The sequence below is a fragment of the Eleutherodactylus coqui genome, chromosome 6 (genome assembly GCF_035609145.1).
Source record: "Eleutherodactylus coqui strain aEleCoq1 chromosome 6, aEleCoq1.hap1, whole genome shotgun sequence".
NCBI classification, from domain to species: Eukaryota; Metazoa; Chordata; class Amphibia; order Anura; family Eleutherodactylidae; genus Eleutherodactylus; species Eleutherodactylus coqui.
The window spans coordinates 235,873,139-236,144,882 of NC_089842.1; the positions used below are offsets into that span (position 1 = coordinate 235,873,139).

Here is a 271,744-nt window from a genome sequence, read left to right on the forward strand (position 1 = left end):
TCAATACAAACTTATCCTATTTGGAAATTTTTGGAAACTTTGTGGATTTTTTTTTTTTTTTTTTGAAAATGCACTTTCAATGCCACCATAGCAACCAATTAGATATCACCGACTTTCAGTCCAATATTTGCCACACGAATGTTGGCTCTATCGGACGTGGCGCAGTTGTGTTGTCTGCAGCATGCAGAGTATGTCTTATAACTGTAGCCAACATTATGACATTCATAGACTATAATTGCTGCTGCTCCATATGGCATGACTAGCTGAGCCCTGTGTGTCTTCTAATTAATTATATCTCTGACTGCCATGTGACCTGCTAACATCATGCAAAGTAATAATTAACGGCTCGTGCCAGGAGTGTGACGACGTCTGTCATTTTTAATTATTAGAATTAGTTATGATTAATTAGGGAAGTACACATGGAAGAAAGGGGGCCTCATGGCACAAAAACAGCCCCTATGTGATGCTGGATGACCCTCTCTTCTAGGCCTGTCTTGACCAAAATCAATGTGGTCCTTGATTTGCTAAGCTGGAAGTAAGCGAAATCCCCATAGGTAATAAAATGGGCCCCTGTGCTCCTGCTTTTGGTTTGTGTCCCCAAGCTCAAACATTCAGGGGTGTTTGGGGAATCAAGGTCCAACAGTGCTGCTCAGGCAGAATTGGGCGGGGGATTAAATGTGTTCTAATTCCTGCCTCTTAAGTAACTTGAATTAGCATTTGGAGGAGGGCAGGTGCAGACTCAGACCTGGTTTTAGCTGGTGGCATGCTGTGCCTTATTTCCTAGGGGGTCTAGACCACTAGGGAATGTAAAATCAACCTGTTCATTACTCCAGACCACCAAGGAATGTAAAACCTACCCTCTTCACTTCCCCAGACCACCAAGGAATGTAAAATCGACCCCTTTGATACTCTAAATCAGTGTTTCTCAACTCCAGTCCTCAGGGACCACAACAGGTCATGTGTTCAGGATATCCTATAATAAGAATGCCTGTGGCAATGTCTCAGGCACTAACAATAATTGCACCTCCTGTGCAATACTGAGGAAATCCTGAAAGTATGACCTGTTGGGGGGCACTGAGGACTGGAGCTGAGAAACACTGCTCTAAACCACCATGGAATGTAAAATCACCTCCTTCACTATGCTAAATCACTAGAGAATATAAAATCAACTCTTATCTCTACTCTAGACCACCAGGGAATGTTAATCAACCCCTTAATTACTCTAGACCACCAGATGATGTAAAATAGACCCCCTTCACTAATCTAAACCACCATGGAATATAAAATCACCTCCTTCACTGCACTAAACTACTAGGGAATATCAAATCAACCCCCTTCACTACTCTAGACCACCATGGAATATAAAATCACCCCCTTCACTGCACTAAACTACTAGGGAATATCAAATCAACCCCCTTCACCACTCTAGACCACCAGGGAATATCAAATCAACCCCCTTCACTACTCTAGATCACCAGGGAATATAAAATCAACCCCCTTTACTACTTTAGACCACCAGGGAATGTAAATCAACCCCTTTATTACTCTAAACCACCATAGAATGTAAAATCATCTTTACTACACTAGATACCAGGGACTGTAAAATCAACCCTCATCTTTACTGTAGACCACTAGGGAATGTAAAATTACCCCCTTCACTACTCTAGACCACCTTTGAGCAACAGAGATTTTGAATATACAAGAAAAGCAATCTAAAAATGCCGAGAGTAAGGGAGTGTCCCTAATTTTCCTGTTGCCTAGGGCCTCGTTATCTCCTGCCAGAAGAAATACAGTAAAACCCTATACTTTCCATACATGTAGTAGAGGCCAAGGATGTCCATATGGTACTTTAATAATATGGATAATCTGAGTTCAGAAATGAGATGCATGACTGGAGGATGACTAGATCTAAACAAGAGTTAAGGGGACATCAAGTTCTTAGTGGCTGGCATAAAATCAGTATAATATTCCACTGAAATTCTCAGCGATGCGCAAGTAGAAGGACCTCTGAGTATCTCATACATTCCGGAGCCAATGAGTTAACAAAGACAGTATGAAGACCCTGATTGGTTCCTCCATAACCACGTATCACCGTTACTGTTTGTAGCTTATGCTGTCTCTTCTTTCTCCAAGTCCTCAGAAGAAATACGGTTTTCTGGAGACGATGAGGAACTTCTGAACCTAGAAGACGAAGTTTTTAATCCAAACATGACGTCGTTTAAGCATGAGAATGTGGAGGACCTCTATGAGCTTCTGGAGAAGTTGGGCAGGTCAGTGGGTTCTACTTAATGATTCCTATTATGCTGCATAAGTCATCAGTAGACCAGGCCTCATAAAAACAGCAGAAAAGCTTTTATACAAATTCCAACATCCTTCGATCACTGGCATATAAGAGGCAATGCTTTAATAATATATAATCTATAAAACATGTTTAGACTTTAGGCATTGGGATTTAAAGGGAAATTCTGCCAAATATCATGCGTTATAGATACTGGGTTACTACAGCTACTGGTGTCTATTGTAAACCTGGATGACCACCACTGCAGGTACTGGTTAGATGCAGACCCAATGTAGGAGGGTGGAGGGATTGGTACTCACCCCTCAAATAAAGGTAAATGGCTCTGCTTCTCAGATCAGCCCCAAGACTTTAGCTCCACCCCCAGATGACATCACCATCCTGCTTCAATAGAGGTCAATGGTTTTCCCATTTACTGTAATAATCAATGGGCAGTTAACCCATTAATCGCTACTAGAGAATTCTGCAAATCATAGATAAGTGGAAAATACTGCAAAATTCCCCCAAATCACTGCATAACAAGTATTTCCTTAAAATCGGTAACTTTATTGATATCTGCTAAATTACCCCTAAACTATATATATGTGTGTGTGTGTGTGTATATATATATATGTGTATAACCAATAATACATATAACACTCATAGACATAGGAAATGTGATAATATGACAGATACAAAAAAGAAAAAAGATTACTCACAGTTCAACGATATGAATACTCATGTCAGGGGCTATTATATAACATTAATAAAATATTCTCCCCATATCTTCATTAGGAGAGGTGTGCTCAGGAGCTTTAGTGGATAGGAGTAACTCTATCTACACGCTCCACTACAAGCACCCTGCCTGTCTGTGGAGCAACCGCCCTGAAAAGGGCGAGCCTACTCCCAGAGGCTGTCACCACTGGATATATACAGTCACCTACCCCAGCCATGTAAAAAAAAAACAACCTGTCCCAGCATGCCACTATCCCATGTACGCCATTCCGATGCGCCCCCCCCCCCCCCCGCAAGCAAACCTCAATACATCCAATCCATTTGCTATGTCTATACACTTTATATGTATCTGTCACATGTATCATTGGTTTTATTATATATGTATATAGTGTTTGTTTTGGGGTATTTTAATAGATATCAATAAAGTTACAGTTTTAACGAAATACTTGTATGCAGTGAATTTTGCTGTATTTTCCACCGGTCTATTACTTGCAGTGAATTGTTGCAGAACTCCCTAGTAGCGCTCAATGGGTTAACTGCCCAATTACAGTAAGTGGGGAAAACCATTGATCTCTACGGCGTTCTTGTGCATCTTAGTAATACAGTGGCAAAGTCTATGCTTCTGCCCTGAACCCTGAAGTAGAAGGCGCACAAGTATTGGGGTGTCCATTAATATTAATGCATTCTTGGTACACACATGAGATCATAGAGACGTCACTCACGCGATTCCCCCGATGGTGTAAGTCCGGTTGTAGCTCACTTGGGTTTGTTGCCCTTAGAACTTGGCATCTACTTTGGTTTGTACGGCTTCGTTCTCTTGAGGCCGTTAATTTATTAACTTGCAGTAGGCGCTGGAATCTCTAAATTATGTATAAACTGCTCAATAATTCAGCAACTCAAACTAAACTCCTGAGTGCAGTAGGGAAAATAAGCCCTGAAACGCGTAACTCATACTTTAATCTTAGAGAAAGAGGCGATGACTGGAGAGGCGGCGGGGTAGTCACTGCTGCTCCCTGTTATACTGCGCAGCTCATGGGGAGAAAAGAAGTTTAAGATACTTTTTGGTAATTAGAAGTTGATGAAAAAGAAGATATTAGAAGACGTCGGCGGAAAGCAGGAATTGTCAGTAATAAAGAAGAGACTAATGAGTTGGCCGTGTCCGGCGCGGGATACAGGCTGCCATTAACGCTTGTGGATCAGATAGGGATCAATGCCTCTCATTCCTCTCAAATCTTCCATCCTCACCTGCTGTATTTAATTGTGTCCCGGGCTGCAGTAACGTTAGTGAGTCCGCGCTCTGTCCCTGCGTCGTATGACAACTAACAGCAACTGGAGCAGATAGAAAAAGCCATTTATAAAATAATATACTGTGCCCAAATAGTAGTAGTATAGTGTGCTAAAATAATGCAGCCATACTGTGGTCAACTAATACAGCCATACAGTGCACAAATAATACAGCCATATGGTGCTCAACTAATACAACCATGTGTTGCTTAACTAATACAGCCATACAGTGCACAAATAATACAGCCATATGGTGCTCAACTAATACAACCATGTGTTGCTTAACTAATACAGCCATACTGTGCTCAAATAATACGGTCATACAGTGTGTAAATAATACAGCCATACATTGGGCAAATAATGCAGCCATTTGGTGCTCAACTAATACGGCCATACTGTGTTCAAATAATACAGCCATAGAGTGCGCAAAAAATACAGCCATAAGTGCTCAACTAATACAGACATACAGTGCTAAACTAATACAGCCATACAGTGCGCAAATATAACAGCCATACGGTGTTCAAATAATACAACCGTACAGTGCTCAACTATTACAGCCATACAGTGCTCAACTAATACAGCCATACAGTGCTCAACTAAAACAGCCATACAGTGCTCAACTAATACAGCCATACAGTGCTCAACTAAAACAGCCATACAGTGCTCATCTAATACAGCCATAGAGTGCGCAACTAATACAGCCATAGAGTGCTCAACTAATACAACCATACAGTGCTCAACTAATACAGCTATACAGTGGTCAACTAATACAGCCATACAGTGCGCAAATAATACAGCCATACAGTGCTCAACTAATACAGCCATACAGTGCTCAACTAATACAGCCATACAGTGCGCAACTAATACAGCCATAGAGTGCTCAACTAATACAACCATACAGTGCTCAACTAATACAACCATACAGTGCTCAACTAATACAGCCATACAGTGCGCAAATAATACAGCCATACAGTGCTCAACTAATACAGCCATACAGTGCTCAACTAATACAGCTATACAGTGCTCAACTAATACAGCCATACAGTGCGCAAATAATACAGCCATACAGTTCGCAAATAATACAGCCATACAGTGCGCAAATAATACCACCATATAGTGCGCAAATAATACAGCCATACAGTGCTCAACTAATAAAGCCATATAGTGCACAAATAATATACCCATACGGTATGCAAATAATACAGCCATACTGTGCTCAACTAATACAGCCATACTGTGCTCAAACAATACGGCCATACAGTGCTCAACTAATACAAGCATACAGTGCTCAACTAATACAGCCATACGGTGCGCAAATAATACAGCCATACAGTACGCAAATAATACAATCATACTGTGCTCAAATAATACGGCCATACTGTGCTCAAATAATACAACCATACAGTGCTCAACTAATACAACCATACATTGCTCAACTAATACAACCATACAGAGCTCAAATAATACAACAATACAGTGCTCAACTAATACAGCCATACAGTATGCAAATAATACAGCCATATGGTGCGCAAATAATACAAACATATGGTGCTTAACTAACACAGCCATACAGTGCACAAATAATACAGCCACAGGGTACTCAACTAATACAGCCATACAGTATGCAAATAATACAGCCATACAGTGCACAAATAATACAGCCATATGGTACTCAACTAATACAGCTATATGGTGCTCAACTAATATAGCCATACTGTGCGCAAATAATACAGCCATACCATGTGCAAATAATACAACTATATGGTGCTCAACTAATACAGCCATACAGTGCGCAAATAATACAGCCATAGAGTGCTCAACTAATACAGCCATACAGTGCTCAACTAATACAGCCATACTGTGCTCAACTAATACAGCCATACAGTGCGCAAATAATACAGCCATATGGTGCGCAAATAATACACCATATGGTGCTTAACTAATACAGCCATACAGTGCACAAATAATACAGCCACAGGGTACTCAACTAATACAGCCATACAGTATGCAAATAATACAGCCATAGCCCTTAGTCAGACGGGCGTTTTTTCGCGCGATTAGCGTATCGCATGACGGATGCGCATCCGCAAATCGCGTGACCGGTGCCCGAAAATCGCCCGAAAATCTGCTCCTAGCCGCGTTTCATTAGAAACGGGCCGGAGCTGTCCAGCGCATTGCATTCAATGGAGCCGGCAATACAGCCGGCTCCATTGAAAGCAATGCGCTGCGGGCGAGTGTGGGATGAATTGTCGGGAAGGGGTTAAATATATAAGCCCTTCCCTGCAATTCATCCAGAAAAGTGTTAAAAATGAATTCATGAATGGGTGTGAGTCAGACCTGCCTCTGATTGGCTCAGCACTGAGCCAATCAGGGGGCAGGTCTGACTCACACCCCCTTCACACCCACTGCAGGACGGCCGCGCGGAACTCCGGCTGCCGGAAGTAGGTGAGTATATATATTTTTTTTATTTTAACACATTTCTGGATGAATTGCAGGGAAGGGCTTATATATTTAAGCCCTTCCCGACAATTCACCCCGCGCACGCCGGCAGCCCATTGCTTTCAGTGTAACCTGCTGTATTGCCGCTCCATTGAATTCAATGGGCAAACATCGTTCTTCTCTGCCACAGCTGTTACAGCTGTGGCAGAGAAGAATGATTTGTCTTCTATATGTTCTCAATGGGGTCGGCGCTGCTGCCGCCGGCCCCATTGAGCGCATATAGAGAAGAGAACAGAAATCGCAGATGGCAGATAGGTGCGATCTGCGATTTCTTTTCTATAATTTATCGGACGAGCGCATAAAAAGCGCTCATGTGTCCGATACCATTGCAAAGCAATGGTTTTATAAAATCGCTGGACGCATGCGCATCCGCAAATCGCACGAAAAAACGCCCGTCTGACTAAGGCCTTACAATGCACAAATAATACAGCCATATGGTACTCAACTAATACAGCTATATAGTGCTAAAGAAATGCAGTGCTCAAATAATACAGCCATATGGTGCTAAAAAAAAGTACAGTACTCAAATAATGCAACCGCACTGCTCATAAATACAGCTAAACTGTGCTCAAGTAATAGAACCATACAGTCATCAGATAATACAACCGCACAGTGCTAAAAAAAAAAATGCCTAGGCCGGCTTCACATGGACGTACACGCTATTGGGCACACCTTATTGCATTGTTTTTGTGTTTTGGACGAGGCTTTTTTGCAGGCATATTGGCTTATCTTACTGGACTTTTTCTGCTCACACGGAATGCTCATTTATGCGCGGGACACAAAGACGCAGAAGGTGAAATGTCCAACTTGTCTAAGGAGTCCCAGATGTGTTCATCTTACAGCGGAGTTACGCAGAGTTTCACGCATCTCCTTGCGTATTGTGTGCAAATTTGTGCACCTCCCCCCTTCCCTCCCCATTGACTTCTACGGGGACCTTTGGTGCGTAAATACACAGAAAGATGGAGCATTTTCTTTCTTTACTTGACTGCAATGCGTGCGCAAAAAACAGAATTCTGAAATCAGTGGGCTCTATTCTCTGCGTATTGCGCATGCAAATACGTCTCTGTGATGGCGGCCTTACAGAACTCAGTGCTGAAATACCATCCCGCTGGACCCCACGAGTCGGCTGGTGGCGCCCCCGTTGGGGGGTTCACACACTCCATAAAGTTTATGCTTAACTTCCACATGAAAATCTGCAATGAAAACCCCCATGTGGCGTCAGCGCGGACTTGTGGAACAGCCACGGATCTCACTCCTTGCACTGGTGAGAGTCCGTGGCTAATGCGCAGCTGCAGATGCGCCAATCTCCAACATGACTTGTAGTCGCAGGAGATGTTTTCCACGGTCAGTGAATGGAGTTCGTTCACTGACATTGTACTGGACTTTGATGATGAACCCAGGGGTCTTACCGTGTCAGAAGGACCCCCTGGGGGACTAAAGTGGGGTTGTCAGAGATGAGGGTTATCAAACCTATCCCTGCACTGTTGTGGAGACTTGCTGGGTAAATCTGAGAATCTCAAGGTCAGGCTGCAGGCGGAAAGCTAGCAACAATTTATGTCTGAAGAGAACTTTCCCACTAGTATGTAGTAGCGCACATGTATGGCCCGATGTCCCGTAGGCAGGAAATGTTTATCTGTATGTCCCATCATCACTTAAAATGTCCCATCTGCTTCCTGGGGAAGGAAATAGGAACTGCACATACATATAGTGACGACTGTCCCAATGTCACATATACACCATACTGTACATTGTCATGCATGAATCATTTGGTATCTAGAGCTGTGTGCATCATATATGTGATAATGTACAGATAGTCATGTATGTGTCACACACTACATAATGCGATTGTTTCCAGCAAGAGAAACCAAGTAATCTTGTAGATATGATAGCTTTTAATGGCTAACAAAAATACATGATGTTACAGCGAGCTTTCAACCTACTCAGGGTTCTTCCTCAGGCATAATGGAACAGACCTGAAGGCACATTTATATAAATATAATATAATATACATATATACATAATCACATGGGAGGGCACAGACATGGTGTGATTAATAGTACTTCGATAAATACCACAAAGGGGTGAGCAGAACAGTAAATACTTAATCCCCTGACAAGGGGCGTGAACATTTTATGGTCTCTAAATTGATGTTAGGGGGGTCACAAGGCCAGCATATTACCTCTGCTCTAGGTTTCTCATATTCTTATATCCTCCACTGATGCAAAAAGCCCCCTCCGAGATTCATTCCGTTTTTCTAGTCACGGACACAACATACAACATATGAAAGTTACTATACTTAAGGGCAATTTCAAATGGAATGAATCTTGGAGGGTTTTTTTTTCCATCAGTGGAGAATATGAGAAACCTAGAGTAGCCATGTTTGCGCCCTCCCATGTGATCATATGTATATGTTTTTATATACATGCTTCTTCAGATCTGTTCTATTATACCTGAGGAAGAACCCTGTGTAGGTTTGCAAGCTCGCTATAACATCATGTCTTTTTGTTATACATTAAAAGGTATCATATCTACAAGATTACGTGGTTTCTCTTGCTGGGAACAATCACATTTTGCTTTACTGGTGACACCGGACCAAACCTTTTTCGTTTTACACTGTTCCTAATCCAGTAATGGAACATAGAAAACATTTTTCTTGTTACTCACATACCCCTTTTCCCTGAAAATAAGACATCCCCTGAAAATAAGGCATATCATGATTTTCCAGAATTTTTGAGGATGCAAAATGATTTTTCAGGCTTTTTGAGGATGCTTAAAAATATAAGCCCTACTCCAAAATTAAGCCCTGCTAACAGTTAATTAAAAAAGTCAATTCAAATAGTGTCCAGGCAGCTATACATGTAAAAAAGCTAAACCTTTTTGAACAAAAATTTAATATAAGACACTGTCTTATTTTCAGGGAAACACGGTAACATGATCGGTTGCACACGGCTATGTACACATGGCGGAATTAGGCTGTGTTCACATGTAGCAGAAAATCCACGTCAGTTGGGATGGATTGTGATGAGGATTTTGGCACGGATTTCATCCTGTCATTTGAATCAGTGGAATTCGCACTGAAAATCCGCAGTATAAATATATATATATATTAGGGCTTAATCAGCAGGGCGTGTCTTAGTTCCGTTATGCGGACGTGAGAATCCCAGCTGCACAGTAGGACGAACAAAAAACATTGATTTCAATGGTTTTGTTTCCACTATCGGGATTCTCGCGGAATACTGCGGGCGAGAAAAGATAGTTCAGGACTCATCGTCCCAAGGTTTTTTCAAATTTGCGCACAGTAGCGCGAGTTTGAATACTCCGGGAAAAAAAGAAACCAGTTCATGTGCAACCATGCTCCTTAGCGGCGAGTGTAGTTGCGCATAAGCCAGTGTGGTTTTTGTCCTTACGCTGGATATTTTCTGCAACATGCGACAAAATTTAGAAAACTCCAGCCCACACTGCTAAGGGCTTCGTCACAAATACGCTCGCGCGAGTTTAAAATAAAAAAAGTGGGAAGATAAGTCCGGTCCTATCTTTTCTCGGGCGCAGTATTAGGCCTTAGTCACAGGGGCGTTTTTTCACGCGATTTGCGGATCGCATGACGGATGCGCATCCGCAAATCGCGTGACCGGTGCGCGCAAGTCGCCCGCAAATCGCCCGAAAATCTGCTCCTAGCCGCGTTTCTTTAGAAACGGGCCGGAGCTGTCCAGCGCATTGCATTCAATGGAGACGGCAATAGAGCCGGCTCCATTTAAAGCAATGCGCTGCGGGCGAGCCCGGGATGAATTGTCGGTAAGGGCTTAAATATATAAGCCCTTCCCTGCAATTCATCCTAAAATGTGTTAAAATAAAAAATATATGTATACTCACCTGCTGGGAGCCGGAGCTCCGCGCGGCCGTCCTGCAGTGGGTGTGAAGGGGGTGTGAGTCAGACCTGCCCCCTGATTGGCTCAGCGCTGAGCCAATCAGAGGCATGTCTCACTCACACCCATTCATGAATTCATGAATGGATGTGAGTCAGACCTGCCCCTGATTGGCTCAGCGCTGAGAGGCAGCAGTCACTCACCCATTCATGAATTCATGAATGGGTGTGTGAGTGAAACCTGCCTCTGACTGGTCAGGGCTGTGACCAATCAGAGGCAGATCATTCAGCAGGCGGGGATTTTAAAGCCCCGCCGGCTGAATAGTGCCGAGAAGCAGTTCAGGAGAACTGACAGCGGCCGCGGCTGGACTCCGGCTGCAGCGGAAAGGTGAGTATACAATTTTTTTTTATTTTAACACATTTTAGGATGAATTGCAGGGAAGGGCTTATATATTTAACCCCTTCCCGACAATTCACCCCGAGCACGCCGGCAGCCCATTGCTTTCAATGGAGCGGCTGTATTGCCGCTCCATTGAATTCAATGGGCAAACATCGTTCTTCTCTGTTACAGCTGTGGCAGAGAAGAATGATTTGTCTAGTATATGTTCTCAATGGGGTCGGCGCTGCTGCCGCCGGCCCCATTGAGCGCATATAGAGAAGAGAACAGGAATTGCAGATCGCAGATAGGTGCGATCTGCAATTTCTGTTCTATAATTTATCGGACGAGCGCATAAAAAGCGCTCATGTGTCCGATACCATTGCAAAGCAATGGTTTTATAAAATCGCCGGACGCATGCGCATGCGCAAATCGCGGCTAAAAACGCCCGTCTGACTAAGGCCTTAACGCGCGAGAATCCCGACAGCAGAAACGAAACCATTAAAAAATGGTTTTCTTTCATCCCGTTATGCGGCCAGGATTATCACGGCCGATAACGGGACTAAATCCCGTCCGTCTGTTTAACCCTTTCCAATCCACTGTCTGACCTCTGAAGACATTATGATTTAAAGCTGTACAGCTCCGATGTTGGAAGACGTCCGTCGGGGTTCTCTTACTGTATATTGCCTGCCTCTCTGCTGTCGGAGCCTATCCAACATGTCCCCTCATGCAGTACTGGCTTTAGCCAGCAGATAGCGCTGTTGTATTATGGCAGAAAAAGAGTAAGCCAGAGGAAAACCTCGTCTGCGCTAAACCAATGCGGAAATTAACATTTGGTGCAGATTTTAAATCCACCGCAGGTCAGTTTATGCTGCGTATTTCCTGGTTGGATTCCATATCTTCAAATGAAGGAGTGAAATCCTCACCAAGTGAATCTGCAGCGAATCTGCTCCGTGTGAACGTATCGCGTTGTCATCAGAGAGCGACTTCTTGTAGAAATCAGATTTTTATGCTTAAACATATTTTTGTGAGAATTTTTGGTGTTTTTTTTTATTTCTTCAATGTCATGATCTATATTTTAAATAGCTTAAACTCCTGCAATTCTCACACTGACCACTAGGCCTAATAATCGCTGGGACAGTCAGTCCTTGTACAAGGGACTTTAAACAAGATCAGGTGATGTCACAGCTCACCTCCTCCTGCTCCCTGCACAGATCACAGTGCTTGCCCACAATACTCTCCCATAGAAGTCACTGGGTTCCCTCCTGTTCACTGCGTCTATGGCCCATAAGTTATGTTTTTATGTGCATCTCCAAACGCTCTTAACTGTGTCTCAGACAAGATGGCCGCCCCATCGTCATGTACAGACAAGGAGGCGACCCATGATAGGCTTAGATACGCCAACTCCTAAGACAGTATCCCACATGATAGGCTTAGATACACCAGCTCATCAGGCAGTATCCCACATGATAGGCTTAGATACACCAGCTCATGAGGCATTATCCGACATGATAAACTTAGATGCACCAGCTCATCAGGCAGTATCCCACATGATAAGCTTAGATACACCAGTTCATCAGGCAGTATCCCACATGATAGGTTTAGATACACCAGCTCATCAGGCAGTATCCCACATGATGGGCTTAGATACACTAGTTCTTCAGGCAGTATACCACATGATGGGCTTAGATACACCAGTTCATCAGGCAGTATCCCACATGATAGGCTTAGATACACCAGCTCATCAGGCAGTATCCCACATGATAGGCTTAGGTACACCAGTTCATTAGGCAGTATCCCAAATGATAGGCTTAGATACACCAGCTCATCAGGCAGTATCCCACATGATAGGCTTAGGTACACCAGTTCATCAGGCAGTATCCCACATGATAGGCTTGGATACACCAGCTCATCGGGCAGTATCCCACATGATAAACTTAGATACACCAGCTCATCAGGCAGTATCCCACTTTATAGGCTTAGATACACCAGCTCATCGGGCAGTATCCCACATGATAAACTTAGACACACCAGCTCATCAGGCAGTATCCCACTTTATAGGCTTAGATACACCAGCTCATCGGGCAGTATCCCACATGATAAACTTAGATACACCAGCTCATCAGGCAGTATCCCACATGATAAACTTAGATACACCAGCTCATCAGGCAGTATCCCACTTTATAGGCTTAGATACACCAGCTCATGAGGCAGTATCCCACATGATAAACCTAGACACACCAGCTCATCAGGCAGTATCCAATATGGTAGGCTTGGATACACCAGCTCATCGGGCAGGATCCCACATGATAAACTTAGATACACGAGCTCATCAGGCAGTATCCCACATGATTGGCTTAGATACACCAGCTCATCAGGCAGTATCCCACATGATTGGCTTAGATACACCAGCTCATCAGGCAGTATCCCACATGATGGGCTTAGATACACCAGCTCATCAGGCAGTATACCACATGATGGGCTTAGATACACCAGTTCATCAGGCAGTATCCCACATGATAGGCTTAGATACACCAGTTCATCAGGCAGTATCCCAAATGATAGGCTTGGATACACCAGTTCATCAGTTAGTATCCCACATGATAGGCTTTGATACACCAGCTCATCAGGCAGTATCCCACATGATAGGCTTGGATACACCAGCTCATCGGGCAGTATCCCACATGATAAACTTAGACACACCAGCTCATCAGGCAGTATCCAATATGGTAGGCTTAGATACGCCAGCCCACCCGGCAGTATCACACATGATAGGTTTAGATACATTTAGATGCATTTGCACAATTGGCGCGCATGTCTTTGTTTTACTGCACATTTTGTGCGTGCAAAAAAAAACACAACTGCGCTCCCAATTATTTAATTGGACAATTAGTGTAATTAGTAATATGTGCCTGAGGAAAATAGAGCGGGCGAATAAAACGTGAATGAAGCCATTGCCATCAGTCTGTTCCCTGCGTACCGCGCACCTTTTGCTGTGGGACCCCCGTCACCCGGCAGAAGCCCCATCGCTCTTCCTTTCTTTAGTCCATCACAAGTCTTCTTGCTTTCACAGCGGTCACTTCGGAGAGGTGAAGAAATGTAGAGAGAAAACTACCGGAACCTTCTACGCTGGGAAGTTCATAAAGACCCGCAAGTGCAAGGGCAGCCGCCTGGGCCTGGACCGCGAGCAGGTGGAGCGGGAGGTCTTCATCCTGCAGCAGCTGGAGCACCCCAATATCATGAGGCTACATGACGTCTTCGCCTGCAAAGCCGAGATGGTGCTGATCCTGGAGCTGTAAGTACTCAACCCTCTGCTGATACCGACCGCCTTGTAGAATGACTCCCCCGGGAAAGGGGCGACTTTTAACCCCTTCGTTAAACAATGGGGATCAGCGTTCTCACCGCTTTTTTAAAAATTACTCTTTGCTGCCATTTTTTGACCCCCCCCACATAGCTTTTTTTGTTTTCCTGTCACTGAGATGTGCGAGGGCTCGTCTTTGGCGGGGCGATCTCCACAGACTTGAACTTGCGATCGTTTGATTGCTTACACTGTATATATTGCACTATACTGTATTCTAACAGGCTGTCTATTAGACGTGCCACAGGCCACTCTTCAATAGGCAAATGGTCATGGCAGCCTTCAGAAGTCCCCAGGCCGCCATGATACCCGAATGGTTTCCCTGCGATCCCGTTTGGGACATTTAAATCCCAATCAGGCCATTGAGATGCTGCTGTCATAACTGACAGCAGCATCTAAATGGTTAACAGCCACGATCAGTGTTCTCTCCGATCGTGGCTGTTGCAGATGGGTGTTGGCTGTCAGAGGCAGCGGACACCCGCTCTATAGATCACACGTGCTGTAGACGGCTATGTATGTGCACTTAGGACGTAAAGAGTCGTATGCGTGTCACGAAGGGTTAAATGGAACTGTAAGCAGATTCTGTCTTTTTAAGCTTGTGACTGTAGATGGATGTTGTTTGTTTGGTGTTGAAGTCGCACAGTGGCGCAGCTATATCCTTTCCCTGTAGCAATATGGCACCTACCCACCTTACTCCAATAGGCCTTGATGTAAAGCATGCACTTGTAAGGGGGAAATGCTCATTGGATAGCTATAGGTCCACTTTGGGAGTCACTAAGACTTGGCTACTAATTGGGGTCGCTATTACTACTGGGGCCATTATGGGGCTCACTACTCTGGCCATCATGGGGCTTGCGATTATTACTATGGCCACTAGGGGGGGTTATTATTATGACTGGGGCTACTATGTAAAACACTATTACTACTGGAGCCACTAAGAGATACACTATTACTACTTGGGCCACAATAAGGCTGGGGTCACACGGGACCGAAATCTCGCAGAATGACAGCACGGAAATACCGCAAGATTTCCACGGGAAAAATACAGCTCCAAAACCCGTGGCCTTTCACTGCAGATTTTGGAGGCCCCCGCGGAAATAGGGAAAGAATTGGCATGTCGCATCTTTGAACTCCGCGTGGCATGTCAATTTCAGTGCGGCTTGGTCACTAATACTATTGGTGCCATTGTCGGGGACACTTTTAATAGTGGGGGCACCATTGGGGTCACTATTACTACTGAAGCTACTAAGGGGGGGGGGCACTATTGCTTCTGAGGCCACTATGGCGGACATTATTACTACTGGGGCCACCAACAGGGTCACTATTACTAATGTGGCCTCTGAGGGCCACTATTACTGTGAGGGGGTAACTGAAGGGCACTATTATGTGATAAAGGAGCATGGCCTGTCAAAATAATTTGTTGTGGTGCACTACTACAGTTGTCCCTCTTTACGTTGTTCAAAAATGTGAGGCATGGGTGTGACCCCCACCAATCAGCAACTTACTTCCTATCCTGGGGATAGGGGATAGTTTGCAATTGTGGTGCAACCCCTTTAGCACCTCTTTTATAGTGATTACAGCTCAGTATTTTTTTAATACAAAGCTTCAAATCCCCTACCTAAAGCTAAATAGTAAAATTCTGTCTGTATGCATCCACCACTAGAGGGAGCCCATGAGCTTACTGCAGACTCTTTTCCCCTTATTTAGTACTATGAGCTCCCCCTAATGGCTGTGCAAAAAAATATCTTTTAGGGTGGATATTGGCTGCTTTCACTTTAAATATATCTTGAAGGAGTCTAGTTGGGGTCTACAGATCCAACAGGCAGAATCTCGTCATTCTTTCCGACTTGTGTGGATATCTGGCGTGTGTTGTGTATGTATTCTCCATGGAGAGAGCGGACACGGCTGTTTACATGACTTCTATCTTATTACACTCCAGCTGTGCATGTCAGGTCGCCTGACGCCCGGCTAGCATCTCTTCTACTGGACAGCTCCAGCGTGCGGCCGGGAGGTAAACCCTGGCGGGCGGCCCCTTGTGTACACAGCTGCTTGCGGTTTGGGTGGCCATTTATCATTAGAATTATTGAAAAAAACCTGAAACTGTGCTATTTACATAATAAACGGTGTCGCTGATGTCATCGTGCTGCGGGCCTCCTGACAAATTAGTTATTTGACATAAATATATAAAATCTGGCGGTAGAACATTGGCTCTGTGGAATCGGATTGTCTCATCTTGAGACTTTTCTGCGAGTCTCTTCTGAGCTCTACTATACCAGCAGGGCTCAAATGACTTCAATGGGGCTCTTAAATGGAGCTCTACGCAGCCCTGCCTCATCTGAGCCATTGCAGAAGTATTCACCCCCTTCATGATGTCATTGTGTATGTCATAAAGTCAACGGGCCGGCTGCATAGCTTTGCATCTGTGGCCCCACAGACTCTTTTCCTGTAGCGGCTCTTTTTAGTTTTGACTCTTGGCACTCTTAAATGTGTCAAGTGGGTGGTCCTCACTGTCAGTGGGTGACATCAGACTTGACAAAAGGAAGATGTTGTTGGAGTCGGCGGGCTGCAGTTATGCAAAGGACCCTGCTGACATGAGCACAGGTCCCCTTTAAATATTGATGGCCCTTGCTTATGATGGGTCATTGGTGGGTCTCTGACTCCTACTGAACAGCAGGATGAGGGTCTCCTTTTTAATTTACACAGCCACAGTGCCATACATAAGCTTATGGCTGTGTCTGGTACTGCAGCTCAGCTTCACTGCTTATTCGTTGGGGTCCCAGAAGTTGAACCCCCACCTATCAAATTTTGACGTTCAAAACTAAGGATAAGCCATCAATACTGAATCCTCCAGATTAAGAAATGGACTTGGCAGCTAATAGATGGAAGAGGCCAAAGTCCCCCCCCCCCACCCTTCCCCAACTTTTATTACGTCCATATCCCCAAATATATCCAATGGGTTATCTATAACAGACCTCCTCTTTTGTGGGTCAAAAAAATGTGAGAAGTACAAGGGGGCACATACTTTTTCTCAGCCCAGCTCCGGAGAGGTCAGTATCCCGTTATCACCAGGATGGTAGTTCATGTTACATGCTGATCATTGGCGTTTCTGACCTCGCCATCCTCCATTGTGTTTGTAGGATAAGAGGAGGGGAACTATTTGATTTCATAGCGGAGAAGGAAGCGCTGTCCGAGGAGGACGCCATCGTGTTCCTGGAGCAGATACTGAAAGGAGTAGCTTATATGCATTCCAAGAACATTGCGCACTTTGACCTGAAGGTAAGATGTTCTTGGCTGTTTGCCGCTGCTACTTCCTTTCTAGTTTGGACTTTTTCCTCTTTTCTACCATTTATCTCAAATATTTTTAAAAGGGTTTTTTCAGTTTTTTGGTTAATGAAAAGTTCTGCAATTTTCTAATTTACTTTTGCATTTCATCGTCTCGCAGTTTTATAGATTTCTGCTTGCTACCAGTGAATGATATAAAACATAACTAAGCATAACTATGTAAAAAATATCCAGGAGAGAGAACAAGGAAAACATAGAAAAAGGTTTATATTGAAAAGGGGAGGCCCTGAAAAACATCATATAGTGCCCTACGGTATCCCTTTAAAAAGCCGGAGCACCCGCCCTGAAAAGGGTGTTCCTGTGCTGCAATCTCACTCTGTATATCCCTAATAAACTCTAGCTTAAGGGACAAAAAAAAAAGAAAAAGTAAAACAAAAATAGAAAAAACAAGCCAAGAGGACCAGAAATAATATCAAAGGTCTTATTAGATGTACCGTAAGAGAATAGCTGAAAATATACGCAGAGTAGAACCAACCACTATGCTAATTATTTCCAACATTTCAGGATGGCCTTGTTATGAGGCAGGAACAATATTCCCATATGCCCATAGTACACTCCATGTGATAATCTGACACTCATATGTGGTCCATGCATCTGAATCATCCTACGCGTTTCACCCATCAATTACTCATCAAACATCTTTTTTAGAGGGGAGCTCTCGGGGGGACTCGGGGACCACTTCAAACAAGCAACTCAGGGATGTCTATTATTAAAGGGGTTGTCCATAGTTAGAAATATATATTCCAAACACAGCGCCATCTTCATCCATAGGATTGTGACTAGTATTGCAGCTCAACTCCATTGTAGTGAATGGGAGCTGAGTTGCAATACCAGACGACTCACGGACAAGGGTGGCGCTGTGTTTTGAAGAAAGCAGACATGTCTCTAATCCTGGACAACCCCTTTAACCCTTCTAAACATCAACTGTCTGAGCCTAAGAAATCTCTTCTACGTAAAGGTCTTTCATTTATCCCTGGTATTCATTTCAAGGATTGCGATTGGATCAGAGATAATCACATCTTTCTTAAGTGGGAAAAGTCTACACTTTAATGATGGGAGACGATGTATGGAGTTGGGAGTCGTCACCTCTCTATTGAGTTAAAGTGCAGAAGATCCCTCCAAAGGCCCTTAGGTATGTGTCTTCCAAAAAGTCCCAAGATGCCACCAGTGAGCTATGGTGATATTATTGACTTGCTTGTGAAAGTGGTCTCTCATGAACTTGAAAGACTATCTTTCACAGAGTCTCACTATAAATCTAATCTTTCCAACACTATGGTTTATTAGGTATATATAGTGTCAGGTTTTAGCGTGGGGTCGCCCTTTTCAGGACGGGTGCTCCTGCTTGCTTCGGGATACCATAGGGCACTATGGGATGTTTTTTTAGAGCCTTTCTTTTTTCAATCTAAACTTTTTTCTATCTTTTCTTTGGTCTCTCCCTCCTGGATATTTTTGTTTAATTATTTAAGAAAAGTTATGTTTTTTTTCTAATAATGCATAATAGTAACTTCTGTGATTCATGATTACTTTTTGCTGTACGACTACTTATCTCCCTTGCAAGGGGTTGTAATTTCTTGGATTCTGTGATATACTGTCAGTAAATGCAAAACTTTATTGTCCTCAGCTGATCAGCCGGGATCCTTAGTGGCAGACCCCAACTGATCAACTATTGATGACCTATCCTGATCCTAGGTCATCAATAGAAGCAGTCCAGAAAACTCCATTAAGGGGGCGCTGCTCGATACTTTTTTCTAATGTGGAAAGCCTGCTTCTAGCCTCCTCTGACTTTGCTGTGAAGTCTCGCGCCTGTGCCGTGCGTTCAGATACCAGCGCATGCGCAGATAAGCTGTCCCTTCTGCAGGCAGAATCACGGAGGGGATCTATGCATGCGCTGATTTTGTAGTCACAAGATTTCACAGTTCTATTACCTATAATTGTATTTCTTTGCCGTCCCTCCGATTCACCAGTTCCAGGTCCCATTTTGGCCGTCCAAGACGGAGATGACGCGATCTCCAGACTACCTAATCCTCATGGTACATTGCTAGTGTTAGAGTCGCAATGCATAACACTTGCTTTCTGATTGGCCAGAGCTTGTCATGTGATCAGTGCTGACCAATCAGAGCAGTGCACAGTGTGTGATTAGTAGCTAGAAAATTGCTGCAGCTATCTTGGACAGCCAAAAACAGGCGGAAAACCTGCGGATCAGAGGGATGGCAATAACTGCAAGTAATATACCCTCCTCCCTCTTCTGTCTCGGGACAGAATCCAACAGAATTTGTCACAAATTTGTTGGAAGGTCACTTTAAAATTCATATATGATAGTTTGCATTGTGAGAAGACAGCGCCACCTGGTGGCCATAAGGAGACTGCATAGAATATTATGACGGCAGCAGCCACAGTGACTTTCCTAGCGGTACATACTGATCATTAGTCCCATCATGCATCAGGAGGAAGGATTTTATATACTCAGAGATAATACTTTCTTTTAATTGCCTCCATCCTCTTTTCAGCCTGAAAATGTTATGCTGCTAGAGAAGGACGTGCCGCACCCCAGGATTAAAATCATCGATTTTGGATTAGCCCAAAAATTTGAAGATGGAGCTGTATTTAAGAGCCTATGCGGGACGCCTCAATATATTGGTAATGTGCAAGTACCGCGCTCTCTATATCTGTACACTGAAGGCCACTTTATTAGAGACCCCCATCTAGTAACCTTCTCTACTGCTCAGTGGTACAATTTTTGCCCGCTGGAGTCTCATCTTCCTGCTTCTGGGGCTAGATCTGGTCGTCTGTTCTCATAGCCTGTCTGTGATAAGGAACAAAAAGTTGTGTATTTGGACATGTTGGTTGGAGCACCAGATTTGTAATTGGCCTCAGTTTATGTGACTGCAACACTTCAGAACGATTCCTGACATCCTCCTCTGACCCCTTTCAGTGATGAGGAGTTTCTGTCCACAGGATCCCCTTTTGCTGAATGTTTTTCCTCGATCGCACCATTCTCTCTATACTCTTCATATTGTTACATGAGGAAACCCCCGGCGGTTGGCAATAAAATCCTGGCTAGTCTAGCACCGATGACCCGGCCTTGTTGGAAGTCACTCAGTCAGATCCCATTTAATGCGGATTCACACTGAAACTGATCCACAGAAAACTTGTGATTTTATGCTGCACTCCGGGGTCACAGTGATAATTTCCAGGGAAGGGTCAATCGTGCGTGGGCCGGGACTCTAATGAAGTGGCCATTCAGTTTATATAACCCTCCTGCACTGCTGATTATTTTACAAGTGTCTAGTGACTCCAATCAGTGATTGTAATGGGTGACAGTACCCTAAAGCTGCCATATTAGGGCTATAACCTGCCATCTGTGAGAAGCTCCTCGTGGGCGGGGCTTTATAAATGAATAAATCTGATTGGACTTGCTCTTGTACAATATTTAATGCTGCAGCAGGTCTGCGTAATGTGTTCAGGTTTATATTGATACGGTAGTTACTGAGCATGGTCACTGTTTTGGGGTATAGACATGAGATGTATAGACAAATGAAAGGCCAAACTAATTCCACAATTTTTTGTTTGTTGCACAGCTCCGGAAGTTATAAACTATGAACCTCTAGGACCGCTGACTGATATGTGGTAAGTCTTCGCTTTGAGTTATACCATCATCACAGCGTGTTAGTATCCCAGTAGACATCACATTATACAAGACTGAACCTCCAGAACATGGAGTGTTGTCATAGGGAGAAGAAGAACTTCTCTCACGCTCTTCAGTTAAGGCCTTCCATTTATTACCTCTGGTTTAGTTTACCTTTAAGTAGTATCTGTGGGGGAGGGAACTTTATTTTACAGCCCCCAATATTTTTTGATTGGCGGATTGGCCATACACTCTACAGAGAGAAATCCTGATTGGCTGGTTGGGTCAGGGGTCTGTTTGATCAAACGGGTCTGGTGTCAGCACCCAGGTAGATGCCAGGGAACACTGCACTCAATTGGCTCACTGTGGCTGAATTAGGGGTGATGCAAGATGGAGCACCCGCTGTACTGCTGGCTCAGGGCCCCGGGAGCAGCCGCAGTGGATAATCATTTTATTATAAAGGCAGTGTGGCTGTGTAACATCGAGGTGGCGCTACGCCTTTGTCATGACTACATGGTTAAACTCAAGAGGGGGGAAACACAGAATAATTTAAAGGGCCAGTGCCACAATTTTACACGCTTTCTATACTAACTTCCTAAGCCCCACCTACCAACTAAAGTTCGGTTGACCTTGCCTACTTCTGTTGGTCCCACCTACAACATGAGTCTACTTTTAGTTTTTTTTTATTTTGATAGTCTCCTAATGTTTTATCATTCTTATTGTGTATGTTCTTGTTTTACAGGAGTATCGGAGTTATTACGTATATACTGTAAGTACTGTATCATGAGACTTACACTCACACACCATATATTTCTAGCCTCAGTCATGGAAGCATAGAAGCATATCTTGCTGTACATTTTTTTTAGTTTATGCTCCACCCCCAAATAGCATGGCCACGCCCCCAACCCAACACTGGTTGTAACCGCAACATAGTCCTGAGCTAGTGATGCCGCTGGGTTGTACTGATTAATGGTGCCCACAGCATATTATCCTCCACATACTGCCCATACAGTGGGGCCACCTTGCAGCTATTCCTACTAGCTGTAGGTTGTCCGAACCATTGCGATACACAACATAAGGCCTCCTTCACACAGATGAGGCGATATCACCGCTAGAAAATCAAAGCGATATCGCATTGGTGGCCCGTGCTTCTGTGGCTCTACAAAGGCACGCGACTTTATAGCACCACCTGAAAAGTTTTTCGGGAAAAGGGGTCTAGAGGGCTGTGGGGGTGTGGGAGAGCTTGAAATATAAGACCTACCCTGAAAATAAGCCCTAGCTGCAGTAAGAAAATAATAATACATCACCCAAGAAGCGCTGTCAGCTCTGGAGTGGGTCTCCTCTTCACCTCCGCACTTGTCTTCAGTCTTCTACCAGCCTTTCATGGATTGGAGGATCAAAATCCCCACCTCCAGGAAGGGCTGGAGCCACGGAGCTCGTCAACCAATCATTGCCGGCACTCGATGAACCACTCCCAACCATGCATTCATTCATTGAATGGCTGTGATTGGTTCATCGAGCACTGGCTCTGACTGGCTGAGCCACGGAGCTCGTCAACCAATCACAGCCAGCCCTTCCTGGAGGCGGGGATTTTGATCCTCCAATCCAGGAAGGGCTGGCAGAAGACTTCAAACAAGTGCCAGGGAGCTTCAGGGAAGATCCGCGCCGGAGATGACAGCGCCTCTTGGGTGATGTATTTTTTTTTCCTGCAGCTAGGGCTTAGGGCGCCTACCCACTAGCGATATGTTTTCTTGTGATGCAAGAGCGAGTGAAAACGCAAGCCTTGCAATGCTAAGAAAACACTGCAATATCGCTCATTATTTTCAATGGGGCCAGCGGCAGCAGCAGGGAGTACATCGAAGACTTCTGCCACAGCTGTGACAGCTTTGGCAGGGAATTCCTTCATCCCCATGGGGATGAAGGAATCCTCTGCCATAGCTGTGTCAGCTGTGGCAGAAGTCTGCGATGCTATCCTATTGCTGCTGCGGCCCCATTGAAAGCAGTGGGTTGCAGGCACCCCCGGAGCGATGATTTTCAGTGTAGGGCTTTAAATATAAGCCCTTCCCTGAAAATCATTCCTAGCTGAAAAAAAAAAATGTATACTCACCTAGAAGTGCCTTCCGCGGGGATGAAGGAATCCTCTGCCATAGCTGTGTCAGCTGTGGCAGAAGTCTGCGATGCTATCCTATTGCTGCTGCGGCCCCATTGAAAGCAGTGGGTTGCAGGCACCCCCGGAGCGATGATTTTCAGTGTAAGGCTTTAAATATAAGCCCTTCCCTGAAAATCATTCCTAGCTGAAAAAAAAAAAAGTATACTCACCTAGAAGTGCCTTCCGGCTCTTCTCTCCGGCATCGGCAGTCATCTTCTGTCTTCAATGAATGGCTGAGCTCTGCCTGTGATTGGCTGAGTGCTCAGTCAATCAGACCAGCGCTTTCTGGGGGCGGGGATTTTTCAATCCCCGGTCTCCAGAAGACAGAAGACGACTGCTGGGGCCGAAGAGAAGAGTGGGAAGGCTTTTCTAGGTGAGTAAAAAAAAATTTTTGAAACTTTTTTTTTCAGCTACGGATGATTTTCAGGGAAGGGCCTATATTTCAAGCTCTTCCTAGAAAATCATCGCTCCGGGGGTGCCTGCAACCCACTGCTTTCAATGGGGCCGCAGCAGCACTGGCCCCATTGAAAGCAATGGGATAGCATTGCGGACTTCTGCCACAGCTGTGACAGCTATGGCAGAGGATTCCCTCATCCCCACGGTCCCTGCAGGGATGAAGGAATCCCCTGTCATAGCTGTCACAGCTGTGGCAGAAGTCCATGATATACTCCCTATGTTTTCAATGGGGCTGGCGCTGCTACCGCCGGCCCCATTGAAAGCAATGAGCGATACGCAAACTTTTCTTTGTGTGGCTTGAGAGTAAAAACCGCAAATGAGTATAAAACCATTGAAAATCATCGGTTTCATAATCATGCGTTGTGTGTGCGGCCGAGCATTATCCTGCTGGAGGCCACCATGAGAGGAACACATGTGGCTGCAGGATGTCCTGAACATATTGCTGAGCGGTCATTGTCCCTCGTACCACTACTAGGGGTGACCGATTGTCATATGAGATGGCCCCCCAGACCATCACACCAGCAGGGGGCAGTGTGCCGCTCCACAGCTAAAGCAGGTACACCCCGAGGTCCCCAGACACGAACACGGCCGTCGTCAGCGGCCAAACTAAACCTGGATTTATCACTGAAGACAACCCGGTTCCCCTCTGTAGCATCCAGTTTCAACGTTCACAACATTACTGCAAACAGAGGCGTCGGGACCAAATGTCCTACAACCAAGTGCTGGCAATAGTTCTGACACACACAGGGGTGTAACGATGGTGCCCCCTGTCTCTAGTTGGTGGACAACATAGCAGTTTGTGCTTGTCGAGCGATCAGACGCTCCTCTCTACTGGTAGTCTGTAGGAGGTGTCCTGAGCCCGGTCACCATGTGTGCCTTTACACATCCACTGGTCCCAACACCACCTAACAGTCTGGTCAGGCGCTCCTCTCTACTGGTGGTCTGTCGGGGGCGTCCTAAGCCCTGTCACCTTGTGTGCCCTCACACATCCACTGGTCCCAACACCACCTAACAGTCTGGTCAGATGCTCTTCTCTACTGGTGGTCTGTAGGGAGCATCCTGAGCCCGGTCACCCTGTGTGCCCTCACACATCCACTGGTCCCAACACCTCCTAACAGCCTGGTCAGAATGGCCCGGTGGGGGACAATTCATTAATACGACCATCCAGCTCCTCACATCCCAATAATGCGCCCCTCTCAAACTCTGGTAACGGGGTGAAATCTCTTCTCTGCGTCGTAGAGGCGTCTAGTGGTCAATAAGCTCTACACAAGCGGAAGAAGAGGTCACTACACACAAGGGGCCCCCGAGAGCCTCTTATAGGCCAAGGGGGGAACCAGTTTTAGGGCCTGATATGGAACCGCAGGACGAGTTTCACAGCAAAGCACCAACTTCTGGGGGCCGGAGTGTTCTGACAATGAGTGTATAATGGGGTCTGTCGGGTTCTGTAGTGGGGTCTGTCGGGTTCTGTAATGGGGTCTGTCGGGTTCTGTAGTGGGGTCTGTCGGGTTCTGTAGTGGGGTCTGTCGGGTTCTGTAGTGGGGTCTGTCGGGTTCTGTAGTGGGGTCTGTCGGGTTCTGTAATGGGGTCTGTCGGGTTCTGTAGTGGGGTCTGTCGGGTTCTGTAGTGGGGTCTGTCGGGTTCTGTAGTGGGGTCTGTCGGGTTCTGTAATGGGGTCTGTCGGGTTCTGTAGTGGGGTCTGTCGGGTTCTGTAGTGGGGTCTGTCGGGTTCTGTAGTGGGGTCTGTCGGGTTCTGTAATGGGGTCTGTCGGGTTCTGTAGTGGGGTCTGTCGGGTTCTGTAGTGGGGTCTGTCGGGTTCTGTAGTGGGGTCTGTCGGGTTCTGTAGTGGGGTCTGTCGGGTTCTGTAGTGGGGTCTGTCATTTTACTGGAAAAAAATCATGCTGTATTTTTTTTCAACCAAATTTGGCGCACTCAATGAACCTATAAAACACCCTATAATCTCCTACACACGGCTCTTTACTCCTCGAGCAGGAAGTTACTTGTTAGCGGCCACCTGAAGGCACCCATCTGTGCCCGTCCCTATAGTCAGAGATCACCAGGGAAGACAAGTCAGATGGATGAGGCAGAATCTTGGATGCTTGCATGTGATTGGATGGTTTGTGGCGGCCTTGGATGTACAATATGCAGTTTATAGGTGGCCTTATAGGGGATATACCACAGTATATATATATATATAGTATATATAGGCCTTCAGTGTGGTAACACCAATGTTCTCTCTTTTCCGCAGACTTAGCGGTTTATCGCCATTTCAAGGTGAAACCGACCCAGAGACGCTGACAAACGTGGTGTCCGGTAACTACGAGTTTGATGACCGCTACTTCAAGGACACCAGTGACATGGCCAAAGAATTCATCCAGCAGCTGCTAGTTAAAGACCCCAGGTAGGCCGGGCTCATAGGGGCCACAGCCACATCATTGCCGCCTGTACCAGCTGCCGCTGCCACAGACCGAGACATAAAGCGTAGATTTTATATTGATGGTCTAATCTCAAGATGGAGCATCAATGGGAAATAAGTGGCGTCCTGGGGATGAAGAATGAGGGGCCGCTGTACTTATTGGAGCGCTGAGTAGGGTTACCACCTATTTGGCAAGAAAAAGAGGGCGTGGTTAGGGGTGTGGTTTATCATTTCTTATCCACCAATCGTTAGTGGCCCCAATATTAATAGTGTCCTCAGTAGTGGCCCCAAAAGTAACAGTGTCCCAGTTGTGGTGTCAGCAGTAATAGTGTCTCCCATAATGGCCCCATTAGTAATAGTGCCCCCTGTAGTGGCCCCAGTGGCACTTGTGTCCCTCAGTAGTGCCCCCAATAGTAACAGTGGCTCTAGTAGTAATAGGGACCCAACCTGAACCTCTGGCGGTGTGTTCGAGATTGCAACACCGCTGATTATGAGGTGCCAAAACAGCTGAGCTGACTGTGTGAAACCGCTGATCATGAGGTGCCGAAGCAGCTGAGCTCACTGTGCGACGCCGCTGATCATGAGGTGCCGAAGCAGCTGAGCTGACTGTGCGACGCCGCTGATCATGAGGTGCTGTAGCAGCTGAGCTCACTGTGCGACACTGCTGATTATGAGGTGCTGAAGCAGCTGAGCTCACTGTGCGACGCCACTGATCATGAGGTGCCGAAGCAGCTGAGCTCACTGTGCGACGCCGCTGATCATGAGGTGCTGGAGCAGCTGAGCTCACTGTGCGACGCCGCTGATCATGAGGTGCTGGAGCAGCTGAGCTCACTGTGCGACACTGCTGATCTTGAGGTGCTGAAGCAGCTGAGCTCACTGTGCGACGCCGCTGATCATGAGGTGCCGAAGCAGCTGAGCTGACTGTGCGACGCCGCTGATCATGAGGTGCCGAAGCAGCTGAGCTCACTGTGCGATGCCGCTGATCATGAGGTGCTGGAGCAGCTGAGCTCACTGTGCGACACTGCTGATTATGAGGTGTTGAAGCAGCTGAGCTGACTGTGCGACAACGCTGAATATGAGGTGCTGAAGCAGCTGAGCTGACTGTGTAACTCCCATTGACTTCTATGAGAAGTGTGAAAACAGCACTTTGCAGATACTTAGCTAGTTTTCTCCTCCCAAACACCTTTGGCCACCACATTCAGGGTGACTGGGGGTGGTGGGTGCCCAAATTCAAGATAGCTGCTGGTCCGATCAGACATTTTGGCATATCCGTGGATATGCCTTAAAAGTCTGAAATGGGAATATCCTTTTAATTGCTTATCCAAAGGACAGCCCAGCAAGGCTAATTTGTGGATACCCCTTTAAAGAAGTTATCCTTAAATCTAGTTATTCCCCATTCATAAGACAGCTGAGACCCCCACTGATTTTATAAACCAGAGAGGCGGGGAGTGGGGGGTGGGGGGGGGTTGGTGATTGTGTGTCCCCCTATTTGGTTTATAGAACCAAACCGTGATAAGGAAATCTCATTAGCAGCACTTTTGAGGTTTATTGTAGATTACATTGTAAGAGTGAGGTTCCCTTTTAACCCTGAGCTACATCTCTGATTGCTGTCAATGAATTGAAACATTCCTATTTTACATGCGGGCTGAAGATCTGTCCTGATTACACAGCTGCAGCGATCTTCAGCCTGGGGATGAACAGTCATTTCTAGTCACTAACAGCAAGCAGAGGTCTCGAAAATGCTTAGGGATTTAAATACATAAGGGAAGATTTATGAAACTGTCTAAAAGAGAGACTGTCTTTGCAACAACCAATCACAGCGCAGCTTTAATTTCTCACCATGTTCTTACAAAATGAAAGGAGCGCTCTGATTGGCTGCTATGTGCAGCAAAGAGAGTGTCTTTTTTAGACAGAGTCATAAATGTGCCCCAATGTACAGTGAATGTCGCACCTCCGGTGGGCGTTATACATGTGCTTCTTAAAGGCAGGCGTCATCCTGGTGCAGCTTTTCATTCACATCCTCCTTTGGTACCCGTAGGGAGAGAATGACGGCGGTGGAATGTCTCATTCACCCCTGGATTAAGGTTAGTGCAACTCTCTGAAATGTTGTCTGTAGAAAAAATCTGGTTAATCTACGCCACCTGCTGGAAAGGAGAGGGAACTGCAAAGATTTAGTAAATCCTTTGTGATCGCCAATACGTCTTTTTACATGCATGTAACTTTTTACGGCACATCAGAATAAGGGCTCCTTTACACGTGCGACAGTGATATTGGCGCAAGAAAATAGCAGGGATATCGCAGCTGTTCCCGCGATTACTATGTGATATCGCTTCATTTTTTTGTGGTGATATCGTGATTTAGTAGCGCTCTTTTGTCAGGATTTTCAGGGAGGCTTAAAATCTAAGCCCTATCCCAAAAATAAGCCCTAGCTGCATTTAAAATTTTAAAAAAAAACAACATCACCTAACAGAGCTTCTCCTCTCGAAGCTCCAGCGCACTTGTCTGCAGTCTTCAGCCACCACTTCCTGGTCAGGGGTGCATAAATCCCCGCCTCCAGGAAGTGCTGGCTTTGATTGGTTCTTGAGTGCCGCGTCTCAGCCAATCACTGCAGCTCTCGATTAACCAATCACAGCCATTCAATAATTCAATGAATGGCTGTAATTGGTTCCTCACACGCTGGCTCTAATTGGCTGAGCTGCATGCTTGGAAACCAATCAGAGGCAGAGCTTCCTGGAGATGTGGATTTTTAAAGTCCCGACCAGGAAGCTCTGCTGGAAAACTTCAAGCAACTCACGGGGAGCTTCAGGGGAGACACGCTGGAGCTTTTTTTTTTTTTGAAAAAGTTTTTCTGCAGCTAAGGCTTAGTTTAACAACAGAGGGATTCCTATTGTAAAAGTTGCATCGCACGACAACCACATGGAAACATGGGCTCCAAAAAAAAAAAATTGCGCATTGCGGCTGTATAAAACATGCCACGATTTTGTATTCTCACAATGTAGCAGGCTACAAAACATGGCCCGTGTGGAAGAACCCAGTGGAAAGTATGGGCTTCACATACATTTGTAGCACTGTCACATCGCGACAAAAGCGGCCTAAAGAAGCCAAAACCCAACAAATCAAGAAAAAAAAAAAAAATCACATTATTGATACCTTTGTGTTCTGAATGACCCCCAAAAAAGTGTTATCGCATTATTTGAACTGCACAGTGAACGCTGTAAAAAAAGGACATAAAACTTCTGGCCAAAATAGCTAATTTTGCATGTCTCTCCTGACACAAAAGTAGAATAGAAAGTGATCAAAAATCATACAAATCGCATAATGTTACAATTAGAGTACAACTCATTCCGCAAAAAAAATCCCCTCTGACAGCCCGCGTGATGCGAAGAACTATTAGGTCCGTGAATGCAGTGATAGAAAAAAAAACGTAAAAAAAAAATGTGCGAAAGCAGTAAAACATAAATATTATTTTATAAATTCGGTATCAACATAATTGTACTGATCCGCTGAATTAATAGACTATAGTTTTTCTGACTATAAGATGTAGTTTTCAGCAAAGCATATACACCTTATCGTTCAGAGGCAGGGGGGTTTGACAGATCCAGAGCCCCCTGATGGATCATGGGGAGAACTCTGCAGCCACACATACTGCGGCTGCACAGTCCTCCCTCTCCTGCCCAATCCCCTCCAGCAGATCACTTACATCTTCCCTGGGCTGCAGATCCTTCTCTGTACACACAGGGAGAGACACTAGCAAAGATCAAGGGTCTTACAGTAGCAGCAGATATGTAGATGTCATAACCATGTGACCAGGAAGCCGCTAGAGAGGTCATGTGTTACTACACTTGTATGTGGGGACTTAGTGTTTAACATGCCAGCTGCAGGTGTGTGTGTGTGTACATGTAGCAGAGCTGTATGAGCTGTGTGTGTGTGCATGTAGCAGAGCTGTATGAGCTGTGTGTGTGTGCATGTAGCAGAGCTGTATGAGTTGTGTGTGTGCATGTAGCAGAGCTGTATGAGCTGTGTGTGTGTACATGTAGCAGAGCTGTATGAGCTGTGTGTGTGTGCATGTAGCAGAGCTGTATGAGCTGTGTGTGTGTGCATGTAGCAGAGCTGTATGAGCTTTGTGTGTGTGCATGTAGCAGAGCTGTATGAGCTGTGTGTGTGTGAATGTAGCAGAGTTGTATGAGCTATGTTTGCATGTAGCAGAGCTATATGACCCGTGTTTGCATGTAGCAGAGCTGTATGAGCTGTGTGTGTGTGCATATAGCAGACCTGTAACAGCTATGCTTGTTTATGTATGTAGCAGAGCTGAATAAGATGTGTGAGTGTGGGTATACACATATATCAGAGCTGTGTCTGTGCATGCAGCAGAGCTGTATGAGCAGTGTGTGTACATGCACCAAGCTGAGTGTATGTATGTAGCAGAGCTGTATGTGTGTGCATATATGCAGCAGAGCTGTGTTGTGCACATGTTGTAGTAGAGTTGTGTATGCTGCAGAGCCATGTGTGTTGTGTATGTGTGTGCAGCAGTGCTGTGTATGTCTACAATGGTAACTTATGTGCTTGCGCCATTGTTTGAATGGACACAGTAGGAATAATAGGAGCCGACTGTTCACTGTTAACCCCCTCTTCTATACTAGAGCCCCTCCGCCTTATTGGACCCCCAGGGATGTTTAAATTAGGCTGAAATATTTTCTCCTGTTGCCTAAACCAGGGGGGGGGGGGGGGGGCGTCTAATAGTTTGACAAATACGGTTATTTATTATATAACCATATTATTTATACCGCACGGTGAGTGCCCTAAAAATGGAAAAACCTTGTCAAAATTGACGATTTCGTTCCTCTTCCCTCCAGAAAAAAATGGAATAAAAAGTGATCAAAATGTTATAAGTTCCCAAAAATGGAATAAATGAAGACCAGAGAATTAGTAGTTCTGCATGCTGAATGCCACAAAAAAGAAATCCAAAAAACAGTGGCAGCATTTTTTTTCCCATTCCCCCTGCTACCCCCCCAAAAATGTATACATTGTATGTACCCCAAAATAATGGCACTAAAAGTAGAACTATGGCTCTAGGAATGAAAAAGAGCAGAAAACTTTGTTGGTCTTTAGGGCCTAAAACAGGCCGGTCATTAATGGGTTAACAAGGTTATAAAGCGTGTGACAAAAAATGAAATAAAACACCTAAAACAAAAGAACAAAAATAACCGGTATGATGTTGCTTTAGTGCGATTACAGAATAAGGCAAACAGTGTGATTTTTTATTTTTTTTCCCACGTGGCTGTTGTTCACTCACTGATCCAGCAGGTGGCGATGTAGCTCTGCATTTCTACAATGTTCATACACTCACTATGAATCACATTCTGTACGCAGCCGCTGACCAGGAAGCAGGCGGCCAATCGCAGCCGATCGTCCATCAATATAAAGAATTTCAAAAAGTTTAACGCACGGCGGAAGTGGAAGGTGCAGAACGGATACATCCAGATTACGCTGGTTAGTTCTATGTCCGTATTGTGACGTACATCACTGATTGCAATATTCTCCGCAGCTCTCGTACAACATGGTCTCCGCCTGCAACAGACTCTGCCGAATGAAGCTGCTGTGTAAACCTGCGAAAGACGAGGAGGAGCTGGTAAGTCTACATTATAGGCGCCATATTCATACAGATCTCCTGGCTCCTCCCATTACATGAGGATTATTACGCCCAGTATGTGTGACGGATACCTGATAATTGTCCTTTTCTTGCTGGTTATTTACTTGTATTCGATCCTTGTTGTAAAGGAAATCCACTCTGTCTTCCTGGTGGGTTGTGCTTATACACAATAGCCTATATGAGCAAGCAGAGCTGCAGTATAAAGCATGGCGAAGCAGGTAGGAGGTGGATTTCAGACTATGCCAGATAGTGCTGGCCTTAGGTTTTAGGGCACCCTGTGCAGAAATTTGTGGGCAGCTCCCCTTCCCCAACCCTGTCAGAAAATAGCAAGATAGAAGAATACGCAAACCAGTAAAGCTCAGTGTATAAATAGAGCACCAGAACCAATCTCCGTACATAGATACGACACCACAACCAAGCTTGTAACATAAATACTGTACCAAAACCATGCTCGGTGCATAGATACAATACCAGAACCAAGCTCTGTGCATAAATACAGCACTAGAACAAGCTCGTAACATAAAAACAGCTGCCAAACCAATCTTAGCACATAGATACAATACCAGAACCAAGCTCAGCATGTAAATTCAGCACTAGAATCAAACTCTGTGCATAAATACAGCACCAGAACCAACCTCAGTACATGGATATGACACCACAACCAAGCTTGTAACATTAATACAACACCAGGAACAACCTCAGTACAAAATTACAGCACCAGGACAATCTTATAACATAAATATAGCACCAGTACCAACCTCAGTACAAGTTACAATACCATAACCAAGCTCAGCATGTGAATACAGCACCAGAACCAAACTTAGCACATAAATATAGCTAAAAAAAACCTCAGTACATAGATACAATACCAGAACCAAACTCTGCAAATAAATACAAAACCGGAACCAAGTTCAGTGCTTAAATACTGTACACCCGTGGGGGGCTTGATAGACTGCCTGTCAAATCGCACTATGACGTAATGCTATAGCATTACATCATACTGCAGGAGTGATCAAAACATCGCTAGTTGTGGTCCTCTGGGAGGACTAAAAGAAAGTGTAAAAATAAGATCAATAAAGTTTTACTAATTATTAAAAAAAAAAAGTAATAAAAGTTAAAAAAAAAACCTTTTGCCATATTTGCAAAAAAAAATCTAAATATTAAATCAAAAATACGGGTTTGGTATCGCTGCGTCTGTAAAAGTCCGATCCAGCAAATTAATGCAATATTTTACCCGCACGGTGAACGTGGTATGAAAAAAAAATAAAGAACGCCGCAAATGCACTATTTTGGTCACCCTATCTCCAAGAAAAAATGTAATAAAAAGCAATCAAAAAGTCAATCGTTTACAAAAATAAAAAAGTTATTGTGCACAGAAAATGGACACAAAAAATAATTTAAAAAAATTAAATATAAAAAAAAAAATACAAGGACTACAGCAAAAAAAAAAACTATACAAGTTTGGTATGGTAGTAATCATACTGACCCATAGAATTAAAAGCAAAGCCAGACTCCATGTACATACAGCTGTTTCAGGGTTATTGCCCTTCATCAGCTGTCTGTACATGGGGTCTGGCTCTGCTTTTAATTCCCTGTCATTGTAACAAGGCTTGTATAAAAAGTCTGACTTTGACTTGAAGGAATGCTGCCTTTCAATAGGTGGCGCTGTGGAGGATTCATTCCATCTCCCTTATTTGCATATTACCCAGAGGAGCGTGCGTGGCCATTTGAGTCTCCTCACTTAGTTTATGGTAGATAGTTGCTCTCCCTAAGGAGAATAGAGCGTTTCTGACTAAGGGGTTAAAATCAGTAACAAAACTATTTTATTTAAAAATATATTTTTTGTCCAATATCGCCATATTATAGCCAATTCTGGATCTAACCCTTTCAGAGACAGTGCGAAAGTGACCAGGAAGACGAGAAAACAAAACCGGTCGCTCTCCTACGTAGACGACTCAGCAGTTGCTCTTGAAGCGGACGGTCGGCCCCTCCTTTCTAAAGAGTGTCTGCGGACAATGCTCTGAGGATACTAAACAAGACCCAAGGAGACACCCGGGACCCCGGAGATGTACCAGGAGGAGGCATGGTGGGCATCACTGCATCTCGGCCCCAGCGCCAACTGATCTGCCTGCATGCGACTGCATTCAACCAAACCATCATGTGGCATGGCTTAACTCTGCGCTGCCAACGGGATCGTGCAAACATCATCACTCAACAGCGCCAGCTGCTGATCCCGCCTTGATATGCAAATATTATGTTAATTAGTTTTTTTTTTTAGTTATTACTATTATCTGAAGCTGCACGTTTATATGGGGGAGAGGGGTCAATTTGACTCTAAAGCCTCGTCACTAATTTAAATGTGTCCTCCGACAATAAGTGCGTGTCGTCACGACACCAGCGCCTCATGTTGTTTGTAGTTATAATCTGTTTTACATAGTTGTCTCTTCAAAGGGGCTCTCCGGGCTTATGAGAAAACTAAAGAATATCCGTCATGTACGGAAAAGGTCAGCAACTTTTTGTTCTTACAAGCTGTGAAGAACCATAACAAAGTAGATCACTGCTTGCAGGATGTGAATGTGTAAAAAAATCCAATTGGGACAGGGGCAAGTGTTATGGGGATCAGGGTATGATGTGGACAAAAGGCTTACAAAAAAACATATTTTTTTTTTAACAAATAGCCTTGGAGATGAAGTTGCCGCAGAAGTTCCTGTTATTAGATAAGTAATATGCGGTTATTCGGAAATGTAAGACAACCTAACTGACTGTAAGTAACAGTATGCTGAACTGTAGCGTGAGTGGGGGATGGTAACAATCTGTTATAGATCACAGAGATCAGCAACACCCTTACTGTAGAACACAAGGTAGTACCACCCAACCTTTCACCCCAGCAATGGCGGTCGTCCGCACGCAGTTCGAAAGTCTGTATGAGTTTTTAGCCTTTTTCGTTCACTGACAGCAAACAGAGATCTTCAAGTGGCGAGAAACCGAAACACAAACTATATTCTAAAGTTGCAGAACTTTTTCTCACATGATGATTACATTTTACTTCGATAGTACCGGAGGCCCCTTTAGGACGTTGTTGTCGTCTTTTAATCATGGTAAAAAGTTATATTTTTGGAAGAAGTGTGACGATTGTCCTGTTTACTCATCTGACTTTTGTATTAAAGGAAAGACATTTGAAATATTTCTCTCTGTGTGGATTGATGGTGCCTGAGTGAAAGAACGTCTTCTATATACCGCATGAGGTTCTATAACTGCTGTAATATACAGGTAATCAGCGTTCCGGTTCTTTAAGGGTTTGTCCTACTTCTAGCTGTTTTGCTGCAGGATGCAGACGGCTCTGTACACTGCTCAGTGGTCTGGGTTAGTACTGCAGTCTGAGTATCATTCAGTTCAATAGGATTCAGCTTGTAGTACCAACCCAGGCCACTGCGCAATGCATGGAGCTGTTTGCTAGACAATATAGCTAGAAGTGGCAAAACCCTTTTAAAGGAGAACAGCCCATATATCTGGATGAAAGCCTCATTAGCTATGTTCTTAGTACAACGCTGCCTGTTCTGTGCCCTGCTACTTCAGTTTTGTCATAGGGACATTGGGGCCTGTTTATTAATGTACTGGGAAAACCGAAAAAAATCGTTACCAGCAACAGTGAACAGCACTGGTCGCCCACAGGTGCTTAAGGCCTCATGTCCACGGCGAAAATAAGAATTAAAATCCGCTGCGTTTCTCCCACACGCGGATCCGCGCCCCATATGGATGCATTGGACACCTGCAGGTAGTTAAATACCTGCGGATGTCATTTTTCCCGTCAGGCGCGGATCTGCGTGCGGGAAAAAATCTGGACATGCTCCATTTTAGTGCAGGTTTCCCGCTGGGACGGCTCCTGCAGGCTTCTATTGGAGCCTATGGAAGCCGTCCGGATCCGCGGGAGACCCGCGCCTGAATTAAACTCACCTGCTCCGGACGATGCGGTTCTTCCTTTCTTCGCGGCCGGATCTTCTTTCTGCGGCCGGGCGGATGTGCCCGGCGTGTGCGCGCAGCACGCCGCTGGTGTGCCGAGCACATCCACTGGTCCGAAGAAAGAAGATCCGGCCGCAAAGAAGGGAAGAACCGCAGCGTCCGGAGCAGGTGAGTTTATTCTTCTTTTTAGGCCTCATGTCCGCGGGGCAGGAGGGACCCGCTATGGATTCTACATGAAGAATCCGCGGCGGGCCTGATTTTCCCCGTGGACATGAGGCCTAAAGGTTGCGAACAGCAGCGTCTGGCTAGAATTGTCCATGCAAACTAGCAAGCAACTGCAGCAGAAATCACATCCACATTCACTGCAGGAGACTCCACACATATATGCTGCAGCTCAGCGCAGGAGACCCCACGTGTATATTCCGCAGGTTATTGCAGGACTCCACATGTATATCCCACAGGTCAGTGCAGGAGCCCCACACGTATATCCCGCAGGTCAGTGCAGGAGACCCCACACGTATATCCCGCAGGTCAGTGCAGGAGACCCCACACGTATATCCCACACATCAGTGCAGGAGACCCCACACGTATATTCCACAGGTCGGCACAGGAGACCCCACACGTATATTCCACAGGTCGGCACAGGAGACCCCACACGTATATCCTGCAGGTCAGTGCAGGAGACCCCACACGTATATCCCGCAGGTCAGTGCTTGAGCCCCACACGTATATCCCGCAGGTCGGCACAGGAGACCCCACACGTATATCCCGCAGGTCAGCGCAGGAGACCTCATACGTATATCTCGCAGGCCAGTGCAGGAGACCCCATACGTATATCCCGCAGGCCAGTGCAGGAGACCCCACACATGTATCCTGCAGGTCAGTGCAGGAGCCCCACACGTATATCCCGCAGGTCAGTGCTTGAGCCCCACACGTATATCCCGCAGGTCAGCGCAGGAGACCTCATACGTATATCCCGCAGGTCAGTGCAGGAGCCCCACACGTATATCCCGCAGGTCAGTGCTTGAGCCCCACACGTATATCCCGCAGGTCGGCACAGGAGACCCCACACGTATATCCCGCAGGTCAGCGCAGGAGACCTCATACGTATATCTCGCAGACCAGTGCAGGAGACCCCATACGTATATCCCGCAGGCCAGTGCAGGAGACCCCACACATGTATCCTGCAGGTCAGTGCAGGAGCCCCACACGTATATCCCGCAGGTCAGTGCAGGAGCCTCACACGTATATCCCGCAGGTCAGTGCAGGAGACCCCACACATGTATCCTGCAGGTCAGTGCAGGAGACCCCACACGTATATCCCTCAGGTCAGTGCTTGAGCCCCACACGTATATCCCGCAGGTCAGCGCAGGAGACCTCATACGTATATCCCGCAGGTCAGTGCAGGAGCCCCACACGTATATCCCACAGGTCAGTGCAGGAGACCCCACACGTATATCCCACAGGTCAGTGCAGGAGAACCCATATGTATATCCTGCAAGTCAAAGCAGCGTTCTATAGCTTCCATAGGTTATGGGGGCGGAAGACCCAGCAGAGGCCTCTGTTACCACCATGACACCAGACACAACACCTCACCTGGGTTCATGAGGTTGATAGCTGGACCCTAGAAGACTTGTAACGTGGTCCAATGAGTCATGGTGCCAATTGTTTGGGGCTAACGGTAGGGTTCATGTGTGCTGCAGGCTACCTAAACACCTCGTTGCCCGGTTCCCGCTACGTTTCACTGGTTGGTGACCATTTGCAGCCCTTCATGCACTTCCATGTATATTCCAGCTGGATAATGCACTGTGCCATCGGGCCCAAGTTGTCCGAAACCGGTTGGAGGAGCTTTCTGGAGTTTTCCTTCGAATGGTGCGTCCTTGATGACTTTTGGCACATCTATGTACAAAAATGGTTGCAAAAATTCCTATATCCTATAATACCATTGTATGTAATGCATGAAAGATACCACCAGAGGGAGACATAAAACGGATGGGCAATACCCATCATATATTTTTGTTGCTTTCTCTTTCCATTCACTTCAGTGGAGACAAATCTAACAGAAGACGTATATCACTGGTGCATCCACGGAAGTCAATGGGTCTGCAAAGTGAATGCTCGTTGCAGCTCTCTTAAAGGGAACCTGTCACCTGCCTGAAGTACCATAAACTAATCTATAACACTGTTAGGGCAGGTGATTGTACAGATGCTCCCCGACTTGCGAACAGGTTCCGTTCCGGGAGCCCGTTCGCAAGTCCGTTTTGTTCGCAAGTCGAACAAATGGTAGTATGGAGGGGATCGCGGGTGGATCCCGCTCCATACAACGTCGGGTGCCGGCTGTTCTTACAGCGGGCACCCGGCGGCAGCAGTTCCGACGAGCCGCGCTGCTTGTCAGAACTGTTAACACTTTAAATACCACTCTGACAGCGGTATTTAAAGTGTTAACAGTTCTGACGAGCGGCGTGGCTCGTCGGACCTGCTGCCGCCGGGTGCCCGCTGTAAGAAACAGCCTGCACCCGACGTTCAGGGGGCCCGTGCAGCGTCCCACGATAAGATCGCGGGACGCTGTGTGGTTGCTAGGCAGCCGGGGACCTCCGGAAAGGCCCCAGGGCTGCCTATGCAGAGTGCCTATCGAGCGCACGGCTTGATAGGCGCTCTGCATAGACAGCCCTAGGGCCTTTCAGAAGGCCCCCGGCTGCCCAGCAACCGCGATGTGACCGGACAGGCTTCTATCAGGCTTGATAGAAGCCTCTCCGCTCCCTGCACAGCATGATGTAATGCCATAGCATGACATCATACTGTGCAGGACAGATAGTTCGTATCTAGCGAAATTCGTAACTCGAATGTTCGCAAGTCGGGGACTATCTGTACTTTTGATAACTCCCCTTCCTCACTTCATGGTTCCTGCACTTGAAGTTCATGTGCCAGCCGAAAATCTTACTCTTTCCAGAGTCCCATGGGTGCCCCACTATACAAGTCTATGGGGGAGTGTGTGCATGGGACTCTGAAAATAGATCATTGGCTGGCAAGCGGACATCAGATGCGGAAATCAGAAAGCGCTCTCTGCCACCTCCTCTAATGGCATCATAACTTAGTTTATGCTGCTTTAGGCAGGTGACAGGTCCCCTTTAATACAGGTGCATCTTCATTTTAATGAGCGCTTTCCCTTTAAACCGCCACATACTGTCCCACGTGTATTTTATGTGTATTCTTCACCAAGTATAATGGTGTTTATCCCAAAACTGTAGTTACATTTTACTGTAGTTACATTAAATACCAAGGTCTTACTTCCTGCACATGGCATCTCCTCTAGGCACCTTGTATAATCTGTAGGTGAAGAACCCCGGGGGAAGGGTGGGGTTTTTTGCCTCTACTATAGATGGAGAAGGCGGAGGACCAGATACTTCGTTTGAGAGGTTAGAGACTGATACTGGAAGTTCCAAGATGTCACAGGGGCACAGAGTATTTCAGGAGACGAGGGTGCTGTGATATGTGGTGACCACCGAGAGTGCAGGGCTGCAGATGACAGGTTAGGGTCATGATGTGAGAGGGGCAGTAACCCGTCTTGTCCTCGTTGACGTAATCACACAAGTGGACGGGTCGCTGCTTCCCAGGATGACATCACTGGAGGTATGGGCAGCAGGTTTCCCTATACCAGTGACAGCCAGAGTGCCCCCATACCAGGGAAAATTAGGGTGCCTCATACTGGTGACAGCTAGTGTCCTTTACTAGCAGCCAGGGTGTCCCCATTCCAGTGACAGCTGAGGTGACGCCATATCTATAACCGCCAGGGTACTTCATGACAGTGACAGCCAGGTGGCCATCATACCAGTGACAGACAGGGTGCCTCATAGCATTGCTAGTCAAGGTGCCCCCATACTGGTAACAGCCAGGGTGACCTCAAGTCAGTGACAGTGCCTCATAGTAGTGACAGTCAGGGTCCCAGCAGGCCAGTGACAGCCAGGGTGCCCCCATACTGGTGACAGCCAGGATGCCAGCAGGTCAGTGACAGGGTGCCCCCATATGAGTAGCAGCCAGATTGCCCCCATATCAATAGCAGTCAGGGTACTTCATAACAGTGACAGCCAGGGTGCCCCTATAAAGTCATAAAATCTAGGCTGATTCTCATGGATTCGTATACTGGAGATCATGAAACCTCCAACTATCAATGGATATCTATCTATCTTCACCTCAGCTGACCTGCTGAAGGCAAAGAGCCAATGTGTGTAATACTGCAGTGGATTATTACTCTGCAATACCATTGTGTAACACTACTGGTGTAGACACAACATATAGTGCAGGCCTTGAGCTGTCGGCACAGGCGGATGCAGATTCTGGGGTGCTGGTGTGGGATGGGCTCTGGCCTTGAGCCACAGGTATAGGATAAATGGGAAGTATTGAATAATGGTTGAGGAAGGGTGCAGGCATAGGATGCACGGAGGTGTGAGATGCAGAATGAGTGCTGGGTTTGAGGTGCAGATATCAGATGGGTGTGGTTCTTGGTGGTGCAGGTTGGAGAAGAGTGCAAGACTTGAGGCACACATGGGGGACACGTGTAGACCATGAGTTGCGGGAATGGATGGTTGGGGATGGGTGAAGGTCTTGAGGTGTAAGTATAGGACGGGTTTAGGTAAGGGATGGATGTGGGTCTGAAGGTGCAGGTTGGGGATGGAGGGGGGTTTTGGGGAGAAGGTTGGAGAAGAGTCAGATCTTGAGGTATAGGCTGAGGAAGCATGTAAACCTTAGGGTGCAGTAATGGATGGTTGGGGATGGGTGAAGGTCTTGAGACACAGGCTGGGGAAGTGTATAGACCTTAAGGTGCAGTAACAGATGGTTGGGGATGGGTGAAGGTCTTGAGACACAGGCTGGGGACGTGTGTAGATCTTGAGGTATAGTAACAGATGATTAGGGATGAGGGAAGGTCTTGAGGTGTAGGTACAGGACGAGTTTAGGTATGGGATGGATGTGGTTCTCAAGGTGCAGGTTGTTATATGAAGGAAGTACACTGCAGCAAATCAGACTCTATATGGACTGCAGGTACCAAACACATCCATAATATCAAGGAAATCCCATATTTAATATGAAATGTGACTCCATATTGGAGTCATATTGAACAAATGCCATATAAGCCGGCCTGTATACATGCACAGTATAATGTGCACACACATATATATATATACACACACAGTACTAATACCCTGGTTAGTCATAACATTAAAACCTCTGATAATCCAGTGACAATGACGTCTGTCGGAGGGGTGGAGGTGATATCAGGCAGCAAGTGACCAGTCAGTTCATGAAGTTGATGTTGGAGGCAGTAAAGACGCAGAGGCGTAAGGATCTGAGGGACTGTGAAGTGGGACGGATTGTAATGTGTAAACAACGGGGTCACGGCATCTCTGGAACCGTTGGTCTTGCAGGGTATTCCCAGTATGTGGTGGTTAGTACCTACCAAAAGTGGTGCAAGGAGAGATGACCAGTGACAGGCATCCAAAACTCATTGATGTGTGTGAGGGGTGAAGGTTGTCCATCTGGTCCGATCTCACAGAAGAGTGACTGTAGAACTAATTACTGATAAAGTCCCTGCTGGTGATGATAAAACGGCGTCCGATCACACAGAACATCACGGCTTGCTGTATACAGGGTGGTGTAGTCACAGACTGCTCAGAGTGCCCATGCCCATCTTTGTCCAGTGCCAAAAGTGCCTATGCACTGTCCGAGGAGCGGGCCCAGCCTAGGAGACAGCGGGGTATAGATGTAGGCCTTGCCACGGTGGCTCTACCGTCTCCCACCCAGAGGGACACGTCCATGGAGCCGAGAACAGGCTATTAAATAGGTTAACCTACTTGGGGTTTACCTCAGTCCATGTGTCACGTGTGACGCCACCGTTCCTTCCTCCGCGGTGAATTCACGATAATGGAATGAAGACACCAAACGCACAGGGCTTGGGGGCTAAAGGCAGAATCGGGAACGGTCGGTAAATCCGTTTACTTGAACACAACTTAAACAAATCCAACACAGTCCACAACTGACATCTACTGGTAATACGCTTAGTGCAGAAGAACACGTGGCGTGACACGGAGGAAACACAGGTGGACAGAGTAACTTTCACTTCACCGACCCTCTACCGGTACATACCCACGGAGTAGAGGAATGCACACAGCGCTGCTGCAACACCCCAGAGGGATGACCCTGGGCTCTTGGCTAATGTGAAGAGCTGGGAGGGATAAGTGTTGGCTTGTCATGGCGGCACTTACCAGGCTCTGGTCCCTGCGGGATGACATGTATCCAAGACCAGAGCAGGATTGCAGGACACCTTCAACACCCCTAGGATAGGGAATGCCAATAAACGGAATGGGGGGAGTAGTAGTATCAATCACTCGTGGCGCCACCGTTCCCACATACCGATATTCCATGCAGCGGATAAATGAACACGGAGACTTGTGTGTAGTACCTCGGGTCCCTAGGAACGGTTAGGGCCCAGTAAAACTTTTACTTAAGAAAGTTACAATCCGGCCTTGGGGAACGCAGTGCAAGCTTTCCATAGCTTTGCTATGGAAAGGGCAGCCCCCCTGTCCACGAGCGGAGAACCATAGCGATTCTCTACTCGCTGGCAGCAAATCGCAGCATGCTTCGAATTGCCGCGGATCTCTGCATTGAGCCTGTCAGATAGGCTCACAGCGGAGATCCGTCTGCCGGCTCCTGCTCCCGGGCGGCAGCTCCGGTGGCGGGAGACCACAACGCCTGTGGACAGGCAGCCTTACTCAAGAAGGCTTAGCCAATAAACACCTCACACGGCAGGAGCGTGGGTGTCACAATAAAGTACCTTTGTGTCATCCTAACTATAGACAGCCGCACAGGAAAAGCCTGTAGCGTGAACGGGTACCTGTTTGGAACTAGGGCAGTGTGCTCTCTCTCTCTGTTGCAGGGACTCACGGTATTAATGTATCTTGATGCCACCGGAAGCTAGGGGTTTGACAGGAAGAACGCCCCTCTCACACCCCTAGCTCCCGATAGGGTCCAGCCGTAAAGGTCCTAGCAGGAGGACAATGTGCATAGATTTGTCCCACCACAGCTGCGGCCGTAGGCTGAGGGTTATTATACTTCTTAGGCTTTAAAGCTGTAAATGCTGCGATGTTACTGCAGTAACAATCCAGCATTTGCATGTCATTATGTAAGGCTAAGAAGTATAGTAACCCTCAGGCTAAGCTGCAGCATCTGCATAGATTTGTCCCAGCGCTGCAGCCTTAGCCTGTGTGCTCCGTCCCGCATGCCATTAATGCCATGCTTGCTACGCGGGCGGGTGGCTGCTCACCTCTCAGTCCCGGCTGGCATTTGTGGCATGCCTGCTCCGCGACCGCCTGCTGACCTCACAATCCTGGCCGCTGCTTCACACGTCCGCCACGGCCAACGCCAGTCATCTCGGTTCCACTGGCAGCATCAATAGTCGGTAACGGGCACTCATGGGAAACCACTGTGATTTCCATACAGTGAGTGTAGGGGGGAGTTCTGTGTCCTCGGGCTCTCGGTCCAGGGGTGCTTGGCTGCAGCACAGCTGCAGGCCGCTCTTTGCCTTTTGTATAAATCTTTTGTGGCCTTGCAGGACCTGCAGGCCAAGACACTGTGCAGCCAATCAGCATCAGGGGACGTCACCCCATGTCAATTTTGGCTCCACCAGGAATTCCTTGTGTCAAGATACACTTATACCGGGACTCAATCCTCCCACATCCACACTCATGCAATGATTTTATTACAGTAAGGCCCCCTGCACACGGGCGGAAATTCCGCAACGGGATTTCCCGCAGAATTTCTGCCCATGGAAGCTGCCATAGGATTGCATTAGAAAACGCAATCTTAGGCAGACAGCCGCGATTTGTCCGCGCAAAATCCTGCGCAGAAAACAAATCGCGGCATACTCTATTTCTGTGCAGGGCTCCGTACATCAAAGAGCCGGAGCCGCAGGAGAGGTGACTGCCGCGCTGATCCCTGCAGGGGCTCGGGTCGGCTCCCGCTGTGAGAATTCTCACAGCGGGATCCGACCTGGCCGTCTGCAGATAGCCTTAACCTCTCAAGTGCCGCAGCTGTGCAAAACACACACTGGATATGACAGGACAAGCTTTGCACAGTGCATGTACATAGGACAAAACATGTATGACATTTATGGAGGGGACCAGGATGGTGTTCTGGGACACTAAACTGCACAGTGGGAACTCACATGTCTTGTGTCTTCTTACTCTCTTAATCTTCCAGGCAGGAAAGAAGAATGGATTCCACAACACTCGTCCGCTATCCTTTCAGCCTCTTCCATATTCTCTACACACAGACTAACGGTGTCTGTGTCCAGACCAGCTCCTCTCAGGACAGACAGATAGGAAAGACCACACTCATGCCCCTTGCAACCACATATATAAAACAAGGTCACATGACATACAAAGAGATACTTTTCCAGACATAACCCAGACAGTAACCCATTCAGTGCTGCAGCTATGCAATACACATGATATTCACTCACATGGAACACATTGACAATACACATAAGCAATAGACAACATAAATAACTCAAAAACATCCGGAAAGTTCGACACATCAACTTCTGTACACTACACGTACAGTCAACACATGAGCATCAGAACTGGACCCCAAAGGAATGGAAGAAGGCGTGTGGTGTGATGAATTACATGTTACATCCTGTGGACGGCCAGGTGCATCACTTACCTGGGAAGGATGGTAGGAGGATGGGAAGAAGACAAGTCGGTGGGGCGGTGTGATGGGCGATGCTCTGCTGGGTACTTGTGTCCTGGCATCACGTGGATGTGACACGTACCACCTATCTAACACTGTGCAGACAAGTATCCCGTTGATGGTAGCGCTAATCCCTATTGGCAGCACCGTCTATCAGGATAATGTCCCAGCCGCACTGCAGGAACATGATGAAGAGATGAGGGTGATGACTTCTCCAAGTTTTCCAGATCTTGATTCAATCTAGAGAAACAAGTCTGATCCCCAGAGACCGCACCAAGCAATTTACACCATCTGCTGCTAATATCTTGGTGCCGGATACCACAGGATACTTCAGGGGTCTTGTGGAGTCCAGGCCTCGACGGGTCAGAACACGAGTGGGATCTACACAATAATAGGCGGGTAGATTTAATGTTATGGCTGATAACATATGTTATGGCTGACCGTATACAGTGTATTACATACAGACACAAAGCACAGGGCAGTATCGGGGCCCAAGGGGCCCATAAGTGGAAGCCCTGCAGAGCAGGGTCGCTAGGGAACAGTATAGAAGGCACTGAGGGGGTTAGTGTTATTGATTGTAATGAAAAAGGCAAGGGGTGTGGTTAAGGGGTTAAGGTTTATACTGATTGGCTGAGGGTTGATTATGGGGGGGTAGACAGGAAGATTATAAAAGGGGGTCTTTTAGGCGGGAGCGCCATATCTGAAAAAGAAAGGCAAAAAGGTGGAGCTGCTGTGAGCGATTGTTAGGTGAGGGAAGTGAAAGACTAAGGCGGTCGGTGTTGCGAAAGAATTAACGGAGATGGAGGATCAGCGAGGGAGAGAAGTGAGTGTGCGGTGGTGAGCAGAGAGATTGCTAACCTGATGGCGTCTGTTGAGGTGGTGCTACAGCAGTTGTGGGCAGCGGTGGAGCGTCACCTTCAGGGTGGCTGCAGCAGCAAGTGGCCGGTGCTTTGTTCGCAGCACCAGCTGAAGGTGAGGGGGTAGCGGTGAGAGAACGGCATGCGCAGGGCCCATTCTCTAGCTAGACTGATAGCCGAAGAGGTGGAGCAGAAGACCCGGCACAGGATAAGGAGCCCCTCCGGGGACCCTCTGGGCGGTCGCCCTCTTTCCAAAGCTAGGGGGAGCAGGGACAGACCGTCCAGAGGGAATCCTGTTTACGGGTTGGGTCCAAGGGCTTCCCCCAGGTCTCGTTCTCCTCAAGGGTGGGCCTTGCTGAGCCTGATGACAGGAGGCAGGCAGAAGAAACAGCTGGCTCCCTGGGTGAAGTACCGGTCCAGGAGCCAGCGTGAGGCTGGATTATAGATGTGACAGAAGAGTTGCGGGAAGGAGCATTTGCGCCACGGTCAGCTCAAGGGGAGCAGCAGCAGGAGCTGAATTGGTCTGTATTAAAAGAGGTTGGGGAGACGAGTGAAATGAGGTTGGCGGTGTTCGTGCCGCAGCCCGGCGGGCGACAGTTTTGCCTGGGAGAATTCGTTACAGGAAGAGGAACACCATCTGGAAGCTTGTTCCATTATCAGCTGGAGGAATCCATGGCGGATGCGGGAAGGGTGGCAGAGAGTTGACAGGATCTGCGTAGTACGGCTGGTGGGATCACAGTGCCCATGCGGCCGGGTGGGCCAAATTTTCTGTCGTGTATGTGTAATCCTAAAGATGAAAGAAATGTAATGGGAACAGATAGTAATGTGGGTGTAGGGGGTTTCTTAGACACGGGGTTAGGCGGACATACTGAAGAGGATTTGGGGTTGTTGCTGGTTAATGTGCGGGAAATATTGGCTCATTGCGGGGTTAGGGGCAAGAGGTCAGGTGACTCCATCACCGGTGGTGGCTTGGTTAGCTTCAGCAGTGTCCGCCAAGGGGGGAAAAATACAGGGGAGTCAGCGGTTGACCACAGCTTCAGGGAAGTCAGGGGTGACGGTTGCCGTTCAGACGGAAAAAGCACAGGGAAACCAATTCGTTTGGACGGTAAGGCTAAAGGGGAAGTTAATGTGTGTTTTGAAGGACCGCTGGGGGCAAATTTAAAAAGGACATGAAAGAAACTATTTTGTGTGATGAATACGTGGAAAAGTTTTCTTTGTTACCATTAGAAAAAAATTATTTGGAAAAAGGGAAAAGAACGGAATACAAAAAAGAAGAGGAAGAAAAGAAACGGGGGCCGTTGAGTCCACAGAATTTTCAGAACTGGTTACAAGAGTTTGCGATTTTGGCCAGTGTGATTGGGGAGAAGAGTCCGGAGAATTGTTCGGGATTATTTTGTTTTTTGGATGCAATAGGTGAAGCATACTGGATTTATGGCGGGCAAACTTGGTTTCGCTACGACAAACAGTTTCGTCAGCGAAAGGTGGTTAGGCCAAGCATTAGATGGGACCATAAAGACATTGGGTTATGGCTGAAAGTGATGGCCCCAGCACGGCACGGGCAACCCTTTTAGTGGGGAGCTGCTTCAGCCGGCTCCAGTGGTAGTGCAGGGGGGGGACGACAACAAGTTGGTCAGACAGGGAAAAAAAAGCCAGGTGTGTGCTGGCAATTCAATGATGGAGAATGTAAATTTGGAGCAACATGCAGGTTCAAGCATGTCTGTTCAGTGTATGACGGTAAATCACATGGGCGGTCCATTGTTTTCGGAGAGGAAAGGGTAGCGGAGGTAGTTGGAAAAGGGATGATGCCGGTGAGGCTTCTAAGGATGGTCCCTTATCTAAATAGATATGCAGATAAAGTAAGAGGTCAGTTTTGTTTGAAGGTTTTAAGGAAGGGTTTCGAATACCACATCCAAGGTGCCAAGTTCTGTTTTCATTAAAACAAGGATCTAGGAGGTGAGTTTAGGTAGTATGGCGGGGCTGTTTGTTTGTCCGCCTTGGGAGGATTTAGTTGTATCACCGCTGGTACCTAAAAAAGAGCCGAATAAATTTTGGTTGATACATCACTTGTCGTACCCAAGAGGGGCGTCGGTGAATGATGGTATAGACCTGGAACTTCATTCAGTGGTCTATATGTCATTTCACGCAGTGGTAAAGTGGGGGCGTAGTTACAGGCCGGAGGCGCTGCATTGTGCTGCGGTTTTTGTTGACAGGTGTTTACCGATGGGTGTGGTACAGGCTATTAATGTGGTGACCACGCATTCTCCACCTGTGGTGGATTTATTGTGACACTTGGTGTTGTGTTTCTCGCTGAATGCATGGGTGGTGGCAGTACATGTCCTGGGCGTTGAGAATTCCATTGCGGACACAATTTCTCGTTTTCAGTGGGATCACTTTCGGACTCTGGTACCGGATACAGAGAAGGAAGGAAAACAACCCCCTCCAGAACTTTGGTTGACGCACCTGATGAAAGGGTCGCTGGCTGCGAGCACTTGGAGAGCGTACGAGTCAGCATGGAAGGAATGGGAGCATAGGGTGGAAAGTTTAGGAGATGTGAGGACGTAAGAGGATAGGACAGGGGCGTTATTGTGGTTGTTGCGTGAAGCATTAAGTGGGGGTTGGTCCGTAGCAAAGGTGGATCGGATAATGGCTGGCTTGGCATTTAATTTTAAATAACGGGGGTTGCAGGATGTTACAAAAAATTTTGAAAGGCTTCAGAAAAGAAAAATGGTTGAAAGATTGGAGAAGATCAATTTCATTTGCGATTTTGGAGCAATTGTGCAAGACAGTGAAAACAGTTTGTCATTATGATTTGGTGGTGGTCCTATTTCAATTGGCTTTTTCAATGACATTTTTGGGGGCTTTTCGCATCAGTGAATTGGTGTCCCCAATGGGTTTGGACATTCCATATTTATGTTCCATCATAGGAAGAAAAAATGAAATGCCAGCCAGGGACAGATCCGTCCTATAATGGACTATAATGGTGTCAGTCGGGCTTCTGCTATAATCATTCTTATGGATAAATAGAACAGCTCTGCTGCATTGCTTCAATGTCAATTGATGGCTGTTCTGCAAAACCCTACAGGTGCCATTGTCTCTGCCAACCCATAAGGACTATAATACATTACTTACATTTACTGCACATTATACACACATATATAACATTACATGCATATATAATACCTTACATACAGATATAGGCACATAACATACAGATACGAAACATTACATACTTGAGTAATACATTATGTACATATATACACTAAGGCCCAATGTCCACGGCACACATGGATCGTGAGTGCGGAATCCCGTACAGAATCCGTGCGTGTCCACAGCCATGGACATAAAAAAGACAGTTTCTCACCTCTCTGGATCCAGCGCGGGTCTCCTCTGTGCCAGACAAATCTTCTTTCTTCAGCATGGTGGATGTGTCCGGGCGTCAACGACACACCTGGCGCATGCGCAGCGGGTATTTTTCTTTTTTGAATGTCCTCCTTTCCCACGTCCACAATGACAGCTGCGGGTGTGCCACGCATCGGACAGCTTCCATTGACTTCAAGGGAAGCTGTCTCTACGGAATCCGCAGGAAAATGGAGCGTGCTTCGATTTATTCCCGCGCGTGCGATCATTGCGATTTTCTCGTGGCGATATTGTGTCGCCTGTGCAAAAGAGGTCTAAATGTAAAGACAGAGAGAATACAATTGGAAATCTCATATAACCATATTTTATCCACTAAGTTCCCCAAATTAGCCCCGCCCCTGTTCCACCTCTCCCCATTGCAAATAGTGCAAAGGGGCGGAGAGGAGGCAGAGAGGGGGCGGGAGCTCAGTTCCTGCTCCTGGCTCTTCCAGACTCCCCCCCCCCTGCACATGAGGACAATGTATATCGGCTCGGCGTGAAAACCGAGCCGATATACGTTCGTGTGAATGCACCCTCATGCCTGTTTTTGAGTGCAAAAGCGCATAGGCGTATGCCCAACGATGCTTGCTGCTACTAAGTACAGTTGCACATGAACCGCCGTAGCATGCAAATTTCAAAAAGAAACAAAAAACAGGTAGATAGGTCCTGCCTTATCTTTTCTTGTCCAAACTGTTAATGCCCGAGAATACCGCTAAAGAAAACGAAATCATTGCAATCCATGGTTTTGTATTGTCCCGTTATGTGTCCCTGATTATCACAGCCACATAATGGAACTAAATTATTGACTGAATTATTAACTGAATTATTGCGCTACCGGTCAAAAGTTTTAGAACCTCAATATTCTCAGTTATTTTTGACATTAAAGGGGTTGTCCCGCGCCGAAATGTTTTTTTTTTTTTTGCATAGGCCCCCCGTTCAGCGCGGGACAACCCAAAAAATAACTGAGAATATTGAGGTTCTAAAACTTTTGACCGGTAGCGCAATAATTCACATACATATACTGCAGCTTACATACAGACATACCGTATTCTGCAAAATGTTTTCAAACTTTGACTCCTCAGCCCAGACCCCCTGCTGCCATTGTTCTGCACCCCAGCTCCTATGTTCTTGTACGTAGTTGGGTTGCTTGGATGTGCTTTTCTTATGTGGAAGGCTTGGCTTTTTGGCTGCGATTTTTCCATGAGCACCACTTCTGGCCAGACGTCTCCGTACAGCAGATGGGTGTACCCGGGTCCCACTGGTTCCTGCCAGTTATGGGCTGATGGCACTGCTGGACATTTTCTGATATCGAATGGAAATAAGCATGATGTGTCTTTCATCTGCTGCACTAAGTTTCCTTGGCCGACCGCTGCATCTACAGTCCTCAATGTTGCCTGTTTCTTTGTGCTTCTTAGAAAGAGCTTGAACTGCTCATCTGGAAACCCCAGTCCGTTGTGAAATCTTTGCCTGGGAGAGACCTTATTGATACAGTATAACTACCTTGTGTCTTGTTGCTGAGCTCAGTCTTGCCATGGTATATGAACTGTGACATGAAACTGTCTTCCAGAACCTCATCTTTATAGCAGAGTTTGGCTGTTCCTCACCCAGTTGTAACCCTCCTACACAGCTGTTTCTGTTTCAGTTAATGACTGTATTTCAAGCTACATGTGAAAATGATGATCATTATTAGCACCTGTTTGGTATAATTGGTTTATAATTATACACCTGACTATACAACCCCCCTGACTGGGTACAAGTATACCTAGAAGAACTGATGCTGTTGTGAAGGTTATGGGCGGACACACCAAATACTGTATATATATATACACACACAGCACAATAAATGTGACTCTAGAGCTCTCTGTGTGATGAGGATGATTTTCTATTGCCCGTCTCCAGGGATGGAAGAGTTAACGTCGCCCTGTGACAAGCGAGGTCTCATGTTTCCTGTTATTTGACAAACAGCCGGTATCTTGATGCTCGTTTGTTACAGTCTTCAGTTTTCAGGGTAAATATTTAGTGCTGGATGACCCAAAACAAAGAGAGAAAAATGTAACCAAAATATCCCGGGCGGCGGAGCGTCTGTTCTTCTAGATCCGTCCTCCTGATTGTCGTCTGCTATACATAGGGGGCATCACACTGTGGGTCTTCCTGCACAAGGGGCCAGGGGCTAAAGAGTCATGCCCAGAAGAGCTGTTACTTACCTTCCCCATTCAACTTATGGAGACCTAGTAAAGGGCTGCAAAGCATCATGGTCCTCCCGAATAACCAAGTCTTGATAGAAATAATTAGGGGCCGTTTTTGGCTGAGAATTCTGTTTTTCTGTTCCGTCATAAGAACAGAAAAAAGTTGAATTTTTAATCTGTGAAGGATCACATTGATGCCTGATGGACGCCACTGATTTATAACTAGAGATGAGCGAATATACTCGGGGGGCGGGGGGAGGCGTGGCGGAGCGGGGGGTAGCAGTGTGGAACAGGGGGGAGCCCTCTCTCTCTCCCTCTCCCCCCACTCCCTGCTGCAACCCCCCACTCACCCACGGCGCCCCCGAAACTTTTCACCTGAGTACGGAAGTACTCGAAAATCGCGGCGCTCGGGTGAAAAAGGGGCGTGGCCGAGTAGGTCGCTCATCTCTAATTATAACTCATCAGGTTCCACCTTGGTGTCCAGAAATGTATAAAGTCAGGATTAGAAAAGTATGACTCCTTTCTTCCAAGAACAGCGCCACTTCTGTCAATAGGCTGTGGCTGGTATTGCAGCTCAGCTCCAATGAAATGAATGGGACTAAACTGCAATACCAAACACAACATGTTGGACAGGGATGGCGTAAGTAAATAAATAAAGCAGTATATTTTGCGCCAGATTTCCGCACACGTAATACGCAGGGAATAGATCCTATTAATATTTAATGGGTCGGTTCACATAAGCGTATTTTTTCATGCAACGTTTGCATACGTGAAAAAATATGCGGCGTGTCTTATTTTAGTGCGCATTACATGCTGCAAGAGACCATCGGAGTGAATGGGCTCGCGCGAATACGCCAGAAACCTGTGTAGTCACTGTGCGTTCGCGCAGCAAATATATGGGCTCTTCTGCGTATTTTTGGGTTTGCGCAAATACGCAGTGTATTCGCACACACAAAAACCTGCAGGATCGGGCAAAATTTGTGTGCGCGAGCAATTTTCAGTCTTATGCCTACAAAAAAATGACAGTAAAACACGCAGATGTGCGCGCAAATATGCAATGCCCATTGCGCAAATACGTGGTGCAAATGTTCGTGTACATGCGCTTACACCCGTGTGACATCGGGGGTGTCACGTCTAAAACCGCCCTTAGTCGTGTAGATTTTGGCGCGGATTTTTCCTCCCAGCAGAGTACTGCGTCCCGTGTGGAAGCGTCCTCGCGGCGTGTTCACACGTGGCAACTTTTCTGCCCTGGTTGTCTGAGAATCAGGCCATGTAGATGCGTAACTATATGTGCGGGCCGTCCGTATATTGGACATCCCACGGACCGGTGTCCCTACGGCGTACGAGGTAAGTTGCGCCTGAGCCTGTTTCTGGGCGATTTTACATCTCCCGTATCTTAGGAATCCGCAACAACAATTGCGCAAGATGTCCTTAATACCGCGACAGAAAGCGTTTCCGTAGCGGAATTTAATCTTGACGTAACGACCTGCGGAATTCAAGCCGGGTAGGGACAGCATTGTGATGCAGAAGTGTCCGCACGCACTAGTTCCGTCCCATGTGAAAGGTCCCCAAAGGGATTTCTGTGCATTGCAGCAAGCAGAGGTGGAGCCCTGTGAAGAGGGGAGTGGGTGCCTTGCGCCAGCCAATGAGCAGCAGGGTGTGCCTGTCACTGTGGCCGGCTCAGGATACACCTGCTGTTATCCGATGAGGCAGTATTACACCGCAGCCCACAGGTGCTCAGACCGCCGGCTCAGCTACATCCACTACACCCCCATGTGCCCAGCAGGCATGAGGTGCCCGCACGCTGCCAGCTGAGTTGGCACTGTTAGAAGATATTACCAGACTCTGTGATGATGGAGCGGACGCCCCCCTGGACGTCTGCGTTAGTCGTCACTGTGGCGCTGCTCATCGGTCTATTGTTTGTCGCGGAGGTGGAGACGACCGACTGTAAGTAGTTGTGATGATACGAATGTCTGCCATGTTTTATTACGTCTCGTACGGAGAACCGTTATTGGGCGATTGCGGAAAAATAGCCACGCTCTTCCGAAAGTCATCCACGGGTGCGTTCACACGTAGCGGATTTTCCGCGGCATCTCTGCATCAAAAACATCGGCGCCGACTTTGACTTGAAATAAGCTGCAGATCCGCAGATTATTTCGTCCTGCCGCTCCTCGCTGCAGCGCGGCGCTGACTGTGATCTGAGAGGCACCGGTATCCGAAGCTGATTTCAAGTCCAAGCCGGCATTGACGTTTTTGATGCAGAGATGCTGCAGAAAATGGCGCAGCATTTCCGGTACGTGTGAACATACCCTAAAAAGAAAACCTGTCTCTGTTGCCTATAGCAACCGCTCGCAGCACAGTTTTAATTTGTCTCTTTTTTTTACACGGACGGGAATGTGTTCGCACGAGCAGACAGATTATACACGCAAATGTGAGCGACTGAAGTGTCGCCGTTTACACGATCGTTTGTTATCGGCTGTATTTACAATGAACGATTATTGGTCAAATTTGCGCAATCCAATGATTTTGATTTTTTTTTTGAACGATAACCCCATTCTGTGTAAACGCTGACGTAAATTGACAGCTGCGCTGCGATTGGTTGCTATGGGCAACAAAGATTTTTTTTTTTTTAAAGGCTCGCTTTACAACGTCTGCGCTACGGAAATTCTGTTGCGTTCCTCTAGACGGCGGAGTTAACAAGCTTTTTCGGAATTTACTGAGGGTTTCGTCGTGGATTGTTTATATGATTTTTAGGCCAGGTTTACACGGACGGCGTTCTTGCGCAAATCTTGAGAAACGCACAAAACTCGTAGGGAAAGACAACCAATTATTTTCTCGCGGCGCTCCCTATTTTCATGTGAGACGCGCCCAATCTGTTAAATCTCATTCACCCGCGTTCTACTGTAAACGCTGTGGAGCGATTCCGCTACTAGAAATTGCGCAGGAGGGCAGTCGTAGGGGCGTTCACACGGGCAGTTTTCACGCACGAGGTCTGTTCGATAGTGATAGGAATGAAAATTGCGCATGAAAATAATACATTGATCTCCAGGTCTTTATGAGCGACGCCGCGAGATTGAAAAATTGCGAAGAATCGCCTGTTAGTTCCTTCAAATTGCATGCAAGCGCGATACGATTTTTACTACCGGAAGTGTTTTTCTCATGTGTGAAAATTGCGCGCACGGAGACGGAATACGTTTTTTTTTTAATGCATCGCATTCGCAGCCCGAATCGCAATTACAAGATATCGTACTTGGCCGTGTGCACGCTCCCCTAGACGGCTGCTATAGATGTGTGGAGCCGGGATACTTGTCCGCGGTCCCTACTGATGCGGTGGTCCCTCGAGTCTCGGAACTCGCCCACTTTTATAGCTTCTTAATCAGTTCGCACACTACGGAATTTCAGGCGCAGAATTGGCGCCAAACGTCCGTAATCAAATATGTTGCGATGTTAGTGAATGCGTTTTAACAAACCCCAGTAAGAAATGGTTGAAAAAAACCTACAGAGGATTCTGGTCGTTTTGCGGATTTTCGCCACTAATTTGATTTAGCGCAATGGGTAAATTCGCAGGTCAATCCGCCCTAAAAATCCGTAACGCAGTTGTGTGGATTTACTTTGAGTATCCGCGATGTGTGCACGTGCCTTTAAAGAATATTGGGGCTTCTAAGGAGGACCTGGGTGCGAGCAATGGCCGTCTCCACTGGAAGGCGGCCTACGCTTATCGGTCATCCTTACGCCATGTTCAGACAGCGCAGATATCTGATCTTGCAGCGTCCTCTGCAGTATTCTCCATCCTCTGCTGTCTTTTCTCAGAAACAGCGCCACTCTTGTCCACAGGTTGTGTCTGGTATTACAGCTCAGCCCTATTCACTAGAGTGGAAATGTGATGCAATACCAGACACAGCCTGTAGACAAGAGTAGCGCTGTTTCCTCCCCACTGCCGACCCTTTATTCTAAGGGCTCACACAAGTGTATTTTCGCTACTTATTACTCTGTGCTGAAACCTTATTTTACGTGCGTGAAAAAATTGCAGCATGTCCTATTTTTATCGCGTAATCACGTGTTCTACGTCAGTCTAGGGCTGAGAGAAATACGCAGCAAATACGCAATGTGACATTTTACGCTGTGCCTGGAGACCTGAGAGGGACAGTTCTCACATCCTTTGAGCCTGCGTATGTTTTTTTTTTTTTTGCATACGTAAAATGCTCAATACATCAGGCAATACATGCGCAAATAAAAGCATACGCGCTAAATACGTAGTAAAAGTGCTGCATATTTCACCAAAAAGAGAGAACCCAGCATAATACATGGAGATTGTCTTCTTTTTGCACATTTGGTTAGTGAGGGACCAGAATTGAGGCCATCGCAGGGGCGAAACTATAGGGGATGCAGGGGGTGCTGTTGCACCTGGGCCCAGGAGCCTTCATAGAATCCTAGAATGGTTGAGTTGGAGGGGACCTCCAGGGTCATCGGGTCCAACCCCCTGCTCAGTGCAGGATCACTAAATCATCCCAGACAGATATTTGTCCAGCCTTTGTTTGAACACTTCCATTGAAGGAGAACTCACCACCTCCCGTGGTAACCTGTTCCACTCATTGATCACCCTCACTGTCTGAAAGCTTTTTCTAATATCTAATCTGTGTCTCCTCCCTTTCAGTTTCATCCCATTGCTTCTAGTCTTTCCTTGTGCAGCTGAGAATAGGGCTGATCCCTCTGCACTGTGACAGCCCTTCAGATATTTGTAGACAGCTATTAAGTCTCCTCTCAGCCTTCTCTTCTACAAACTAAACATTCCCAGATCCTTTAACCGCTTCTCATAGAACATGATTTGCAGACCGCTCACCATCTTGGTAACTCTTCTCTGAACTTGCTCCAGTTTGTCTGTCTTTTTTTTACATTAGCATGCCCAGAACTGGACCCAGTATTCCAGATGAGGTCTGACTAAGGCAGAGTAGAGGGGATAATGACCTCACGTGATCTAGACTATGCTTCTCTTAATACATCCCAGAATTGTGTTTGCCTTTTTGGCTGCTGCATCACATTGTTGACTCATGTTCAGTCTATGATCTATTAGTATCCCCAAGTCTTTTTCACATGTGCTGCTGCTTAGCCCAATTCCTCCAATTCTGTATGCGCTTTCTTCATTTTTCTTGCCCAGATGTAGGACTTTGCATTTCTCCTTCTTAAATACCATTTTTTTAGTCGATGCCCACTGTTTAAGCTTTTCTAGATCTTTTTGAATACTCTCTCTCTCCTCCCTAGTGTTAGCTATCCCTTCTAGCTTTGTGTTGTTGGCAAATTTGATCAGCTTCCCATCAATTCCCTCCTCCAGATAATTTATAACAATGTTGAACACCACTGGGCCTCGGACAGAGCCTTGTAGTACCCCACTTAATACATTCTTCCACTTGGATGTGCAGCCATTTATGACCACTCTTTGAGTACGATCACTCAGCCACTTCTGAATCCACCTAACAGTTGCCTTGTCAATCCCATATTTGGCTATTTTTTCAATAAGGCCTTTGGGGCCCATAAGGCCTCTCTTCTCCATATAGGGAGCCCAGTACTATGAATAAAGCATTATAGTTGGGGGCCCTGCTACACGTTTTGCATTGGGGCCCAGGAGCTTCAAGTTACGCCTCTGGCCATCATAATGTCTTACAGTTTAGAATTGGACCCATAATAGCCAATTAGGCTATCTACATAGGTGCTTTTTCACAAGGACCCATGAATTGGACATGTGATATCCACTGCCTATGGGGATCAGATAATACATGGATGGGGTTTCCCTATGCTATCTGATGTGAGTTGTGCCCAAGAATCTTGGTCGCAACTTGCATATACCTGTGTAAATGGGCACTTAGGAACTCCGCTAGTACAAAGCCATCCTGATGATGTCTATTTCCTATGCGGCTCATAGTCACCAGACTGCCACCTATGCACAAGTTCATTCACTGAAAGGGACCAGTGTAATATATAGCCCCTCCCTTCATTCTGGAAACGAATGGTGGTTCGAATAGATAGACTCCAGCATAGCAGTGTATAAATGGAGACGTCTGATGATAACTTGGAGAAGTATCTGAAATTCCCAGCTATTTAAGGTATCATTCGTTATGGGGTTGTCTCATTATGATGCCCCCTTTTAAAATTGAAGCTGATCAAGTGATCGAGTCACTGGGAAGCTGTGTCCAGACACAGATTTTCCCTGCACTGACCTCTGCAGGAAGAATGTGGTATTACATGGTGTTCATTCTAATGAATGTCCGATCATGTAATTCCTGGACGGCCGAGTCCTTCAGTACAAAAGCAGCTCAAGCTAATAGGGGGTGGGGGGGTGGGGGTTCCTGACCTCTGTATATACCCATTCACGACTGTTCTTGTCCCAAAGCATCCAATCACCAGCCCACGCTGCCTCAGTGCTGAAGGAGCAGTAAAGATCATTGGATAATCTGGGCAGCACACATCAGTGATCAGTAGGTAGATGTTACTTTCAGGGGTCTGGGAAAGCTGGGTGATAACCACAATGACACCAGTATGGTTATGACACAGATTGTCAGCCATTTTTTCCAGCGACTAGAACACGAAATCTACAGTACCTGAGTGAGAACAACAACCATTATTGGATGATGGTTGAACAGTGTTTAAGGTAGGGTCTTTTTTTTCCCCTTGCATCTCAGCTTGAAAAAACAAGTTGTTACATAAGACGTGATCAGTCAACATGAGATACGGCACACATGTTTATTGTATATACTGTGTATGTTACACTAGAGTCCGAAACGACTAAAAAAGATGTTTTCGTGGTTTCAATATTTTGCCCAAAACAGCAGGCGGCTTCAGTTAAAGAAGCCGCACAACCTGCATTTCCAGAAGTTATGTCATGGTTAACCCTTCATCTGCTGCCGGAATGTAGACCTCCTGCTCTTTCTACATAAGCCCTAAAAACCCCTTTAGTTCATGTTATTATGAGCAACAGACAGAGGTGCTGTTTTTGTTTACTTGCACCCAAATTGTTTGTTTAAAAGGGGAAGTCCAGCTAAAAAAGTCCAATTGGTAGAATCCATGGAGCTTGGAAAGCCACCACTTTCCAGAATGAGGGGCTTGTGGCACTCTACAGACTTCTGGAAATTATTGACCCATCAATTTCTATGGCCATTTGTCTAGAATGTTGCATTAAGATGATCAAAGATGGAGGCTTCGAATGGATTTGGGTTCTCTGCAGCAGTGGATGTCTGACTGAGCTCACACATTGCACAAATGTGATTATCTAACAAGTTTATGATAGGATCCAAGAAGAACTTTCATCTTCAATCTGGTGGGGTTCCACTAGATGGACCTCCATTGATCAATTTTAGTAGAGGTTTTCAGTTTTCATGAACCCAGCTCTGAGGGTCCTACCATAACTCTATGGAGCTTTTTGCTATGACCCAGTGTTGGGGCAAATGGGTTATTATTATGAAGTCTTTGGATAACAGGTTCACCATTGGTTGGCTCAGGTCCGCTGGGCTTTGTAGGCAGCATTGCACAGGGTGGACTCAGGTCCAGCAGTTTCTCCAGGAGGCATTGCACAGGATGAGTCTGATAAAAGTGGCCGATGACCTGCTCTTAGCAAATGAAATGGTCTTGACAAGCTTTACTGTCAAAGGAAAGGTGTATAGTGAAATGAAACATTTCCTTGTGCCATAGTCTTTGTGGTCCTCATGAACAGAGATGACGGCTCACTACCTCTCTTATTGTGAAGTAGCACTTGAAGAAGGAATGCTTTGACTTTTGGCCCCTTCTAACTTCTTCATGAGCTCTGTGTATTTGATATACATGTAGTCGGTAGGTCTTTATGCATGTTATCTTATATTTTGGTAGGCTATCCAGTCAGTGGTTCTAACCCATTGGTCTGAGCACATTTTCTTCTTTGCTAATCCTCTTAGAATGTGTTTTGTATTGACATTTAGGGGGGCTTACTGCTTTTCATTGAGGAGACCCAGCTGATATATGGAGACTTGCTTCAGGCAATGTTCTAGGGAGAAAAAAATGTGCATTGGATTTCCTCCAAAAGGAAGAAAATCTCAAAGCCAAACCAAAGACTCCTCGAAAAAAACCCCAAACATCTGTAGACACCTGTTTCTGGGGTTCTTGTTCCTCTGTAATGTTAGGCAGGTATCTACATGTCACAGCATCGGGCTCCCGCCTGGGCCGAGCCACATAATGAGAGGCACAAATCAGTTGAGATATGGAGGCAATTGCAGGTAACCAACAGTTCTTTACAAACGTTTTTAACAAGGGTTACAATAACTTTAGGGCCGGCTCACAATCTGTGGACTATGGTAAAGTCCCATACACGGTTCATTCCTTTTTATACCCCAGTCTAGCAGGAGCTCCCCTATACTGGTCATGTATAAAAATGCTCAAAATACAAGACTAGTTTGTGTCATGGTGACTACCTTCTAAAGAACTATTCAAGTTCAAGGCCTTCTTCATGGAGCCATGATTTCCATTTTCTGCTAACAAGCCTCCAATCGCTCCATGCAAGTTAGAGTAACTCTCTAATTGTAGCCTGTGGTCAGTTCTAGGAGTATTTTGGTGGGATGTGACTTTCCTGCTCTGACCATGGTCCTAAAATAAGGTTCTTTTATGGCAGGCTGGTCGAAAAACCATAAAAGACCTTAAAAAGTCCAAGCAGAAGTTGACTTTGATGGGATTTGAACCTGATATTCAGTACTGCAAAGCAGGAGAGCTCCCCATCATAGATCAGTATTGAACCAGGAAAGCAAACACGGCTCACCTGCTGTTATGACGGGTATCTCAGTAGTCTGATCAGTGTGCCCCGGACTGACCTTCATCTGCTCATCCTGCACACTACAATGAGATAATATTTGTGTTTCCATAAACAGGTTTTATGATCTGCAGCACAGTGGAAAGTTCCTGCATTCAGATCGTAAAAAAGTGCCCAGACTTTGAGGGTCTCTTTATGCCATATTTATGTGTATTTGGGGGAGGGGACACCAGTTCTCATTAAGGAGACCAGCTGTGTATAAAGTATTTTTGGCAATGCTCCATGGGAAGAGTATGCAAATTAGCTTTCTCCCAGAAGGAAGAAAATGCTCGCTAGTGCCACCTACTGGAGGCAGCTACATTTTAAGCCATTGTTTGACCTTTGTAACATGACTATGGGTATTGGCTACGGTTGGATTCATACTGTGAGCGTGATATCGGTCAGAGCAACAAGGACCGTTATCTTGCTTTGAAATAATGTGAAATTTTTACTGCAAGTACCCTCATCAGTAGACGGCTGTTTGGGGGTACTTGCTCCTCATCAGCATTGTGGAGTGTTTTTGCTTGCAGAATGAGATGCTACTTCCAGTAGCAGAGAATGCCTTTATAATATGGCATCCCATAGAGCATACCACCATTTCATTTTGTCGAGAAGCCCAACACTAAATATCTCCAAATGAGATCTTGGGCTTTTGGAGGTAGAGTAGATCCCTTAGACATCTATGGATGACAATTTGAAGGTTGTATGTTGTCTTAATACGGTGGTCTTCTCCTTTGTTCATCTCCTAACTGCTTTTTCTCTTGTCCTCTAGTTTGTGGCAGCATGGACATCCGCAGTGATGTGAGCCAGCTCCGTAAGTTGGAGAACTGTACCATCATCCAAGGCAATCTACAGATCCTGCTTATGTTCAGCACCAAGCCCGAGGATTTCCGAGGCCTAAGTTTCCCGCGTTTGACCATGATCACCGAGTATCTTCTTCTTTTTCGTGTCTACGGCTTAGAGAGTCTCCAGGACCTCTTTCCCAACCTCTCTGTGATCCGGGGCACTGACTTGTTCTTCCACTACTCCTTGGTTATTTTTGAGATGCCTCACTTACGGGACATAGGTCTTCGCAGTCTCACCAACATACTACGAGGGGCGGTCCGTATTGAGCGGAACCAGGAGCTCTGTCACATCTCCACCATCGACTGGTCACTCTTGTCGGACACCGTAGACAACCACTACATAGTTGGGAACAAGCCGGTAGAGGAATGTACGAATGTTTGTCCAGGCGTCTTGGATTCCTTATGTGTGAAGACTGTAATGAGCGGAGTGCAAGACTTCCGGTGCTGGACATCTCGTTACTGCCAGAAAGGTCAGAATCCACTTGTCTCTAACCTTTCCTCCGTCTTATTGAATCATGTCTCCAAATGATGAATTCGAGGGGTCACATGGATGGGCTTGCTTGGGTACACCAGCCTCTGCAGACAGGGTTACACAGATGGGCTTGTTTGGGTACACCAGCCTCTGCAGACAGGGTTACACAGATGGGCTTGTTTGGGTACACCGCCTCTGCAGGTGGGGTGGCATGTGATCCCTATACGATGAAGGAACTGATACAAGTTTATGTTGAGTTGGTGGTGAAGGGGTTATGAGCACTTCTGTAGCTGCGTGAGGGCACAGGTGAACATTGGTGTAACTTGAGCTGATTTTTGGCCTGTGGGCGCAGGTACCGCTTCTGTACACGTGCTGCGGCCATCTTCTGTGTTTACAGTAAACGCTCGCTGACATCTGGGGGAAAAACATAGATTTCTCATGTCAGGTTATCGGACCCCCTGGTAATCTGGCGATGGGATCGCGTTGTAAGACGTCATTGAACATTAACCCTTCATAGTATGCTTACATGTGGGCTGGTATATAGAAGCCACCGTTAGAAGTCATGTTCACTGTGTAGTCCGTGCCCGCAAACCGCCGTTAAGGTAATGTATTGCGCTTGTTCTCTCAGATCATCCACAAAGTATCAGAGTTTCTGAATTATTGGGTGCCGGATTAAAGGATTTGGCTAATTAGACATAATCAAGTACTCAGGTGACCGTACTCTGTATGTAAAAAGTTACAGCTCCTATTATTCCATCCCCCCTCAGCTGCCGCATGTCTGACGATTGTGGCTAGCTGTCACCATAGACCCGATGCGGTTGCCAGATCCCACCCCATGTCACTCCGGGGGGCTACAATCACACCCAGATTCTGCATCTGAGAGGAGAATATGGCACTTGTGGTTTTCTTTGAGCTGAATGCCAGGCACAGCATGCAAGCTCTTCCCGAAACGGGTTGTGTCTGGTTTTACAACTCGTTGATGCAAGTATAAAACCTGCTGGCGTACGCTCTGCTTGGATGGGGACAAACGATCTTGTTAACAATCAGTGGTCCCTATAGAGCAGATAGTCCACCCATATACGCTGTGGTAAAGAGCGTTGGGTCATTATTGTGCAAGGGGTTCAGCTGATATTTCCTTGGATGGTATAAGGTGACCTCTACTGGCCGTCATGCTTTACTGCATTTTATGTATTTATTGAGTAGTAGACACTACTTCCCATTGGCTGCAGAGATCAGGTGGGATGTCTGTCGGACTGGGGATGATGGAGAGGAGCACAAGTTCTGTACGGTCCGGTGGGAACAGTAGGAGCCGGATAGCGGGTGAGAGAGCGACATTCCGGAGAGTGATCCGAGTGAGAAGCGTCCTTTAGAGACTGCACAGCTGGGAGAGAGAGCTGCGAGAGTAGTCGGCTGAGATAGCCGGGCGAGAGGAGTCACGTCTGCAAAGGATTCACATCATCCTGCAACTCTGCGAATCAGGGTACCCGCAACAGATGTCCACTAGTTCCTCAGTTATAGCCAATATGTCTTTTTAGTGAGCTCACTAATGGGCTTTAACCCTACACATACATCTCTATAAGGCGGTGGCTTGGCGACTAGTGACTGCCAGGTTCCTGCTCTAACCACCAGGAGCAGAGAAACCTCAGATCAATAGCAAATACAGCACATAAGGAAATGACATGGGGGAAGGGGGCTCTTTCTATCACCCATCAGCACCCTGCAGTGAGATAACTAATGGGTTCTTCATGTCATCCGGAAGCCTGTATCTCCAGCCTATCAGACCCTGCCTCTGGCAGTGTAATAGTCTGCTGTCATAGGCATAGTAGAATGCACTACCTAAGTAATTCAGTGTACTATCCTAGCGATTGAATGATCACATCTTCAAGTCCCTTTGAGGGGTTAAAAAAGTGTTTTTAAAAAAAGTTGAATTTAAAAAAAATTAATAAATAAATGTGTTAAAAAAATACTGATTTTTTTTTTCCCACAAAAACCCTTTTTCTAAATGTATAAAATAACTGAGAATTTTTTTTAAAAAGCAGCACCTCATCAGTATTACCAAGTACATAACGACTCAGACAATCAAAATATTTTTTAAAAACAAATCCCCCAAAACAATGGCGGCATTTATGAGGGTTTTTCCATCTCCTCCCCCACATCCCCCCCCCCCCCCAAAAAGTAATAAAAGTTCTATATGGCTGTCAGCGAGTTATGGCTCTTGCAATGCGACAATGAAAATAGTTTGGTCCTTAGTAATACGACTGGTTGCCAGAGATATCCTAACTGATCTCCCCATATCAAAGCTGAAGTGTAAAGCAAGGTGGAAAAGCAGCAGAAAAAAGGGTTGCAACTTCAAATGTGGTCATGTATATAAATTTTCCTATCGCAGAAGCAGATGTACGGCTGCTTGTTATCGCTCTTGTTTGTTTTATAAAGACGGAGGAGATAGCGTTGAGTTACTTATGCGCTGAGGAACGGGTTGGCGCGCTTCGCTGCACGTCCTGGTCTGCATTTACATTTATACACCAAACACAGGAAAATCGTGCCAAGTTCTACTGTAGCTGTTGGCAGACGGAGCGTGATGTTATGTAACATCTCCTCCTCAAATAACCTCTTCTTCCAGTGTTGGTGTCAAATGTCTCCTGAAATACTCGGTGCTGCAGTGTACTCCTCATCTGTGATCTCCCATAGGTCTCCATTACTCATGTCCTCTTACGAGTGGACAGGTCACTGCTTCCTGCCTCGTATGCTGCTGCTGACCCTTGCCTGTTCCTTCATCATCCTGTACCTCCCACTGATTCCCATCCTCGTCTGAACCCTGTGATACCGCCATATAGAGCCCTAATTTAAATACTATGAGCTGCTATGAAGGGGAAAAAGGGGGAATTACTATTTATGTAATTTCCGTTCTTTGTTTCCGGACTGCCGACTGCGGTATATGCTGGAGCCCCATTGACCATAATGAGGTCGGTTTGACTTCCGATTCGGCATTTTCTAAAAGTCCAGCATGCTTTGCTATTTCGCCCAGGCTTTCCTGTTACATCTGAGCCAAAGTCACTGAATGGAGCCGCCAATGTGAACGGCATCTTTATAGAATAGTATTCTTCCATTCGTACCCATAAGACGTGCCAGTTAATTTTAGTTTCTGCGGAAAGTTCCTAAGCCTGAAGCTGCTTGGGATTTCGTAACATGCGGCACGTAACATTGGTGGCTGGGAGCATCTGACCTTCAGGACCCAGCCTAGCAATAAGGTGAATTAAAATTTAATCCCGGCGGTCACAGAACTCGTCCTCTGTAGGGTTACTGTACGGCTAGACTGGCGCTTTCTATGGACAGTCCCAGGCTTTAGGGATTTGTCCTCATTTCCAGGATAGTTCCCCTCCAATTAAATTTCAATCGATGGGCACACTGAGTAGCGGAAAATGACCCGGCGGGGTTCACTTACCTGATTGTAACGTTTTATTCTCTGTCTTTTTTTTTATACACTCCTCATCAGATCATCATAGGCTGTGGAAGTTGGCGTCCCAGATGGTGCCATACATGTCCTATTGGTGATAAATCAGGTGACCGGGAGGCCACAGAAATCTGACAATGTTGTGGGGCTTCTGTGACCCCCTTGTGTGTGCGACCGAGCATTATCCTGCTGGAAGCTGCCATGAGAGGAACACATGTGGCTGCAGGACTAGGGGGGACCGACTGTATGCAATGGCCCTCCCAGACCATCACACCAGCAAGGGGCAGTGTGCCGCTCCACAGCAAAGGCAGGATTGAGACACTCACCCCTTGGTCTCCAGACACGAACACGGCCATCGTCAGCGCCCAAACTAAACCTGGATTCATCGCTGAAGACAACCCAGTTTCCCTCTGTAGCGTCTAATTTCATCATTCATGAGAACAAAGCAAATGGAGGCGATGATGGGAGTCAGAGGTCGTAGATGTAATGGGGGCCGTGAGAGCAAATGTCCTTCAGCCAAGAGCCTCGAAGGAGGAGTGTGTAACGATACCTGTCTATGGATGGTGGACAACAAAACAGTTGGAGCTGCTGGTGCTTATCGGATGATCAGACGCTCCTCTCTGCTGGTGGTCTGTAGGGGGTGTCCTGAGCCCGGTCACCCTGTGTGCCCTCACACATCCACTGGTCCCAACACCTCCTGACAGTCTGGTCAGACGCTCCTCTCTACTGGTGGTCTGTAGGGGCGTCCTGAGCCCGGTCACCCTGTGTGCCCTCACACATCCACTGGTCCCAACACCTCCTGACAGGCTGGTCAGACACTCCTCTCTACTGGTGGTCTGTAGGGGGTGTCCTGAGCCCGGTCACCTTGTGTGTCCTCATCCACTTGTCCCAACAGTCGGGTCAGAATGGCCAGGTGAAGGAGAATTCATCAATACGACCATCCAGCTTCTGACATCCCGAAAATGCGCCCCTCCCAGACTGCAGACATTGGACATTTTGTGATATGGACCCGGAGGAGAACACGTAGCAAGTTCTTTTCCCACACGGACCATTGACAATGTAAAGTCACCCCATTACCAGAGTGTGAGGGGGGCACATTATTGGAATGTGAGAAGCTGGATGGCCGTATCGACAAATTGTCCCGCAACGGCCATTCTGACCCGACTGTTAGGAGGTGTTGGGACCAGGCGATGGGTGTCCATATGATGACTAATGGAAGTTGCACCTGAGGTTCTCCGGTCTGTAAATGGGCGTCATACAATGACCGTCGGGGTGCCCTCCGCCACAATCACAGGTAGGTCTTCCATGAAGTGCCCCAATATTCTGCAGGACATCTCTCAGAATCGCCCCATCTTGCAGCCTGGGGGGTGTTCAGGTGCTATTTAAGTAATTCCTTCTATTTAAAGTGAACTTTTCCCTCCGGCCACTGTACTGGACGGTGCTGGCAGGGTGTGTGCCACTTTAAGCAAAACTCCACACATAGTAGAGCAAAGGTGCCCAGACGTGCGGTAGAGGCGCTGCGCTGGCACTTTGTACCCTTGTTTAAAATGACAACAAACTTGTGCAATAGTTTCAATCATTGGAAACAAATGCAGCAGATGTGATGGTGTACAGAGACGGTTTATTGCTTGTGTTTGGCTTATAAACAACAGTGAGGACAGCGAGCGCCTGCGGGCATCGTGAGGAGCCGCTGCCACCTGTGCCCGGTTTTTCATGTCAATCGTTCTCTTGGTATCCAGATCGCCGCCTCTGTCAAGGAGACTGAGGAATGCGCTTATTGCTGCAGTCTTGCTGCACGACGCGTTTCGTTTGCTCATCTTGTGTCAATGTTTAAACACCTAAATCTAATTCTTTCATAATGACATGCAGCGGATCCTGGCGGTCCGGACGCTGCCGCTAGCTGCCACCTAATATTTTACCTTTTTGTTACCTAATGAGCCTGGAATAAGAGACTCTACAGGGGAATCGACCGACAGATGCAACCAGAGTTGTCACCGCTGACTGCTGATTGTATATTATTAAAATATTTTTTATGGCAATATTAACCCCTTCCCATCACAGGGCTTAAGGGTACGTCCTAGCAGAGTGGTACTTAACGCAACCTGACGTACACTTATGTCCACGGGCAAAAGAAGAATTAAAATCCGCAGCGGATTTTAACTCTTCTCCTGCCAGCGGATCCGCACCCCATAGGGATGCATTGACCACCCGCGGGTAGATAAATACCCGCGGATGGTCGATAAAGGTGATTTAAAAAAAATGGAGCATGAAAAAATCTGGACCATGCTCCATTTTCGTGCGGGTCTCCCGCGGGGACGGCTCCCGCGGGCTTCTATTGAAGCCTATGGAAGCCGTCCGGATCCGCAGGAGACCAAAATCGGAATTTACTCACCCGCTCCGGATCTTCCCTTCGCCGTGGCTTCATCTTCTCTCCGTCGCGGCCGGATCTTTTTTCTTCAGGCCGGCGCATGCGCGGGCCACGCAACCGACATGCCATGCGCATCTGCCGGGCCGAAGAAAGAAGATCCGGCCGCGACGGAGAGAAGATGAAGCCGCGGCGAAAAGAAGATCCGGAGCGGGCGAGAGGTGAGTTAATTCTTATTTTTAAGCGCTCATGTCCGCGGGGCAGGAGGGACCCGCTACGGATTCTCCATGGAGAATCCGTAGCGGGCCTGATTTCCCCCGTGGACATGAGGCCTTACACCCGGGGGATAGCGTGACATCAGAAGAAATCTCGCGCTATCCAGCAGCGGGAGCCAGCTGTCACTGCAACAGTGGGGGTGCATCGAATTGTGACATGTAAAGGGCGTAATAACGGTGGAGGGCTGAAGGGTTGCCATTCCAGCTACTGGCGTCCTGCTTTGTCATTGCCTATGATCGTTATTACTGGCAATAAGGCATTGCAGGACAGAAGGGGTTGTCTTTAAGGGGTTAAAGGGATATTCCAGACATTTGCTATTGGTGATTGCTCCTCAGGATGGGCCATCCATAGTTGATTGGCAGGGACCTGCTGCTCAGGATCCTCCGGCACGCTGTCAGTGCGATGGTTGGATGTTCCCATCGGTGGTCAGAGCTAGAAATGTAATAGAAAGGATTGGTCCCTTTTGAAATCAATGGGAAGGATGTATTCTATTACACTTCCACCTCTGATCGTTGATGTGGGTGTCCGGTCCCGCTGCACTGACAGTAGCCTGGGGGATCCCGAGCGGCGGGTCCCTAAAGATTATAGACAGAGGAAAAGACTCAGAGAAACCAAAAAGACACCGACAGACACCATTAGATGTACGCAACAGGAGGCTACAAGAAGTAGAGCTCTTTTGTATTCAATACAGAATGGTCTATATCAAAGACACCTCCGTGATTGGGTAAAAAAAAGAACAAATGTGCAACGCGTTTCGGAGCTTCCAAATGCTCCTTTCTCAAGCACAAAACCTGGTGTGTTCGGCTCCTGTGTGCTGCCCTGACCACATGCTTGGCCTGTTGTTTTTAGGTCCCACTCCCTAAAGATCAGCTGTCGATGTGCTATCCCGTGGATGGGTTTTCAATAGTAAATGCCTGTAATACCCTTTTTTAAAAAAAATTAAAAAATTAAATCTGCGGTGGGGCAGCACCCGAACGGCCAGGAGTGTCCCTCTCATCCAACTGAGCAGCAAAGGGTTAGCAAAACAGATCGGTCATTGCATCACAAGGTTCAGGCGCTGCATGTAGGGGATACCCTGACTCCTCCCCCTCGCCTCCTGTTCCAATGTGCAGGAGATGGAGGGGGAGCTAGAGTGGGTGCGCCCCCTCTGGCTGGGTCATGGCAGTGACCTAAAATGGCAGCTTGTGCAGCCGGTGAGATTGCAAAGGTATTCTTTGCGAGAGCAATTGGTAATTTGTGTAAGTTGATTGTGACGCCATGCTTTTTGAATGTGCGGTGGGAATGAAATAAAGAGACAAGTAAATAGACTTATCAGTAAAATGAAGGCACACAGTTTACTTAAGCTTGCAGACCGAATACAATGTTCACACTTGTCTTGCAATAAACAGTAAATTCCCCAGCAACTTCTTGAGCATATGCAATGTCATACATGTATCCCTTGACCCTCTCTTGATGAAGGCAATACAGCTTCCAGACTAAGTAAAGGGATTTCTGAACTATGGGGTTATTTGTGGAGGAATGGAGGGAACAGTGCAGGCTGTCCTGTGGACACACTGACTTCTGACTGAGCAGGGACAAGTTAAACTCACAGTTGTGGTTGTTTTCCTTCCACTGTCTCCATCTCACTTGGATAAGAACTCACACTTTGTACTATTCATCCACTCCAAACTCAGACTTCTCTTATCCAATCTTCAGACTACTGTCCTCTTCTTTTTTCTCTCAAAGCTCTAAGACTGGACTAAGCTCTCCCCACCCCACTCACTCCCTGTCTTTTATACCCTCCCCACTAACCAATCCTGCGCTAAGGGGAATCTCTCTACCCAATCGCAGTACTAGATAGGGGTGACTGACAGGTGTGAGAGCAGGTTAGGGTGTATAGTGTTTAATCATATAGTGTTAGGTGATAGAAACATTAACCATTAACTCTTTAGTGACCATTTGAGGCCAATACACATAACTAAACACAATTTACCATAAGTACACACATGTACATATACACTTTACATGCGGTAGCTTTAAATGTGCTGTGGAACCCCAACTCTGGGGTACTACAGATCCTCTGCATAAAGCACCCCATGTCTGGACGTTGTGATATGAAGAGTGAGATCTTTACTGCTTGTTAACACTTTGCTGCCTGGGAGGGGCTTAACATTACTTTCTTGAGGCAATCCTAAGTTTTGCTGTGAGGCCCCTTGAGTTCTATATATGGCCCTGACCATAATAGGTCATAAGTAGCTTCTGAAGCAGACATTCATTTTTCTGAAAATGTCAACATCTACTGCCACAATATGGGAGGGGGTGCATGCTGCTGGTGAGGCGATTGCCAGCTGATGACGCAATACAGGAGGCATTGGCAGTTGGCACCATAGTACAAGAGACCTTAGAACTTGCGTGTCAAAGACAAGGCCTGTGGCCCGAATCTGGCCCACAAGCTCATTTTATGTGGCCCGCCGGCCATGCAGCATTCCACTCACTCAGCCGCCCTTTGAAGTCAACTATAAGGCCTCTATGGCCCTCTGTGGCCCTCTGTGAAAATGAGTTTGACACCCTTGCCTTAGAACATGGCTACACAATATAATAGCCAGTTGTTAGTTTTTTTTTCACACATTTCCAGGAGGAATAACAAAAGTAAAATCAAATATGTGAAGCCAGGCCCCTTGGCCAGTATTTCTTAGTGAGAGAGGTGGCAACCCTAGACGAGATGATAGAATGATTGTAAACAGAGACCCGAGATCCTTAGTATATAAAAAAGTTTGATTCTTCACTTGGTCTTTTTGAAGAATTGACTTGTCATGTCTGGTGATGTCTGGTATCCAGGGGGCGGGGTTAGTAGAGGACTCTATGTACGTAGTCCATTCATACAGGGCAGACATAACTAGTTGATCCTTCTGATGATGCTTTTCTGACTATCAATGTAGTCCAATGTTACAGATGATGGTCATACGGTCTTCACAGAAAAGTTTGGAAAATGCAAAAGACAACAGCCAGCTTGAAATGTGCTATATATTCCCTGTGGTTTTTAAGATACAGTATTCGCTATACACTGGTCTGCAATGTTTTTAAAAGATTGAGGAAGGGAATAGAGCAGCGCCATCTAATGGCATCTTAATGAAGATATGTTTATATAGCATATGGTATATATCCCCTTATGTTATATGTGTGTAATAGAGGTAGTCGTTATATGTACCCAGTTTTATTACATGTTTGTTTACACAACAGCCATGTTTCTGGAGGCTGTAGGCCGACTTCACAAGAGGCAGTAGGCGAATCTGAAAATGAGCAGCCAGGCCAAGATGGTATAAATGGGGGTCCATTTTTAGGTGTGATGACAACGCAGCAGAAAAGTGAAGTTTGCTGGCCTTTGCATGCTTCTAAGGCAGAGTGTGCCTCGAGTGAGCAATGGATATTGAGTCGTGAAGCTAAAGATGGTGAAAGGTTGTTCCAAGCTGATGTAGTCCTGATTGAATTCCTGGCCACCACACCGTCTGACAACCCTGTTCATGCGAATTCTACTGGAGGTTCCTGAACTCTGTGTGTATTCCAAAGGTTGGCCCTACAGAAGCGGAGCCTATTCTGCTGACCCATCTCTTGACTCCTCCATGTTGTGCCTTACATTTTTATCCACACCTGTGGCCCTTATTTTGCAAGAGGCTAGTGGGCCGCCATGCATGGAGGCACCACCAAACCCTGTCAGTTACTGGCACTGGTAAAACAGGTACCACGGCTGCCAGCTTGCAAGAGGAGGAGTGCCGGTGTAGCTCCAGCAAAGCCTGCTGCTGGTTTTATGGTGGGACTTGCGGCACAGAGTATTGTGCCGGAACGCTGTTAAGGAGTATCCAGAAGAAGTGTTGAATAGTAGAGCTTGGTACAAGTAGGAGAGAGTATGGCATCACCATGTGAAGTGCCAGAGGAGCCTGCCCGCTATGTGTGAGCCTGAGCATAGCCACTGTCTGGTGTGCTGCAGTTCTACTGGAGCTGCTGTTGGTGGGCCAAAGTGAGAGACCAGGAGCTACAGAAAGCGGAGTGGTGCAGGGCAGAATTTCCTATGAGAGAGACTGGTCAAGTTTGGGAGCCATGGCTGGATTGATGTAGGTTGTGGAAGTGCCAGTCCGGAGGGAAACCTTTGAATGCTTAGTGGTGGAGCTGCAACCAGGACTTGCGGAGACCCTGACCGGCATCCTTACTTGGTCACTGGGGCAAACCCAGCGTGGCAGGCTACAGTGGAGGTTAGTCTTTCAGAGACCCACAGCAGGATGAGCAAAAGCCAACAGTCAATTTGTCGCAACCGGACTCTCGTTGGAATACTAGGCATATTGTAAGGTCCTGACCCTGGTCGAGGTCTGTTTTAAAAAGGTAATTACATCCTAACCATGACATACTGTGCCTGAAATCTCATGCCTGGTGTGTACATGAGACCTAGTTTAGGGTTGCAGGTAAGAATCAAGTAAACTGAACACCTTGCTGGTAATGTCTCATGCTATATTAAGATACTAATTGATACTTGAGTACAATCTTTTGCTAATTGTTCTTTCTGTTCTCAGCATGTAACTGTAGCAAAGACACGGCCTGTACGAGCAGTGGAGAATGCTGTCACCCCGAGTGCCTAGGAGGCTGCAGATCCCCTAGAGACAGCCGGACCTGCGTGGCATGTCGTAACTTCTTCTTCAATGGCCAGTGCTTGCCTTCTTGCCCAGCTAAAACCTATGAGTATGAAGGCTGGAGATGCATCACCACAGAGTACTGTGCCAGCTTGGTCAAAGTCTCTGAGAATCCCAGGGAGTCTTCCAAGTTTGTCATCTATAAGAACCGCTGTCTCTCCGAGTGTCCCTCAGGCTACACCAGGAATGAGAGCAGGTTTGTATCTAAGAGAGGGAATTAAAACTCTTTGGTCAAGATGAAGAATTACTGTTGCAGTTGAAGTGGGTATGGGCTACAAACCAGAGCCAGCCCAGGGACAAAAAGTGGCATTGATCTAGTCCAGAGATTCCCAAACTCCAGTCCTCATGACCCCCCCCCCCCCCCCCCCCATCTCCCCAATCACTTCAAGAACAGGTCAGGTTTCAGGATTTCTATAGTATTGCACAGCTGATGTGAGTACTGTCAGTTCCTTAGACATTGCCCCAGGTGTTCTCTCTATAGGATATCCTCAAATTATGACCATTAAGATGGGTAGTGAGCACCAGAGTTTTGGAAACGCTGATGTAGTCAAATGGTCAGTTTGTCACAAGGATTATGCAATCTGCTTTATGAAAAGAAGTTCTCCAAACAGAGCACACCCTTCTAGTCAGTTAGCTCAGCCGGGTCCTCGCAGGTGATGTAAATGTTGCCTAGAGAAAGTCAAAAACCAACAGAGAAGAGGGGCCACCTACGTGTTCTGTAAACCCTAATGATTCCGCATTTTATACACAAGTTACTTCTATTGCAGTATTGTCTGCCACAAGTGTGAAGGCCACTGCCCAAAGGTTTGCAAAGTTGGGACCAAAGCCATCGATTCCATCCAGACTGCCAAAGAATTGACCGGCTGCACGTACATCGAAGGAAGTCTGATCTTCAATATCCGCCGGGGAAGTGCGTATCACTGATGCTTTAAATAAATATACTGGTTAAAATTAATGGGGTCAAAAGCTGAATCTGTCTGTGTTTTTGGGAGCCCAGTGAACTTACCTTTGGGGATGTGCAAGTTGTTGGGCTCCGTAGTCGCTACCCTATGGTTGGCATCATTAATTAGTTGCAGGGATTTCACCTTAATGTTTCCACTGCTAAAGTTCCTGTTGACTTTTCTTTCAGATAACCTCGATTCTGAGCTTCAGCGCACTTTGGGTCATATTGAGACCATCACGGGCTTCCTGAAAATCAAGCACTCCTTTGCTCTATTGTCCTTGTCCTTTTTCAAAAATTTGAAGCTGATCAAAGGAGAAGCCATGGTAGACGGGTAAGATAAGCACTAGAATGCTGTGAAACCCACAGGCAGGTAGATTGAGATGGCACAGTGGAATTAGTGGTATGGTATTTGTAATTTTGCACCCAGTTTTAGAACTTGGCAAAGTTGACTGTAAAACTTGACAGCGCTGTCTTTGATTGTCAAGCCTAATCATTGTGAGATCAAGTTAATATTTCATTGAATACTCAGCAAGCATGGCGTGGCACTATTGACAAACCTGACCTTCACAATGGTGTGCGTTGACAATCTCTATGACATAAAGGCTTCCATTCGTTCCAACAATACAGCAGGTCAATGACTAGAGCTCCCACAGTTCAGGACTGGCCGAGTACTTTTGGCTATGATCGGGAGGCTCCAAGGCTTTCTCGTAGCTCACAACCTCAGGCTGCACCCAACCTTGCATATACCTCTCGTACTTGTTTGTGCACTCCACCATTTACCCAACTACTATTATTTTCGTCCCCTTACAATGTTCTTGCACAAGTTTTTGTTAGATTCTTCAGAGATGTTTCCAAGAAACCATCTTTGCTTGGCTAGATCAATAACCTCAAAAGGATGGCTAATCAAAGATTTTGGTGGGGAGGTTTTGGTAGCAAACCTGTGAAATTTTTTAACTTTTTGTTGATTTACTATATTGCCCCGAAATCATTTTAGGGTGAAAATCTGGGGTATGAGTTTGGCTCCATTGCACAAAGTCTGCTCTTCTTGATGTCTTCCAGAAATTACACATTGTATATCTTGGACAATCAGAACCTACAACTGCTGTGGGATCCAAACCATGAAACCCTCTCAATTCCTACTGGGAAGTTGTACTTTGCTTTCAACCCCAAACTCTGCTTATCAGAAATCTACCACACGGAAGAGCTAACCGGAACAAAGGGGAGACAAAACAAGGCCGACATCAACCCTCGCACTAACGGAGATCGGGCATCATGTGAGAGATTACTTTTTTTGTAAAGAAAACCAATTTCAGAAAAATCTATTAAGAGTTTGACGGTTGTATCATGATTCTTTGGCGTGCAACAATCGTGGTATTAATGTCACCATCAAGGGACTTTGTGATAATTAACTCCTTTCAGTAGTCTTGACTTCATGGGTTTGGCTTCACTTTCTCCTGATATATCTTCATTTACCCCCAAATGCTCACTTGCATCAACTTCAAACAATGTATTTACATTACAGGCAAGGCTGAAACTCTAAGATTTGTGACAAATATGACCGAATCTGACCGCATCTTCCTAAAATGGCAGCGATATAAGCCAGATAACACTGATCTCTTGAGCTTTGTTGTCCACTACAAAGAATCGTAAGTAGAGCTGTACAATGGTATCAATACTTCACACAGTGTATAATTACCCTTTAAGCATAGCCCTAGCTAAAATCAGAGGTCCTCCATTCTTGGGCCAACATCAGGCCAGCTTATTACGGGCACATATTTGTACGTGTAATATGGATGAGCTTGATGGCTGGTCCTCTGGGTCTACTGACCCCAAACTCTCATTATTGTGATGATCTATGATGCTGTGAGTCCTCGTAATTCTCTTCTGAAACTGGCCTTAACATGGAGGAGCTCCATTTTTGGCTCAGGGTGTACGCTCATCTGAAACTGGCTGTATGGAACAGGAAGTAGCTTTCAGCCATGTTGGCTTCTATGGGGCTATTTTCTCTGTCTCCTGGCCGCCTTTTGGCTCCTCACCCTGACATTTCACTCATCTTCCTTACTATGTGGATACATATTTCCTTAAATCTGTCTGCTTGTTGATCTTATGTAACCATGAATGGTACCATTGTATCTTGTCATGAAGAAATTGAATTCTATCTCATTTCTAGATGAAGGATTTAATTAGTGTCTATCATTTTGTAGTCATTTTGTATCTACTCAACATATAAATCGAATAATGTCATCATGTCCTTTTTTTATCTTCTGAAATGCTCTCCCTTGTCTGGTCTTGAAGACCTTTCCAGAACATAAGTGAGTACCTCAAACAAGACGCTTGTGGTGCCAACAGTTGGAACGTTGTGGATGTGGAGCTCCCTTTAAACACTGAACAAGAGCCAAGTGTCACATTACTGAACCTAAAACCCTGGACACAGTATGCGATATATGTCCGGGCAATCACTTTGACTACAGCAGAGGAAGGACAGCGGTTTGGTGCTCAGAGCGACGTTGTTTATATTCGAACTAAACCAGCAGGTAGGATCATCTTTAATGTGTATGGTTTTGAAGGTACTGGTTTGCATTGAAGAGAACCAACAACGTATGGAGACTACAGGCAATGCTCCATGGGAAAAATATGTAACTTGGTTCCTCTGAAATGAGGAAAACCTTCTTATATCAACCACTCCTCCAATAATAGTATAGTATTTACAAAAAAAAGCAAACTTGCTAAAATGGGTGTTTTCGGGTTATCAGGCAGCAAATTGGTTGACTCTACCATGGTTGGAAACTACTTGCCTAAAGATTAAAACTATGAAATGGGATGGGTTACAATAATTGAACTTGTCATGTTTGCAGCACCGACTGTTCCTCAAGATGTTATGATCATGTCCAACTCTTCATCACATCTAATTGTGCGATGGAAGCCACCAACACAACGCAATGGGAACATCAGTTACTACCTGGTGCTTTGGCAGCAAATGGTGGAAGATCAAGAGCTGTATATCAATGATTACTGTACTAAAGGTTAGTATGGGACCTGCTAACCAACCAGATCTCTTGGCTGTTTGCTTAAAGGTATCACCGTCATCACCGCCTTTTGAGCTCCATAAGCTACATTATGTGGGGCAAAAGTGATGGAACGGGGGGAGTCCAGGAAGTTTCACACCCATCTGGTGCCCCAATCCAGCATTGTGTAACCTACAAAGTTAGCGCATGCACATAGCTTGAATCTTGTCAACCGGCTCTATGCACGCGCTTTCCCATTCCTCTCTATTGGAGGGCGCATACACAGAGCCATCTGAAAATGGTTGTGCTGAGTGGATATGACAACTTCGTGCTGGAACAGGGCCACTTCCCATTCCCTCAACTTTTGAGCTCCATAATGTAGTTTACAGGGCTCAAATGTTATAACAAGTTCTCTTTATGTGTCTTTTGTGCAACTTTTTATTTTTTGCAATTTTATGTATTTTTTTTTCTTGTAGAGGATTGATTTGGTTTAGGATTAACCCTTTAATGACCTGCAAATTTTTTTTTTTTTATCTCCCACTTTTCAAGATTCATCACTTTTCTGTCCATATAGCAATATGAGGGCTTTTTTTTTTACAAGATGAGCTGTATTTTTTTCATAGTACTATTTAATGTACCATGTAATGGGGCTTATTTACACAAATTACACAGATTACACCAGAAAACCGACTTACATGTTTGCGCCACATTTATCACATGCTTTTAGATACTTTCAGACAGCTTTTCCAACTCGTTTGAAAAATAGGCGTGGCCTAAACTGTGCCGAATTGTCACAAATTGTACTACAATTTTGGCACAGTTTTTGGCGTAAACTAAGTCAACTAATTGTCTTGTCTAGTTTTAGATGACCATTCAGTGATTAAATCTTGCACAATCTAAGGGTGCATTCAGATGACCGTATATCGGCTGGGTTTTCACGCCCAGTCGATATACGGCGTCTCTCTCTGCAGGGGGAGGAGGCTGGAAGAGCTGGGAGCAGTGCACTGAGCTCCTGCCCCCTCTCTGCCTCCTCTCCACCCCCTCCCCACCCCTCTGCACTATTTGCAATGAGAGGAGGTGGAACGGGGCGGGGCTAAGTTCTGGGAATTAGCACCGCCTCCGTCCCGCCTCCCGTCATTGAAAGTAGTGCAGGGGGGTGGAGAGGAGGCAGAGAGGGGGCGGGAGCACAGAGCACTGCTCCCGGCTCTTCCAGCCTCCTCCCCCTGCAGAGAGAGACGCCGTATATCAGCTGGGCGTGAAAACACAGCCGATATACGGTCGTCTGAAGCCGCCCTTACTTTTAGACAGTATTAGTAAATAAGGGCCCATGTACTAAAAAATCTTGTAAAAATTTAAGTGGGGCGGAATGAGTTTTGTTGTTTTTTTTTCTAAGATTTGTTAATTTTATTCTATGTGTTAGTACAAATATGGCAATAAAAAATATTCACAGTTTGTGTACATATCCCTTTTTGATCTCTTAATTTAAACTTTTTTTCTTTATTTTGAGACTTTGTCCAACTCCCATAAACTCCCACCACCACCACACACACAATATTCTGGCATTGTGAATTTTTTCATACAAAGTTCACTATTAGGGATAAACGGGATACTATATTAGTTTTTAACTTTTACTGATGTGGCAATACCAATTATGTTTTTTCATAGTTCTTTATATGAAAAATGAAAGAAGGTTTTTTTTTTACTTTTAATTTTCTCATTTTTTTTTTTTGTAATCACTTTTTATTTGCTTCCTTTTAGTCTCCATAGGGGACCTGAACTTGCGATCTCTTGATTACTTGTCCAGTATACTGTAATACAGCATATTGAATTTTTAACATTGGTCTATTAAGCCCTGCCATTAAAGGGGTTGTCCCGCGAAACAAAGTGGGGTTATACACTTCTGTATGGCCATATTAATGCACTTTGTAATGTACATCGTGCATTAATTATGAGCCATACAGAAGTTATTCACTTACCTGTTCCGTTGCTAGCGTCCTCGTCTCCATGGTGCCGTCTAATTTTCAGCGTCTAATCGCCCGATTAGACACGCTTGCGCAGTCCGGTCTTCTTCCTTTCTGAATGGGGCCGCTCGTGCCGGAGAGCGGCTCCTCGTAGCTCCGCCCCGTCACGTGTGCCGATTCCAGCCAATCAGGAGGCTGGAATCGGCAATGGACCGCACAGAAGACCTGCGGTCCACCGAGGGTGAAGATCCCGGCGGCCATCTTTGCAAGGTAAGTAAGAAGTCACCGGAGCGCGGGGATTCAGGTAAGCACTATCCGTTTTTTTTTTTTTAACCCCTGCATCGGGTTTGTCTTGCGCCGAACGGGGGGGCTATTGAAAAAAAAAAAAACCCGTTTCGGCGCGGGACTACCCCTTTAAGCAACTCACAATCATGTTGCAGGCCCCCCACTCTTAATTTATGCTATCAACATAGACTGCAGCATCTAAGGAGTGAACAGTCACAATCAGTACTAGCTCTGGTCACGGCCTTTGCCAGCGACTGTCATCCATTGACAATGGCTAACACTCACCAGATATGGAGTAGACTCTGCTCAGGAGCCCGCTCCATACATCACCTGCAACTGATCACTGTAGACTTATGGCAGATGGTCCTTAACAGCTTAATCATCAACATTTGCCAGTTAGTCATGCATTTTCAGTTTCTTTCCACCTGCAGAGTGATACCGCTATAGAAATGTTCATAGAGCTACTTCTGTTGCACAACCATCCAAGCACAGTGTTGGTCTGAGATCATGTAAGCCTAGTGGTATAATGTTTGTTTTGTCTGCACTCAATGACTTCCAGGGTTGTGGTTTCATAAAACGACTATAAAAACCAACCCCGGTACAAACCTCTCCTGTTAACCACTGGTACGGAAGACTCTGCTTGTTTCCAAAATAAGATCTGCACCCTCAACACACATAGATACATGGTCTGCACTTTCCTCTTAAGCAGAATGTATTACATTGTCGAGAGAAAGAAGGTATATAATTTCATAGTTGTCCCAACAAATATTGTAACAAAATGTTCCTGTGTGCCAGGCTCATGCCAGGTATTACGCCAGCAATGACACGCTAACATCATTGTATGGATTGAAAAGAAGAAAAAAAAATGGCGTCCCCTCCCATAACTCCTCTAACATATCTCCTTACAGAGATGCCCATTTGCCTATATTATATGTAGCCTATCTTGCCTATCATGACTTGATACTCTACTTTCCACAGCTGTCCTTCTCCTGCTCTTACCACAAATGTCCTCTAAAACCCTCGCCCAATTGTTTTTCTGCAGGTCTGAAGCTTCCCACCAGTACTGCCGATACCGGGTTTGATAACGATGAAGGAGACAGTTCAGATGCTGAAGATAAATGTTGCCCATGTCAAAAAAATGGTGGTCACCTCATAGACCTCGACGACGAATCCTTTCACAAGAAGTTTGAGAACTTTCTGAGGAACACTGTTTTCATACCTAAGTAAGAGCTCGGTCATAATGAGTGTTGAGCAAATGGAACCAGTAAAACCCTGTTTCAGGTTAAAGTTTGCTAAAAGTTCAGTTCAGCATTAACCTAAACTGAACTTTTAGCAAATTCTACCCGAAACAAGGTTCTACTGGTTTGCTTCACTCAATTCTAGTCCTGAATACTGGTCTATAACACTAAGGGCCATAGGATCCCTGTATAACGCTGAGTGTTCTACAGGACTTCTACGGCTCTTTGACAATGACATCCGTTTTAGGGGTTTTGGTGAACTTCTGATTCAGTTGAAACTAATTCGGACCAAATTGAACCTTTTTCAAAAAAGTTTGCTCATCGCTTGTTGTAACGTTTTTGCATTGATTAATCAGTTTCCCACCTCCTCTAGGGCACATAGGGAGGATATTTCCTGGGACAAAAACCTTTTCCAAAAGGTTGTATGTTTATGAGCATTTATGTTCTATGGTGTGAAATCTTCATCTGTAGTCAAAATATTCTCAAGTACCCATGCAAATTACAGTAATGTCTTCTGATGGCCATATCAGCCCTGCATATGAGATTGGTCAATCTCTCGGTAGGGCTAACACGTCAGGAGGACAAAGTTTTATAATTAAGAACCTCTCCATTGGCATATCCCAAACTTGAAGGAACTGAATAGACCCACAATATGGGCATGTAGTATTGGTCTCCTGTCAATGACTGGAGCACTGGGTCCCTGACCATGAAGAGTCCTTATTTTTTCAGAATCTTTGATTAACCTTTACTAACACATCTGATGGTCCGGCATCTAAATGGGCCATGGATCAGACAGGACCATATATGTGATAGATACTGTATATTATGTTGCAGCTCACTGTAGAGTTGCTATGTCTCTGGACCTCTGAAGATGGTGAGAAAAGAGAGTGTATGCTTCTAATCAGAGACATAACTTGAAGCTCCTAGGCCCCAATGCAAAATCTGTTACAGGGACTCCCCAACTATAATGCTTACTCATACTAATAGACTCAACCGCATCCCCTGTATCCACTATAGTTACGCCCCTGCTTCTAATATATGACTCTTTATTTTTAGGCCTCCATGGAAAGTGACTTTAATCGGCAAGGGTAATCAGAGGTGAGTTAGATCGTCCTTAAAGTGATAATGCCTTCAGTTGTGGCAAGTTCAGTCTTTGCAGACTTAATAAGACATTCTAGGATCAGATCTGTTGATGATCCGGACTTGAAATACCAAATAAAATTGATCATATCCACCAATTGCGAGTTCACTGACTACAACCATAGATTGGGGCTCTTGATTGGTTGCAATTGATTATATCCAGAGTGGAAGAGTATCTGCCCGAAAACTTTGATGGTTCTATGTCTGGAGGGCTCTAGCCCTTGATGAACCTATAATCTGGAATCCTGGTGTGCAACTTGACCATTGCTAAAATAATTATCATTGACCCAGTAGCAAGGCTTCTCTTCAGCTTTCTAATTCCCTGGCAATGCAGTCCTTATTTGTACTAAAGGGGAATTCTGAAAACATTGTTATTCTCTAGCTGCAGGATTGGTGATGTCTACCTCATCAGTGAGGGTCTGATTCCTGGGAGCCCTTCCAAATCCCTCAACATGGGCCCTGTGTCTCTTGAGACTGCCAAATGAATGAAGCAGCAGCGCGTATGTTTGGACACTGCTACATTCATCTCAATGACATTGTCGGGTGTTGGAATTCAGATGTTTTTGGTGCTCCCACTAAAATGTATATAGTGGTGGCTGAGCATGCGCGCTGCCACTCCATTGATTTTGCCAGTCTCTTGGTGGACACAGGACCTCATTTTGGCGATCGGTGGGGGTCCCAGTGGGTGGACCCCACTGATCAGCTAGTTATCCCCTATCCTGCGTCTAGGGGATAACATAATGTCACCGGAATACCCCTTTAAATCTTGATTGATATTTGTTGATGAGTGTTGCTTATTGTACAGGGGTCCTTGTAGACACAACAATGAAATAGGTAACTAGGTGTAATACATTGCAAAGATCTGCTTTGGTCTTCCCAAAAAATTGCGCCCTTCCTTCTTCTCAGGCAGGGGGTGGTATTACAAGTCGCCTTGGTACTGAACAAGTATGAGCTGCACTACCAGACATAGCCATGGATGAGAGTGGTGCTGTGTCTGGGTATTCCAATGGGTGCTGAGTATTGCAGCAAACTAAGGTAGTACTGGGTATTGCAGTGGACATTTGGGATTGGGTTTTGTTGGAAGACTCTTATGGATTGAACGTCATGAGTCTTTTAAAGACCTCATGGGTGCTAGAGACTTATTAGTCATGTACAGAACATATAAGAAAGCAGGAAGCTATGGGAATGAGTAGGGGAAGCAAATCTTGTGATTTAGCCAGAAGAATCCTTGTCTATTTTGGCTAGAGTAGCCTAAAGGAGTGGCCCAGTTGTAAACCATTGATGGCCTATCCTTAGGGTAGGCCATTGATAGTAGATAAGTAACAGTTTGCTACCCGGGGTCTCTACTGATCAGCTGTTTGCCAGACGGTATGCTTGTGCATGGAGCTGATTTCTGCAGGCTGCTGACAGCTATGTTCTCTCTGCAGTAGTCTGGCTTTGTATGACACCCATTCCCTTCAACGGAAACTTGGCCTGCAATACCAAACCTAGCCACTGCAGTGAGAACAGGGCTGTCTGCTTCCTGTAGAAATCAGCTGAGCCAGAGAACAGCTAATTGGCAGGAGTACCAGGCAGCAGATGCCCCATAGATGTAGTATTGACAATCTATCCTAAGGATAGGCCATCAACAGTTTGCAATTGGACAACCCTTTTAATTTTCTATGAGTAAGCACAATTTTCTATTGGTGGTCCTTTGAACTTCAGTTGCTGGTGTGTCTGATGATGGATCTGGTTTAACAATATACAGTATAACACTGGACCAAATTAAAGGATTATTTCTGCATAAACTATGATGGGTCCTTTGTGGATCTTGGGAGAGGGGATTCATTAGTCTGTAGACCCATTGTGGATCTTGGGAGAGGGGATTCATTAGTCTGTAGACCCATTGTGGATCTTGGGAGAGGGGATTCATTAGTCTGTAGACCCATTGTGGATCCTGGGAGAGGGGATTCATTAGTCTGTAGACCCATACTAGATCCAGAGAAATTGAACTTCACCTCACATGGGAGAGACTCAACATGCCAGTTGTGATCATGCTTGCTTCTGACCTGCTATGCTATGGCATAATTATTTGCTCTACACCCTCATGCGACTTTGCATGGAATTCTATTTGCTTTTAATACCTGCTTTGATTTCCTGCTTATTTGTGCTGATAGATGGGTCACCTCACCTTTTTGCCACTTCTGGAATCTTCTCAGATCTCAAAAGAAAAGGGATGTGTCTGGAATAATTGGAGACGTTCAAGGGAATATATCATTAGTAGAGGGGTCCATAAGTCACACTATCAACAACACTGCCATGGAGTCCAAGCCTTTTACCTACAAGGACAAGATCTTCCGAGACAGAATGGTTATATCCAACTTGAGACACTTCACCGAGTACAGGATTGACATCCATGCTTGTAACCACGCCGCCGACATTGTGGGATGTAGTGCCGCAACCTTCGTATTTGCCAGAACTATGCCGAACCGTAAGTACTTTCACAACACACTCTTTAGAATAAAATGCAAGGACTTTGTATAATCCAATCATTTTTATAAGCCTTCTATTTATTTCTATTTTAAGCCCACGCCGATAACATTGCTGGTAATGTTACGTGGAAATCCACAGGACATAACACCATCCTTATGAAGTGGGGAGAACCAGAGAATCCCAATGGTTTAATCTTAAAGTATGAGATCAAGTACAAGCGGGAACATGAGGTTAGAGTTTGAAACTGGAATGGAATTGGTTGTTTTCAGATCTCCATAGACCTTTCATGGAGTGTGGACCCATATTTATCTCCTCCTGACCTGAATAGAGGGGAGCAGGGGGCACACAGCACCTCTGTTTTCATGATCAGTGGTGGCCTCCCCTATCGAATCCCTTCCAATCTAATACTTAGCACCTAGCCTAATAAATGTTATACACCTCTGTTATGCCTGAGGAAGGATCCGAGAGGTCCAAAAGCTCACTATAACATCATGTATTTTTGCTAGCCATTAAAAGGTATCCTATCTACAAGATGACTTGGTTTCTCTTACTGAGAACAATCATCTTATCCATGTTTGTCAGATATATCTTCAGGTCCTCGATCTCTATGTATGTCTCTCACAACCTTTCTCTTTCAGGAGGGACCTTCGACAGTGGTTTGTGTCTCCCGCCAAAAATTCCAAAGATACAAAGGTGTCCACCTCACTCTAGTTCAACCCGGGAACTATTCAGCTCGAATCAGAGTCACATCCTTAGCAGGCAATGGATCATGGACGGAGCCTGTAGTCTTCTTTGTGCTTGGCCCAAGTTAGTTGACTTTAATATCTATATAAAGTTTGGGTAACTTAATCTAGAAGAGTCAAGGTTACTCAAGACAGTCGAATTGGAAAGTATGATTGGGTGAACCACAGACTAAATCTATTACAGGAAGGAAATGGATGAAACTTAAGGCCCCTATTTATATAAAAGTTGTCTGAACCTATCATCTATTTCAGTAGGACCGGTCAACTATCTTAGGTACAGGGTGGCATGTTGCATTTCAGCACCAATCAGGGTAAATAAGTTGCTTCAAGAGGTGTTTCGCAGTGGTTTACTGTTCGGTTACCATTCAGACTATATGCAAACTAAGACCAACGAAGGGGGGTGCATGTGTTCAAGGGCTTTGGGAGTAATAACTGTCTGCTCATGATCATTTGGCTGACAGCTATTGAAGGTGTATCGGTACTTTACTTTTTCCATTGTGTGATCAGGAAATCTATTTGTACTGTATCCTTGCAATGTTGTCCCATTTACAAGTGGACATAGTACTCGGCAGCTCTACAGAAAGTCATGTAATACATAACTCATCAGTACCCTTATAATATGGTGGATCATTTTATTTTTTTGCAGAAGAGTCGCCATATGAGAATTTGTTTCTCCTCCTCAAAGTGATGCCAGTATTCTTGTTTCTGATCTTCGGTTGTCTGGGCTTTTTAGTCTTCCACCAAAGGAAAGGGTAGGTAGACCATTGTGTGTGTTTTTTGTTTTTTTTCATATTGGTTGTTTTGGATGTTTTTCTGTAATGGTCAAACCCTGCGAAATACAGCATCAACCAAAGCCACCCGACCCGCTTCATTATTCTCCAATCAGTTTGTCGAAACTACTAAAAATACATGGAAACCACAGCAGGTGTCAGAGCGATAGTCCCTTCCACAAGTATTTGGGTTTGTTCACCGATTGTCAAGTTTCAGATCTCCAAAAGAAGGGGAAAAAGCAGAAATCAAAATATTTGAAAAATTGTAGAAATGGAGAAAAAAAGATATAGTTGGTATAAAAGTTGAATATTGAGATGATGAGCTGTCCACATCATGTTTTTAAAGGGTTAATAACTTTTCAGACAACTTCTGCTCCTCTACTAGCTTGTGTTAGTCTCATCATTTCTGTAATATACTTGCATTAAAAATGTAGTTGCTTTATTTCTGTAAGTCGCTTTTGAAGTAGCTGCCACTAGGGGTTTCCTATCCAGCTTTGCGGCAATCACTGTCTATTAGGTACAAAGCTTCTGTAGTAACAAAGACATAGCGCCTCCCCCTGTTGCTAAAAAAAATGCTTATTTTCACAGGTGGCTCACGTGCACTCAGAGGCAGCAGGCTGACAGATTTACAGACCATGTGATAACAATCTTCACAATCTCTGCCTTTCCTAACCATTTGGCCAGAATGCCTCTGAATGCCTGAATCCTCCTGGGAAAGCAGAGGGGTGGGCATTCTGCTGATTGGACCAGAGACAGTGCAATATAGCATGGGAAGTAAGGGCAAGGAAGTGCAGGACAGGGAACTACTGGCAGAATGCTAGGCTTGCTATACACCCCCTCCCTGATAGTGGATTGCAAATAGTAGAACAGCAGAAAAATGGAGAAGACCACATGAAACATGAAATGGTTCAAACAGCAAACCAGAGGGCAAGGGGAACCTGGGGTATATTAGAAAACTTGATGAAAACTCAGCTACGCTTTAATAAAGGTTTTTAATGTATACAATTTTAAAGGGGTTGTTTCAAGTTATAAAGTTATCCTCTTTCCACAGAATAGGGAATACTTTTATGATCAGTGGGGGTATGATGACTGGGACTGCCACAGATCCTGATAACTGGGGCTGGTTGGTGCTTGAATGAACGGAGCAGAAGTCGTGCAGGCAAGCTTGCCACTCCATTCGCTTCAATAACAGCGCTGGATATTATGGAGTTCAAGCACTTTTTACAATATCTGGCTCTGTTATGGAAGTAAATGAAGCAGTGGTGTATCTGTGGGACCTCTGCTTCATTTACTTTTGGAGTGACCAGACCCCCACTCTCAGGATCAGTGCAGGTCTCAGCAGATAAAATCATAAAGTTATGTTCTATCCCTGACTGACTGACTGACTGACCACTGATTCTCTAACTTCCCGGTGTCATACAAACTTGATATTTGGCATGACCATTTTTTAGGTCCTAAATAGGAAAAATTAAAGGGTCGCAGCTTCTAAGCATGAAAAACTATGTGAAAATCCACGATACATGGGAGTTCTTGGAAGATAAATAAACCAACTGACCGACCGAAAAAGAATCAGAAACAGTACGTCTGTTCTTGATATTCCTTAGCTTGACCTCCCGAGAATGCTCCAAATTACGACGTACCTCACCCCAAATCTCTTGAAGTCTCTTAACCATAGCATCCGCCGAAGGATTCTCGCATGCTGGAGACACAGAAAAGAAACACCTGGGTTGATAGCCAGCATTACAGAAAAACGGCAAAGTTCCAGAAGCAGAATTACAATGATTATTTATGGCAAACTCTGCCAACGCCAAAAAATCTGCCCACTGCTCCTGACGATCACTGTCATATAACCTGAGGTACTGAATAAGTTCTTGATTCATGCGCTCAGTCTGTCCATTGGATTCCAGGTGAAAAGCCGTGGAAAACGACAACCCTACTCCGATGTTTTTACAAAAAGCACGCCAAAACCGGGCAACAAACTGCACCCCTCGGTCCGACACTACATTGTCAGGGATGCCATGTAAACGCACTACTCCATTCATGAAAATGGAAGTTAATTTGGGAGCCGACGATAACTTCTTTAGAGGGACAAAATGTTGGAAAACCGTTCAACTACCACCCATATAACCAAGTGTCCCCGAGACACCGGAAGGTCCGTGACAAAATCCATGGATAAATGCGACCATGGTGTGGATGTCACTGGGAGTGGCAGAATGGGCCCCTCGGGTCATCTCCTGACATTCTTCCCTTGAGCGCAAACTGAACAGGATTCGACAAAGCTTCTGACATCCCGGGCCATGTATGGCCACCAGTACAGACGTCTGCACAATTCCAACTTGCCACGAATACCCTTGTGGCCTGCCAAGACCGCTGCATGAACTTCCTCCAGAACAAGTAAGCGCAAGGCACTAGGTAAAAACAACCTCCCTTCAGGAAGCGCACTCGGAGCACCCGATTGAGCCACAAGAATTTGGCCGGAGATGTCGGAAAATAACGCCGCCACTACCACCCCAAGAGATAGAATACCCTCGGGTTGAGAATCCTCTTGTTCAGGCGCCCCAAAACTGCGGGATAGAGCATCTGCTCTGACGTTTTTTGACCCTGGTACATACGTAACTACAAAATTAAAACGAGAGAAAAATAAAGCCCCCCGGGCTTGTCGCTCATTTAGGCGCTTGGCAGACTCTAGGTAAATCAAATTCTTGTGATCCGTGAACACAGTAATCTGATGTCTGGCCCCCTCCAGAAAATGCCTCCACTCTTCAAATACCCATTTGATAGCCAGCAATTCTCTATTGCCAATATCATATTTCCGTTCAACCGGACTAAATTTCCTGGAGAAAAAAAGCACATGGCTGCAGATTGGAGAGAGAGGCAGTTCCCTGGGATAACACAGCACCCACACCATGCTTGGAAGCCACCACCTCCACAACAAATGGACAACTGAGACTAGGTTGTACCAATACCAGGGCCGTAGAGAATGCCTTCTTAAGGCGGGCAAAGGCTTCTTTAGCCTCGGGTGACCAGACATTTACCTCAGCGCCCTACTTGGTAAGGTCCATCAAAGGTTTGGCCATAACTAAAAAATTCCTAATGAATTTACGGTAAAAATTAGCAAAACCTAGAAAGCGTTGCAACTAGAGATGAGCGAGCACCAAAATGCTCGGGTGCTCGTTACTCGAGTCAAACTTCCCGCGATGCTCGAGGGTTCGTTTCGAGTAACGAACCCCATTAAAGTCAATTGGCGACTCGAGCATTTTTGTATATTGCCGATGCTCGCTAAGGTTTTCATTTGTGAAAATCTGGGAAATTCACGAAAGTGATGGGAACGACAAAGAAACGGATAGGGCAGGCGAGGGGCTACATGTTGGGCTGCATCTCAAGTTCCCAGGTCCCACTATTAAGCCACAATAGCGGCAAGAGTGCCCCCCCCGCGCACTGTCAGCATAAACATCGTTCTCCTCTGCCACAGCTGTAACAGCTGTGGCAGAGAAGAACGATGTTAGCCCATTGAATTCAATGGAGCCGGCAATGCAGCCGGCTCCATTGAAAGCAATGGGCTGCCGGTGAGCGCGGGATGAAGTTTCCAGAAGGGCTTAAAAATATAAGCCCTTACCTGAAAATCATCCTAAAATGTGTAAAAAAAAAAAAAAAATGTATACTCACCTTTCCGCTGAAGCCGGAGTTCAGCCGCGTCTGGCCGGCGGTTCTCCTGAACTGCTTTCTGTAGTATTCAGCAGCCGGGGATTTAAAATCCCCGCCTGCTGAATGAGCTGCCTCTGATTGGTCACAGCCTGACCAATCAGAGGCAGCTCTCACTCACACCCATTCATGAATTCATGAATGGGTGAGTGAGTGCTGCCTCTGATTGACAGCTGAGAGCTGCCCCTGATTGGTCCCTGCGCTGAGCCAATCAGAGGCAGCACTCACCCATTCATGAATTCATGAATGGGTGTGAGTGAGAGCTGCCTCTGATTGGTGAGGCTGTGACCAATCAGAGGCAGCTCATTCAGCAGGCAGGGATTTTAAATCCCCGGCTGCTGAATACTACAGAAAGCAGTTCAGGAGACCTGCCGGCCAGAAGCGGCTGAACTCCGGCTGCAGCGGAAAGGTGAGTATATTTTTTTTAATATTTTTGGACATTTTAGGATGATTTTCAGGTAAGGGCTTATATTTTTAAGCCCTTCCGGAAAATTCATCCCGCGCTCGCCGGCAGCCCATTGCTTTCAATGGAGCCAGCTGTATTGCCGACTCCATTGAATTCAATGTGCAAACATCGTTCTTCTCTGCCACAGCTGTTACAGCTGTGGCACTGGACAACGATCTTTATGCTGACATTTTTTTTTTTTTTTTTACACATTTTAGGATGATTTTCAGGTAAGGGCTTATATTTTTAAAGGGGTTGTCCCGCGCCGAAACGTTTTTTTTTTTTTTTTTTACCCCCCCCCCCCCCCCCGTTCGGCGCGAGACAACCCCGATGCAGGGGTTAAAAAAACAAACCGCTCAGCGCTTACCTGAATCCCGGCGGTCCGGCGTCTTCATACTTACCTGCTGAAGATGGCCGCCGGGGTCTGCTCCCTCCGTGGACCGCAGCTCTTCTGTGCGGTCCATTGCCGATTCCAGCCTCCTGATTGGCTGGAATCGGCACGTGACGGGGCGGAGCTACACGGAGCCGGCATTCTGCACGAGTGGCTCCATTGAAGAGAGCAGAAGACCCGGACTGCGCAAGCGCGGCTAATTTGGCCATCGGAGGGCGAAAATTAGTCGGCTCCATGGGAACGAGGACGCCAGCAACGGAGCAGGTAAGTATAAAACTTTTTATAACTTCTGTATGGCTCATAATTAATGCACAATGTACATTACAAAGTGCATTATTATGGCCATACAGAAGTGTATAGACCCACTTGCTGCCGCGGGACAACCCCTTTAAGCCCTTCCCGAAAATTCATCCTGAGATCGCCGGCAGCCCATTGCTTTCAATGGAGCCGGCTGTATTGCTGGCTCCATTGAATTCAATGGTCAGTGCTCGTTTAATCGAGACGAGTACCGCGTGGTGCTCGCCTCTAGTAACGAGCATCTCAAGCACCCTAATACTCGAACGAGCATCAAACTCAGACGAGTATGCTTGCTCATCTCTAGTTGCAACGCCTTTAAATTGGTTGGTTGACACCATTCAGTTATGGCCCGAACCTTGTCTGAATCGCAGAAGGTATTATGACATACCCCAAAAAAGAGATCTCTTGGACCCTGAAATTACATTTCTCCAGCTTAGCGAACAAATAATGCTCTCGAAGACGAGAGAGCACAACACGTAGATGACTCAGATGCATCTCCCAATCGGGGGAGAAAATCAAAATATCATCCAAATACACTACCAAAAAGTACCCAGAATATCATGAAGCCCTAAAAAACGGCCGGGGCATTGCATAAACCAAATGGCATCACTAAACACTCGCAATGCCCGAACGGAGTATTAAATGGAGTCTTCCATTCATTCCCTTCTCTAATCCTAATCAGGTTGTACGCTCCCCTGAGATCGAGTTTGGAGAACCATCTGGCACCGAGATCGGGGATCAGCGGAAGGGAGTATTGATTCTTAACCGTAATCTTGTTTAATGCTCAATAATCAATACAAGGCCGGAGACCACCATCCTTCTTTTCCACAAAGAAGAGCCAGAGAGCAGAAATTCTGGTACGGCTGTTCCGCTGATCCGGACGGCTTCCATAGGCTTCAATAGAAGGCAGCGGGAGCCGACCCGCACTAAAAATGGAGCATGCCGCGGGTGTTTTCCCGCAGACGCAATCCATGCCAGAAGGGAAAATGACATCCGCAGGTATTTAAGTACCTGCGGTTGTCCAATGCATCCCTATGGGGCACGGATCACGCTGGGGGAAAAACGCTACAGATTTTTAATCACATTTTACCAGTGGACATGAGACCTAACTTAGATGGGTTTCGGGCTACCCTCAGGGGAGGAGATGGTAGAGCCACCCATAACAGAAATCCCTTATCTCCCCTGCCATCTCCTCGGCTGTGGGCCCGCTTAGTGGACGACGCGCCGGGCATTTACGCCTGACAGTTCTCTCTGCAGGTATTTAAGTACCTGCGGGTGTCCAATGCATCCCTATGGGGCGCGGATCACGCTGGGGGAAAAACGCTGCAGATTTTTAATCACATTTTACCAGTGGACATGAGACCTAACTTAGATGGGTTCCGGGCTACCCTCAGGGGAGGAGATGGTAGAGCCACCCATGACAGAAATCACTTTATTCCCCTGCCATCTCATCGGCTGTGGGCCCGCTTAGTGGACGACGCGCCGGGCATTTACGCCTGACAGTTCTCTCTGCAGGTATTTAAGTACCTGCGGGTGTCCAATGCATCCCTATGGGGCACGGATCACGCTGGGGGAAAAACGCTGCAGATTTTTAATCCCATTTTACCAGTGGACATGAGACCTAACTTAGATGGGTTCCGGGCTACCCTCAGGGGAGGAGATGGTAGAGCCAAGCCATGACAGAAATCCCTTATCTCCCCTGCCATCTCCTCAACTGTGGGCCCGCTTAGTCGACGACGCGCCGGGCATTTACGCCTGACAGTTCTCTCGTGTAAAAGGGCCCTAAGACAGATGACTATGGAAGAAACCTCTCAGAAGCCTCCGCCTGCAGTGTGGCCGCTCTTGTATCACAATGCTTCTAATTTGCTTGCTGATCTATACTTATCTCTACTAAGTGACTGCGAAACTGTGAAGGTACAAACTAGTTCTGACACGCAACTCTAAATTCTCATCACAAATAACCAGGGGATGTTTATTCTGGGAATCATTTTGGTATTCTGTAAATCCCGAGGAACAGCCGGCCGGATGGGGAATAAAAGTCTTTTTGGTTTTTTTTTTAATTGACTCCAGCAGAAACTAGTAGCAGCGTGTTGTAGCCGGCGGCAGGTCTGCCGTGTGGATATTGGATACAGTAAATATGTTTCATCATGTCGCCAATCAAAGGCTGGGGAATTGCGGACAGCATTTGATCTCCAAGAGCTCAGATGTACACTGAATGGCCCCCTTTTTTTTAGAGCCCCAGGCCTCTCACCATTCCCTGTATGGACATTTGAGTCGACATCCCAGAGTGCAGCAAAAAATCACATGACAAGTTTTCCGTGGATCAGTTTCAGTGTGAATCCACATTAGATGGGAAGATCCAGCGATCGGAGCGACTTCCAACAAGACCGGGTCATCAGTGCTGGACTAGCCAGGACAGATGTCACTGCCAGCTGCATGGGCATTCCTTGTGTAACTGTGTGGAGGGTATACAGGGAAGACATCCAGCGAAATGGGATCCCATGGACAGAAACTCCTCACTAAAAGGGGTCAGAGGAGGATGTCACTAATTGTTCTGAACAGCAAAATGCCTCTAGCTTGGAGATGTGATACAGGTGGGCATGGATGCTGTAGTACCCTGTTGGGCCACTGCTAGCTTGGATACAAGATGTGATATGGGTGGGCAAAGAGGCATACATATATCCTGCAGCATACCACTCCACATTTGCTGTAAGACAGCCTCTAGATCATGCAAACTTGTAGGTTGGCGTCGTGCAAAACCCGTCAAAGTTGGCGTCCAAGATGGTCCCATAAATGTTCTATTGGTGATAAATCTGGCGACCGGACATCCATGGAAGTGTGACAATGTTGTGGGGGCTTCCTGTGACCCCCTTGTGTGTGCGGCCGAGCATTATCTTCTTGAAAGCCGCCATGAGAGGAACACATGTGGCTGCAGGATGTCCTGAACATATCGCTGAGAGGTCATTGTCCCTTGTACCACTACTAGGGGGACCAACTGCCATATGTGATGACCCCCAGACCATCACATGAGCAGGGGGCAGTGTGCCGCTAAACAGTGAAGACAGGATTTAGACGCTCACCCCGAGGTCTATAGACTTGAACATGGTCGTCGTCAGTGCCAAAACAAGCCCAGGATTCATTGCTGAAGAAAACCCAGTTCCACTCCGTAGCGTCCAGTTTCATTGTTCACAACATCACTGCAAATAGGGGGGACAATGGGCGTCAAAGACAGTACATGTAATGGGTGCCATGAGACCAAATGTCCATCAGTTAAGCACCTGGAAATGGTTCTGACAGACACTGGGGTGTAATGATGGCGCCCCTGTCTCTGGATGGCGTACAATGAAACAGTTGGAGCTTATCAGACAATCAGACACTTCTCTCTACTGGTGGTCTGTAGGGGGCGTCCTGAGCTTGGTCATATTGTGTGCCTTCACGCATCCACTGGTCGCAACACCCCTAGCAGTCGGGTCACAACAGCGATTCATCGCTATGACCATCCAGCTTCTCACACCCCAATAATGCGCCCCTTTCAGTCTCTGGTAACGGGGTGACATCTCTTCTCTGTGTCGTAGAGGCATCTAGTGGTCAACAAGCTCCACACAAGTGGAAGAAGAGGTCACTACACACAAGGAGCCTCCGAGAGCCTCTTATAGGCCAAAGGGGAACCACTTTAGGACCTCAGGTGGCAAAACTGTTCACCTAATCACCCCACAACTCTCATCATTTGTATATCTGCCTGAGATGGAACCGCATGCCTGAGTTTTGCAGCAAAACGACAACTTCTTCTGGGGGCCGGATTGTTTGTTTTGTTTTTTGACTGTATTTTCTTTACTTTTGGCACCGTGGACTGGAAATCGGATGTTTTGAATGGAAACAAAAGTCAGAATATATATAGGTGGGTGGGACCTTCCATGCTACTGAGTTTCACAATTTTAAGTGCCCTATAATAATTATATGAAAATGATTGATAATTAAAAAAAAAAAATAAAGTTTAAGCACAATTTTGTTTTAATTCCAGGAAGAATAATGGCTACCCCAGTGGGGCGCTATATGCCTCTGTTAACCCAGAGTATCTCAGTGCCTCCGAGAGTGAGTATACAACTAGTAAATCCTGACTATTTGACTGTGTGTAGTTACACAAACATTGACATTTTCCCTGGTGTGCGTATTCATGATGGTCCAAGTACCTTCCCTGTCTTAGGGCTAATTCAGACAACCATAACGTTAGTCATATCATGAGTGCAATTCCTAGCCCAATTGTGGGACTTGTGCCCCGAACTTGCAGCATTGTATTTGCCAATGATACTATAAATTTTGGGTCATTAGACTCTCATTCGGATATTGCGGTTTTAATATGGATACTAAAATGCAACCACAATGGTTGTCTAAATTGGCCCTAAGACGACTTCATGAACCTGGAGAATCCAGAACCACAGAAGATCAAAAACTAAGTGAAATTCTTTGTAATCATGCAAAATCAAAGTCTCCAGGATTCTAGAAAGCTAAAGCCTCAGAAGAATTGATAATCTAATCTGAGGGATGAGAAACACAATAGCCGGGGAGCTGGTGCACCAGGTCTCAATGGTGGTTTTCGGGGCATTTGGTGGCCAGGGCTACAATTGAAGCAGCCCTCCAGGCCTGGACAGACAAAGATGGCTACACCACTTCTCTGACTACCTGATGCATACTGTATATTATTATGCATTGGTAGTCTAAGACACTATATGCTGCTCTGACTGGCCAGCACTGCCCATGTGGACGGCACTGGTTAATAAAAGAAGGTGTCTTAGACTAATGATACATACTAATATACAGTGTGCATCGGGTAGTCACAGAAGCTGATGAGACTATGTGTGTTTTTCTCCAGGCCCAGAGGGTTATTTTTCAAGTCTTTTTGGAAGCTTGCTGGACCAAAGCCACTGTATTCACCGCATGATGGACATTAGTAGAGCCATTTAGGAGCCTGGGGAACAATGCCTTCACATTTTTTGGATGCATGTTTGACCAAGTCTGTAGAAAAGGCTAATGGGTGTTTGGTGGACCATAACATCACCAGAGTTTTCTTGACAACTATTATGTTCAATGAAGTAGACCGTAAGATTATTACAAGATTACAATCTTACAGTGTATATTCCTGATGAGTGGGAGTTTCCAAGAGAGAAAATTACCATCATCAAAGAGCTTGGCCAAGGTTCGTTTGGCATGGTGTACGAAGGTGAAGCCAAGGATATTGTGAAAGGAGAGCTTATGACCAGAGTGGCTCTGAAGACTGTCAATGAGTTGGCCACCATGAGAGAAAGGATAGAGTTTTTGAATGAAGCATCTGTGATGAAAGCATTTCTCTGTCATCACGTGGTAAGTGACATTCTGCAGTGGGCGCATCCATGTGACAACAGTCTGTGGTTCTATCGTTGGGTTTTTTCCAAGAATTTTTGCCACAACTTCTGTCTTTGACTTTCTTTGAGTACTTAAATATTTGACAAGTAAAACGTTACTTCTTCATATCTAACTCCAGGTTCGTCTACTAGGGGTTGTGTCAAAAGGACAACCAGCTTTGGTTATTATGGAGCTCATGACCAGAGGAGATCTGAAAAGTTATCTTCGTTCCCTCAGAGCAGATGATGAGGTACAGCCTTTTATCTATCCTATCTGCTCAGCTATAATCTTTCCTTTTTAGCCGAAGCTAAACTTCCTCTTCGGAATATCTTGTACGCTGAAAATAATCCTGACGTTTTCCTGTTCTATAGAATACAGTTAAGGCCAATCCTCCATCGTTAAAGGAGATGATTCAGATGGCAGGTGAAATTGCTGATGGGATGGCATATTTGAATGCCAAAAAGTTTGTGCATCGAGATTTGGCAGCCCGTAACTGCATGGTATCGGAGGACCTTACTGTAAAGATTGGGGGTAGGTTATTGATAATGCAATGAAGACTTGGCTCATAAAGGAAAGAACCTGTTTTGTCCCGAAATTTAAATAATAGTATCCTTTGGTCCTTGAAAAGTGTACATTGTAAAATAGTAACCCCATTATGGTGCTGGATTTTGCCACCTTGATCAGAAGGGTACAGTGTTTGTTTCCTACTGTACACTAGTTCCATAACTCTAGAAGAATTTCCCCACCCCCTTGTCTACTGACAATACTTTCACCTGAAGAGTCCTGTATAGGTTCACACACCCTAGTAGCCCGTAATCACTCATTTGCGCAATTAGTCACCTGAATATTGCGCCAAATAGGTCTCAAGGAAACCAAACATTTAGCCAAGAGGTGCCAAAAACAATTGTACTCTAATACTTAAGTTCTCAGATCCACCATGCCATTACTGGCATGCCACCAAGCATACAGACACTATAGCCAAGCTTGGTGATAACTATAGGTTACCAGTAGATATAGTAATTTTTGTTATTTTCACTCTAGATTTTGGCATGACCAGAGATATATATGAAACCGACTACTACCGGAAAGGTGGAAAGTCGCTCCTTCCTGTCCGATGGATGTCACCAGAGTCTCTCAAAGATGGAATCTTTACCCCATACTCGGATGTGTGGTAGGTCTCTCAGGCGAATGAGTAGAGCCTTATTAATAAGATTGTACAACTTTCATGGTACTTTTTTAGACTTCGTGTTTCCAGTGGATCGAATAGTATGCTTTTTTTTGGATAGAATCTTTTTTTTTCTTCCTGGTGCTCAAAAATTTGATGGAAGCAATAAAATTGTTGGAAATCATGATAACATATTAACTTGTATGGACAGCCATAATGATTATACCTACCCTTCCAAGCTGTTGCGTAATTCGGATGTTTGCTTGCCTCACTGATGATTTTGTTTTTGCAGGTCTTTTGGGGTGGTGCTGTGGGAAATTGCCACTTTAGCAGAGCAGCCTTATCAAGGCATGGCCAATGAGCAGGTTCTCCATTATGTCATAGATAACGGTATCCTGGAGAGACCCGAGAATTGTCCTGATAGACTGTAAGTGTTTTATGGTTCACCTCTTTGCTTGGGAAGACTCCCCTTGTCCAAAAACTCACTGTCCTTTAGTTCATCTCATGGTTTTAGCAATTTTGAAAATTTTTATGTTTATCCTTGTTGTAGATCCCAAATCCAACTTTAGATCTTGTTGCCTAATTTTAATTTGTCATGCTTTGTAATCCTGAGTAATTTTAAATTTCCTTAACGGTCTCCATCCCATTTCCAGACATGAACTGATGGGCTGGTGCTGGCAGAAAAATCCCAAAAATCGCCCATCATTCATTCAGATCCTGGAGAGTATAAAAGACGATTTACAGCTCAGTTTCCAGCAGCTTTCTTTCTTCTATACCACTTGCCATAAACGTAGAGAATCGAATGAAGTGCCCGATCCTGAACCAGATCAGACACAGGAGAACCTTTTGGAAAATTCTCCTCCTTCGTCTTCCTTCACCAACTTTTCATCTTTATACACAGTTCAGAAGCACAATGGGTTACATGCCATAAATGGCAAAAAGAGTCCTAGTGCCACAAAGAACATTTATGTGATAAATGGGAATGCAAAGCACTGAAAAAATCTCAACTTTGAGCATCTGTACGAAACCCCCATCTGAGAGACTGCCGGAGGCCAGCGTACAATCGTGTTGAAGATCTATTCAATAAATGGAGTTTAACTACTGAAGTTTGAACCATCCTTTTTGTGGGAAGATCATCATTGACAAGTTTGTTTTTATAGCAGCAAAATTGAGTATAATGGGTCCATTGATCTCATGGGCTGGTTGATCTAAAGATGTTTTACTTTTTTTAAAATGTAAAATGGACATTGTGAGTGCTAGATTTTTATCTTAAGATTCCGTTTTTTTATGCATAAGAAAGGATGTCAGATGTTTGTACTGTGCTGGACTAACGCTAAGCTCCTTCATTGACTTTTGCCTACTGTCAGAAGAATGGTGTAGAAGGTATCTGCGTGAGTTTGGCCACCAGGAATAGGATCCACACTTCAGTGTTTTTTAAACTTTTTAGGTTCTGAATGTATCTCAGGGATGTCCTGCATCTTATTTATGAACTATTTTTGCACCGGTTATCTGGTTGGAGGATATGTGTGATGATTACATGATCACTTTTAGCTCATGGGTTTTACTGATTAAACCTATTATTTGGGAAAATGTTAGAGGCAGGAGACAATATGGGGTCATGGGGCCTTTGTGAGCCTCCGTCCATTTGCATAGCTCCACTATATTCATGATGCTTACAGGTGCTATCCATCTTCAACAACTCATGGTTGAACAATCGTTTGTCCAACAGCTGTGTCCACCAGCATTCCCATACACATGAACGTTGGACTTGGCTGGAGTATGTTTGGAGATGTAAGCTTCAGCCAGACAACTCTGGTACCAGCTTATTTCTCTAAACTAAAGGATCAGGCATTGAAATTCAATGTCCTTGACAATTCTTTTCTCCCAACATCTGTTGGGGAAAGTTGAGCCACTCCAATAAACACTAGAGTTGCCATTATCGTTGAGTTTGAATGACTGAATTTTAATGTGTGAGGACTAGAGATGAGCGAACGTACTCATTAAGGGTGATTTCGCAATCGAGCATCGCTATTTTCAAGTACCTGGCTACTCGGGGGGCGCCGGGAGTGAGCGGGGGGTTGCAGAGGGGAGTGGGGGGGGGGGGGGGGGGGAGAGCTCCGCCCCTCGAATCTTTTCACCCGAGTAGCCAGGTACTTGAAAATAGCGATGCTCGATTACGAAATCGCCCTTAACAAGTACGTTCGCTCATCTCTAGTGAGGACCTTATTTTGATAGGAAACCATTTCAGGGGCTTACTTTTAAATGTAGCAATAGCCGTTACTCTCAATGACCAGACTCCCACATACATGGTATGTAATTGGTGTTGGACAGTTCCTGATATCAGGCCAAATCGGCCTCTGTAATCCTTGGCAAAGATGACTTTTAAGGGCCATCAAACAATCCCGACAACCAACATTTTAATATGGTTTTATGAAATAATGTTGCTTATTTCAAAATAATACATTCACCAACCAGTTGCCTTATTGCGATACATTACTGATGCTAGTAGATGGGAAGTCTTGTATCCCCACGTATAGTTGGCGGTGTCCAAAACCCCCATGGCCAACTTGGAGACTTTTTAGTGCACTTTAATGATGCTACAAACTGCTAAAGTAGTAATGATACGACAAGGACGCCACTTGTTGACCACTTTCAAGACTACCTTCAATTTAGCAATTACTATTTGTCTTGCGTGTTTTTGTTTGTTCCGGTTTTCTTTTTTTTTAATACTTTTTAAAATTATTTTTGTTCTTGCTATAAAGTCACAGGTTTTATGGCAGAAGCTCCTTGGGCACCACAACCAGTAGCCTATAGAATAGGTGATACCTAGCTGAGGATCAGGTCATGCTGTCCTTCTCTTCTACAAGGAAATGGGGCAACCTAGTATTGCCCTTTTCCATCCTATGCTTTCGACCAGCAAAAGGAGGATGGACCCATTTTACTATAGGGCTATTCTGCCCTGAACACCCCTATGTCTGCTCAGAGATAAACAATGGCAGGAACACCCTGGTCAGAACAGATACACCATAGTCTGCCCATGCATGACACAAGGGTTCACAGACCACCAAAAAAACTGCAGTCTTGGTGTACTCCCTTAGGCTCGGCACTTGACATCTAGGTGCACCAATTTTGCCCAATTTTTTCCTTTCCAAGTGCAGCTCACTGTTCCGTAAGCATAATCCATTTGTCATGTGAGATTTTGTGATATTTACACTGGTTTTACTTTTGCTCTATTAAAACAGTTTATGGACCATTTTAGAAACTCTTTGCCTCCTACATGAATGTATCACCTAATTTGTGTTTTTTAAGTGACCCTGCGATTTTGGGCGATAATTGTGGCCCTGGACCGGAGAGTGGCAGGGATCTATTACCTTTAGATGAGCCTCTTGGCTGTCCATCTCTTCTGCCCGTTCTGGGTGCCCTTTTTGTGCAGGCAAGATGGCTACCACCATTTTGTAACTACATTGTGAAAAGTGCTCTGTGATTGGCCAGCGGGGACTATCCCATGATCAATATTTAAGTACCAACATACAGTGAATAATAATTGCTCAGTATGTTATAGAATCATGATGGTCATCGTCCCTGGATGGAAAGCCATCTGTGGTATCCTCAGGGTGCACACTCATAAGGCCAGCTCTGTTCCCATTATACTGTACATTATATTGATGATCGCTAATATATATACTTTTTTTTTGTTTTTTAAAGATCCTTTACGGTTTAGAAAACCCCTTTATGATGGCATTAAGTTCCAATTGGTAAGAATACCCATAAGCCTATTCTTGGCAATGATCACTTATATATTTCATCATCATGTCTAGTATGTCTTGCGTGAAGTAACACACTGGCAAGCAAAAAGTTATGAGACAGGAACTAATATCATGTAGGACCTCCTCTAGCCCAGCAAAGTACAGCAACTCAACATGGCATCAATTCCACAAGTGGACAGAAGACGTCTGGAGGGATGTTGAGCCATGCCATCTGGATAGCCATCCAGAGTTCCATTGAGTTTGTAGGCACAGGATCTTGGGTGTGAATGTACCTCTCCACCGCAACCCATAAATGCTCCATTGAGCTCCCGGTGGACAAACATGCAGGTCACACCATTTGTAGGAACTCTCCAGAATGCTCCTTGAACCAACTTGGGCCCAACGGCACAGTGATTTATTCTGCTCGATCCTATTGTTGTAAGGGTGCATGAAGGGCTGCGATTGGTCACCAAGTGAAACATAGTGGGCACCGGTCAATGAGGTGTTTAGGCAGACCAGTGGATCTAACCTATGCCCTGAGAACATACCCCACACCAGTATGGAGCCACTACCTGCCTGTACAGTGCCTTGTTAACAACTGGGGTCCATGGCTTCATGGGGTCTGCGCCACACATGAACCCAACCATCAGCCCAAAACAATTGGTAATGTGACTCATCGGACCATGCCATGTGTTGCCAGTCCTTTAAGATCCAGTTATTAACCTCACAAGCTCAGATGAGGCCCTGTGGTTGTTGTGGTGATAACAGAAGCGCTCTGGTGGGTCTTCTGTCCCCATATTCCATTGGAAGCTAAAGAATGCTGCCATGACCTGCCAGATGTGGGGCCTCCAGCATCGAACATGGTTGTGATTTCTGTTGAAGCCCGTTATCTGTTCATACAGACAATTTTAGCCAGATGCCACCAGTCATGATTACTAAGCACCCGTGCATGAGGACTGCACTGTCCACCGTGGGTGGTAAAGACTTCTGTGATGTATTCCCGGCACACACATGACACTGTGGATTGATGCCCGAATTACGTTGGAAATGTAATGTCCCACTCATCTGGCACCCACTATCGATGCCACCTTGCCGTGAGCTCGCTGGCCAGTGTTCAACCTCACAAGATACAGGCGTTTCATTCTCAAGCCGTCCTGGGGTATCGACCCTTCATCAATTTACATACTGCTATCCCATGACTTCTGGCACGTCGGTGTAATACTCTTTCAGCCTTAATAATCACTTTATCAGTTTCCATAGTGGAGTTTTTCCACTGATGTAGCTGTATTCATCCTATGGCCCAGCATATATAGGCTCATTTATTTCTTTCCGAGATAAAAAAGGTGCCATGTTTATCCATCTCTCTCTTCATTAGACCTCCTATTGCCATATGGTACAAGAGTCATTAACTGGCCCCTAGCAACCCATCCGAAGAACAATCCTCTATGCAAGACTTCCTGACGCCTCTGATCAATATTGCCTATTTATAACCTTGTATATCACCAAAAATAGATGATGCCGTCTAAAAATACATCTTTGTGTACGAGTGATCAAATAGTCATCAAGAGTTCTGGGGTAATTATGTGACGCTACAGAGATTAGTATAGCTGCCACGTGGCACCTGGGTTACGGGTTTGCTTCCACCCTGGCATTGTCTGTTGGGACTTTGTGTTTTCCCTATGTTTGTTCTGTTAGTTATCAGATCCAGCAACTATAACCTCAGTAACCCGCATCTTACATGGAGATTTAGGAGCTGAGCTGTACTTAGATTATGCCCTATATGTAGCAGTACCGATGCAGGGTTGGACCTGCCTCTTTAGTGACTTGGTATCAGCGGAGGGATCATTTCTCGCACAGCCATGGATAGGGCTTCCTTGGGACTTGGGCCAATGAAGGGAACGGTACTGGTACGTTGATGAGCAGAACTCTTTGAGGAGCCTTACCAGAATGGTTCTGCCACCTGGGATCATGTAGTTCCAGCCACCCCATCCCCAGCTTTACAGGTGCATACCTTGCAAGGAACCATCGATGGCAGGGTTGCTGTGACATCCCTGTAGACTACTTGTGACACCACATTGCGTTTTACGTCTTACCGCCCCCCCCCCCCCCACCCACCCACCCTTCTCTTGTCCTGCCCCAGCAAGGTACACTGGGGTGGGCACTTTAATGTAGCTCTTGTGCCAGTCTCTTGGTCCTAGTTCTCTTCTCTCACCACTTGACCATCTCTCCTTTTGCCGCTGACTACATATGGACCGTACGCGTGGAATCCTCATCAGCATACATGCATCGGCCACAAAGGTTTCTTTCCCCTCACTTCTTTCTCAGATCTGGGAGCACGTTCCTTCTCTTTGCTTTTCCCTTAGCCTTTCTCTCTCGCACCCCTTACATTTGCAAACCATATAATGTGCAGTAATTTTGTAGCAAATCTGCATCATGAGCGAAAATTGGGGTGGGTATATATGGGTATACAAGTGAATCAATCCTTAAAGGGGTTGTCCCGAGGCAGCAAGTGGGTCTGTACACTTCTGCATGGCCATAATAATGCACTTTGTAATGTACATTGTGCATTAATTATGAGCCATACAGAAGTTATAAAAAGTTTTATACTTACCTGCTCCGTTGCTGGCGTCCTCGTCTCCATGGTGCCGACTAATTTTCGCCCTCCGATGGCCAAATTAGCCGCGCTTGCGCAGTCCGGGTCTTCTCCTCTTCTCTATGGGGCTCCGTGTAGCTCCGTGTAGCTCCGCCCCGTCACGTGCCGATTCCAGCCAATCAGGAGGCTGGAATCGGCAATGGACCGCACAGAAGAGCTGCGGTCCACGGAGGAAGAGGCCATCTTCAGCGGTGAGTAGAGAAGTCACCGGAGCGCGGGGATTCAGGTAAGCGCTCCGGTGAGCTTTCTTTACCTCCCTGCATCGGGGTTGTCTCGCGCCGAACGGGGGGGGGGTTGAAAAAAAAAAAAACCCGTTTCGGCGCGGGACAACCCCTTTAACCCTTTGCAATCCAATTTTGGATTTAAGGTTTCCTAGGGGGTTTTCTCTTTCTGCCATTATACAATGGCGCCATCTGCTGGCTAGAGCCAGTACTATGGTATGGGACATGCTGGAGAGGCCCCCGACAACAGAGCGGCCAGTAATATACAGTAAGAATACCCTGCCGGACGTCTTCCGACATTGGAGCTGTACAGCCTTTAATCAGAATGTCTTCAGACGTCAGACAGTGGATCGGAAAGGGTTAAAGCAACCCTGCGGGCCTGCAGAAGCAAAGATGGCCCCTGCAGGATGAGATTGTACTGGTGCGATCCAGGGGTCATGGAGGTCCAGGACCTTCCCAAAGTCCCCAGGGTTGCCATTATTGTTTGCCTATTGAGACATGCTTGTGGCATTTCTAATAAGAAGCCTGTTAAAATACTGTATTAAGCAATGCCATTGTATTTCATTATACTATGTAAGCGACCAAATGATTGCAAGTTCAAGTTAAGTCCCCTATAGGAACTTAAAAAAAAAGTGAAAATAAGTAAAATAAATACTGTAAATTTATAAAAAAAAAATAAAAATGTTACGCGTTTAACCCCCCCCCCCCAACCTTTTCCAAGTCATGGGATAAAAAAGAAACAGCACCTCTGTGTCTGTAAAGGTCTAATCTATTAAAATATCATAATATTAGTAATACATAGGGAACACTATCAGAAAAAAAAAAAACACTTGCAAAATTGCGCTTTTTTTGGTTTCCCATCTCCCTTGTTTCCAAGACAAAAAGTTTAAAAGTAATCAGAAAGTAGTGTGCAGCCCAAAAAGGTACCTATAAAATCTAAAAGAACAAGCTACAAATCAATGGAAAAATTAAAAAAAAGGGTTATGGGGGTCAAAAGGCAATTTTTTTTAAGCAGATTACATAAAAACACTGTATAAATTTTGTATCACCGTAATCGCACTGACACGCAGAATAACGATAACGTGCCTTTTTGGTTTTTTACAATGTTAATCATGCAGCATAAATGACGTGAGAAATTTTATGCAGTTACGACAATACCAAAATTTTATACTTCTGCGCAATAACTGTAGGGTTTTTTGTACCATTTTGGGGTAGATACAGCTTTTTGGATTACTTTTATTGTGTTTTTGGGAAGCAAAATGAGCAAAAAAAGTATTTTGGCTCAGTTTTTAGGTTTTGTTTTTACAGTTCTTGCAGGATAAATAGTTTGTTCGTTTATTGTACAGGTCGTTAGAGATGCAGCAATATTGTTTATGTTTTAATTTGGCAGTGGGCAAAAAGGATTTGGTTATTTTGACTTTTTTTTTTTAATGTTCCTGTAGGGGCTTGAACCCATGATTGTATGATTGCTATGATAATACACTGCAGTACCTCTGTACTGCAATGCATTATCGCTATTGCTAGCAATTGTAAGCCATAGCAGATCTGGACGCCAGGAAATGGTGTCCAGTTGCCGTTGTGACTCATTAGCCCTCCATGATGATATTGCGGCAGCCTGATGATGTCACGAAGGGCATGTACTTCTGAGTACCACCTGCCAGGATGTAAACTTAGAGTTAGTAGCTACACTTTCAGTTAACTTTTGACATGTCGAAATCATTGATCAGTGCGGTCCTGCTGCTTAGACCCCCACTGATTGCTAGAATAAGGGGGCTGCAGCACTTGCCTGATCGCTTTGCCCCCGCAGCTGTCTTTGCTGCTTTTTGGCTCTTTCTGGAAACTAAAGAAGGCCCCATCCAGTGCTATAGCACTTTCTACAGTCCTCTCTGCAGGCTATCTTCAGCTGCCAGGAGGAAGCAGAAACAGGAAAGACAACTGAGGGGGCACAGTGCTCCGGTGAGAGCTGCAGCCCCTTCGTTCTATCGATCAGTGGGGGTCTCAGCAGTGGGACTCCGCTGATCAATACTTTTGACGTGTCTCTATGGTATGTGAAAAGTTAGCTGAAAGTGTAATTTTCCAAGCCAAGAAAAAGTTGTGATTGGCCACAAGATGGCGGTATTACATAACTAGCGGACCTGACCGTGCGGCTTGCGCTACATAGTAAAATCTGTGTTTGGAAACTATTTTTACTCACTAGACTTTCCAGGGTGCTGTGGCTGCTCACTAGGGGGCAGTGTGATTATAAGAGGGGAGGGCACTAACAAGCCGCAGGTAAAGGCAGCAGATCTCCAAAAGTTGGTAAAAAGGAAGACTGACCCTTAAAATAGAAAACTGTGCTGTTCGAAAAAGTTGTAGTATTGCGCAAGTCGCCCTTTTCCATTTTTCGTGCGGACAGTCCCAGGAACAATCTGCCCAGTGTGATTAGGGCGGCTCCACACACGCGGTATCAATGCTGCAGAAATTCCGTTTCAAAGACGCCGCGGATTCTAATACCGTAGGATATCTATTTATGCTGCGGACTCAACCCGCGAAATACAAAAGTCTCTGTTTCAGCAGATGGATTGGGGTCGAGTTCCTCAGGTGAATATGGCCTTGGAAATAGGGTGGTCACTACAATTCAGGGCAGGTGCCGGACGTTAATGACAGCTGACACCCACCAGCAACAGCCACGGTCAGCGCGAGTGCTGATAGCAGCTTTTAACCCTTTAGATGCCACTGTCCATTCTCAAAGTGGTATTGAAATGCCCTGATTGGAGTTCAGGGGACCAGAAAACCAACTCCTCCCGCAATGAGATTGCAAGGCTCCCTTTGCTTGCTATGCCAGCTGGGGGCCTTCTGAAGGCCCCCAGGGCGGCTATATATTTCTGCCTATTAGGAATGGCATGTGGCCGGCCTTGAATAGCATGCTGGTAGAAATGGCATATATTTAGAGATGAGCGAACGTGCTCGTTTAGAGCAATTACTAGAACGAGTATCGTTTTTTTTTGAGTAACTGCCTAATCGGGCGAAAAGATTTTGGGGGTGCTGGGGGTGAGCGAAGGATTGCTCAACCCTGCCGCCCCCCCCCCCCCCCCCCGGTGCCCCCTGAATTTTTTTGCCCGAGTAGGCAGTTACTCGAAAAAAGCGATACTCGTTCGAGTAATTGCTCTAAACAAATCTCTACAAATATTGCTACACTGAAGTATTGCAGTATATAGTATTAAATGATCACAAGTTTAAGTCCCTTATAAGGACTAAAAAAAAATAAAAAAAATATGTGTATATATATATATATATATATATATATATAAGTAAAGGATACTAAAAGTAACCCCTCCCCCTTTTCCCGTATTCATAATTAAAGAATCAAAACAAAAAGCCCTCTGAACATATTGGGTACCGCCGCGTCCGTAAAAGTCCGATCGATCAAAATGATGCGTTATTTTTCCCACATGGTGAATGTCAGCAGAAAGAAAAATACACAACAGCAGAATTTTTTGGTCACTCTGTCTCAAAGAAAGAAAAAATGTATTAAAAAAGCAATAAAAGATTCATGTGTGCTATTAGAGACCACAGATCGTCTTGGAAAAAGTTGTCACACAACCGACGGTAAGATAAAAAAAATTACAGCGGTCAGAATATGGCAACCAAAAATGCGTTTTTTAAAAAATTTTTTAAGGTATTTTATTTTTGAGGTGCTGCAGCAAAAAAAGACATTTTGTATCGTAATCATACTGACCTACAGGATACAAAATCAAGACCCCGCAAAGATGGTGGAATTGCTTTTTTTTTCTATTTCACTCCACTTAGAAATTTTTAAACGCATTTCAGTACATTAAATAGTATCCTTACAAGAAACAACTTGTACCGCAAAAAACAAGAACTCAAACAGCTACGTTGATGGATAAATATAAGAGTTATAATTAGAGATGAGCGAACCTACTCGGCCACGCCCCTTTTTCGCCCGAGCGCCGCGATTTTCGAGTACTTCCGTACTCGGGTGAAAAGATTCGGGGGGCGCCGTGGGTGAGTGGGGGGTTGCAGCGGGCAGTGGGGGGGAGAGGGAGAGAGAGAGGGCTCCCCCCTGTTCCCCGCTGCTACCCCCCGCTCAGCCACGCCTCCCCACGCCCCCCCGAATCTTTTCACCCGAGTACAGAAGTACTCGAAAATCGCGGTGCTCGATCGAGTAATTACTTGAAACGAGTAGGTTCGCTCATCTCTAGTTATAATCTTTTGAAAGTGGGAAGGAAAAAACAGAAAAAGAAAAAAGCCACATCCTTAAAGGGAATGTGTCACCTACTTTTAGTCCTATAAACTAAACTTATAGGTGATAGTAGGTGATCCGCGGTGACCGGGGACGTACGTTTTAGGCTCACCTTCTCTGCCTAAATTGGACTTTACTAACTAGATTACTAACTCACGCAGTCCTCGATATACAGCCATGCCACGGGCCTTCTACTGGGAATCCCGAGGTCAGCCAAAACTTGACCTGAAATGATATGAGGTTGCTCACGAGAGCCTGGTAATGCCGATGCCAACTTATGAAGATAAATCCACCATGACCCCCAACATGACTCACACCCTGGCCCAGACAGAGCTAAGCCTCCCACTCCCAGAACAGATTTGGGCTGTTGCGCCCGGCCTCCGCCGGAGGATGAGGGGAGACTCCAGCCTGGTGCTCTCTCCATCTGTGCAATTGTATCAGTGCTTGGGCCTATATTGGATCCTCTGTTGGGTACTCGGCCATGCTATTTGTATTGTTACTCTGAGTCTCTCCACTCCAGGAATTGTGCCAACCTAAGATCAATCATTAGGTGCCCTACTTAGGGTGCCTGTTGGTTCACCAGGCTGAAGGTTCCACCCTTATGGCAATCAACAGACATCCCCATAGTAACTTGATGCATTGCTTCCACCATATTCTTCCCTGATGGGGCGGAGGAGCTCTATGGGGTTAATATGGGCAGAGGAGCTCTATGGGGTTAATATGGGCAGAGGAGCTCTATGGGGTTAATACGACGAGACCCTGGCACCCTCTGACGCCCTCTTACTGCCCTGCTGAAAAGTAAGAGCAGAAAATCAATATTTAGTAACTTAACGCAGTCCGAATGGTTTAATAATAATGAGTGATTTATGTAACCTGACAAAGCGGGCATCGGAGCAAGAAACACGACCCGCGTCCATCCACTCACGATGTCAACAAATTGGACTTGATAGATCACTCTGGTCCGAGAGAGGAACACCCTTTCTCTGCCAAGACGTATGGAGAACCTATATGTGAACTGCCAGCACCACCGGGGATAGTGTGTACAGTATAGACTAGACACCCTTTCATTGCCAAGACATGTGCTATATGAACTGGCAAGTATATAATACTAGCTTACCCGTCGCGCGTTGCTGCGAAGACAGACAGACATACATTCATTCGTTTTTATATATCTAGATAACAACCAATCACAGCGCAGCTTTCATGTTACCTCAGTGGTATAATATATAACAACCAATCACAGCGCAGCTTTCATGTTACCTCAGTGGTATAATATATAACAACCAATTACAGCGCAGCTTTCATGTTACCTCAGTATAATATATAACAACCAATCACAGCGCAGCTTTCATGTTACCTCAGTATAATATATAACAACCAATCACAGCGCAGCTTTCATGTTACTTCAGCAGTATAATATATAACAACCAATCACAGCGCAGCTTTCACGTTACCTCAGCAGTATAATATATAACAACCAATCACAGCGCAGCTTTCACGTTACCTCAGTGGTATAATATATAACAACCAATCACAGCACAGCTTTCATGTTACCTCAGTATAATATATAACAACCAATCACAGCGCAGCTTTCATGTTACCTCAGTATAATATATAACAACCAATCACAGCGCAGCTTTCATGTTACCTCAGCAGTATAATATACAACAACCAACCACAGCGCAGCTTTCATGTTACCTCAGTGGTATAATATATAACAACCAATCACAGCGCAGTTTTCATGTTACCTCAGTGGTATAATATATAACAACCAATCACAGCGCAGCTTTCATGTTACCTCAGTGGTATAATATATAACAACCAATCACAGCGCAGTTTTCATGTTACCTCAGTGGTATAATATATAACAACCAATCACAGCGCAGCTTTCACGTTACCTCAGTGGTATAATATATAACAACCAATCACAGCGCAGTTTTCATGTTACCTCAGTGGTATAATATATAACAACCAATCACAGCGCAGCTTTCATGTTACCTCAGTGGTATAATATATAACAACCAATCACAGTGCAGCTTTCATGTTACCTCAGTATAATATATAACAACCAATCACAGCGCAGCTTTCATGTTACCTCAGTATAATATATAACAACCAATCACAGCGCAGCTTTCATGTTACCTCAGCAGTATAATATACAACAACCAATCACAGCGCAGCTTTCACGTTACCTCAGCAGTATAATATATAACAACCAATCACAGCGCAGCTTTCACGTTACCTCAGTATAATATATAACAACCAATCACGCTGCAGCTTTCATGTTACCTCAGCAGTATAATATACAACAACCAACCACAGCGCAGCTTTCATGTTACCTCAGTGGTATAATATATAACAACCAATCACAGCACAGCTTTCATGTTACCTCAGCAGTAAGAGAAATAACCAATCACAGCGCAGCTTTCACGTTACCTCAGCAGTATAATATATAACAACCAATCACAGCGCAGCTTTCATGTTACCTCAGTGGTATAATATATAACAACCAATCACAGCGCAGCTTTCACGTTACCTCAGTGGTATAATATATAACAACCAATCACAGCACAGCCTTCATGTTACCTCAGCAATATAAAAAATAGCAACCAATCACAGCGCAGCTTTCATGTTACCTCAGTATAATATATAACAACCAATCACAGCGCAGCTTTCATGTTACCTCAGCGGTATAATCTATAACAACCAATCAGCGCAGCTTTCATGTTACCTCAGTGGTATAATATATAACAACCAATCACAGCACAGCTTTCATGTTACCTCAGCGGTATAATATATAACAACCAATCACAGCGCAGCTTTCATGTTACCTCTGCGGTATTATATATAGCAACCAATCACAGCGCAGCTTTCATGTTACCTCAGTGGTATAATATATAACAACGAATCGCAGCGCAGCTTTCATGCAACCTCAGTAGTATAAGAAGTAGCCACCAATCACAGCGCAGCTTTCATGTTACCTCAGCAGTATAATATATAACAACCAATCACAGCACAGCTTTCATGTTACCTCAGTATAATATATAACACCCAATCACAGCGCAGCTTTCATGTTACCTCAGCAGTATAAGAAATAGCAACCAATCACAGCACAGCTTTCATTTTATCTCAGCAGTATAAGGAATAACAACAAATTACAGCGCAGCTTTCTTGTTACCTCAGCGGTATAATCTATAACAACCAATCACAGCACAGCTTATATGTTACCTCAGCAGTATAACATACAACAACCAATCACAGCGCAGCTTTCATGTTACCTCAGCGGTATAATATACAACAACCAATCACAGCGCAGCTTTCATTTTACCTCAGCGGTATAATATACAACAACCAATCACAGCGCAGCTTTCATGTTGCCTCAGCGGTATAATATATAACAACCAATCACAGCGCAGCAGCTTTCATGTTGCCTCAGCGGTATAATATATAACAACCAATCACAGCGCAGCTTTCATTTTACCTCAGCAGTATAATATATAACAACCAATCACAGCACAGCTTTCATGTTACCTCAGCGGTATAATATATAACAACCAATCACAGCGCAGCTTTCATGTTACCTCAGTATAATATATAACAACCAATCACAGCGCAGCTTTCATGTTACCTCAGCAGAATAATATATAACAACCAATCACAGCACAGCTTTCATGCAACCTCAGTATAATATATAACAACCAATCACAGCGCAGCTTTCATGCAACCTCAGTATAATATATAACAACCAATCACAGCACAGCTTTCATTTTACCTCAGCATTCTCAATATCCAGCAATTGTCTTGCGAAACGTTCGGCGGATGCATCATTTTGTAGTTGAACACGCCTCCCGTTGCTCGTAATGCCTTTTGCTTTCGTGCTTGAGATGGAAATCAAACGATCTTTGTCTGGGGGGCATAACTGTCGACGACGCTCGCACGCTCCCCACCTATCGTAGGATAGATGTACTATGCCTATAATCTTCCCAGGAGTGTACTCAGCAACTTCCCAAAGTCTCATGGCGATTGGATGAATGGTGTAGTAATGCATAAAGGACAAACAGACATACATTCATTTATATATATCAGGAAGTGAGAGAATTAGATTCCGTACGTAAAATTTGGACGCCAATTCTTTTGCGCCTAGAATTGAATAATCGAGTTGGGACTCATTAGCATTTCCTATTTATGACACAATCAATGCTCATGCCAAATTTCAAGTTTCTATGACGTTGGGAAGCGAGAAAATTAGTGGCAGTGATGGAAATCGAACGATCTACGTGGGGGGCGTAACTGTCGACGACGCACGCACGCCATTTATCATAGGATAGATTTACTATGCCTATAATCTTCCCAGGAGTGTACTCAACAACTTCCCAAAGTTTCATGGCGATCGGATGAATGGTGTAGTAGCGCATAAAGGACAAACAGACAGACACACACAGAAGGACAGACACACAGACACGCATACATTCAATTTTATATGTATAGATAATGTATATAACTCATGTCATTGTCTATAATTGATGAGCTCCTATGTCTTGACTGGAGAGATAATATGGAAAATGTGTTCATACACAGGAAGAAGTTGGAGGAGGGTTCCATTAGGGTCAGAGTCGTGTGATCATAATTTTTGACCGCCATCCATCAGAAAAATAGGGTTATTTGGTTTCATAAACTCACTAGATGACATGTCTATTCTGGGGAATAGCTATAAGGGGTGCAGAGTTTGGGGTCGCACATGTGCCCTTTGCCATATAGAATAGAATGGTAGAGTTGGAAGGGACCTATAGATTGGGTCCAACCCCCTGCTCAAGGCAAGATCACTAGATCATAGACTCATGGAATCATAGAGTTGGAAGGGACCTCCAGGAGGTTGATGGATCGTCAGACACTGAAGAACCTGGCCCATACGGGGATTGAACCCACTACCTTGGCATTATTAGCACCATGCTCTGAAAGCATTCGAAAACACCAGTATTATAAATGGCACACAGTAAGTAGGGTGTTGCAGATTTTGCATCGGGGCTCAGGATGTTCACGTTACGCCTCTGCCTATGTGTTTGAAGGGCTTGTAGATGGTCAGAGGGTTTCATGTCCTCCTTGTAACTGCGAGGACCCAGAGTAAAATCTATAACAGGGCATCCAATTATCACATTACAGAGGAGTCTTACAGACATTTCAACCCTGGAAAGCCCTTCACCCAGTTGTGGCAAAATGGTCGGGGCCTTTTTAAGGGATGTGGCTTATGTAAAAGGGCGGGGCTAAATATATTCAGAAGCCCTATATTAATAGCAAAACTGAAAGAAGATAAATGGCCCAAAATGGAAACAAGGGCAGTGATGGTTGTGCCAAAGAATCTGGAGATGCTACTGACTGGAGAACGCACCACCTGAGTGGGCATGAGTGTTTATTTCTCCTGACAGCCCCTCGTCCCGGCATTTCCTACCGGCATCCTGGTGTCATCCTCTGCAGTTGGGACCAATCCCTGCCCAGGTCTCCAACTGTTTTAGTATGTAATCTAGCTAAATTAATGAAGGGGTTCTGCGCCAAAACGCTTTTTCTTATTCTGCTGTCTGCTATATCAATTAAGGGAGAAATTTTCATCTAGTTGTTTTTTAATTATTCCAATAATTTTTGGAGCGCTGCGCCGAGTCACCGTTTTTTTTTTCTTAAATTCCTCCTAATTTCATTTCAGACTTTCTAAATGCATTTGGACCCCAGACCCCCTATATTTATATCAGGCCTCAGACCCCTAGCCGAGCTCAGACCCCGGACCAGACCCCTCAAGTATATTCAGATTCCCAACCAGAACCGGGGTGAGCGGTGCCTCTGCAGGCCCTCTTGCTGTGCCTCTGCAGGCCCTCTTGCTGTGGAACCAGTTTTAACTGTATCCATGTCTTTTCTTTCCCGCTCTCTCTTCATCTCATTTTTTCCACTCTCTCTTTTTTCCTTTTACCTCGCTGTCTTTTTTTCTCTCTATCTCTGCAATATTTTTGAGGGGGGGGGGGGGGGGGTTATACTTCTTGCTATGGTGCCCCATGTGGAGTTCTAAGGCAGCAGAAATGCACTCCGAAGCTCACAACCTGCGACTCAATCCCCAGGTAACCGACTCAAGGTCGACTTAGCCTTCCATCCTTCCGAGGTCAGTAAAATGAGTGGCCACCTTTGTGGGTGGGTGGGTAATAAATTACTTGAAAGCGCTGCGGAATAAGTTGGCGCTATACAAATAATGAGATTTATTGTCCGCCCCTGATTCCCAGTATGGTACATATAGATTCCCGTCTCTTAAAGGAGTATTACATGAGTTCAATTACGTTCTGATCTTTGCAACATTCGATGGGGAATGAATATTATAACTCTCTGTCACTTCCATATGAGGCTCTAATGCTCATCATCCAATAACCCCCCTATTTTACTAGGTATTTGGATGATTTGTTTGCAGCCTCACCTCCCATCTTGTGTTTCATCTAGAAGAAAAGGCTGGAGACGACGCATTATCTAATTAAGCATAATTGCCTCTTGATGAGAGTAAGGAGCAGTAATGCACTCAGCAGCAGATCTCGCTGTCCAATTCGCATTTCTGACCGTGTCGTGAGAAGCCAAATGATGTCCTTTAAAGAGGACGTCCCCATCATCAGGTTCTGTAAACCTGCCACCTCCGGCCGGTGACAAATGGGGCATCCGTACCTGGTGTAAGGGGCAGAGGAGCCTTGATAGGGTATCAATCAATGACTAATGTATTAGGGATTAATGATGATGTGAGACTGAGCAGAAAACTAAGGTGATCGCCATTCATCTCCTGCCAGAAGGATGATTTGTGGCAGCATTGAAGGTTGGAGGATAGAAGGTGGATGGACCTCTGGGGTGCTATAGAAATCCCTGACAGTGGCCAGGAATTGAAGGGGACCCTGCGCTATGATTTATGGGCAGGAAAGAAGGCCACAGCTGCAGTTTCAGCTGAGTTACGTTACTCGTCCTCTGGTGACTCTTGGTTTTCTTCCGTAGCTGGTGGTGGTGGTCACTCGGGACCTAGAGTATATAATGGGAACCATTTATCCCTATAGAGCTCTGTCAATGAACTGTATTTAGAGTCTGCAGACACAAGACGATCCGTTTCTGAAAAGCCAGCAGTCTGCAGCTTCACTGCTGATCTCAGAGAAGAAAGTTTGCAGAAACTTTTCGGTGCACTTTTCTGGTCAGAACATATATGCAGACCAGGAATATGAGTCTGGGCTTAAATGGCAGCTTGACAGGATGACACATTGGAGCTTATTGATGGCACATTCCAGTACAACCTGCAACTCTTATAGTAGGTGGGATGCACTGTGGGAAGTTGAGACTGTGAGAGCATCTTCAGAACCTCCCCATCCCGTACTTATAGATGTAATGGAGTAGTTGCGACTGCAACAACTGGTGAAGTGGTCCTACCATAAAGAGAAGACCTCATGATGGATCATTTTGGCACTATGTACAAGTGGCAATGAGCGAATATTTGAAAAGTTCAGTTCAGCCAGTTTACTAAATTTGGGCAAAAAGTTTGGTTCGGTCCAAATTAGTTTGAACTGAACCAGAACTTCACCAAAACCCTAAAACTGGCAAATAAGACCGGATTCCCACAAGCGAAAGCGTATTTGCGTAGTTTTTTCGCGTGCAATGCACAGAAAATAGAACCCATTGATTTCAATGGGTTTGTTCACAAGTGTATTTAGCATGTGCAATTACCCAGGGGGTGAAGATGGAGGACCAGCCAAACCATTGGGGCGAAGGACATCCTAGCATGTGGGAGGAGAAGTCCACCTGTCAGCAGATTCCTAACACTGAGTTGTTGGTGCTGAAGCTGAAATGCAACCAGACCCTCAGCATGGAAGAGAAGGACCCGCTCTCTGGGGAGGTCCATATTCTGCAAAGCAGATGCTGCGCTGGTGTAGGTGCATCTCCTTCCCTGGATTGTTTTATGTTAAATCTCTAGTCAGGATGAAGGATGTGGTTTTTGGAGGACCATCACTAAGAGTTAATGTGAGCAAGCGTTCTTAAGTATGGTGCAAGATCAGTGCAAAGTCTTGCAGTGTTTCCCCAAAAATAAGACAGTGTCTTATAATAATTTTTTTCCCAAAAAGGTTTAACTTTTTTGCATGTATAGCTGCCTGGACACTATTTAAATTGACTTTTTTAGTTAACTGTTAGCAGGGCCTAATTTTGGAGAAGGGCTTATATTTCAAGCATCCTCAAAAAGCCTGAAAAATCATTTTGCATCCTCAAAAATTCTGGAAAATCATGCTAGGTCTTATTTTCAGGGAATGTCTTATTTTCAGGGAAACAGGGTAGTTACATTGTTACAATATAGACTCATGATATAAAGTGTGCTGTTTATGACAGGTGCAGCGGTGCAGCAAGGCACCTGATATAGGCGGCCTGCAGACGGCTGGGTCGAATCGGGCTGCGAGAATTCTCGCAGCGGGACCCGACCCGAGCCCCTGCAGAGACCAGCGCGGCACTCAGCTGCTCCGGCTCTTTGATGTGCCCAGACCGGAGCCGGCGGCCGGGGAGTGACACTTCTGTGCGAGGCTCTGCGAGCCCCGTACAGAAGTAGAGCATGCCACGATTTGCTTTCTGCGCGTGATTTCGCGCAGACAAATCGCGGCCGTCTGCCTAGGATTGTGTTTTCTAACGCAATCCTATGGCAGCTTCCACAGGCGCAAATTCTGCGGGAAATCCCGCCACGGAATTTCCTCCCGTGTGCCGGCAGCAGTGCGAACATATGACGATCACTGTGAAATTACATCTAGGAAATCAAGTGTCGAAGCTCCTATGGAGGGTGAGAGATCGGGCTGCAGGTAGTTAAACCGGAACCAGATAATGATTAGCGAAGGTCCGTTGTGCGTGTGTCCTGCTGTTGACACTCGGCAGTGATGCGTTATGACACAACATATATATACCGAACCCTTCAATGGGCTTGGATACAAGATGTGATACAGGTGGGCATGGAGGCTCTAGTACCCTGTTATACTGCCTCTAGCTTGGATACAAGATGTGATACGGGAGGGCATGGAGGCTCTAGTACCCTGTTGTACCGCCTCTAGCTTGGGTACAGGATGGGATACGGGCGGCATGGAGGCTCTAGTACCCTGTTGTACCGCCTCTAGCTTGGGTACAGGATGGGATACAGGCGGCATGGAGGCTCTAGTACCCTGTTGTACCGCCTCTAGCTTGGGTACAGGATGGGATACGGGCGGCATGGAGGCTCTAGTACCCTGTTGTACCGCCTCTAGCTTGGGTACAGGATGGGATACGGGCGGGCATGGAGGCTCTTGTACCCTGTTATACCGCCTCTAGCTTAGATACAAGATGTGATACAGCTGGGCATGGAGGCTCTAGTACCCTGTTGTACTGCCTCTAGCTTGGATACAAGATGTGATACAGGGGGGCATGGAGGCTCTAGTACCCTGTTGTACCGCCTCTAGCTTGGATACAAGATGTGATATTGGCAGGCATGGAGGCTCTAGTACCCAGTTGTACTGCCTCTAGCTTGGATACAAGATGTGATACAGGTGGTCATGGAGGATCTAGTACCCAGTTGTACTGCCTCTAGCTTGGATACAAGATGTGATATGGGCAGGCATGGAGACTCCAGTACCCTGTTGTAAAGCCTCTGTCTTGGTCAGACGCTCCTCCCTACTGGTGGTCTGTAGGGGGCGTCCTGAGCCTGGTCACCTAACAGTCTGGCCAGAACTGCCCGGTGGGGGACATTCATTAATACAACCATCCAGCTTCTCACATCCCAATAATGCGCCCCTCTCAGACTCTGGTCACGGGGTGAAATATCTTCTCTGCATCGTAGAGGCGTCTAGTGGTCAACAACCTCTACACAAGTGGAAGAAGAGGTCACTACACACAAGGAGCCTCCAAGAGCCTTTATAGGCCACAGGGTAACCACTTTTAGGTCCTCCTGTGACAAGACCAATCATCTAGGCACCACAACTCTCATCATTTACAGATCGGCCTGAGATGGAACTGTAGGATGGGTTTTACTGCAAAATAAAAACTTCTTCTGTGGGCCGGGGTGTTTTTGATAAAGTGTGTATTACATTTATCTTAGGTAAAGCTTATTTTTGATTTTTTTTTAATGTCCTGCCTCAGGGCCCTTTTACATGGGCTAATAACTTGTTGAGATTCTTGCATCCAGCGGGAATCTGAATGATTATAGTTCCGTGTAAGTGCATGCCCCGACTGAACGATGAACGGGAATTAATTTACTTCTCATGTATGCAAAAAAATTATCATCGGATCGGCCTGGATAGACAAGCAGTATCACTTAGGAACGATGGCCTGTTTTTTTTAAATTAAGTCCGGAATGATCCCCGGCCGCTATGTCACGCCGCGATGATCATAAAAGCACAATAACAATTATTGCTGGTATGAGCTGTCGGATATTTGCGCCTGACAGATCGTCCCGTGTAAAAGGGCCTTAGCCTCCATCTGCCATCACCACGCCATCCACACCGCCACCCATTACACAAGAAAGTAAGTAAATCACAGCAGATAAAGTAAAGTAGTGTCTAATGACCAGCGATTGCCCTCCCTTGCCATTGTCAGTAAATGTGAGCACCGGACCCCTGAGATCAGTACATCACCTGTCTTGGAGGTATTCCCGGTCCAGGGTCTGACTCACTGCCACTGGTGCTGACTCACGTCATGGAGCTGATATACAGTCTGAGTTAGGCATTAGATATAGACCGCAGAAGAGAACGAGTCAAAGACTTCTGCGTACTGGGAGTTCTCCTGAGTTTAGATACTTGTTAGCCGAACATAAAATTTTCGGTGCGACTGACCGACCATATAATGCCTACCGTATGGGGATGTCCCGACAGCAGGCATTGGGGGGTATAAGAATCGGAGAGTTGGATAAGCCCCGCCGTGGGCCTCCCTTTCCCCTCCACGTCATAAGAAAAAAAAATTATATTGCACTGCCTGTATTCTGTGTGTGCAGCAAGATAGTAGCGTACCAACAGAATAGCTCAATTAATAAATACAGCACCAGACCCAACCTGATAGCATAAGTACAGTACAAGAACCAAGCTCATAACATAAATACAGTGCCAGACCCAACCTGTATACATAAATACAGCACCATAGACAAGCTCATAACTTAAATGCAGCACAAGAACCAAGAGCCTAACATAAACACGGCACCAGAACCAAGCTCATGATATAAAAATAACACCAGAACCAAGCTCATAACATAAAAATAACACCAGAACCAAGCTCAGTGCATAAATCCAGCACCAAAACTAATCTCATAAAATACAATATCAGAACAAAGCTTATAACATAAATACAGCTACAGAACCATGCTCATAACATAGATATAGCACCTGAACCAACCTCATCCTATAATACATCACCAGAACCAACCTCATAACATACATACCTCACCAGAAGAAAACTGATAGCAGGAATACAGTACCAGACCCAACATTAGTACATAAGCACCATAGCCAAGCTCATAACCTAAACGCAGCTCCAGAACCAAACTTATAATTTATATACACACCAGAACCAAGCTCAGTATGAAAATATAACTTCAGACCCAAGCTCATAACATAAATAGAACACAAGAACTAAGTTCATAATATACATACAATAGCAAAACCAAGCTCAGTACAAAATTTCAGCACCAAAACCAAGCTCATAACATATATAGTATCAGCAACAAGCTCATAATATAGATACAGCACCAGAGCCAAGCTTATACCATTAATACAGTAGCAGAACCAAGCTCATAACACAAATGCATTAGCAGAACAAAGTGATTTTGTTGTGAGGGCGCTAATGGGCTTACAGAAGCAACTCAGAACATCAGACGGGAGGAGGATGTATGGAGGAAGAAGATCATCTGGCCAGGCTGCCAGCTCACATCTGCCTAGTGTCTTCCCAACAGGCTGGTGACCAGCACCCTGTTCAGCTGCATGGGTAGCACATAGTCAAGGCCGGCCATGCTTGTTCTAGACAGTGGCCTGTTCTCTCTCACAATGAGAGGGGCATGATGATGCAATGAGAGGAATAGAGACAAGTAATAGATTTTCCTACTAAGGGAAAGCAGTCGAGTAAGGGGTCAAGAGACCACAAGTGGACTTCCAGGTGTTTCTCTTCTGGGCCACCATGCTTTGGGACAAAATGTGGTCTTCATTGTTACTGCAGGACACTGTCACCGCTGGGGATAGATTTAGGGGCCCAATGGGATCCATGACCAGGTCCAGATTACTACAGCTGATTACATCATTAAGTGCTTGGACCTATAGGAGGATTGCATTGATTACAGTGATGGCATTTTTTTCATCATTGGAATTGTGTGTATTATTATGTCTAGAGATGAGCGAACACCAAAATGCTTGGGTGCTCGTTACTCGAGTCAAACTTTTCATGATGCTCGAGAGCTCGTTTCGAGTAACGAACCCCATTGAAGTCAATGGAGACTCCAGCATTTTTCAAGCTGACCGATGCTCCGCAAATACATGTCGACCAGCACTGATCCCCAGACCCCAAGCAGGAGGGGGAGGTGGCATAATAAGCCCGAAAAACCGTGACCGAGGTAGGACCCGCAATACTCTGTGTGGGAAGCACGTGAGCCGGCCCAGGGTCAGGCTCGGTCCCAGCCTCCACCTTGTGTGACCATGAGTTACATAGCTATGAGAAACCCATGTGTACCCACACAATTCATGAACTGTGTGTCTGGTTTCACCTAATATGCGGCTTGAAAAAGACCTTTAATGGTCGAAACGTTGTCTTGCCATTTTAAGATTAAACAATTAAGTCGATGTTTTCTGTGATACTGTGAAGCACCGTTTATATGCTGCCGCCCTCCCAATCTACAAAATTACCCACACAATTCATTCTGTGTATGAGTCAGATAGCTGAACACCGCAATGGGAAAGCCGTCTGCACCCTACCCAAGTCATAGAGTGTATTTGTGCCAGACAACTAGACACCGCGCTGAGAAACCTTTGTGCACCCACAGCATAGGCGAGCCCCTGAAACTCAGGGACAGTATTAAACAGGAAGGAAAGAGAGTGCCCAAACATGGCAGAGTTTCACCCCGCCCAGGACCTCGGCTCATACTTCTGCTTAATTCATTATGTGTATGTGTTAGATAGCTGAACAACGCAAAGGGAAAACCTTTGTGTACCCACAGTATAGGCGGACCCCTGAAACATTTCTGTAGCGAGTGTATAGGCGAACCCCTCAAACCTTTCAGTAACAAGTGTATAGGAGGACCCCTAATACATTTCTGTAGCAAGAGTATAGGCGAACCCCTCAAACCTTTCAGTAGCAAGTATATAGGTGAACCCCTGAAACATTTCTGTAGCAAGAGTGTAGGTGAACCCCTGAAACATTTCTGTAGCAAGAGTATAGGCGAACACCAGAAAAAATTTGTTTACCAAGAGTTTAGGCGAAGCCCGGAAAAATTAGTTTGCTAAGAGTATAGGCGTGGGCCTGAAAAATTGGTGTACCAAGAGTACAAGTCTAATCCTGAAAAATTGCTTAACCCCAAATGCAGGTGAAACCAATAAACATTTTTTAAATATACAGCTCGTTGTTGCTTAATTTGCAACAGAGCATGGAGGGAGCCCTCTGAAAAAAATTGGTTTTAACAGAGCCTTTTGGCCAGCTGAAAAATTGGCAGTTCAGCGTGATGACATGCTGTTTGTGGAGGAGGAGGAGTAATATCCAAAAGGGATAAACCAAGCTACTTTTCCCCTTTTTTTGGGGTGATAGAGGATGCATTTTTCTTCTGTTGCAGCGAAAAGAATCTTTACGATCCGCTGTTTTCCACCGGTGGAGAAGAGAAGTCTGGGGAAATCCAGCATTTGTTCATCTTAATAAGTGTAAGCATGTCGGCACTGGCAGTTTACAGGCGGGTACGCTTATCCCCCCAGCTGCACTAAACACCCTGTCTGACAAGGGCAGGCCAGAACCTCTAGGGTGTAGTATGCAAGTTCGTGCCACGTGTCCAGCTTTGACACCCAGTAGTTGTATAGAGCAGAGGGATCACGGAGGACGGTGGTACGATCGGCTACGTACTCCCTCACCATCTTTTTACAGTGCTCCCTCCGACTCAGTCTTGACTGGGGAGTGGTGACGCAGTCTTGCTGGGGAACCATAAAACTGGCAAAGGCCTTGGAGAGTGTTCCCCTGCCATGCTGCCTGATCTCCGTGCCTCCCCTGCTACCTGGCCCTCGGAACTGCGTGTTCTACCGCTAGTGTTTTCAGATGGGAACTTTAGCATCTCTTTTTCCACCAGGGCCCTGTGGTATTGCATCACTTTCGTACCCCTTTCCTCTTTGGGAATGAGAGTGGAAAGGTTCTCCTTATACCGTGGGTCGAGAAGGGTGTACACCCAGTAATCCGTGTTGGCCAGAATGCGTCTAACGCGAGGGTCACGGAAAAAGGTAGCCTAACATGAAGTCAGCCATGTGTGCCAGAGTCCCAGTATGCAACACATCGCTGTCCTCACTAGGAGCATGCTCCTCCTCCTCTTCAGCCCATACACACTGAACAGATGAGAATGAAGCAGCATGGGTACCCTCTACAGTGTGGGCAGCAGTCTTTTCCCCTCCTCCTCCAAAACGTGCAGAGATATAGACATGAGGTTGGTTTGGCTATCAAGTGACATACTGCCATCCCCCATCTTCTGTTCTAACTGCAAAGCGTCGGCCTTTATGCTTAGCAGCGAACTTCTCAGCAGGCAAATCAGCGGGATGGTAACACTAATTATGGCCGCATCACCGCTCACCATTTGGGTAGACTCTTCAAAGTTTACGAGGACCTGACAGATGTCTACCATCCATGCCCACTCCTCTGTGAAGAATTGCGGAGGCTGACTACCACTCCGCCAGCCATGTTGCAGCTGGTATTCCACAATTGCTCTACGCTGCTCGTAAAGCCTGGCCAACATGTGCAGCGTAGAATTGCAGCATGTGGGCACGTCGCACAGCAGTCAGTGCTCTGGCAGGTGGAACCGAAGTTGCAGTGTCCTGAGGGTGGTAGCGTCCGTGGTGGACTTGCGGAAATGTCCGGACACGCGGCGCACGTTGCTGAGCAAGTCAGACAAGTGGGGGTAGTTTTTCAGAAACCACCAGATTGAACACGCGGGACAGGCATGGCGTGTGTGAGGCTGCCAAGCTGCAGAGCCGCCACCAGGTTACGGCTGTTGTCACACACGACCATGCCCGGTTGGAGGCTCAGCAGCGAAAGACAGAGGTCGGTCTGCTCCGTCAGACCCGGTAACAGCTCGGGGGCCATGTCCCTCTTGTCACCTAAGCTGATTAGTTTCAGCTCGGCTTGCTGACGCTTCCCCACCGCTGTGCTGCCGCGCCGCACGCTACCGACTGCTGGTGATGTGCTCACACTTCAGTGGAGGTGGCGGAGGAGGGGGGGAGGGTTGGAGGAGGTGGCATAATATGCTGCAGAAACCATCCTTGGTGTGGGTAGCACGTGAGCGGTCCCAGGCTCCCAGCCTCCACCAAGTTCATTCAATGTGCCATCAGGGAGATATAGTGTCCCTGCCCGCCAGTACTTGTCCACGTGTCCGTTGTTAAGTGGAACTTCCCAGTAACCGCGTTGTTAAGGACACAGTTTATGTTGCGGGAGACGTGCTGGTGTAGGGCGGGGACGGCACACCGGGAAAAATAGTGGCGACTGGGGACCAAGTAGCACGGGACCGCCGCCACTATCATGTTTTTGAAAGCCTCCGTTTCCACAAGCCTGTATGACAGCATCTCGAGGCTGATTAATTTGGCAATGTGCACGTTTAAAGCTTGCACATGCGGGTGGGTGGCGGCGTATTTCCGCTTTCGCTCCAACGCTTGTGTTAGCGACAACTGAACGCTGCGCTGAGAGACATTGCTAGAGGCCATGGAGGACCGTGGAGGTGAGGGTGTGGGTGCAGGCCAGGAGGTGCTCGTGCCTGCGTCCTGGGAGGGGGATTGGATTTGTGTGCCAGGTTGTGGCACAGGGGAAAAGGCAGTGGTGTAACCCAGAAGTGGTGAATGGCCTTCGTCCCACCTCGTGGGGTGCTTGGCCATCATATGCCTGCGCATGCTGGTGGTGGTCAGGCTGGTAGTGGTGGCTCCCCAGCTGATCTTGGTGCGGCACAGGTTGCACACCACTGTTCGTAGGTCGTCCGTGCTCTCACTAAAAAACACCCACACCTCGGAACACCTAACCATCTGCACGGAGGCTTGCCGCGAGGGGGTGCTGTGGGAAACAGTTGGGGAATTATTGGCTCTGACCCCACTGCCTCTTCCAACCTGTCCTGCTGCTGCCCTTGCCTCCCCCTATAAAGCCTTGTCTTCGGTAGGCTTAGCAAACCAGGTGGGATCAGTCACCTCATCGTCCAGCAGCTCTTCCTCTGAATCCTCTGTGCGCTCCTCCCTCGGACTTACTGCCCTTACTACTACCTCACTGACAGACAACTGTGTCTCATCATCCTCATCCGCAAAAAGCTCTTGAGACAGTTGCCGGAAGTCCCCAGCCTCATCACCCGGACTCTGGGAAATTTCCAAAGGTTGGGCATCGGTCACGACAAACTCCTCAGGTGGGTGAGGAACCGTTTTTTCCCACTCATTGCAGGGACCCGAGAACAGTTCCTGGGAGTCTGCCTGCTCAGAATCTGTCATTTTCCTGGAGTGACGAGGCTGGGAGGAAGGAGGAGCAGCCAGAGGATTCAGAGGTACAGTCCCTAACCCGGTAGTAGTGAACTGCGTAGAAGACTGGGGGTTAGATACATTGCTTGACGCGTTATCCGCGATCCACGACAGGATCTGCTCGCACTGTTGTGCTTGTAATAAACGTCTGCCACATGGACCAGCAAATTGTAATATGAAGCTGGGAAGTGGAGAGACACGGCGCTCTCCTAATCCCTCTGGAGCCGGCTGTGATTCACCCCGCCCAGGACCTCGGCCTCTGCCCACACCCTCACTTGGACGCCCTCGTCCACGTCCTCGACCCCTACCCCTACTCCTCATCATGTTGGATAAAGGATGGCCAAATAAATTACCCCACTGTATAACGCTGAGAACTGGGGCTAATTCACCGCACACAGAGACTTGTAGATACCGGGGACTCTATGCTGTGACAGAAAAAATTAACCCGCTGTCTTGCGCTGACACCTAGGGGTAATTTACCGCTCACAGAGACTTGTGAATAAGAGAGGCAGAGAACTATTAACCCAGTGGATAGTGCTGATAACTTCGGCTACTTCACCACACACAAGGAAAGTGTATTGTGAGATGCTCTGCACAGGGGCAGATAATCATCTATTAACCCAGTGGATAGTGCAGATAACTGCGGCTACTTCACCGCACACAAGGAAAGTGTGTGAGATGCTCTGCACATGGGGCAGAGACCTATTACCCAGTGGATAGTGCAGATAACTGTGGCTACTTAACCGCACACTAGGAAAGTGTATTGTGAGATGCTCTGAACGGGGCAGAAAACTATTAACCCAGTGGATAGTGCTGATAACTACGGCTACTTCACCGCACACAGTGAATGGTAGATGTCAGATGCTCTGCACAGAGGCAGAGAACTATTAACCCAGTGGATAGTGCTGATAACTGCGGCTACTTCACCGCACACAAGGAAAGTGTATTGTGAGATGCTTTGCACAGGGGCAGAGAACTAATAACCCAGTGGATAGTGCTGATAACTGCGGCTACTTCAACGCACACAATAAATGGTAGATGTCAGATACTCTTCACAGGGGCAGAGAACTATTAACCCAGTGGATAGTGCAGATAACTGCGGCTACTTCATCGCACACAGTGAATGGGATATGTGAGATAGTCTGCACAGGGGCAGATAATTAACTATTAACCCAGTGGATAGTGCTGATAACTGTGGCTACTTCACCGCACACAAGGGAAGTGTATTGTGAGATGCTCTGCACAGGGGCAGAGACCTATTAGCCCAGTGGATAGTGCTGATAACTGTGGCTACCTCAACGCACACAGTGAATGGTAGATGTCAGATACACTGCACAGGGGCAGAGAACTACCAACCCAGTGGATAGTGCTGATAACTGCGGTTACTTCAACGCACACAATAAATGGTAGATGTCAGATACTCTGCACAGGGGCAGAGAACTATTAACCCAGTGGATAGTGCAGATAACTGCGGCTACTTCACCGCACACAGTGAATGGGATATGTGAGATAGTCTGCACAGGGGCAGATAATTAACTATTAACCCAGTGGATAGTGCTGATAACTGTGGCTACTTCACCGCACACAAGGGAAGTGTATTGTGAGATGCTCTGCACAGGGGCAGAGACCTATTAGCCCAGTGGATAGTGCTGATAACTGTGGCTACCTCAACACACACAGTGAATGGTAGATGTCAGATACTCTGCACAGGGTCAGAGAACCATTAACCCAGCGGATAGTGCTGATAACTGTGGCTACTTCACCGCACACAAGGGAAGTGTATTGTGAGATGCTCTGCACAGGGGCAGAGACCTATTAGCCCAGTGGATAGTGCTGATAACTGTGGCTACCTCAAGGCACACAGTGAATGGTAGATGTCAGATACTCTGCACAGGGGCAGAGAACTACCAACCCAGTGGATAGTGCTGATAACTGCGGCTACTTCACCCAACACAGAGAATGGTAGATGTGAAATGCTCTGTAGTGCCACAGGAAAACGTAGCATACTGTTTAGCGATGAGAACTCTGCCTAATGCACTGCACACAGAGAATGGTACATGTGTAACGCTGTGTACAGGCCTAGATGCTTGAAAATAAAAATTGGTGCACTACTGTTCCCAGCCAGCCACAAAAGTAATGCACACAATGAGGATTAGCCCTAAGAAGGACTGTTGGGCTCTTGATGTCAGGATCCCTGCCTAACCGCACCCTACACTAGTAGTTTCCCTATCTCAGCATCAGTAGCTCTTTCCCTAACCTCTGCCAGCATGCAACTGAGGCGAGCCGCGGGCGGGCGGGACCAGTTTATGTACTCAGCGGTCACCTGATCGGCCCAGCCACTCACTGCTGTTGGTGGGCACAGGGCTGGCACATCACAGCAGGAAGTGGTAATGCCTTCCCCACATGTTTATTGGCTAAAAATGGCGCTAAACATGCGGGGAAGGGAAATGAAAGTAACTCGAGTACCGAGCATCTCGAGTAGCCTAATACTCGAACGAGCATCAAGCTCGGACGACTGTGCTCGCTCATCTCTAATTATGTCATATTATAGGATTTTTTTTTGCATAAAACTGTTTCTTTTATGCAGTTTTCATGCGGTTGAAATAATAGGATTTGGGACAAATTTCTGTCCTGGGACAAGAGGGAGGTATATTACTGGCAGCTGTTCTTCTGGGTTGGATAGATCATTAATCAATGGGAACTGAAGCCTCTTATTACATTTCCAGCACTTCCGCCTCTGACACCGGGGTTGGACGTACAAGGAGGCAGCGCTCCCATTGAAATAGCATAGTAAAGCCCTCTATGACACTACAACACAGATGATGACGTCTGGCCCCACTGACGGTGGGTCAAGTGATCAGCCGAGTATGAAATGGTATACATAGTATAAAAACAGCTGCGGATATGTGGCTGATTTCCAGTCAAAATCTGCACCAATGGTACAGATTTTCACTGTTTTTTTAGATGCGGAATTTGCTGCACAAATTTCCACTGCGGACATTCCGCAGCATTTCTGCCATGTGTAAACTTCTCCTAAGTTAGCTACTTGAGGTACGTTGCCACATGCAGAGGGGCCCCAGCAGTAATAGTGACCCCCACGGTGGCCCCAGTAGTATTAGCGCTCCCCTATATCAACCCCAGCAATAAAAGTGACCCCACAGTGGCCACAGTAGTATTAGCACTCCTCTATATCAGCCCCAGCAATAAAAGTGACCCCCACAGTGGCCCCAATTGTATTAGCGCTCCCCTATACCGGCCCCATCAATAATAGTAACCCCCACAGTAGCCCCAGTAGTCTTAGCACTCCCGTAAGACCCATATACTTACCCTCCTCCTGATTTTCACAGCGCCGACACTTCCCTGCTGCGTCTCCTCCTCCCCTATACTGTCTTGCGGGACCAAAGAGGAGGGGTCAGGAAAAGAGGGAAGGAAGATCCCAGATGCACACATTGCCATCAGTGTGTGTACCTGGTCGCGGCGTTGCAGAGTGATTAACAGCACCCATGCTGGTAACTACTTTAATGCTGACCAGATGTCCTGAAAGCGTGACAAATGGCTGTCCTGCTGGGGTCCCAGGGGAAAGCGGGACAAAGGGTCCCAAAGCGAGACTGTCCTGCCTAAATTGGCATGTCTGGTCACCTTACTGAAACCTCACATTGAGCAAAAAATATGAATATTCAGGCCCCAGACCATACTATATAGCTATCCTCCTCACTCTTGGCTCTTCTTCGGTTTTGGACAGGGCACTAGATATTGGAAGTTATTGGATTCATATTCTAGATAATGAATTTGTTTTTTTTGCTATACCTGTGCTCTAGTTTTGGCTTCTCTCCCCAGCAACAGGGTGAACATTACACTACTGATCAAAAGTTTTGCATTTGTTTTTGACTTTTAACACAGTTCAAGTCCAGCGAATTACACGAAATGCTTCAAATGTTCAAAAGAAAGTTTAAAACCAAAGAGCTTTTTTCAGGGAAATCTTTAAGGACAGAAAGCAAATTATGGTTTGAAATTGCATGCAAACTTTTCCTGCAGGTGTCCCACAATCTTTTGTAGATTACTTTCAAACCCTCTGATTCATTAAAACCAGTGTTGGAACAGACTGCATTACAACACCCTCTGGGGCAGGATTTGGACAGTTTTGCTCTTCAGGACAGAGCACATTGCTATCATAATGACAAGTAAAAGGCAATTAACCAAAGAAGACAGACAATTATAACACTTAGAAGTGTAGGTGCGTCATACAGAGAAATTGGCAAGGTGGCAGTCAGTACAGTTTCCTATGCCATCAAAAGGTACTTGGAAACTGGAGGAAACTTTGTCAGGAAGAGGTCTAATAGACCAAAGGCCACTACAAAATTTGACGAGAGTCAACATCTTGCATGATCAGCACTTCACAGTACAAAATCTTCAAGCACAGCTTGAGGGTGCGTTCACACGAACGTATATCGGCTCGGTTTTCACGCCGAGCCGATATACGTCGTCCTCATGTGCAGGGGGGGGGGGAGGATGGAAGAGCCAGGAGCAGGAACTGAGCTCCCGCCTTCTCTCTGCCTCCTCTCCGCCCCTCTGCACTATTTGCAATGGGGAGAGGCGGGACGGGGGCGGGGCTAAGTGGTGCGAATTAGCCCCGCCCACATCCCACCTCTCCCCATTGCAAATAGTGCAGAGGGGCGGAGAGGAGGCAAAGAGGGGGCGGGAGCTCAGTTCCTGCTTCTGACTCTTCCATCCTCCCCCCCCCCTTGCACACGAGCACAACGTATATCGGCTCGGCGTGAAAACCAAGCCGATATACGTTCGTGTGAACGCACCCTAATGCGGCAAAAACTAAACAAGTTTCCATTTCAACGGTGAAGAGAAGAATTCTATCTGCAGGTCTGACAGGTAGAGTATCGGTAGGAAAGCCACGGCTAAGACTGCAAAATAAAGAAAAGGCTTGCCTGGGCCAAGCAGCACCTCTGGTGGACTACTGAAGAGTGGAGCAAGGTCTTATGTACTGTTGAATCAAAATTTGACATCTTTAATACATCAAGCAGGGTTATTTTACATTCTTAAATAGGTAAAAGGATGGTTACCGAATGTGTGATACCAACTGTCAAACGTTTGGGGGTTCTTTTGCTGTATCCAGACTAGGCAACTTGCACAGAGTCCCTGGCACATTGGATGAAAAGGGCTACCCCAGCATTTTGATATGCCATGCAATACCCTCTGGTGTACGTCTAGTTGGTCAGGGGTTTATATTACAGCAAGACAATGATCCAAAACCTACCATGTTTCCCAAAATATAAGACCCTGTCTTATATTAATTTTTGCCCCAAAAGAGGAGCTGGGTCTTATTTTCAGGGGATGTCTCATTATACTTACATAGCAGGCTCTGTCCAGGTCGCTCACGCTGCTCTCCAGAGCTCCGCTGCACTGAGCCGCGGCCTTGATTTGCCAATTCATAATCCCGCCTCCACAACACGATGGCTGTGATTGATTTTTCAACTGCTGCTCAGCCAATCAATGCAGCCCTCAAGAACCAATCAAAGCCATCGCTTCCTGGAAGTGGGATTTATGAGTCCTGTAACCAGGAAGTGATCTTCTATGGGGGAACAAGGACTGCAGGACAGACGGCAGGGCTCCAGACCGTAGCAGGAGGACCTGGACCGCGCCTGCTAGGTAAGTATTCTTTTCTTTTTAATGTAATACAGCTAGGGTTTATTTTCAGGGTAGGGCTTATATTTCAAGTCTCCTCAAAAATCCCAAAAAATCAGACGGGTCTTATTTTCAGGATAGGTCTTATTTTCAGGGAAGCAGGGTACTTATAGGTTATGTCAGAACTACTTAAAGAGATAAGAAGAATGGAATGTTCTGCATCGTCTCCAGACATTGAGCTTGTTTCGGATGATCTGGGCAGAAGGGCGACAGCAAGGTAACCTACAAGTGCGGCACATTTGTGGGAACTTCTACAACAATGTTGGGAAGAAATTTCTGAACAATATCTGAATGCAATTGTAGAAAGAATGCCTTGATTGTGTAAACCTGTTATATCAGCTAGAGGGGGCGACTGGGAAGAGTCAAAAATCTAGATTTAATTTGATGAAACAAAGTTTCTCCATTATTTTTATTCCTCCTAACTTGTATATCAGTTCTTTGTTTTCATTTTCAAGTACATTTGAGACATTAAATTGTGCAAATTTCAATACACTGGCTGAAAATAGAGTGACTACTTGTAAAACTGGGTGATTGACATGGCTGCAAAGCTCCCTCATCTGACCCTAGACCTTTTTTTAGGTACAGTACAATGTATAGAACCATGTAGAACCTCACATGAACCTTGCAGACTCAACTCTGCCATCATCCAAAAACGATAGACACTACAGCCCATCCAGGACCAGTGGTGGCCACCACTTTTTTGGTGCTACCTGGATCGTTGCTTTAGAGTTGTCCCTCCATATATAATATGCTTACGGTATTATGTTCACAACAACTGAGAGATTGGACCAAAGAGGACGTACAGTTAAACTGGCCATGTGTTTTCCATCAGTTCTCTACGGATGACCATAAATCATTAGCAGGACCTGAGATAGGAGACGCATTGTGTAAGGAGCTTCTGGTGCTCTTCCATTAAATTAGAGCAGATGAAGAAGAGCTGCTGGGTGGACCCCCGTGTACCGAGGAGCTGCACTACTTCTTATCGATACGTGGCTGCTAGGAGGGACAGGGCGGGTAGAGCAGTCCTCATCCATTATACTAGGTCAAGGTGAGGCTGAGCAGTTGGCCTTGATAACGGGGCTTATCGGAGAATTGTTTCATTATAAACCTTTTAAGAAGAAGAAGAGAAAGCCAACGACCTGAGCGTGTTTTCTGGAGATGTGCACCTCCAGGGATCTCGAGATGGCTCAGATATGTAAGAATTGGCCAGGAGCCACGGCTTGAGTTATGACTGACGTTTCTGTACTTATAGACCTGCATCGGTCTCTGGTACAGATGAGGCCGTTATATCAAGTTACAGTGTTTTCCCGAGGAGCGAGATACAACCAGCAATGCTTTATGGATCTCGCAAGCCTAGGCTGAAAGACCGAGGTGAAGGCAAGCAACAATGATGTAGGAGTCACTTATAAAGTCCATGTCCATCTCCTGACCATCCCGTTGCCCCACCTAAAGACCCTCCTATTTCCAATAAGATAAGAAGCGATTCTACTGAGTCCGCCAGCTGTTTAGGCTCTGCATGGCAGTATTATCTGAACTTTATATGGCGGTATTACATGGGCACAGGCCAGGGAACACACAGGCTTCTACCTGCTCTCTGAAAAAGGAGCAAAGCTAACAGCACAGATGCATTTCTTTGCATAGTTTACCAATTCCAAGGGATTAGTTGCGAGCAGTGAGCCCCTCCACTAGACTGCAGTATACGGGGCACTATAGTGGGGGCACTGCAGAATACAGGGCACTATAGTGGGGGCACTGCAGTATATGGAACACTATAGATGGGGCACTGCAGTATATGGAACACTAAAATGGAGGTCTGCAGAATGCAGGGCACTATAGTGGTGGCACTGGAGTATACAGGGCACTAACGTAGGGGCACTGCAGTATACAGGGCACTATAGTGGGGGCACTGCAGTATATGGAACACTATAGATTGGGCACTGCAGTATATGGGACACTATAATGGAGGCCTGCAGAATGCAGGGCACTATAGGGGTGGCACTGCAGTATACAGGGCACTAACGTAGGGTCACTGCAGTATACAGGGCACTATAGTGGGGGCACTGCAGTATACAGGGCACTATACTGGGGGCACTGCAGTATACAGGGCATTATAGTGGGGGCACTGAAGTATACAGGGCACTATAGTAGGGGGTACTATAGTATACGGGACACTAAAGTAGGGGGTACTGTAGTATATGGCACATTACAGTGGAGGCACTGCAGAATACGAAACGCTATAATGGGGGCACTGCAGTATACAGGACACTATACTGGGGAGCTGCAATATATGGGACACTATAGCGGGGGCACTGTAGAATTCAAAACATTATAGTAGGGGCAGTGCAGTATAAGGGGCACTATAGTGGGGACACTGCAGTATAAGGGGCACTATAGTGGGGGCACTGCAGTATACAGGACACTATAGTGGGGGCACTGCAGTATACGGGACACTATAGTGGGGGCACTGCAGTATACGGGACACTATAGTGGGGGTACTGCAGTATGAGGGACACTATAGTGGGGGCACTGCAGTATGCAGGACACTATAGTGGGGGCACTGCAGTATACGGGACACTATAGTGGGGGCACTGCAGTATACGGGACACTATAGTGGGGGTACTGCAGTATGAGGGACACTATAGTGGGGGCACTGCAGTATACAGGACACTATAGTGGGGACACTGCAGTATACGGGACACTATAGTGGGGGCACTGCAGTATACGGGACACTATAGTGGGGGCACTGCAGTATACGGGACACTATAGTGGAGGCACTGCAGTATACAGGACACTATAGTGGGGGCACTGCAGTATACGGGACACTATAGTGGGGGCACTGCAGTATACGGGACACTATAGTGGGGGCACTGCAGTATACGGGACACTAGTGGGGGCACTGCAGTATACAGGACACTATAGTGGGGGCACTGCAGTATACGGGACACTATAGTGGGGGCACGGCAGTATATGGGACACTATAGTGGGGGCACTGCAGTATACGGGACACTATAGTTGAGGCACTGCAGTATACGGGACACTATAGTGGGGGCACTGCAGTATACAGGACACTATAGAGGGGGCACTGCAGTATACGGGACACTAGTGGGGGCACTGCAGTATACGGGACACTATAGTGGAGTCACTGCAGTATACAGGACACTATAGTGGGGGCACTGCAGTATACGGGACACTAGTGGGGGCACTGCAGTATACAGGACACTATAGTGGGGGCACTGTAGTATACAGGACACTATAGTGGGGGCACTGCAGTATACAGGACACTATAGTGGGGGCACTGCAGTATACGGGACACTATAGTGGGGGCACTGCAGTATACGGGACACTAGTGGGGGCACTGCAGTATACGGGACACTAGTGGGGGCACTGCAGTATACGGGACACTATAGTGGGGGCACTGCAGTATACAGGACACTATAGTGGGGGCACTGCAGTATACGGGACACTATAGTGGGGGCACTGCCGTATACGGGACACTAGTGGGGGCACTGCAGTATACGGGACACTAGTGGGGGCACTGCAGTATACAGGACACTATAGTGGGGGCACTGCAGTATACAGGACACTATAGTGGGGGCACTGCAGTATACAGGACACTATAGTGGGGGCACTGCAGTATACGGGACACTATAGTGGGGGCACTGCAGTATACGGGGCACTAGTGGGGGCACTGCAGTATACGGGACACTAGTGGGGGCACTGCAGTATACGGGACACTAGTGGGGGCACTGCAGTATACGGGACACTAGTGGGGGCACTGCAGTATACAGGACACTAGTGGGGGCACTGCAGTATACAGGACACTATAGTGGAGGCACTGCAGTATATGGGACACTATAGTGGAGTCACTGCAGTATACAGGACACTATAGTGGGGGCACTGCAGTATACGGGACACTAGTGGGGGCACTGCAGTATACAGGACACTATAGTGGGGGCACTGCAGTATACAGGACACTATAGTGGGGGCACTGCAGTATACAGGACACTATAGTGGGGGCACTGCAGTATACGGGACACTATAGTGGGGGCACTGCAGTATACGGGACACTAGTGGGGGCACTGCAGTATACGGGACACTAGTGGGGGCACTGCAGTATACGGGACACTATAGTGGGGGCACTGCAGTATACAGGACACTATAGTGGGGGCACTGCAGTATACGGGACACTATAGTGGGGGCACTGCCGTATACGGGACACTAGTGGGGGCACTGCAGTATACGGGACACTAGTGGGGGCACTGCAGTATACAGGACACTATAGTGGGGGCACTGCAGTATACAGGACACTATAGTGGGGGCACTGCAGTATACAGGACACTATAGTGGGGGCACTGCAGTATACGGGACACTATAGTGGGGGCACTGCAGTATACGGGGCACTAGTGGGGGCACTGCAGTATACGGGACACTAGTGGGGGCACTGCAGTATACGGGACACTAGTGGGGGCACTGCAGTATACGGGACACTAGTGGGGGCACTGCAGTATACAGGACACTAGTGGGGGCACTGCTTTAACCCCTCAAGGAAAGTATCACACATGATATTCTTGAATATACTGGTTATGCAGAAAGTATCACACATGGTAGGATTAGATACAGCAACTTAGCAGATGGTTAAAACATTATAGGTGTAGATACACAGACTGAGCAGGCAGTATCACATATGAGAGAATTAGATACAGCAGCTACGAGACAGTATCACACATGATACGCTTAGATACCTCAGCTCGGCAGAGAGGAACGCACATGATAGAATTAGATATACCCACACAGCAGTATCATATGTGATAGATATAGATAAACCTTCTCAGCAGACAGGATTACACATTAGGATCAGATACCTAGACAATGCAGAAAGTATTGCATATAAGCTTAGTTATACCACTCAGTAGGATTAGATATACCTACTCGGCAGACTGTAACACGTTAGGATTAGATACCCAGCCTCAGCAGACAGTATCACACATGATAGGTATAGATACAGACACATGATGATCTTAGATACACCCTCTCAGCAGACAGTATCACACAATTGGCTCAGGCTCTGATCACATCTGCTTTGGAGACTATGGGGGCATTTCCTGCGCCGCACTTAGTACAATTGTCTCGAGCGCACGGTGCATTGGACACATGAAGAGGCGCAGGTCTAGCAGCTCTGTGCACCTACAAATGTACTCCAGGTCAGACCACTGGACATTTCTGGTATAAATTAGATACACTGGTTTAGCATACTCCATCATACATGATTGGGTTAGATACACTGGCTCAGCATACTCCATCATGCACGATAGGATTAGGTACACAGGCTCAGCATAATCCATCATACATCAAAGGATTAGATACACTGGCTCAGCATACTCCATCATGCATGATATGATTAGATTCACTGGCTCAGCATACTCTATCATATATGATAGGATTAGACACACTGGCTCAGCATACTCCATCATACATCAAAGGATTAGATACACTGGCTCAGCATACTCCATCATGCATGATAGGATTACATACACTGGCTCAGCATACTCCATCATACATCAAAGGATTAGATACACTGGCTCAGCATACTCTATCATATATGATAGGATTAGACAAACTGGCTCAGCATAATCCATCATGCACGATAGGATTAGATACACTGGCTCAGCATAATCCATCACACATGATAGGGTTAGATACGCTGGATGAGCATACTCCATCGTACATGATAGGAATAGATGCATATGCTCAGCATACTCCATCATACATCAAAGGATTAAATACACTGGCTCAGCATTATCCATCATGCATGATAGGAATAGATACATAGGCTCAGCATACTCCATCATACATCAAAGGATTAGATACACTGGCTTAGCATACTACATCATGCACGATAGGATTGGATACACTGACTCAGCATACTTCATTGTGCATAATAGGATTAGATACACTGGCTCAGCATACTCCGTCATGCATGATAGGATTAGATACACTGGCTCAGCATACTCCATCATGCATAACAGGATTTGATACACTGGCATAGCATAATCAATCATGCACAATTGTATTAGATACACTGGCTCAGCATACTCCATCATACATGATTGAATTAGATACACAAGCTCAGCATACTCCATCATACCTGATAGGATTAGATACACTGGCCCAGCATACTCCATCATACCTGATAGAATTAGATACACAAGCTCAGCATACTCCATCATACCTGATAGAATTAGATACACTGGCTCAGCATGCTCCATCATACTTGGTAGAATTAGATACACTGGCCCAGCATACTCCATCTTACGTGATAGGATTAGATACACTGGCTCAGCACACTCCATTATACATAATAGGATTAGATACACAAGCTCAGCATACTCCATCATGCATGATATACCCAGGTTGAGATACATGAGATCACCATCTAGCTGCAGTCTCTGGGTTTAAACAGACGATTGCATATGCTAACACGCTCGCCGCTACAGAACGTCCGGGCGTATGAGGAAGTCAAACTTTATTTATTTTTTACCATTTAAATTTCGCACTATTTCGCGTGGTTAAGAAGACCCTGAAGATCGGCCCCGCCTTATCTATTCTCACACGTATGAAATCTACAAGAAACAGAGGGCAAGTCCCATATTTTTTTGTGCGTAGTATTATTGCGCAAGAATCACGCTAGTCAATCAGAAACCATTGAAATCAATGGTTTTGTTTCATCACGTTTTCCGCAAAACGTGACAAAATCACGGTCCTGGCTTTAAGCCCCCTGGCGATGATATCTGCAGGCTGGTACTCACACAGTCCACGCTTCTATTAGGGCTCATTCACACGGGCGGATGCAACTTCGGGCCATCAAAAAGGGTCCGACTTCACGGCGTGCTGCATGTGTATTTGTTGCGTACGTGCCTTTTTTTTTACATTCATCCTTTTTTCACGCATGCGAATAAATGCAAAGAGGCCCAACTGACGCCATTTATTTATTTTTTTGCGTTCACTGTTTCCTTGCAATATACATAAAAAAAACGTAGCACACGTGCAAGTCACATCACTGCGGTCGTTCCCATAATCTTTAATGGATGATTTGGGCGCCAAAATGGAACGTGTTGCGCTTCTTTATTCACGCGCAGCATTAAAAACCGCACATCTGATTACACAAGTTTACTTTAATGGGTCCATATGCTATTCGTATTCAGCCCGTAAAAAATACGGACAGCAAATACACCAGTGTGCGTGTGCCCGCATTCTCCACCATCACCCCCTATCCTTCCCTACACGTCTATGTCCTCTTCAGGCTTCTCTCGTCTCAGCTTTTCCTCCTTCCTTAGGTAAATTCCTCTCCCATGTTCTTGACTCTTTGCTTTTCCTCCGTTAATTGCTGAATAATCCTACAAAAAGTTCAATTTCCCCCATGCTGAGTCGGTATGAGGGGGTCCGGCCGGCCGGAGGCTTGAGGGATAACAGGGTGTCTTTAAGTATTTATTAATGTGGCCATCAGCGAGCAGCGAGTCCAGTGGGAAGATGATAGTCGTGCAGCCCCTCCCTATCCCAGATGGATGCACTCTCCTCTGGCTGATGCCGTCGATGAGAGGAGCACGAGGAGGGGCAGGAGCATCACTCTGAGCCATGATCACCCAGGAGCAGCAGTAACGCTGGGGACCTCCTGGAATATGGGGGCTTTGCTTAGAAGTCACCGTTTGGATTCTACGATGGTTGTGGAGATGGTCGTGCGTCCCACCGCCTGGATCCTGGCCGGCCTCATGGTCTTCCTTATGCCGGGCACAGTGACCTCTTGTCCTGAGTACTGCAGGTGTTACGGGACCTTGATGCAATGTTTGGAGCCCAACACCATCAGCAACGTCTCGCTTCTAAGAGATGTGGAGAACATCACAGAAGCGTGAGTCTCACTTTTCTACGTCTTGTTCTACAGAACCTCTAGAGCTGCAAGGAGCTTCTGTAAAAGTTTGCTTGTTGAACTTTGTTCTTGAGCATGAAAAGAAGTGTGATGGGGGACATTAACGGAGATGCTAGTGATGGGAAGTCCTGACATGGCGGAATACAGGCTTGGGTTTAGCGATCAGAAACAGCTTTAGGTGCAAAGAAACAGATGAAGTTGTAAGTTACAGAAAGTATAAATGAGCAGCATATGAGGTGGAAGAGACTGAGCCAAAGAGATTGTAATGAGCTAGACAGAATAATGCGAGACAGAAATATAGATACTTGTGTGGAGAGAGGAGGCTGAAAGTAGGGGAATAATAATTATAATTTATACAGGTGCTATTGGTGCTACTGAGGAAGCAACGAAGAAGAGAAACGGCACATTATTAAAACAATTGAATAGCAATACTAATAATTGTAGAATTGTCAAAACTAAATGAGCAATGATGGTTGGATAGATAGATGGATAGATATGAGATAGATATTAGATAGATGATAGATATTAGATAGATAGATATGAGATGGATAGATAGGTGATAGATATTAGAGAGATAGATAGATAGATATGAGGATAGATAGATAGATATGAGATGGATAGATAGATGATAGATATGAGATAGATAGATGGTAGATATTAGATAGATAGATATGAGATAGATAGATAGATATGAGATGGATAGATAGGTGATAGATATGAGATAGATATTAGATAGATGATAGATATTAGATAGATAGATATGAGATAGATCGATAGATAGATAGATAGATAGATGATAGATATTAGATAGATAGATATGAGATAGATCGATAGATAGATAGATGATAGATATTAGATAGATAGATAGATAGATAGATAGATAGATATGAGATGGATAGATAGGTAATAAATATGAGATAGATATTAGCTAGATAGATGATAGATATTAGATAGATAGATATGAGATAAATAGATAGATATGAGATGGATAGATAGATAGATAGATAGATAGATAGATAGATAGATAGATAATAGATATTAGATAGATAGATAGAAAGATAGATATGAGATAGATAGATATGAGATAGATAGATATGAGATAGATATAAGATAGAAAGATATAAGATGGATAGATAGATGATAGATATGAGATAGATAGATAAATAGATATGAGATGGATAGATAGGTGATAGATATGGGATAGATATTAGATAGATAGATGATACATATTAGATAGATAAATAGATAGATATGAGATAGATATCAGATAGATAGATAGATAGATAGATAGATAGATAGATAGCAAGATAATATAAATATGAAACTGATAGATATTAGATATCTAGATAGATAGATATAAGAAAGAAAGGAAGAAAGATATATAGATATGAGATGGATAGATCTGAGATAGATAGATAGATAAATAGATAGATTGGCGGTAGATAGATATTAGATACATATTAGATAGATAGATAGATATAAAAAACTGATAGATATTATATATTTAGATAGATATGAGATGGATAGATAGATAGATAGATAGAAGATATATAGATAGATAGATGATAGATAGATAGATATGAGATAGATAGGAGATAGATAGATATATAGATAGATAGATGATAGATAGATATGAGATAGATAGATAGATATGAGATAGATAGATATGAGATAGATAGATAGATAGATAGATAGATATGAGATAGATAGATAGATAGATAGATAGATAGATATGAGATAGATAGATATGAGATAGATAGATAGATAGATAGATAGATAGATAGATAGATAGATAGATATGAGATAGATAGATATGAGATAGATAGATGATAGATAGATAGATTTGAGAGCTATGAGATGGATAGATAGATATGAGATAGATGGATAAATATGAAACTGATAGATATTAGATATTTAGATAATATGAGATAGATAAATAGATAGATATACATGCATTAGATAGACAGATATATGTGAGAAAGATATGAAACTAATATATATTAGATATGACCTATGGTTTATATATATATATCTTTGACAGATCGATATTAGATAGACAGTTATATATATATTTTTTTATTTATTTATTTTTAATAGATAGATAGATAAACGTGATAAATATAGTGGGATACACATGAGATAGCAGGGATTACTTCAGCTCTTTTCGTCTTCACTCTCTTACACCAGTGAACTTAGTTTTTACATTCTAATACCTACAGTTCTGCTAGATTACACCCCACCTGTAGTCAAATCTGGTAATTATTCGGCATTACTAACACAACTTTGTATCTGAGATGAGGTGTAGGAAGTATATTTATGTATATACTAACTCTTTTCATGATAATCCGGGTACCATTTGTTTTGAAGGCACGCAATTCTGCTAAATCTTCGTCTATTTTGCGTCATGTTCGTCAGTCATCTGGACTTTATACTTAAACTATAATTCTCTCCTCTCTACTAGTAGAATGTAAGTGTTAGAAGCCATCTGATGTAACTGATATTTCATAGGTAGCCAGACTCTGATGAGAAGGGGTGGTATGAGAGGACTCTGAAGTCGCAGCTCTTGTCCAGCACGTCTAATGATCCGCATCGCTACAGGAAGCCAGATACATTAGAGATCTCATCAGCATTTCCATTCCCCGTCAGATATTCTGGAGGACAAAACCGCTGGAATGACTGGGAAATAGATTGCGTTCAACTGTTCAGGGAGATAGGGGAAAGTTATGTGCAGTTAGCTTTATCATAGAAGTCCTTAGGATGGTGGATACCATGTCCCATACCATCCATAAGGAGCTGATGGTGATAATCAATAGATCTATGGGGCGAGAAAGGATTTTTTTTAGGACTGTTAAAGGGACCCTCCCAAATCTGATCTATAGATATGAGGTTTTCATTGAAATGGTATTTCCCTTTTAAAACACAGACACCACTTGAAGTCAAACGATATGGGTTGGGGAACATGAGGAATTCATTGTAATTATCTCATGAATGAAATGAAAACATGAAAAAATGATTCTCTAATTGCAAAAAAAAAATCAGATCATACCGGTCAATGTTTATTATAATGAGCGAGCCGCTACTGTGCGTTTAATGACACCGTCCCCTCTAATGACCATCCTCCCCTGCTGGGCCTGACTTATTAATGGACTGTCTTTAGAGGGAGTTCCGGCACTTGTCTGCCTGATGGATTGCCCCCCAAGGTGTAGTGTTTGTGTACTATAGGAACACTTGAACAGTCACTCCACAACACTAGGGGACCGAATACAAGCAGACATAGTGGCGATCATATAGGCTCAAAGATCCAGCTGTGTTCTCTAGGAATATCCCTGGAGATAATGGTTGTATACATATAATGGGGGTATACCAGACCACAAAAATGTCCAATCTTCCATGAGCAAAAAGTTGCAAATGTGTCATGATGGGGCTTCTTTGCAGCCTGGGTGTCCAGGACCATTCCAAGGTCTTCGAGATTAAAGCAAAAGTTTAGAAGGTCTTTCCCAATTTTGCTTATCTTCTAACATGTCATAGAGAAGCATCAGAAGCTTTCACCATTAGACGGGGTTTATGAGCTCAGACCTACTCAGATAATCAGAATGACACAGTAATGCACCAACTGCTTTTGGTATGAGATTTGTACAACTTGGAAAATTTGACACAGTTCTTTCCATAATTTCAAGATCCCTGATGGTTTGAGGTAGTGAAGGGGTAGTTATAAAATACTTGGTGGTCTCAAGTAGCAAAAGGGTAGTTATTAAATTCCTAGTGTTTTTGGGTAGTAAAAGGGCAGTTATAAAATCCCTGGTGGCCTAGATTACTGAAAGAGTAGTTATAAAATCCCTGGTGGTCTGCGGTAGCAAAAGGCTAGTTATAAAAACCCTGGTGATATAGGCTGGCGAAATGTTAGCTATAAAATCCCTAGTGGTATTGGGTAGTGAAAGGGTGTTTGTAAAATTCCTGGTGGTCTCGGGTAGTAAAAGGGTATTTATAAAATCCCTAGTAGTCTAGGTTAGTGAAAGGTTAGTTTTAAAGTCCCTGGGGGTCTAAATTACAAAAAGGGTAGCTATAAACTCTCTAGTGGTCAAAAATCCCTGGTGGTCTAGGGTAGTGAAAGGGTAGTTATAAAATCTCTTGTGGTCTTAGGCAGCAAAAGACTCGTTATAAAATCCCTGGTGGTCCAGGTTCTTGAAATGTTATCTATAAAATCCCTGGTGGTCTTGAGGAGCAAAAGCGTATTTGTAAAATTCCAGGTGGTTTTGGGTAGTAAAAGGTTAGTTCTGAAATCCCTGGTGGTCTAAATTACCCAAAGAGTGGTTATATTAATTCCCTAGTGAAAGGGCAGTTCTAAAATCTGTGGTACTTTAGGGTAATGGAAGGACAGTTCTAAAATTTCTGGTGGTCTTGGGTAAAAAAAGAGTAGTTATAAAATCCCTGGTGGTCTAGGGTCGTGAAAGAGGAGTTATTTAAAAAATCCCTGGCTATGTTAGTAAAAGGGTTAAAGGGCTTTCTGGGACTTTGATGTCAATGTCCTATTCCTAGGATAGGACATCATTATTATTGTAGATCAGTGGGGTGCTGACTTCTGGCACCGACACTAAACAACTCTCTGGAAGGGCTGAAGCCTCTCCATCAAGCTACCCCCTGTATTGTTTGAAAGAGGGGACTGCAGTTCTACATTTCATAGATCAGAGCTGTGCCTGGTAAACTATAAAGGGCACATGGCTCCTGTAATGATCTGATTGGTGGGGGTGCCAGGAAGCAACCCCAACTGATATAATATTGATGGTCAATCATAAGGATAGGTCCCCAATATTAAAGTCCCAAAAAACATTTTTATAAAAATCCTTGGTGAAACCCTTAAACAGGTTGTGCCAAGACAGAAAACTATCCCTTATCTAGAAGATAGAGGACAACTTTATAATCGGCAGGGGCCCCAGTGGTCAGACCCCGCCGATTCTAAGAATGGAGGGTTACAAAGGTCCAGGCACGAATTGAGCAGCAGCCGAGCATTTGCACCACTTTTCTACTCATTTCAATGGGAACCCCTGAGGTAGCCAAGTACTTGAACTCAACTAGCTCCTGTGCATCTATGGAAATGAATGGAGCAGCAGTAGGCAGACCACCACTCAGGTCATTTCTGAATGAAGCAGACCCCCAAAATCAGAAGGTTATTACTTATCCTGTGGTGTAGGGTAGTGAAAGAAGGTTAAGGGTAAAATCTATGGTGATCTAGGGTAATGTATGAGTCAATTGTAAATTCTTAGGTGGTGAAAGGGTTAATGGCAAATACACTGATGGGAAATACTGCAGTGTATTATCAGGGAAATCATAGCATCACAGGTTCAAGTCCCCAATAGGGACAAAAAAAATGTTTTAAAAAATTGTAATAAAACAAAATTATTTTTGTGCACTTTGCCATCTTTTTTTCTTAAAAAAAGAAATAAAAGTTTTAAAACACACGTTTGGTACCGCCGCATCTGTAACAAACCATACAATAAATGGAATCCACTTTTTACCCTTCACGACAAATGCTATTAAAGAAATCAAAATGCCTCCCAAAAAACTACAATAAAAGTGATCTAATAGCCATGTGTACTCCAATATGGTATCAATAAAAACTATAGCTCATCAAGCAAAAAACAAGATAACAATACGAACGTTACTACGGTAGTGGGGTAGCACAGGGGGCAGTATTGGAGGAGTAACCATTGCTAGTGGGGTGCCACATGGGGCAGTACTGGAGGAGTTACTAGTGGGGTGCCACGTGGGGCAGTACTGGAGGAATTACTAGTGGGGTGCCACGTGGGGCAGTACTAGAGGAATTACTAGTGGGGTGCCACAGGGTCGGTTTTGGGCCCTATTATTTTTAATATATTTATTAATGACCTCGTAGAAGTGCAGTAAAATATCAATATTTGCAGATGACACAAAACTATGTAAAGAAATTAACACAAGAGAGAATGCAAGGAGATTGTAAGAGGATCTGGGTACATTGGGGGCTGAAAGGTAACAAATGAGGTGTAACACTGATAAATGTAAGGTTCTGCACATGGGCAGAGGAAATACATGTCATCATAGCACACTAAATGGGAAACCACTGGGGACACTGACACGGGAAAGGACTTGGGGGTTTTACTTAACTGTAAGCTTACCTGGAGCAACCAGTGTCAGGCAGCTGCTGCCAAGGCAAATAGGATCATGGGGGCATCAGAAGAGGCCTAGGGGCGCATGACGAGAACATTGTTCTTCCTCTTTACAAGTCACTGGTTAGACCACACATGGAATATCAGAGCTTGAGCAGATACAAAGGCGAGCAACTAAAGTAATAAATGGAACGGGCGGACTACAATACCCAGAGAGGTCATCAAAATTGGGGTTAGTTAGTTTAGAAAAAAGACGACTGAAGGGCGACCTAATAACTATGTATAGATATATCAGGGGACAACACAGAGATCTCTCCTATCATCTATTTATACCCAGGACTATGACTGTAACAAGGGGGCGCTCTCTACGTCTAGAGGAAAGAAGGTTCCTACACCAACATAGAAATGGGTTCTTTACTGTTAGAGCAGTGAGACTATGGACTCTCTGCCTGAGGACCTGGTGATGACGAACTCACTAAAAGAGTACAAGGGGGCCTGGACATCTTTCTTGAGCATTACAATATTACTTGGCATAATCATTAATAGCTTCAGGAGGGTCGGTGATCCGGGGATTATTCCGATTGCCAGAATGGAGTCAGGAAGGAATTTTTCCCTTAAATATGGAAGATTGGCTTCTGCCTCTTTTTTTTGCCTTCCTCTTGATCATCATTGGGGGTAATAGGCTGAAATGGGTGGACACAGGGCTTTTTTTGGCCTTACATACTATGTTACTATTATGTGTTATACCGTATGTTAAACTACTACTAGCCTTATCATGTGTAGTCCTGTCTGAAGAGTCAGCGTATCTAATCCTATCATGTGTGATAGTGGCTATTGAACTGGTTTATCTAAGCTTACCATGTGGAATATGGTCTGCTGAACTGGTATATCCAATTCTACCATGTGTTATACTGTTTGATGAGTTGGTGTATCTAAGCTCATCATGTGTGATACTGCCTGTTGACCTGCTGTATCAAATCCCATCATTTCATACCGTCTGCTGAGCAGCTGTATCTAATCTTATCATCCCTGATACTGTCTGCTAAACTGATGTATCTAAGCCTATCATAATTGAGCCTATCTGTTGAGCTGGTGTATCTAACTGTCATGTGTGATACTGTATTGCTGAGCTCGTGTATCTTGGGGACCATTCACACGGGACGGAATTGTCCGCAGCGCAGATGTGGATTTTGTATATTAGTGCTGATTTTGTTGCGCGTTTACCCACGGAATGCGTCCTGCAGAAAAACTTGCAGTGTTTTTCGCAGAGTAAGGCCGCCTGCAGACGGCCGGGTCGGATCCGGCTGCGGGAATTCTCGCAGCGGGACCCGACTCGAGTGTCTGCAGAGAGCAGCGTGTCACTCACCTGCTCCCGCGGCCCCGGCTCTTTCCCCGGTGGAGTGACGTTTCTGCGCGGGGCTCTGCGAAAGCCTCAAAGGGACAACATTGTGACGCAGAAATGTCCCTGCGGACTAATTCCGCCCCGTGTGAAGCGCCCCTCAGCCTATCATGTGTGATACAACATCCGCACAGCAATACTCCACCCATCATGAAATATCACGGGACGGAATATTCCGCAACAGCGCTGTGGTATCTGCCCTCCTGCGGAATATTCAGCACCAGCGCTGTGGTATCTGCCCTCCTGCGGAATATTCAGCACCAGCGCTGTGGTATCTGCCCTCCTGCGGAATATTCAGCACCAGCGCTGTGGTATCTGCCCTCCTGCGGCATATTCAGCACCAGCGCTGTGGTATCTGCCCTCCTGCGGAATATTCAGCACCAGCGCTGTGGTATCTGCCCTCCTGCGGAATATTCAGCACCAGAAATGAAAATGTCTGAATTCTGCTGCCATCAAAGTCCGCATTCAGACAAGCGGATCTTGGTGCAGAATTCTGGGATGGCATATTCTGAAACGCTCTTGCGGAATTCTCCTCCACGTATGAAAGCAGCCCCATACATTTCTGCACCACCAGTCCGGTTACTGCTAAGATGTTCCCAACCCCAGGTGTGGACTGCGCCCACGGGGAGCGGCGAAAGGTTAAACTGTGAGCGCCATTACATAGCAGGATTACGGTGTTAGCGGGTTAGGTTACTTCTCCCGCGGGGGAACGAGTGATTGGCATCAAGTAGAAAAAAAAGGCCACCAGGAATGTCCGCCTGCTGTAGTACCCAGCTGGTGGTCTCTTCCAAGGACGCGGCCACGTGTATAAAGGGTTAACTCCCTGGATACATGCAGCGTGCTGTCAGCGCTGGGTGATGATGGCGTTGGGGGGGGTAATGACACAGCGCACGATGGCTGCGTTGCATATTGGGAGATATCGCCTTACAGGGCTCTTAGGATGATGCTGTTTATGCATACAACGTCTGAGTGTTGAGAGACTCATCTGGGCGACGGCGATTCTGCATCGGATTGAATCTAGGTGGACGCATGTGACTAGCGCAGTAATAACAAGGATGATGAAACTTTGAGGAGAGCATCATATCTTGTGAGACGCAGAAGGGAATATTCGTTAGAGTGCCAGAATTGTGGAGTCAAATAGTTGGTGCCAAAAAAAGTGACTTTTTGAGGGTTTCTGCTTTCTGTGGATGGGGCTTAGCACTAGGGGCCACGGAGGCTGGGCAGGGCCCGTCATATTTACTATAATGTAACTGGTGTAAATTATAGCTGATAACTACGCCAGGTCGTAGCTGCATAGATCTCAGATTCGCAACATAGATGGCCCGGAATGTGACTGATGTATAAAGAGGCGCGGATCTACAACTCCATTTATTGTATATCACAACAGTGCAAACATTAACTAGGCCAGTGTATGAAACACCACTTTAAGTAAATATGCCCAAGTTTTGATAGTCCAACTAGTGCCGGCCTTACGTTAGCTGGCACCCTGTACGGATTTTTTTTGGCACATCCAATCATAAGAAAAACATATATTGCTGTAATAGACAGTCCGTACATTAATAAGCACCAGAACCAAGCTCATAGCATAGATACAGCACCATAACAAGCTCATTTATCGATCTATCTCACATCTATCTATCTGATATCTATCCATCTTACATTTATCTTTCTATCTATTTATCCCATATCTATCTATCTTATATCTATCTCACATTGATCTATCTATCTCATACCTTTCGATCCCATATCTATCTATCTATATCTCCTATCTATCTATCTGATATCTATCTATTTATCTATCTATCTATCTATCTATCTATCATCTATCTATCTATTGATCCCATATCTATATATCTAACTATCTATCTATCTATCTGATATCTATCTATCTCATACCTATCCATCTCATATCTATTTATCTATCTATCTATTCATTTCATATTTATCTATCTCATATCTATTGAGCTATCTATCTCATATTTATCTATCTATCTCATATCTATCCATTTCATATCTATCTCACGTTTATCTAACCATCTCATATCTATCTATCTATCTCACATTTATTTCTATCTCACATTTATTTATCCATCTCATATCTATCTATCTCATATTTATCTATCTATCTCATATCTATCTATCTATCTATCTATCTATCTATCTATCTATCTATCTATCTCATATCTACCTATCTATCTATCCATCTCATATCTATCTCACTTTTATCTATCCATCTCATATCCATATCTATCTATCTATCTATTCCATATCTATCAATCTCATATCTATCTCACATATATATATCCATCTCATAGCTATCTATCTAGATAGTTATCTCATATCTATCTATCTCACATTTATCTATCCATCTCATATCTATCTATTTATCTATCTATCTATCTATCTATCTATCCATCTCATATCTATCTCACTTTTATCTATCCATCTCACATCTATCTATCTAGATAACTATCTCATATCTATCTATCTGATATTTATCTATCTATCTCATATCTATCCATTTCATATCTATCTCACGTTTATCTAACCATCTCATATCTATCTATCTAGATAGCTATCCCATATCTATCTATCTATCTATCTATCTATCTATCTATCTATCTATCTATCTATCTATCTATCTATCTCATATGTATCTATCTCACATTTATTTATCCATCTCATATCTATCTATCTCACATTTATTTATCTGTCTCATATCTATCTATCTATCTCATATCTACCTATCTATCTATCCATCTCATATCTATCTCACTTTTATCTACCCATCTCATATCTATATCTATCTCTATCTATCTATCTATTCCATATCTATCAATCTCATATCTATCTCACATATATATATATATATATATATATCCATCTCATATCTATCTATCTAGATAGTTATCTCATATCTATCTATCTCACATTTATCTATCCATCTCATATCTATCTATCTATCTATCTATCCATCTCATATCTATCTCACTTTTATCTATCCATCTCACATCTATCTATCTAGATAACTATCTCATATCTATCTATCTGATATTTATCTATCTATCTCATATCTATCGATCTCATATCTATCTCCCGTTTATATATCCATCTCATATCTATCTATCTATCTCATGTCTATTCATCTCATATCTATCTCACATTTATCTATCCATCTCATATCTATCTTTATCCATCTATCTATCTATTCCATATCTATCCATCTCATATCTATCTCAAGTTTATCTATCCATCTCATATCTATCTATCTAGATAGTTATCTCATATCTATCTATCTGATATTTATCCATCTATCTATCTCATATCTATCTCGCATTTATCTATCCATCTCATATCTATCTTTATCTATCTATGTATCTATCTATTTCATATCTATCTATCTCATACCATTCCATCTCATATCTATCTATCTATATATCTCATATCTATCTATCTCATTTATTAATCTATCTCATATCTGTCTCATGTTTATCCCACTTTTATCTATCCATCTCATATCTATATATCTAGATAGCTATCTAATATCTATCTATCTGATATTTATCTATCTATCTGGCATTTATCTATCCATCTCATATCTATCTATCTCATCTATCTATCTATCTATCTATCTATCTATCTATCTATCTATCTATCTATCTATCTATCTATCTATCTTATCACATATCTACCTGTCTCACATCTATCTATCTCATATCTAGCTCACATTTACCTATCCATCTCATATCTATCTATTGATCTAGATAGCTATCTCATATCTATCTGATATTTGTTTATCTATCTCATATCTATCCATCTCATATCTATCTCACATTTATCTATCCATCTAATATCTATCTTTCTATCTATCCCATATCTATCTTTCTATCTATCCCATATCTATCTCACATTTATTCATCCATCTCATATCTATCTATCTCATCTATTAATCTATCTCATATCTATCTATCTCATATCTATTTATCTATCTATCTATCTATCTATCTATCTATCACATATCTATCTATCTATCTATCTGTCTCATATCTATCTCATATCTATCTCACATTTGTCTATCCATCTCATATCTATCTGTTTCATATCTATCTCATATCTATCTTAGATTTATTTATCCATCTCATATCTATCTATCTATCTGTCTCATATTTATCTATCTCATACATATCTATCTATCTTCTATCTATCTATCTATCTATCTATCTATCTATCTATCTATCTATCTATCTTCTATCTATCTATCTATCTATCTATCTATCTATCTATCTATCTATCTGTCTCATATCTATTTATCTGTCTATCCTTCTATCTCATATCTATCTAAATGTTCTGAGAAATTGGGGCAGGATAGTAAACCCCTTGGTAGTTGTCGACAGCTCCACTTTCCACCCTTCCAGGCCCGTCCTCAGGAGAGCGCTGTATTGATTTTCTATACACAGCCACATTTCTCCAACATCATATTATTTAATGGACGTCCCCGGGGGTGAAGCTCGTTAATGACCGGCGTACAATCCTTCCCTCTCCTGTTCTGCACACATTATCAGCTTGTCAGAGGAACCCTGCAGTGGAGGGGAATGAGGTGCAGCGCTCTACCCACAGGGCTACTCACATTCAACTGTCACATATTATTTCATGGGTGTCCACATAATTACACATGAAAATATGTTTGTCGATCTGCCCCAGCCTTTGGATAATAAATAGGCCAATGAAATAATGGATGGGACATGAGACGGACACATACTGAAGATACATGTTCATATGGGATACCTGTTTTACTGGGGTCTACGGCGAGTTTCTGGAGACCAATGGTACCCCATAAATAAGAGGTAGAAGAGCTCTACAACATCCCTTTAAGCAAGGTTTTTTCAATTAGATGTAGTGGGGGTTTCCTCTAGCGCCCTCTATTGTCAGAGCAAGTCATTGGAAAGATTTATGACTAAAGTGAAGCAAATGGTAAAAGGTTTAACCTCAACAGATCCATTATCAGCTTTCAAAGCTGGAAGGAGCATTCTGTTACTCTGGTTACATCTCAAGCCATGCTAATGAAATTCAGAATTTCCTGCCATGTACTGATGCTCTGATACATATATTCCACCCAACTTTCTTCCATGACAGATGCACCTTAAACAGTCCAGATTAGGCCTACAAGACCATTCATAGCTTACTAGAATGTACTTACTGAAGGCACCAATAGGAAAGTGGCAAGTGGTCTCAAGTAATGATGAACAAAGTTTTGAAAAGTTGGTTTGCCTGGTTCACCGAACTTTTGTAAATAGTTTGGTTTGCTCCAAATTAGTTTGAACCGAAACAAAAGTTCACTAAAACCCATAATACTGGTGTATAACACTGTTTAAGAGTAATGAAAGCCCTGTATAAGCTTTTCTGGCTCTTAGACAGTGTTATACACCAGTGTTCAGAACTAGTGTTGAGGGTAGAACTTGATTGGGGTTTATGCCAAACAAAACTTTTAGCAAAATTTGACCCGAAACAAGGTTCTACTAGATCAGTTTACTCAACACTTATTCCTGGTGTCCTATTGGTACATTGCCAAGCCTCTCAGGACCAGCCTTAGGGGTGTACGTCCAATGCAGTTGCCCAGAGTATATCATTTTCTACTGCTGAGGGGAGTACCTTGACTCTGATATGGGGAAACCCGGAGATTGTACCCTTAAAGGAAGTCTGTCCCCACTTTTCGGGCTAACAACTGAATATGCTGGCAGATGTCCGATGACACCTTTACTGTGTGATTCTGCATCTCCGCTGTCTATATAACATTGGTGAAGTGCGCCGTTCGTTATATGCACATGAGCAGTGAAACCATCCAATGGGCAGTCCACTTCTGCTTGCAGTGGTCCAGCTCTCTCCCTGCGCAGAGTTTAAACAGCCATTCCAAGCTTCATGATGTCTCCAGCCCGCTGAAGACGGTATGCATTCCACAGTCAGCATGCACTACGACTCTTTCCTGGCCGGACTTATGTCACACGCATGTGTCTGCTCACTTAGGGCAGCACACGCGTGATAGTGGAGCTGGAGATGCCACAAAGCTTGGAATGGACGCGGTTTTTAAACTCTAGGCAGGGAGAGAGCTGGACCACCGCCAGGAGCGGTGCACCGCCCATTGGACCGTGTACCACGCAGCACACTTCACCAATAATATCTGGACAGTGGAGACACTGAATCACACAGTAAAGGTACCAAAATGTTCTTCATATCATCGGACATCTACCAGTATATTCAGTTGTTAGCCCATCAAGTTCTGCATGTGGCATCATCCAACCATGAAGCCTCTCATATCATGAAGCCTCTCATTCTAGTCGCTAGGGGTGCAGAGGGCTATACCAAGTCGCTGGTGTCCAGTGGTCACGTATTTAGTTCTACACATCCTGTTTTCGTACTATTCCTACCCAGGATGAAAGAATGGATATAGCAAATGCTTAACCTCTTAAGAGAGGGGGAGATCTTTAAACTAGTTCCTTAAAATTACTCCTCCCCTTCCTGTCTGTACAAAAGGGGAGGAGTCTGCTTCAAAGCAAAATCAATGATATCTGTAAGGGTGGCCTTACGCGGGACAGCTATTGTTTTTATATTCTTGACTTGAAATAGTCCCCAAAGTGTCCAAACGACTATGGTTTGTGTGCTTTTACACATAAAGATTGTTCACTTGTTCAATTTCGTGATTGATGAAGGTATTGTTGGGAGGATTTACACAGGAGGAAAGATCATTCGTCAAGTAGTTAGGAGGTGTGAGGTACTTTGGCGGGCGTATATTTGAAATTTTGACCCCTCCACAACACACGCCTATTGGTTGTTGAGTCCACTGAATGCACATATATATGTGCAAATGGTCTTCGAGTGTTAAATTGAAGGCAAACTAGCGAGACACCACAGCGGCGAGTGTATCTTCAAAGTCCAAAACCTGCCAGAGACCGTAGCGGCAAGTGTTCTTGGAAGACCAGAAGGGACTGTTCAGTCGAGGATCACTCACATGTATTTATGGGTTTCAGGAACCAATAAGTGTTAAGTGGGAGGGCAAATTGTTTAAAAAGTGTCTGGAGTCTATCAGTGTTCAGCAGGAGGCTCAAGCGCACACCTCACTACAAAGTTATTGGCTAGTCGTTGAAAGTCAATAATTACCTCTTGACACCAGATGATAATTCATCAACCAGCGACTATTTTTAGGTGAGCTGAAATGAAGCGACTAGTGAACGAATTTTCTCTCGTCACCAGGTTGGTGGCCATGTTTATGTTAGGAGGTTGGTGGTTTCTTTTTCTCCCTCCTTGTGTGTTAGTCACCCACTTGTTTTATAGTTGTATTTACAGTTTTCCATTTTATGAGTCATGTCGCTTTAAGGGGGACTATTGGTGTCGCGAACTGGAGAGTCATGTGCTTCCTGTTTTCAGAGGAGTCCTGTACAAAGTTGAGATCATACATGTCTTTTCGTCCTTCTATGGGGGATTGGATCTTGGTGTGGTGCCTCCATCTACTCGCTGGGTTAACAGAGAGATATACTTACCTCAAGTCCACTCGTGTATAAGTTCTTGGAGTCAGTTCCTCCAATCCTACATGACCAGGATAGAGATGAACATACCCCAAATGATCAGAGCTTGCAGCCTCAAGTCTTCTTCCTCTGCAACCCATATTGGAGGTAAAGACTAAATGGGTCCATGCCAAGGCACGTTACTAATCTATTGTTTTCTTTGTAACTATTTGGGACTTAGTTCAACTGCTGCACCGCGGGAATCCTGGAACTCATTGCAAACCGTTTTAAAAATAACACCATCCCTTGAGGGTCACCCCATCACCCTTACCATCCATGACTCTTACATTTGTACGGAATAACTCTTGCTTACATTCACTGTTCAGAGAAAAATTGTTCTGTGTAAAGCCACCCTAACTAGAGATGGCCTGTGACATGACTATCAGAGGTCTACAATACTATCTTTACAATTGCCAGTGTGAAAACTGCTTATCTTGGCTCAGGTGCTGTAAGAAATCTATCATTTAATCTATTTAGTGTTAATAAGAGCTGCTAAATGAGCCTGGAGTGCAGTTCTTTATGGTTTCAACTAGTGGCCAAGGTGAAAACTGCAATATTTCAGGATTTATTATTACCAAGTTTCTTTGAAAAATTGTAGGATCTCTTGTATTGCTATCTCAACTACATCTCAACTCTTTAAGATGATTCCAAGAAAGTCCAATCTTATTGGTAACTTGTGTCCCCAGCCTATCTGGTCAGTGACGGTACAACACGTTGTCACCTGTCCTGCCTGCAGTCTATGAATGAATAGATTTCCCTGTTAACAGCTCCGGTACTACAACCTTCCTTTATTAATTACATGAAGGACGCTGGCTCTTTGATCTTTCATGAGTCGGGGAGATAGAACCAGCAAGGTCTTTAACCAATTACATTTGCAGGAGAACAGCATGGCTTCCATTAGTCACTGCTTTACAGCTCCAGCAGATAACGCATCATTAAAGAGTCAGTCACAGATCATAATCTCAGTTAATTTATAGGTTGGGGGGTAATGGAGTTTTAAAGCCTCTTTAATCTCCCGAACCTTTATTGACTGGAAGGTTGATGATATCAAACAAGGCTACAGTGCGGGACTAAATAAAAATGACTAATTAATTACGTACATTATCATCACTGTTGTAAGCGCTGATTACATCTGACTGAGGCCGCTGTCTGGTAGAGGAGACTGAGTAGTGGCCGGACTTATAGAAGAACCTTCCTCACACAGTCCTCATAAAGGTCTGACCCGAGTACCATCAGTGGCCTCAATAGAAGAGAAGGGGCTCCAAAGCAAAGATCAAAATGTACCCCCCATTATGGTATAGAGTAAGGACAGAAGGCTTTAAAGTTTGTCCTCACCTTGGGTCAATTACTGATCTCAATAGAAGTCCTCCATGGTTTGTCGCTACCTGGTAGAAAAGGGAACAGAACCAATTAAGATAAGGAGGTGAAATCAGGAGATTACCCATTTTGGTACCAGGTTTTGCCTCCTATAACAGAAGGGATTAGTATTTGTTCAAACCCTTTCAATGTTCCTTAGGCCAATTCCCGACCTCTATACTACCAATGTAGTTCCTCTAGAGAAGAAAGTCCTCCGCAGGTTCTATCCACTGAGTAGAAAAGGGCGTAAAACCATTTAAAGAGGAAGAGAAATTTCAGGAGTTGCCCATTGTGGTACCAGGTTGTTCTTCCAAGAATAGAAGGGCTTTGTGTTTGTCCACATTCTTTCAGTGCCCCTTTGGCCAATTTTCAACTTGTATGCTTGTTATGCAATTCAAGGACATGAGAAGGAGATCCAGGGAAAGGTAAAATCCACTATTTACTAGGAGCATATTCAAAACACAGAAAGTGGTTAGCAGACCCCGGTTCTATAAGAGACCAACCCGTTATGGTCCATTCAGTTCTTAGTCATGGCACCCGGATGAAGTTCAAGAGGATTAATATACAGTTAGGGACAGCGCCTACAGTTGGACGAAAAGAGTGCGTATATTACATGCACAAGTGTAGACGGAGAAGGGCTTACCTGGCGCAAGCGGGGGAGTCCTTGCTGCGGGACCAACCCGCTAGCACCCAAAATTCTTGTCCACTTTAATGATGGACTTATAGAAGAAGTGCTCCACAGGTTCAAACCATCTGGCATAATAAAAGGGGCAGAACCAAATAAATAAGTAGATACATTTCAGGAGTTCCCCCATTATGGTGCCAGGCTGTGCCTCCCTGTGCGGCACCCTTTTAATAACCCTTGACCCAATGCCCAACTTCTATGCTTGCAATATACTTCCTTTAGTGAATTTCTCCACAGGTTCTAGCCACATGGCAGAAAAGGGGTGGAGCTAATTAAATGGGGAGAGAAATTTCAGAAGCTACCCATTAAGGTACCAGATTGTTCCTCTCAGAACGAAGCGTTTTAGCATTCGTCCTCACCCTTTCAATGACCCATGGGCCAATTTCCAACCTCTGTGCTATCTATGCATCTTCTCTAGAGAAGGAACTTTTAGTCACTTGGTAATAAATGGGGTGCTACCAATAACATTGGAGGGATATTTCAGGAGTTCCCCTCTAGTAAAAAGTTAGAAATAGTTGCTAACAGCTTATTTTCCTGACCCCAACCCTGTGCATTCTGGCTGCAATTATGATCATATATCATGGCAATGATGATTTATATGACATATCTACTGGAGGGAGCAGGAAGCAGAGATATAACATCATATATCTCCTGGAGGGGGGGGGGGGGGGGTCTCATATAATACTCTCGGCACATAAAATGTATTTATTTTGTAATAAAACCTTACATTACTGGAGCCCGTTGTGAATTATGACAAGGGTTGGAATCAAGAGGACTGAGGAAGTTTAATGTTACACCCGTACTGTGGGAATGTAAAGAGTCTGAGCCCGGAGATGTGATCAGACGCAGAGAACATGTGTTGTACAAGGTATACGACGGAATATTCTATTTACACCAGGAAGCTCGGGGACTTGTGAGCGCAATCAAATAAGGACAGCCAAGTTTAATCACTGCTCCTAATCGAATCCCAGCTGCATTAGAGGCTATTAGTGATAATCTGCTCAGTCCTAAAAGGGTTTTATCCCAGGAAGAGTCTGTAACTCTCAACCAAACTCCCGGCCTTCGATATCAGGCTCCTTTATAGTAAAATTATTATTATTTGTTCAGCAGATTAGGCATATTTATCAAGTGCTTGCAAGTTAAGCATTTTATTAAAGCCCAGGTTATACAAATGTTGGAGCAGGGGATTTTCAGCCCACCAAAATATGTCATTCTAAGGGCCCAACCTTTAAGATTGGAAGGTTCTTTGTGAAATAACCTCCAAAAAGTATTAACTCCCAAAAGGACATAGCTGAACCTCATGTCATCTGCTGAACCTCATGGGCCGTGTTGTACACCCTGCATACAGTAGTTTTCCTTAGGTCAACTGATGGGTTATTGTGGCCATGTAATGTATTAATGAAGATCATCCATGATCCATTTCGTAATACTGAGTCACAAAATGTCTAAGACTCAATGTGGTCCTCAAGGACAAAGGCCACATTGGAGAAGACACAACTCAACCTCAATGTGTTTCCCCATGCCCAATTTGGTTTTTTGTAACAGGCACTAAATGCTACCCAGATAAGTCAGAACTTCTAGTATCCTAGCCTGTTTCTGCACCAGCACCAAAAAGTTTGGGCGCTGTACAAAGAATCTCTCAAATCAGCCTTGGTGCCCGTTAGGGCTCACAATCTAAAACCCACATTAACATATTAATATACTGTTGGAGTTTATAGTTACTGACTTGGATTTTGTGAATGATATAGTTCTCCTTGCATCGTCGCTCCCCAAACGCCAACAAACAGTATCAGCTCTGGAACAAGAAGGGACAATGGTTGGTTTACAGATGAACTGTGAGAAGACATAGATTACATATCCACAAATGGCTCAATCATGGATAACCAACAATTGGTCAACCGCTTAGTCTACTTAGGCAGTAAAATCCCCAATGACAGGGATGCCGACCATGATATCCAGTGTCGTATCTGTAAGGCGTGGCAACTTTCCAACGTCTACCTCTGATTGCAAACAAAGATACAACTTCTGTTCACTATCGTGATCTCGAATGCGCTGTGTGCATCTGAAGCTTGGAAAGTGACCACATGTATTAACCGGCGACTTGGTGTTTTCCAACAGCCTGTTTAAGGCCACTTACTATGATCAGGTTACTAATGACGAAATTTACACCTGCTCTGGTACGCAGCCACTCCATTCCCGAGTCACTGAAGGCTGGCTCAGATTTGCTGGACACATTCTACGCCTTCCTGAGACAAGACTGGCAAAAATCTAAATTTTATGGAATCCAAAAATGGGAAGTGTCAATGGGGACGGTAAAAGATCACCTGGTAACACAGATCTATAGAGGACTTGTGTACTGTCAACCTTTCAAGGGATGATGCAGAAACTGCTGTCTTTGATCGCCAGCAATGGCATTCTGTTGTCACTCGATGCACCAAAAGGCGTGGGAGGACCTAACTCTTAGTAATGCTTTTCTAGTATGGGAGAAAACCCACTTAAAAATAGCAGAACATATAAACTTGCAGATTTTGCCCTTAGTTGGATTAGAACACAGGACCCCAGCACTGCAAGGGAACAGTGCTAACCACTGAGATCCGGGCCCCAATGGCTGAGGTTGAAAAAGGCCCTACTACCGCATGCAAAGGACAGTAATACTGGTTTATAAGTCACATGATAGTTCAATGCTGTCCTTAGGTTGGTTGGTGCACTGTGCAGTACCATACAGAGCCAAAATAATAAACTCACACTGTGCCCAATTAATATACTCAAGTAAACCTGCCCAGCCAATAGACTGGGGAAGCTCCGTATGCCCAGGTTTCCTTAGGTTCACCAATGGCCTTGAAATGCATTAATACATCCATGGCCCATTTAGTAACACTGAATCACAAGATGTGCAAAACTAAACATGGTCCCTAAGGTTTATGGTCACGTTGGAGAAGATGCAACTCAACCTCAGCGTTAATGTTTCCCCATCCCCAAGTATCTTTTTGAAACAGGCTGGAACTGGAGTACTTCGAGGAAACCCATTCGAGCACGGAAAAACTTGGGCAGCTCCGAATGTCCAGGAAATCAGACCTAATGGTTCCCCCTTCAGTAGTAACGGGTCAGATGGCATGCCTTTTGCATACCCCTATGATCATGGTTGCTGGGGGATGTGATACGTATGGTCATCATGGATTTTCTAGCTCTTCCTCTGCTGATATCTGTGACCTCACACTCCTCATACCCAAATATAATCTATCAGGTTAATTAGACATCTAGCAGGCATCATTGCAACACATGTAATAGCAATAAGGTGATTTGTGCACTCAACATTATATTGCCCCAGGGTTTAGTTGGGCTATTTGAAGTGGCCATTGTGTCACATTTTGCCTTCACACTGAAGATGATAATATAATAGAAACCCCGTAACCTCTGGACAGATTTACGGTTATTTAAAGAATATTGAAAATGTAATTAAATGTGCAACTCCATAACACAAAATGGTCCGATAATTGTCACATTTCTGGTGCATGTCTGCTCTAATGGGTTGAGAGTAGACCATAAATCAGTCTTCCAGGCCACCTCATCTCGTAATGGTTTTGTGAGGGGACCTGATCTCCTTGTGATGGTATTATAAATGGCACTTGGAGGTGGAGGGGAGCTATTATAGCTATTGTAATTACACCTCTGCCCATATAGGTCCCCTACCAGACAATTCAGCTAAATCTCCACACAAGTGACCGTCCATTTTCCATTTCGGAAACTGTAGCTACAGAGTCATGAATAGACCTTAGGCCAGATGATAGAATAGCCAAAGGGGACAATTGCCAATGGGCCTCCACCAACCTTCAGCCAGCCCTGATAGGCATAATTCACCCCTATCTTCGCTGTTCACTCTCTAGATGCCTTGATTATCCAGTAGTTGCACGACTCAAGAATCTGCAGATATCCCACATTTAGCGCACATTACACCAGGGAGCATATAGGGTGAGACATTAGAAGTGAATTTACCTCACATGAGTTGATCTGGTTTGAACCCAGTCCCTGCTTTTTGCATCAGACGGTAAATTAACATTATCAACGAGGTCTCCAGAGATGGACGGCTCGACTTGAGCATAACGAATATTACTTTCCTTCATTGTGCTTAATAAACCCTCTTGAGACCTGGAAACAGTTCAGCAGCAAATACTATATAGGCGATGCCAAGGACACTGCAAACAAGCGGCAGGAGTTTAATGTATGAATATTTGATCGTCCATCACTTATAATAAGACGATCGTATGCTGCAAGTCAACTTTAAGAGGATGACTTGGACTTGTTTAATTGCTGCTGTATGTAGCCTGCTGCGGAGAATGGATGAATGAAGTTAATCATAATGTGTCCTTACCAAATGGCACCAAACCCAACGGGACACATGTAGGCCAAGTTTTAACTTAGAGCAAGTCATAGATGCTTCCATAAGTGCCCCCGCCATATGTGTAATTCCTTTAAGTGCCCCGTCCACAGATGTGTCTCCATAAATACCCTAGTCACAAATGATCCCATAAGTGCTACATCGAAGGTTGTTCCTGGAAATTTCCTAATCACACATGTGCCCCCATAATTGCCCAAAAAGCCTCCCATAAGTGTCCAAGCCTGAAGGTCCTTTTATATGGACTAATATATATGGGCCTGAATATTCCTCTAAATGCTCCTTCACCCAGCTATCGGGCTAATTTGACCACTGGTAGACCAGCAAAATAGGCCGTCAGAACCTTACTTGGTTCTTGAGCACCTCTCTTAAATCCAGCACACCAGTACACCATTCCATTTATCGTTATTCCTCTCTTGTTGACACTATGCCAGATTTCTCCTCTTTTTCTCAAGGTAGATGTGCCCCAGACACAGATGCCCCCATAAATGTCAAGACCTTAGGTGGCCACATAAGATCTTACTAATAAATGTGTCTATAAGTGCCCAAGTCACAACTACTTTTGTAAGTATCCCCATCACAGATGTGCCCTCATCAGTATCAAAGCCACAGATGCCCTCCTAAGTGCCCCAACCTAAGGTGGTTCCATGAGTGCCATATTAACTGATGTGCACAATAAGTTCCTCAGCGACAGACACTTCCACAAGTGCCCCAATCTTTAATAACGCCATAAATGCCACATTGATTAATGTGTCCCCATAAGTGTACAAGCAACAGATACTTCTATAAGTGTCACAGCCTTAGATACCCCTGTAAGTTCCTCCATCACAAACCCTTATGCACCTGTTGTCTTTAAATGGGTTGTTCAGTTGTAAACCATTGATGGTCTATCAGCAGTATAGGTCATCAATTGTAGATTAATGGGGGTCTGTTGCCATGGACCCCTGCCAATCAGTTGTTTTCTGGGCTGGAGAACTTGTGCACTGAGCTGTTTTATGCAGGAAGCACACAGCTCCATTCTGACTGCAGTGGCCAGGCTTGGTATTGCAGGCCTTGCTTGAATTTGTGTGAATGGAAACTTAGCCTGCAAAACGAAGCTTGACCACCGCAGAAATCAGCTCATTGCATGAACACACCGACCCAGCAAACAGGTTCCTGGGTGGCAGACCCTCATCAATCTATTCTTGATGGCCTATTCTGTGGATACGCGATCAGTAGTTTACAATTGGACAACCCCTTTATGTAACAACCATTGTTCTGTTCTCCTATGCCCCTGCCTTTGTGGTGCTCTCTTAAGTGTTCCAGTCAAGCCCAGTGGCTGGCCAAAGAACTCCAATGGCCCAGTCAAAAAAATTACCTTTGCTTGTTATCTACCGTCCACCATCAGATTGCCCACAGCAGCCAATTACTATGGTCCATGGTTCTTAGACCAACTGGATGTTGGCACTTGAACATTGGACGTTCTCTGCGATTGACATTTAGGTTGTGGCATCCAGAATACAAATGCACTCGACCGATGTCACCTAATGTGGTTGATTTGTATGCTGTTTTATACCTTGCATGCATGTACAAATAATTTTGTGTTCATGGAAATGCTCTATCACATAAAACAATCCAGATGAGCTTCAGTCCTGGTGGCATCTCCACATGGAGGACCTGTATCCAGGACCCCAGGTCATAAATCCACAGGGGTCCCACCTCTTTGACAACGGGTCCTGATTGTTTTGACAGATAAAGAAATAATTCAGTGTTTGCCCTGATTACATATGTGTTCTACATTCTCCATCTTCATCTGATACAACGGTAGAGGCATCTATAGAAGGTGATAAGAGATGAAGTGCGATGACCTCATGTTGTAAGAGGACACCCATTTCATTAAAAGCACGCGCTTTACTAGTGGGTGTTATTGGTGGGAGAAGGGGGGACAGAGAAATTTAATACCTGTCTGGGAGCGATGTCATCTGTCTGCTTTCTCAGTCTTTCCATATACACAAACAGTGAGGTCAGGGCAGGGCATGCTGGGAATTGTGGTACAACGAATGCTCTGCATAACCTCAATGCCTTGGATCTGATTTCTTATTGTGTGATCTTCAGTTAGTAATAATGACTCTAAATACTGTGCAAAAGTTTTAGTCCAGAAAAAATGCAGCAAAGTAAGAATGTTTTCATAAATGGAAGTGTTAATAGTTTCTTTTTGTCAATTAGCAAAATGGAAAGTGACCGAACAAAAGAGAAATGTAAATCGCATCAATATTTTACCTTCAGAACAGCATCAGTTCTTCTAGGTATATAGATAGAAACACAGTCATTAACTGAAACAGAAATAGCTGTGTAGGAGGCTTAAAACTAAATGAGGAAAAGCCAGTACTACAAAGGTGAGGTTGTGGAAGACAGTTTCACGTCACCGGTCATATACCTTGGCAAGACTAAGCACAGCAACAAGACACAAGGTAGTTATACTGTATCAGCAAGGTCTTTCCCAGGAAAAGGTCTCACAGCAGACTGGGGTTTCCAGATGTGGTGTCCAAGCTCTTTTGAAGAAGCACAAAGAAACGGGAACGTTGAGGACCAGTGCAGCAAATGAAAGAGACATCATGTTTACTTCCCTGTAAAATTAGAAGATGTTCAGCAGTGCCATCAGCTCAGAACTGGTAGAAACCAGAGGGACACAAGTACACCCATCTACTGGTTGGAGACGTCTGGCCAGAAGAAAAATGGCAGCAGGTGCTCTGAATTGATGAGCACCTTCATCATTCTGGAGGTGTTTATGGCACCTCCAGAAGGATGAAGCACACTTCCTCTGTGCCGGCGGTACGATCTCCCACCCTATAACTATGAACAGCCTCCTTGCTGCGATCCATCGTGGAGCTCCTCTAGTCAAGGTCGGGTATGAAGACAATAACCACAAACTGGACCACAGGAGAAAGTTATATGATAATCATATTTGCAAGGAGAGCTTAGCTCCACTGTAGGAGGGGACCCCCTTCACAGATCTGCATGCATTTCTGAATATTTTTTATGCTAAAGCGAACATTTATTCGCACGAGCAAATATTTTTTAGCTAAAGCAAAGCCTGCCCTCAGAGCTGGATTTCGGGATGTGGCCCCTCCTCTCTTACGATCTCCAACCAAAAGCCAGAAGAAGGGTGTAGTTGGTGGCCTGTTGTAGAGATGAAGAATGTGTGTGTGTGCGCTGCTCTTCCCTAAAGGGCATGAGTGGAGTTCTTGCCTATGGGCTATCTCCGCTGACACACATTCTAGAGGGGACATCAGCAGCGACCCCTGAAGTAACCTGCCCTGTGGCTTTTACTGGGACTACAGCCGCTGTACGGCCTGTACTGAGAGACTGCCTTCTGGAAAAATACGAACCGTAAGTTGTACGGCCTCACTAAGAGACATTGATAACTTATGGACTTTATGAACTAACTCTAACTATTGAGGACTCTACGGTTGGGAATGACCGTTCTCTGTTTATTGTTCCCAAGACAAGGGGCTTGTGGACTGTCACCTATTTCGTCCGGATAGACCCAAGTTGAACTGTTTGTTAATAAAAGTTTTGAGCACCGCATCATCTTCGATGGCTTTCTTTGGCAGTCACACTGGGTCCCGCTTCCAAGGGGGGTCTACAATGAGGTAAATCAGCACCTTGTACCCGATCTTTAGTGACCCTAGCCATGACAGCCTCATGTCCCTACTGCCTGAAACGCGGGACTCCAACTTTTACACATAGCCAGGTGCAAATTGAGATAAGTGACTCTGTAGCTCCTTTCACATTGGTCAGTGCGGCCTCCATCCCAGCAAGTGTTCCAGGGAACCCTGCACCTTCCCTTGGGTCCTCCACTCCTCACCACAATCCCCTGGTATCCTAGTGCAAGTATTCTAGTCTTCTTCCCAAGCCATCCATTAATGTTGGTACAATCCAAAAGGTTTTACTTAGCTATTTAACCCCTTAGTGACGGCCCCATTGCCTTTTTACATCCTGGCTTTGTGGGCTTTATTGCTCAGAGACGTAAAAACATGCATTCCCTGAGGATTAAAGCCCTGCAGGCTGTGGACATGACAGCTCCATGCTATCACATCCCGGAGGTAGCAGACAATGTGGAGCTGTCATGGGGGCCACGGGAAGCCCCCCCTCCCCTGGTCATGCAATTGGCGCTATCCATTGGATAGCATTAAAGTAAATAAATAGGAGGGTGCGGAAAATTTAAAATATTCTTGCGCCTGGCTACTAAACGTAGCCAAGAGCCTAGAGCAGCGACTGAGGGCCCCGGTGAGCGGACGCCGATCACGTAAAAGTTAAAAACAGTTGAACTTCATTTCTCTTTTCGGTTTGGGGGCCAGTCGTGCAGCCACACATAAGATTAGGGCCACAATGGGTATGTTTCTGAACACATGTCAAACAGGGGTACCCATTTTGGGGTGAAAGTCTTCATTCACGTGTGTGTTGTGCAAAAGAAACTGGTTTTAAAATGACATAATTGCCCAAAAAATGAAAATCGTAATTTTTTCCTTCTGCTTTGCTTAGATTAATTCAAAAACTGTGGGCTCAAAATATGCAGCACACCCCTAGATGAATTTGTTAAGGGGTCTAGTTTTCAAAATGGGGTCATTTGTGGGGGTTCTCTGTCGTTTTGGCTGCTGAAAGGCTCTACAAGTGGGCAATGGGGCCTAAAACACCTTCAAGGCTGCTCCTTTCGGTTTGGGCCCCGTTGTGCATACAGACATAATATTAGGGCCACATTGGGTATGTTTCTGAACACAGGACAAACAGGTGGATCCATTTTGGTGTGTAAATTCTCATTTTCATGTGCACTATAGAAAAAAATATGTCTTTAAAATGAAATATTTGCAAAAATATGAAATTTTATTTTTTCTCCCCTAAATTGCATTAATTTCTGAAAAAAAACGGTGGGGTAAAAATATTCATGACCCCCCCCCCCCTCAGTGAAAACATTAAGGGGTGTAGCTTTTAAAATGGGGTCATTTGTAGGGGTACCTATCATTCTGACACCTATGAGCCTTTGCAATTTTCGGCTTGGTGTAGAAAACAAAATGTTCTTCAAAATGTTGATAAGTAATGTTAAATGGTTAAAAAAAAACTAAAGTTTTTCAAATCTGCACCCCGAATAAAGTAAACAGATAAAAATATATATTTGGGCAAAAATCTGTACAGTATGTTTGCACATATTTAAGATATTACAGTTGAAAATGTGAAAAAATTAAATTTTAAAAAAAAATGTTCCCAATTTTGGCACTTTTAATAAATATTTACAAATTCTATCGGTCTATTTTTACCACCTAAATGAAGTACAATATGTGGTGAAAAAATAATGTCAGAATCACTTAGATATGCAAAGCCTTTACGGAGTTATGATATGTTAGTAACACTTGTCAGATTTCCAAAATTTGGATCCGTCACTAAGGGGTTAGTAACATAGTATGTAAGGCCGAAAAAACACATAAGTCCATCCAGTTTTGCCTATTATTTGTTCCCCCTGTTGATCCAGAGGAAGGCTACGTGTTTCGGGAGTTTAAATATTGGCTGTTTTAAAAACAGGAAATGTTGCAATTTTTCTACCTGGGACTCTCAATATGAAAAATCGCCCATACATATAAACAGATAGCAATAATGTTATTTTCTCATGTGACTTCTGTCCATATTATAATTGGACGGAACTCACAAGAGGAAACCACGTGTATAAGTATGGCCTAATACAGATAAAGCAAGTCCTTATATACAGCATCATAGTCAGAAAGGGCAACCAGTAAATCACTTTCTATGCAGAGTACAGATTTGTCTTCAGGGTCCTGTATAGAACACACAGTGAAAAAAACTGAAAAAAAACAATGAAGCCCCTCATTTGGTGTCCAAAGAAACAGCTCATCCTGGTACTGGAAGTGGAGTAGCTATAAGGATCGCAATGGTTACAGTTACAACCGGGCCCCGAAGCAGTCGCTGGTTCAGGGAGGGACTGACTAGTAACTAGTGTAATAAGACATGGAATGTGTGGATCTGTGGCATAGTGGACTGAATGGATATGTTGGAGGGGTTGGCTTAAAAGGAAGGGGGCGGACTGCTAAGATAACTAATTGTCATTGCGACGTAACATTAACCTGCCCGATATTAGACTTTATTTACATAAAACCCGAATTCCAGATAATTTTGACGCTATGTAAAATGTAAATTAATGTAAATTAAGAGAGTATGCAATGATTGGGGAATCTCATCTAGCCATAGTATTCACAATAGAGGCATGGAATGGTGGAGACAGTTGGAAGGGACCTCCAGGGTCATCGGGTCCAACCCCCTGCTCAGTGCAGGATCACTGAATCACCGTCTGTCCAGCCTCTGCTTGAAGACTTCCATTGAACACATCAGAGGGGGAAAGAGAGACACTGTTGCAATAAAAAAAAAAAAATACTCATTTAGAAATTGATGGCAGCAACATTTGTCACAAAAGTTGGGATGGGGCCATGTCAACCATAGTTACAACAGTCTGTAAATGTCTGGGAAGTGAGGAGACCAATTGCTGGAGATTTGGGAGAGGAATGTTGTCCCATTCTTGTCTGATGTAGGATTCTATCTGCTCCGCAGTCCTCGGTCGACTTTGACGGTTTTTGTGTTTCATAATGCGCCAAATGTTTTCTATTGGTGAAAGGTCTGGACTGCAGGCGGCCGGTTCAGCCCCGGACTCTACTTCTGTGAAGCCATGCTGTTGTGATGGATGCATTATGTGGTTAGTCATTGTCTTGCTGTAATCTGCAAGGTCTTCCCTGTAAGAGACGTTGTCTGGATGGGGTATATGTTGTTCTACAACCTCTATATACTGCTCAGCATTAATAGTGCCTTTCAGGATGTGTAACCTGCCCCTGCCATAGGCACTAATGCCACCCCATACCATCAGAGATACAGGTTAGTGAACTGTGTGCTGATAACAAGCTGGATGATCTCTCCCCTCTGGAGTCCGCAGGACCCGGCGTCCGTAGTTTCCAAAAAGAATTTCACATTTTGATTCATCTGACCACAGAACAGTTTTCCATTTTGCCTCAGTCCATGTTAAATGAGCTTTGGCCCAGAGAAGATGCCGGCGTTTCAAGATCATGTTGCTATATCACTTCTCCTTTGCAGGATACAGCTTTAACTTGCACTTGTAGATTGCACAGTGAACTGTGTTCACAGACAATGATTTCTGGAAGTACCCCTGAGCCCGTGCAGTGATCTGAAATACAGAATCATGCCTGTTTGTGATGCAGTGCTACCTGAGGACCCGTAGATCTCAAGCAGCCAGTATTGACTGTAGGCCTTCCATCTTGTTATCATTAATTTCTCCAGATTCTCTGAACCTTCTGATGATATTATGTACTATTTTATTTTTCTGAAATTGTTCCACAATTTTAGATGCAGTCTTTTACAGATTGGTGACTTCTTCCCATCTTTGCTTCTGAGAGACTCTGCCTCTCTAACATGCTCTTTTTACATACAGTTATGTGACTTAGTAGAAAACTGACCCTCCAGCTGTTTTTTATTAGTACAACTTACTTTTCCAACCTTTTATTACTCCTGTGTTGCTACCATGAATTTCTAAATGAGTTAGGGTGCCTGTCCACGGGCGTGATTTCGCCGGCGGTAAACCACTGGCGAATCATGCCCTCTAAAGCTTTCTATAGCATTGCTATAGAAAGCGCCGGCACACTGTCCACGAGTGGAGAATCGTTGCGATTCTCCGCTCGCGGCGAATTGGCCCAATTCTCTGCGGTCAGCCTATCTATCAGATAGGCTGACCGACGGAGATTCGGTGGTGGCTCCTGCTCCCGGGCGGCGGAAGGATACCGCAATGCCTGTGGACAGGGGGCCTTAATTTTTTTTAATGAAATGGAAAAATGTCTCCCTTTCCCCCTCCGATATGTGTTCTGTATTCTATTGTGAATACTGTATTGTTAGATGAGATTTCCGAATTATTGGATTCTTGTTTTCGTAAAATGTCTTTACATTTTTCACAGCGTCACAACTTTTTTGGAATTATGGTTGTGCATAAAGGGCTGTTTAAGTTATGTTCTAGAACATTCAAGGAGTGATCAACAACCATCAAGTGTATAGTACCATCCAGAGCGAATTGCAACTGTCAAGTTTACTGCACCCTGTAATGTGAACTATAATCATGAAGCATCCTATATAAGAATTGCAATCGAAAAAAACCCAAAAACTTGTGTTTAACTGATGCAGTCTTAGACTATTTCTTTTAAGTGTTATCCTTGATTACCTCTGGATGGGTAAAAAGTGCAAGTTATCCAAAAAACATATTTTTGGGGTTCAAATGGATATCTCTACATGCATAGGATGAGAATAGTTAATTTAGGAAGTGGGTTGTCCCTCCTTCATGTAGAGCACTGGTCTCTTCTCTTGAGCTTCCTCCAGATGTGACTCCTACTGCCTCCACCAAGTAGGATTATATACTTCCTGATCTAGTAATATATTATTGTCCTTGCACAATAACCCTCTCGGGAACCATCAAAGGGTTTTAGATTCGAGCCACTGACTGGCCAATGATTTTGCAGCTGTGAACTCTCAAAGGGGAGCAGTGAAGTTCACACGTGGTCTTCCCTGGAGCTCCTACTACTGCAGAGTTTTGTAAGTGGGTGGCCCTGTTTTAAGACATGACACTTTGTCTTAATAATTTCAAACGAAGCTGTTGTACATCAAAGTACCAGATTTACAGTTCCGATGTATAGAGCCTGAACTCGGGGCCAACTTTCACATTTGTAGGTGTTTTCACAAGATTTCACAGTACGGTTCATGAGCACATTAACTTTTTTTCCATTGTTTTACAGTTGTATTTATTGCCAAGTAGGCTATTTTCCGAATACCTCCCTCTATAGGAACTGGGAAATGTCTAGTTTTCATTTTTAGAATATTGCACCTAGGGTTGGCCTGTGGTAGCCTGGGGTCAGAAGCCAAGTAAGTTAAAGGGGTATGCTGGGTGTTTATAACTGATGACCCATACCCTGGATAGGTCATCAATAGTTGATGGATGGGGGTCCGCTGCTCGGGACCCTTGTCTATTAGTTGATAACCGGTGCAGTGGGCTGGGCATCATCTTCAGTGGTCACATCAGAAATCAATGGGAGTGTGCACGCTACGCTATGCTTCCTGCTCAGGTCAGGGTGTGATGTCCTAACCATGGACCCGAGTAAGAAGTGTAGGAGCAGCATTGTGCTCCCACTGATTTTAATGGGAGTGAAGCCAGTGCTCTGACTTCCTCCTCTGAACATTGATGATGACATTCGACTTGCTGAATTGACGGCCAGTCAAATGATTAATTGATGGATGGGGGTCCCAAGCGGGGGACCTCTGTCCATCAACTACTGATGACTTATCCAGGGGATAAGCCATCAATTAATAAATTACCCCTTTAAGTGGGAGTTGGAGGCCTGGTTCCTTGTTGTCTGAGAATGAGGGACCCAGGATAATGTAGGGGGGAACATATGGCTAAAAGTTTGCACACATGATGCTTAAAATAATACTCTGGTCTTAGGACAAAATTCTGTCCCAGGACCGGAGGGGGCAGAGGACATATTACCTGAACTTTTCCTTCTCTACCATTTGTCCAATCCGACAGTTCCGAGTCCTGGTTTTCAGACATTCAGTATGGCCCCCACAATTTCGTATCTAGCTAATGCACACAGTGCACTGCTCTCTGATTGGTCAGCTCTGATCATGTGAGTAGCGCTGGCCAATCGGAGAGTAGGTATAGTGCATTGGTACTCTAGCACTACCAATGCACTGTGGGGATTAAGTAGTCTGAAGATTGCATCGGCCATCTTGGATGGCCAAAAATAGGACCTGAAAATGGTGGATTGTTGAAAGGGCAGAAAAAAATAAGTGCAGGTAATAACGCCCCACTGTCTCCAGACCCGGGATGGAATTTTGTCCCAAAACTGAAGGGTCATTTTAAGGCTTTGATGAAGGAATGGCTGAAGGAGATTTCTGGGACTTGGGTATTGATGGCCTGTGTTCATGATAGTTCACCAATATCAGGTTGGCGGGTGTCTGCTGCTAGCAGCCTCTTCATTGCATATCAGCGGCGTACAATTTATAGCGGCGGCACCTGGTATAGCAGCTCAACCCTATTCATTCGAATGTGACTGAGCTGCTCTCAGGCCCACAATGAACTAACGTGATGTCACAGGCTTGAAAAATGGTCATGTCACTCACCCAAATGCCGCAGCCTCTTTAAACAGCGGATGGATGATAGACCCCACCAATTGGATATTGATGACCTATGGCCAGGATAGGTCATCAATATCTTAGTTGCAGAAACCCTCCTCCCCCTTTAAAGGCGTTATCCAGTTGTAAACTATTGATGGCCTATCCACAGATAGGTCATCAATAGTAGGTATGACGCCCTCTGATCAGCTGTTTGCTGGGTTGGTGTGCTCCTTTATTGAGCTGATTTCTGCAGGAAATAGATAGCTCTAATCCTACTGCAGTGGCTGGAATTGGTATTGCATCACTTCAATGCCTGCAATACCAAGCCTGGCCACAGCAGTGGGAACATAGGTGTCTGCTTCCTACAGAAATCAGCACAGTGTACGAACAAACCAGTCCAGAGAACAGCTTATTGGTGAGGGTCCTGTGCAGCAGACCTTTGCCAATCTACTACTGATGACCCCTCCTGAGGATAGGCCCTCAGTAGTTTTCAACTGAACAACCCCTTTAAGGATATGTCATCTCTACTGATATGTCTCTTTATTAAATACATGCAATAGCAATTCTGCAGCATCTTTCCCTAGATTTATCCATTATGCCATTACTCCGTTACTCCTCCTGGAAATAATTTGACAACTGGGTGTTACCATTCTTCTTGCTCCTAGAGTGTAATCCTATATACTCTGACACTGTCCAATCAGTGCTGATAGTGTTAGAGCATGTAGAGACAACACTCTATTGACAAGGGGGATGGTAACACCCAGTTGTCAATTTAGTCATTCATTTCCAGAATGTATAAGAGAGAAATAGCAAAATGCAGAGTTCTTGAAACGATGCTTTAGACTTGTTATTTAATTGAAATGTGAGTATTTTCTAAACTAGACATGTCAAGAGAAGACACAGGCTAGAAGCAGCAAATCTTCACTACTCCATTCACTGTAAACAGGCAGTCATTCATGGATGAGCGACTGCCTGTTCACACGGGCCGGTCGGGGATTCAGTTGTATGCAGCAAGAAACTGAATGACAAATTGTCGTTTGCCGGTAAGTCAGGGTTTACACTTGAACGATAATCACTCAGGTTCTCGCTGGACCATGGGAATTTGAACAATTTTTCAGCCCGTGTAGAAGGGTCCAGATTCCTGCACCTATGATGTCACATACATCAGTCAGATAACCCCTGCAGCTAATTAGTAGCCTCAGCGGTCATGTGCTCTACATGCTAGCGTCAACGGTGAGGTCAGTGATTGCTGACATCATCACTGAAGGAGGGCATCCAATAATATTCTCTCCTAATAACACTGAGTATTGTCCCTTAGACCATAGAGGTCAACAAGAGGCGAAGGACTTTGCCCAGTGAAGCATTACAGTATAATGATCCCCATCTAGGAATCTGTAGTGACATTGTAAAGTAGACATTGAAGCTTAGAGAACGTCTTCTTCCTCCGGGAAATCCTTACTTCTTGATTGACATTTGTGTCCTATCCAACAGTGTGATCGAGAACCAGAAGGACTTGTTGAACCTAACGCAGATGGACATGAAGAACTTCAGAGAGCTGAAAAATCTGTGAGTATTCGACTCCACGCTCCATCCTGTACTTGTCTCTGGATGGAGAAACATTAATTCTCCTTGTCATAATGTCTCTTGGTGCCATAAGGGGTAATAAGACAAATGATTCAGGAAGTGTGAGGAGAAGGGACACGACCTTGAGCCTGGGGTGGAATAAAAGGAGTATAATGAGGGCCAGAACGAAGATAAAGTTCACTCCAACATTCCCGGTTTCCTGGATGTAAGACAGCCTTGAAGGCCCATATTTCAACGGCAGCCAGTCTACATTTCTTGTGTCTGTTTCATATTAAATTGGCGTTAATATATTGTTGTAAATGGTCCAAATGTTGCTTTAGGCAGGAAGCATGCTACCGTATTTTGGCCACCGTTTTGCGTCTGTAAGGCTGGTTTTACATCTGCGTCAGAACCTCTGGCGGAAGGTTTTGTCACAGATCCGTCTCAAAATACTGGAAGAAAAAACACTGCATACGGCACTTTTTCTTCCGCTCAAAAGCTGGGTATCTGGGTGGAAAGCAGATGGACCCCATTATAATCAATAGGGTCTGTCCGGTGCTGCTCGATTCCGTCCACAAATTCGGTCATGGGGGTTCCTGCTTCCTGCTACCCGAAAGGAGCAGGAAAGCAGAGCCATGAGAGCAGATGTGAAACCACCCTGATACGGTAGTATGTCCCAGGCGGGCTATAGGTTTTAGGTATGGAGCTACATAAATTGAAGGAGAAGATGCTCCAGTCTTTGAAATAAAATCCCAAAAACCTTATATATAATCCAATAAAAACAATATAATTGGCAAAAAGGTTCAACGCTACTTTGGCATGACTAAGAACTCTACCTTCGATACGCATAGAGTTGAACATCGGGGTCTGTTTGCTGATTAGATTGTTTTCATTGGATTATCAATGAAGTTTTTTGGATTTTGTTCCAAGACCAGAGCATTATTTCCTTCAGCTTGTTCATACGCCAAAGATGGCGTTTCTTAGGAGTGGATTCAATTGCTAAGCGTCAGTTTCATTCTCAGTTGTAAAGGTGAGAGGAATGTATGATGCTCAAAGTTCAGGTCAGGAGACCCATGGTCAGGCCAGGACGCATTTCCGTATTATGGATGCAAACCTGCGTCTGACTTACGGTAGTGTGCCCTTGAGCCTAGGCATTAAAAATTCTCTTACTTTATCATAGTGCTTACCACCGGCACCAGAACCATTTTGTATCGATTCAATGTATAGCCGAATGAGCTTGAGCTACAAAACCAGTTGCAGCCCATAGACAAAAGTGGCGCTGGTTCTAGAAAACAAAATTGTACATTTTTCCTTTAAAGGAGTATTCCGTGCTTTAACTACTGATGATCTATCTTTAGGATAAGTCATCAATAGTTGATCGGCAGGGGTCCACCATTCAGGATCTTCACCAATCAACTGATCTACCGGCCCACTGTAAGTGCAGTGGGGTCGGATGTTTACATCAGTTGTCAGGGATGTAAGTGTAATAGACGGCTTCACACCCATTGAAATCAAACTGGCTGTGACCACCATAAGGTGCCGGAAGTGTAATAGGAGGTATCGCTCTCATTGATTTCCATTGGAGTGAAGCCATCTATTACACATTTGGCCCTGACTACTGATGATGATGTGTGGCCCACAGCAGTGGCTGGAGGATCAAACGATCGTCAAGATCAACCTGCACTGATCAACTATTCATGACCTATCCTGACAAGAGGTCATCAATACTAAAAGCACGGAATACCCCTTTAAGGATACTAATATTTCTGACCCAATGTCCTTCCTCCAAACAGGACCATTTCTAACACCGGGTTGAAGTATATCTCTGAAGATGCTTTTCTTATGAACCCTCGGATGACTCACATGTAAGTGAATTTTATATATTATATTTGGGCACTTTATTACATAAGGTTATCTTCCCTTCATAGGACAAGACAATAGACTCTGATCTGAACGAATATGTCACCCAAACATGACAGTTACCATGACAACCCCAGAGCAAGCATGCTATTCATATGACTATAGCACTTAGAAACTCTGGAGAGACTACGTTATTAAAGAGGTATTGTAGATACTATTACACTATTCACTCCTCTGTGATTGGCCAGCATTGATCACAAAGCAGGTGCAATGCATTTGTAGTCCCAACCTTACTAATGCACTATGGACCATTAAGTCCTCTAAAGATGGTGACGGCCATCTTGACCACCAAAAACGGGACTCCAAACCAGCAGGAACGAACAGCAGCTGACAAAATGATAAGGGGTAATATACCCCCTCCATCCTCTACTTTTGAGACAGAATTTTGTCCTGAGACCGGAGGGTCACTATAATGTCAAGGAAACCTTCTAGCCAAAGGAAACTGTCTATGGAAGACCATCCGCTAGCCCAAAAAGTCATTTGATGGAACGTAAGCATTCCTCTGTACCAGGAATGTTAAGTAGGTGGTTGGTGGCATGTTACGGCACAGTGATGATAGCTAGAGGCAGTACTTTTTTTTAACCAAACTTTACTGAACTGCGGTTAATTTTTCACTCCATAGGATGGTATTTCATACTTGAATGTTCCATATTTTTAACTGGAAGTCCCACTTAACAGATACAGTATATCCACATGTCCATATCAGGGGATCACTTTGGCGAGGCACTTTGAACCTCTCTTATGACTAATCACTGTTCTAGTAATACTCCATACTCATCATACTCTGTACTATATCCTCGAAGGTTCACGGCATGAGAACATCGCAGCCTCGTGCACTGTAGCTGCCAGAGTATATCGCCATCCTATGGGTCCTGCGTCACTGCGGATTTGCCCCCTGCATCACTGCGGATTTGCCCCCCCCCGTCACAAACACATAACAACATGTACCAAAAATAAGCACCATACTGTGTCATTATAATCCCTGCTTTGCACTATGTTCCCATATCACAGTCGCCTTTGGAGAGGTACTCCCTCAGTCTGCACATATCGGTATTCGTTCATCATAGTCCCTAATGTGCACACACTAAATTGTCATTGGACTGGTCTTACCTGTCCTACAGCACTGTCAACATCCCGGGGCCATGGTGCCATCTTCTCCTTCAAGGACCAAGTCCCCTGTGGGAAGGGAGACTCCCTCTCTTTCTATGCAGCTTGTCACTGTCCCCTTTAGCCCTCTCAGTTCTCCAGCTTTGGCCCATTATCATCAGGGCCCTTTCGTTGCTTGGCCTCTGATCGAATCTTCCTAACATCGGGGAACAGTGGCTGACAGACTCTCAAGCAGCCTATGGCCTCCTGGCTGCTGACAGTCTACTGCAACCTTCTGGTCTCTTTCCCTGCTCAGTGGCCTCCACCACTTTAATGCCACTTTGTCTCTCTGCTCTACTCACTGTAACTGCTGCTGGCTGCTGTTTCTCTTTGCCCCCTGTGACATATGTCCTATTATTTTATTTCCCCCCAGGAAACCTTCCCGTAGGGGCTTAGCTCTGCATTATGTCCTATGGAGGGGGTTGAGTCTTTACAGCAATGTCATGCTACCCATGCCACTGCTGACGTCGCCCACTGATGTGGGTGGAGCCTCCTTCCTCCACTCACCAGTTCTTCTGAGCACTTCTCTTCTTTCTTGCTCTCTCAGCTCTCTGGCGGGTTAGTAGGGACTTGAATTGGTGCTCCACATTGCCTCTCCACGGCACTCATGTTCTCCTGCCCTACCCAGCTCCCTCTCTCAGCTGGGTCCTGGACTAAAGGTGGCGGGTCTTCATCCTGTCAGCCAGAGCCGACGGGCAGCTCAACTGTCTAAGGGAAAGCATAGTAGCACTGCCCCGTTACAATGGCATAGACGGTATACACAAAATAGACCTATAGACTTTCCCACGAAAAAAATGCAGCCAATAGCGGTGGCATTGATTGTATCACTCTGTCATTTGTGGTTGGAGATTGGCTACAAATGTCACTGGTGGCAGTCACGTGACCGTCTCTGCTTACTGTAGGAGAGAACTGGTGGCCAATCCCCAACCACAAACGGCAGAGTGATACACTCAATGACACAACTATCAGCTGCATTCTCTTCGTGAGACAGACTATAGTAATGGGAAAACCCATGGGAGCCAACCTGGAAAGGGGCCCCTCCCCTGTAGATATGGAGCATGCAGTTCTACATAAAATAACTTTAAGACCTCCATATGACTTTCTATCAGCGATGATCTCCTGGAGGGCTCTCGGAGGGTTTGTGCTTCGTTAGGCTGATTTTGCCTCGTCATTAATAATATGGCTTATTAAGCACTTGTTTTGTTGTTTTGCAAAGTTATTAAGTGTTCTCATGGAGCGTTCCTAATTGCAGGAGAGCGTTGCTGGCACGGACCGCGCCACTAATGGAGTTCTCACCGATGAGGTGATTTGAATAAGTAATTAAATAAAATCAAAGCCCTTTATTTTTTTTAAACCTTGATGGGAATATGTTCTTCATAGGTAGGCACTTCTGCATCCCCTGGCACCATATTTAGCCTCCTGTGAATTTACCGGATTCGTCTTGGTATAGCTGGAACTAATTTTTATCATGGGGTTTAAATGGGGACAAAGCATCAATACTTATTACCTTCTTGTTTCGTTTAGAAAACCCCCTTTCAAATACCCTATCAAAGGGGTTGTACGGTTACAGAACAACACTGCCCCTATTGCTCCAAATGTGTTAAAGGGGTTGTGTAAACTATTGATGACCTGTCCTCAGGATAAGTGATCACTTATAAATTGGCCAGGGGCCATTTACCCTCACCATTCATTTCAATGCCTGCAATTCCAAGGCTGGCCACTACAGTAAGAACAGAGCTGTCTGCTTCCTGCAGAATTCAGCTTAGTACATAAGTGCACAAGCCTGGAAAACAGCTAATCAGCAAAGGGCCCAATAAAAGGCCTGAATGTCAGACACAAGTTACTAAGTTTGCCCTTGCTTAACTCCTAAACAAGTAAATATATGTCAAAACTGACACTTCCAGTGTCTTTCTGAGTAAATTCTAGCCAATCCTGATATATCACACTATTCCTTTCTCATTTGAATCTCTGAGCCGAATTTAATATGGCAGAGTTCAAAATGGCCAACGAAAACATCTCCTCCCCCCAAAAATGTATACTCCCTCCCAATTTATATTTAATATTTAATTAATATTTTCACACATCGGAAGTTAATTTTCTTTTGCCTCATCTTGTAGTGTCCCAAAACACAACGCAACAGTTCAGAAAAAAATGGGCCTTAAAGGGATTGTGCAGGAATTGAAAAAATACCTGCCATTTGTGCCACTTGTGAGAAACCCATCCAAGAATGTAACTAGGATTGGTTAAATGCAACTCTAGACTGTAAGTGGAGGGCGTAGGGTCGTTGGTAGAGGTGGAGTCTAACGCCACCCTGTTCATCCCTATCAGACTGAGTGTTCCTTTCTGTCAGACTTAGTGCCGTGTGCAGTAGACACCTCACCTTTGGTTTAGAGCTGCACACACGCATCCCAGGTATATTCTAGTATGGTTTCTCACAGGTTGAACGGATAATGAATATTTTTTCAATTCCTGCACAACCCCTTTATTATACTAAAATATGTTAACCCTTTGCAATCCAATTTTGGATTCAGGGTTTTCTAGAGGGCTTTCTCTTTCTGCCATTATACAATGGTGCCATCTGCTGGTTAGAGCCAGTATTGCTGTATGTGACATGCTGGAGAAGCCCCCGACATCAGACCAGCCAGTAATCTACAGTAAGAATACCCTGCCGGACATCTTCCACCATCGGAGCTGTACAGCCTTCAATCAGAATGTCTTCAGATGTCAGACAGTGCATTGGAAAGGGTTAAAGCAAAAAAAACCTGCAGAACTCTCATAACTGTGGAAGTTCTTATTCTTGCCTATGGGGGCAGTCTTATTGTAGATATCAACTTGAAAAATGACAACCAGTAGGCTGAGCTAGAAATTTGCTCTGAACTGCTGTCACTACTCTCCCCTTACTCTTCAGGGGGTGGCAATGAGCATCCTCAAAGATCATATACACCTGAGTAATACTTTGAGTTGGAACCGTCTTGATGATCAATATAAACCTTAAACATCTGGGTTCTCTGATTGAGTACTGATGTTAAGTACAAAGAACGTGGAAAAAGAAGAATTTTTGGGTTGTGATGGGAACTGTATGGCTTGAACAAGGATGTACAACTCATTACACATGGATAAATGAAGTCTTCATACTGCACTGAAGATTCCAAAAGGAAGACGTCAAGTAAAACACTCTCTCGAACTCCTTACCACCGCAATCATTTATGACCCATCATCTCAATTGCAAATGACAATTGCATAAACAGTCACAAACAAAATCAACATCAACTCTCCGATGGTCCTGTTCTTGTAAAAAGTGGAAGATGAAGGTCCCTGACGTTCTACAAAGGTCCATCATCTGTGGCTGATTATAATCTATGTTTAGATCTTGTAGTCATTTTTTATTTGTGTTTTTTGCCTTCTTCGTGTGCATCATCGTTTTACTTTGTTTGGGTTTTCAGTTCCCGTTTGTGATGTTTTTGGCTGCACACCACTAAACAGAGGACCTGGGGTCAAGGCAGCTCTGTTTTAAAGCACACATCATGGCCTGAGGATATCAAAGGCTTCTTTTCCTACATATACCACACACAACCTATCATTTTTTTATATTAGCTTTACTTAGGTAATTCCTTCTCATAATGCTAATTTCCTAAGAAAATCCAACAACCTTGCTTTGAGGGGTTGTCCACTTTGAACATTGTAAAACCTCTGGAAAAGACCAGCTTTTTGAGAAGACCACCCCTGATCTAGAGCAGATTTTTCTGTGATGGATTTTCACATACTCTCCTCAACATTGAAACTGCAACCACAAAATTGGGGAATTATGGAAATCGCTGAATCAGCGATGTTCCAAGAGACAAAATAGCAAGGTGCATGTTGGCCCTTCAAGACTGCAAGCGTGCACGCATACCAGCAGAGAGAGACAGGCAGGAGGCCAGAGCCAAATGACTACAATGGACAGGTGGAGAATGCACACAGTGACCACTAGCTGAGGGGGATAAAATAAGATGGCGGACCCGTGGTCGTGAACTGTAACACAACTTCTGTCCATAAACCCTATAAGTGACTCCTCTTCTGGTGTAAGAATGAAAACTCCTGGAAAAGGTTCTTGTTCTGGCATATGGGGCCTTTCTTGCATGGATGCATGGATGTCTATTAGAGATGAGCGAGCACCAAAATGCTCGGGTGCTCGTTACTCGAGTCGAACTTTCAGTGATGCTCGAGAGTTCGTTTCGAGTAACGAACCCCATTGAAGTCAATGGGCGACCCGAGCATTTTTGTATATCGCCGATGCTCGCTAAGGTTTTCATTTGTGGGACCAATCAGATGAGAGGCAGCAGTCACTCACCCATTCATGAATTCATGAATGGGTGTGTGAGTGAGATCTGCCTCTGATTGGTCAGGCTGTGACCAATTAGAGGCAGCTCATTCAGCAGGCGGGGATTTTAAATCCCCGGCTGCTGAATACTACTCACAGCTGTTCAGAGCAGTTCAGGAGGACTGCCGCTGGCCGCGCTGAACTCCGTCTGCCGGGACCAGGTGAGTATATTTTTTTTTATTTTTACACATTTCTGGATGAATTGCAGGGAAGGGCTTATATATTTAACCCCTTCCCGACAATTCATCCCGCGATCGCCGGCAGCCCATTGCTTTCAATGGAGCCGGCTGTATTGCCGGCTCCATTGAATTCAATGGGCTAACATCGTTCTGCCGGGACAAGGTGAGTATATATTTTTTTTATTTTTACACATTTCTGGATGAATTGCAGGGAAGGGCTTATATATTTAAGCCCTTCCCGACAATTCATCCTGCGATCGCCGGCAGCCCATTGCTTTCAATGGAGCCGGCTGTATTGCCGGCTCCATTGAATTCAATGGTCAGTGCTCGTTTAATCGAGATGAGTACCGCGTGGTGCTCGTCTCGAGTAACGAGCATCTCGAGCACCCTAATACTCGAACGAGCATCAAGCTCGGACGAGTATGCTCGCTCATCTCTAATGTCTATGCATCTGAATGACAATCATGTAATACTATTTTTCCCCTGTAGTGGTTGATGCAAGAGGAAGGCCCTAGCTGGCTGTGGTTTCCACTATTAAAGTCAGCTGTTTGTTGAAATTGCCAGGAAAAGATCCTGAAGCGATCAGCTGGTTGCCCCAGTAGCCACATTTTGAAGAAGGTTTCTGTGTTGAGACAATCTTTTTTAACAATAGGGGAATCTGACCAAATGGAAGTAATAAGAGATATAGATGTTGTGGGCCATGACAAACAGAAAAATACTGGGAAGGGTATAACACGAAGGTCGGAACTAGAATGTGAGAGAACAGGCGCCTTCTCCACTGCCAGCTTTTAGTCCTATTCTCTTGCTCTATCACACCCATCCGGGTGGTGCGTCATCTGGTCAGGCAGCACCTCCACCATTGAAGATAGCACTCTACTTTCTCCACCACATATGTAGTTTCATCCTTCACAATAAACACGACCATACAGGTTTTTCTCCACCCCTAGAGTGGGGTAGAGTGAAGCAGAAAAGAAGCAAACAATGTGGATCCCACCTGGAGTCAACATAAGGTTCTCACCATAACTCCAGTCTTTTCCCAGAAGTGCTACTTCAAGACCATTGTCAAAAGTACCCAATCATTACCCAGTAATTAAATGTTTTGATGCCCCTCCCATAGGAAGTGATGTCAGCTCTACTGATAATAGATGCATTCAATAGAAGACTAAAAAGGAGATCAGATGAGATAGAGTTGGGTTTTAGAGTATCTTTGGTTTAGTTTTAGAACATGGGTTGGGTTTTTATTGAGGATGTATATACCAAAGTTACAATAAAGAGCTGATAAGAAAAAAGTCTATTACTGGGTCAAGAGGATGATGAAATAAATGCAATTAATGGACAAATAGGATAATAAAATATTTTTACGAGCCCATAAACACCATTTCTGCAGGCTCCGTTCTGTAAGATCTCAGCGGGACGCTGCACTAAGTTATCGACTTCAGCTTTTTCCACCTTGTTTGAAACAAAGGGCTTCTGTGAAGTGGATCTACTGCCAAGCAAAATGTTATTGTGGGTATTGAGTCCATCATAAGAGGGGTGTTTCAATATTTTACTATCATCAATCAACGCAGAAAGCAGAAATGCAAGAGTTCTTATTATCAAAGTTCAACTTTTTTCTGTGGTTCTTGTTTCAGGTTCTTTTTGTAAAAAATAGCAAAATGTAAAAAAAACACTCAAAATCAATAAAACTTTGCAGTTAATTCATTCACTGTATGTATATTTTTGTACAGTCCTAATAATAGATATAAATATACACACAAAATCGGATTTCACACTTTATTTTGTATATTGTAATCCATAAATAAAATGGCTTTCATTGCAATCTAAAGACAAAATGTGAAAAACTTTCAAAAACATACTTGTGTCTCCAATAAAAGGGCCATTCTGTGTAAATGAAAAAAATATACAATTTTTTTGGCATTACCAAAATTAAAGGGGTTGTCCCGCGGCAGCAAGTGGGGGTATACACTTCTGTATGGCCATATTAATGCACTTTGTAATGTACATTGTGCATTAATTATGAGCCATACAGAAGTTATAAAAAGTTTTATACTTACCTGCTCCGTTGCTAGCGTCCTCGTTCCCATGGAGCCGACTAATTTTCGGCCTCCGATGGCCAAATTAGCCGCGCTTGCGCAGTCCGGGTCTTCTGCAGTCTTCTATGGGGCCGCTGGTGCAGAATGCCGCCTCCGTGTAGCTCCGCCCCGTCACGTGCCGATTCCAGCCAATCAGGAGGCTGGAATCGGCAATGGACCGCACAGAAGCCCTGCGGTCCACGGAGACAGAGGATCCCGGCGTCCATCTTCAGCAGGTGAGTATGAAGACGCCGGACCGCCGGGATTCAGGTAAACGCTGTGCGGGTTGTTTTTTTAACCCCTGCATCGGGGTTGTCTCGCGCCGAACGGGGGGGGGGGGGGGTTTAAAAAAAAAAAAAAAAAACCGTTTCGGCGCGGGACAACCCCTTTAAGTATTAAAAAAGGAAATGTAAAAAAAATGATAAAAACATCTTAGATATGTATAAATGTTGTTTAACCCCTTGAGTGGCAGGTTTCCTACCCCCCCCCCCTGTCAGACCCACCAGGGCAGGTTTTTTAAAATGGTCTAATCATTGAATTTCAACTAATTTTGGAGTTGCGTCTCAAGAGCCATAACTTTTTCATTTTTCCATTGACATGGCCATGTGAGGGCTTGTATTTTGCGGGACAAGTTGTGATTTTTATTTTATTTTTTTTAAACAGGGGGGAGGAAAAAAAGAAATGGGGGAAAAAAGAAAAAAAGGGGCCGTGTCATTAAGGGGTTAAATAATGCATTACCTTCCTTCTCTGGGTCCTGACGACGCACATGAATACCAGATGTGTGATTTGATTTTTGATTTTTTACCAAGTAAAGGGAGACAAGTGTTTTTATAATTTTTTTAAATAATTTTTTTACTTTTGTTTTTTCTTTTTTTGTCCCTTTAGGGGACTTCCACAGGGACCCATCAGGACCCCCTGATCACTTTCCGGGGGTCCGATGGTGCCAGCCCTTTACATGCTGCAGTGACAGCCCTTTACATGCTCCAGACACATAGACTGCAGCATGTAAAGGGTTAACACAGCAGAGATCGGAGGTTTTCTGTGATCTCTGCTGTAAGAGCTAGTACCTAGCTGTCCTCTGACATCCAAGCACCAGCTCTCCCTGCCACAGAGACCATCGGCTTGCTTCTGACAAGCCGATGGTCTCTATGGCAACCTATAAACAAAGCAGGAGACTTAGAAGCAGGAGATTGCCGGCATATCGGCAATATCTTCTGCTGGTTTTTCAAAGCCCTTGCACTGCTCTGTGTGGGTCTGTGCAGGCAGAGCACACTGTCACAGCTTGTGGCATTGTGCTCTGTAGCTCCCATAGTGATACATAGCCGGGCTATGTCGCTGTGGGCAGTGGAGCTCGTCCCGGAAAATTTCCGGGCGTGCCACTCAAGGGGTTAAGTGTTGATTTTAGGAAAAAAAAACATTTCTTGAAACTAGTACTTTAAAATATGTAACTAAGCAGAATAATAATAATGGATGTGAGGTTGAGATACTTAAAAAAGTCTGGCTTATTATAATCTAATTAGTTCCCCACACATGACTGCTTCTATCCATCCATCCAGTGTAACGCAGCGTAACATTAACGTTTTAATTTCATTTAAGTTATTGTTAAAAAGCACATTAAAAATGTACAAGTTTGATGATTTTATTATTATTTTATTATTATGTTTTTGTTTTATGAGTCGTGGAAAAAAGATTAATAGATAAAAGGAATTAGAGAGCTCAAAAAAGGGAAAAAGAGAAATAAGCAAAGATATTAAAGGGCATCCAGAAAGTTCAAAGAAAAAAACCCCAAAAAGATATAAAATTCCCTCCCAAATTATAAACGGTTCTTATACAAAATAGTATGTAAAAAAGTAATACAGTCTAAAAAATGATCAGAATTCCTTATAAGACCGGGTCGGCCTATACTTTCGTGTATATTTGAGGTGGGAGGTGATAATGTCCCATTTATCTCATTTTTTTAATCTAATTGCTGTCATATTTTTGACGTTGTTTGTCCAGGTGTTACGCCTCATTTTAGGCCTGAGAGTAATGAGCGACAGTGAAAAGTGATTCCAGTCAGATGTCTTGTTTGCTGAAATCAATGCTTACAGCAAAATACAATCTCTCAGCAGCTGGGTACAGCGGGGACTCAGTGTGGGGACTGACAGCGAGCGCTCATTTTTACTCCCCTGTGGACAATCATTGACCTGACAAGAGCTGAAATGTATCCATCCTCACTATCTGGGGCTCCCTAATGGAGGCGCGTGCAGTGTTATTTACAGCTGTTTAGACCTTTCGTCACTTTAGCAGAAAGGAGGCGAAAAAGACGTGAAAAACTATTATCAAAATTGAAAATTTTTTTTTTTTCAAAAGTTTGGAAATGTATCTGAAATTGTTTTGCGGTCCACAGAACTGCAAGTGTCTTGGGAATTAATGTTAAAGACATGTGAAAAGTAGAGTTTAGCTGATACTGCCCCTTTTCACTCTTGTAAAAACACATTCTGATATAATATTATATATGTATGCATATATACAGTGCCTTGCAAAAATATTCAACCCCCCTGAAAACAGATTTGTCTGGATTACAAATGTCACATAGCGGATCCATCTGCAAGGAGTCCCAAAGTCTGCATACTACAGAGGACTACCGCAGGAACTTGGTGTGGTGCAGTATGGTGTCTTGTATGATTACGGAATAGAGATGAGCGAACCTACTCGTTTCGAGTAATTACTCGATCGAGCACCGCGATTTTCGAGTACTTCCGTACTCGGGTGAAAAGATTCGGGGGGCGCCGGGGGGCGGCGTGGCGGAGCAGGGGGTAGCAGCAGGGAACAGAGGGGAGCCCTCTCCCTCTCTCCCCCCACTCCCCACTGCAACCCCCCACTCACCCACGGCGCCCCCCGAATCTTTTCGCCTGAGTACGGAAGTACTCGAAAATCGCGGTGCTCGGGCGAAAAAGGGGCGTGGCCGAGTAGGTTCGCTCATCTCTATTAAGGAAGTATTCTCCCCTAGAAGAGGTGCTTTAAAGTACATTTTCAAATTCACAATTTCTTAATTGCCAGCAGATTATTTTTTTAAAAGAACCTAACACTAAAAAATGCTATTTGCATAAGTATTCAACCCCTGTGCTGTACAAGTTCCAGGTTCACACAGAGGACTCTGATAGATTTTGTTTTGTTCTTATGTGGGACGGGGGTTAAGAAGTGGGAACACTGTGTTTTTTTAAAGAGGTCATGGTACAGTTGTGGATCCAATGCAAACAGCCGGGCGCTTTGCTGAACCCAGCTCCTCGCCCTTTAACCTTCTTCTTCCTTCAGTCGTTGACAACTGTAGGCTTCTGTCTTGTCACAGCAGAACACGTGCTCAGAGTTTTGTCTAAGATGATTTTTCTTGTTCTTTCAACAGTAACCTTTCTTCTAATTCCCTGGTCTCGCTGTCTTGGAGAACATTTCATAGTCTACCTCTACAGGAGTTGTAAGTCAACTTTCCTTCTTACCATTATGATTACTACTCTGTTTAAGGACATGAGCATTTATTTAGAATGCATGAAGATTTCAAGTGAGCTTTCCTCTGGGAGAAATAATACTGTCTCTAGTGCCATCTATAGGTGACTACTCCGTAAGTCAATTAACTCTTTAAGAGTCTTGAAACGGGATTCAAGTTATCAGCTAAGCTAGAGACACCCAGCCATAAATCGCACTTTTTCAGAGTTGCTGCTTGCCGTTAGTACAGAATAGTTTTCTGATTTTTGCTTGCTCCCTTAAGACTTCCTACTATCTGGATCTCCGTGAGGAGAGTTCATGAGGTATATAAGAAGAAGTAGTTATCTTCTGTCTGAACTCTCCTGTGCACCAGGAAAGGGAATTCAACCATGGTCTGTAGTTGATTTGCCCCCTCCATTTGTGAGTTCCCGACATGTTGACTTGGAAGGGTTTCACCTCTGCCTAGTTCAAGACCCTAATGTTGTCTTCTAAGATGGTAGACCCTTGTTATGTGCATTAACTTCATTACTACTCTGCTAGAGTCCTGACTGAAAACCCTTTCAACTGCTCCTGTGAAGTGCGCTGGATTCAGATTCGAAGAGAAGAAGGTTGGGCAGATCTTGGAAACCAGTCCTTAATTTGCTGGAAACACGGGGTGGAGATTTTCATAGAAGATGACAATATCACTCACTGTGGTAGGAATCCTCTATATGCATGTATATGCACTAACATGGTTTGGCTATGTTGACATTGACAACCGATAGATAGATAAAACCTTAGTTTAATAAGGTATTGTATGTTTTTGTGTTTTAGATCGTCCAGATGTCTTCATTGCAGAGCAAAATCTGACAGTTGTTCATGGGGACAACCTGACCCTTCAGTGTAATGTGGCCGGTCATCCAACACCAACGGCTAACTGGACTTTACCAGATCTGAATTCTCAATATAAAATCGAGGTATACGAGAGAGATAATGTATTCTCATTTTTTGTAAGCTTGCCCATTGATATAATAGTGACGCTTTGATGGTTCCAACCCCTGACAGACTGGACATGCCGAGACATGCCATATTTAATGGTTTCCCACAGACTCTCAGCACACTAAAGATATCGATAGACTTTGTGGACATCATGCTGTAGGTCTCCACCATCTTAACACTCTTGTGTACTCTTCTCCATGTTGTCTGCAGCACTCAGATGGTCCTGATATTGAGATCTTCCTGCACCTTTTCAACATCTCTTCTGGGTTCAACAAGCGTGATGTCAGCTGCTGGGCTGAAAACATGGCTGGTCCCACCAAAAAGTCAGTCCAGATAGATGTCCACTGTAAGTTCATGCTCAAGCTTTGATGTATACGTATTTGTGACATAACACAGAAGTGGCTGATGGGATGCGGTGGTTTATATTGCCTGACTTGGGAGATATTAGGGGTGTGTTCCTTTTGGTATCAGTTAGTGTTTATTTGGAACCAACATGAAGAAAAAGACTTAAGTGAAACATCTTTGAGAGGACCACGCCAAACTGCATCACAAAATGGTCTTCTGGAGGGGTGGTGCTCTCAAAGAAGATGCCAAGTGGAATTGAAAGGTGATCTTTTTGAGAGGTTTGTAGCGATTAATCATAAGGTGGACTAATAAAGAGACCATGCACAAAAGAGGGGAGCCATTATCAGTAAATTGGTGTTGAATGTAGGTAAATTTGGTGATCCGTGAAATATAACCTATCTTCTTGAAAGTGCATTAGGTTGGATTATCAAGGATGATGGACACATAAGAGAGGTGTGTGGTCTAGGTTCTAACAACTATCTATATCTGTCAGGAGATACAAGATAACATTGCAGAGTCACAACTATTGCACCAAATAAATCCTCTTGGTCCATTGGTGTTCAGTAAATTAACTATTGGTCTGAAGGTTGGTGACCAGTGGGGAGTGTAAGATTAGTTTTTTTGCAGATAATCTATACTTGTTTTGAGAAGTCTCAGTTGGTTGACCACCTTATGGTGCTCTAAGGCAAATAAAAACCTCTGAGGAACGACATGATGGAAGAAAGTATCCATTCCTGGCAGACCCCTTTTCTCCTGACTTATGGGAAGAAATTCTTACTCACTGGAAAAACCTTCTAATTAATTCAGAGAACCGATAGCCACGTGAAACCTAATGGAATCGTAGTAGGAAATATTCCAAAGAAGTGATTCAACTCTAACATTACCTTCTGACTGACTCTTTCTTGCCTGGACATCTCTTGCACAATCCTCTTGACAGCCATTGAGAAGTACCATAGCTTAGGTTGTAGAAAATCTACTACCCTTTCTAGTTGAGATGTACAGATGCCAGCATTAAAAAATAATCTCCTGGAGCATTTTCGATGCTCAGTCCCAAAGGTTAAGCATTAATTTCACATCATAGAACTAGGACTTCTCCATCTCTGTTCCTAGACTGGTTAGACATATATTCAGTGCTTATTGTTGGGTTTGATGACCTTGGCAGCCATGGTTAATGTGTTGTAAGCATTGTGTAACCTCAAAATTGCTCCTGTCCCAGTTTATTGCCCCTATTCTCCAGTTTGCATTTTTGATGTTCACTAGATGTTTCGGGATCTTTGCGTTCATGATATACACTACTCAGCTCAGGAACATTTAAGCATCACCACATAACCCTAAGTCACTTCAGAAATATCAATCTGTCCAGTTAGGAAGCAGAGCCAATTGTGAACATCTCGGGAACACTTAACCATAACTGTATAACCCAATGTAACCTTAAGAGATATCAATCTGTCCAGTTAGAAAGCAAAACAGATTCTGAATTAATTACACCGGCTTTAGTATAAAAGAAAGTGAGAATAGGAGCACTAAGGAGGTGACAGCAAAACACCCAAAAAAATAGTTCTCTAGTTTTGCATTTTGCCAGTGTTCTCATCACTACTGGTAGCATAAGGCGGTAACTGCAGCCTAATCATGTTGTACAGGCAGTCCATTGCAATAAGGTTTGCTGTGTCTCCCATCACAGTCTCAAGAGCATGGAGTAGATACCAGAACATGCACCATTACGCTACGAGAGCTGGGCAGGGCCTCAATCCGATATCAGGCCTGGAGGAGCTTGCTATAACCCTACAAAATACCCTCCAGTGGGCTACTGCTCTGCATGCTTCTGACCAAGTTGTAAGAGACTTCAAGAGGATCGTATGAGGGCCTGACATCCTGTAGTGGGACCTGTGCTCATAGCCCAGTACCGTGCACCTCACCAGAGAACACCAGAAATGGTCTACCAATGGTGCCCCATTCTCTTCATAGATGAGAATTTCACTCTGAGCATGTGAAGCATACGTAAAACAGTCTGGAGACCCCATGGTGAACTTTACCCTGTACCATTTATTTTTTGAGCAATGTACATTTTCCTCCACTTCACCCTCATCTTCTCTCTTTCCCAGTTCCGGCAGTAATCTTTGTCTTGGGCGAGGTGATTCATCAACATCTCTCCTGCATCCCGTATACAATAGATGGGAATCCTGCCCCAGAGGTCACCTGGCAATTGAATGGGGAGACTCTGCTCATGAACACCTACATATTCACAAAGCCACTCGAGTACAGAGAAAATGGGACCCTTATCCATGGGTGCCTGTACTTTAATAATCCAACGCATGTCAATAACGGTAACTACACGTTACTGGTGAGGAACCGGCTTGGGGAGGACAGCAAGACTGTCCACAGTATCTTTATGAATAATCCGTTTGATTTTAACCCGGAGGAGCCTATTCCAGGTGAGCGATAACAGGGAATAGTAATTAAAGGGGGTTTCAAGACTGTGAAGGTCCAGGTTCTCCGACTGGCAAGGTGACTACTCATGAATGGCCACTCACCATAAGAATGAATAGAAATGGTTGTGGTTGTATGTGAGACACCTTAACATATTCATAGAACCATAGAGAATGTAGAGAGACGTAACACTTCCAGCTACTGTTTTGTTTTACTATCCACCTTGCGTTGAGTTGATTCTAACTGTATTTTATGTCTTTTTCATTCACAGTGTCGCTGTCTCCATCCGGTAAGTCATTTTGCTATCTGCTCAAATCTATAACTGTCCTAACGATTGACTTTACTTACATTTGGTTAATTTTCAGTACTCAGAGGTGCAGCTGAAGGGACTTATGGGTGCCGGGAAGGATGCCAGCAAGCCACTTTGCTTTGGCCAGGATATTCAGATAAATGTCTAGGACAGGGAACCGAAGGAAAGCCTAGCCATGACCCTGCACTATTGCTAAGGATTCCTGCAAGTAGAAGCTATAGTGTAAAGTGCTTGTCCAGGATTGGTAAAAGGAAGCAGCACCACTCTTGTCAATGGGCTGTGTCTGGTATTGCAGCTAGGATAGGATATCACTATCTGAGGCAGGAAATCAGATTGGCATGTTAGAAATCTACTGTTGTCATAGCAGCCTATTACAATTATGGAAGATAAATATTTGATTACAAAACAGAGTATTAACCCTTTCCAATCCACTGTCTGACGACATTCTAATTGAAGGTTGTACGGCTCCGATGTCGGAAAACGTCCGGCAGGGTATTCTTACTGTATATTACTGGCTGCTCTGTTGTCGGGGGCCTCTCCAGCATGTCCCATACCGCAGTACTGGCTCTAGCCAGCGGATGGCGCCATTGTATAATGGCTGAAAGAAAAGTTGTGGTGATTAGATGGACGGTCTTGTCACCGGAGGCCGTAGAAGTGGTTCCCCTCTTGTCCTATAAAAGGCTTGGTGGCTTCTTGTGTGTAGTGACCTCTTCTTCCACTTGTGTAGAGCTTGTTGACCACTAGACGCCTCTACGATGCAGAGAAGCTGGAGGATTGTATCAATGAATAAGATTAATGAAACTAATAAAATGAAGTAAAATGGGGTATGTCAGGTGCATACAAGAGAAGAGGAGGGTATGCAATGTGCAGGCAGGGAATCCCAAGGTGTTCCTCTTCATCTCTCCGTCTTAAGGTTAGATTTTTTTCAAGTACATTGTTTAGGTAGTTTGGTATCAATATATTTTATCGAAAGATCCGAAGCATTTCTTGGGAATTCACCTTGAGGGATTTTCTCTAGAGATGTCAAGCGCATACCTGAAGCATCCTTATTATAATGGCCTTAGAGGTTCTGAGGGACACTATGTTGTGTGACCCCTTCTGAATATTTCAATGATGTTTATTCTCCCTTGTTCTAAGAGTGTTTGTGGTTCAGCCAATGGACTTCAAGCCGCACGGGCATTCTAATAAGTATGCAGCTTGAATGATGGTGCAAGAAATCCTATAGAGGAATGGAAATATTCTCATATTCCTGAAGGACCTCTTTCCTGTTATGGCAAATATCAGAGCAACTCTTTAAGCCCCATGTTTTGCATCCAAGGTAACCTTTCAGGGGTTCCCAATGATGCACTTGTTAGTGCAAAATTGGCTATTTCAGATATACTGTGTGTTTCAAATTAGATAAAACTAATGTGCAGGCCTGGAGAGCCTTTCAAAGACCACACGTCTGACATCATGTGTCCCAAAAGAGTCTGTCTTTATTGACGCGCGTGAAAGTTTTAAATGTTTCAACACAGGAAGTGAAGTAATTTAGGATACAGTTACATTATTTAGCGTGCTGATTGGTCATTCTCAGAGGGAGGTATTTGTGAGGTAGCTTGTGATGTCATCCATCTGGAAGGAACTTCGGTGAGCACGCTCAGTTCATTCTTGAATTTGGTCTCATGAGAAAAACATCCTGTTTCTCCTCTCTGCTTGTCCAAGACAAAAGACATTTCTAGATAGGTTTTTGCCAGTTAGAACCGGTTTGACCAGTTTATGGACACAAAGCACTGCTCCTCTAATTCTTGTGGAGGTGGGGGGGGGGTGATGTTCCCTTCCCCCAGAGGATTAGACCATAGACAAAATACAATATATTCACAGTTGACAACAGAAAATACATACAAAATGGTGAACATATCGGACATCTCCCACACACTAGAGGGGGTCACAGCATTGAGTGTACGGGGGCCAAAATATTCTTAAAAGTTCCATTTTTTCGAGAAACTACTTGAGGATGTTCAGGAATTTCAGTAGCTAAGAGGCCTCCCATATAGTATCTCCCAGTAGTGAGGGTCGGGAATTAAAGCGGGTGGTGATCAGTGCCGTGGGGTTGTGGTCCCTAATCATTCCAGACTTCTGCAGGCTCACTGGTCTCCCTTCCACCTCGACCCATGCAAAAGCAGATTTGATCACTTCTGGGTACCCTTTTTTTCTAAACAATTGTTTTAATATTTCGGACTGGTATAAAAAATTTCGGTCCGATGTACAATTCTCCTCAACTGTCCATATGGGCCATTAAGCGTCCTGCACTAACAAAGATGGCTGCACTGACTACCTGATACACACTGTGCATAGCATGCATTGGTAGTCTAAGACACTACATGATGATCTGACGGGCCGGCACTGCTCACATGGGCGTCTGAGACTAATCATGTAGACAAGTGCACAGTGAGCATCAGGTAGTCAGACAAGTGTTTCGGCCATCGTTATTTATTCCGGACCAGAGGGTGGCTTGAGGGATGAACTCACTTGCCCTTTAAGGCCAAGGATGGGATTGGCCCTTGCCTTGTACACAGGGTATTACTGAACAGATGCTGTCACTTCTGACTTCAGCTAATATAATAAGTAGTCTTTTGCACTCTTTATAAAGCAGTTCAGATCCATCAGCGCAAATCCAATAAAGTAATCTAGAGGACTAATCAGTCCTGCCTGCAGGCTAGCTGGGCTACGACAAAATGGAGCCTGCAGCTGTATATAGAGCGGAGAGGAATAGTGTTGTAATGGGTTATGGCTCATCTGGAGACCTGGTTCTGGCTGATTACTGCACTTTAAGGCTGCGGAGGGTGTGGAGTAATGCAAGACAGCAGGATGAGACCACATAGGGCTTGTTTGTAGGTACACAGTGTCTCCACCAGCAGAATAGTGAGGGCAGCTCTGGAGTATAATACAAGGTGTAACTCACGATCAGTAGAGGATAAGTAATGTATGTACACAGTGACTTCACCAGCAGAATAGTGAGTGCAGCTCTGGCGTATAATACAGGATGTAACTCAGGATCAGTACAGGATAAGTAATGTATGTACACAGTGACTCCACCAGCAGAATAGTGAGTGCAGCTCTGGAGTATAATACAGGATGTAACTCAGGATCAGTAGAGGATAAGTAATGTATGTATACAGTGACTTCACAAGCAGAATAGTGAGTGCAGCTCTGGAGTATAATACAGGATGTCACTCAGGATCAGTACAGGATAAGTAATGTATGTACACAGTGACTCCACCAGCAGAATAGTGAGTGCAGCTCTGGAGTATAATACAGGATGGAACTCAGGAGCAGTACAGGATAAGTAATGTATGTACACAGTGACTCCAGCAGCAGACTAGTGAGTGCAGCTCTGGAGTATAATACAGGCTGTAACTCAGGATCAGTACAGGATAAGTAAAATTGATTTTCCAAAATGCATTAATTTTTGTGTCCAATTAATTAAATTTGACTAATACATTTGTAATAACCTCTGTACAACAGGCGGAGGCAACAGCACTTATGTGAACCCAGTGGAGACGGTAGAGGACAACACATTTGGGGTGAGTTTGCTACCTTGAAAGCTGCTAATGTTGCTGTATACACACATGAGCCTGAAGTTACTGGCATGTAGAACCACAAGACTAACACAGCCGTGCAATTACATGACCAGAGGTAATTGAAGACGTAATTGATGCTCTTTTGACGGTGTGTTAATTTGTTGGTAATTTATAAAAAAAAATTCTGGTCTGAGAAAAAAAGCAGAAACCACTAAGTAATAAGTGCGGAGTATAGGAACTTCACAGTATGTTTCCTAACACATCTTATTAGTATCTGTTGTGGGGAGGAGAGGTCAAACCGTGGTCCCTGGAAACACACATTTAGTAATTATCACTGCGCACAGTTGATCTGAACATGAAATGGTACGGGCACTGCTGCTTTTTTGGTTTATCCTACTTGCTGACAGCTTCTAGGTTACTGGGTGCAGCTTAAAGACAACCATTTTAGAAAATAAGACAATACAGGTTAAATTTTCCTACTACCTGACGATCGTCTGTCATCATCAGGAAGGTCGTGGCTGGGCAAATAGTTCCCCTGCAGTGGACTTACAGAGCAGGGGGAAAGTAGAGCAATAAGCCGTGCTGAGATGTACATATGTTCTTAACCTCTCTAAAGCATTATATGCCCACCACTATAACAGGGGTAGAATTTATAGACAATGCTGATAAAAGTATGTGCCCCCCACCAATCCTGACAATGAGGTCTGGTGGTGGGATGTCACTAGGTGCAGAGCTGACAACGGGGTCTGGTGTGGAGGAATGTCACCAGGTGTAGAGCTGACAATGGGGTCTGGTGGGGGGATGTCACCAGGTGTAGAGCTGACAACGGGGTATAGTGGTCTGATGTCACCAGGTGTAGAGCTGACAATGGGGGTCTGGTGGTGGGATGTCACCAGGTGCAAAGCTGACAATGGGGTCTGGTGTGGATGGATGTCACCCGGTGTAGAGCTGACAACGGGGTATAGTGGTCCGATGTCACCAGGTGTAGAGCTGACAATGGGGGTCTGGTGGTGGGATGTCACCAGGTGCAAAGCTGACAACGGGGTCTGGTGTGGATGGATGTCACCAGGTGTAGAGATGACAACGGGGTCTGGCAGTGGGATGTCACCAGGTGTAGAGCTGATAACTGGGTCTGGTGGGGGGATGCCACCAGGTTAGAGCTGATAATGGGGTCTAGTGGTGGGATGTCACCAGATGCAGAGCTGACAACATGGTCTGGTGTGGAGGGATGTCACCAGGTGTAGAGCTGACAATGAGGTCTGGTGTGGGGATGTCACCAGGTGTAGAGCTGACACAGGGTCTGGTGGTGGAATGTCACCGGTGTAGAGCTGACAAACAGGGTCTGGTGGTGAGATGTCACCAGGTGTAGAGCTGATAACAGGGTCTGGTGTGGAGGAATGTCACCAGGTGCAGTGCTGACAACGGGGTCTGGTGGGGGGATGTCACCAGGTGTAGAGCTGACAACGGGGTATAGTAGTCCGATGTCACCAGTTGTAGAGCTGACAATGGGGGTCTGGTGGTGGGATGTCACCAGGTGCAAAGCTGACAACGGGTTCTGGTGTGGAGGAATGTCACCAGGTGTAGTGCTGACAACGGGGTCTGGTGGGGGGATGTCACCAGGTGTAGAGCTGACAACGAGGTATAGTAGTCCGATGTCACCAGTTGTAGAGCTGACAATGGGGGTCTGGTGGTGGGATGTCACCAGGTGCAAAGCTGACAACGGGGTCTGGGGTGGATGGATGTCACCAGGTGTAGAGCTGACAACGGGGTCTGGCGGTGGGATGTCACCAGGTGTAGAGCTGACAACGCAGTCTGCTGGGGGATGTCACCAGTTGCAGAGCTGACACAGGGTCTGGTGGTGAAACGTCACCAGGTGTAGAGCTGACAAACAGGGTCTGGTGTTGAGATGTCACCAGGTGTAGAGCTGATAACTGGGTCTGGTGGGGGAATGCCACCAGGTTAGAGCTGATAATGGGGTCTAGTGGTGGGATGTCACTAGATGCAGAGCTGACAACATGGTCTGGTGTGGAGGGATGTCACCAGGTGTAGAGCTGACAATGAGGTCTGGTGTGGAGGGATGTTACTAGGTGTAGAGCTGACAATGGGGTCCGGTGGTGGGATGTCACCAAGTGTAGAGCTGACAACAGGGTCTGGCGGTGGGATGTCACCAGGTGTAGAGCTGACACAGGGTCTGGTGGTGGAATGTCACCGGTGTAGAGCTGACAAACAGGGTCTGGTGGTGAGATGTCACCAGGTGTAGAGCTGATAACAGGGTCTGGTGGGGGGATGCCACCAGGTTACAGTGGACAATGGTTTCTAGTGGGGGTGGATGTCACCAGGTGTAGAGCTAACACAACAGGGTCTGGTGCTGGCATGTCACCAGGTGTAGAGCTGACAACGGGGTCTGGTGGTGGGATGTCACCAGGTGTAGAGCTGACAACGGAGTCTGATGGTGGGATGCCACCAGGTGTAGGGCTGACAATTGGGTCTGGTGGGTAGTTGCCCCCAACTGTAGAACTGACAAGGGTTTCTGGCGGTGGGATGTCACCAAGTGTAGAGCTGACAATGGGGTCTGGTGGTGGGATGCCACCAGGTGTAGAGCTGAAAACGGCATCTGGTGGGGGGATGTCGCCAGGTGTAGAAATGACAACGGGGTCTGGTGGTGGGGTGTCACGAGGTGTAGAACTGACATCTGGGTCTAGTGGGGAGATGTCTCCAGGTGTAGAGCTGATAACAGGGTCTGGTGGGGGATACCACCATGTTAGAGATGACAATGGGGTCTGGTGGGGGGATGTCTCCAGGTGTAGAGCTGACAACAGGGTCAGGTGGTGGGATGTCACCAGGTGTAGAGCTGACAACGGGGTCTGGTGGGGGGATGTCACCAGGTGTAGAGCTGACAACGGGGTCTGGTGCAGGGATGTCAGTAACCAATCAGTACGCACATCTGAGCTTCTGGACCTTCCATAGGCCACTGTTGGTTATCTTATTGGGAGATGGAGACCATCCGGTGTGTGCAGTGCATCACACACATCATCTGCCCTCACTCAGGGTGTCTCGCAGGACATTGGACATCCATTAGCACCAGAACCATCCATAGGGAACTGCATGGTATGCGACTGCATCGTCCCAACAGTGAAGTTTGAGGAGGTCCTGCTATGGTGTGTGTGTGTGTGTGTGGGGGGGGGGGGGTTCTGCTTTGAAGATTGGTTATAGTGGAGTCCACCCTCAACACTAATGGGTACAGAGACATCCTGGACAATGTGGCATCCCCTCCTCTGTGGTAATACTTGGGTACAGCTCCATGTCTCTACAACATGACAGAGCCCCATGTCATACAGCACACAGGGTTGAGGAGCAGATGGTCTGCTAACTTCATTGGCCAACCTAAAGTCCGAATCTCAAGCCCATCGAGCATTTATGGGACGAGCTACAGCGCTGTATCCGTGCACGCCCCATAATCCCCCATATCACTATCTGAAGCTCTCCACAAGGAATGGAGGCAAATCCCTCCACACATCTATGGGAATTCGGTGGAAAGCGGCCTAGTAAGGTTCCTGCAGTCATTGAGGCCAAAGGAAGCCCAACACGAGACTGAAAAATGTGAATAAAATCAAATTTCATCACCTTCTATGTGCATCTTAATACTTTTGTCAACATAATGCATGTAAGTATAGAAAATACATGGTATTAGTTTTACTAATCATGAGTTACAGCCTGTATTATAGTCCAGAGCTGAATTCACAATTCTGCAGGCTTCAGAGCTGTAGATAACCTTATCTTTAGTTTCTGCTGATTGACATTCTGGGAAGTGTTATTTTCATGTGTTGTGCAGTAATCTGATGTAGTAATAATTAACTGTCCCATACATCATAGAAGCTCCAGAGGTGTAGCTTGAAAGTCCTGGGTCCCAATACAAATCTGTAATAGGGTCCTCAACCATCAAGTGCCATCTATTATGGTGGTGTCTTCTTATGTGGTAGAGAAGTGTCTGAGCCCCGTGGGCACCAGGAACAGAGAAGGACTTCAACCCATACAACCCCTATAGTTATAGTTCCCTTAGGAACTCAGCTAACCTGTTAGGAGGGTGTGTGCCCACAAGCCTGTTGATGGTTTTCACTGAAGATTAGCAGAGGTGTGAATGCTGCTCTGGAGTATAATGCGGGATATAGCTCAGGATCAGTACAAATAAGTATTGTATGTACACAATGACCCCACTAGCAGAATAGTGAGTGCAGCTCTGGAGTATAATACAGGATGTAACTCAGGATCAGTACAGGATAAGTAATGTATGTACACAGTGACTCCACCAGCAGAATAGTGAGTGCAGCTCTGGAGTATAATGCAGGATATAGCTCAGGATCAGTACAGGATAAGTAATGTATGTACACAGTGACTCCACCAGCAGAATAGTGAGTGCAGCTCTGGAGTATAATACAGGATGTAACTCAGGAGCAGTACAGGATAAGTAATGTATGTACACAGCGACTCCACCAGCAGAATAGTGAGTGCAGCTCTGGAGTATAATACAGGATGTAACTCAGAATAAGTACAGGATAATTAATGTATGTACACAATGACTCCAGCAGCAGAATAGTGAGTGCAGCTCTGGAGTATAATAGAGGATGTAACTCAAGATCAGTACAGGATAAGTAATGTATGTATACAGGGACTCCACCAGCAGAATAGTGAGTGCAGCTCTGGAGTATAATACAGGATGTAACTCAGGATCTGTACAGGATAAGTAATGTAGGTACACAGTGACTCCACCAGCAGAATAGTGAGTGCAGCTCTGCAGTATAATACAGGATGTAACTCAGGGTCAGTACAGGATAAGTAATGTATGTACACAGTGACTCCACCAGCAGAATAGTGAGTGCAGCTCTGGAGTATAATACAGGATGTAACTCAGGGTCAGTACAGGATAAGTAATGTATGTACACAGTGACTCCAGCAGCAGAATAGTGAGTGCAGCTCTGGAGTATAATACAGGATGTAACTCAGGATCAGTACAGGATAAGTAATGTATGTACACAGTGACTCCAGCAGCAGAATAGTGAGTGCAGCTCTGGAGTATAATACAGGATGTAACTCAGGGTCAGTACAGGATAAGTAATGTATGTACACAGTGACTCCACCAGCAGAATAGTGAGTACAGCTCTGGTCTATAATACAGGATGTAACTCAGGGTCAGTACAGGATAAGTAATGTATGTACACGGTGACTCCACCAGCAGAATAGTGAGTGCAGCTCTGGAGTATAATACAGGATGTAACTCAGGGTCAGTACAGGATAAGTAATGTATGTACACAGTGACTCCAGCAGCAGAATAGTGAGTGCAGCTCTGGAGTATAATACAGGATGTAACTCAGGATCAGTACAGGATAAGTAATCTATGTACACAGTGACTCCACCAGCAGAATAGTGAGTGCAGCTCTGGAGTATAATACTGGATGTAACTCAGGATCAGTACAGGATAAGTAATGTATGTACACAGTGACTCCACCAGCAGAATAGTGAGTGCAGCTCTGCAGTATAATACAGGATGTAACTCAGGATTAGTACAGGATAAGTAATGTATGTACACAGTGACTCCACCAGCAGAATAGTGAGTGCAGCTCTGGAGTATAATACAGGATGTAACTCAGGGTCAGTACAGGATAAGTAATGTATGTACACAGTGACTCCAGCAGCAGAATAGTGAGTGCAGCTCTGGAGTATAATACAGGATGTAACTCAGGATCAGTACAGGATAAGTAATGTATGTACACAGTGACTCCAGCAGCAGAATAGTGAGTGCAGCTCTGGAGTATAATACAGGATGTAACTCAGGGTCAGTACAGGATAAGTAATGTATGTACACAGTGACTCCACCAGCAGAATAGTGAGTACAGCTCTGGTCTATAATACAGGATGTAACTCAGGGTCAGTACAGGATAAGTAATGTATGTACACGGTGACTCCACCAGCAGAATAGTGAGTGCAGCTCTGGAGTATAATACAGGATGTAACTCAGAATCAGTATATAAGTCAGTATGAAGTCGAGAGGTTTGACTTGCTATTTTCTTTCAGATCTCTGTGGCTGTGGGTCTGGCCGTCTTTGCCTGCCTGTTCCTTTTGGTTATGCTAATTGTTCTTAATAAGTGTGGAAGACATTCTAAGTTTGGAATCAACCGTAAGTTCTACCTTTCTGATTGACATCTGTATACGCCCCATAGAAGCCTATGCAGTACATGTTAAAGAAACTCTGTGGTGCTGATACTTCCCTCAGCGCCCGACTAGTGAATCATCCACTCCATAGCGGGGGTGATGACTTGTCTCCATGTTTGGTGGTAAGGCTGTGTAAACAACATGATCCTACTGTGACACTATAACCGCTTCCATCTCTGTATTTGCTCTATAAACATAAGTGAGTGATACGTGTCATCACCATCGTTCACTAATAGCCGGGATCAGGATAAGTAAATAGATCCTTAAGAATGTGCAAGGAAATCCATTACGCTTCAATAAGTGTCTCGCCACAATGAAACAAAGATTTTTAACCCCTTGGGTAGTATATTTTTTAAGCAGAAGCTTTAAATGGACCTGAAAATAACTTTTGTTGAGAGCGGCCAACTATCTAATTTGCAAGTGGGTGTACCAACTATACATAGGCGCAGATGATGGGGAGAGAACGATTGGGCAGTTGGATTTCAACAATTCTGATACTCAAGGGAGGTAAGCCGCCACCAGAAGAGTCTAGCAGCAACTCAAAGGGGGTTTTCTTGGCAAAAAACTATATTTTACCTATCTACAGGATAGGAAGGCCGGACATGCGTCATAGACGAAGGCAGCGGAAAGGCCCTAGTTGGCTTCACTCCTATTGAAATCAGTGGGAGCTGAAGTGGCTATTACAGTTCCCTGACTGTCCCCGATATCAGAGGCGGAAGTGGCAAACGTGTAATAACTGCTTCAGCTCCCATTAATTTCAGTGAGAGTAAAGCCAGCTATGGCACTTCCACTCCCGTCCCTTATGAGACACTTCTGGCCCGCTCCATTGACAGCGGGCTGAGCCATCAGCTTATCGCCGGTGATCCTGAGTCCCTGGTACCAGGTCATCAATAGTTTTTGCCCAGAAAACCCTTTAAGACTGGATGATCAGGCAAGAATGTTCATTTGCTCAGTCACTGGTCCATGTGAATACGACGGCGGTCAGCCGATGAATAAGTAAACACTCAATTGACGGCCAATTAGATCATTCGTGTCGGCATAAATATGGCAGCTTGTTGGCAGCACATCTCTGTACACAGCAGGATGTGCTGCAGATGAATGCAATCTGCATGGAGATGAAATATTGTAGTAGTGATCGTCCCCGTACTTGCGATCATCTGCCCATGTAAGAACTACTAATGTATCTGTCAATTGGCGCTCGTTAGCAATGGGCTTTCCCATTTACGCTTGGCCAAGCTTGCACGGTTAGGGGCGTTGGGAGGAATTGCTGACAACCCAATGTGCATTGATTTGAAGGTGTAGGTCCACTTTCAGTCTTTCCTACGTGACTGGTGTAAAGTCTGCATTTACCAAATTGCATATTACTAGAGCAAGGTGTGTTCAGACACTGAACAAGCAGGGACTTCCCAGGAAAAATGAGCTCGGAAGCCTGCTGGACTGAAAATGTAGCTCTGGACTGTAATATGCCGTTACTCAGGATCAGTACTATGTAAGTGCTGTCTGGGACTATGATCTTTATGGCCTAGCCCTTTAAATTAATATTTGATTGTTGGGATTAACTTCCAGGACCACCGTCATCAATCAGTTGAACTAAGAGGCTGTGATGCTCTGTTTACCCAGGTACAGCCCTTTACATACCTTAATAGGGGTCTCAGAAATAGCCAAAAAGGCTGATTTAGCTTTTGTTCCCAATACCCTCACTGATGTCTACAGAGAGACCGATGTCTGGACTTAGCCACGGGCGACTTTGTGATCACACAGGGTGTTGGCCACCAGCTTCTAGGGGAAGGTAGCAGGATGTACCATGGGGATGGACACTGCTCTTAGGTCCTCCTGGCCAGATGATCTTCTTCCACAGTACAGCACTAAATGTCGAGCTACAGGTATCCTGCTCCTGGCTAGGGTCCTCCTCACTGATGTTCTGTGGCACAACTATCAGCCCTTAAGTGCTCCCACAACACAATTGTTAAGTTCTGCTACTATATTTATGTTATAAGCTTGTTTCTGGGGCTGTATTTGTGTTATGAGCTTGGTTCTGCTGTTGTACTTATATTCCTAGCTTGGTTCTGGCATTTTATTCATGTTATGAGTTTGGTACCGGTGCTGTATCCAAGTACTGAACTTAGTTCAGGAACTGTATTTATGTACTAAACTTGGCTCTGGTGCTGTATTAAGTTATGAGCTTGGTTCTGGCATTGTATTTATGTTATGAGCTTGGTACCGGTGCTGTATCTATTACAAAGCTTGGTTCTGGTGCTGTATTTGTGTTACAAGCTTATTTCTGGTGATGCATGTATGTACTGAGCTTGGATTTGGCACTGTATTCATGAACTAAGGGCCTCTCATTCTCCAGAACGGTGAAGACCCTAGAGGTTGGACCACCCACTGGCTTGTTATGAGACAACCCATCACCTAGATTGGACCCCATCCTGCTAATCAGTGAAGGAACTAGTCAATAGAGTAACCCCAGCACTGGTCACTGCCCTATCCACACCTGATGCCATTCTGGCTCTGCAAGGGTTATCGGCAGTCGGGAATCAGCGTTCTTGTTTTTGTACAATATGCATAACTGCATTTTCTCAACTTTAACTAAAGCAAGAAAAGAGTGTTTGGAAGAGCCGCACTTCATTAGAGCTTGTTCCCCCGCGCCAGGCACTAAGAAGAGGCTAATTCACTTTTGAAATTGATTCAAGCCTTAAATGGGTTTGATGCGTCTGTTTCCCCAAGGGCCCGCAGACTGAGAAGATTGTGAGATGGAAAAGTGGCCTCAGCACTAGTCTATAGCCGTGGAGCCGAACGTGTAACCCTTTATTGGGCAGCTACAACAGACTTTGTGTGTAATTAGTGGAGGTCCAATCCCGGATACCCCCGGATCAGCAGAACACTTTATTGTATTACCTGCACAGTGCTGCTCTCATTAATTTGGATGTGTCTGGTACTGCAGCTCAGTTCAAGCTCAACCCTATGCATTAGAATAGGTCTGAGCTGCAGTACTGGACATGGCCATGTAGATAATAGTGGCACTGTGTCTATTACTGTAGCTCCTGTAAATGCCATGGGTCCTTTTTTTATACTCATTGTAGGACTACTAGGGGTTGGAGCCCCACAACATTGTCGGGACAAGAGGTAGTCAGAGTGAGGCGGACATCTAGATATACACACAGGCATATTACAATCATCTGGGGACCACACACACGCACGATGACTTCTCCAGTGGGACTGACGACCCTCATTCTCCCTATTGGTGGGTTTCCTGCACCCCACTTTCACTTATATCGAGCAGACCATGCAATCTGGCTCTTTGACTGACATTTGACTCAGACGTTGGCTGATAACTGGAGTAAGATCCTTTCCGACACAACACTGAAAGTTCTCGAAACCTGGATAGACAACCAACCACAGCTAGGACAACTTGGAATTGGGAGCCAAAGAGTGAAGCATCATGGAACTTGAATGTCAAGATCACAGAAAGGGTTTCTTTGCCCATCCCATGTTTCATCCTTGTTACATTCTGGTATATATTGGATGGAGATGGAAGCTCTCAGGAGGCCTCTGTTAACCAGATGAGGGATGGGTTGCTTATAGCTTTCTATACATTAACAGATCTCCAGAGACCTTACAACTTCCAGGGATAGTAGAGACTCCATCGCTGTCAGTGCAATGATTCAAGATAGGACGAGCGCCGTCATTGCTCAACGGAACAACTCCTCACCAGCATGGGTTCATGAGGGGGCGATCATGTCAGACCAATCTGATCAGCTTCTACCATGAAGTAAGCTCTAGCCTGGATGTGGGAGAGTCTATTGATATCTGGACTTCTCTAAAGCATTTGACACCGTGCCACATAATAGGCTAATATATAAAATGAGACAGCTCAGATTGGGTGAAAACGTGTGTAAGTGGGTAGGGAACTGGTTCAGAGATAGAAAGCAGAGGGTGGTGATAAATGGTTCATACTCTGATTGGGCCACAGTCACTAGCGGGGTGCCACAGGGTTCAGTATTGGGCCCCATTCTGTTCAATATATTTATCTAGACCTGATAGAGGGGCTGCACAGCAAAATATCAATATTTGCAGATGATACAAAATTATATAAGACAATTAATATAAAGGAGGACAATGTGCGGCTACAAACGGACCGAGATAAGCTGGGGGCTTGGGCAGGAAAATGACAAATGAAGGTCAATGTTGATAAATGTAAGACTATGCACATGGGCAGAAGAAACGGATGTCACCAATATACACTAAATGGGGTACTGCTAGGGAAAAGTGAGATGAAAAGGACCTGGGGGTACTAGTGGATAGTAGACTAAACTGGAGTAACCAATGCCAGTCAGCTGCTGCAAAAGCTAATAAAGTCTTGGGGTGCATTAAAAGAGGTATAGGGGCGAAGGACGAGAACATTATCCTCCCACTATATAAGGCACTTGTCAGGCCTCACATGGAATACTGCACACAGTTCTGGTCACCGGGGCTCAGGAAAGATGTTACAGTACTGGAGGGGGTTCAAAGAAGAGCAACTAAACTAATACATGGAATGACGGGACTGGAATACCCAGAGAGGCACCAAAACTGGAATTATTCACCCTAGAAAAAAGCCGGTTTAGGGGCGACCAAATCACTATGTATAAATACATGAGGGGACAATACAAGGATCTCTCCCAGGATCTGTTTATACCCAGGACTGCGACGGTAACAAGAGGACATCCGCTACGTCTAGAGGAAAGCAGGTTTCATCACCAACATAGAAAGGGGTTCTTTACTGTTAGAGCAGTTAGACTGTGGAACTCTCTGCCTGAGGATGTGGTGATGGCAAAATCCATAGAGGAGTTTAAAAGGGGACTTGATGTCTTTCTAGAGCGGAAGGATATTACAGGATATAAATCTTAGGCTAATTATTAACCCGGGTATATAGGCAGGTGGGAACTATTAGGGGTTGATCCAGGGAACAGTCTGATTGCCATTAGGGAATCGGGAAGGAATTTTCCCCCAAAAGGGCTAATTGGCTCCTGCCTCTTGTTTTTTTTCCCCTTCCTCTGGATCAACAACATAACAACACAGTAGGATAGACAGGCTGAACTAGATGGACATTGTCTTCATTCGGCCTTACATACTATGTTACTATATTGCTGGAGATTAGTGATGTCATTTGTATATAGTGATGTCATTCCTATAATCCACTCTGAATGGCCCCTTTATTAGAGCCCCATCTAGTAGAGCGTTGATAGTCCTTTGACCTTCAAAACCAAAGCGATTCATCATGACGTACATTACATTAGGAGATTAAATCCTTCTGCAGGAATATCGGCCCCTGCGGACAGGAAGCTTCTTGTAGTCGCTGCAGATTAGATGGCGGTGCTGATGTGTTCTGACCAGCTGACAGGAAGGGGTCAGAGATTCCTGCTGCTTGTGTCAAATTCTGACCTTCCATTAGCCCGGTGCAACAGGAATCTGGATCCATCTGACCAGGAGATGTTTTTCCGCTCCTCAGGTATACAATTTTTGTGCTCTTTTGTCCGTTGTTTCTCTTAGACACAATGGCGCTGGAAGGATTGTCTGCTGTTATATCTGATCTGTACTAACGACTTGTGTGTTTAGACATAATAATTGCAGCACCATTGTTGTATTCCGCTGAAATTTGCTTGACTGTGCAGCGTCTGTTAGTCAGAATGATTCCTGACATCCCCCTCTGACCCCTTTCAGTGGCTAGTTGTTTCCATCCACAGGATCCCCTTTTGCTGGATGTTTTCCTTGATCACGCCATTCTCAGTATACTCTCCACACCGTTACATGAGAAAACCCCTTGCTGTTGGCAGTGAAATCCCGGCCCCGGCTAGACTAGCACCGATGACCAGGCTCGTTGGAAGTAGCTCAGATTTTCCCATCTAATTTGGGTTCCATGGAAAACTTGTCACTTGATTTTATGCTGCACTCCGGGGCTACGGGGGTAATTTCTATACAGGGAAGCGCCAATTGTGAAAGAGCCAGGGATGGGAGTCTCTCAGCAGCCGGAGCCTCACTGATTGGACACCACTGCTATGAAATATAACATATCCAGAGAGTAGTGATGTCACTGCTATAAACCAACACATATTTGGAATCATAGAATCCTCGAGGGTCATCTGGTCCAACCCCCTGCAGGATTGACTAAATCATCCCAGACAGATATTTCTCATTTTGCTATATTTCCCAACCTTCTTGGACATTTCTGTCCTTAAGAAGATCCAGCCATTGGATTCTTCCTATCCTCTTTCTGAGTTCATTGAAATCTGTCTTTCTGAAATCCAACCTTGAGGTCTGAGTCTTCTCAGGTCCTCCTTCCCTTTTTATCCAAAATTCAAGGATCACATGATCACTACCTTCTAAGGTCCCAGCCACCCGTACTTCCTCAACCATTCCCTACCTTTTGGTAAGAATTCGGTCCAAGATAGCAGATCCCCTTGTTTTCTCTTCTACCTTCTGGAAGATAAAGTTGTCACAAGAGCAGATAAGAATCTCTTGGATCCATTACTTTTACCTGAGAGATTCCCAACAAATGTCTAGATAGTTACAATCTCCCATGATCACCATGTCATACTTTTTTTAGAGCTTGGCCATCTGATGTAGAAAGAGTTCCTCCATATCTTCTGCTCATCCAGGTGGCCTATAGTAAATGCCTACAATGGTGTCCTTTCTGTTGTTCTCTCCTCCTATTCTTACCCAAACAGTTTCTACAGAACCCCCAGCTCTGAAGCTTGAATCTCTGGGGAGATGAATGTTTTCCTAACATACAACACAATACTCCTCCTATTTTTTTTGGTCTGTTTCTTATAAATTTGTTGTATCCTTCAAACCTTGTGTTCCAATCATGTGTATCATCCCACCAAGTTTCCGTGATGCCTATGACATCATATTTCTCTTCCTGTGTTAGGAGCTCCAATTCTCCTTGTTTGTTTCCCATGCTCTGTGCATTTGTGTAAAACATTTTAGTTTGTGATCGGTGTCTCTTGCTCCTCTACTTTCTTTCTGACTTTTCTGTCTTTGTTCTTTCTTTCCACTTCTAATAGTGAGGTTCTCGAATGTATTAATTAGCTGTATATTTTTACCTGGCTTTTCACTTCCCTTCCCATATTGTTCTAGTTTAAAGCTCTCCTAACGAGAGAGTGATGTCATAATTAGAAAGTATAAGTTGTGGAGCAGTGATGTCAGCAGGGTCACATGACTAAAGCTGAACTCTAATTGGTTGCTTCTGGACATTTCATGGAACTATTTGGTCTTTTCTTCTACACAGCGTCCTCCTCCACAGACTTATCAATATAATATGCTGGTGAACATAAACTATTTCTCTCTGCTACCACTGACTTTTGCATTCTTCATTTGGAAGTCCATAACAATCCCACCCCCCATGGTCACCACATAATCTCCATATTTGCAGATACATTTATATTGATAGGAAAAGCAGTGGTGGCTGCACTTTTATGAATGGTCTGTGCCGGCCTTAGCTTAGATGGCACCCTGTGCAGCAAGCTGGCAGCAGAACCACACCCGAACAGCTCAGTGAATAAAAACTGTACCAGAACCAAGCTCATAACATAAATACAGTTCCAGAACCAAGCTCGTAACATAAATACAGCACCAGAACCAAGCTTAGTACATAAATACAGCACTGAAACCGAGCTCATAACAAATACAGTTTCAGAACCAAGCTCGTAACATAAATACAGCACCAGAACCAAGCTTAGTACATAAATACAGCACTGAAACCGAGCTCATAACATAAATACAGTTCCAGAACCAAGCTCGTAACATAAATATAGCACCAGAACCAAGCTTAGTACATAAATACAGCACTGAAACCGAGCTCATAACATAAATACAGCACTGAAACCGAGCTCATAGCATAAATACAGCACCATAACCCGATCAATAACATAAATACAGCACCAGAACCAATCTCAGTTCAAAACTACAGCAGTAGAACTAAATACAGCAGTAGAACCAACCTCTGTACATAAATACAGCATTGGAAACAAGCTCATGACATAAATACAGCCCCAGTACCAAACTCATAGCATTAATACAATACCAGAACCAAGTTCAGTACATAAATACAGCATCAGTACCCAGTTCATAACATAAATACAATGTCAGAACCAAGCACAGAACACAAGTACAATACCAGAATCAAGTTCAGTATATAGATACAGCACCAGAACCAAGTTAATGACATAACCTTAGTAGCAGAAGTAAGCAATCTTGTTGTGGGAGCGCTGATGGGCCAATAGTGGCGCCTTCAAACACCACAGGGGAGGAGACAGAGCCAAGAGGAAAATCATTCATGTAGTTCCATAAGACACTGCCACACGAAGGAAGAAGATCATCTGGCCGGGTGGACCTAAGTGGGGCTTGCTCCCAGCCTACATTCACCTGGTACCCTCTAGCAGGATTTTTGGTCTGATACGCTCTAGGACCATCTTCTTTGTGACCGTTGCCGACCGTGGTATACGCAGCATTCTTCTCCAGCACCAGAGTTCGAAAACATATTTAGGGTAACTGCCACTTTAATATAATTGAAAATGTCATTAATCTTATATATAAAAATAGTCCTAATCGGTAGCAGCCTACCTAGTGACTATTATACAATATTACGGTTTTCCTTCCTTCCTAAGGATATATTGATTTACTTTCCGTCTGGATCCCGGCTCCTATTACAAAACTTCAGTGGAAACATGGTGAGGCCACAAGCATTGTGCATGGTATAGTCACTGAAGAGCCTGAGGTCTATAGGGGCTGATATCTGTAGGCGAGCGTATAATACCCCAGGATACACCACAGCAGGGGCTGAGGATACACCAGGGAGGACCAGAGCAAACAGCTTAAAGGACTCTTAATACATTTGGCGCATCCCCCTCCATTAGCCTGCAGATTAAGACCGGCGTATGATTTTTTTTGCTTTGCCTGCAGATCCATGATTATATGATATCGTAGCCTGCATGTTCCTCTCGGTATGAAGGTGTCATGTATGTTGTCTTCAGCGTCCCGGCATCTTGTAGCGTGTGTTCAGTCGTCTCTCTCGTTTTCAGGGGCGGCGGTGTTGGCGCAGGAAGATGACTTGGCCATGTCCCTGCACTTCATGAACTTTGGAAACAGCCCGCTGACCTCCGCTGAAGGGAAGCTGGATGGAAGCAAACACAATTTCATCGAGAACCCGCAATACTTCTGTGACGCCTGTAAGAGAGTTCTAATGATTCTGCACCAATATCTACAGATACAAAGGGCTCAGATACTTGGGGGACAGGATAATGACACGCTGATACTTGGGGGACAGGATAATGACACGCTGACACTTGGGGGACAGGATAATGACACACTGATACTTGGGGGACAGGATAATGACACACTGATACTTGGGGTACAGGATAATGACACGCTGATGCTTGGGGGACAGGATAATGACACACTGATACTTGGGGGACAGGATAATGACACACTGACACTTGGGGGACAGGATAATGACACACTGATACTTGGGGGACAGGATAATGACACACTGATACTTGGGGGACAGGATAATGACATGCTGATACTTGGGGGACAGGATAATGACACACTGATACTTGGGGGACAGGATAATGACACGCTGATATTTGGGGGACAGGATAATGACACACTGATACTTGGGGGACAGGATAATGACACACTGATACTTGGGGGACAGGATAATGACACGCTGATACTTGGGGGACAGGATAATGACACGCTGATACTTGGGGACAGGATAATGACACGCTGATACTTGGGGGGAAGGGATAATGACAGGATGATACTTGGGGGACAGGATAATGACACGCTGATACTTGGGGGACAGGATAATGATACGCTGATACTTGGGGGACAGGATAATGATACGCTGATACTTGGGGACAGGATAATGACACACTGATACTTGGGGGACAGGATAATGATACGCTGATACTTGGGGGACAGGATAATGACACACTGATACTTGGGGGACAGAATAATGACACGCTGACACTTGGGGGATGGGATAATGACACACTGATACTTGGGGGACAGGATAATGATACGCTGATACTTGGGGGACAGGATAATGATACGCTGATACTTGGGGACAGGATAATGACACGCTGACACTTGGGGACAGGATAATGACACACTGATACTTGGGGGGACAGGATAATGACACACTGATACTTGGGGGACAGGATAATGACATGCTGATACTTGGGGGACAGGATAATGAAACACTGATACTTGGGGGACAGGATAATGACACGCTGATACTTGGGGTACAGGATAATGACACACTGATACTTGGGGGACAGGATAATGACACGCTGATACTTGGGGTACAGGATAATGACAGGCTGATACTTGGGGGACAGGATAATGACACGCTGATACTTGGGGTACAGGATAATGACACGCTGACACTTGGGGGACAGGATAATGACACGCTGATACTTGGGGACAGGATAATGACACGCTGATACTTGGGGACAGGATAATGACACACTGATACTTGGGGGGACAGGATAATGACACACTGATACTTGGGGGACAGGATAATGACACACTGATACTTGGGGGACAGGATAATGACACACTGATACTTGGGGGACAGGATAATGATACGCTGATACTTGGGGTACAGGATAATAACACGCTGATACTTGGGGGACAGGATAATGACACGCTGACACTTGGGGTACAGGATAATGACACACTGATACTTGGGGTACAGGATAATGACACACTGGTACTTGGGGTACAGGATAATGACACACTGATACTTGGGGGACAGGATAATGACACACTGATACTTGGGGGACAGGATAATGACACGCTGATACTTGGGGGACAGGATAATGACACGCTGATACTTGGGGGACAGGATAATGACACGCTGACACTTGGGGGACGGGATAATGACACGCTGATACTTGGGGTACGGGATAATGACACACTGACACTTGGGGGACAGGATAATGACACGCTGATACTTGGGGGACAGGATAATGACACGCTGATACTTGGGGGACAGGATAATGACACGCTGACACTTGGGGGACGGGATAATGACACGCTGATACTTGGGGGACAGAATAATGACACGCTGATACTTGGGGGACAGGATAATGACACACTGATACTTGGGGGACAGGATAATGACACACTGATACTTGGGGGACAGGATAATGACACGCTGATACTTGGGGTACAGGATAATGACACGCTGATACTTGGGGTACAGGATAATGACACACTGATACTTGGGGGACAGGATAATAACACACAGATACTTGGGGGACAGGATAATAACACACTGATACTTGGGGGACAGGATAATGACACACTGATACTTGGGGGACAGGATAATGACACACTGATACTTGGGGGACAGGATAATGACACGCTGATACTTCGGGGACAGGATAATTACACACTGATACTTGGGGGACAGGATAATGACACACTGATACTTGGTGGACGGGAGAATGACACGCTGATACTTGGGGTACAGGATAATGACACACTGATACTTGGGGGACAGGATAATGACACACTGATACTTGGGGTACAGGATAATAACACACTGATACTTGGGGTACAGGATAATGACACGCTGATACTTGGGGGACAGGATAATGACACACTGATACTTGGGGGACAGGATAATGACATGCTGATACTTGGGGGGCAGGATAATGACACGCTGATACTTGGGGGACAGGATAATGACAAGCTGATACTTGGGGGATGGGATAATGACACGCTGACACTTGGGGGACAGGATAATGACACACTGACACTTGGGGGACAGGATAATGACACGCTGATACTTGGGGGACAGGATAATGGCACGCTGACACTTGGGGGACAGGATAATGACACGCTGATACTTGGGGTACAGGATAATGACACACTGATACTTGGGGGACGGGATAATGACACACTGATACTTGGGGGACAGGATAATGACACACTGATACTTGGGGGACAGGATAATGACATGCTGATACTTGGGGGACAGGATAATGACACGCTGATACTTGGGGGACAGGATAATGACAGGCTGATACTTGAGGGACAGGATAATGACACACTGATACTTGGGGGACAGGATAATGACACGCTGACACTTGGGGGACAGGATAATGACACACTGATACTTGGGGGACAGGATAATGACACGCTGATACTTGGGGGACAGGATAATGACACACTGATACTTGGGGTACAGGATAATGACACACTGATACTTGGGGTACAGGATAATGACACGCTGATACTTGGGGGACAGGATAATGACACACTGATACTTGGGGGACAGGATAATGACATGCTGATACTTGGGGGGCAGGATAATGACACGCTGATACTTGGGGTACAGGATAATGACACGCTGATACTTGGGGGACAGGATAATGACACACTGATACTTGGGGTACAGGATAATGACACACTGATACTTGGGGGACGGGATAATGACACGCTGATACTTGGGGGACAGGATAATGACAGGCTGACACTTGGGGTACAGGATAATGACACGCTGATATTTGGGGGTACAGGATAATGATACTCTAATAATTAAGCTAAAGTTCAATGAAAATATCTTAAATTCCCAGGTGTTCAACACATCAAAAGGAGAGACATTGTGCCCAAGTGGGAGCTTGGGGAAGGGGCATTTGGGAAGGTATATTTGGCCGAGTGCTACCACCTGACCCCAGATGAAGAAAAGACTCTGGTAGCTGTAAAGGTAATGGTCATCTATATATATATATATATATATCCCCTCCTCCACTTTTCTCTACATCTTTCCGAACTCACTTGCTACCTTACAAATGATGTCCCTTAGCTCTGGTGAATAAATTCTCCTCTTGACTACATCCAGGCTCTTAAAGAAGCCACCGAGGCGGCCCGCCAGGACTTCCAGCGTGAGGCCGAGCTTCTCACAGTCCTTCAACATGAACACATCGTGAAGTTCTACGGTGTCTGCACAGACGGGGAGCCGCTCATCATGGTGTTTGAGTACATGAAACATGGAGATCTCAACCGCTTCCTCAGGTCGGTCACCAAGTTAATGGTTCTCGCTCACTTGCCCTGATGGGTCCACAGTTGTCTGTAATCTCTCTTTTGAGTCATTACTCGGGTGATTATCAGCCCATGTAGAAATGTCTCTTGGTTGATAATAGGATGGGGGTTCATTGAGGACCTTTCCACTAGCTGCATAGATCCAACCATGGCGACAACAAGAGAGAACCATGAACATCCCTAGAGGGAAAATGAGGACCGTGCCGGACAATTACCCCTGGGATAGCTGCAAGGACCCCTTATTTATTTGAGTACTTTAACCCTCTGCATCAGTTCTTGAAGTGTGACAACTTGTAGGCCACACCTAAGGATAAATGCCAAAGTCCGCTCCCTATTTCCATTGTCAGCTTCCCTTCAGTCGACACTTTGCCCCCCCCACTCGCCTCCACCAAGCTGCCATTATAAGTGTGGATCTGCCTGTCTCAGCCTGCCATCTCTCCGGCTAATGCACTCCTCTCTGCAATATTGATTAGATTATCTGTCTGAGAGGCTTAAATAGAAGGAGATTGCCCATCAGTTGAAATAAACAGAGACTTTTTGATTGGTCCCGTAGGTATTAGACATAGACGATGGGCTGCCAGTGGCATTGCACAGTGTCCGGGTACTGATGGGGAGATCGTAGAGACACTGTATTTTATGGTTATTGTTACACTGGGACTGAGAAATGTATCTTGTCAGGGGCCCGATGAGCTCTAATCACATGAAAGAGTTCTGATAGGAGGAGGAACTTGGTTTCCCCGTAATCTATTGTACATACAGCTGATCCGGAAAGTCTTCAGATTCTTTCACATTCTAACATTTTGCTATGTTGTGGCCTTGTACAATTCTAAAAAAAATGTCACGTTTCCCCATTGTTTTGCACTCAGTACCCCATAATGACAAAATGACAACAGAATGTTAGAAATATTTGTAAAATTTTTAAAAATTAAAAATTAACATTCTGCATTGACATAAGTTTTCACACCCTTTGGTATGTGATTGGAGTCAACTGTGGGAAACGCAGTTGATTGGACATAAAATACCCCCCTGTCTATATGATGTCTCACAGCTCACAATCCATATCAGGGCCAAAACCAAGCCATGAGGAGGAAAGAACTGCCTGTAGATTCCAGAGACAGGATTGTGTGAAGGTGCAGATCTGGAGAAGCTACAAAAATATTTCTGCTGCACTAATAGTTCCCAAGAGCACAGCGGTCTCTTTGAGACACGGAAGAAGAACAACCAGGACTCTTTCTAGAGTTGCCGACCCACCAAAGTAAGTCATTGGGGGAGAAGAGCCTTGGTAAGAGAGATGACCAAGAACCCAACGGTCACTCTGGCTGAGCTTCAAAGATCCAGTGTGCAGATGGGAGAAACTTCCAGAAAATCAACCATCATTTCAGTCTCCACCAATCTGGGTTTTATGGCGGAGGGGCCAGAAAGAAGCCTCTCCTCAGTAAGACACATGGAAGCTGTCTAAAGTTTACCAAAAAGAGCCTAAAGGACCCTCAGACGGCGAGGAACAAGATTCTCTGCTCTGATGAAACCATGATGGAACTTTCTGGTCTTAGTTATAAGCGTTCTGTCTGGAGGAGACCAGGCGACGCTCATCACCTGCCTAATACCATCCCTACAGTGAAGTATGGTGGTGAAGCATCATGCTAGGGGGAGTGGGGACTGGTCAGGGCTGATGGAAAGCTGAATGGAGCAAAGTACAGAGATAATGAAAGCCTGATCTAGAGAGCAAGAGACCTCAGATTGTGCAGAAGGATCATTGTCTTGTTGCAAGGTGACTCTTCTGCCCAATCTGAGGTCCCTTGTGCTTTGGATCAGGTCTTCATTATCATAAGCACACAGCCAATGAACATAGGAGGGGCTCAGGGACAACTCTGTGAATGTCCTTGAGTGGCTCAGCCAGAGCCCTGACTTGTACCCAATCCAACATCTCTGGAGAGACCTGAAAATGGCTCCACAGATGGCCCCCATCCAACCGGACAGTTTGAGAGGATCTGCAGAGGTGAATGGCAGAAAATCCCCAAATCCAGGGCTGCCAACCTTGTGGCATCATACCAAGAAGACTGGAGGATGTAATCACTGCCAAAGGGGCTGCAACTAAATACTGAGTATGGGGTGTGAATACTTACGCCAATGCAAAATGGGAGTTTTTAATTTTTAAACAATGTACCAAGATTTCCTCCATTCTGTTGTCACTTTGTCATTATGGGGTACTGAGTGCAGAATGATGGGGAACACAAGGCCACCGCATAACAAAATGTGAAAAAGTGAAAACGTCTGAAGACTTCCTGGACCACTTTTAAGGACATGTTTATTTTTGGGTTATGTTTTGTTTTGGGGTTTTTTTTTGGTTTTGATCTTTTTATAATAAAATTCAAGAAATAGTTTTTTTTCGCCTTTTTAATGTCATTTATTTTTTACAATAATAAACTTTTTTGTCTCACTTATTTTTACTTTTTTAGTCCCCATAGAAAACATGAACTTGTGATCATTTGCTTAGACCATTAACTGCAATACTTCAGTATTGCAGTATATAGTTTTTCTGTGTAAGGACGCCCATCTTAATAGGCTGAAATACATGGCAACCTTGAAGCCTTGGATGCTATGACACCCAGGCCATAACCCATGATCTCAACACAAGGGAGCCGTTTAGGACCTCCAATCACTAATCAGGCCTTTTATATGCTGCTGTAAGTATTGACAGCGACATTTAAATGGTTAATAGCTGCAATCTGTGTCAATTCTGATCGCGGCTGTTGCCGCCGGGTGTCAGCTGTCAAATCAAGACCAGCTATGTATGCAGTGGGCTGAGCATGTAGGTGCCGGGCTTGAAAGGGTTAAAAGATGGAAGCCTTTTAATACTTTTGTCGCATCTGGTGGCACCTCCGTATGCCAGAGTGAACGCTATGCCAACCAGTAGCTGGAATAGGTTGGAGCTATAATTTGTGCCAGTTTCTAGTGTAAGTTATAGTAAATTTTGCACCATTTTTGTCTACATTTCACAGATCCCATGGACCAGACGCCAAGATTCTGGATAACGGCAATGGACAACCGTTTGGACAGCTAAACCTGACCCAGATGTTACAGATTGCCAGCCAGATTGCCTCGGGCATGGTCTACCTGGCATCTCTCCACTTTGTCCACCGGGACCTCGCTACAAGGAACTGCCTTGTGGGGAACCATCTAGTTGTCAAAATAGGTGACTTTGGGATGTCCCGTGATATCTATAGCACCGACTACTACAGGGTAAGGACATGGGAACGTTGCAAAGAGGGCTGAGAGTGATAGTAGATCCAGCAGGCTTGGAGCAACACAACTTCAAACATGATCTCCTCCTCCATGTTATATAACATTGCTTTTCATACAGCAGCAGGTTTATCTCTCTTGTGGCCGTCCTTAGATTAACATCCCAGTGCCCTCCAAGTGAGGCTCCACATCCCGTCGCCTGCACTCTGATCTAGTGATGACTGAATTTTTGAAATGTTGGGTTCGGATAGTTCTCCAAATTTGGCAAAAAATTTGGGCCGTATTAGTTTAAATTGAACTTAAAACTTCACCGATACTCTTATAACTGGTGTATAACAATGTTTCAGGGCCATAAAAGCCCTGAATAACACTCTTAGGTAACCTAGCAGGGTATCTGAGGACTTCTGAGCTCTTTTTATGCTAAAGTTAATGAAGATAAGGAAGCAAAAAGGAAGAAGGAGGAAAAGAAGAAGAAGGAGGAGGAAAAGAAGAAGAAGAATGAGGAAAAGAAGAAGGAGGAGGAAAAGAAGAAGAAGGAGGAGGAAAAGAAGAAGGAGGTGGAAAAGAAGAAGAAGGAGGTGGAAAAGAAGAAGAAGGAGGTGGAAAAGAAGAAGAAGGAGGTGGAAAAGATGAAGAAGAAGAAGAAGAAGGAGGAGGAGGAGGAGGAAAAGAAGTAGGAGGAGGAGGAGGAGGAAAAGAAGAAGGAGGAGAAAAAGAAGAAGAAGAAGGAGGAGGAAAAAGAAAGAAGAAGGAGGAGGAAAAAGAAAGGAGAAGAAGAAGGAGGAGGAGGAAAAAGAAAGAAGACGAAGAAGGAGGAGGAAAAGAAAGAAGAAGAAGGAGGAGGAAAAAGAAAAAAGAAGGAGGAGGAAAAAGAAAGAAGAAGAAGAAGGAAAAAGAAAGAAGAAGAAGAAGAAAGAGGAAAAAGAAAGAAGAAGAAGAAGAAGAAGAAGAAGAAGAAGAAAGAGGAAAAAGAAAGAAGAAGAAGAAAAATAAGGAAAAAGAAGGAAATAGAAAGAAGAAGATGAAGAAAGAGAAGGGAAAAAAGAAAATAGAAGAAAAATGAAGGGAAAAAAGTTTTCCCCTCAACCTTCTTCTTTGCTCTTCCTCCTTTTCCTCCTCTTCTTTTTTTCTATCCTCTTCCCTCCTTTTTCCTGCTCTTCCTCCTTTTTCCTCATCTTCCTTCTTTTTCCTCATTATCCTCCTTTTAGTGAGTTTGCCGAGACAAACCCCCTGAGGTTGATGTTCTCACAGAATTTTTAACAAAATTCAACCCAAAACAAGATTCTACTCTTTCAGTTCACTCCGCCTTACTCGGATTGATGGGAATGATGCAGAACATTTGACACCACTCTACTGATCCTTATCCAACACAGCAGCAGCCATAACAGACAAGGGTCCAAATATAATACAGGAGCGTCACCATTAACCTTTTCACTGCCAAATTTAGAAGCTAGAAAAATATATGCTAGTAAAAACCGTGTTGTCAATGCTCTAGTGCATGGTGGCAAATGGAAGGGGATGCCTACATCATGAGTCGGAGCCGGAATACCGATAGGGAACAATGAGCATCTATAGAGTTATCTTCTATCAGCCTTATACACCACAAACACTTATGGAATAGCTATAGGATATCCCTTGTTTGATTGGTAGGAGGCTCCCGAATAGGGGTGGGTGCACTTGAGGACACTTGGTTGCTTCCCTACTTCCCATATAGTATAACACAAAGCCGTATTCTTGGGATCAGTAGGGGTCTTGATGGTTGGTGCATGGGCTAAATCCATACCTAAATGGTGCAGATTTTGCCAAATATATTGTTATGGATCTGCTACGGTTTTAACCCTTATATTACCATAGGAAAGCCTGCTTTACAGTAAGAGGAGTCAAATGATGTGACGTAGTAGGAACTGCAGATAACTAAGCCCTAAAACCACACAAATTGCGCATAACTCCAAGTCTGCGGTTACCCAGCAGAGAATGCGGCACCACATCCCTCCCCACCTGCGTGAGCTGTAGTAAATCCTTCACATTACTGGAAAAGCCCTATTAAATGAAGGATTTCTGTGTGATGGTAATCCTAATAAAAAGCCGCTGCATTTGTAAAGTAGCAGATCCTGTGAAGCATTTATCTGCCATGCTCTGGTGATGGCACCGCTCCAGATGGAGACTTTATTGCCCAAGTGAACCATAAGCACCTGCCAAGTCCTCCGTGCAGTCGGGAGATCCCATCCATCTTCATATCCTTCAAGGGCTCTAGCGGGATTTGAACTTGTGACATCCCGAATTGCCCGAGCTCTTTCTTTCCCTTTTAGCGCTGTGAAGCTGTCTCCTTGTCAGAGCCGTATTCATATTTAATGCTGCCCTATGATGAGAATACAAGAAAATCACTTAGTGAACGGAAAACCCAGGGAAGGAAACTAAGGGGAAAATTGGGGGAGTGACGAGGGGCTGAGATGTGCAGCGCGACATCAGCTCTTCAATAGCATCCAGTGCCCCCCCATAGATTAGACGACACCCTGTGTGAAATTTTTTTTGGCTACCCCCCACCCAGTCCTAAGAAAAAAACCTGATGATGCACTAATAGGCAGTCTGCCTGTACTCTGAAAGCCGTGATATAGTAGCATACCCATACCGGAACAGCTCAGTGAATAAATACTGTACCAGAGCGAAGCTCATAACATAAATATAGCACCGGAACCAAGCCCATAACATAAATACAGCACCATAACCAACTTCAGTAGATAAATACAGAACCAAACGTATGACATAAATACAGTACCAGGAGCAAACTCATAACATACATACAGCACAGGACCAACCTCAGTACATGAATACAGCACTAGAACCAAGCTCATAACAGAAATACAGCACCATAACCAACTTCAGTAGATAAATACAGAACCAGAACCAAACGTATGACATAAATACAGTACCAGGACCAAACTCATAACATGCATACAGCACCAGGACCAACCTCAGTACATGAATACAGCACTAGAACCAAGCTCATAACAGAAATACAGTGCCAGAACTAACTTCAGTAGATAAATACAGTACCAGAACCAAGCTCATAACATAAATACAGCACCATAACCAACTTCAGTAGATAAATACAGAACCAGAACCAAACGTATGACATAAATACAGTACCAGGACCAAACTCATAACATGCATACAGCACCAGGACCAACCTCAGAACATACATACAGCACTAGAACCAAGCTCATAACATAAATACAGCACCAAAACTAACTTCAGTAGATAAATACAGTACCAGAACCAAGCTCATAACATAAATACAGCACAAGAACCAACTTCAGTAGATAAATACAGTACCAGAACCAAACTCATAATATGCATACAACGCCAGAACCAACCTCAGTACATAAATACAGCACAGAATGAACTTCAGTAGATAAATAGAGTTATAGAACCAAGCTTATAACATGAATACAGTACCAGAACCAAGCTTAGTATATACAGTACCAGAACCAAGCTCATAGCATAAATACAGTACCAGAACCAAGCTCAGTGCATAAATACAGCACAAAAACGTCGATCATAACATAAATATGAGTGGTGCTACTAATTGTAATGCTTATCTCTAATTCATAATTAGAGGGATTTCCCAATAGTGATAATTATACCCTATCCACAGAATAGGGGATAAATGTCTGATAGCTGTGGATCCTGTCACCGAGGCCCCTGTGATCCGGAGGTCTGTGCACCCTGAATCCTCTATGTGAATATAGCACCGGTGTACATGCATGCTCACCACTTCATTCATTTCTATGGGATGGAAGGGGATCAATGCGCTTGGCAATCTCCCTCAGTCTCATAGAAGTGAATGGAGTGGTGGTCATGCATGTGCATCGGTGCTCCATTCACACAAAGGATTCAGCGTGCAGAGACCTCAGGATCACAGGGGGTCTCAGCGTTCGGATCTCTACTTGTCAGACATTTATTCCCTATTCTATGGATAAGGGATACATGTTATTAGTGGGAAACCTCCTTTATAGGGGCTGTACTACCATTGACTTTTATCCCCTATCTATAAGATGGGTGATAAAAGTCTTATTTGGGCTGGGTCTCACCAGTGAGACCCCTACTGATCCCAACGATGGGACTCCCATTTCTACCTCTTCTCACCACTGCGGGGTCACTGCACCCTCTGCAGTGAAGGAGAGATTGAATGGAGCAGTAGTCACACAGGCACAGTGCCACTCCATTCAATCTGAAGTCAATGCGGCGGGAGCAACGAGGCTGCAGTAAGAAGAAGAGGGGGACGTGGGATGTCTGTTCTCAGGATCAGTTGCGGTGTCACCGGTGAGACCTCCTCCAGTCAGACCTATCAATCATCCTATGGATAGGTGATAAATGTAATTGCAATGCAGCGCTCGATGAACCAATCACAGAGGTTCATCCAACGCTGCATTCATTGGTTCTTCGAGCGCCACGGCTCAGCCAATCAACAGCCGTCGTGTTGTGGAGGCGGGATTTATGAATTGGCTAGCCACGGCTCAGCCAATCAATGCAGCGCTGGATGAACCAATGCGATAAATCAGGTTAGGGCTTATTTTCTGGGTAGGTCTTATTTTCCTGGAAAAACCCAACATATCAGAGAACTTAGTTGGAGAAGATTCATATAATTGAGGCATCTATTCTATCTCTTCTCAGGTTGGGGGTCGGACGATGCTGCCCATCCGCTGGATGCCACCTGAGAGCATCTTGTATCGCAAATTCACCACGGAGAGTGACATATGGAGCTTTGGCGTCGTCCTGTGGGAGATCTTCACCTACGGGAAGCAACCATGGTACCAGCTCTCTAATACGGAGGTAAATACCCCAAAGTTTTCCCAGTTGTAGACATTGAAGTCTAATGATCATATGATAAAAAGTTCTCAAAACTTCTAATATACTTTGTGTTTCAATTTCTCCAGTTTTTCAAGATCTCTGCTTGCAGTCAGTGAATAGGATCTTCTTTTTAACCTGTGCAGACCTTATAGTGCTCATAGTATGGTTTGAGACGTTTTGCCATTTTCACCACCTTTCTAAAACTAGGTGGGGCTGTTCAAAAAAGGGGGTGTGGCCTTGTATGGCCCGTCAGGTATACTATAATGTACTTCAGAACTTGGCGTACATTATAGCTGACACCTGTGCCAGCCTCGTAGGTTTCGGGCTGGCGCACGGAAATGCCGCCAGACACGACGCATTGCTTCCTACATTTATCGCACTGACACTGGCTCAAAGTTTACTTGATACCGGTGTAACAAACACCGTTCTAAGCAACCATGCTCTGATGGATGGAATTAATTAACCCCTTGAGTGGCACGCCCGGAAATTTCCCGGGACGAGCTCCACTGCTGATAGTGATATAGCCCGGAAGATTTCCGGGCTATGTATCACTATGGGAGCTGCAGAGCACAATGCCACAAGCTGTGACAGTGTGCTCTACCTGCACTGTCCCACAGAGAACAAAGCAAGGGCTTTGAAAAACCAGCAGAAGATATTGCCGATATGCCGGCAATCTCCTGCTTCTAAGTCTCCTGCTTTGTTTACAGGTTGCCATAGAGACCATCGGCTTGTCAGAAGCAAGCCGATGGTCTCTGTGGCAGGGACAGCTAGTGCTTGGCTTTCAGAGGACAGCTAGGTACTAGCTCTTACAGCAGAGATCAGAGAAAACCTCCGATCTCTGCTGTGTTAACCCCTTACATGCTGCAGTCTATGTGACTGCAGCATGTAAAGGGCTGTCACTGCAGCATGTAAAGGGCTGCCACCATCGGACCCCCAGAATGTGATCAGGGGGTCCTGATGGGTCCCTGTGGAAGTCCCCTAAAGGGACAAAAAAAAAAAAAAAAAAAGTAAAAAAATAATAAAAAAATAAAAATAAAAACACTTGTCTCCCTTTACTTTGTAAAAAATCAAAAATACAATCACACATGTGGTATCCATGCGTCGTAATGACCCAGAGAAGGAAGTTAATACATTATTTAACCCCTTAATGACATGGCCCCTTTTTTCTTTTTTCCCCATTTCTTTTTTCCTCTCCCCTGTTTAAAAAAATCACAACTTGTCCCGCAAAAAACAAGCCCTCATATGGCCATGTCAATGGAAAAATGAAAAAGTTATGGCTCTTGAGACGCAACTGCAAAATTAGTTGAAATTCAATGATTAGACCATTTTAAAAAACCTGCCCTGGTGGGCACGACAGGGTGGTAGGAAACCCGCCACTCAAGGGGTTAAGGGACCTGCAGCAGTTTTCCGGGGTAAAAAAGCCACATTTTGGTGGATGCCCTTTATGCGCATACATTTGCAACTTTATACTTAGCGCTTTTCTAAAGAGTAAGCAGGGCTTAGCGGGAGGGGCGTGGCTCTAATTGCCCGACAGATTTGGCACAACTCTGTCTGAGGTCATGGTTGGTGTAGATTTGATATTGTGGTTTACGGAGAGCCATAAGAAGTGCCAAATTTATTAAGAGGCAACCCAATAAATCTGGGCCAAAAGTATATTAGGCCATGGCGGAACTTTCTATTACGCAATGATGAGGATTTACTTGCAAACGGAGAACCCCTTTAAGACGTGATAATCCGGGATAATAAAACATCCTGAGCTCAGGTTCTATCTGGCCGCCGGAAGGTTCCTCTCGGCTCACGCGGTTCTTGCCGGCTGATGCCAAGAAAGCTTTCTCAATAAATAAATTAATATCAAGAAAGAAGAATCTGATTTTAATTTTTTCCAGTGCTCAATGGGGATAATTTAATTTGGCTGCCCTGTGGGTCCTGTAAGTGACCTCCTCAGGAACCGGAGAAGTTAATGAACTCAGGAGACACCCAGATAAGTGGCTCTTTACTACATCAAGAGGGATTAGGTTACGTGAAGCCCAAGGCGTCTTGGCAGGTAGACGGCGAACATTTACAAACACAACATTATTTATTCTTGACATGTAATTGTATTTACAGGTACTTGTGATTGTCGAGCTCCACTGAGGTGGAAGCAGCGAGATCATTGTAGAGACGCAAGTTGTCTAGACTAATAGAGGCAGGTGAATAGAGAGATAGAGAGATAGAGAGATAGAGAGAGAGAGAGATAGAGAGAGAGAGAGATAGAGAGAGAGAGAGAGAGAGAGAGATAGAGAGATAGAGAGATAGAGAGATAGAGAGATAGAGAGAGAGAGATAGAGAGAGAGAGAGAGATAGAGAGATAGAGAGAGATAGAGAGAGAGATAGAGAGAGAGATAGAGAGAGAGAGAGATAGAGAGAGAGAGAGAGATAGAGAGATAGAGAGAGAGAGAGAGAGAGAGAGATAGAGAGAGAGATAGAGAGAGAGATAGAGAGAGAGAGAGAGAGAGAGAAGAGGGGCAGACAGAGAGAGAGGGTAGAGAGAGAGAGAGAGAGAGGCAGAGAGAGGGGGAGAGGGGGGAGAGGGGCATACAGAGAGAGGGGGGAGAGAGAGAGAGAGAGGCAGAGAGAGGGGCAGAGGGGATGGAGAGGTTAGAGAGAGGAGAGAGAAGGGTAAGAGGGAGACAGAGAGGAGGAAAGGGAGAGAGAGGTGTGAGAAGGGGGTAGATAGAGGGGAAAGAGAGAGGAGGAGACAGGGAGTGGAGAGGAAGAGAGGGATGAGAAGGGGTGAGGGGGAGAGAGAAAGGGAAAGAGAGAGGGGAAGTAGAGAAGAAGAGAGAGAAAAAGAGAGAAGGGGAGAGAAACAGAGAAAGTGAAAGTAGGAGAGAAAGGTGGAGGGGTGAAGTAGAGATGGAGAGAATGGGAAGGAGAGCGAGAGAAAGAAGGGGAGAGAAAGGGAGAAAGTGAAAGTTGGAGAGAGAGGTGGAGGGGAGAAGTAGAGATAGAGACAGAGGGGAAGAGAGCGCATTTTAGCCTTTTACTCCACACTTCTACACAAGCCAACCTAAACAACCAATCACCGTGAATCAGCCAAACCAAATAACCAATCAGCGGGAATGAGTAAATCCACACAACCAATCAGGTTGCGAATGGTGTGCATTTGGGGGGTAATATAGATATAAGCGGAGAGAGCAGGAAGGATACAAAGAGAAAGAGGAAAGAGCGATAGAGAAGTAGATATGATAGATATGAGATAGATAGATAGATAGATAGATAGATAGATATGAGATAGATAGGAGATAGATAGATAGAAGATAGATAGATAGATAGATAGATAGATAGATAGATAGATAGATAGATAGATAGATAGGAGATAGATAGATAGAAGATAGATATGAGAGAGATAGATAGATATGAGATAGATAGATAGAAAGATAGATAGATAGATAGATAGATAGATAGATAGATAGATAGATAGATAGATAGATAGATAGATAGGAGATAGATAGGTAGATAGATAGGAGATAGATAGGAGATAGATATGAGAGAGATAGATAGATAGATAGATAGATAGAAGATAGATAGATAGATAGATAGATAGATAGATAGATAGGAGATAGATAGGTAGATAGATAGGAGATAGATAGGAGATAGATAGGAGATAGATAGAAGATAGATAGATAGATAGGAGATAGATAGATAGATAGATAGATAGATAGATAGATAGATAGATAGATAGATAGATAGGAGATAGATAGGTAGATAGATAGATAGATAGATAGATAGATAGGAGATAGATAGATAGATAGATAGGAGATAGATAGATAGATAGATAGATAGATAGATAGGAGATAGATAGGTAGATAGATAGATAGGAGATAGATAGATAGATAGATAGATAGATAGGAGATAGATATGAGAGAGATAGAGATAGAGGAAAGAGCGATAGAGAAGTAGATATGATAGATAGATAGATAGATAGATAGATAGATAGATAGATAGATAGATAGATAGATAGAAGAAAGATAGATAGATAGATAGGAGATAGATATGAGAGAGAGAGAGAGATAGATAGATAGATAGATAGATAGATAGATAGATAGATAGATAGATAGATAGATAGGAGATAGATAGATAGATAGATAGATAGATAGATAGATAGATAGATAGATAGATAGATAGATGATAGATAGATAGATGTTGGCCAAGAGGAGCTCAATGTAATTGTACAGAATTAAAAGGAGATATTTCGTATCATTGTTGGTCCACAATCCTTTTCAGTTCTACATAAGTTAGTGGAGAAGTAATCCTATGTGTGGTCCCTTCAGAGAAAGTTCTTCATGTCTTACTCCTAGACTTGCACTTTTTAAATGGGCTCCATTAAAGGAGACAATGTTGAGAAGTGGTGGAATTAAGACTAGAACTGGAGCCTGGTTTAGCATATTTTTAAGTGTTCCTTTCATGCCATCTTATTCAACTTCTTTCTACTTCAGGCCATTGAATGTATTACTCAAGGACGAGAACTTGAAAGACCAAGAACCTGCCCCACCGAAATCTACACCATTATGCAAGGCTGCTGGCAGAGAGAACCTCAGCAGAGGCTCCACATTAAAGAGATCCACCGCAAGCTTCAAGCTCTCGTTAAGGCTCCTCCAGTATATTTAGACATTCTGCAGTAGAATATGCAGCAACAGATTCTAAAGACCAAACATGAAAGCTTTAATATTGCCTGCAAGTCCATCACTCTTACACATTGCAGAAGAAGCTTTGCTAATGCTTCATTCACCCCAGACCTCTGACTAATCTAAGGTCCCGGATCTCAAGAACGCCCCTACTGAACCTTACGGGGAGGATTTCAGAAACTTTGGAGCGAAGAAAGCTCCTAAGAGAAGCAGAATATGGAAGGTCTGTTATGCACAAATCATATTGGTGCCATAAGGAAAAGACTATGATGGCACAATGGAGACAAGACTCAAATGTCTCCAGAGCTCAAGATATAGACACAGAACTGAGACCAGAAGAAATGACTGTCAGTACAAATGTCCTTCAACTCCAACTCACTGGTTGGTCCACCTAAAAGCATCTCCTAAGACGTAGCCAATCTTCTGCTGTACTACCTACCCCAACCTCCCGCCTTGATCTGCAATGTACACACTTGTGTGATTAGAAGACATAGCTAAGTAAACTATACCGTGGCTGTCAAGGATGAATGCCGTGTCCACGTGGACATTTCTCAGACTCTGTCCTGTATCTTCTGCGTCCACGGAGGTTTACTTGAATATGGCTTCCTCCTACCCTCTGAGACAATGGACCGAAACACGTATATATTAATTTATTAGACTCCTATACTCTGTAATGCAGATAGTGCCCCACATAAATGTACCGACTGTCTATGATTTACATGTAAATATATTTGTTTTGGTTGCAATTGAAACCTGTGTCATATAATTTATAGAAATGTCCCATAACTGTTATCTGGAATGTGACTAGCGAGGACAGGATCAGGACAGAGTCCATATCTACAATGGCCTAATAGGAATAGGCAGCACACAGGAACAAGTCTGATATGTCCACATGTTCTCCTTAAAGAGTAGGTCTACTGTTTTACAATTTATATGTGGAATTTGTCTATATTCTGCAGCTCCGGTCACTGTGTACATACATTGCTTATCTTCTAGTGATCCGGAGTTATATCCTGTATTATACTCCAGAGCTGCACTCACTATTCTGCTGGTGGAGTCACCGTGTACATACATTACTTATCCTGTACTGCTCCTGAGTTACATCCTGTATTATACCCCAGAGCTGCACTCACTATTCTGCTGGTGGAGTCACTGTGTACATACATTACTTATCCTGTACTGCTCCTGAGTTACACCCTGCATTATACTCCAGAGCTGCACTCACTATTCTGCTGGTGGAGTCACTGTGTACATACATTACTTATCATGTACTGCTCCTGAGTTACATCCTGTATTATACTCCAGAGCTGCACTCACTATTCTGCTGGTGGAGTCACTGTGTACATACATTACTTATCCTGTACTGATCCTGAGTTACATCCTGTATTATACTCCAGAGCTGCACTCATTATTCTGCTGGTGGAATCACTATGTACATACATTACTTATCTTCTAGTCATCCGGAGTTATATCCTGTAGATCTTTTATTATAAAAGTAAAAAACACAACAAAGACAAACTGTAACAATAATAACCATATAAAGCAATATAAGGCCCTTCCCCCACAGTCCGTGATCCATAAACAAAGTAAATGTACATATCCGGGCTTCCCCCGCCGTACACACCCACACACATACACACTCAGCATATAACACAATATACACCTATAACACTATATACAAGTATATTCCTAAAATATAAAACAAAGGAAACTATAACTACATAAACCCTGTAAACTATAACTCCAGGTCCAGCCGTGCCGCACTGCACCCACACAGAACAAATGTAAGCAATAACATAAACAGCATAAATAACTGAAATAGCAACATAAATAACCAAATTCAAAACAGAAAGACCGAGCCAAACTGGCATAAAACTAACTAAAAATATATATTTTTTTGTTTTGTTTTTTTTTTTTTTTTTTTTGGTCCCCAGTGCAGCTTGGGGGCCAAGCCTGCTCCACCAGTCCGTGCCCAGAGTTCTTAGTTCAGGACGTGCCAAGCCACACCAGGGTTTTCTTTTTTTATTAATACCACACTGTGCCCGCCGCAGCCTGGGGGCCATACCCGCTCCACCAGTCCGTGCCCAGAGTTCAATGTTCGGGACGTGCCAGGCTACGGCTCAAGGCGTGAATCCCACTCCCCCCAACTCCCCACCCAACCTACCTACCACCCAAAACGTGAATATATACAATATATACAAAACCATAATACACTCCAATACCAACATACATAATATATACTATATACATAACCCGAAAGCCTAAGGTCGGCTCTCCTGCAGCCCTACTTCATTCCATTTTGCCCAAATCAAAACAAAAAGCTTCATGGTGCACTCACAGCCCGCCACCGGGATTGGAGGTGATAAGCCGGGCACAGACATCACAATGTTCTATCCCTTTAATTTAAAAAAAGGTCTCCCTATTCTCTCCCTAATTTGCCCTAGACTGTCCTTAGTCTGCCCCTCAGTCTGACCCTTCATGGAAAACTGTCCCTGCCCTATCCCTCCTCTCTCCCTATCCTGTCCCTATTCTCTCCCTACTCTGCCCCTAGAAAATTAAGAAAAGACTGACCCTAACGAAATACAAGCCCTCTCCATAGGAGAGAAGCCTTAGATGTGCCCAGCCTCTCATACTCCAAAGAACGCACCTTCACCAGGTCACCCAGGATGTTCCTACATACCGTATCCACGGGGAGGACTTTCAGTTCCGTCGAAATCAGGCACCGTGCACTCCAGATGTGGAACCTGACCACTAGGCTAACTAGAAATAAAGTGCAGCGGTCCCTGCCACCAAGGCCTCTGAAGGCTCCATAAGCCCACTCCGCATAGGAGAAGTGTGCCAGCTGACGCCAGCCTATGGAGACCCCTACCCGTTGGTAAACCTCTGTATTAAAGGGGCACTGAAGCAGGAAATGCTCCATGCTTTCCAGCACATTGCTGCACTCCTGACGGGGGCAACCCCTGTCAATCAGAGGCCTGCTCTTCAAGTTACCCCTTACATACAGTCTCCCGTGAAAGCAGCGCCAAGCCAAGTCCCAAAACTTCAAGGGGACCCGGGTTGAATTCAGTAAACGTAACCCTCCCTCCAGGTCCCGACTTGGGCAGTCCTTGAGCGCCAGGGGCTTCTGGAAACGGGTCAACAGGACTCTTTCGTCGAGGAGCCTCCTCGTCAGAGTCCTGATCTCCCACATCCCCAGACCCCACCGGCGTATCACCTTCAGAACCAAGGTAGCGTAAGCCGGGAGATATCCATGCTGCGTGCGAAGGTCCTTCACTCGCCCTCCTGTCTCCCATTCCTGGAAGAAAGGCCGAAACCATCCCCAGCAGGAGTAGACCCACAGAGGAGCCCTTTCTTGCCAGAGGTTGCCTATGTTGATCTTAAAAAAGGTGTCTACAAGAAACACCACGGGGTTGACCATAGATAACCCCCCTAGTCTCCTCGTGCGGTATGTAACATCTCTCCTGATCAGGTTCAACCTATTCCCCCACAACATTAGGAAGAACAGGTTGTAGACCCGGGTCCAGAGAGGTTCTGGCAAAATGCATACGCTGCCCAGGTAGATGAATAAAGGGAGCAGGTATGTTTTGATCAAGCTAACTCTTTCCCGAAGGGTCAAAGACCAACCCTTCCACTGGTTTACCTTCTGAGTGGCACCATCCAGCCTGTCTACCCAATTTTGCATGGGGTAATCCCCCTGGCCAAATTTGATGCCAAGAACTTTTGCTGAAGTCTGGGGCACCGGAAGAGTGTCCGGGAGATCAAACACAGGATCCCCCCTTCCTAACCAGAGACTTTCACACTTGTCCCAGTTGACTCTGGACCCGGATGCCTCTGAGTAGGCATCCACCTCCGACACCACAAACTCCGCCTCCTCCCTTGAGGATACGAAGAGCGTGACATCATCGGCGTATGCCACTGCCCTCAGGGTAGCCTCCGGCACCGCCCGGTCCATCCCGACCCCTGCTATAGGTCCACGATCAACCCTCCTAAGAAAGGGATCTATCGCAAACACATACAACAGGGGACTTAGAGGACAGCCCTGACGGACGCCGGACCCCACCTCAAAAGGGCGGCCAAGCCAACCGTTCACCAGCGGGAAAGTCTCAGCCCCTGCATACAATGTTCGCAGCCAATCAACAAACCCCACTGGCAGGCCATATCTCAGAAGGACTGACCAGAGGTACTCATGATTAACCCGATCAAACGCTTTGGCCTGATCCAAGGACAGCAAGTACCCCTCCCAGTGACCAGCCCTACCCTGCTCCACTGCCTCCCGGACACCAAGAACAGCGCTAAAGGTGCTACGGCCTGGAACAGAGCAATGCTGGGCCCCCGAGAGGAGCTGGGGTGCAAACTTGACCAACCGATTAAACAGCACTTTTGCCAGAACCTTCCTGTCCGTATTGAGAAGTGCTATGGGACGCCAGTTCTCAATACGGCTCGAGTCTTTACCCTTTGACAGAAGGATCAAAGCTGACCTCCTCATTGACTTTGGCAGAGTGCCCGAGGAAAGACACTCATTTAATACCTCCGTCAAGAGGGGACTCAAGAGGTCCTTGAAGGTCTTATAATACTCGGATGTTAGTCCATCCGGTCCTGGCGATTTTTTGAGCCGGAGCCCATCAATCGCCAGTTTAACTTCCTCTATTCTGATCTCTCCTGTCAAAACATCAAGAGAGGTGTCTACCCCCGGCTCAGGGACAGTTTCAGCCAGGAAAGCCGACATCACTTCCGAATCTAGATCCCTCTTTCCCAAGAGTTGCGAGTAGTAGGATCTGACGACCTCCAGAATCCCTGGTCTGGATCGATTCAGGGATCCTGTACTATCGATCAGTCCAGTGACCACTTTACTATTCACTGACATCCTACAGTTTCTGTAAGGGTCGGGCGAGCGGTACTTCCCGAAATCCCTCTCAAAAACCAAGGATGTGTGTCTATCGTACTGGCACTTCTTGAGCAAAGATTTCACTCTGGAGATCTCCTCGCGGCTACCTCCAGTCGAAACGAGATGTTCGAGTTTCCTCCTCAGGCCGTTGTACAGGCGGTACCTGTCCAGGCATCTGAGGTTGGAGAGCTCTCGGAAGAACCTTGCCGCCCTCCTCTTGAACATCTCCCACCACTCTGACTTACTGCTACAGAGATCCAGTAATAGTACCTGGCTCTGCAGAAAATCCTCAAAGGACTGTCTTATCTCTGCTTCCTCCAGGAGTGATGAATTCAGTCTCCAAAAACCTCTGCCCATCCGGGGGGTTTCTGCAACATTCAGAGAAAACAATATTAGACAGTGATCGGAGAATTCCACCTCAACAACGGACACTGGTGAAGAGATGGCTTCCTCCTTCAAATAAAACCTGTCTATTCTAGACCTGCTCTGACCTCTATAATAGGTGAACCCCTCGTGGCCTGGGGTGTGCCGGATGTGGACATCCACCAGGCGAGCCTCGCTAGCTATACTATTAAGTGCGACGCTGTCAAAAGTCAACCGCCTGTCTCCAGAGCCTCCCCTATCGCGGGCTCTTGTGACTGCATTAAAGTCACCTCCAAAGACAACTTGGCGGCTGGTAAAAAGGTAGGGCTTGATCCTCATAAAGAGACTCTTCCTGTCCTTTTTTGACTGGGGACCATAGATGTTGACAAGTCTTAATTCTTGTCCCTTCATGAGGACATCTAAGATCAGGCACCTTCCCATTTCTAATTCAATAACTCGTCGGCATTCAACCGCTGCGGTAAAACGTACCGCCACTCCACTATACGGCTCGGCCGCAAGAGACCAGTAGGAAGGGCCTGACCTCCACTCCCTTTTTGCCTTATGTATGGCTGCCAAATCAGACAGCCTGGTCTCCTGCAAAAATAAAATGTCGGCTTCAACGCGGCCGAGAAAATCAAAGGCCGCAAATCTAGCCGTATCAGACTTAATGCTGGCAACGTTAATTGATGCCAGAGTCAGCGGAGTGGGTGCCGCCATCATGAGTGATTAAATTAGACGGCTTTCTTCCTCACACCCGCTTCCTCGGGGTCAGAGGAAAGCCCCTTGCTTCTTTTTTTGGACACAGATGTGTCCATAGCAAGGGATCCCCCGACCCCGTCGTCCTTGTTTCCAGGCTCCAGAGTAGCCTCCACCCCGGAAGGAACTATGCCTTCACGAGGTGGAGACTCAGCGCCCCCTGTTGACCCTTCCTTTGCCCTAGGAACCTTGCCCTCCGCCTCCCCCTCAGAAGAGGAGGAAGAGATGTCTCGGAGGGCTCGGAACCTATTGGAGAGTCCAACTGGAGGTGAGCAGGCTTTTCCTTCCAGTACTTGGCCCGGGGTGGGAGAAGATCTTGAATCCCCCCTTCGTTTCCTCCTCGTGGCACCTAGCTTACGCCGTTTCTCTAGCCACCTCTTGCCTTCCTCATCCACACTTTCGCAGTGAGAGGAATCTGCAGAGTTGGTCTCCTCCCTCTGGATCCTCCTGTCCTCCTCATCTAAATCGCTGTCCCTCAAAGCCTCAGCCGCGAGATTTGCTTCTGGAACAGGGGCCACCATTGATCCACCTGCTGTGGGTGCTCCTGTCAGCTCCCTGCTCCGTCTGCGTTTCTCCTGACGCCTCTGCTCCGCAGGCGTCTTTTGCCGGTTCTTCCCTGGCTCCTGAGCTCCTCCACCTCTGCTGGTCCCCTCACCCCCGGAGGCCACATCATGACCCCCATCCGTAGGTGCTGAGACCGCATTGGCAAAGGAGCGCGGACAGCGACTAAATGGGTGACCGAGGTCACCACACAGGTTACACCTAATCTCCGCACAGGAGGCGGCTAGATGACCCAGACCCCCACACAGGGCGCACTTCAAGGTCTTACAAGCGGCGCTCAAGTGTGAGGGGTCGCCGCACCTGTGGCAGAGCTTCGGCTGCCCCTGGTAAAAGGCCAAGATACGATCCCTGCCGAGGAAGGCTGCAGAAGGTATGTGTGCCACTGAGTTACCTGAACGTTTCAGCTGGACCATGAACGTCCAGGCCCCAGACCATATGCCGTGCTCATCCCTGTTCTTTTTTGGTATCTCCGTCACCTCTCCGTACCTACTGAGCCACGTCATGATGTCAAAGCAAGAAAGTGACTCGTTACGAGTCAAAACGGTCACCTTCTTGATACCGTTCTGGCGAGACACCACCTGGATGGCAAAGTCTCGCCAGCCGGGCTCGTTTTTCACCAGCTCGTAATTCCCCCAGAAGATTTCTAAGCCCTCTGGGCGAACGAAGCTGATGTCAAACTCAGACGTGCCGTAAGGATGGATCAGGGCAAAGATGTCAACTGCCCTGAAGCCCATCTTCAGCAGAAGCTCCACTACCCTTGCCCTCGGGGGGCATGCATCATTGCCTCTCCAACGAAGACGGACCACATTCCTACGACCTGCGTCCTGCCCGGGTGTCGGTAGGGACCATACGGTCTCCCCCCTTTGCTCTCGGAAGGCACCCAAGCCATGTCTCTCTTTCCAGAGAGATAGATCCACCTCTCTTCCTCCAACTGTGATTGTACTCTCCCCCTTCCGTAAAGCCTCCAGGAGACGCTGTTGCAAAGCGCCCTCCCTAGAGCCTGGAGACAAGGAGGACCCCTCCCCTCCAGCGGCGACACTGGCATAACTCCTGCCAGTTGTTGTCGCCGCTGGAGGGGCGACTGGAACCTGTGACCCCCCCGGCCTATCCACCTTATCCCCTGGGCCTCCAGATCCCCGGCTGCCAGGGGGGCCCGAGGTGCCCGAAGGCCCAGAATCTGCAGAGAATTGTTTACTCTCGGCGTTGTCCCTCACATCCACCACACGCTCTCGCACATCCATACCCGGATCTACCACTTTTATCCTCGGATCACGTGGTCCATGGGTCCTGGCCTCTCCGGAGGTAGATGGTAAAGCCTCCGGACTTTTGCTTGTGTTTTTACTTTTTCCTTTTTTCTTTTTTGCCTCCACATCACTGGAGGCGCGGGATCCGGCCTGACTTACTCCCAGATTATGGGAGACCCCTGATTTTAGGTCCGCAGCCCCCTCCGCATCACAGGCAGCACTTGCTGCATTAGTGGCACCGCTGCCACCCTCCTTGCTGTTACCGCGACCTGCATCTGTACTGGCCTTTACTGCGCCTTTCTTACTGACCTCCTTGCTCCTGTTACCAACTAACACAGGGACAGGGGGTCTGACCAGCTGGGCCCTTTTCTCCCCAACTCCCTGCTCCAGGCCCACCACAGAGTCCGAGCCAGGGGGGTTTTTGGGGTCAGAACTCTGATCCGACTTTGCAGCCAGGTCAGTCCTCACGGGAACTTTGACAAACACAAGCTTTTCCTGCAGCTTAACAGGTTTCTTTTTCTTTTTCTTTATCTCTACATCCTCCTCCGGCATCTCATTGCCAAACATGAAGCCCCCAATATGCAGAGAGGCTTCTGGCTGTGGGGTCTTCTGCACTTGTAGCCTTCCTGCGTTTCCCTCCACCTCTGATTCCCCTGAGGTAGATGGCAGTCCAATTTCCTCAGGCAACAGCTCTCTGGAACTTGTAGTGCCACTGGGTGTTGGTACTAGCTCTTGTGAGCATACGGGCTGCTCCTCCAGAGTCTCCTGCACATCCTCAAACAATTCCTCATCTGAGGCTTCATCATTGCTTGACTCGCTTTGCTCCTGGCCACTGCACCTTGCCGCCATCTTTGCAAACCGGTCATCATTTATTATTTTTTCCTTAAAGGGCCCGCTCTCCTCCAGTATTTTCTCCCTCACCGCTTCCCACATTCTAATGCAGTCCTTGCATTTCTTTATTGCCCTTCTGGCTTCTGCCTTTCTGTCCTTAGAAGCATTTTGCTCCATGATCAGCTTGGCATCGCGCACCTTCCCTTTTTGCATGACCAACATTTTTCCAGCAAAGTTATAGTCATTAATACTCTTCGCCAGCCTGGAGGCCAGCTCAATCACTGATTCCTCCTTCTTTCTTTCGCTCCACTTACCCATGCTTGCCAGGGTCTGCGGCTCACCTGCTCTCCTGCGGGTCTGGCTGCGGGTCACAATCTCACTCCCTGCGCTATCAGAAGCCGCCGTGCTGACAAATGGTGCCACGCTGCTGCAGCCACGACCAGGTCCAAGTCTCTTCTTACCTCCAGCAGAAGCTCCTGTTTTCCTGCGTGCTGCTGGCTTCTCCGGCACCAGTGGCAAACTTTCTTTCGGCATTGCTGATGCCAGCAATGCCTTCACTTCCCTCCCTCCCCCCGAGTGGCCCCGGGGAGAGGAGGTGCGGGACTCCATATCCAACAAAGCCCAGAAAAGTGCACCTTCTCTGGGATCCAAATTCAGCAAACCCTCCTTCTCTGACCACACCCTGGAAGTTGCAGAGCTTCACCAGCACACACCTACTCCAGAAGCTGCACTCACTATTCTGCTGGTGGAATCACTATGTACATACATTACTTATCCTGTACTGCTCAAGAGTTACATGCTGTATTATACTCCAGAGCTGCACTCACTATTCTGCTGGTGGAGTCACTGTGTACACACATTACTTATCCTGTACTGCTCCTGAGTTACATCCCGTATTATACCCCAGAGCTGCACTCACTATTCTGCTGATGGAGTCACTGTGTACATACATTACTTATCCTGTACTGATCCTGAGTTACATCCTGTATTATACTCCAGAGCTGCACTCACTATTCTGCTGGTGGAGTCACTGTGTACATATGCAGCAACCGAGAACTGGGAATTCAGCTGGGGAAGACAGTGGGGTACAATATGGCAGGGGTTAACATTGGCTTTACTGTCTCTCTTCCCAAAAGGCGGAAGTATAACCCAGCTTAGTTACTAGCAGGGGAGATAAGACAGTCTTTTGAGTGATAATCTTGTGTGTAACTGCACTGACATCCTGCATTTTTTTTTTAAGCCATTGCTGATTGTTGTCGTTCAGCGTGCTGACATGAGCCTTATCAGGGATTCACAGCGGGATACAGCTGATACTATTGTATCCTTCTGCATCCTCTGCTCCGAGCGCTCAGCTGTATAACAGCCGGGCGCTCAGAGCGGGGGAACAGCTATATGCAGAAGACAAGCAGGGACATCCCGCTTGTCTTCTGCATCCTCGGCTCCGAGCGCTCGGCTGTATAACAGTCGGGCGCTCAGAGCCGGGGAACAGCTATATGCAGAAGACAAGCAGGGACATCCCGCTTGTCTTCTGCATCCTCGGCTCCGAGCGCTCGGCTGTATAACAGTCGGGCGCTCAGAGCCGGGGAACAGCTATATGCAGAAGACAAGCAGGGACACCCCGCTTGTCTTCTGCATCCTCCGCTGGCAGCGCATGGTGATTGCTCATCTTGAGCGATCATCTTGTGCTGTAAATGACACAACGATGATCACTCAAAAGTTGCATGAGCGACATCTTTTGAGCGATTATTGTGTCTAAATGGGCCTTTCATCGTGACGCCAGTGTCCCTAGACAAGTGATAAGTCACTCGTGATAAATAAATGAATCCACAAACAATATGGGTTCAAATACAGGGACATGCGGTTTCCTTTTACTCGCAGTTCAACTTTGATTTTCCAATACCGGTAAAATTAATTGCACTTTTCAACACAGGAATAGATGCTCCTGAACAGATTTGAGCTTTACGTTTCCTAACACACTTGAAAAACAGAAAGTTCTTTTCCCCAAGGCACACATATCCTCAGTCGCTGTTATCTGATGGACACCCTCTTGGGACAACCACTCTTTGTGTGTCACACGTCCTTCCAAACGCTCTTACAACTGATGCTAGCTGTAGCAGTTTCTTAGTGTTTTCTGTCTAGGTGCGGTTCAGCGGGGGAGTGTTTGTCACTCACACACCCACTCCATCTCCTAGGAAGCATCTCCTGAGCTCCAGCCCCCCAGGGGAAACAGGTCTCCTAGCGGAAGATACATGAGCATGGCTAAGCCCCCAATCCTCAAACTTCCAATCACATCACACCATTCAAGATAGGAAGAGAAAAAAGTTATACAAGATTGACATCACTCATGTAAAGACAAACAGGCTTGCAAATAATGGGAGGATCCTAACTCTGGGTCACTTAACATACATTACTTATCCTGTACTGATCCTGAGTTACATGCTATATTATACCCCAGAGCTGCACTCACTATTCTGCTGGTGGAGTCGCTGTGTACATACATTACTTATCATGTACTGATCCTGAGTTACATCCTGTATTATACTGCAGAGCTGCACTCACTATTCTGCTGGTGGAGTCACTGTGTACATACATTACTTATCCTGTACTGATCCTGAGTTACATCCTGTATTATACCCCAGAGCTGCACTCACTATTCTGCTGGTGGAGTCACTGTGTACATACAATACTTATCCTGTACTGATCCTGAGTTACATCCTGTATTATACCCCAGAGCTGCACTCACTACTCTGCTGGTGGAGTCACTGTGTACATACATTACTTATCCTGTACTGATCCTGAGCTACATCCTGTATTATACTCCAGAGCTGCACTCACTATTCTACTGGTGGAGTCACTGTGTACATACATTACTTATCCTGTACTGATGCTGAGTTACATCCTGTATTATACTCCAGAGCTACATTCACTATTCTGTTTGTGGATTTACTCTGTACATACATTACATTAATTATTCTGGAGTATAATACAGGATGTAACTCAGGAGCAGTACAGGATAAGTAATGCATGTACACAGTGACTCCACCAGCAGAATAGTGAGTGCAGCTCTGGAGTATAATACAGGATGTATCTCAGGATCAGTACAGGATAAGTAATGTATGTACACAGTGACTCAACCAGGACAATAGTGAGTGCAGCTCTGGAGTATAATACAGGATGTAACTCAGGATCAGTACAGGATAAGTAATGTATGTACACAGTGACTCCACCAGCAGAATAGTGAGTGCAGCTCTGGAGTATAATACAGGATGTAACTCAGGATCAGTACAGGATAAGTAATGTATGTACACAGTGACTCCACCAGCAGAATAGTGAGTACAGCTCTGGAGTATAATACAGGATGTAACTCAGGATCAGTACAGGATAAGTAATGTATGTACACAGTGACTCCACCAGTAGAATAGTGAGTGCAGCTCTGGAGTATAATACAGGATGTAACGCAGGATCAGTACAGGATAAGTAATGTATGTACACAGTGACTCCACCAGCAGAATAGTGAGTGCAGCTCTGGAGTATAATACAGGATGTAACTCAGGATCAGTACAGGATAAGTAATGTATGTACACAGTGACTCCACCAGCAGAATAGTGAGTGCAGCTCTGGAGTATAATACAGGATGTAACTCAGGATCAGTACAGGATAAGTAATGTAATGTATTTACAAAGGGATTCAATGTTTAACATATTAAGCACCATTTATATTACATCAGGATTAGAGATGAGCGAGCATTGCCTTTAGCGAGTATCTCCCCCGCTCGAGACTGCAGATTCGGGTGCCGGCGCGGGGGAGCGGTGAGTAGCGGCTGTCAGCAGGAGGGAGCGGGGGGGGGGGGGGGGGAGAGAGATCTCCGTTCCGCCCGCTCTCCCCCGCAGCTCCCCGCCCGCTGCCGGCACCCGAACCTGCAGTCTCAAGCGGGGGAGAAACTCGCTAAAGGCAATGCTCACTCGAGCAATTGCCTTTAGCGAGTATACTCGCTCATCTATAATCAAGATGCCTTCTTTATCTTGACTACTTGGTCGATCTTCGTTAGCAGTACCATGCATTTCCTGAAGACGGTAGAGGTTCTGATGAGAGATCCACTGTTATCGAGGGATTCTAGCAAAACCAGGGATGATTGACAGGTGTTCTATCCATAAATCCTTCCTATAAAACCGCGGAAGAGCTAATTACAGTGTAGGGGTGCAGGATGCCTTCATTGTGGGTTACTCCTTGACCCAGGCTCTACAGAACAAACATGTATATATGTGTCCTCCACTGGCAATGAAATAATGGCCCTCCGTATGTCATACGTGATACCAAGAAAGTATTACTGCTTGGTGAGGAGCTGCATCTAGCATGAGGACATCATTGTATGTTTAGTCTTACGTGACCTACCTACCACTGACACCTACTTGACTTCTTCTATTCGCAGTACTGAAATAGGAATATAATGTGTCATCATTTCAGACATTTTCCTCCAAAAGTTCTCCGTAGACACAATATGTGGGTGAGGTTCGTTGAGTAGAATGTTCTGCTCGAAGCTACTAAAAGTTCTCGTATCTCTTTGAAGAAATGTTTTGCCTCTCAGGGTTCTGTAGAACCATCTTAGAACCTGCTCAAACCTTCCCCAGATGACTTGAACAACAGTAAGTGTTGGCAGATTTCCTACAGCCTGCCCTGAACTGCTCAGTTTGGTGGTCTGGGCAAAAAAACATAGATTGAAGTCCTTACCAAGAATTATGGACTCCTTTGCCCGTCCGCTCCCCACCACATTTTGAGGTAGATGCTTCACAGAGTTGGAAACATCTCTTAGGGGTTCCTCATGGTTAAGAGGTTGGACATGACTACCATAGTGCAACAAAGGTCTGCACTGAGGAGGACAGGAGACAGAGGACCCCTATCCCAGGATTAGTAGGCGGTCTCAGTGGTGAGACCCCCACGGTCAACAAGTTATCCCCTATCCTGTTGATAATGGATCACTTGTGATCTTGGTACAACCCCTCCTCTGCCGAATAAACCAAGATGGCCACAGCAATTCTCTGACTACCCGATGCGCAATGTGCATTAGTAGTACATCAGTAGTCTAAGATATTACATGCTGCTTTGATTCGCCAGTGCTGCCCACATGACCATTCTGACCAATCAGAAAAGGTAATAGTGTATTCAACTACTGATGTACTACCAATCTACATTGGGTATGTCAGGGTGTGGCCATTGTGGTTAGTCTGCCACCGAAGGGTTACTTTAAACCAATAAAGGTTCAGTCCATCTCCAAGTCTACAACCATTACTGGCGCTCAGGATGATAGGGCAATTCCTCTTGTGGTGCCAGGGCAAATCCTGGAAACAATCACGGCCGCATAATGGGACGAAACCATTGATTTCACAGGTTTCGTTTTCATGATCGGTAGTCTCGCCCGATGATACGGGCGAGACTTATCTACCCACATTTTTTTTCAAACTCGCATGTAATTATGAGGGGTTTGAAAAGTCTGAGAATAAAAATAAACCGCCTGTTCATGCACAGCTACACTGCATAGCGGCGCGCGTAGGTGCGCATGCGCCCGTGTGAAGAAGCCCTTAGTTTTGATAATGAAGCCCGTTATCCTTTGCACATGGGTGACGTCTGTGCTGAAACCAGAGCCGGGAAACGTTTCTTGTGCCAAATCTCTCCAGAAGTCGACGTGTCCCTCCGACCGTCCTCTTCATATAATACATTGTATATGATATAACTGGAGTGTAAGCTCCTAGGACAAGGAACCCAAGTCCGTCCTGATCGCCGCCTCTATATGTAGAATGGTTATAATGTTATTATTTGTACTAGATTGTAAGCTCTTTGGGCAGGACCCTTGACTCCTCTCTCCCGGTACCACTTGCTCGTGTATATTACGCTCTCCCGGTACTTATCGCAGTCGGAATAAACCCTCCTGATCATATGGATTTACGACCGCACGTTTCTTTATTTTGCCCCATCCTCATCTACTTTGCAAATAGGGGTCATTTTCGGGGGTCTTATCACTTAGATCTGTTCATGCTGCAGACTTCTGCCACAGATTAAACAATTGATTGCGTGTCAGATCCGCCTCCCATCCCTCTTCATGTAAATCTGCGCCATAGTCTATCGGGTGTGTTCACACGGAAGAGATTTGGCGCAAATTTTCTGCAGCGGAAAACTGGCATGAAAATCCAAATTTTAATGCGCATCCACCGCTAAGCTTCATGTCCGCAACCAAAGTCTGCTGCGGATCCGCATCATAATCGCACCATATGGGGTGTCGCTCCGGAAAATCCATAATGAGGATGGTTTCACACTGGCGATAAAATCGTGCGATTTTCGTGTGATGCGAGAGTGAGTAAGAACGCAGAATTATGAAGCCAACGCTTCTCAATGGTTTCCTTCACATTTGCGATGTTTTCACTCATGCGCGCAAGAAAACCGCAAGCTACAGCGAGAAAAAGCAGCACCGACGCTCAAAAATCGCACGAACAGAGACTCGATTTTGCCGCAATTTCGCGATCTCCCATATGAAACCGGCTTAAGGGCTTCTTCACACATGCGCAACCACGCTCGCCGCTACGGAGTGCAGCTGCTCATGAACCGCGGTTTATTTAACCGGACCATCCAGACTCCGCGCTATATCGTATGAGTAAAGCAGCGGTAAGATGGGTCCTGCCTTAGCTTTCCCTGCGTACTATTAAAGCCCGACAATGCGGCTCGTGAAAACAAAACCATTTAAGAGAATTAAAGGGGTTGTCCCGCGGCAGCAAGTGGGTCTATACACTTCTGTATGGCCATATTAATGCACTTTGTAATATACATCGTGCATTAAATATGAGCCATACAGAAGTTATAAGAAGTTTTTCACTTACCTGCTCCGTTGCTAGCGTCCTCGTTCCCATGGTTGCCATCTAATTTGCGCCGTCTAATGGCCAAATTAGACGCGCTTGCGCAGTCCGGGTCTTCTCCTTTTCTCAATGGGGCTCCGTGTAGCTCCGTGTAGCTCCGCCCCGTCACGTGCCGATTCCAGCCAATCAGGAGGCTGGAATCGGCAATGGACCGCACAGAAGCCCTGCGGTCCACCGAGGGAGAAGATGCCGGCGGCCATCTTCAGCAGGTAAGTAAGAAGTCACCGGAGCGCGGGGATTTAGGTAAGCGCTGTCCGGTGTTCTTTTTTAACCCCTGCATCGGGGTTGTCTCGCGCCGAACGGGGGGGGGGTTGAAAAAAAAAAACCCGTTTCGGCGCGGGACAACCCCTTTAATGGGAGGAGTCATGGTGTAATGCCTGTTTTTTGTTTTATCGTTTTACATATTGTAATCCAGGTTTTATTGGTCAAACGCATGGAGTTTGGACAAACCCTACTTCACAACGCTGCCGCCACTGAAAAACAGACTGAAGTTTTTTAGGGTGGAAAACTAAAACAAAAATAACCTGTTTGCATAAATATTCACGCCCTCTTATATTTGGTGTTCAGAATTAGCCAATCGCATGTAAACTCCTGATAAATAGTCGTCTGCACTCCTCTGCCATTATTTACAGGGATTCGGCTCTTCTAGGAGGATTTTTCTGATATTTCCTCAGTTGGTCGGTAAAGATCTTACAAGACGTCAAAGGGGTCTGATTGTTGAAAGGTGTCAGTCAGGAGAAGGAGGTCAACACATCTCCAAGACATTACATCTACCGTTGGACACAGTGAAGACCGTCAGCAAGAAGTGGGTTACATCTGGTACAACAGTGACATTCCCAAGAACTAGATGACCCTCAGAAACTGATGAAGAGACCAGAAGAAACTCGGTCCAGGAAGCTGCCAAGAGCCCGACAGCAACATTAAAGGAGCTGCAGGAGTTACTGGCAAGTACTGGGTCTGTAGTGCATGTAACAACCATCTCCTGTATTCTTCATAAATCTGGGCTGGGGGTTTGGGGGGCAAGATGGATGCCAATTCTAACAAAGAAGACATCCAAGACCGACTATGTTTTACCAAAACCTACATCAAGTCTGCCAGAAGTCTGTGGGAGAACGTGTTCTGTCTGATGAGACCAAGGTTGAAGTTTTTGGTCATAATTCCAGAAAGTTTGGCCCAAAGCCAACACTGCACATCACCAGAAGACCCCCAGACCCTCAGTGAAGATCGTGGGGGCAGCATTATACTTTGGGGCTGTTCTTCTGTTGTTGGAACTGCGGCTTTAGTCAGGGTCAATGGAATTATGAACAGTCCCAAATATCAGTCCATTTTGGCACAAAACCTTCAGGCCTCAGCTAAAAAACTGAAGCTGAAGAGGAATTTCACCTTTCAGCACAACGACCCAAAGAAGACCTCTAAATCACCAAAAGAATGGTGGAAACAGAGAAGATCAAAGTTGTAAGACCAAGGAGGAGATCAGGGGAGGAAGATCCCAGGTGCACACACTGCTGTCAATCTATGCATGCCGCAGCAGCGCCGCTAAGTGATTACCAGTCAGGGAGCCGCGGCACCCCGTCTGGTAAGTACCTTGATGGCAACCCCATGTCTGGAAAGTGGTACAAAAGCAGGATAAGTGTTCTGAAAGTGGGACAAATGGGGGAAAGAGAGACACAGGGTCCCAAAGCAGGACTGTCCCACCTTATTCGGGACGTCTGGTCACCTTAGAGAGCTACACACAGGCGCTTCATATCTCCATGTCTGTTACTTCCATAGCCTCTCCTTGCATTACTTCCAGTATGTCAGTGGAGCTTCTAGAGGATCTTCGGACTGGAGACATTAACCAGGTATTAGTGAGCTTCTCGTGTCCATCTCTAAAGCCACATCTCTACACCCAAGGCCACCATCACACGGCCGAAAAAATTGCGCGAGATTTCTGCATTCCAAGACGCACAAATATGAACTCCATTCATGTGATTGGGGTTATACACATGAGCGATATTTTCCCGCATGTCATCGCGATGCAGGAAACAAATCGCAGCATGTTCTATCTTTGGGCGCACCCTCACATCGCATCACCCTTTGTTTTCAATGGGATGACAAAGCATTGCACGGTGTGTGAGGTGCATGTGTAGTGGCCTGAAGTGAATGGAAAGTTCCAGAGTGTATTTGGATGATTTGTGTCTGTATGGCGCTTTTATATATTCTTGTTTTACTTGCAGCCTGAATTAGTGTTATGCTTATTGTGTTTCTGCAGCCCCTCAAGGGTTAAGTGTCTAGGGTTGTCTGGGAATGTATCTTTTATGAGTCACGTGATCGTGTTACATATATGTGTTGGCAAAGTGCATGAGAGAGGAGAAAGTTGGAGAGAGTAAGAGGAAGGGAGAGTCTGTCCGCGCTCAGGGACCATAAGTCTGGGTGTGGAGAAGATGGAGGAGGCAGAGAGATTGCTGGATGCACGGCCTCCGCGGATGTAACTGCAAGTGTCCTATGAGTTATTGAGAGCAAGCCAGTGTTGAGAGCTTTTCTTCCGCGAGAGTAAGCAAGACACAGATGACTGGCTGTGGACTTTGTATGGAGGCCCCGTGTATCTCCACTGCTGCTTTGCTAAATATTACCATTGGACTGTATTGACCGTTCCCGGTGTGTCCAAAAAAGTACTACTTCGTGTGGGCTCTGTTTATTCTCAAGAAGAGTTGCACCAAAGGAAGGAATGGTGGCGTCACCCGTGACCAATAAGGGTTTTCAGGTAACTTTGTCCAGTTACCACCCCTGTTCATTTACTCGTAAACGCCTACTGTGGCGACGTGGACGGGTCCCATTCTACCCGGAGCTGGAGAAGGGACAGTAGAGCCGCCATGACAAGTGAGCATCTCTACCCCGCCGTCTCCTTGGCTGTGGTTCTGCTCTGCGGACGCTGCACATTGAAAAAAAATGGAAAACACTCCGTGAACCCCCGGTACGAATAAAAAACATGGCGGAGGATCACTACTTAACAAAAACTGATGCAAGGCGGTATTAACACAAATATGCCTCACATCCATGGAGACATCGCATGTGGGCAAGCGCGATATCAGGCTGAGGTTCACAACCCGCTATCGCATTCACATGCGGTTCCTGCTGCAAGACAAACACATCACATCTCCACAACATGCAGTTTTCACACTTGCTTTTCTCAGCATATAAACTCTGCATGAACGAACCTCAATACATAGATAAAGTACCAGGACCAAGCTCACAACCTAAATACACTCATTATCAACCAATCTCTCCACTAGAGGTTGTCGGATGGAATGCAACTTTCTCTGCGTGATTGTAATCATCTCACACGACCGTATTTGAATTGCGGATTCCTCTGCGTCGTAGAGGGGTCTAGTGGTCAACAAGCTCCACACAAGCGGAAGAAGAGGTCACTACACATAAGGAGCCTCCGAGAGCCTCTTATAGGACAAGGGGGGAACCACTTTTAGGGCCTCCGGTGACAAGACCGTTCATCTAATCACCACAACTCTTCAGTTACAGATCTGCCTGTAATGGAAGTACTGCAGAAGAATGAAAACGTCTGGGGGCTGGATTGTTTTTGACAAAGAGTGTACATAACGACCCAACCTCAGCAGCTACATACATGACCAGAAACAAGCTTCTAACATACATACAGCACCAGGACACCTCAGTACAAAGAGGCAATGCCAGAACCAAACTCAGAATATAAATACAGTAGCAGGACAAAGCGATTATGTTGTGAGGGTGCTGATGGCCTGACACCAGAGGCTTAAAATATCAGAGAAGAGTAAGATTCATGTATCTTCGCAAGATGCTGCTGCACAGAGCAAAATCATCTGGCAGGAGGACCTAAGGGGAAAATCGTCCCCAGCCTACATAAAACTAGTGCCCCCTGGCTGCCGCCCTGTGCAACCGTACAGGTTGCATGTAGCTAAGGCCAATACTATTGTACCTTGTCACCACCGGAAGCTAGGGGTTTGACAGGGCTTGGATGGAGGAACGCCCCTGTCACACCCCTAGCTCCCGATAGGCTGACTTGTGTAAGGTCCTAGCATCAGTGTCTGTATAGATTGTTGCCTGGGCTGGAGGGTTAGGGTTCGTTTTCCTGTTAGGCTTACATTATTAGCTGTAAATACTTCCATGTTACAGCTGAAAATGAACCCTAACCGTGCAGCCCTGGCAAACATCTATACAGACGCTGCAGCAATGAGTTTCTCCAGCGCAGCCGTCCCCCCTTCCATCTCCCCTGCCCAACCAGTAGTCACCACCTCCGCTTACTGTGTGATCCTGGGGGCACTGGAGAAATCCCCCTGCAGTGAGGCAGTGCCTCCGCTCCCTCACTGCTCCGGTTCTGCTGCCGCTGGCTGTGTGTCTGCTGATGCTAACGCCGCTCCCAGTCTTGCCACTGCACTTGGGAGATTAAACACGGCTGTGCATATTCTGCCGCCGCTACATCTGGATCTCCTGCCGCCGCTGTCGGTGACGCTGCTGCAGCTGCCGGTGGCGCCGCCACAGCTCCCAGGCTTGCCACTGTCGTCCCCTGCCGCTGGCTCTGGATCCTCTGCATCTCCTGCCACCGCCAGTGCTCCCAGTCTTGCCAGTGTCGGAGAACCTTAGCGACCTGCCATGACCTGCACGGTAGCCAACTCTGCAGCCAATTAGGTACAGAGGGCGTCACCGGCGTGTCACTCTTGTCTCCACCACTACTTCTGGTGGTGACAAGATACGATAATACCGCTAAGGCCGGCCATGCCACCATAACTGAGGCCCGGTTTATTCTGTGCTGAGCCTTGTGTGGTGCAGAGTGCTGGGACTGCAAAAATGCAGTCCTAAGCTCTCGCTCACGACCTGAAGGTTGCGGGTTCAATCCCTGCTAGGTTCAAGTAACCAGCTCAAGGTTGACTCAGCCTTCTATCCTTCTGAGGCCAGTAAAATGAGCACCCAGCTTTCTTGGGGGTAAAAAGATGACTTAAAAAGGCAAACCACCCCGCAAAACAGTCTGCCAAGACAACGTCACGATGTGACGTCACCTGAGGAGTCAGTCAGGACTCGGTACTTGCACCAGGGGACTTTACCTTTACCCTTTTCTTTGCTAAGTGCACCGCGGATGCCAGGTCACCCCCTCGCTGTACTCTGCATCATCACTAGGATTTCCAAATGAAGTGACCTCATCCATCTTGCAATGTGCATGGATGTCCCAGGGCAGCAAGGAGTTAAACACATATCTCTCAGTATATCAATTCATTATAACCACCCAAAACACAAAAGGATCTGACAGCCATCTACAAATTTCATCTGTTGTATGTGCAGGAGATCAGCAGTGTCTTATTCTGCAAGGTGCCCTCTTGGCAGCGCATTAGTGTCCTGTAATGAGAGTGACAGCCCGTCTTACCTATAGCACCCTAGTGCCCCCAGGGGAGAGATTGCCCATAACCAGCGGTGACATTGTGAGAGCCGACCGCCTTGGCACAGCTACTTTATGCACGCACTCTTCTGACTGTCACTAAGATTTACAGAAGGGAAGAAAAATATTACTGGAGGTCGTAAAAGAAGCGGTAGCAGGTCAAGAAGGGCGATCCTGAGGACACAATAGGAAATGATGATGGGAAGGTTCCCATCTGCTGTCCAAGGTGAAGAATGAGTATTAATGAGAAGATTTTACTAAGACAGTCCAAAAGATAGCCAAGAAGAATGGCGTTATACGCGGAAATAACCGACAGTCGCCACATTATCAAATATTGCGGAATTTTCAAATTATCAGACATAAAAATATATGTATAGTGTTATGTCTAGTGCAATTGTATCAACCTCTATGATGTCACCAGCCCATCGTCAGCCCCTAGGCACGGAGGATAGTGAATAGAAGTAAGCCCACCCCCTCCACATGTCCTAAAAAGTTACTAGCAGCTGTGCATAGGCAGAGACCAGGAAGTGTAAGCTGCTAGGAGGCTGAGAAGGAATGCTGCATTAGTGACAGAAGAACTGCAGGTGCCGTGGAAAGTCCGTTGCTGTCACAGAGCAGCCTGCAGATGGGGATACAAGCGCTGGAGGAAACAGACCCTGGGATAGTGGACTGAGTAAACAAAGATATACTACGGATTATCTGGACAACACTTTCTTGCTCTTGTAATCTACGAACCGTAAGTGAGGTCGACCTCTATAGAGAAAGTGGATGTGTACATTCATAGCGACTGAGTCAGTATAAGAGGCTTGATATATAAATCTATTTCGGAACTCTGCGGCTATTATTTCTAAAAAGGACATCAGTCGCAGGTCATGGACAGAGGCCCAAAGCATGCTATAGTAGGAAGAATGCTGAGTGCGGTTTATTATTCTGTTAGCAGTGAGTGGAACCTTTTCTTAGGCGTACTGTAATTTTTGCTGCGCAAGAAGTGAGGAGTCCGCTTGGGGAGCCATGTGAGACGTGTCCTGGGGAGGGACAGTGGCACAAGAAAGGGGGCAACCGGTGTTTGAGAAGTGCAGATCCAGAACAGACATTGCTGAGAGAACAAAGCTGCAGAAACTACAGCTAGAGAGACTGCCACAAAGGATTCACATTGTCTTGCAGCTCTTTTAATCCGGGTACCGTCAATAGACATCTAAAGATGCGTCACCTATGTTATGGTACTGAACATGCTGGAGATGTGTAAGTGAGGTCGGCCCTCAGGTAAAGACCTGACGTGTGCACACGGGTAATGACTCGCTCGAGTAATGTGCCTTAGCGAGTATACTCACTCATCTCTAATTGTTACCATCCCCCACTCATGCTAGAGTTCAGCATACTGTTAGTTACAGTCAATTAGGTTGCCCAATGTTTCTGGTGTCTGCATTGCATCCTGATTCCTGTGTCTCCTTTCTCTACCACGACACATGGGTTTTCTCTTTGGTGCTCTTTGAAGCCCTCTGTCCTGCAGTGCCTCCTCAGGCCTAACTAGGCATTACACGGCATTGTCAGTTTTTAAGCCGCCACCCCTCTGCAAAGTCTTGTTAGGTATCAGATTGTCTTGCAGTTTGATGCCAGTTATGTAAACCTTAACTTCCGGACTATCAGGTGCTGGATGAAAGGAAGTGAATCTATACTCTGATATACCAAGAATCTTGGTTGTGACTTGTCAAATAACTGTCAAAGTGCCCCCATAATGACAGCCGAATTGCCCCCACAATAACCAGGGTGCCTCCATAATATTAACCAGAATGCCCCCAAAATGACAGCCAGAGTTCTCTCACAGACATTGAACAACGAGAGTACCTCCATAATGATAACCAGAATGCCCGAGCAGATGCTGACCAGTCAGAGTGCCCTCATAATAGCAACCAGAGTGCCCTCACAGTTACTTACCAACCAGAGTGTTTCTTTAGTGACAGCCAGAGTTTACCACATTGCCCCACAGATATTGACCAGCCAGATGCCCCCATAACGACAGCCAAAGTGCCCCTACAGTGCCCTCACAGGTATTGATGAGAGAGCCCCTATAATTACAGCCAGAGTGCCCTACCAAATAATGAACATTCAGAGTGCCCCCACAGATACTGTCCATTCAGAGTGCCCTCACAGATACTGACCAGTCAGAGTGCCCCCACAGACACTGACCAGAGTGTCCCCACATATACTGAGCATTCAGAGTGCCCCCATAAGGACAGCCAGAGTGCCCTACCAAATAATGAACATTCAGAGTGCCCTCACAGACACTGACCAGTCAGAGTGCCCCCACAGATACTGACCAGTCAGAGTGCCCCCACAGATACTGACCAGTCAGAGTGCCCTCACAGATACTGACCAGTCAGAGTGTCCCGACAGATACTGACCAGTCAGAGTGTCCCGACAGATACTGACCAGTCAGAGTGCCCCTACAGACACTGACCAGTCAGAGTGTCCCCACATATACTGACCATTCAGAGTGCCCCCATAAGGACAGCCAGAGTGCCCTGACAGATTAGAAAAAACGACAGTATCTGCATAATACCATCGAGATTCCCCCGATTATAGGAACGAGAGGTCCCTCAAAATCACAGCCAGTGTTCTTACAGACATTGAACAGCCAGAGTACCTCCAAAATGATAGCCAGAGTACCCAAAAAGACACTGACCAGAGTGCTCTCATAGTAACAGCCAGAGCGCCCACAGATACTGACAAGCCGGGGTGCCTCTATAACAGCAGCAGTAACCGCCACCACGGCTGGGCTAGAACTACAGACCAAGTGAATTAACTGCTTGTCTGTTTGCTGCCCAGTCAGAATACAGGTAGCAATTATTTTTTGGCCGTCCAGATATCAACCCACTGCCCCTAAGAGGTCCCACAGGCTGCCGCCTGAGGCAGCAGTATCAGGTTGCCTTAAGGTAGGGGCACCCCTGTATACAGCTCACATCACCAAGATCACAGGTCAGAGTTGCTCCAATGTAGAAACCATCCTGTGACCATGAATAATGAATACTATACATTAGAGAACGGCTCTGACATTAAAACCTGCGATGACGAGCGGTGCATTCTGTAATAAGCCCTCCAGGCTGTTGGCGATCACGTATTAGTCATGGACGTCCGCGGTGAGTGCTTTCCGCTAAATCTCCGGTGAGAAGATGAAAAATGGAAATTCTGACGGCTCCCATTACGGGGATCTCTCGTTGCTCCACCAAAACCAGTTTCCATTTACAAACCAAAAAAATAAGCCGGTAATATATTCGGACCGGGAACAGTAATGTGGAAAGACTATTAACCCCTGTGACACCAGAGCCTATTGATCCATGGACAATAAAGTGCAACGCCAGCAATAGAAATGTTACCACTCCCCCTCCCTGTATCATCCAGCATGTAATATATGCAAAGTTCATGATAAATAATAGTGTATAGAAGAGCTGCGGAATATATACCCCCTTATATTAGAGACACCGCACTTTACTAGAGCCCCGGACTTCTCATAATTGGCGCTTCCCTGTATGGAAATCCTCCCCGTGACCCCAAATGCAGCATAAAGTCACGTGACACGTTTTCCGTGGATCAGTTTCAGTGTGAATCCACATTAGATGGGAGAATCCAGGGATCGGAGCGACTTCCAATGAAGCCTGGTCATTGGTGCTGTAATGGTGTGGAGAGTATACTGAGAATGGCGTGATCAAGGAAAGCCTCCAGTAAAGGGGATCTTGTGGATGGTACCAACTCGTCGTCACTGAAAGGGGTCAGAGGAGGATGTCAGGAATCACTGATAGGGGTCAGAGGAGGATGTCAGGAATCGTTCTGACCAACAGGCGCTGAGCAGTCAAGAGCAGCTGAATACAACGCTGGAGCTTCAACTAACATGTCGGGACACACAACTCACCGTTCCTTAGCATGGATGGGATATAACAGCAGATGACCCATATAGCGCCATTGTGTCTAAGAGAAACAAGCGGGCAAAAGAGCACAAAAATTGTATCACTGAGCAGCGGAAAACCATCTCCTGGTCAGATGGATCCAGACTTCTGTTGCTTTATGCCGATGGGAGGTCAGAATTTGGCGTAAGCAGCATGAATGACGTGGAGGAGGTTATCTTGCCACAGCCTGGGTCCGCTGATTACCGTGGATGGACGCCACAACCAATTGTTGTGGTTCTAAAAGTAGTTCCAGCAAATCCGCTGAAATCGATACGTTCTATTCTCTACGTTTTGCACTCGTAGATTATTTACCCATGTAATAACGCGGGCATTCAGCGTATATATGTGGTAGTCCGTTACACACGGCATCCGTTATCCCTGACGTTTAGCTGATGGCCAATAAACAGTGAAGTTAAAAAATGATAGTTTAACCCTTTAAGGAGGCCATTTCATTTCCCACTCACCGCTGATATAACGTTTTTACTTCTCATTGATGTTGCTGGATGAGAACTTTTTTATTTCAGTTTTAGGGCTTTTATTAGAGATGAGCGAGCATACTCGGATAAGTCAGTTATTTGAGATGAGCGATGCTCGCTCGAGTAATTGACTTATCCAAGTATGCTCGCTTATCTCTAACTTTTATCTAATAAAAGTCATGAAAAGGTTAATTTAGCAATTTCCCACAGGATGGGTGATAAAAGTTTGATAGGTGGGCATCTCACTTCTGAAAACTGTGCAGATCCTGAGAATGAGGGTCCCACATTCCCCTCTTTACATGGATGTGGGGTCGCTGCAGTGATGTCAGACTGAATGGACCAGTGGGGCTCGCACTGAGGGGGAAGGGGGGGCGGACTTGGGACCCCCCTTCCTTGGGATCTCTGGAGGACCCCCCCTGATAAGACTATCCTGCGAATAGTAGATATAAGTTGTTTTAAGTACAACTCCTCTAACCTTTGTTGTCTCTTTGTATAGCGCCAACTTATTCCGCAGCGCTTTCAGGTAATTTATTACACCGCACCAAGCTGGGTGCTCATTTTACCAACCTCAGAAGGATGAAAGGCTGAGTCAATCTTGAGCCAGCTACCTTTGAACCAAGCGGGGACTGAACCCGCAACCTTCAGGTCGTGAGCGAGAGCTATTATTATACTTTATTACAAAGCAGGGGAATATAGGTTTCCTTCTAGGTAACTAGTTGGAATACTAAGGGTGCTGCCGGTAGATGTAACTGTATTATGCTGTGAAACCTGGCTTGCCACGTGGCTTGTACAGGTAACACAGGTGACATTAGAGCACCCCATAATGACAGGCAGAGCGCCCCACACAGATACAGAGGGGCCATGGAGAAGTAGGCTGGCAGCACATGCTTATGACAGCTGTTTAAAAGAAAAGGTATTGGTTGCCCATAGCAACCAATCACAGCGCAGCTTTTATTTTACTTAAGCAGTATAAGAAATAGCAACCAATCACAGCGCAGCCTTTATTTTACCTCAACAGTATAAGAAATAGCAACCAATCACAGCGCAGCTTTCATGTTACCTCAGCAGTATAATATATAACAACCAATCACAGCGCAGCTGTTATGTTCGTGTGGGCAACTAAGCACCGAGCCCACAAGAACATGATACGGGTTAAGGGAAACTGACCCTGGGCTTCAGGGAAGATGACTTAGCCCTACGTACAAAGCAGGGCGATTGCCTCAATGAAGGCGGCCCCAAACTGGAACTTAGGCCCTGCTCTCCCTGAAAGGCTGACACTCGCAACCAAGCAGAACTAACACATTAAATGCACAAACTCACTTACCACACAACCTCGCACACTAAAGCAAATGGTAAAGCTGAATATAAAAGTGATATAAAAATTAGTTTGTACATTGGACAATGAACTTAAGCTGCAAGGCTGCGACAAGGCTCCTCGTGTCTTGCAGTCCCTACTCTAGCAAGACACTAAACAGGCAGCACAGGACACCAAACACCCAGCAAGCTGACCAGACACTACACATACAGTAAGCTGCAAGTTGACCAAACACTACTCACACAGCATACAAGACTGAGGAAATACAGGGTCCTCATTGCAGAGGCGCTGGGGTATATATCTACACCCAGACCCAGGGAATTGGCTGACCAGAACAACCACACCCAGCCAGCTTAATTAGCCCTCACCTGTGCAGGTGTGCTCCTGGAACCCTGTAGAACAACAAATTTCAGCAGAAAAACCTAACAACACCTTTTGTTTTTCCTCAGCAGTATAAGAAATAACAACCAATTACAGCACAGCTTTCATTTTACCTCCCCCTTTCTGCCGCTTGCCGACTTTCATAAGTGTGGTGCACAGCTGCAACAAGTGAGGAGTTAAGTGTTTCCATGAGCCTGGGAAATGCTTGCAATGTATCAAGTTTTCTTTTCACGTGGTATGAGTGAGAATATAAATAGGAGTGTCTAAGAGCGTGAAAAGGAGATTCTTCTGGGTTCCTGAGAGAGAGTAACAGCTGCATGAGGGTACCTTCAACCGTGTAGTGAAGAATGGAGAAAGAGGAGCGGTTCCTGACTACCTGTGTGACAGCAACTGTGGCTGAGTGAGTTCCCAACAGAGAGAGAAAGCGTAAGCAAGGGAGAGGGTGCTTACGACTGGGCCTAGTGCGAAGGTAAGCTGTGATTGTCTTTCCTACGTGGCCATCCTGAAGTCTGGGATCACCACGTAGAGGTACACCCATTTGCTTTTCACATCCGGCTGTCCTGAAGTCTGGGATCACCGGGTGGAGGTACTCTCAAGTCTGTTTCTTTTTCCTGCACTGCCCATGTTATGCAAATTGTACCTGTATCCAGAACTTTGGCCTTAGTAAAATTTTTGTTAGGCCTTGACCGACCCAGGGACCTGAGGTACCTTACTTCTGTTTGTTGCTCCATTTATTTACCACCAAGAGTCATACCAGTAGGTAACGGAATGCTAGCGTCACCTGTGACATCTGCTATCCATGTTCTCCAGTTTATTGGGCATTCCCTATCTGGAAGAGGCCCAGCAGTGCCCTGGACGAGGCTACGTGCGTCCCTCCGGGAGGGAATGTGGTAATTGCCGCTGTGACAAGCCAGCATCTTGCCTTCCCAGCTCCTCAACGTATGCCCTGTGTCTAGGGTCACCCTACGGGACGCTGCAAGAGCGCCCCCATGATGAAGCTGAAGTGCACCCAAAGACACTGACCAACCAGAGACCCCCTAATAAAGTCAGGGTGCCCTTATAATGGAAAAATACAGAACATTTTTATAGTATATGAATGGGGTTGGAGAAACCCCACGTACATGCATGGGTCACTGGATTAGACACAAATTCTGATAAGGGACCTGTATGCAACCATGCCCCCTGCATCACATCTTGTATCCAAGGTAAAAGCAGTACAACAGGGTACTAGAACCTCCATGCCCGCCTGTATCATGTCTTGTAGCCAAGCTAGAGGTGGTACAACAGGGTACTAGAACATCCCTGCCCACATGTATCATGTCTTGTATCCAAGCTAGAGGTGGTACAACAGGGTACTAGAACATCCATGCCCACCTGTATCATGTCTTGTATCCAAGCTAGAGGTGGTACAACAGGGTACTAGAACCTCCATGCCCACCTGTATCATGTCTTGTATCCAAGCTAGAGGTGGTACAACAGGGTACTAGCGCCTCCCTGCAAGGAGTCAGTCATTCACAATAAATGATGCCTCTGCTCTGATACTGTAATCACTTATATCAATGTTACAATCACAATAAATTGTTATCTGGCAACTTCCAGGAGGGATGTCACGGACAGTGAGTATATATATATACTCCCTCTAGGGGGGATGTCACTAACAATGAGTGTGCAATATGTTGTGGTGGCCTTATGGCGACATTGTGATACAATTATAAATGGTGACCATGTTCGTTAGAGTCCTCCATCTCCCATCCAGCTGCTCATTATTTCCCTATCCTTCAGCCTGAGGATCAATACTTGTATGTGGAGCCCATTAATCCTGTTCCGTCTCAGTAAGTGGAGTGCATTACCCCTGACCATAAAACCACTGGACATAGGACCCTGCGCAGGAGGGAAGCGAAATGCTCCACTCTCTTCTGCTCTACCGCTCATTACCAACATTTAAAGGGGAAAGGCCTTACATACGGTCCTGGGAGGGGGGAAAGTTCAGAGTAAAATAACTATGTGTAACTTCCATCCCCCACTATACTCCACATTTACCCTTTTCAGCTAAAAACGTTGGGTGCGAATCATAAAAAGTAGTAAGGGAGATAAGTAGCCACATAGTTAAGGGTTAATGTGTTCATAAATACAATAGTAAAATACATATGTACATCTGATATAAGTTATACATCTATTGTATATAGTGATATGGAGCATGCTGGTATAACCTGGGTATCTCCTGTATATAATTATATATGTACAGCTGGTATAAGTTATACATCCTGTATATAGTGATATGGAGCATGCTGGTATAACCTGGGCATCTCCTGTATAAGTATATATGTACAGCTGGTATAAGTTATATATCTCCTGTATACAGTGATATGGAGCATGCTGATATAACTTGGGTATCTCCTGTATATTATTATATACCTCGCTATATATAGTGATATGAATCATGCTGGTATAACCCGGGTATCTTCTGTATATAATATATATAACTGGTATAAGTTATACATCCTGTATATAGTGATATGGATCATGCTGATATAACCTGGATATCTTCTAGTATATAACTATATATGTACAGCTGGTATCAGTTATACATCCTGTATATAGTGATATAGACCATGCTGGTATAACCTGGGTATATACTGCATGTAATTATAAATGTACAGCTGGTATACGTTATACATCTCCTGTATATAGTGATATAGAGCATGCTGGTATAACATGGGTATCTTCTGTATATAATTATGTATGTGAAGCTGGTATATGTTATACATCTTCTGTATATAGTGATATGGACCATGTTGGTTTAACCTGGGTATCTTCTGCGTATAATTATATATGTTCAGCTGGTATAAGTTATATATCTCTTGTATAAACTGATAAGAAGCATGCTGGTATAACCTGGGTATCTTTTGTATATAATTATATACATACAGCTGGTATGCGATTTACATATACTGTATATACTAATATTGACTATGCTGGAATAACTTGGGTAACTTCTGCATATAATGTACAGCTGGGATAACTCACACATTGTGTATCTACTGTGTATGTATGTACAGCGGGTATACATTCTACATCTCCTGTATAAAGTGATGTCGACCATGCTGGTATAACCTGGGTATCTCCTGTATATAATTATATATGTACAGCTGTTATAACTGTCCTGTATAGGGTGATATGCGTCATACTGGTATAACATGGGTATCTTCTGTATATAATTATAGATGTGTAGCTGGTATAAGTTATACATCTCCCTATATATAGAGATATGGACCATGCTGGTTTAACCTAGGTATCTTCTAGTATATAATTACACCCTGTATGTACAGTTCATTTTGAAAACTGAAAAGGCATTTGAAACGTCTAACTTACTATCTAAGGCTGGATTCAGACGACCGTATATCGGCTCGGTTTTCACGCCCAGCCGATATACGGCGTCTCTCTCTGTTGGGTTGGAGGCTGGAAGAGCCAGGAGCAGTGCTTTGAGCTCCCGCCCCCTCCCTGCCTCCTCTCCGCCCCTCTGCACTATTTGCGGAACTTAGACCCGCCCCCATCCCGCCACCTTTCATTGCAAATAGTGCAGAGGGGCGGAGAGGGGGTGGAGAGGAGGCAGAGAGGGGGCGGGAGCTCAGTTCCTGCTCCTGGCTCTTCCATCCTCCCCCCTCCTGCAGATGAGGACGACGTATATCGGCTCGGTGTAAAAACCGAGCCGATACACGGTCGTCTAAATCCACCCTCACACAGTACAGGGGATTGCACAAGAGCTTACAATCTATTCAGTCGCACTGTTTTAGGGATCCTACCCACTTGCGTTTTTTTTATCGCTGTGTTTTTTTAACACGATTGTCAATGGGACTTTCTAATGTTAATAACACATCGCAAGTCGGTGCTTTGCGATTTTTGCGCCGCGCATTTTTAACATTAGAAAGTAGAGATGAGCGAACACGTTCGGCTCCGCCCCTTTTTCGCCCGAACACCGAACTTTGCGAACACTTCAGTGTTCGGGCGAAAAAGTTCGGGGGCCGCCGTGGCAGCGCGGGGGGGTGCGGCGGGGAGTGGGGGGGAGAGGGAGAGAGAGAGGGCTCCCCCCTGTTCCCCGCTACTGCCGCCCGCGCCGCCGCGCATCTCCCCGCCCCCCGGCGGCACCCGGACACTTACGCGCGAACACTGCAGTGTTCGGCAAAGCCGGTGTCCGGGTGCGGATGTGTCCGTAACGGACACGTTCGCTCATCCCTATTAGAAAGTCCCATTGACAATTGTGTTAAAAAAAAACGCAGCGATATCGCAGGGTTAAAAAAAACGCAAGAGGCTAGGATCCCTTAAAATGCAGTGTAAGGGCTTTTACGCACTAGCGGGTTTTTTTGCTGCGATTTTGCTGCTTTTTGTTTTTTTTGCTGCGATTTTGCTGCGTTTTTTTGTTGTTTTTTTTTTGCTGCGATTTTGCTGCGTTTTTTTGGTTTTTTTGCTGCGATTTTGCTGCGTTTTTCTGGGTTTTTTTGCTGCGTTTTTTTGTTTTTGCTGCGATTTTGCTGCGTTTTTTTGTTTTTTTTTGCTGTGATTTTGCTCCTTTTTTTCCAAATGTCAATGGGAATGTCTAATGTTAAAATCGCACTGCAGAAAAATCGCAAGTTTGCGCTTTTGCGATTTTTGTGGGATGTGATTTTAACATTAGTCCCATTGACATTGGGGGGGGGGAAAACGCAGCAAAAAAAAAAACGCTAGTGGGTAAAAACCCTAAGTTTGCTCTCCCTTCACGGTATTGCTGTACCTATGTGTCAGATCAGATCTATTGCAGAGGGCATATAGGGGGTCTTTATGGGGCCTGAGAACTGCTTCCCTGACACAACGATGGACTACTGAAGTGGAGCCTTTTGTCTGTAGAGCAGCAGATTAATCCTCTATGAAGCTGGGAGCAATTATCGCCTCGCTGCCCTATTATTTATCAGCAGGACAAACCTCCTTGGAGCTATTTAGCATTGTGGGAGGGCGGGCCATTTCCGTCTGTGGACACGGGCTGAGAAATCAATTGTTTTTGCAGGGAATAAACTGTTCTAAAGTGCTCCAATGTAATTCTCATCATGTGTAATGATACGGCGCAGACATGAGGGTGGGCATGAGCCATTATACTGTCCAAGAAACAGCGCGGAGTCACTGATCCGGGCGGCACTGCGCACCCTTACACACAGCTGGCCCGGGGGTCAGACTTAGTCACAGCACTGACTGTAACATAGAGGTGATGGCAGTTTAACACGAGGTCTCTGCTGCAAGTTATCCTTAATATGCTGTTTTATTGCCTGAAGACGGATTGTGAACTAAGGCTAAACTACCCCTTTCCTTCCCCACCTCGGCCAGACCATTCCTCCGCTCTTACTTAGGGCTTCTACCCACGAGCGTGTTTTTTAATGCTTCGATGTCGCACAGTTTTTTTAATGGGAGTTTCTAATGCTAAAATCGCTTCACATAAAAATCGCAAGTTTGTGCTTTTACGATTTTTGAAAGTCCCGTTGAAAAAAACACAGCGATACTGCAGCGTTAAAAAAAACACTAGTGGGTAAAAGCCCTTATAGGTATGACCAAATAGTTCCAAAAACAATGCATTACTATAATATCCCCTTAAAGACTAAAGTTATATTCTTGTACATAGGGGGCAGTATTATAGTAGTTATATTCTTGTACATAGGAGGCAGTATTATAGTAGTTATATTCTTGTACATAGGGGGCAGTATTATAGTAGTTATATTCTTGTACATAGGGGACAGTATTATAGTAGTTATATTCTTGTACATAGGAGCAGTATTATAGTAGTTATATTCTTGTACATAGGGGCAGTATTATAGTAGTTATATTCTTGTACATAGGAGGCAGTATTATAGTAGTTATATTCTTGTGCATAGGAGCAGTATTATAGTAGTTATATTCTTGTACATAGAGGGCAGTATTATAGTAGTTATATTCTTGTACATAGGAGGCAGTATTATAGTAGTTATATTCTTGTACATAGGGGGGCAGTATTATAGTAGTTATATTCTTGTACATAGGAGGCAGTATTATAGTAGTTATATTCTTGTACATAGAGGGCAGTATTATAGGAGTTATATTCTTGTACATAGGAGCAGTATTATAGTAGTTATATTCTTGTACATAGGGGGCAGTATTACAGTAGTTATATTCTTGTACATAGGAGCAGTATTACAGTAGTTATATTCTTGTACATAGAGGGCAGTATTATAGTAGTTATATTCTTGTACATAGGAGCAGTATTATAGTAGTTATATTCTTGTACATAGGAGCAGTATTATAGTAGTTATATTCTTGTACATAGAGGGCAGTATTATAGTAGTTATATTCTTGTACATAGGAGCAGTATTATAGTAGTTATATTCTTGTACATAGGGGGCAGTATTATAGTAGTTATATTCTTGTACATAGGAGCAGTATTATAGTAGTTATATTCTTGTACATAGGAGCAGTATTATAGTAGTTCTATTCTTGTACATAGGGGCAGTATTATAGTAGTCATATTCTTGTACATAGGGGGGCAGTATTATAGTAGCTATATTCTTGTACATAGGGGGCAGTATTATTGTAGTTATATTCTTGTACATAGGGGGCAGTATTATAGTAGTTATATTCTTGTACATAGGGAGCAGTATTATAGTAGTTATATTCTTGTACATAGGGGGCAGTATTATAGTAGTTTTATTCTTGTACATAGGGGGCAGTATTATAGTAGTTATATTCTTGTACATAGGGGGGCAGTATTATAGTAGCTATATTCTTGTACATAGGGGGCAGTATTATAGTAGTTATATTCTTGTACATAGGGGCAGTATTATAGTAGTTATATTCTTGTACATAGGGGGCAGTATTATTGTAGTTATATTCTTGTACATAGGGGGCAGTATTATAGTATTTATATTCTTGTACATAGGGGCAGTATTATAGTAGTTATATTCTTGTACATAGGGGGGCAGTATTATAGTAGCTATATTCTTGTACATAGGGGGCAGTATTGTAGTAGTTATATTCTTGTACATAGGAGGCAGTATTATAGTAGTTATATTCCTGTACATAGGGGGCAGTATTATAGTAGTTATATTCTTTTATATAGGGAGCAGTATTATAGTAGTTATATTCTTGTACATAGGGGGCAGTATTATAGTAGTTATATTCTTGTACATAGGGGCAGTATTATAGTAGTTATATTCTTGTACATAGGGGGCAGTATTATTGTAGTTATATTCTTGTACATAGGGGGCAGTATTATAGTATTTATATTCTTGTACATAGGGGGCAGTATTATAGTAGTTATATTCTTGTACATAGGGGGGCAGTATTATAGTAGCTATATTCTTGTACATAGGGGGCAGTATTATAGTAGTTATATTCTTGTACATAGGAGGCAGTATTATAGTAGTTATATTCTTTTATATAGGGGGCAGTATTATAGTAGTTATATTCTTGTACATAGGGGGCAGTATTATAGTAGTTATATTCTTGTACATAGGGGGCAGTATTATAGTAGTTATATTCTTGTACATAGGGGGCAGTATTATAGTAGTTATATTCTTGTACATAGGGGGGCAGTATTATAGTAGCTATATTCTTGTACATAGGGGGCAGTATTATAGTAGTTATATTCTTGTACATAGGGGCAGTATTATAGTAGTTATATTCTTGTACATAGGGGGCAGTATTATTGTAGTTATATTCTTGTACATAGGGGGCAGTATTATAGTATTTATATTCTTGTACATAGGGGCAGTATTATAGTAGTTATATTCTTGTACATAGAGGGGCAGTATTATAGTAGCTATATTCTTGTACATAGGGGGCAGTATTGTAGTAGTTATATTCTTGTACATAGGATTCAGTATTATAGTAGTTATATTCCTGTACATAGGGGGCAGTATTATAGTAGTTATATTCTTTTATATAGGGAGCAGTATTATAGTAGTTATATTCTTGTACATAGGGGGCAGTATTATAGTAGTTATATTCTTGTACATAGGGGGCAGTATTATTGTAGTTATATTCTTGTACATAGGGGGCAGTATTATAGTATTTATATTCTTGTACATAGGGGCAGTATTATAGTAGTTATATTCTTGTACATAGGGGGGCAGTATTATAGTAGCTATATTCTTGTACATAGGGGGCAGTATTGTAGTAGTTATATTCTTGTACATAGGAGGCAGTATTATAGTAGTTATATTCCTGTACATAGGGGGCAGTATTATAGTAGTTATATTCTTTTATATAGGGAGCAGTATTATAGTAGTTATATTCTTGTACATAGGGGGCAGTATTATAGTAGTTATATTCTTGTACATAGGGGCAGTATTATAGTAGTTATATTCTTGTACATAGGGGGCAGTATTATTGTAGTTATATTCTTGTACATAGGGGGCAGTATTATAGTATTTATATTCTTGTACATAGGGGGCAGTATTATAGTAGTTATATTCTTGTACATAGGGGGGCAGTATTATAGTAGCTATATTCTTGTACATAGGGGGCAGTATTATAGTAGTTATATTCTTGTACATAGGAGGCAGTATTATAGTAGTTATATTCTTTTATATAGGGGGCAGTATTATAGTAGTTATATTCTTGTACATAGGGGGCAGTATTATAGTAGTTATATTCTTGTACATAGGGGGCAGTATTATAGTAGTTATATTCTTGTACATAGGGGGCAGTATTATAGTAGTTATATTCTTGTACATAGGGGGGCAGTATTATAGTAGCTATATTCTTGTACATAGGGGGCAGTATTATAGTAGTTATATTCTTGTACATAGGGGCAGTATTATAGTAGTTATATTCTTGTACATAGGGGGCAGTATTATTGTAGTTATATTCTTGTACATAGGGGGCAGTATTATAGTATTTATATTCTTGTACATAGGGGCAGTATTATAGTAGTTATATTCTTGTACATAGGGGGGCAGTATTATAGTAGCTATATTCTTGTACATAGGGGGCAGTATTGTAGTAGTTATATTCTTGTACATAGGAGGCAGTATTATAGTAGTTATATTCCTGTACATAGGGGGCAGTATTATAGTAGTTATATTCTTTTATATAGGGAGCAGTATTATAGTAGTTATATTCTTGTACATAGGGGGCAGTATTATAGTAGTTATATTCTTGTAGATAGGGGCAGTATTATAGTAGTTATATTCTTGTACATAGGGGGCAGTATTATTGTAGTTATATTCTTGTACATAGGGGGCAGTATTATAGTATTTATATTCTTGTACATAGGGGGCAGTATTATAGTAGTTATATTCTTGTACATAGGGGGGCAGTATTATAGTAGCTATATTCTTGTACATAGGGGGCAGTATTATAGTAGTTATATTCTTGTACATAGGAGGCAGTATTATAGTAGTTATATTCTTTTATATAGGGAGCAGTATTATAGTAGTTATATTCTTTTATATAGGGGGCAGTATTATAGTAGTTATATTCTTGTACATAGGGGCAGTATTATAGTAGTTATATTCTTGTACATAGGGGGTAGTATTATTGTAGTTATATTCTTGTACATAGGGGGCAGTATTATAGTATTTATATTCTTGTACATAGGGGGCAGTATTATGGTAGTTATATTCTTGTACATAGGGGGCAGTATTATAGTAGTTATATTCTTGTACATAGGAGGCAGTATTATAGTAGCTATATTCTTGTACATAGGGGCAGTATTACAGTAGTTATATTCTTGTACATAGGGGGCAGTATTATAGTAGTTATATTCTTGTACATAGGGGGCAGTATAATAGTAGTTATATTCTTGTACATAGGGGCAGTATTATAGTAGTTATATTCTTGTACATAGGGGCAGTATTATTGTAGTTATATTCTTGTACATAGGGGGTAGTATTATAGTATTTATATTCTTGTACATAGGGGGCAGTATTATAGTAGTTATATTCTTGTACATAGGGGGGCAGTATTATAGTAGCTATATTCTTGTACATAGGGGGCAGTATTATAGTAGTTATATTCTTTTATATAGGGAGCAGTATTATAGTAGTTATATTCTTGCACGTAGGTGCAGTATTATAGTAGTTATATTCTTGTACATAGGGGGCAGTATTATAGTAGTTATATTCTTGTACATAGGGGACAGTATTATAGTAGTTATATTCTTGTACATAGTGGGCAGTATTATAGTAGTTATATTCTTGTACATAGGAGGCAGTATTATAGTAGTTATATTCTTTTATATAGGGAGCAGTATTATAGTAGTTATATTCTTGTACATAGGGGGCAGTATTATAGTAGTTATATTCTTGTACATAGGGGGCAGTATTATAGTAGTTATATTCTTGTACATAGGGAGCAGTATTATAGTAGTTATATTCTTGTACGTGGGGGCAGTATTGTAGTAGTTATATTCTTGTACATAGGGGGCAGTATTATAGTAGTTATATTCTTGTACATAGGGGGCAGTATTATAGTAGTTATATTCTTGTACATAGGGGGCAGTATTATAGTAGTTATATTCTTGTACATAGGGGGCAGTATTATAGTAGTTATATTCTTATACATAGGGGGCAGTATTATAGTCGTTATATTCTAATAGATAGGGGGCAGTATTATACTAGTTATATTCTTGTACATAGGGAGAAGTAGTATAGTAGTTATATTCTAATAGACAGGGGGCAGTATTATACTATTTAAATTCTTGTACATAGGGGGCAGTATTATAGTAGTTATATTCTTGTACATGGGGGCAGTATTATAGTAGTTATGTTCTTTTACATAGGAGGCAGCATTATAGTAGTTATATTCTTGTACATAGGAGCAGTATTATAGTAGTTATATTCTTGTACATAGGAAGCAGTATTATAGTAGTTATATTCTTGTACATAGGGAGCAGTATTATAGTAGTTATATTCTTGTACATAGGGGGCAGTATTATAATAGTTATATTCTTGTACATAGGGAGCAGTATTATAGTAGTTATATTCTTGTACATAGGGGCAGTATTATAGTAGTTATGATCTTGTACATAGGAGGCAGTATTATAGTAATTTTATTCTTGTACATAGGGGGCAGTATTATAGTAGTTATATTCTTGTACACAGGGGCAGTATTACAGTAGTTATATTCTTGTACATAGGAGGCAGTATTATAGTAATTATATTCTTGTACATAGGGGGTAGTATTATAGTAGTTATATTCTTGTACATAGGAGCAGTATTACAGTAGTTATATTCTTGTACATAGGAGCAGTATTATAGTAGTTATATTCTTGTACATAGGGAGCAGTATTATAGTAGTTATATTCTTGTACATTGGAGAGAGTATTATAGTAGTTATATTCTTGTACATAGGGGGCAGTATTATAGTAGTTATATTCTTGTACATAGGAGGCAGTATTATAGTAGTTATATTCTTGTACAGAGAAGTAGTATTATAGTAGTTATATTCTTGTACATTGGAGAGAGTATTATAGTAGTTATATTCTTGTACATAGGGGGCAGTATTATAGTAGTTATATTCTTGTACATAGGGGGCAGTATTATAGTAGTTATATTCTTGTACATAGGAGGCAGTATTATAGTAGTTATATTCTTGTACAGAGAAGTAGTATTATAGTAGTTATATTCTTGTACATTGGAGAGAGTATTATAGTAGTTATATTCTTGTACATAGGGGGCAGTATTATAGTAGTTATATTCTTGTACATAGGGGGCAGTATTATAGAAGTTATATTCTTGTGCATAGGGGCAGTATTATAGTAGTTATATTAATGTACATAGGAGGCAGTATTATAGTAGTTATATTCTTTTACATAGAGGGCAGTATTATAGTAGTTATATTCTTGTACATAGGAGGCTGTATTATAGCAGTTATATTCTTGTATATAGGGAGCAGTATTATAGTAGTTATATTCTTGCACATAGGGGGCAGTATTATAGTAGTTATATTAATGTACATAGGAGGCAGTATTATAGTAGTTATATTCTTTTACATAGAGGGCAGTATTATAGTAGTCATATTCTTGTATATAGGGAGCAGTATTATAGTAGTTATATTCTTGTACATAGGGGACAGTATTATAGTAGTTATATTCTTGTACATAGAGAGCAGTATTATAGTAGTTATATTCTTGTACATAGGGGGCAGTATTATAGTAGTCATATTCTTGTACATAGGAGCAGTACTATAGTAGTTATATTCTTATAAATATGGAACATTACAAAGTTCTCCTGTAGTAATTAATTAGAATCTGCCATGTTTTGTATGCCATTAAGTGTTAAATGAAATCTCAACTGTATGGAATAAAAAATCCTATCTGCGGTGGCTGGACTTCCCCTTTAATAGCGATCCTTGTGCTGTATATCATCGGCTCTTATATCCTCTAAATATTTTACATCACAATGTGAGCCTTGATGGTGGCCAGATGGTCTTTACTGGCATCAATGCATAGATGGGTAAATCAGCTAAGTGATATCTCCTATCCTGGTGGTGAGCTGCATCCATCTGAAACCGCTGAAGAGCAGAACTTGGTGAGATGTAATTAACGGACGGCTCCATCTCAAGACCCAAAAGGTCGAATCTCCTCCCTTCTTTACCACAAAACAGAGGTTTCTCTCCATATACTGTACTTAAGATGTGAGAGGAACGAAGGTCTCAAGGAGCTCAGGTCGATATATTAGACTTTCCTGTCAATTTCCTCAATGAGAGAAAAGCTTCATTTAAATTTGCAGGCGCGGTAAATGGGAAATGTAAATAACGGGTTCTTGCGGACTGTAATCTGCAGAGTCAGCGGTTTTACTTGTCTGCATCTGTATAGAGCGATTAAGACAGCGTTTATACCAACTGGAAACTTTATAACCACTTTATATATTCCAGTTATACTGCGTAGTGTTACCATCCTGACTAGTGCGAATATAGATATATACATTTATATGAAGGGGTGGTCCACGTCGGACAATGGGAACATTTATTACGCCTTGTACTACAGATTTCTGGCATACAAAATGTGAACATTTTAACACATAATGTAATTTGCAACTTTTGACCTTTTTGGGCCAAACTCCAGTATGTTTCTAAAATGGGAGTAGCTAGTAAAAGGGGTATGGCCTTGTGGGCCCACTGAGATGTACTATCATTTATGCCAGACAATGCATAAAGTATAACTAAAAGCTACGCCAGTTGGTATAGATTCCAGATATCACACCTGTAAATACATATGTTGCAATAACGCCATTGATAACTTTACTTAGGCTGCCATATGAAACACGCGTATAAGTAAATATGCACCAGTGTTTTTATTATTAGATAAGCCTCTTGACGATAAGCTGATCAAAGGTTGTTCGGCCACTGGGACCCACAGCAGTCAGCTCCACTCTCTGGGGAACATGGTCGAAAATCATTACTCTGCCTGCAGCGCCACCACAGCAAAAATGAAGTATAACATAGTGACCATTTAATATTGACTTTATTATCTATCTGTCTATCAATACTGAAAGTGTTGGCCCTTTAAAAAATAATGTAGGAAAAATTGTAGAAGGCGATTGTTAGGTTGTGTTTCTGGGACCTGTAGTTCTATGGGTTTCGCGGAGCACATTTCCACAAATGCGGTATCATTGAGCTGGTTGGGTGTGGTGTTCACCAGCTAGCCAATTACTACCAGTCTGTTGCATATAAATATCAGCTCTCTGCCTGGAGGGAGTTGGTTTCCTCATTTTTGTGTGTGTTCTGAGTTGGTTGCCAGACATGTGGTGTGAACAGTCCTGTTCCGTTGTGTATGCATTCCATGCTGTGTTAGTGTGAACTGCGTCCTGTGCTTCTTGGATCGTTTTACCATCTTGGGTGAGTTAGGACCTTAGGTTCCAGTGCGGGGCCGTCCCTATTGGGACGATTGCCCTGTTTGCACACAGATATCTTGGGGTTAGTTCTTTTGTTATAGTAGGAACCGCAAGACAATGAGGACCCTTGAAGTGGGCCTGTGGCTTAAGTGACTTGGCCAATCCACAAACTAATTCCTTGCACTTATTATAGCAATTCCATCTGTTTATCTGTGCGGCTGTGCTGGCGAGTGTTTTGGGAGTTGTCAGTCACTGTTTTATGTCTGTAGTCCATCCTATGTCTGATCCACCCATCCATTGGTTGTTGAATGCCCAGTTCTTATTTGTTTGTCCTACCCGTCCATTGGTGGGCAGACGAACGATCCATATCCTGTCCCCTTTGTCCATTGATAGGTGTACATTAAGGCCTTGTTTGTCTGTCTGTTCATGTGTTTCGCTGCCCGTAAAGCACGCTTGTCATGCGCCCTGACTGTATTAGTACCATTTGATCCCACAGTCCGTCGGCAGTCCAGGACGGACGTAACAGAGATGAGGAGAAAATAAATCCATTAAATAACTTTTTCTCCAGTGTATTCACAGGGGAAAATGAAACCAGTCTAAGCCAGGAAGAAGTGCAGAACTGATTAAAAGAACAAAATAGACAAATTGCTGGGTCCTAATGGCATACACCCCCAGGTTTTAAGGGAATTTAGCAATGTGATAGATAGACTGTTTCCTATATTTAAGGATTCTATAGTGATAGGGTCTCTTCCACTGGATTAGCGCATAAGCAATGTGGTGCTAATATTCAAAAAGGGGTCAAAAAGTGAACCTGGAAACTACAGGCCGGTAAGTCTTGCTTCTATAAAATGTTTGAAGGGTTTCTAAGAGATGCTATCCCGGAGGTCCTCAAGGAAAATAGCTGTATAACCTGTATCAGCATGGGTTTATGAGGGATCACTCCTGTCAAATCAACCTGATCAGCTTCTATGAGAAGGTAAGTACTAGACTGGATTCGGGAGAGTCATTGGATCTTGTGTATCTGGACTTTTCCAGAGCGTTTGATACTGTGCTGCATAAAAGATTGGTATATAAAATGAGAATGCTTGGTCTGGGTGAGAGTACTCAGTGGCCTCATTCTGCTAACATAGGGGCAGATCATCCGCTGTCGTCTGCGGGAGATTCAGGTACCGACCCGTGTTGAGAATCCCTTTAATGAATACAGGTCCAACAAGGCATTCACGTCAAACTCCATCCCACAAGTTCACACTGAAATCAGCATTGTCTTTTGATTGGGTCGTGCTCTTACTATTGTTTTGCATTGTATCTGCACTGAATTGGTGCTTTGCTGTTTATTAACACCGTCCTGCAATGATAGTGTCAGCCCTGGACTGCACTGTAGAACATCTCCATGCATGTATCATAGCAGAAGGAGGCCTATCACTACTGGGACTGCAATAGGGATCAGTTATTACTAATGAGGCTGCAATAGAGCCCACCTATTACTACTGGGGCCGCAATAGAGCCCACCTATTACTACTGGGGCCGCAATAGGGCCCTCCTATTACTACTGGGGCCGCAATAGGGCCCTCCTATTACTACTGGGGCCGCAATAGGGCCCTCCTATTACTACTGGGGCCGCAATAGGGCCCTCCTATTACTACTGGGGCCGCAATAGGGCCCATCTATTACTACTGGGGCCGCAATATTACTATTGGAGCCGCAATAGGGCCCACCTATTACTACTGGGGCTGCAATAGGGGTCAGTTATTACTAATGAGGCCGCAATAGAGTCCACCTATTACTCCTGGGGCCGCAAAAGGGCCCACCTATTACTACTGGGGCCGCAATACAGCCCTCCTATTACTACTGGGGCTGCAATAGGGCCCACCTATTACTACTGGGGCTGCAATAGGGCCCACCTATTACTACTGGGGCCGCAATAGGGGTCACCTATTACTGCTAGGGCTGCAATAGGGCCTACTTATTACTACTGGGGCTGCAATAGGGCCCACCTATTACTACTGGGGCCGCAATAGGGCCCACCTATTACTACTGGGGCCGTAATAGGGCCCACCTATTACTACTGGGGCCGTAATAGGGCCCACCTATTACTACTGTGGCCGCAATAGGTCCCACCTATTACTGCTGGGGCTGCAATAGGGCACACCTATTACTACTGGGGCTGCAATAGGGCCCACCTATTACTACTGCGGCCGCAATAGGGGTCACCTATTACTGCTAGGGCTGCAATAGGGCCTACTTATTACTACTGGGGCTGCAATAGGGCCCACCTATTACTACTGGGGCCGCAATAGGGCCCACCTATTACTACTGGGGCCGCAATAGGGCCCTCCTATTACTACTGGGGCCGCAATAGGGCCCACCCATTACTGCTGGGGCTGCAATAGGGCTCACCTATTACTACTGCGGCTGCAATAGGGCCTACTTATTACTACTGGGGCTGCAATAGGGCCCACCTATTACTACTGGGGCCGCAATAGGGCCCACCTATTACTACTGGGGCCGCAATAGGGCCCACCTATTACTGCTGGGGCTGCAATAGGGCCCACGTATTATTGCTGGGGCTGCAATAGGGCCCACCTATTACTACTGCGGCCGCAATAGGGCCCACCTATTACTACTGGGGCCACAATAGGGGTCGCTGTTGCTACTGGGGACACAATAAGCATCATCTATTACTACTGGAGCCGCACTAAGGGTCGCTATTACTACTAGGGCCGCAATAGGGGTCGCTATTATTACTGGCGACAATATTACTACTGGAGACAAAATATGGGACACTATTACTACTGTGGCCATCAATATAAGGGATGCTATTACTACTGGGGCCAATATAAGTGGTCACTATTACTACGCAGGGCGGATTTCCTGCAGAATTTGCAGTAGCTGTAGCAGCAAAGTGGATGAGATTTTGAACTATGTATAATATATGAGGGGACAATACAAAGATCTCTCCCATCATCTATTATACCCAGGACTGTAACAAGGGGGCACTCTAATAACTATGTATAGATATATCAGGGGTCAGTACAGAGATCTCTCCCATCATCTATTATACCCAGGACTGTAACAAGGGGGCGCTCTATTAACTATGTATAATATATCAGGGGACAATACAAAGATCTCTCCCATCATCTATTATACCCAGGACTGTAACAAGGGGGCACTCTAATAACTATGTATAGATATATCAGGAGACAATACAGAGATCTCTCCCATTATCCATTTATACCCAGGACTGTAACAAGGGGGCGCTCTAATAACTATGTATAGATATATCAGGGGACAATACAGAGATCTTTCCCATCATCTATTATACCCAGGACTGTAACAAGGGGGCTCTCTAATAACTATGTATAATATATCAGAGGTCAGTACAGAGATCTCTCCCATCATCTATTTATACCCAGGACTGTAACAAGGGGGCGCTCTAATAACTATGTATAGATATATCAGGGGACAATACAGAGATCTCTCCCATCATCTATTATACCCAGGACTGTAACAAGGGGGCTCTCTAATAACTATGTATAATATATCAGAGGTCAGTACAGAGATCTCTCCCATCATCTATTTATACCCAGGACTGTAACAAGGGGGCGCTCTAATAACTATGTATAGATATATCAGGGGACAATACAAAGATCTCTGCCATCATCTCTTATACCCAGGACTGTAAGAAGGGGGCTCTCTAATAACTATGTATAATATATCAGAGGTCAGTACAGAGATCTCACCCATCATCTATTATACCCAGGACTGTAACAAGGGGGCACTCTAATAACTATGTATGGATATATCAGGGGTCAGTACAGAGATCTCTCCCATCGTCTATTTATACCCAGGACTGTAACAAGGGGGCGCTCTAATAACTATGTATAGATATATCAGGGGACAATACAAAGATCTCTCCCATCATCTATTATATCCTGGACTGTAACAAGGGGACGCTCTAATAACTATGTATAGATATATCAGGGGACAATACAGAGATCTCTCCAATCATCTATTTATATCCAGGAGTGTAAAAAGGGGGTGCCCTAATAACTATGTATGAATATATTAAGGAACAATACCGAGATGTCAACCACCATCTATTTATACCCAGGACTGTAACAAGGGGGCGCTCTAATAACTATGCATAAATATATCAGGGGTCAGTACAGAGATCTCTCCCACCATCTATTTATACCCAGGACTGTAACAAGGGGGTGCTTTAATAACAATTTATAAATATATCAGGGGTCAGTACAGAGATCTCTCACATCATCTATTTATATCCAGGACTGTAACAAGGGGGCGCTCTAATAACAATTTATAAATATATCAGGGGTCAGTACAGAGATCTCTCACATCATCTATTTATATCCAGGACTGTAACAAGGGGGCGCTCTAATAACTATGTATAAATATATCAGGGGTCAGTACAAAGATCTCTCCCACCATCTATTTATTCTCAGGACTGTAACAAGGGGGCGCTCTAATAACTATCTATAGATATATCAGGGGTCAGTACAAAGATCTCTCCCACCATCTATTTATACCCAGGACTGTAACAAGGGGGCGCTCTAATAACTATGTATAGATATATCAGGGGTCAGTACAGAGATCTCTCCCATCATCTATTATACCCAGGACTGTAACAAGGGGGCGCTCTAATAACTATGTATAGATATATCAGGGGTCAGTACAGAGATCTCTCCCATCATCTATTATACCCAGGACTGTAACAAGGGGACTCTCTAATAACTATGTATAAATATATCAGGGGTCAGTACCGAGATTTCTCCCCCCATCTATTTATACCCAGGACTGTAACAAGGGGGCGCTCTAATAACTATGTATAAATATATCAGGGGTCAGTACAGAGATCTCTCCCATCATCTATTATACCCAGGACTGTAACAAGGGGACTCTCTAATAACTATGTATAAATATATCAGGGGTCAGTACCGAGATTTCTCCCCCCATCTATTTATACCCAGGACTGTAACAAGGGGGCGCTCTAATAACTATGTATAAATATATCAGGGGTCAGTACCGAGATTTCTCCCATCATATATTTATACCCAGGACTGTAACAAGGGGGCGCTCTAATAACTATGTGTAGATATATCAGGGGTCAGTACCGAGATTTCTCCCACCATCTATTTATACCCAGGACTGTAACAAGGGGGCGCCCTCTGTGTCTAGAGAAAAGAAGGTTTCTACACTGACTTAGTAGGGGGATCATTACTGTAAGAGCAGTGAGACTGTGGAACTCTGTGACTGAGGATGTGGTAATGGCAAATTCTATAAAACAGTACAAGAGGGGTCTGGACGACTGTCTTGAGTGAAGCAATATTACATAGTATAGTCACTGATAGCTTCATAGGGGTCAGTTATCCGGGGATTATTCGGATTGAAAGATTACATTTAGTAAAGAATTTTTTCCTTAAATGGGGAAACCTCTCATTGGGTTTTTTTGCCTTTCTATGGATCAACATTAAGGGGTAATGGGCTAAACTGGGTGGACATAACGCTTTTTTAGGTCTTACATATTGTATTACTATGTTTATTTATCTATCTATCTCACTTGTTACTATCTATGTTATCTTTCTATCTATCTCATATGTGTATATCTCATATCTATCTCATATCTATCTATCCATCTCATATCTATCTTTCTATCTATCTCATATGTGTATATCTCATATCTATCTATCTCATATCTATCTATCTATCTATCTATCTCATATCTATCTAGCTGTCTCATATCTCTCTATCTATCTATCTATCTATCTATCTATCTATCTATCTATCTATCTATCTATCTACCGATCTACCTATCTTTCTAGCTATCTGTCTATCTATCTCATATCTATCTGTCTATCCATCCATCCATCTATCTATCATTATCTATCTCATATGTTACTATCTACCTATCTCATATGTGTATATCTCATATCTATCTATCTATCTATCTGTCTCATATCTACCTATCTATCTATCTAATATCTCATATGTTACTATCTACCTATCTCATATGTGTATATCTCATATCTATCTATCTATCTATCTATCTCCTATCTTTCTATCTATCTATCTATCTATCTATCTGTCTCATATTTACCTATCTTTCTAGCTATCTGTCTATCTATCTCATATCTATCTGTCTATCCATCCATCCATCTATCTATCATTATCTATCTCATATGTTACTATCTACCTATCTCATATGTGTATATCTCATATCTATCTATCTATCTATCTGTCTCATATCTACCTATCTATCTATCTAATATCTCATATGTTACTATCTACCTATCTCATATGTGTATATCTCATATCTATCTATCTATCTATCTATCTCCTATCTTTCTATCTATCTATCTATCTCATATCTACCTATCTATCTAATATCTCATATTATCTATCTCATATCTTTCTATCTCATATATCTATCTATCTCATATGTGTATATCTATCTATCTATCTCATATTATCTTTCTCATATGTGTTTATCTCATATCTATCTCATTATCTATTCATCTTATATGTTACTATCTATCACATGTGTATCTTGTATCTATTTCATATTATCTATCTTATATGTTACTATCTATTTATCTATGTCTCTTGTGTATACATAATTCTTATTATTGAGTAAGACCTAGCTATAAGTCAGTCCTGCAGCTACACGCCTGTATATTATTATTTGTATCTGACTTGTCTGTGAGCAGAAGTCACCGCAGGAATTTTTATCCTAACATGTAACCAAATAAATCTTGTAATTTCTTCCCCTCGGCAGACCGGGGCACAGAGCTCAGTAACATCCATTCCCTCTAAAGACACGTTATAGGGGCACTTTATGGTAATTGTGACTAATTTATAGAGGACTGAGGCCCCGGCAGATGTATGTCCTGCAGTGTATGGGAGGAAAGGGAAGGGGCTGTTATGTTTAAGAGCAATTAAAAAACGTAGCACAAAGCCTGTGAACAATCAGTGGGGATATTCCTGAGTGTGGAGCTACAGGCAGTGATGCTGCGAACTGTCCAGAATAACTGACCAGTAATTATTATTTTTCATTCTTTATATATTCTGAAAATATGCAGAATTCTGACACTGTTCGTTCTACATATTATTATACTCCAGAGCTGCACTCACTATTCTGCAGATAGAGTCATTGTGTACATACATTATTTATCCTGTACTGGTCCTGAGTTACATCCTGTATTATACTCCAGAGCTGCACCCACTATTCTGCTGGTGGAGGCACTGTGTACATACATTACTTATCCTGTACTGATCCTGAGTTACATCCTGTATTATACTCCAGAGCTGCACTCACTATCCTGCTGGTGGAGTCACTGTGTACATACATTACTTATCCTGTACTGATCCTGAGTTACATCCTGTATTATACTGCAGAGCTGCACTCACTATTCTGCTGGTGGAGTCACTGTGTACATGCATTATTTATCCTGTACTGGTCCTGAGTTACATGCTGTATTATACTCCAGAGCTGCACTCACTATTCTGCTGGTGGAGTCACTGTGTACATACATTACTTATCCTGTAATGATCCTGAGTTACAT

At 44.8% G+C, this 271,744-nt stretch overlaps 3 protein-coding genes across 9 annotated transcripts in view; all 3 read left to right on the plus strand.

Annotated features, from left to right (window-relative positions):
* Nucleotides 1-35,209, plus strand: part of LOC136633421 (death-associated protein kinase 2-like) — a 704,757-nt gene extending 669,548 nt beyond the window's left edge. For 6 of the 7 annotated variants that reach the window (XM_066609143.1, XM_066609139.1, XM_066609146.1 and 3 more), the window contains 11 exons: nucleotides 2,134-2,270; nucleotides 14,105-14,326; nucleotides 17,527-17,665; nucleotides 20,239-20,368; nucleotides 21,310-21,358; nucleotides 22,099-22,125; nucleotides 26,208-26,360; nucleotides 28,414-28,459; nucleotides 31,746-31,835; nucleotides 31,921-32,004; nucleotides 33,917-35,209. In XM_066609143.1, the coding sequence (XP_066465240.1) occupies nucleotides 2,134-2,270; nucleotides 14,105-14,326; nucleotides 17,527-17,665; nucleotides 20,239-20,368; nucleotides 21,310-21,358; nucleotides 22,099-22,125; nucleotides 26,208-26,360; nucleotides 28,414-28,459; nucleotides 31,746-31,835; nucleotides 31,921-32,004; nucleotides 33,917-33,997 (1,158 nt within the window). In that variant the 3' untranslated portion in view covers nucleotides 33,998-35,209. Of the gene's footprint in view, nucleotides 1-2,133; nucleotides 2,271-14,104; nucleotides 14,327-17,526; nucleotides 17,666-20,238; nucleotides 20,369-21,309; nucleotides 21,359-22,098; nucleotides 22,126-26,207; nucleotides 26,361-28,413; nucleotides 28,460-31,745; nucleotides 31,836-31,920; nucleotides 32,005-33,891 lie in introns of all 7 variants that reach the window. The other variant, XM_066609145.1, reaches the window with a different exon arrangement.
* A 17,662-nt stretch (nucleotides 35,210-52,871) lies between these two features.
* On the plus strand, nucleotides 52,872-97,968 carry INSRR (insulin receptor related receptor). Its single transcript, XM_066609147.1, has 22 exons — nucleotides 52,872-53,113; nucleotides 60,742-61,284; nucleotides 71,920-72,232; nucleotides 72,804-72,946; nucleotides 73,166-73,310; nucleotides 74,039-74,253; nucleotides 74,502-74,625; nucleotides 75,275-75,513; nucleotides 75,835-76,002; nucleotides 79,273-79,453; nucleotides 80,525-80,566; nucleotides 82,807-83,078; nucleotides 83,174-83,310; nucleotides 83,719-83,887; nucleotides 84,470-84,575; nucleotides 93,450-93,520; nucleotides 94,557-94,786; nucleotides 94,947-95,057; nucleotides 95,179-95,338; nucleotides 95,849-95,978; nucleotides 96,265-96,399; nucleotides 96,626-97,968. Exons 1-22 carry the CDS (start codon nucleotides 53,017-53,019, stop codon nucleotides 96,966-96,968), a joined length of 4,074 nt encoding a protein of 1,357 aa, XP_066465244.1. The 5' UTR covers nucleotides 52,872-53,016; the 3' UTR covers nucleotides 96,969-97,968.
* Nucleotides 97,969-136,875: 38,907 nt separating this feature from the next.
* Nucleotides 136,876-224,009, plus strand: NTRK1 (neurotrophic receptor tyrosine kinase 1). Its single transcript, XM_066609148.1, has 17 exons — nucleotides 136,876-137,138; nucleotides 170,383-170,457; nucleotides 172,248-172,319; nucleotides 183,517-183,585; nucleotides 184,134-184,288; nucleotides 184,407-184,549; nucleotides 184,782-184,917; nucleotides 187,019-187,348; nucleotides 187,615-187,632; nucleotides 191,158-191,216; nucleotides 197,283-197,385; nucleotides 206,483-206,629; nucleotides 210,053-210,183; nucleotides 210,319-210,491; nucleotides 213,518-213,758; nucleotides 218,433-218,591; nucleotides 223,088-224,009. The coding sequence occupies exons 1-17, from the start codon at nucleotides 136,912-136,914 to the stop codon at nucleotides 223,271-223,273; spliced, it is 2,424 nt and encodes an 807-aa protein (XP_066465245.1). The 5' UTR covers nucleotides 136,876-136,911; the 3' UTR covers nucleotides 223,274-224,009.
* Nucleotides 224,010-271,744: the final 47,735 nt, after the last annotated feature.

Excerpts from the sequence above, each read along its gene's own strand:
- INSRR (XM_066609147.1), top strand. The coding sequence starts at position 53,017 with ATGATGGAGCGGACGCCCCCCTGGACGTCTGCGTTAGTCGTCACTGTG. Across the intron at positions 53,114-60,741 it reads GGAGGTGGAGACGACCGACT|TTTGTGGCAGCATGGACATC; the intron begins GTAAGTAGTTGT and ends CTTGTCCTCTAG. Across the intron at positions 96,400-96,625 it reads GAGAATTGTCCTGATAGACT|ACATGAACTGATGGGCTGGT; the intron begins GTAAGTGTTTTA and ends TCCCATTTCCAG.
- NTRK1 (XM_066609148.1), top strand. The coding sequence starts at position 136,912 with ATGGGGGCTTTGCTTAGAAGTCACCGTTTGGATTCTACGATGGTTGTG. Across the intron at positions 197,386-206,482 it reads TTCTAAGTTTGGAATCAACC|GGGCGGCGGTGTTGGCGCAG; the intron begins GTAAGTTCTACC and ends TCTCGTTTTCAG. Across the intron at positions 213,759-218,432 it reads ATAGCACCGACTACTACAGG|GTTGGGGGTCGGACGATGCT; the intron begins GTAAGGACATGG and ends ATCTCTTCTCAG.